At 39.9% G+C, this 214961-nt stretch overlaps 2 protein-coding genes across 2 annotated transcripts; both read left to right on the plus strand.

The window, feature by feature from the left end:
* The first annotated feature begins 22654 nt into the window (after positions 1 to 22654).
* On the plus strand, positions 22655 to 139483 carry LOC124613045 (alpha-L-fucosidase). Its single transcript, XM_047141618.1, has 9 exons — positions 22655 to 22876; positions 59486 to 59627; positions 78863 to 78969; positions 86899 to 87059; positions 113634 to 113835; positions 117585 to 117725; positions 128299 to 128461; positions 138909 to 139056; positions 139158 to 139483. Exons 1-9 carry the CDS (start codon positions 22657 to 22659, stop codon positions 139257 to 139259), a joined length of 1386 nt encoding a protein of 461 aa, XP_046997574.1. The 5' UTR covers positions 22655 to 22656; the 3' UTR covers positions 139260 to 139483.
* A 15476-nt stretch (positions 139484 to 154959) lies between these two features.
* LOC124613531 lies at positions 154960 to 157681 on the plus strand. The gene is made up of 2 exons (XM_047142241.1): positions 154960 to 155125; positions 157263 to 157681. Exons 1-2 carry the CDS (start codon positions 154960 to 154962, stop codon positions 157679 to 157681), a joined length of 585 nt encoding a protein of 194 aa, XP_046998197.1.
* Positions 157682 to 214961: the final 57280 nt, after the last annotated feature.

Raw genomic sequence — 214961 nt, forward strand, 5'->3', positions numbered from 1 at the left:
CACTGTGGTGTTCAAACCACTCTTCCGACTGATGACTGCTTTACTTTCTATGGGTTGTAGAGTTAATGATCTTCGGGTTATTAACATTTTTGTGCTTTCATGCTGTAGCTTTGATACCAGTAAACGTAAGTAACCGGCCGAGCACTGTCACCGTTCGAGTTGTCAAGGTGGTAGACGACGATGCTGTCGACCCCAGTTACAGTCTTGGTCATCCCTATGTTTCAGTCGAATACCTCCATGTGACTTTCTGGTATTTCAAGATATACTTTTATACACTTGGTACGCATCCAAATTTGTATCTGGTAGAGCTGTATTTATCAACATGAATCAGATATGTTTTCAGTGCAATATATCGGACAACAAGTCAGTGCAGCGAGATTTCGTTTGTGTGATGCGCATGGTGCAAGAAATGTTTGTGTTTTGCTTGCTTCTGTGATAGGTTTCACCCAACTGAATGCGAGAAGTTCACGAATAGACTGTCAATAACTGGAATTACGCAATAATACAATTAAAATTGTAGGACATGTTCTGAGGCATCAAGGGATAACCAATTTAGTATTGGAGGGCAGCGTGGAGGGTAAAAATCGTAGAGGGAGACCAAGAGATGAATACACTAAGCAGATTCAGAAAGATGTAGGTTGCAGTAGGTACTGGGAGACGAAGGGGCTTGCACAGGATAGAGTGGCATGGAGAGCTGCATCAAACCAGTCTCAGGACTGAAGACCACAACAACAACAACAATTAAAAGTTGTATTTTTGCATTATGTATTCCAGTGAAAATAACAGTAAACAGGGAATATGCCTACTTGCTTATTATTCGCGCTTCTCCATGCTTTCCTCAAAAAAAAAAAAAAAAAAAAAAAAAAGAGAGAGAGAATGAGAGGGAAAACAGAAATGTATTTCAAATATCAGCTCGGTGACGCCATGCTCGTCTCTTGATGTAAAGCAACGATAGTTGATAGGTAATATCTCGTTGTACTAGCGATATGTATGGCTACAGGGTTCTTTCTTTTCTCTCTGCAAACAACCAGAACAGAATTCAGTAACAAAGTGGTAAGAACACCTATGCAGTGGGCCAATTAAACACTCAGATTTTCTTGGTTATTTTGTTAATCGTCTGTAATGCAGTAACATCGTTGATTACTGGTCCGTTATTACTACCATTTTTATTGTTATTCGTCAGCTCACAACAGGTTCCCTATCGCTCATTGCTGCCGATGCATGCAACGAATGGATAAGGATGAATGGAATATGGGATGTTTCGTCATGGAGAATATACACATTTATCTCGGCGTCTTGTGTCAGGGTAATATGAAAATCTCAATAATAAAAGACGACAATAACACCCAACTATTTCTGTCGACTTAACGCCATGACGACAGACAAATTGGCGTCTCACTGTATTTTGATTATAATTCGTTAGCCTTCTTGGGACCTCGTTTTAATTCCTCGTGGGAGCAGGCATAATATTTTGCTTTTTGAACACCGAACAATGACACACAAAGATAGTAGATGGAAGGATACAAAGAAACAATCAGATTCATGGGTGTGGATCGAGTTCATCACTAGAAGACTAAACACGGGGGAAACATTACGAAAGCAATGAATACCTTGTTTAGTATACATTATTTGTATAGATCTGAAGATGAAAAGTGCAGATCCGCACAGTGCCCGAATCTGCACTTTAGTTTCTGTCTTAATAGGCATAATTTTTAGTTTATTCTCTTCTGAATTTTCAAATGAATTGATTATTACGTGGTACAAAATAATTTGTTAACTGTGTTTCTTACAGCTTCCGTTTGCACCAACATTTTTCTACATTCTCGTGCAATTCATGAAATTCTACTTGTATGATCACAAGACTGCACATAGATGCAATCGATGACAAGGTGCAAAGTGTTTGTTATCTTACTTTTCGTGAAAGGTGGGCAAAGTTGATTTCCAAAGACTTTTTATTGTACTGAAATAATCTTTTGTCACAAAGTAACAAGGTAAGTGTATTATTCGTATATATTTTGTGGGAAACTGTAATCGTGATGGAAGATTGCACACCTGAATGTTTGACACAACTGGTAGGAGAAAACGCTGCATATTAACCAAACCCCGCGCCTCCTCCTATATTATGAGCACGGGATTCTCCTCCCATAACGCTACAGAGCTGTTCCTAGCACAGCTGAGAACTGGCAACGTCGTCACGAACATTTGGCGACGCTGTGACAGTGCAATCACTTCCGCGTATGGTACTAAATTGATACACCTATCCATTTGAATGACTCGTGCTATATAATCCTCATGTAATCTAAGACACAGAGTCAGAAAATTCAATTTTTTGGCTAAAGAAATGCTGTTCTTCAAATAAGTGACAACTTTTATTATCTTTCACAATGCATTAAGAGGCTGAGCGACCAACACCATGATTACAATGGCGTATTGCTAGCAGTGTGTCCGTAGCCCCTTGGTACCGCCCATGTCTCGTGTTGCAACGGCTCAATAAGTCGTTAGTTCTAACTGTGGTTGGTGCCAGCGTGTGCAAGGTTTTTTTCTGATTTATTTTATGGGGCTGCGAATTTCCAGAAAAATTCTGTAACGAAATCAGGAGAAAACCCTTACACATCAAATTCTCTTGGTAGCTCGACACAGTAAGTTGTATTATGGTATATTGATAATTTTTACGTATGGACCGTCTAACAGCAACTGAATAAAACAAATTTTAGTGTCATACGCGTTTCGCCTTTATTTTCTGCAAGCCATCATTGTATTGTATACCTGTGTGTAAATGCCTTCCGATGCCCACTCAAGGAAGACAACGATACACAGTCTAGCTTCAAAATTATAAAAACGCATCAGTTTGTGGATGAACTCAGACTTAGGTTGATAATCATTTTGAATATTCAGCAGTGCTGAACCCACTGGTGTTAAACTCGTTTTCAACCAATGGTTCCCACAGCTACAGGAACACTACTTGTGATACCTCTTAGACAAAATACTTACGCAGTGCTATCAGACGAAAAGATCAACCTGACATAAACTGTGGGAAGTTTGTTTTACAACCTTCGTACCTGGATGAAGAGCTTTTCCTATTTGAGGTATCTGTGAACGTTGCTGCATAAGACGATTTAAGAAGAAACTAAATTCCTTCAGCTACGCCACTGTTAAAAGAAATCGTCTTAACGGCACTAGATCGTGGTTTGTGAATCGTTTACCGGCCGTACTCTGCCGCATTTCGCTGGTTGGAAAGCAGAAAGCTTACTGACAAATTTCACACGAGGAAAAGGGGGACGCATTGTCTCCCACTGGAAGGTCATGTTGTTTTATTTAAATGATTACAAAATCAGGTAAAACGAACAGTGAGGTGATCAGTATAAGCACGTTACTGTTGTCAGTATGATGTTGCACCGCCCAGGGCCTGTTATGATAAAGGGCCCGTTTAGGTCAGTAATATTGTATACAGAAGTGGAAGAGAGAGCACCACTGAATTCTACAATCCGTATGCATTGCATACACACAGAAATTACTGTTAAAGTGTACTAATGGAGCCCAATGAGTGAATTGCATATTTTCCGATGAGAAAGAGCACTGGGAAACAGTCTTCGCTACATTAGGTTACTTAAACTAGCGTCACTCTGAGCTAGAATTTATGATTAGCGACCAAGTGTAAGGACAATGAGTCGGATGCGGGTATTGCAACTGTGAAATACTTTCCTACACTATAGACGCGAATATTAAATTTGAACTAATATTCCGAAAATTTTGAACTTGGATAGCTTAAAATGAAAATCTTTCTGTTTATTGTAAAGAAATACAATTGATTTTCTAAAACATTCTCTGTCATGCTCAACTTGAAACAGGTCATGTCGACCAAATCATATGGAAGAACTGACAGCGACGTATTTCGGAAGGCAGTAAGATCCCTTGGCTTTTGGTTTGGCAGTATTCGACAGCCATTTCTAGCCGCAAGTAAATGAAGAAAAGCAGCGCATTTTTGTTATCAAATAACGTCTTCATCAATTACTTTAGTTTTAATGTAATCTATGAGTAATTGCTGATGTTTGATACTAACATGAAAAGGATTCCGTAGTCAGGGAAAGAAGCTGTTCTTGGGCAACTACTTCCATAATGACCAAAAGGCATTAAATGATCTTCAAGCACATGTGTTCCAGCAGCAGTATGAAGAAAATAATTGTAATAAGTACGGTAATAATTGAATTATCGGGTAACTTCACACTTCACAGTGGATTTTCTCGAACTAGGATATTTCCTGAATTAGTGAAAATTTCAAAATGGCTTCACATCGAGGCTACGATGCCTAGAAGACTCTTTACATAGTGAGAATAGCATAAACTCCGCGTCAGAAGCTTCCTGCTACTTAACCATTTAATAGACTCGCATTTTTTCCACCGTGACTAATTTTGTAAGCTAAGCACATCATACGTTACAGCACACTCCTGGGGCTGGGAAATGTGGTCTGGTGGAACGAACTATCACAAGTGGAATGCCTGGGTACAAGCATTTACTTTTAAGAGCCACAAACAGATTTACTTTACCTTTGGTAGCCTCAAGAGAAAGACGTTATAATCCAGAAACCGCATTAAACATTATATTCCTTCATTCCCAACTGGACAGAGCCGGTTTGCTTTGGGAAATGACGTAGGTGGAGGTCACTGTAAACAGAACTACTGTCGCCAGTAAACTTACTTACATACAACATTTCATTTTATTTCATGAACCGATAGCCATTTAAAGGAACAAGGCTCTTATTTTACTTGTACTTGATTGAACTAGAGACGTTGAAAAATTTGGCGCTGGACTATGATTCGAATTCGTATCTCCTCTTTCGAGGATCTGAATCTCTCAGTACAGGGTAGTTCAATCATTTCGTTCCTTTTTCCAAGACTGTAATCTTCTCTAGGTCACCTCCAAAGGTAAGTATGTGGGTCCGTATCCTGATCCAGTACAAAAATATTCATGATTTCATTTCAAGCTCTATCACGTGCACACCGATCTGCTAGTGAAAATTAACGTGTATTTTTAATGTCTGTTCATGTGTTGCCAACAATTTCTGGTCAAAAACGCACACATCTTACTGTTGGTGAGTAAGTAATTGATACTTAAGCTATATTCGTGGACGATGAAGAACGATAGGAGTGCGTTCGGTTGTTGCTCAGGCACAAAAATTTGTATCCTTATTTTAGATTCAAACACCTAGCAGCTGGTAAGAAAAACCGTTACGTAACATTTGATTTTACTTAGTTAACAAACCGATTACGTGTTGAGTTCGTACCTCCGTCACAGAACTTCACATCAAGCACTTCATCTTTAAATGCATACACACTTTGTTACTTCTGAATGGAGGTATATCAGACATCTTTCGTGGTTAGTTAACAGGGATGAAAGGGTCTTGATAGGAGTCCCGGTTTATTACAAAAACTGTCATCTTTTACTTTCAAGTTTAGATTTGGTTAATGGTATTGTCGAAAATTTCGGTAATCCATGACTCTTCACGGCTAGTCAGCAATATGATTGATTAGATTAGATTGGATTAATACTTGTTCCATAGGTCATGAATACGACACTTCATAATGATGTGGAATATGTTACTTTAATGAAAGATTTCTTTACATACCGGTATTCAATTTCTTTACAACAATTTTTTACCCTCTCACTTATTCTTCATTATCTTTATTCTCCTCTCTCTCTCTCTCTCTCTCTCTCCCTCTCTCCCTCTCTCTCTCCGTCTGTCTCTCTCTCGCACACACACACACACACACACACACACACACACACACACACACACACACACACATTCTTTTTTTTTTAATGTTTGGTGTGCTCGACTATCGGCGAGGCACGAAAACGTCTGTGAATGAGTTTCTTAGGTTTGAGTACCTTTACGAAAGAAATATAACAACAACTATGAGAGTTACTGATTTATGATGCTTAGTTTGCAGTCAGTTCTGAGTATTATTAGTAACTACGCTCCAGTCCCTACACCTGGTTACAAAAATTCGAACCGGACGCATTGCGTATTCCAGGCCGTCGCAGCCGCGTCTTTGAAAAGCCAGCTGTGGTCACTTCCCAGCCCGCTGTAGGATTACATCGGTTTGTCTTCTTCCTGCTAGTACTGTAACTGAGATTTGGCAACAAGGCAAGGTATATTTGGCAACTCTGTGATCGACGAGTTACTTCCTGGTGTGCACGGAATTAAGCCTCAAAGTTCACTTGATTTTTCCTGTCATTTCCATTGAATAATCTTGAGTTATTATCGCTTCAGGTGTAACAAAAGATTGTAAATTTACGGTTTTCAGCCCAGGAAAGTCGTTGCATGTGTAAATCGCAACTAAATTTGTCCTTTAAATAGCGGTTTACGAGTTCTACACTCTATTGGCCTCGTAAGAGAAATGCCTCTTCGCTAGCTCTGTGGTGATGTGCTGACCTCTGAAAAAGCGACTTTTATGGTTCGTGGTTCCAGTCTGGCTGAATGTAACGTTTTTATCCCTTCTGTGAAAGAGCTACAAGCAGTCAGATCAAACATCGATAAAGAAATTGCAAGAAAATACTTTCATCTCTTAGTGCAATGGTGAAAAACTTACAATGCTGCACAACAGGTAACGCCTCGTTCCGTTGCTGACAAGCAAATTTTGGGTCTCTAGGAATACATAACTTTATTTGTGAAATGCCACATTTGCATACCTGTTTAGTATGACACATCATACCAATTAAACACAGACCCAATGGAAATTATTGTGAGTAGTATTTTACTAATTCGTGCCGATAGACACACGCTCGTGTACAGATACTCAGTTTTATCAAAACAGACTTTCGTCGTGAGGTTATCGTGTGTAGTTTTATTTCATTTCTCTTAATACTGTGCGCAGTTTTCGTAAGGTTTCTTTTAGTGTTGTTAAAACAATACTAAACATGAGAGAGAAATTAAACATCAACGATATATGCGAATTCTCGGATGTGATGTATAACAGTCTGACATTGCACATGCAGTTTATTGATTACATGCATGTAGAAAACTTGTTCTGAGTTAAAGCTGTCAAACAAGTTTTGAAGAAGAATAAAATTCCACTACCAGACGACAGCTAATGTAGAAAATACTTTTCTGACTATTTTGGCATAATGCGCTCTCCCCATACATAATACAAAAGTTTCGAGATGCATCTGCTGCCTGGCCGTCTATTAAACCTGAAAAGAACAAAATGTTGCAGAAGTTTGCCCTTTTTCCACATGCGGCTATTTTGTATTGAGAAGTGAAGGTAATTATGTTCAAAGTTCCATTAAATTGGCAACTTCAGCAGACAGCAGAATTGCGTTGTAAAAAATGTAGCAGCAAATGAAATGGATCTCGCGACATCTTATCTATGATGGGGGACACTTACCGTGACGCTACTAGCTGTCATCTACCTACAGCACCTCCAGAAGTCAACAATAGTTCCTCCAGAACCTCTGCATTCCACTGTGCTGTGAGATAATGCATATGGCCAGATCTAGACTTCTGAGAGACAGACAGTTTCAGCTTTTCTTTTGCACTGCACGACGCAACAGATAGTGCAATAGAGTAGCTCAAATGGAAAGGAACACTTCCTCTTTAAATTTCTGCATCCTACACTGTTGGCAGTTCTGTGTAGGTGGCAGTTCCATGATTTTATTTCGGTGATTACAAAATAGAGTCGAATGTATGCACTGGGTAGCTGAGGCAGCTAGTTCATGGTGATTCGGTCACCAATTCTCATCGAGTGTGCCGCAACGGTGTTATGAAAGTAAAATGAGTCAGCAGGTAGATGATTTGGTGGTCTGTTGGATTGATGATAGGTTTCTATGCTGATGGTCTGGGTTCGATTCGAACTTCCGCCCATGAGTTTGAATTGGGAGAGACAGATTCTATTCTCTTCTGGTTACGCCAAGTGAAGAAGGTATAATGGTATTGTGGTATTAAATTCACATTAAACATGATATTCCTTCTCTACCAAGTAGTCGTTAGGTTGCACCACAATAAAGTCAGGAGTGGCGAAATGTGGGAACTCTGTCACCAGTAACCTTTCTTATACTAGTTATTTATTTATAGTGACGATACAAACGCTATGTAGGGTCACAGGACCCTTATTCAATCTTTTATTTGAGCTTCTGTGTGTCGATAAAATTGGTTCTGAACTTGGAATGCAACTCAGACCGCCCTTAACGCGGAATTTGATCCCTTCGTGACAATACCGCTCGACTACAATTTGTTGTTTGTTCAAAACTGCAGATTCCTCAACATCTCCACATATTGCGCGTGAATGGGTTCGAATGCTGGCCCGGCACTAAAGCTATCATTATGTATTATCAAGCTCTAGCATGAGAACACCTACCTGCTGATGGATAATAATTTTGATTTTTAATGCATTTTCATTCGTTGTCAACACTAACGATATCTGACGTTTTTGACTCCCAGTGAGACACAGAACTATTTGAGAGATCACTCTAAGTTCAAGGATGTTATTCCGAGCTGCTGGTGGAGAAAAATTCTGTAGCTGACGTCTCTTTGTGTGTAGTCAACAACGGTATGTGTGGGGTTCGATTCCCAGTCAGCATTGAACTCTTCGTCATATTATTTCTAGTTCAAACATGCTCACATGTCGCTGCTGATGTAACAAACCCATATTTAACGTTCGTTTTCTCTAATAAATAACAGCGATAGGTTCCGGGTTGGAGTCCTTTGAAGGAAAAAACTAATGTTTCGTCTCGTCATTTCAGTTAAAACATCTAGCTACTGCCGCGAAAATCCGATGTGTCACAGTTGATTGTGCTTCGATAACAAACCGATTAGGTTCTGGGTTCGAATCTCTGTCCAACACAAAGCTTTACATCACGGCATTTCAAGTAAGTACTTGTGAAGAAGCAATATTTAACATCTCTCGTAGTTCGTTAACAGGGACAATAGATGCTGGGTAGGAATTCGCGTCCGTTAAAAATGTTTACGTTATGTAATTTAAAGTTGATATTTGCTAACTGATACTATCTAAAATCGAGGTATATCACTCTCTGTATGCGTAGTTAGGAATGACTATTAGTTTCCGTCAGTCACGAAATCTTAGTCTGCATGACCTGGTTTTGAATCCAATTGCATCGTGTCATTTGAAGTTCGTCGTGTCATTTGAAGTTCACAGATATTATCAACTAGCTGCTCGTGAATAACTTAAATTCTTAATATAATTTTGTGTTAAATAACAAGTAAGGTATGTTACTTTGAAGAGGAAATCATGAATACGACGAACTTACTACGTGCATTACCTATCTGACGTAATAATGAGAGTGGTAACATTTCAGGTACGTCATTTATTGCAATAAATGTGAGCTTACAAGCCTTAAGGACAGTCTTATCTGTGATAAGGTGTTCCCTGATATTTGTAGTATCGTGGTATTACTTTACATCTTGAATTATTGCGATACAGAGCCGAGTTTTCTAGTGGTGACTTGTTGGAGCCATTTTCAATAGTCAAACGACTGTACCAAGGAGCGATTAGAGGACCTGCTAGACAGCTGCGTTATGTGGGATGCATGCGAATCAGGCGAAATGCAATTCAGGTCGTTCGGATACTTTTGAGTACGACTGTACATAGTACAGAGAGGCAGTATATGAAGTGGTAGCTGTCCACATTTATCATGTACTGATTTGTAATTTTGAAGGTAGAGTAAGACGGTGGATTGAATCGCATTTTCTATTTATGTGATGGAGTGAATGAGAACGAGAAGTTAATTCTCAGCAGCTTTATCGGCAACCTATAAGGAGGCGAAGTCTGAGCTATGTTGGAGGAGGAGGCACACAGATTCAGTGCATAGACTATCTGTACCCTGATTAATAATACTTAACGACGACCGAATATTCAGTAAGCAACATTTACTGTATATAAACGGAGTGTTCTGGTGGCACCTTATTTAAGTATTTGGTGCGTGAGGTGAATTACAACGAACCACCACGCAGCCCAAGCGGACCAGAAATATTTCAACAGTGCTCAACAAATGTTTGGAATTCTGTTGCAAAATGTAGTCTACGATACTAGAGGTCTAATTGACCTAGGCAATTCATGCATTATCCAGCTACAGCCCATGTCCTGGATGGTATTTACTTCTGGCGTGCTTTGTGGTCGTTTCCCAGTCGTGTAAACATACCGCTGCTGTAGTGGCACACCGAGAGCAGTCCAGTATCAACAACAGCTTCTTTCAGTTTGTGTTCAGCACTGCAGTAACATGCCACATAGAGGCGTACAACACTTTGATAGAGTCTGGATAGTGGTTTTACTTTCAGCAGATCATACACAGCAAGATGCTGCCGATAAGTTACATGTCATTCAAAGTGGTGTGTTTAAGGCGCAGAGAGCGCACAGAACGCCAGTAAATGTGAACGATAGACCTCGCAGTGCTCATCCTCTAATAACAACACCAATGCAGGCTAGTTTCCTCCAACTGTCGGTTCGCAGGCGCCCAACATCAGTTACCAGAAACATTGGAAACGACTTCTCCCAGGCAACAGGGTTCCGTTCAAAATGGTTCAAATGGCTCTGAGCACTATGGGACTTAACATCTGTGGTCATCAGTCCCCTAGAACTTAGAACTACTTAAACCTAACTAACCTAAGGACAGCACACACATCCATGCCCGAGGCAGGATTCGAACCTGCGACCGTAGCAGTCGCCTGGTTCCGGACTGCGCGCCTAGACAGGGATTCGTATCTCAGACCAAACAGTGTGTATAACATTCCATAAGGGTGGTCTTTATTCCACAAGACCAATGAGAAGTTTTGCACTTAATCAACGGAACCGACGCAATCGATGGACATGGGCTCTTGCCCATCAACAAAGGACCATTGCAGAATGGAGTAATGTCATGTTTGCTGACGAAACCAGGGTTGGTTTGCGAGATGATACTAGACATGTTAGGGTCCTTGACATGCAGGGTCCATGGACTGATGAGGTTGTCTCCAAACTCGTACACGTCCATCCGCTCGATACAGCTTGAAGCGAGACTCGTCCGACCAGCCACATGTTCACAGTCCTCAACAGTCCAATGTCGTTGTTGACGGGCCTAGGCGAGGCGTAAAGCTTTGTGTCGTGCAGTCATCAAGGTTACACATGTGGGCCTTCGGCTCCGAAAGCCCACATCGATGATGGTTCGATGAATGGTTCGCACACTGACACTTGTTGACGCCCCGGCATTGAAATCTGCAGCAGTTTGCGGAAGGGTTGCACTTCTGTCACGTTGAACGATTTTCTTCAGTCGTCGTTGTTCCCGTTCTTACAGGATTTTATTTTCCTGCCGCAGCTATGTCAGAGATTTGATGTTTTACCGGATTCTTGATATTCACGGTACTCTCGTGAAATGGTCGTACGGGAAAATTTCGATTTCATTGCTACCTCGGGGATGTTGTGTCCCATCGCTTGTGCGGCTACTGTAACACCACGTTCAAACTGACTCAATTCTTGATAACCTGCTATTGTAGCAGCAGTAACCGATCTAAGAACTGTGCCAGACACTTGATGTCTTATGTAGGTGTTCTCGACCGCTGCGCTGTATTCTGCCTGTTTATATACCTCTGCGCATGCCTCTACCGGTTTCTTTGGCGCTTAAGTGTAACACTTTTAAATGATTCCTATACATTTGATTATTCCCTAAATCTGATTAAATGTTTATAATCCACTTACAAATTAAAGCTGAAAACCCTGCCAAATTAACATGCGATCAAAGCTAGCTCAATTCAGAATCGAATGAGCTAACAAACCAAGTGAGCAAAATAAACAGACACTGATATCAAAAAATGAGTTCGAGGACCCTTGTACAATGGTTTATATAAACACTTATATCCATGATCTTTGTCCATTTAGAGATTGCAGTGACGATTACAGCTCTGGTATCTCTGATACACTTCAGATACTGTTTTGTACTTTTCGTTTGCGCACTTAACAGTGTCTGTTTCCACGTATTCACATTAACAAAATTCAGGGAAAAATTGTTAAGTGCATCTGTGACGCCTTAGGGGATGGAAATGGGCCATATCCTTTTCCATCTTGGCATCCGCCTGGGCCGATACAGGGAAGTTAAGGAAAACTTAAATCTAGATGGCTGGACGGAAATTTGAATCGTCGTCTTCCCGAACGTGGGTCCAGTGTGCTAACCACTCCCTATCATAGAGCAAATAAAACAGAAGATACAAACGAAAAACATTTATTTGCTTTCAAAGTGATCATCATTGGTCAAGGTACATTTGTGGCGACTTCGATAAAGTTTTAGAATTGCCAGCAAAGATTCTATTGGAACTGATCGAAGTAATGATGTCGAACACCTTTAGATACTGTGTCTTTACTCTCTCTCTCTCTCTCTCTCTGTGTGTGTGTGTGTGTGTGTGTGTGTGTGTGTGTGTGTGTGTAATTGTAATTGTTAGTTTATCGGGGGAACACATTGCTGATCTGTTACTTTGGAGCCGGCTGCTGTGGTCGAGCGGTTCTAGGCGTTTCAGTCCAGAACCACGCGGCTTCTACAATCGCAGGTTCGAATCTTGCCTCGGGCATGGATGTGTGTGATCTCCTTAGGTTAGTTACGTTTAAGTAGTTCTAAGTTTAGGGGACTGATGACCTCAGATGTTAAGACCCATAGTTGCTGGAGCCATTTGAGCCATTTTTTGTTACTTTGCACACATGAATGTCTTCTCCACACTGTGAGCGGAAGAAGCCCTACCTTTTTTCAGATAACAGCCTTAGGAATTTCCTCAGTCAGAAGCTCTTCTTATACAGGGTGTCCCCGGAAGAATGATCGATATTCTGGGATGTGACAGGAACCATCATTCGAAGCAAAAAACTCTGTTAAGCATGGGCTGAAAAATGCACATCTTAAGAGTTATGAACAGTTGTTCAGTAGGAGAGTTGTGTTTCATGGTATTAAAGAAGAACTAATGCTCATAGCTCTCAAGGTATGTATTGAAAAGCCTGAAAAGACTGTTTTGCTTCGAAAGATCTTTCTAGTTGTAAGAGGTCCTTGACTAAGGAATCTATTGCTAGCGCACTCGAGCAGATGTAATTTCGGTGGATTGGTCACGCGCTGTCTGCGATATGTAAGCTACAATAGAATCGCAGACCAGAGAGCAGTGTCGGCTGCTGTAGTAGCATTGTCGGCAGCAGTAGGGGTAGTAGCTCGCTGTCTGGCGGTTGGGCCGGTCTTGGACAGCGATGTAATATAAGGTAAAAGCAGCCGCGCGCGTATGTAATTTGTAACAACTGATTTTGTACTATTGTTGTATCAGGTCCCATGTAAATGTTTTTTTAAAATCTTTTAATAATAATCTTTCTTATAAAGATAACTTTTGACAATTATTCATCTGAAGTTAAAGTATTTTACTAATTTCTCCTATGATTTTGTACTATTGTTGTATCAGGACCCATGTAAATGTTTTTAAAAATCTTTTAATAATAATCTTTCTTATAAAGATAACTTTTGACAATTATTCATCTGAATTTAAAGGATTTTACTAATTTCTCCTATCCATGGTCATCCGTATTATCGTAATGAAAAATCAGTTGTTTCTTATAGGAGCAGATATACCCCTACGCGTTATCCGGCGACATAATTGAGGTAAAAATTTTCAGTTTATTCAGAATGACTTTTCAGGGCCATGACGCAGCATTGCTCACTTCCACATTTACCAGTTTAGATTTACAATCAGTTAATTATTGAAAGGTTGTATGTGAGCCACAATTTTATTGAGAGATTAGTCACATTTTATTATTCCGAGATTACGGAAGTAAACTGGTAGGAGGTTACACTTGTTGACAGCCGGCCAGGATCGTATTTTCTTTTTTTTTTTTTGTGAATTTCGGAGAAGTAGTCAGTTATATATCTGCTCTTATTTACCTAATGTTAAATGTAGTTTGCATCTGGCACAACGCATTTACTAATTTGTCACTCCTTCTTTCACAGATCATCGGCAAGTTATTGCTCTTTGTTGTTATTGTATTTGTTCCATTTTATTCCTGGAAGAAAGAATATTGTGGAGACATGACATAGCCAAAGCCTGGAGAAAGTTTTCACTGTGCAACGTAGTGCGCATCGATATGAAACTACCTGGCAGGACAGCTTCTGTGAAGTTTGGAATGTAGGAGACGAGGTACCTGTGAGGACAGGTTGTGAGCCGCAATTGGGTAACTCAGTTGGTAAAGTGCTTGCCTGTGAAAGGCAAAGGTCCCAAGTTCGAGTCTCGGTCCAGCACACAGTTTTAATCTGCGAGGAAGTTTCATGCCCTCATCTGTACAATTTCACCCATGGCCTAGCATGCCTCATGCAACGTTGAGTAATGTGTATAACCATGATGGAACACAAATTCATTTTGCTGTTGATAAAAGACGACTTCGAATGCGCTGTATGGTGCAAAATGGAGAGTCTATGCCTTGGCCTCTATACGTGACCTCAGTCCTATGGATTACTCTGTCTGGGTTCATGTTAAAAGTGAAGTGTGCAGCACTCTACTCGATACGGTGAACAACTCTAGCAGCAAATTGTAAAGCCTTGTCAACATTTGCGAGATAATTCGGGGCTGCCTGAAAAATTCGTATCTCGCTGCAGAGGCGAGTACATTATTGCATCGAGCTGCGAGAATTGTTGTTGTGGTCTTCAGTCCTGAGATTGGTTTTATGCAGCTCTCCGTGCTACTCTATCCTGTACAAGCTTCTTCATCTCCCAGTACTTAATGCAACCTACATCCTTCTGATTCTGCTTAATGTATTCATCTCTTGTTCTCCCTCTACGATTTTTATCCTCCACGCTGCCCTCCAATGCTAAATTTGTGATCCCTTGATGCCTCAGAACATGCCCTACCAACCGGTCCCTTCTTCTTGTCAAGTTGTGCCACAAACTCCTCTTCTCCCCAATTCTATTCAATACCTCCTCATTAGTTACCTGATCTACCCATCTAATCTTCAGCATTCTTCTGTAGCACCACATTTCGAAAGCTTCTATTCTCTTCCTGTCCACACTATTTATCGTCCATGTTTCACTTCCATACAAATACTCCATACAAATACTTTCAGAAACGACTTCCTGACACTTACATCTATACTCGATGTTAACAAATTTCTCTTCTTCAGAAACGCTTTTCTTGCCATTGCCAGTCTACATTTTATATCCTTTCTACTTCGACCATCATCAGTTATTTTGCTCCCCAAATAGCAAAACTCCTTTACTACTTTAAGCGTCTCATTTCCTAATCTAATTCCCTCAGCATCACCCGACTTAATTTGACTACATCCCATTATCCTCGTTTTGCTTTTGTTGATGTTCATCTTATATCCTCCTTTCAAGACACTGTCCATTCCGTTCAACTGCTCTTCCAAGTCCTTTGCTGTGTCTGACAGAATTACAATGTCATCGGCGAACCTCGAAGTTTTTATTTCTTCTCCATGGATTTTAATACCTACTCCGAACTTTTCTTTTGTTTCCTTTACTGCTTGCTCAATATACAGATTGAATAACATCGGGGAGAGGCTACAACCCTGTCTCACTCCCTTCCCAACCACTGCTTCCCTTTCATGCCCCTCGACTCTTATAACTGCCATCTGGTTTCTGTACAAATTGTAAATAGCCTTTCGCTCAAAAGCTTTCTCTAAGTCTACAAATGCTAGAAACGTAGGTTTGTCTTTCCTTAGTCTTTCTTCTAAGATAAGGCGTAAGGTCAGTATTGCCTCACGTGTTCCAACATTTCTACGGAATCCAAACTGATCTTCCCCGAGGTCGACTTCTACCAGTTTTTCCATTCGTCTATAGAGAATTCGCGTTAGTATTTTGCAGCTGTGACTTATTAAACTGATAGTTCGGTAATTTTCACATCTTTCAACGCCTGCTTTCTTTGGGATTGGAATTATTACATTCTTTTTGAAGTCTGAGGGTATTTCGCCTGTCTCATACGTCTTGCTCACCAGATGGTAGAGTTTTGTCATGACTGGCTCTCCCAAGGCCGTCAGTAGTTCTAATGGAATGTTGTCTACTCCGGGGGCCTTGTTTCGACTCAGGTCTTTCAGTGCTCTGTTAAACTCTTCACGCAGTATTATATCTTCTATTTCATCTTCATCTACATGCTCTTCCATTTCTATAATATTGTCCTCAAGAAATCGCCCTTGTATAGACCCTCTATATACTCCTTCCACCTCTCTGCTTTCCCTTCTTTGCTTAGAACTGGGTTTCCATCTGAGCTCTTGATATTCATACAAGTGGTTTTCTTTTCTCCAAAGGTTTCTTTAATTTTCCTGTAGGCAGTATCTATCTTACACCTAGTGAGATAAGCCTCTACTCCTTACATTTGTCCTCTAGCCATCCCTGCTTAGCAGTTTTGCACTTCCTGTCGATCTCGTTTTTGAGAGAGACACTTGGAATACCTCTTCACCTAATATAAGTGTACATACAGTAAACTGTAACATGTAACGAAATAAAGCAGCATTGTACAGAGGCTGCACATAAATATGGAAACATTGTGAGAAGTGCTTGCTTGAACATAAACGCAGATGCTAACCAATCCTGCGGGTTGCACAGTTGTATTTCACCACGAACGGCACCTGTGTAACGTAGTTAATAGAGTCCGAGCAGGATAACGTGGCCACACTGACCAGCTTTCGTCCAATGCGCTGGGAGAGTTCATTCGTTTGTTCAGAAGGGAAATAATGTTATCCACCGTTAACCCGGTCGACGATGACAGAATCGACGCCCCCGCCTTGCAATCTTTCTCAAATGAATTTGCCGAAACTATTCGGTAAAAAAAAAAATCCCATTTTTTGCCTTACTTACAGCTTCATATGTCAGGTTCATGGTGATATGATCATCATTTCGTAAATGATTACAGTCATTGTAGTGCTTTCATGGAAGTTAGACACTGCGAGAAATTCGAAAAAGTTTGCAATGAAAAACAGGGCTCGCTATGATTTTACGTTTGGTGCATGTTACTTAATATGTTGCTGAGTATGCAATTTAGCTAACATATCGAATTTTTCTTTAGGCTTGGGTGGAGGTCTCAGTCTGTCACCACTCTCGGGAAAACTGATCTGACCTTGCACACTCATTTGCCATCGCATCGCGCCAGGGGTAAAACAAGAGTGAAATATCCACAACGTTCCACGTATTTCATAAACGATTGGAGATATCGAAAAGAGATGTGGGCAAATGATAGCACGCAAAGGGGGAAGTATTTTGCCATATGTTTACTACGCAAAACTTCATTATTTGCTGCTTTATCCCAGTAACTACATACTTTTTTTAATGTAATAATTTTATTTTTAAGGGCCATTGACAGGTGGTGAAAGGAGAAATGCTATGGGTTTGTGAACAGCATAATTGAAGACGTTACACGTTTATTTTGTACCAAGCCGCGCGGGGTAGCCGTGCGGTCAGAGGCGCCTTGCCACTGTTCGCGCGGCTACCCCCGTCGGAGGTTCGAGTCCTTCCTCCGTCATGGGTGTGTGTGTTGTCCTTAGCCTAAGTTAGTTTAAGTGTGTAAGCCTAGGAACCTATGGCCTTAGTAATTTGGTCCCATAGGAACTTAACCACAAATTTAAATTTTTTTGTACCAAATACGTGTTTTTTAATAAATTACTGACCTTACTTTTCCTCAGTTCCTGAGTTACTAAACTTGTTTCAGAATTCCTTCGTAATTGTGTCTGCACAACATGTTAGTGAGGTGACATTTTGTAAACTCCGCAGTGTTTTGGCAAAAGAAGCAAATTGTTACATGGTAACAAGAGAAATCTGTAGGTTTTACTAAGAATTTACCACACATGACGCTTCTCTGAAAGGTACAAATGGTTAACAAGCCAAGAGAAAATAAATCGCTGCATTTTCAGCTGAATTCTTTTTAGATGTTAACCGAAGCACAGGTGATGGTTCAAATGGCTCTAAGCACTATGGGAATTAACATCTGAGGTCATCAGTCCCCTAGACTTAGAATTAGTTAAACCCAACCAACCTAAGGACATCACACACATCCATGCCCGAGCCAGGATTCGAACCTGCTACCGTAACGGCAGCGTGGTTCCGGACTGAAGCGCCTAGAACCGCTCGGTCACAACGGCCCGCAAAGGTGACATGTTTTTGACTGGACACCATGCAATTGTGGGTGTGGAGGGGCTCCACTTAATATTTAAAAAAACTGAGCTTCAGTTTAGAACAGCACTTCCCCTCCTGCACTTGGTATTTCCCCTAGAGCGCCTGCCCGTTAACCCCCACGACTCCGATCTCACTACGTGTGCCCCGCCAACTGCGGGTCTACCGGCCAGGGTAATTTGCGGGCTCTACGTTGCATCTGTCTGTCATGGTCGGAGTAGTGCTTGTGTAGTTGTCCATTATGTTGGAGCTAAGCGAGTTCGAATCTAGACAAATTATTGGTGTTCATATGTGTGCAGTGCATCGGCAACTAAGGCCGCTGACGTGTTTGGTGTCACAAAGGGCACCGTATCGAGGATTTATACCGCTTGCAGGGAAAGTGGAAAAACTTCATCCAGTAAGTCACAACGCGCACGAAATTATACAGTGAGTGGTCGTGACAGCCGATCATTGAAGACGATTGTGACGAAAAATAAGAGGACGACAGTTGTAAAAGTCACTGCAGAACTGAATGTCGGACTTGCGGATCCTTTCAGCACCAAAACAACATAAGCTGAGAGTTTCAAGGTGAGCTGAAATTCCAAAACCACTCATCAGTGATACAAATGACAATAACAGGAAAACGTGGCGCCGAAACCATAACACGTGGACAAGGAAATTGCGGTGGCACCCACACTGCCGCTACCTACAAGCTCTGCGGCTGAGGATGGGGTGGAGATTTTGGCGTCCGCTGAGGACCTAGATATCGCCAGACCCTCAGACACAAAGAATATGGACTGCTCAGGCAATAAATTGGTGGCAGCAGGTGACTCTGAGGCGTAAACTGCCTCATTGAATGTTCCGCGCCTTCCCAGTCTCACGATGTCATCCTCCAGTGGAATTGCGGCGGTTTTTTACACCGCCTGGCTGAGCTATGGCAACTGTTCAGCTTTACGCCTGCTATCTGCATTGCCCTATAGGAAACATGGTTTCCAGTAATGCGGACCCCTGCCCTCTGCGGCTATAAGGGATATTACAGGAACCGTGGCGACTATAATCGAATGTCAGGTGGAGTTTGCGTTTGTGTCCCAAATTCGGTCTATAGTGAACATGTGCCCCTTCAAACCCCTCTTGAAGCTGTGGGTGTCAGAATAAGGACGACGCAGGAAATAACTGTCTGCAATGTATATCTTCCTGCAGATGAAAGTTATTTTTTGGGGTAAGGCTTGTTTCACAACTTCTGGCCGAGTTTACAGCCCATTGCAGGGGTTCAGTAATGATTTCGGCAGCCATTTCGAGGTATTCCTTGGTTATTCCGCAATGTCTCACTTGTCTTGCCTTTGTTGCTGCCTTTGTCCCGCTCCAACGCGGCGTCGGCCGTGTTATGGCGGATTTGGCAATGTTAGTTGCAGAGGGTGGACAGATGCCCTTTGTGCCACCCACACAAACCCCCCAGCACGTAAGTAGTCTTCCCCAGCTGTCTGCGTGTAGTGTAGGCCATGAAATAGTGCAAATGTCTGCAAATGTCTGTGAGCTGTCTAACTGAGGCAGAACGTGGGGACCAGCCCAGTATTTACCCAGTGGGATGTGGAAAACCGCCTAAAAACACATCTAGGCTAGCCGGCATACCGGCCCTCGTCGTTAATCCGCCGGGCGGATTCGGTCCGAAGCCGGTGCGCCTAGCCGAGTCCAGGAAGCAGCGCTCTCGGCTACCCTGGTGGGTCCGCAAGGGCGCACTACTGCCGAGATTGTGTGCCCATTATTGCTGATCAGGTCGAAACCGTGGTACAATGTTTGTTCCCCAGTGGTAATGCTGTGTTCCAAGACGATAGTGTCCATGTTCACACAGCTTGCATCGTCCAGGAGTGACTTCGTGAGCACAAACAATAACTGTCGCATTTCCCCTGACCACCACAGCCACCAGATCGCAGTGTTGTTCAGCCTTTGTGGGCTGCTTTGGAAAGAAGGCTGCCTGATTCCTATCCACCTCTAACATCGTTACTTGAACTTGCTACTGTTTTGCAAAAAGAACAATATCAGATTCTCTTGAAAACCGTACTGGATCTGTGCCTATCCATTCCGAGACATCTGAAAGCTGTTTTGAATGCCTATTCCGTGTGAGGTAAGGTAATGTATTGTGTTTGGTGTTGCCATATTTTTATTCAACCCCTGTATTTTCTGTAACTGTGGGCTTGGGTGAAATTTTAACCCAGGTATATGGGCTCTTGACTGAAAAATTTACATCTCCAATACATTTATACCAATTAGGGCCATACGTCATACTTCTGTCAGTGGCAGATCAAACTACACAATGGCTTATCCATATTTACTGGAATATTTTTGCTGCAATTATCGAATATTTTTACCCGTGTCAGTTTTCGATACTTATTATGATACACTCTTTATACAAAATGCTGCACTTGGGCGCCTGGCGCCTCTCTCAGCTTGGCGCCCCAAGCGGCCGCTTGGGCCTTAAACCGGCCCTTTGTATTGTGAATAATGTATTATCTTTGTAAACAACATAATATTGCTGTTTGTAGATATTTGGGGAAGGGACTTTTTGTTGGATAGAAAAGCGAACATGTCCCTATTCTTAATTATTGAACAATGATTTTTGTACGCTGCCAAAATGGTATTTCATTGTACCTTTTGCTCTCAATTTCTATTAGTATTCGTAACAACTCTAATGCTACTGCCTGTTAAACACGTAACCCACACTGACATATGCTGTGCAGTCACACATTTCCGTCTAGGACCAACTGGCGTTGGACGTTATCTCTGAAAACTCGGCTCGACCGATGCATTTACTTTGTTCCCCGAGGCATCCCTTCAGTGAAATAATCGCCTCTAATCATTCAGTGGTTTGATTATCTTTTACTGTTTGCCATTAACGAGCTGTGAAAGTGATTTTTAAATTTTCAGCATCCTCACCTTCAACGATTTTGTGTACTAATCACCAGGCTTGGATTTAGACGCCGGAGGAAGTGGTAAAAAAAAAAATTTTTTTTTAATTGTTCAGTTTTGAGCTATGTTTCTCACCTTTAATGTTTCTATACATGATTTCTCATTAAATAATACATTTACTTATAATCTTTTGTTTCTGTGAACCACATCGGTCTGATTTACTTCGTTCTTACTCTAAGGTAAAAATTACTATTGCGTTGACCTCCTTCCCATCCAAAATGCCACACCACGCAAGACGGGCATTTTCCTTCCCTTTCTCCGATATAGCTTTCCTTTTCACAAATGATTCAAACGGCTCTGAGCACTATGGGACTTAACTGCTGAGGTCATCAGTCTCCTAGAACTTAGAACTACTTAAACCTAGCTAACCTAAGGACATCACACACATCCATGCCCGAGGCAGGATTCGAACCTGCGACCGCAGCGGTCGCGCGGTTCCAGACTGTAGCGCCTAGAACCGCTCGACCACTCTGGCCGGCTCCTTTTCACAGCAGAAAGATATATATCAACTGTGGAGACCACGATATATTTCGTTTAACTAATTCAGTGAGTGATTCCTTTTTTGTAATGTGGAACTTTAATTTTGCACGGCAACAGGAAAAGTGCGAAAACTAAAAACTTCGAAAAAACAAACGAGTGCACGAATGGGGGAGGGTTGAAAAGTCAAAAACAAACCTGTAGAGGGGAAGAGGGGGAGGGGTGCTCTCTGCAAATCTAGCTCTGAACATCACTGACAGTTTGTTGTTGGAGTAGCATACAGGTGCATCGTGTAATATCTACCTCTGTCTTCTAAAGTGCTACGTGAGTCATTTTTCTACGTGTTTCTACTATCTGCTAGAAACACGATGTGGAAATGAATGGAAGAGGTTACTTTTGGCCCGGCAGATTTCAGTGCATTGTAAAATTAGAGTTCTGCTGTTAATTTATTTTGAACATTCTGCTCAAACAATTCAAAATCGGCAAACGCTCGGTGAAGATATTATGACTTCGACGTTAACAACACAGGAAACAAACGATGGAGTATTTTCTGCTTCCATCAGTCTTTTTTTTCGAACATCTGGTTTAAATTTAGTGTGGTTTGATATATATTGTTCGCAGTGAGGCCGCGACTTGGATGTGCACCATTTCTTGGAAATGACCTCAAGTTAAACCAGGTTATCACACTGCGACGGCCGTAGTATGTTCAGCGAAGTGATCCCACAGCGAAATAGTATTTTTATCTACAAAACTTCTGCCGCCTGCAAAAAACTTCTATATTCTTTAGAACTGCTTCATGAGATGGGTATGGAAAAAAATACCTAATTGAAATGCAAGGAAATCTTTCCTCATAATTCGTACTAAATTCCTACAAGATGCAGCATGTTAACATTGTCAAAGACGTCGTATCTAAAATGAATTTTTAATCTCAGAACTCATGACTGCAAAGTGGATATTACAGAAGAAAATCTGGCGTTCTCCACGCCGACGACTGTGATTCGATATCTTGTGCAGTATTGTGTTTCAGCGATAGTGAACAGCAGATTTTATCAGCGAGGAGATGGAAAGCCGTATAGAGGTATATAAGGAGCTTCGGTAACACGCTGGATAAGAGAGGATACCAACATGCAGTGGAGACTTTATCTCATCCTCGCAGCTTCGGCCTGTGGGTTTGTGAGTGGAGCACCGTATCAAGACAATGTAACATACGAACCAACGTGGGACAGCCTCGACTCTCGACCCTTGCCACAGTGGTACGACGATGCGAAACTCGGTATATTCATTCACTGGGGGGTATACGCCGTTCCTAGTTTCGGATCTGAATGGTTCTGGAGCAACTGGAAAGGTATGTCCGTTTTCAGTACCCAGTTACAAAGGATTTGGATACGAGAAATCATTAATGAAATGAAACGAGAGAGTTGTTGCTAATATTAGAAATTATGACAGCCGCTTTACCAAAAAATAAAAAATAAACGATGTTCCGTTTTAACAACACTTGTTGCTAATATTTAATGACAAATCAGCACCTCAACAGCTGCGCATTTCATTACTACCTTTTTGTAAATGCAAGGTAGTAAACTAGTATTATAAGAGATTCTCTTTATCGGTAACTAAAGGTACTGGCATAGTTCAAGCTGAGTTATTAAAGTGTGATTACGTCAGTATTCTGTAGGTCATTACGAAGTGTATGAGAAAGGGAAATTTATATTTCTTCACACTTTTTCTAGAATTGTCAGCGAAATGAAAATGGGAAGAACAGCTGATCATAGGCGCCTGTGCGAAATATCGTCAAATATTCATATTTCGGTATCGTACTTCCGGGCACTGTAGCACAACAGACCGAGAAGAAAAGGGCTTCTCTTATATAGATCCTTAATGCGCTCTAGCGCTGAAACTGGATATTTGCGTTACGCAGTCAGAGCACACGACACGAGATCGTCAGCCAGTTGCAGTGAGCGTAACAGACGTGATCTATTTAGTCAACGATAACGTCAGTATCTCGTCTCATGCACACACCAATTAAATTGCATACAATTCAGAAATAAGCAGAGCTATGACTTCATATATCATTTTAGTTCTACTTTTTTTGTCGGAGATGTAGGACGACTTTTTAAATTGATGCGAATGAAACTGTGACACCGCTACTCTTGTTTGAGAGAAATATATGGCTCATTTATTCCGAATATGTCGTGGTTTCCATATCGCGATTTCCGAGGGTATGGTATGGTACAGCCTAGACCTAATAACAGAACTGACAGGAAGTACCAGTCCTAGAACGTTAAAGGGGGAGGGGTGCATTTGACATTGTTACTAAACCATTGTAAATTTTACTGTACTTCATTCAAAGAAAGTTATAACTTTTATGCACTAGTTAATTACAGTTATAAGGTTTCTAGTGGTGTGTCACATACAAAATGGGTACAAAATGCCATGTTTTCCAACAACTGACAACTGTACCGTTCAAAATGTTGGCGGGAACCATGAATTGGTACCAACTGCAGTCGTAAATTGTAGGAGGTTCAGTTATCTAGGGTTAAATTGCTCGGAGTGAAGCAGTAACTTATATTTTTTGTAGTTACAAATACTTGGCTTTTATTCTGCGAATGGGTCGCGATTTTCAGAGGTGTGGTTAAGCTGTTTTCGGTTGTATTTTCTGAATATCTCGCGATTTCCTATGGTGTTGTTAGGCTGGGACACAGGATCACCACTCAAATTGGCAGAAAAAATCTGGTTGTGGTGACAGACTGATCGGTAGCATAGCCAGAGTGTCTTGTTAGTTCGGAATGCAACAGTTTGGTCTTAAGCTGGCTAAGACGACGGATGTGAAAACAAAAAACCTATACGTGGTGACAAATTGGAAGTCAATGAATGTGAGAGCAAAAAACCTGGTTGCGGTGGCAGACTGCTCTGTAGCGTAGCCAGAGGTCTATGTTAGGTCGAAATATGCCAGTTTAGTCGTGAGTTGGCGAAGCGAAATTTGGGAAAAGGAAACACAACAAAGGCCGTGAAATCGTAGTAAATTGGGCGTTCGGTGGAATTCAGCGAAGGTTGAAAAAATGCTTCCTCGAACCCACTGAATTTTGGTCCAAGGAAGTGGTGTAGTTCAGAATAATAAAGATCCTCCTGGGGGGGGGGGGGGGGGGAGGAGGGTGATCGTTAGTGACTGCTTCCGTTCATACAACACTCATAGTACTGAAGGTTTTCAGCACCTTAAAGTGAACCATAGTCTGAACTTAGCAGATATGAAATATCATTCTGTTCACACACTGACCGTGGACAGAATGTTGCGAGACTTCAGAGGTTCCATTCCACGATATGACAGAAAGACCAAACATTTCACGGGACACCTAGCTGAGCATATGTTCCTTCGAGTACAACACTTTTTATGGAATCGGGTAAACTTCACGCGCCTAGCGAAATTGTAATGCAATAATTCTTTCGAAGAATGTTGCAATCACGACTATTGACTGCAATTCCATGCCTTTCGGGGTGTTAATGGCCTTGCAGACAATATTAATAGTAATAAGGCTTTTTGCAGATGATGCATTCATCTATAACGAAGTTCTATCTGAAAGAAGCTACGTAAATATTCAGTCAGATATTGATAAGATTTCAGAGTGGTTCAAAGATAGGCAACTAGCTCTCAATGTTCATAAGTGAAAAACTGTGCACTTCACAAGACGAAAAAATGTATTGAAAAGAAAAAATATAATCGTATTCACTGTTGGAATCAGAATAATCATACTAATAACTGGGTGTAGCACTTTGTAGGGATACGAAAAGGAATTATTACATACGCTGAGTCGTGGGTAAGGCAGGTGGTAGACTTCCGTTTATTGGTAGAATACTGGGGAAATGTAGTCAGTCTACAAAGGAGACTGCTTACAAATTACTTGGGCGAACCATCCTAGAATACTGCTCAAATGTGTGGGATCCATACCAAATAGGACTAATAGGGGATATTGAACGTATACAGAGAAGGGCTGCACGAATAGTCACAGGTTTGTTTAATCCGTTGGAGAGTGTCACAGGGATACTGAACTGGCAGACTCTTGAAGACGGACATAAACTATCCCGAGAAAGTCTATTAACAAAGTTTCAAGAACCGGCTTTAAGTGCTGACTCTAGGAATATGCTACAAACCCCTATGTATCATGATCGCGAGGATAAGACATTCTTCCCGCACTCCATACGTGAACGGAATGGGAAGAAACCTTAATAACTGGTACAACGGGACGTACTCTCTGCCAAGCACCTCACCGTAGCTTGCAGAGTATATATGCAGACGTAGAAACCCGTGCCTTCAATTTTCTCAATATTACTGGTATGTTACACCATCGCTTTGCTTGATACTGTACATTTTGTACAATACATTGAAATATCTACTTCATTAGTGTTTCATTCGTAAAGTTTTTTCGTCATTCGTGTGTTTTGCGTTGAAAATGTGATGATACGTCTGATTACTTGACGTGAATGTGCGCTCATTCTGTGTTCTGACTGGTTGAGGAAACCACGTGTTCTGTGCCCAGGTTGTGTAACAAAATCACATCACACAGCGCAATCTCGATTTCACAGTTTCTGAAGTTATCGTGCCGGATTTCGTATTTATGCTTTTTATCTCGCAAATATGCAGTTTCAGTGCCACAGCGCATTTAAGATCTATTCAAGAGACATCAATTTTTTCTCTGTTTGTTGTGCTATTAATTATGTCTCGAAGTGTGTCAGTGTTACAAAGACAACAAAGCCAAGTAGGCCCTACTATATTATTGTTGTAAATGATAAAGTAGTAAATGTTGCTGAATCCCTATTTAGACACATTATTCGATGCATTCATCAATTTAGAGAGTTGTGGTTTATTTAAGTATGTTGCTCAGCTTGTACCCGTGTAATAAACACAACTGAACCTTATCTCGAATGGAAGAACAAAGGTTTGCTCCCGGATCCCTGAGATGGATGAGGTGCCATGCTTTTGTTTCACCACGCAGTTCTGGAGCCACATATTTGCTTACTGGTTTGGCAGAGCTCGACAGTCATTTCATAAAGGCTACAATACATCGGTACTGTACCGCTGGATCGTCGATGTTGACAGCCGCCAGACACAAACACAACATAACGGGTCCGAGTCGGCGGACTTCTACAGACTTCTGCCAGCCCAGACTATAGCAAACTCTGGTTAATAGCCTAGTCAACGAAGATCAGAGAAATTAGATTAGGAAAAAAAAATCGCGTAGTCTCACATTTTTGCGCAGTGATAGGGAAGAGTGCCAGGAATAATACATAAAAAATCCTGACCGGTGGGGTGGAAATGGAGCGCATTTAAAGATCACTTTTGTCGTCTCATTGTCACTGTAAACTTGTACGATGGGGACCAAGGAGAGGATGTTGTTTGGTGGCCGATATCCTCTTTCTATAACACAACTTCTTCATTAACATAAACAAGAAGCTACTTTACTTAGGATAGTCCAGGTGTTGTGGTACAATCTCTCCGTAATAGGCCACATCAGCCTCACTGCTGGTGAAGTGCAAGTTCACTATGTACTCTACTCAGGTCACTATGTGCTGCCTGAGACTGCGACTCTGTCTGCGACTACAAGTGACTGGGCTGTGACAGAAGACTCGACTTGGTGACTCACTTGATGACTGATTATGTAAGCCATCCTGTCTGCGGGGCGATCTAAATACTAGAGTCGAGAGGGCTTTGGCGGCGCATTGTTTGCAAGTATCTATATGACCTCTCTCCCGACAGGCGCGTTGCTTGTGCCTACTATCGATCTTCTCACAACCTCTTTGCCGGCCTGATGTGCTGGCAACAGCTTACACCAGCACATACATGTTTCTTAAATCACTCTAAAACCTTTGCTTCTAACGAAGATATTCCCCAGTACAAAATTAAGCTACATTAAATTTGCTACAAAAAGGTCCTATTCTTTTTTTCTGTTGGACTGAAGTTTACAAGTTACTGGGGATGAAAAAATAATAGGTTATTAAAATCAGGGTTTTAGTGATGTGAAATTAATGTTTATTGTTAAATGAAGTGGGTTAAGAACAAATATTAAATGTATGTTCCACAGCTAAGAGGAGCAGAACCGTATTAAGACATAAATTATGTTCTGCACATGTGACAGGCTGGTGGGAATTGAGTGGGGAAGGGATGGATGGCAGACTCGTGAGGAAAGATAATTCACCGGATTGTGGTCTTGTACTGCCCTCCTTCGTAGATCTACAACTGAAGAGTGAGTTCCACTTTTTCACAAGAAACAACTACAGGGTGTTTCAAAGTTAAACCATTGCTTCCACATCCCGCATCATGAATCACTGGCGATGCAGTGTGCAGACACGCCTAGGGAATGTATTATTTTTCACAGCGTGCGTTGACATACGTGGACCACAGATATGAGTTACTAATAATACTAACGCAAAAGAGGCACATGGGCAGACTTTACGTAAACCTCTGCACACTTTCTTACATCGCCATAGGGGAAATTGACTACTAAAAAATCCTGTAAGGCAACTGTAGCGTTCTTCCGGGAAAGGCAATTTCTCCCACTGCGAGTGCCGTCACAATTCAGTTTATTGAGATACTATACCACACTAGCATTTCCTGTCCTGTTCTCTTTGTGAGAAGACAACTTCAATGAACTTTGTGTTTGTATAGTGGACTTATTTTCAGTTTACTAAGTGAGTGCTTATTGGCACTTATGTGAGCTTTAATGTAAAATACGTTCCTGTTAACATTAGCTGAGAAGTGTTTAATTTGTGTGATGTTGTCACTGAAATATGTGGCATTTGTGGGAAAGGGATTTGATTAGTAAATGTGACATGTTGTGATGTCTATCACTGACAGAGTATTGTAAGCCCATGTAACCATGTTGTAGTTAGATGGTGGTGAATTAAAGCAAGACGAGAAAGTTACTGCACTTCTCTCATCATTAAATGTGTTAATGGCAGACTGCTTCCATTCAGCAACTGCTGGCACTTATAGAGTGGGCTACAGTGAGGGAGCCACGTACCATACATCCACAGCTAATCCTCAAGATGATTGTGAATATGTCTGATGGTATTGGACTGATCATGTTCGAGACTAGAATAGCAATCTGCTGTAATGTTTCGCTTGACTTACTGTTGAAATATCTGAAGCTCCAAAACACTTAGGTGACCTGCCTCTGGATCTATGCAGATGTTGGGAGACCTTAAGTTTGGGTGATGTGTTTGATACTCCTCAGACTGCGAAAAGTATTAAAGCCATTGACAGTGGAGACAATGAAATCGACGCTGTCGAACAATACACTGACGGAAAAGAAAATCGCTACACCAAGAAGGAGTTGTGCGACATAAACGAAAGTTGGTAAACGTGTGCCTATATCTGAAAAACAGTGTCCGTTCAAACTTCGCGCCAGTCGCCTGAAAGTGGCGCTAGTAGCCCCACTATGAGGATGCAAATCACGTTTGTCTTATACACACGCTGTAATTGTCGTGAACGTTTGTTACCTTTGAGACTGGACGTGGTGTACTGATGTTAGTTAAGAATGCTTTAAGGCGACAAAGACGCTATTGTCAGTTCTAACATTCTGCGTGGTGTCTGTTCTAAGTCGTATCTCCCTACCACTTTCGCGCAACGACGCTCTGAGTGTGTTTTTTAGGAAATTGACTAGTTTGAACCTGGGACCTGCTGCTGGTAAGCAGACGCCAGACCACACATGACATGTAGAGTTCAGAAGAGTTCAGTGAGACTAGTGATGATATAATCAAATACTTAATGATTTCAGCGTCAGCACCATTGCACTCCCTGTAAAAGAATCTTAATACTAACTAAATTTAGTGGAAGGGGTTCAAGGCTTTCCTATTTTTAGTTAGCTGGTAAAATAACGTCGAAAAAGCAGTTAAGTTTACCATTAGAATTTTTATTCTACTCACAAAACATTGTTTATAAATTGCGCTATTCCAGAATGAGATTTTCACTCTGCAGCGGAGTGTGCGCTGATATGAAACTTCCTGGCAGATTAAAACTGTGTGCCCGACCGAGACTCGAACTCGGTCCCGAGTTCGAGTCTCGATCGGGCACACAGTTTTAATCTGCCAGGAAGTTTCAATTGCGCTATTGATGAAAGGAAATATTTTAATACAGGATGATAAAAACCAACTACGTTCCACAAAAATGTGAACAGATATTCCCTGAATGGGTTTCCAAGTTCTATAATGGATCAAAGGATGACCTATCCCATATCACATCTATAATCTGGGTTTAAATTAAGTTTCATAAAAGAGAAAACTATCAAAATTGGTCTGCAGTGACCCTCAATTATCTTTAATTACTTATTTAACTTGTCATAAACTACAGTGGCTGATGTGGCTTCTCATTAATTATATAATAGAAAAATCATCGCGTTTCAGATTTTAACTTCAAGTAGCAAATGTGAATGCCACGAAGTTTAATTGACGATCGACCTAGTATTACGTAAAAAGGGGATGGAACACATGAGACTTCTGCAGTGCTGAGTGAAGCCTTATGTGCTCTTATGCGGCATTGCGTGCGTTCATTACCCTGTCGGTGGTTAGGTAGCGCCAGGGGGCGGCGGGCAGCGCAGCTCCACACACCTCGCCGTCTCGGAAGCAACTCTCTCTAACTTCTCTTTACTACAATTTACTGAAGTGGTTTTGAGAAAAAGATATCTGGCTGTGTTTTCAACTGACCAATCAGGGTCTCAATGTTAACCTTAAGCTCCGCCTACAAAAATTGTGTCTATCCAATGAGAAACGTTATACTTTTCGTTGTGGGGCAATGTTTTTAATGTTTGCAACGTAACAGAGATGCGTATAGTCTCACGCTGAAACTTGCAGCTGGTGTGGCCCTTTTAGTGTTATCGTGAGATCTATACTGTTCTTCTGGAGGGCTCTATCTTTTAACTTGGGCTGGGGGCTGCTCTTGGTGATGTGGGTGTCCGTCTCTTATCGTAGAGACGTCTACAGACGTTAAAGCAACCTCTGGCGTGCCACAGGGGAGTGTTATGGGAGCACTGCTTTTCACAATATATATAAATGACCTAGTAGATAGTGTCGGAAGTCCCATGCGGCTTTTCGCGGATGATGCTGTAGTATACAGAGAAGTTGCAGCATTAGAAAATTGTAGCGAAATGCAGGAAGATCTGCAGCGGATAGGCACTTGGTGCAGGGAGTGGCAACTGACCCTTAACATAGACAAATGTAATGTATTGCGAATACATAGAAAGAAGGATCCTTTATTGTATTATTATATGATAGCGGAACAAACACTGGTAGCAGTTACTTCTGTAAAATATCTGGGAGTATGCGTGCGGAACGATTTGAAGTGGAATGATCATATAAAATTAATTGTTGGTAAGGCGGGTACCAGGTTGAGATTCATTGGGAGAGTCCTTAGAAAATGTAGTCCATCAACAAAGGAGGTGGCTTACAAAACACTCTTTCGACCTATACTTGAGTATTGCTCATCAGTGTGGGATCCGTACCAGATCGGGTTGACGGAGGAGATAGAGAAGATCCAAAGAAGAGCGGCGCGTTTCGTCACAGGGTTATTTGGTAACCGTGATAGCGTTACGGAGATGTTTAACAAACTCAAGTGGCAGACTCTGCAAGAGAGGCGCTCTGCATCGCGGTGTAGCTTGCTCGCCAGGTTTCGAGAGGGTGCGTTTCTGGATGAGGTATCGAATATATTGCTTCCCCCTACTTATACCTCCCGAGGAGATCACGAACGTAAAATTAGAGAGATTAGAGCGCGCACGGAGGCTTTCAGACAGTCGTTCTTCCCGCGAACCATAGGCGACTGGAACAGGAAAGGGAGGTAATGACAGTGGCACGTTAAGTGCCCTCCGCCACACACCGTTGGGTGGCTTGCGGAGTATAAATGTAGATGTAGATGTAGGGCCTTCTAGCCTACGCGGCTCTGCTCTCAGCTTCTGTTCTTCTCTCCTCGGAACTGCGTCTGTTTCACGGTGGGAAGGTATGACATGCATTTAGGCGTTCTTGTGTTAGTCTATGGTATTCCATTTGCTCACTTGTTGATCGTAATACTTTGGTTAATTTAATGTCAGGATTTATTTGGAGCTATGTGCCATATTGCCGGATTTGCTATCAAGTCAGGGTTTTCATGGAAGGTGTTGCATTTGCCTGACACCTTACACAGTACCTCACTGAATATGAACGAGGTCGTGTAATAGGGCAACGAGAAGCTGGATGTTCCTTCTGCGATTTTGCGGAAAGACTTGGCAGGAACGTAGTCAGTGTACGTAGCTGCACGAGAATCTACAGACACAAAAAGACCGGACTCCGGACAGCCATGTGGCACTACTGAGAGGGAAGACCATCGTATTAGGCGTTTGGCTCTGGCGCATCGTGTTGCAACTGCAGCAGCAAATTGAGCAGTAGTTGGCGCCACAGTGACCCAACGAACTGTTACAAATTGGTTACTTCAAGGACAGCTTTGAGGCAGACGCCCTACAGCGTGCATTCCACTGACCTAAACACTCGCCATTGTGTGGTGTCAAGTGAGAGCTCATTGGAGGACAGGGTTTAGGACTGTTGTGCTTTCTGACTAAAGCTGGTTCTGTCTTGATGCCAGCGATGGCCAGTTGAGGACCGGCAACCAACCTGCCTGCATGCTAGACACGCTGGACCTACACCTGGAGTTATGGTTTGGTGTGCAATTTCGTATGATACCAGTAGCCTTGTGGTTATCTCACGCACTCTGACTCCAAATTTGTAGGTCTGTCTGGTGATTCGGCATGTTGTGTTGCCATTCGTGAGCAGTGTTCAGGGGGGGGGGGGGGGGGGGGGGTTTCAATAGGATATCCATCGCCCACATACCACTGTTGTAGCCCAACTTGCTCTAGAGAGTGTCGACATGTTGCTTTGGCCTACTCGATCATTCGATCTGTCTCCAACCGAGCATGCACGGAACATTATCAAACAACTCCACATCATCCACGAACAGCATTAACCGTCCCTGTATTGACCAACCAAATGCAACAGTCATTGAACGCCATACCACAAACTGACGCCCAGCACCTGTACAACACAGTGCAAGCTCTTTTGCGTGCTTGCATCCAACATTCTGACAGTTACACCAGTTATTAATGTACCAGCATTTCACATTTGCAATGGCCTATCTTGCGCTTACATTAACTTGTGTTCTTGCAGTTTTAAGCATTTTCATATATTACCTGAACAAATGTATTGCCGATATTTCATTACTCTACATTAATTATTTATTGGTGTTGCGATTTTTGTGCATAACAGCGTGTTAGACTTGGGGCAGGGAACTCCACCTGTTGAGTGTTTTACAAAATAACTCACTTAACAACTGCAACTAACAAGGGAACCTCCCCATCGTATCCCCCTCAGATTTAGTTATAAGTTGGCACAGTGGATAGGCCTTGAAAAACTGAACACAGATCAATCGGGAAAACAGGAAGAAGTTGTGTGGAACTATGAAAAAAATAAGCAAAATATACAAACTGTGTAGTCCATGCGCAAGATAGGCAACATCAAGGATAATGTGAGTTCAGGAGCGCCGTGTTCCCGTGGTTAGCGTGAGCACTTGCGGATCGAGAGGTCCTTGGTTCAAGTCTTCCCTCTAGTGAAAAGTTTAATTTTTTATTTTCAGGCAGTTATAGATTGGAGAGGCACGCCCTTTCGTCTACTAATCGCACGGTTTTGCGGTGCGGTCGCAAAACACAGAAAGTAAACTTATTACAGTGAACAGAGACGTCAATGAACGAACGGACAGATCATAACTTTGCGAAAATAAAGAAAGTAAACTTTTCACTCGAGGGAAGACTTGAACCAAGGATCTCTCAAATCCGCAGCTGATCACGCTAACCACAGGACCAAGGCGCTCCTAACCTCACACTGTCCTTGATGTTACCTATCTTGCGCATGGACTACTCAGTCTGTATATTTTGCTTATTTTTTTCATAGTTCCACACAGCTTCTTCCTGTTTTCTCGATTGATATGTGTTCAGTTTTTCAAGGCCTATCCACTGTGCCAACTTATAACTAAATCTGAGGGGGATACGATGGGGAGGTTCCCTTGTAAGTACTCACCATAATAAACTGAAAATAGCTCCTCTATGTAAACACGAGCTCAGTGAAGTTATTTTGTCTACTCACTTAAGAAAACTGGATAAGAAACGCTGACTAAGTATGGTCTTCTCTGCAAACAGAACAGCGAACAGTGCTTGCGGTGGGGGCCCGGAAGAACGTTACAACTGTCGTACAGAATGACAAGGTATCAATTTTCCCTACAGCAGTGTAGAACAGTCTGCAGAGATTTGCGTAAAATCTGTCCATATGCCTTTCCTGGATTAGTATTATTAGTAACACATATCTGTATTCCGCGCAGTGTTAACGCACTTTGTGGAAAGTAAACACTCCCTAGGCGCGTCTGTACCATACACAGCCAGTAATCAGACGAGCTGCGGAAGGGATAGTATGACTTTTTGAAGCGGCCTACAGAGTGAAAAGTATTTAAACTGACAAACTCTGGGAGGTTGTAGGGGAGATCAAGACAAATATTTTTCCCTAATGTCATTTTTTCCTATGAGGATTATTTTAACCGGTGGAGGCCGTATTACGCTCTTCAGTTGTTAGAGGCGGTATTACGATCTTCAGTTGTTAGAGGGCGCATTATGCTCTTCAGTTGTAGGCAACTGCTGTCCACCAGTTAACTAATGTAGCAATACACCTGGAGTGAGTACACTGATACGGTTGGTGCGTACTACGTAGCACACCACAACGGATGAGCTGCACAGCGGGTTTATCAACAACAATATCCTAATTGCAGTATCCCGCATCATAAGACCTTTGCTGCTGTGTACCAACGTCTGTATGAGACCGGGTCATTTAGCAGATTACCTGGACAGGGACGCCGTCGCACAGTAAGATCGTTGCAAGTTGAGGAAGCTGTCTTGCAGCATGTGGAGGGGGATCCTTCAATCAGTACTCGTGCAATTGCACGTAACATGGTGACGAATCTGACGAATGTAAGAACAGTCCTTCGAGAGACATTGTTACATTCATTTCACTTACAGCGTGTCCACAACCTGGAACTATTTGATTATCCACCCAGAGCACAGTTTTCGCAGTGGTATCTGGAACAGTGTGAAATGCATCCTACATTTCCATCCTCTGTGTTGTTTACCGATGAAGCAACGTTTGGGGGTGAGGGAGTCTTCAACATGCACAATTCGCATGTTTGGAGTGAGGATAACCCACATGCCGCAGTTACTAGTGCTCATCAAGTGCGGTTCTTCGTTAATGTGTGGGTCGGTGTTGTTGGGGATTGTTTAATTGGGCCGTATCTGCTACCTAGTTGTCGTCTCTTGGTCATAAAAAAATGGAAAAGTGTTTGTTGGTTCAATTAATTTGCTGCCAGAGTAATCTTCCTCTATCGGTTTAAATACTCCTCATAGGAAAAAATGACTTTAGAGGAAAATATTTGTTTTGATGTCTCCTACAGCCTCCCAGAGTTTGTCAGTTTAAATACTTTTCACCCTGTATAATTGTCTCTTGTGGAGTGGAGAGACTGGGCACTCGCCAGATCGCTCTTCAATTTGCAGACCCACGAAGGAGGGAAGTGGTTGACCACAATCCGGTGAATTACTGTCCCTCATGTGTCTCATCCCTTCCTCACCCATCCCTCTCCAGTTTGTCACACTTGCAGAACACAATGTATCCTTTAATGCGGTTGTCTTCCACTTAAATGTAGTAAACCCATTTAATATTTGTTATTAACCTACTTCATTTAACAATAAACATTAATTTTACGCCATTACAACACAACTTTTAATATTCTACGATTTTTCTATCCTCTGCAACGTGAAAACTATTAGTCCTAGAGAAAAAAAATGATTAGAACCTTTTTTGTAGTGAACTGAACGTAGTTTAATTTTTAATTGGGAACTATTTTCGCTAGAAGCCGCGGTTTTGGAGTTGTTTAAAAAAGACATTAAAAATGACTTTAAACGCCCTGCAACCACACCCCGTGCTCACAAACCACCGGTCAGTATTTCTACCTCCTGCCTACCACTTACAAAAATCTGCGGCTACTCGAATTTTTCCCCTATTTTCCTTCATTGAGTGGACGATAAGGATGTGAGCAAATAGTATGTCATGGCATAGGAAACACAATCTTTCATTGAAAACTATTTTTGCGTTTATGCAATGCTTAATTTATAAACTTTTAGGTGCCAGAGAGCACCTCTTCAACATACTCACAATCTCCTGCCCGCCCCCCCCCCCCAAAAAAAAAAAAAAAAAAAATCAAATAAAAATTACACAAGTTTCGATTCTTGAAAATCTATGATAAAACTTACAATGAGAAATTTTTTTTTTTTTTACAGAATACTGTTCTGAAATTGAGGTGAGTGAAAAATAATTTCATATGCCAGTAATCAAAATAATAAAACCACAAGACACAGGATTTAATATAAACAACAAATTCCACCGTTGTCCCCGTACCTGTGTCGCTTTGCTCCCTGGTTCTCCTCAGTACATATCAGCGCAAGCCGATGGTCTTCATGAGTATGACGTAGTCACAACATTCAAACAGTTCTACTGTAGCTGAACATGTGGCTACTACACAGGCGCCCACAAGGGGTGGGAGGGGGGGGGGGGGAGGAGACAGGGCACTCACCCCTTCCAGGAATCTGGGAACACGCATTTTATTCATCACAGAATTCTCTCACTTTCTGGCAACAGTTATCAGCCATTCTACCGAACTGTAGGTTTAGCACTTCTAGCCCGATGGAAAACATTGTGACTTAAGGAGTCACTACATGTGTAAGTCTCTGTGAGCAGAAAATTCGAGAAATTAGAGGTTTACCTACCATTACAGTATGGAATCATATTTTGGGGGAACTCACCTGGAGGTAGATATATTTTCAAAATGCAAAAACAGGCAATATGCATAATATGTAATCTAAGACATAACGAATCATGCAGACAACATTTCAAAACAAATGGCATTATGACACTGCCCTCTGCTTACGTTTATAATATCGTCTCATTTGTCAAGTCATACCTGTTAAACAATGACGGCACACTAAAATTCAATGGAGATATTCATAACTATGCAACAAGGCAACAATCTGACCTACATATGATTCAGTCCAGAACTACCTGCTACCAAAAAAGTGTTTTAAATGTTGGGATACAAATGTATAATAATTTACCCAATGAAATCAAAGCAACAAAGAACCCAAGAGCCTTCTCACATAAGTTAAAAAAATATCTCTTGGACCATTGTTTTTATGCAGTTGATCATTTTTTTGAAAGGGGTTAAAAATGTAAACAATATGATAAATGTTCAATTAAGTCTGAAAATTATATACTGTGCATGTCTATGAAATATACTGGATTATTATATACTGTGCATGTCTATGAAATACACTGGACTACTTTACTATTACATTTGTATTGGCTGTTGGTATTTTACCATACAACAATTGTATTTACTGTTTTGTTAAAGATAGCTAACTTCCTCATTGCAAAATAATGTAAAATCGATTTATTAAATATTACTTGTAAATGTGTTCCCCTGACCTGTCCAATATCGTATGTACAACCTTACAATTCTATGATTTGTATTAACTGTTTTGTTTAAGATAGATAATTTCCTTGCTACAAAATAATGTAAAAATCAGTTTGTAAAAATTACTTGTAAATAGCTCTCTTGACCTATCCAATATCATATGTACAGCTGTACAGTACTATGATTGCCTGGATCAATAAAAATACAATACAATACATCATTCTCCCCACGCGCCATTTGTGAGTGAAACAGGGAAGGGGAGATCAGTTAGCGGTAAGCGATGTGCGCTCTGCTACACACCGTCAGGTCGCTTGCGGTCTATCGATGTAGACGTGTCACGGGAAATTATGGCGGTTATAGGCTCCTGCAAAGGGGGAAGGGAAGGGAACACTTCACCCCCCCCCAACCCCCCACCAACACCACCATCCGAATATGGAGTACAGAATTCTTATTAATGACAGAATTCTCATACACTTCTAGTAGCAATCCCCGTGATTCTGCAGAACCTCTCATTTAGCCAATTGTAGCATTATGTGGCTGATTGCAGTGAGATATTGCTATGGCAATTACCACTTTTTTTTTTTTTCGAAAACGTAACATCAGATGTTGGATTATAGAACTCTGGTTTCTTTGGTTTGGAAATTGTTCGTTTCAGATAACAGTGAGCACGCTGCTGATCCGCTATTAAAATAGACTGCTCTTCGTTTATTGCCTTTTTCGAAGTATTGTGACAAGTTGGCTACGAGACGTTTCCTAACAGTTTTGGAATCAAATTCCCCTTCGCAGACGTCTTTAAGAGTGATCATCAGAAACCTAAATTCAGCACTTCTTGGAGCACTGTTTGATTTCACATAACGCCACGTGAGGTACCGTGTGCACTCAGGTGTGCATTAAAATTTTTTGTCCGCATTATCACTTTTAATGACTGGTTATTTTTGTTTATAACCAACAGTACTCTCACTTCATATTATTTCGCGTTTCAGGTTTCATTTTTGTTCTTTTCTTTTCTTCCAATATGCTTTCATTTGTTCACTATGTTCCTTCTTTCGCTTTTCAGACGATTTAAAACCAGTCTTTTAGCTAACCTGCCTAGGAATCCTTCTATTTTCAATACTTTTTACCGAAAGGATTCTCTGTTGTTTGTATCTTCCGTTTTTATATTGTTTCTTTCTAAACATTTATTTAGTTCGTTGACACCGCTTGTGAACTTCTTACTCCACAAGTACCTTATATGAAAGTCTTTTTAGTTAATCTACTGTCTTGCATTCGAAATAACTGTCCAAAAAACAGGGGTCTTCTTTTTCTCATTACATTTGAAATATTTTCTATATTTTGGTATATTTCAGCATTACATTTGGCGCTTCATTAACTAGTTTATTGATCAGTTTGTTGGATACATGTCGTGTGTAATCGTAAAAGGATATATTTTTACATGTCAACTTCAGAAATGTGTCACATTCGCAATCATTTTAATAGTGCAAAAAAGTGTACTTTGAAGGAATCAGCTCACACTTCACATTTTTAGTATCAGAGTAATCTAACTATAACAAATGTAAATATTGACTGGATAACCATCAATTCCCTGGAACAGCCTATAATATTTTTTTTTGGAACACCAGCATAATTTAGTTATTGTGGAATGACATGGGTTGCCAGGTGTTTGGATTCATGCCATTCTGTTCAGTACGATATTTCAGTCCTGTGTTTGTTCAGCACTGTGACTGATTGTCATTTTTAAAATTCCACTCATATCACTAAATTATCCAAAGGATAATGATGATTCCACGTAGCGATGCTTGTACGAAAGGCGTCTTCAATCACATATATGATCTGACACTAGAAACAAGAATATGGCAAAAGCAGAATTATAATTATGTATTCGTTTAATTTGAAATTGGCAACATGCAACGACTTTTGCCAAAAAATGTAATGTAATAAAATTTGTTGAAAGCTGTAACTAGCAACAATAAACATGATTTTAAAGTTTACTAAGTCTTTCATAGTGTTCGCCATCAGTTCAGCAGACCATTTCTTCAAGCAATGTTTGGTAGTTTTGCCAATTTAATCTGCAAATAAAGGCATGATACGTCTCGAAACTGATCAAGTAATTTGTGTCAAAAATGGTCATTTTAGAGTCTGCCCACTCTCTGGAAAAATTTCTGCAGACACCTGTGGTCCGATATTAATTATTAAAGCATTTAGCGGTGAAGACATTCCCAGTTAATCGGGGTCACGTAATAATCCGAAATCCTGAAGAGTTAGGAAAGATACATGATGTGACATAGGACACAGAGTCAGATGTTTAGTAAACGGTTTAAATGTGATTTGCCTTCTACTCCTTGAGTTGTATTACAACTAAATTGATCTAAGTTCATGTTCATTACTACAAATAAGTAACACATTTGAACATGAACACAATTGAACAAAATGGTAAATTGTAGTTACTTTGTGATCTAGTTTACGTGCACTGTTTTAAATCTCAGGGGCCAACTTTGTTCCTGTGAATTAAAAAAAGAGAAAGAAAAAAAAATCCATAGGAGGTGCCAGAACGATAGTCCGACCTCAACCCCTGCATTTATGTATCGCAACAATATCGCTGCTATTAATTATGCGCCACCAAACATCGTAAGTCAGCTGACTTTGCTAATATAAAATCACTACAATACCCATAGTCAAGTGTGGAAACTGCTGCTGCTTGACTGCTTCATGTTTTTTTAAAATAAAAATGAGGAGGTGCGTTAATATCACACGAGAAACTGATAGAAACTAAGAATAATTCAACACCGGGCACATCGTTTTCAGAAAAGTGTAACATATAAAAGATTTCCAGTGTAACCATGAAAAGACTGAACCAAGAAATTAAAACTTGCTCAGATCCACAGTTTGTAGAATATGTAAAAACATACAGAAAAATATACCGAAAGGCAATAGCAAAGGCAAAGTTGCTATATAATGACAATTTAATCAGTAACTCAGACAACAAACCACAAACTATATGGGACATTGTGAGGAATGAAATTACTACCTTGGGAGAAGAGGAATAAATAATACTCAAAAGCAGTGAAAATAGCAATATAGAAAAGAAGGAAATGGCAAACTATATTAATAACTATTTTTTAAATGTACCACATTCACTAAACGTAAACTTCACAAAACAAAAAATAATACATGTTCCAAGGGTTGCCTGCAGCATGAATATTCCTTCAACAAATGAATAGGCAATAATTATAGTGATTAGAAGCGTAAAACCAAAAAGACAGCAGGTGTTGATGAAGTACCAGTTTCAATCATAATGAGGACTGCAGTGCAGATTGCAAAACCTTTAGCACATATTGCAAATTTATCCTTTAGTGAAAGTGTGTTTCCTCAGCGACTGAAGATCTCAAAAGTGAGGCCACTATTTAAAAATGGAGACAGACATAAAATAGAAAACTACCGTCCCATATCACTTCTTCCTACTTCCTCCAAAATATTAGAGAAACTGATGAAATTGAGAGTCACTAGTTACCTAGACAATAATAAACTTTGGAATAGTAATCAACATGGTTTTAGTGCAAAACGAAGCACAGAAACCACAGTCATAGACTACACCCAAGAAATAATTAAAAATTTGGAGAAAAACAAAAGTGTAGTAGAAATCAATTTATATCTATCTAAAGCTTTTGATACGGTCTGCCATGAAATCCTCCTTGATAAGGTGGAAGCAGTAGGTATTAGAGGAAGAGTTAAAATGTGGTTTGAGTCATATCTCAAAAACAGATCTCAGATTGTAGAGCTCACCACTGTAAATTCAAATAAAAAAATAAGGTTAGTTTCAGAAGCAAAAGAAGTTTGTTTAGGAGTACCCCAGGGCAGTATTTTACTCTTTCTGATGTATGTCAATGATTGACAATAACAATATGATACAGCCAAAATTGTACTATATGTAGATGACACAAGTCTGATAGTGAGCGACTTTAAAAACTCGTTACAGTCAACTACTGACAAAATCGTAAAAAGTATTGAGACTTTGTTAAGTGCAAATAAACTTACACTCAATGCAAAGAAAACAAATTACATACAGTTTGGTAAAATGATTCAGGATTAAGACATTAATCTAGAACTGGATGACAGACTAATAGAGATAGTGCATTCTGCAAAAGTGTTAGGAATGCATATAGATGAAGTTATGAATTGGAAACACCATGTAAAATTTCTTACACACAGACTTAACACAGCCTGCTTTGCACTGAGAGTTATTGCAAATGTTTGCACTCTAGAAGGCATCAGAATGGCATACTTTGGATACTTTCATTCTGTTGCCTCATTTGGAATAGTGTTCTGGGCCAGCTCAAAATCTAATTTGAAAGACATTTTTATTTTACAAAAACGGGCTGTTCGAATAATTACCCACAGTCCGACACAAGCTCGCTGCAGATCTCTTTTCAAAACGTTAAGAATACTTACTCTGCCATCAGTCTATATACTTAAATGTGAACTCTTAACCAAAGCTAATGTAAGCAATCTCCACACAAATGCAGAATGTCACAACTATAACACAAGGAACAAGAATGATCTCCACATAGAACAAGTAAGAAGAATACGAACTCAGAAGCATATAAGCCACATGGCCATTAAGCTCTATAATGCACTGCCTCAGTACATTAAAGATTTAAAGGACAATACAAATTTTAAATTGGAACTTAGAAAATTTTTAATTGATAAATGTTGCTACTCAATAAATGAATATCTTGAAGACCAAGAAAATGACTACAAACTAACCTCCAAAATTTTCTATCTTCGTTTGTTTCAGCTTTTATTATACTTTACCATCTATAGTACTAGTTATATATTGTTACTGAGAAACAAATTACTATTAACCATTTATGTGGAAAGAAACTGTAAGTTTGCTGTCATTTATTATAGACAATTTCATTTTGTACATTCTATATTTTAATTTCTGTGTATGACAAATCCAATTGTAGACACTTTTATTTTGTATGTTCTATATTGTTAATTTCTATGTATGACAAATTCAATATCGTCTGTACAAAGACATAGATGCTAAATAAGTAAATAAAATAAATAAATCCAAACCATATTAACCGAACAAGGGCACCCATATCCAGGATCAAGGTGAGGCTGCTCTCAGAGGAAGGAAAAAATATACTGTAGTCAGGTGTTCTTCTTTCAGAAACTGACTTAAAAATCGGTATTATGCAGGTTTGAACATGGTCGAAACTGTAACTTTTTTATGGCTATTTACAAATCGCCATTTGTCTTCCAAAACATTAAAAATACACCATGCCCCAAGGTTATGACCTTCCTCCACACAAAGGATCATATGGGCACCCTTGCAATGAAATAAAGAACACAGCCAGAGAAATATTTGAGAAAAATCCACCTTATTCCAGAAATAAAAAATGTAAATGTCGTGTTACTAGGGCCTCCCATCAGGTAGACCATTTGCTGGGTGCAAGTCTTTTGATTTGACGCCACTTTGGTGACTTGCGCATCGATGGGGATGAAATGGTGATGATTAGGACAACACAACACCCAGTCCCTGAGCAGAGAAAATTTCCGACCCAGCCTTTTTTTTTTTTTTTTGGGGGGGGGGGGGGAGGGGGGGGAATGAAGGGCTCATCCGGGAGCACTCAGCTACCAGGGGTTGACATTCCAGAAATGAGTTTGCTGATTACTAGAAGGTAAATTCACACTTGCTATACACACAATATAACTTGGTCCTTCTCTGGAAACGGGGGAATCACAAGTCAGATGACTTCAGGCCTATAAATAATGTTTTCATATGTTTTCAACCTTAGTTACTCGACAGTACAATATGGCCTAGTATTGTAGTAGGCACTGTAAACGCACTTTGATTACAGAATGCTATCTGCAGATGTGTCTTTAAGACTGAGGTAAATTTTTCAAGAACTTTGTTTACTCTGTAAATCTCTTTCTTCTGCTCTTTACATAGGCTACTTTTCTTCAGTGTGGTTGAATCCCTCTCATATAATACTATATGATGTGAATCTAACTGTTGTGACAGTGCCACGACATTCAAAAGTGCCGCTACGTTAGTACGCGAACACGGCGATAGAGGCGCTCCGCAGCTCGGCCGAGCGCGGGAGCGCCACCTGGCTATGAACGGCGCCGGCCGCATGTCACGGCACGGCAGTCGAATGACAGATACGGAGTTAGTAACACGTAACCCGCTAGTGTTTCTACTTTTGTATATCCACGCAATTTATTAGTGATTAAAGGTTATAACACTTTTTGGCGACGAGGTCGGATTTTTTTTTTTTTTTTTCCTTGCGTTGTGGAATTGTGTGTTCGTGTCGGGGCAGACACGGAACAGCTTATGCAAGCGCTTATTGAACAACAAACACAGCTGACGGCTGCTATTCAGGCGTTGTCGACGTCGCTTACTCATCGTCTGTCTTCCTCTTCTCCGCCTCCGTTCCCTCCTTATGACGAGGCCGCTGAAGACTGGGAGGATTATGAGAAGCGTTTGCGGCAACACTTCTTGGCTTTCGGCGTTGTCGACGCTCCTATGTGTAAGTCGTTATTTCTCTCTTGGATTTCCCCACGGATCTATCAGCTGCTATCTCAGTTAGCCCCTCTGCGGGAACCTGCCTCTCTGTCCTTCCAAGAAATGTGTGACTTATTGTCTATTACCGAAAAAACACCCATGTCGTTGCCGCCCGCGTGGCTTTTTACCGGTGTCGTAAACAGCCCCATCAATCTTACCGGGCTTGGGCGGCGGAACTCCACGGTCTGAGTCGGAAATGTCAGTTTGTCACGGACACTCATCATGAGTCTTACGCTGATTCAATGGTTAGGGACGTTATTTTACGGCTTGCTCCTGATAAAGAAGTTCGGCAACGTGCCTTACAATTGCCAAACCCGTCGTTGTTGGAAGTTCTCAGCGTCGCTCAATCGTTTGAAGTGTCTCACGCTGCTGGTGCGCAAATAGACGCGTGGTGTGATGTAGGCGCTGTACAAACCACTTTCGACGCGGACAATTTGCCTGTTTCACAGGGAAACGACGATGTGGCGGCGGTGCACTCGGGTCAACAACGTCGCGTTGGGCCGCCACGCTCGCAGCGAAAACAGCAACCACCGAAGCAGGTTCGTTCCGCCCTTCCTTCTTGTCCACGTTGTTTCGTACAGCATGACAGAGCCGCGTGTCCAAAACGTTGGGCCACGTGTAATTCATGTAGGAAAAAAGGTCACATTGCTTCTGTGTGTCAGTCCCCTAAAGTTCCTGTCGACGAGGACGAGGCATCGGACATGGATGTTAACTGTGTGCTTTCTCAAACGAATAAGTTGTTTGTTACTGTTCGTGTTCTGGATAAAGACATTCGCATGCAAGTGGACACTGGCTCTGCAGTAACTCTCATTAATTCTCGCACGTATTTGGAGTTGGGCTCCCCTCCCTTGTCTCCAGTTACGCGAAATCTACGAACGTATAATAAGCAGAAAATTCCTATCGTTGGCCAGTTTGATGCTTCCACTGCCTACAAGTCTGTTGTTAGGCCCCTCACGTTTTATGTGGTGGATCATGCGGGCACTGAAAACCTGTTCGGTTATGATGCTTTCCAGTTGTTCGGGTTCTCCATTGATGATGATGTGCACCTCATATCTGAGGACATTCCATATCAACAGCTGGATGGCTTGTGTTCTGAATTCTCGTCCGTGTTCTCTGCTGGTCTGGGTCGTGCCAAGGATTTTGAAGCCCACATTACTCTTAAACCTACGGCTCGCCCTAAGTTTTTCCGGGCACGCCCTATTCCGATGGCGTTGCGTGCACCTGTCAAAGCTGAGATAGACAGGTTAACAGATTCGGGATTCTCCTTCCTGTTACCTCCAGCGAATGGGCATTGCCCGTCGTGGTGGTTTCTAAACCAAACGGGAGTCTGCGATTGTGTGGTGATTTTAAAGCCACTGTCAACGCTCAAAGCTTCATTGACACTTATCCTCTTCCCCGTCCTGAGGAGTTATTTACCAAGCTCGCTGGGGGCCAGTTCTTTTCCAAACTTGACGTATCAGAGGCGTACCATCAGTTGCCGTTGGATGCATCTTCCAAGGAATTTCTCGTCATCAACACTCCTTGTGGGTTGTATCAGTACCAGCGGTTACCATTTGGCGTCGCTAGCGCGCCGGCCATTTTTCAGCGGTTTTTGGAACAGCTCACGGCTTCCGTTCCCGGCTGCATCAACTACCTGGATGACATTGTTGTCACGGGGGCCTCCACTGAGGAGCACCTTCGCAATTTGCGTTCCCTGTTTCGGGTTCTGCATTCAGCTGGGTTGAAGTGCAATCTGGGCAAGTCACAGTTCTTCCAACCCTCCATTGTGTATCTTGGTTTCCACTTGTCCCGTGAGGGTATACGTCCTCTACGACAGCACGTTGCGGCCATTACCGCCCTACCCCGGCCGTCTACGGTCAAAGAACTTCAGGCGTTTCTAGGCAAGGTTGCTTATTATCACAAATTCATTCCCTCCGCGGCGGCGGTGGCTCATCCTCTGCATCAGCTGTTACGCAAAAACGATCCTTTCTGTTGGTCCGCCGAGTGTGAGAAGGCTTTTGTCTGCCTGAAGGCTCATTTGCAGTCGGCGCCTTGTCTTGCCACATTTCGTCCGGGTCAGCACTTGGTTCTGGCGACTGACGCGTCACAGTATGGCCTAGGGGCTGTTCTCGCCCATCGGTATGAGGATGGGTCGGAACGACCCATCGCCTACGCTTCCAAGACCCTCAACGATGCCCAACGGCGTTACTCTCAAATAGAAAAGGAGGCGCTCGCTATCATTTATGCTCTAAAAAAGTTCAGCGTTTTTTTGTATGGTTCTAAGTTTCACCTCATCACCGACCACAAGCCGCAGGTCTCTCTGTTCAGCCCCTCGGCGTCGCTTCCGGATAAGGCAGCTCACCGCCTGCAACGTTGGGCCTTATACTTGTCTCGTTTTCGCTATGAGATTCACTATCGCCCCACGGCCCAGCACGCCAACGCTGACGCGTTGTCGCGTTTGCCGATGGGCCCCGACCCGGTTTTCGATCGAGATGAACTACTCTGTTTCCACATTGATGAGTAAGAACGTCGTGCGGTCGAGGGTTTTCCACTTACAGGTTCGCAGGTCGCGTCGGCTACTGTGTGGGACCCGGTCCTACGTCAGGTGATCGGTTTTGTTCAGCGGGGTTGGCCGGACGGGACCAAGAGCCGGGCGTAGGATCCCCTTCGCAACTATCGTGCCTTGCGCCTTCGTCTGTCTGTTCGTGAGGGTGTTGTTCTTCTGGCCACGGATGGCGCATCTCCACGGGTTGTGGTGCCCGCCTCTCTTCGCAAAGATGTTCTCAAAATCTTGCATGAGGGCCATTGGGGGATTTCTCGGACTAAGTCCCTGGCCCGCAGGCACATTTATTGGCCCGGTATTGATTCGGACATCGCCCACATGGTCGCTGCGTGTGATCAGTGTGTTCAACAACTGGCTGCGCCTCGTACTCTGCTCTCTCCGTGGCCTGATCCGGCGCAGCCGTGCGAACGGGTGCACGCTGACTTTGCCGGCCCCTTCCTCGGCACTTATTGGCTACTGTTGATTGACGCCTTCTCGAAGTTTCCGTTTGTTGTTCGATGTCCATCGCCCACCACTGCGGCGACGACGCTGGCTTTGTCCAAAATCTTTGCGCTAGAAGGTCTTCCATCCATGATTGTCACGGACAATGGCCCTCAGTTCTCTTCGCAGGCCTTCCGTGATTTTTGTACTGGACAAGGGATTCATCATGTTACAGCACCGTCCTTCCATCCGCAATCGAATGGTGGGGGGGGGGGGGGGGGGGGTCGAGCACCTTGTCCGCACTTTCAAAAGCCAAATGAAAAAATTCCTTAGTGATTTTTCCACAGATGATGCTCTGTTGCAATTTCTGAGTTCTTATCGCTTCACGCCTCTGGGTGATCGCAGCCCTGCTGAACTCTTGCATGGCCGCCAACCGCGCACTCTACTGCACCTGCTTCACCCTGTCAGGCCTTGTACTGTGTCCCCTAGTGCGGGAAAATACCCGGTGGGCGCCGACGTGTAGGCACGGGGGTATGGATCTCGCCCTAAATGGATTCCAGGGGTGGTCCAGGTTCTTCGCGGCCGCCGGCTTTGTGAAATACGTACGGACGACGGCATGGTTGTTCGCCATTACGACCAGATGCGCCCACGAGTGGTGGCCACGCCGGTACCACCGCCCCTTCTTTCGTCTCCACCAGCCCGAGAAGCCAGTCCTGTCGCTGCTGCCGATCTTCCGGGCGTGTTGCTGCCGCCGCCGCCGTCGCTACCGCTTCCGAGTACGCCGGAACCGGCCCCAGTCGCGACGCCGCCTTCTCCGGGACCCATCTCGCTGGAGCACACCCCCAGGTCCACGACACCTATGGATGCTGCTCTGGAGTTTTCACCCATCATCTCGTCCAGGAGGCACGTTCCACGCGCAAGCTTCCGTCCTGGACATTTTCGACCATACTCTCGAGTTTCTCCGCGGGATCTTCTCGGGGCCTCCCAAGAGGCCATGGATGTCTCCGCGCTGTCCGTGTCCAAGGAAGTGAGTGCTTTTTTTTTTCAACGGGGGGAAAAGTGTTGTGACAGTGCCACGACATTCAAAAGTGCCGCTACGTTAGTACGCGAACACGGCGATAGAGGCGCTCCGCAGCTCGGCCGAGCGCGGGAGCGCCACCTGGCTATGAACGGCGCCGGCCGCATGTCACGGCACGGCAGTCGAATGACAGATACGGAGTTAGTAACATGTAACCCGTTAGTGTTTCTACTTTTGTATATCCACACAATTTATTAGTGATTAAAGGTTATAACACTAACTGTTCATGTTATTTTATTGTCAGCACTAAACTATACTATTTGAAATGATCCGAAGCTGGACAACTATAACATTCACTAGGTTTCTATATGAGAGCTAACAGAAAATCAGTGTTACACCTATGGATGTAGGCCTAAGACATTTTGAGTCTCCATTTATTTTGAATAACTTTAGTAATATTCATCCCAACCGTTCGATGAAAATTAAGATATTGCCAACCAGTGCCTTGTAAACTGTCAGTCTGCTAGCTTATGTATTTCCAGATCTACATTTGGCACAATGCTCAAAGACCTATTCAGCCCAATATTCATAACCTTTAGTGCTTGAAAGTTGTATGTTCCTTATTCTCTAGAATTGTAAATTGAAGTGGAAACTATGTTTCCCTAAACTTCATATTGTTTGATACAAGCGAAAAGAAAAAATCTTGAGAATGAGAAGCACAATTGAAATTATTGGTACTTGCCTTGATTTGGGTTTGTTTCATTTAAACAGGTAGAGAAAACAACCCTCTGTTGACACACCAAAACTAAATTCATTGTGCAGTAGTACCTCTCCCTATCATTTTATGAAAACCGGTCAATACCCTTGAAGAGTACTGTATTTTATGGACCTTAAGACTCTACAGACTACAAGATGCACCTTCATCTTCAAGCAATTTAAAAAAATAACATTTTTGTTATTATATTGTAAAACAAGGCTAAAAAAAATCTTATTTTCTAAAACAAAACTGACCTTTAAAATCCCTGAAAATCATCTTAATTTCCTTCTTCATCTTCTTCTTCATTGCCATTGTTGTTCTTTCCATATACAAAATGGTCTTCACTGCCATCGAGAGCATTATTTAAGCTGCACTTCTTGAAAGATTTAAAATGTCTTCTCTGACTCTAGACCATGACTGTTTTAATCACTGACACACTTGTTTGATTGTAGGTTGTTTTAGAGCTCTATTCGGTGTGAATTCATGTGGGTTTCTTTCATCATTCATTTTTTCCAGTTCTCGTGTACACTTATGGTATATTTATCGAGACATAAAGAGGTTGCAATTGTGAAGTAAGTCCCCCCAGGATAACAGCAAGCTCTGTAGTTTTCTGTCTTGGTTTCTAATTTCAAAGGATTTTTCAAATAACTTCTAAACTGATCCAGCACAAGAAGAGAACTCTTCAATAAAGCCACACTCTGTTCATCCATAATTTCATACCAGTCTTGTCCATCCAACTTTGGTCATGTACGTGTGAACAACACCTGGCGGTATTTCAGAAGATTTTGGCATTGTCTTGCACTTGAAAATGATCATTGCATTAAGTTTAGTACTGTCAGTACAACACGAAAGGACAACAGTGTAATGCATTTGTTGTGTCCACTTGTGTTTAAAGCTAAAGTTTTAGCACCTTTCATGGCAACAACTCCATTACACGGCATATGAAATGTCAGAGGAATTTCATCCATATTCGCTGTATGGCTTAGTCCCACACTGGTTTTTCTTCGATGTTGAATAATAAAATGATGGAAAGACAGTATTTTCTCTTCATACTCATGAGACATTTTCTGAGAGTTTTTAGTTCTGGCTCACATGCTAAGTCCGTGATGCTTCATAAACCTGTAGCACGTCTGTTAAGTTCCACTGTGACGCTAACTTACTAGTGTGTTTTTGAATCATCTTTTTATTAATTCCAGTGCCATTTTGACAGAGTCCTTGAATCCATTTCAGTAGGCCATCTTCTAGTTTTTACCGTTTTGTATTCACTTCTCTATTTGCACTTTTAGTCTTCCTCATTTTTTTCATTTCTTCTTTACCAGCCTGCCAATCACAAATCGTTTTTTCTGTTGGTGGATGGCCGAAATGCTGCTCAGCTGCCCTGTTTCCATGTTCTTTTGCATAGGTCTATGCTATTACTTCCAATTTATAACCATCATATGACTATCTCTTATTTTTTTCCATTATGAAACTAGTTACTAACAAAAATATTGTACTGTTACCGATAACAAAAGTCACTTTCACTTCACTTTTGCTACCTGTTGAATCCAATGTTGCCAGGTAGAGTTAAATTTCTCATGGCATTGAATAAATGGCCATTTTTAAGACTGTCAGGAATTTTAAATCAAATGCTGGACATTTTTCTATTAATTTTGAGTATAAGATGCGCTGAATTTTGGAAGCAATTTTTCAAAGTGAAAAGTGCACCTTATAGTCCATAAAATACGGTACTAGGAGACCATGTACTAGGTCTCTGTTAGACACAAACTCTTCATGAATTAGTGATCCAAATATTTTGTCATTTGGCCTCCAGTGCTTGCCACTGGAAGATTAAATGTGGTGCAGTTTCATCCCTCACACAGTTTGCACTTTGGAGCTTCTTTCTCTATACCCACTGTGTGCAGGTCTCCCCTGAAGTTCCCATGGCCACACATTAAACCTACCATGAATTTAATCTGCCTGCTGTTCAATATTGCAGAACGTCTCTTAAAACTTGATTTTGACATCATTAGCTTGTGATATTTTGGTTTTCTGATTTTTAGTCAAATATTCTGTGTGCTACCTTCTGATCCAGCCATGTAATTTAGATTTTACTGTCACCATAGTGATAGTTAAGACAGGTTCCTGCCCAACAAACGGAGTCATCATGCGTATTCTGGCCAAGAACTTTTAGCATTTTGCACCCCTGTCAGCAACTGTGATAGACTAATTTATTGAAAAATCCGCCTCAGTTGCGAAAATTTTCTGGTCTTGACCCAGGTTTTGCCTAGAATAATATAGCCTTCTTAAGAAGTATAAAATTACTATAACATGCCAGAGTAAGACACAGTCAACATTAAAAATTAGAACCTATAGTACTGTGGTATCATGTCGAATTAAAACTAACTCGACATCGTAGCATGGTACTATAGGCTCTAATTTTTAATGCTGACTGTGCCTTACTCTGGCATGTTATAGTAATTTTATGCTTCTGAAGAAGGCTAGATCATTCTAGGCGAAACCTGGGTCAAGACCAGAAAATTTTCACAACTGAGGCGGGTTTTTCAATATACTTTTCCTATCCTGGCCTGTTTATTGGCTGTTCATTGCCACTAATTCCAGAATGACCAGCAACCAACAGCAGGTTTACTTTGTTGGTTTCCCCTATTCTCACAAGTGCGTTTGGACATTCTGCAATGATATTTGATCTTACTACAGGGGCTGATGAGACTTTGGGGCTGCTTGGCTGTCTGAATGAATATAGATGCTACAATCTGTGCAGCATCCTGAGTTGATTCTTCCTCTGTGCACATTCGAATTGTGAATATCTCTGCCTGGAATACTGTACCCAGTTTCTCTAGAGAGACTGCCCTCTTTAGTCTAGGCTATATCCCATATGCCCTGGCCCGAGCACCTTTGTCTGTTGTTGACCCGTTACTAAACCAAAATATGCCTCATGGATGGTATCATAATTCATTCTTCCACTGCTTCATACTTCCATTTGTTACACTGAAAGATTTATTGAAGCAGCTGGAAGCGGTTGTTTAGTCAGCCAATATTTCCCTGATCATTCCTATAGTTACTGTATGCCCCTGCAGCTGTTCCAGTTGTAACCCAAAGATATACTGGGGCATGTCCAGCATGGTCTCCATCCAAGCAGTGTATGTACAGCTAATTCCACCTGTTATGGCTTAGCAGACCAATCTCTGCACCTTTCCAAGCTCTTTAGCAACTGCCTTTTCTTTTGCTTTATTTTACCATGGTGTAGCCCTGTAAATTACTTGCCTCATTACAGAGATGCATATCCAGTACATGCTTCTGGGATTTCGAACCAAGTTGTTAGCACAGGCTCTTCAAGTGAACATTAGAGTGCCTTTTTCCCTAGAACCTGTAGTCTTTATATGATGAGCTAATGTTAGTTTCACATCGAAGGTTACCCCTAGGTACATTGCTAACCCCTCTGCTGATAGAATTTCCTCAAAGACTTAAGATCGCAGTACGTGTCCTGGATATGTTTCCTTGTTAATGGTACTACGACAGTTTTCCTAGGTCTGACCCTTAACTCCTGTTTTCTACACCAGTTTTGCACATTGTTCAGAGTGCTTGTACCATTGTTCTAGTAGCACTAGCAAATGTGCCAAGTATTACAATGACTTAAGTCGTCTATGCATCATTGGCAAAAGTAACCTCTAGCATTTAACTCCTTCATCATCTCATTCATCAACAGGTGCCACGTAGTGGGGTCCCTTTCTAATGGTGTTGATCACGATTTTCACATACATATGGTAGCTTCTACCTTTCATCTATGAGTCGTGGTCTTAATCCACCTACCTAAAATGGTCTTAATGGCATGCTCTCCTGCAGTTTTACCTATGAATTTGAAGGTTGTATTGCTACAAGTCCATTCAATACCCAGCAAAATACAGAGCATTTCCCTCAAAATGTAGAGCTGATTTGCCTGGGTCATATGTATGTTGGTTTTCACGTACAGGAACCTCAGTTAACCTCCTTTCCCTAACAAGCACATTAACTAGTTTTTCTGCTGTCTTTAAAAGTCTTCATAGTTCTTCAACCATTAGAATGAACCCTGCTGATAAACTAACTCTAAACAGTCTGCATAGGAGTCTGATTAATCCCTCTTCTGCTTGTTAGAGTAGAAACTGACAAATTTCATTTGAGTCTGTTAACATGAATGGTAGAAATGTTTCCACCACCTACTGGATCTTCTTGAAATCAACACATTGTCTGGCATATTCCCAATTCCATCATTGGTTACCTGTAAATCAGTACCTCACAGGGACTGAATCTTGGTCTGTAGCATCTGCCAAGGGCCTTGAGGGAAGTGAATCTTGAAGAGCATACCTAGCATCTCATGTACTGTAGTTATACACCCACAATCCCCCTTTCTAATTGTGCATTATGAATTTTTTGCTATTCTTGTGAAGATTTTATGAAGTCTGGTCTGTGCCATCCACTTTCTCACAAAATACCTTCTAAATTGATTATTTTGCTTGCTTAATCAAGATTGTATTTGGAAAGAGCCTTCCAATATTGTACCCATTGTCCTTTCTGTGTTGCACAATTGAACAGTCTTCTTACCTGCCTCCTTTACAATTCAATATCATTGTTATGCCAGGTACATTCCTGTGTGTGCAATTAGTGGTGATTGGACAGTTTTATAAGTACAAAGCTATATGCTGAGGTGATAAAAGTCAAGGGATAGCAATTTACACTTATACAGATGCCATATACAAGGTGTAAACAGGCAGTGCATTGGCAGAGTTGTCATTTGGACTCAGGTGATTTATGTGAAAAGATTTCCAATGTGATTATGGCTGCATATTGGGAATTAACAGACTTGAATGTGAAATGGTAGTTGAAGCTTGATGCATGGGACATTCCATTTCAGAAATCATTAGGGAATTCAATGTACCAAGATCCACAGAGTCAAGAGTGTGCCAAGAATGCCAGATTTTAGGCATTATCTCTCACCATAAACAATGCAGTGGCTGATGGCATTCACTTAATGACTAAGAACAGGAGCATTGATACAATTGTCAGTACTGACAGACAAGAAGCACTGCATGAAATAGTCACCAAAATCAATGTAGAATATACGACAAATGTATCCATTAGGACAGTGTATCAAAATATGGCATTAATGGGCTATGACAACGAGTACCTTTGCCAATGCCATAATATTGCCTGCAGTGCCTCTACTGGGCTGTGACCATATCAGTTGGACTATAGATGACTGGAAAACAATGAACTGGTCAGATAAGTCCCAGTTTCAGTTGGTATGAGTTATAATAAGTTTCAAGTGTGGTGCAGAACCTGTGAAGCCATAGACCCAAGTTGTCAAGAAGGCTCTGTGCAACCTGGCGGTGACTCCATATTGGTGTGGGTTATGTTTATATGGAATGGACTGATTCAAAATGGTTCAAATGGCTCTGAGCACTATGGAACTTAACATCTGAGGTCATCAGTCCCCTAGACTTAGAACTACTTAAACCTAACTAACCTAAGGACATCACACACATCCATGCCCGAGGCAGGATTCGAACCTGCGACCGCAGTGATCGCACGGTTCCGAACTGAAGTGCCTAGAACCGCTTGGCCACAGCGGCTGGCTGGACTGATTCCTCTGGTCCAAATGAACTGATAATTGACTGGAAATGTGTATGCTAAGCTGTTTGGAGGCCATTTATAGCCATTCGTAGACATTATGTTCCCAAACAACAATGGAATTTTTATGGATGACAATGTGCCATGTCATCAGACCACAACAGTTCATGATTCTGGACAATATGAGCGAATGATTTGGCCACCCAGATCATCTGATATGGGATTTAATTGAGAGGTCAGTTCATGTACAAAATCCTGCACCAGAAATATTTTTGCAATTATGGACGGCTATAGAGCCAGTCTGGCTCAATATTTCATTGACTTGTTGAGTCATTACCACATTGAATTTCTGCACTGCACTGGGCAAAAGGAGATCAGTCATGATATTGCCAGGTACCCCACGACTTTTGTCACCTCATTGCAATGGTAGATGTTACATTGTCTGCCATTTCCTCTAAGTCTATTGGATTGGTGACTGAAGTTTTTATTTTATGAGTTTAGGTCTGCACTATGTGAGTCCCAGTCTATTTTCCTGGGATTCCTATAGGTTTTCAACACTTTTTTCAAGCCCATGTACCACTGTCTGACATAACTGTTTATTAAGATGGTTTGGAAAGGTATGTCAGTTACATACTTCTTCCCCTCTATTTATGAAGGTAGGCTTCTTCCCCGAATCCAAGATCTCTAGATTGCTCTCCAAAAGTTATTCAAGTAGGTAATCACTCCTGCTGTTGGTGTCACTGATTCCTCACACCAGGATTGAGTACTAGCATCACAGTCGAGTAGTTGTTTATACAGCTGCAGGCAGCTGTCTACTAATGTCCCACCGAGCGAGGTGGTACAGTGGTTAGACACTGGGCTCACATTCGGAAGGACGACGGTTCAATCCCGCATCCGGTCATCCTGATTTAGGTTTTCCATGATTTCCCTAAATCACTCTAGGCAAATGCCGGGATGGTTCCTCTGAAAGGGCACAGCCGACTTTCTTCCCCATCCTTCCCTAATCCGATGAGACCGATGACCACGCTGTCTGGTCTCCTTCCCCAAACCAATCAACCAACCAACTAATGTCCTCACTTCCTGGGAAGGAGGAACGTTGTCCTCATAAGGAAAGTAAGCTGAGGCCAGAACAAATTTCCTCATGCTTCATCCCTCATGTTGTTTCACCCTGGTAGTCATTAAATCCCTGGAGCAGGAGTTTACCATCAGCATGAATGAAATCCCATTCTTAACATGAATACATGTTCTGAGTCTTTAGATTTCTAGTGTAAAACTTACCTCCAGTTCCTCTTTGGCCTGATGTGGCCCCTGTAGAGGAGCAGTCAAGTGAAAATGTGACAGATAGAAAAAAGGAAGTAAAATTTTCATTGTTTCAAAAATAACCACCATAACTGTTAATATATTTAGTCCACTGTTAGACAAGATGGTCAGTTCCTTCATGGAAAAATGTTTGCAGTTGCCTGTAGGACCATGATTGTACCCAGGAGTGTACCTCTTTGTTCGAAGCAAATCAACAACCACAGAAGTCTTTCTTCAGGGCTCCAAAAATATGGGAATTGCATGGGGAGGGATTGAGACTGTGTAGAGGATGTGTGAGCATTTCCCAAGGAAAGTTCTGCAGTGTATAGCCCTCTAAACAAGCTCCTCTTGCTGTGAGGTGGTGTTATAAGTGGATGTCCCTTTTGTATTACCAGCATCCTAAATACTGAGACAGCTTTACTTATAGGTCCATTGCCCTGTTTCCTGCCTTAGCTCATTTGGATCCAATTATCCTAGGAAATGGGAGTAATGGACTCATTCCTTGTTTTGTTCATCCCTGTCTTGGAAGTAAAAGGGGTCTGTTCATCCTTTTTAATCTGAGACAGTCTTTTCTAAGAAGTATTAGGAAATATTAGGTTCAAGACTTTTAATTGTGTCCACTTGTTCTTAGGAAGACTTCATTGCCTTTCTTCTCTCTTTGGTCTCTTAAAAGTATCCTCCCATGAACCCAAGACAAGTTTTTGATCTTGGTGTAGTCCAATTTCTCCATGATATTTTCCACTCCTCGGATGGGTCTACCCCCAGTCCATTGGCGGAAACAGCTTCTGTTGGTTCAACATCTGATGATTGGGTTTTTGAGGCATCATCAAGTCCCGCAGTTCTTAAATCTATTTCTGTGTTCTCCATTTTGGTCACATGAGAATTGGGGATATATCTTGTTGACACCATCAGAGTCCCATACCATTGAAAGCCTCACTGCTCGGGGAGGTCAGCAGGTACCTCTGTGGCTCCATTCAAATCACATTTTCTATGCAACATACACCTTCAGTATGGATCACATCATAAATTGGGGAAAAGGGCTATGAAAAAGGAACATGAAAAGAGTGTGGGTAGAGATGGTTCATTGTGGGGCATGCTTCATTGGATTCATCTGCTGAGACCTGTCCAGCTATGCCACTGCTAGCATAACAAACTTTTCCCCCCACAAAGCCATTGGTACAATAAGGTGATGTCCATGGAGAGGACTTGTCTTGACAGTATGTTGAGATCAGTCTTTTTTGTTCATGTTTCTTCCCCATGTTTCCCAGGTCCTTAATTTAGGTATTACAAAGTTTGATTTTGGATATGATTGTTTCAATGAACAAATTGTTTCTTGCAATTTCCAATAAAAGTTTTCTTCTTGTCTGTATTGAAATTTTCATCATCATTGTAATACATGGGTGATTATCTGTCACATCTTGCAGTGCTTGTGTCTGACCTTCAACTTCAACCACTCACTTATTACACTTATCCTCCACAGTCCTGATGATCTGACCAAAGTATGACACACCCCCAAAATCTTCCTAATGCAGGTAGGCAACAATGGGTGATAAAGGGCTCCTCATCACAACTCCATTTGTCTGTTCACAGAACAAGTGATTGAACAAAAAGTAAGTGGAAGTCAACAGATGTTGAAATATGTTCATTAATTTTACATAAAACTTAACCTCAGTTAACCATTATGAGTTGGTCACAGAAATTTGAGTGAAGAGAGAGATGCCACATCAAAACTTACTATAATATCAGAGTCATTTAAACGCAGCTCCTCTTATTGACATAAGATATTCATTGAGTGTTAATGTGATGCATGCACCAACTTACTGCTCGGCGTTGAACAGATTTAAGGTGTTCTGCTCCATCATATGTTGAAGCACCAACAATGGAATACCCACACAGGAAAGTTGTGTGTAAGTTGGTAGGAGTTTTATATCTTCTAAAGAAACTGGGGGATTGTGTGAGTATAGAGTTCTGTTTATGGCATTCTGTGCGTTTTTCCATACACACTTACAATATGGAATACTACTTTGGGGAAACTCTGATGGGGCAAAAGAAGTCTTTCTGTGGTAGAAGAAAGCCACAACATGTAGTTTTGGTTCAGTACTGTAACTTAACTCTTTGCACACAAAACTTTGTCGAGCACAAAATACTTACAGTCCCCAGTCTATACATACTCCATGTACTTATGCGGATACTCAAAGTACTTATGCACACCAAACAGAATGTCCAACATGTGAAATTAGATCAGATATGCACACATATGGAACTAGAAACAAAAACTTACTAGAAATTCCTTGGACTCGATTAAGAAAAGTCAAAAGTAATTTTTTACATGATGGCAAAATATTTTTCAACAGCATACCATAAAACACAAGGGAACAGCATGGAAATGAATTTAAAATGGTGATACAGTGGTACCGGTAGTTGAAAGAAAAGGCATTTTATAACACAAATGACTTTGTAGAAAATGAAAAAAGGATATCCTTTTACTACAACTTAATTTGTAGTCTACATAATTTGTATAACAAAATCAAATATGAGGTGAGTATATGATAAGTAATATATATGTAATAATATTTATATACATAAATTATTTGAATATGGTAATTATTTATGTACTTATAATGTCTTATACAACATTAGAGTTGTTTACAGCCAAATAATTCAGTTTGAATCTGAGATTGAGTTGTCTCTTTGTTGATAGAGAGGCATGAGCACACATCTTCTATACGATTGTTACACACTGATTGCTTACCCTGTTACTGTATACTTTTCGCGGATGATGCTGTAGTATACAGAGAAGTTGCAGCATTAGAAAATTGTAGCGAAATGCAGGAAGATCTGCAGCGGATAGGCACTTGGTGCAGGGAGTGGCAACTGACCCTTAACATAGACAAATGTAATGTATTGCGAATACATAGAAAGAAAAAATCCTTTATTGTATGATTATATGATAGCGGAACAAACACTGGTATCAGTTACTTCTGTAAAGTATCTGGGAGTATGCGTGCGGAACGATTTGAAGTGGAATGATCATATAAAATTAATTGTTGGTAAGGCGGGTACCAGGTTGAGATTCATTGGGAGAGTCCTTAGAAAATGTAGTCCATCAACAAAGGAGGTGGCTTACAAAACACTCGTTTGACTTATACCTGAGTATTGCTCATCAGTGTGGGATCCGTACTAGATTGGGTTGACGGAGGAGATAGAGAAGATCCATAGAAGAGCGGCGCGTTTCGTCACAGGGTTATTTGGTAAGCATGATAGCGTTACGGAGATGTTTAGCAAACTCAAGTGGCAGACTCTGCAAGAGAGGCGCTCTGCATCGCGGTGTAGCTTGCTTGCCAGGTTTCGAGAGGGTGCGTTTCTGGATGAGGTATCGAATATATTGCTTCCCACTACTTATACCTCCCGAGGAGATCACGAATGTAAAATTAGAGAGATTAGAGCGCGCACGGAGGCTTTCAGACAGTCGTTCTTCCCGCGAACCATACGCGACTGGAACAGGAAAGGGAGGTAACGACAGTGGCACGTAAAGTGCCCTCCGCCAGACACTGTTGGGTGGCTTGCAGAGTATAAATGTAGAAATGTAGATGTAGATTAAATAAACTTTATTTTTCATCATTGTAAATTCCCTCATTTTACAAGACATTTGGAAATATTAAACTAAAACTCAGTATCTACAGTCTAGATGCAGAGCATTTACTGTCTTTAAAATCATCTTCCATCTTTACCACATGTTAGTCTTCATCAGCTTTTTTTCTGAGGGAATGTAGTTATAAGTCATTACAGTGGAGTTTCATGTGATGCCTATTGTTTATAATTAAATTTATCTTTCACTTCCATAGATCCCAAGAAAAACCTAACCATGTTCTCTAAAATATTTTAACCTTTTGTTTTGCTTGTTATCTGATGAGCAAACATTCAGTATATCACCCACTTGAATTATGTGCAAAGCAAAATCCAAATTTTACACTGATAATTCTGACTAATGTGATTAAAAAAGCTTACTTTTTATTCTTTTTTGGTATTTTATGGCATCCTACTGAACACACAACGTCTTGCTTAACATGTATGTTTATACTTACATTATGACAACACTTTTCAGATATGTCTATAATTAGTAAAGAAATTTTCATTTCAGATAATTACTGTGTAATTTTGTAACATTTCAACTTTCTTAGGTTCAAACAATCAAGAGTACATTGATTTTATGGAAAAGAATTATAAGCCTGGCTTCACCTACCAAGACTTCGCCAGCGATTTCACTGCAGAATTTTATGATCCAGAAGAATGGGCAGAACTGTTCCAGAGCTCTGGTGCAAAGTAAGTAGGCTGCTCTAAATCTTCAAGCATGAACCAGTGACAGACAATGATTATGTAAAATAATGATATCTTTATTCATAATGAATGCAGCAAATATAAAATGATATGATTATGTCAGAATTAAGGCTAAAAATAGCAAATTAATGAAAATGAGTACTTGTTTAAATTCTCATAGTGAGGGACCTTCACTTCCTCCTCTTGTTGATTTGGATTCCTGGATGACATATGTTCTACTTTATTATCTTTGTATGTTATAATGAACAAAATGCTAGCACAAAATTTAATCTATCGCACGATAAATTCATATAATTACTTGAAAATAGCTTTCAGCATAAGCTGATCAGAAAGGACACTAAACAGCCATGTAAAAAAACCATGGATCACTAGAAGAATTAAAGTATCTTGTGAAAGGAAAAAGGAAATGTATATTTTGGCAAGAACAGGTAGGGACCCTGCAGTGGTTGCACACTACTAGAACTGCTCAAAATTACTGAGAAAGTTTGTTAAAAATGATGGAAGATGCACATAATGTCCGAAATTAGTAATTCTGACAACAGATGTACCGTTATATGGAATGTAGTGAAACAAGAGATGGGACAACCAGCCACAGAACAAGACATCACTGTTGGACTGAATGGTAGGGCTATATATGATGCGTCACAAGTAGCAAATGTATTTAATAATCATTTCTTAAATGTAGTGGAAAGCAAGGTGACAAACAGTTCAAGAGAAAAATTGCAGCAGTATGTTCAAAACATGACTCTCATAAATTCAGTCATATGTATTTGTTACCAACTTCTCTTTTTTAAAATTAAGAATATAACATTTTCACTCAAAAATAAAAGCTCATCTGGTTTTTATAGTGTTTCCAATAAAGTACTAAAGATTTGTTCCCATATAACAAGCCCAGTCTTACCTGAAATATGTAATGCATCACTAACGCAAGACATTTTTCCAGAGTCACTGAAGTATACGGTTGTTAAATCACTCTTTAACATAGCCAATAAGAGACATACAAATAACTACTGACCTGTTTTGCTGCTGGTATCATTTTGCAAAATTTTTGAGGTGATATATTCTAGAATAGTATCTTATCAACAATCATATCCTCAGCAAATCACAGTTTGGTTTGAGAAGGGTTGCTCTGTTAATAATGCCATTTACATGTTTATTCACCATAGCTTACAAGCATTCAATACTAAAATAGCACTGGTTGGTATTTTCTGCAAACAATCTAATGCATTTGACTGTGTGAATGGTAGTATTTCCAAGACAAAGTTTTATGGGAATGATGGTATAGCTAACCAATGGATTGATCATATTTAACCAAAAGAATTCAACCAATATAGTCTGGTGATATAACTCTGACTGAGGAGATATCACATATGTGGTTTCCCAAGGCTCAGTCCTAGGCCCACTACTGTTCCTCATATATATAAATCATCTTTTTTCTAATGTACAACAAGCAGAATCAGTTCTTTTTGCAGATGACACTAATATTGTAATCTACTGAAGCATACATACAGAAACAGAAGAAATAGGTAACAAAGTTATTAAGTCTCATTGAATGGTTTTCTGCAAATGTTGTCACCCTCAATTTCAAAAAGAATCAATATAGTGGAGACACTGTGTCGCAGATAGCCACAACAAAAAGACTGTCACAAATGAAGCTTTCAGCCATTAAGGTCTTTGTCAACAATAGACGACAGACACACACACACACACACACACACACACACACACACACACACACACACACACACACACACACATGCAAACGCAACTCACACACATGACTGCAGTCTCAGGCAACTGAAACCACACTGTGAGCAGCACCACCAGTGCATGATTTCGACAGCTGCCACCTGTTCCATACCAGCATACCAAGAAGTCTCTTCTGTACAGCCACCCATGGTCATCACATCTGCAGTGATGAGCGGCCCCTCTTGAAATATACCAAGGGTCTCCCTGAAGCCTTCATAGACCGTAATTATCCTCTCAAACTTGTACAAAAACATGTCTCCTATGCCTTATCTTTCCAGTCTCCCACTACCTCCCAAAGTCTCAATGTCCGGCCACAAAGGAGCATTCCTCTTGTAATTCAGTACCACCCAGGTCTGGAGCAACTGAATTACATACTCCACCAGGGTTTCAACTACCTCTCATTGTACCTTGAAACGACAAAAGTCCTGCCCACTATCCTTCCCACCCCTCCCACAGTGGTATTCTGCTGTCCACCAAACCTACACAATATACTCATCCATCCTTGCACAACACCTGCTTCCAACCCCTTACCTCGTGCCTCATACCACTGTAATAGGCCTAGATGATGGACCTGTCCCATACGTCCTCCCACCACTACCTACTCCAGTCCTGTCACTAATATCAACTATCCCACCAAAGGCAGGGCTACCTGTGAAGCCAGTCGTGTGATCTACAAGCCAAGCTGCAACCACTGTGCTGCATTCTATGTGGACATGACAACCAAAAACCTGTCTGTCTGCATGAATGGCCAATGACAAACTGTGGCCAAGAAACAAGTGGACCACCCTGTTGCTGAACATGCTGCCAAACATGACATCCTTCACTTCAATGACTGCTTCACAGCCTGTGCCATATGGATTGTCTAAGCTGCAGCTCTTCACTGTCCACCACCCCCACCATACCATCCCTCCCCCTCCCTGCCCCAGCCTTCTCCTTACTCCCCCCATTCACCACCCCCATCAAGCACTGGTGCTGCTGTTGCAGTGTGGTTTCAGATGCCTGAGACTGCAGTATTGTGCTTGAGTTGCATTTGTGTGTGTGTGTGTGTGTGTGTGTGTGTGTGTGTGTGTGTGTGTGTGTGTGTGTTGTCTATTGTTGATGAAGGCCTTAATCATAGAAAGCTTCATTTGTGACAGTCTTTTTGTTGTGCCTATCTGCGACTCAGCATGTCCGCTACATGGTGAGTAGCAACTTTCCTTTTCATAATATTATTACAGTCCATCCTGGATTTCCATTGTTTAAAAAGAAACAACATATTCACATGCTGGAAGTGGTGGAAACTGCAAAATTCTTAGGTGTCCATATTGATGAGGATTTAAATTAGAAAAACAACATTTTGCAATTCCTAAAACAACTTAGTTAAGCCACAATTGCACTTAGAATCATTGTAAAACTTGGGGAAGGACAAATCAGTAAGTTGACATATTTTGCATATTTTCATTCAATACTGTCTTATGAAATAATGTTCTGGCATAACTGGCATAACTCATATTTTAGAAAGAATGTCTTTGTTGCAGAAAAAACATGCTATAAGAATAATAGCTGGTCCTTGCCTATGATCATCTTGTAGACTTGTTTAAGGAGTTGGGCATTCGACTGCTGCTTCACAGTATATTTATTCCCTTGTGAAGTTTGTTGTAAATAATCCTCTACATTTCAAAAGGAACAATGATGTAAATAATTACAGTACCAGAAGGAAAAATCATATTCGTTGCTCCACATTAAAGTTGTCTTAAGCACAAAAAGGAGTGCACAATGCTGCAACAAAAATTTTTGATCACTTACCCAGTGATATAAAATGCCTGACAGACAGCAAAGTAAAATTTGAAAACAAATTGAAGAATTTTGTCCTTGTTCCATAGAAGAGCTTCTATTACCATAATGTGTACAAGCTGGTGGATAGGGATTACTAACTCACATTTGTATATCTTTTTTCTCCTTGTAAAATAAATAAATAAAAGAAAGAACAACAACAAGAACTTCGAAATTTTCATAATATAACCATATGTACAAATTAATTTGTGATGTAAATGTAAAATGACTAGTTCTACATCATCACGAGCTATCGTGCAAAGTGATCCTTGGAACATGTAACTAACTTTCCACATATTTTCCAGTTTAATTTACACACAGAAGAGGTGATTATTGGTACTATATGAATGAGGTTCATTAATTCGTTCATTATGTCTCATAGGTCCCATGATGAAGTCGAATCTTCAGTGATGTGGACCAAGATAAATTATACATTAACAAAGAGAAGCTTCTGATAGAAAATAATTTTGTACACTGCACAAAAAATAAACTTTGCTTAACTGCTATTTACATTTTATGCTTTACAAACTAATAATTAGGAGGAAAGACGCTACTTTGAAGCAAAAAAAAGATGAAGCTGCTGCTTCTTTGTCTACATTATTGTCACTATCTTGTATACTAATGCTTGCTTGTTATTCATGTAGCTACATTCATATTTATCAAAGAATGGGAGTCATCTAAATGCTGTGAAAAAGAGACTTATAATAGTGAACATAGTTTGTTGTCACACTACCAACAAGTTTTCAATCCTTGATTTTAGGTTATCAGGAAACTGGTCAGAGAAATGCATAATAAGAGATTTTTTTTCTTTTAAATGTGCAGAGGTCCTCAATTTCTTATTCTGTGCCAGCAACATTTGTTAGAACTTTTTAAAAGAGTAAATTGCCATTTAACTGTGAATTATTGTACGTATCCTTCATACTATCCAGATTTCAGCTTTTATGCCTTTAAGCTGTTAAGGCATTTCATAGCAGGTAAAAATGGCTAACTCATGTTCTTAAGATACACATTAAAGACATGTGTTAGCCTTGTTTATCTGCTTTGGACTGTCTTAACAGATGTGACTGAATAATGGCCAAAGAGCTGTTAGCATTGTATTTGATAATGGCATAAAAGCCAAAATCTTCATAATACAAAAGATAAATATAATAATACACAGTCAAATGATGTTTCACTTTTTTTAAAAAAAATACTGCATGACTATGCCTCAACACCATCAAAAACTTGTCAAAACCTTTGTTCCAGGATTTGCAATCCCATCCCGTGCTTCACATAGAAATAATTTCTTAGACATTGAAAATAGCCTTCATAATATGTGAGAGTTGTACACTTCAAACAACGTTTATGCTGTTCACTCTTGATGAGTAAATACTTTATTTAGTTTTTGCTGCATCAACTCAGAATTTCACTAGGCAACAAGAAGTATAAATATGCAAAATATACTCTTCTTTCCAAGTAAACACACTGAAAGGTACTTTTAAGTGCAAAAATATGTGGGATGTGCTTCTTGATTGGTTTGTACATGTATTTACCCCATTGTAACTTGTTATCAAGGTAAACCCCAAAGAAGTTGAGATACCAGTGGGTACTCATAAATTTTTAATTATCACCTTAAGAATTCAAGTCCTTGGTTCTATAAGTCTGCCCTTTTAGGAAACATTACACTTTGCGAGTCACTGTATCATCATTCTGGAAATGCCTGCCATACAATGGTTTCTTCATCTGAGGAAAGACGAAGAAATTACTGTGTGCCATATCAGAAGAATATGTGGGGAGGCAAAATTTGTTAGCTCAAAGGAGCAGCATGTGTGACTGTGTCCTACATAAAATGGGCAAAAACACTCTTCTTGTGACATAGTCAAGAAATCTGATAGTGTGCTCCTGTGATGGTTTGCCCTGTTATCAACATAATCTGTTAGCACCACACCATGACAGACCCAGAAAACTCTCAACATCATTTTGTCCAGTAATGGTTGGGTTGTTGCCTTTTTCAATGGTGGTGATTCCACATGTTTCTGAAGTTTGCTTTGCTCCTTTGTTTAGATGTCATAGTGATACACTATACATTTGTCTGCAAGTAACAGGGGTCTAACTAAGTCATCTCATTTCATTTCATTTCATTTTATTGTCTTCCTGTATATCATTTACGTGATGTAGGAATTGTCACAACAAAGTTATCATACTAGTACAAGTACTACAGACATAATAATGGAATATCACTTTCAAGGCATTTTTTAAAAGTACAAATTTAGACATATAAATTAAAATTTTTGGGAATAAATTTACACACAATCAAAGTACTCATCTATGTCATAGAAAGTTTTGCTTAAAAGGTAATTTTTAAGCTCAGTCTTAAATTTTACTTCATCTATTATTGCCTTCATGTACACTGGCAGAGCATTGTAGACTTTTATTCCAAAATAACTTACATGCTTTTGGGTTTGTGTTGTCCTTACCCTTTCTACATACAAATTCTTACAAGTTCTAGTATTATAATTATGGCAGTCCTCATTTGTACGTAGATTTTTCATATGTGCTCTTGTACACAGAATGCTTTTAAAAATATACAGTGATGGTATTGTGAGTATTTGCAGTTCTTTGAAAAGGGGCCTACAATGAGTTCTTGGACAGTTATGTGTTATGATTCGTATAGCTCTTTTCTGAAATTTGAAGATCTCTGTTAAGCTTGATTTAGTTTTACCCCAGAACACTATGCCGTAAGACACGATGGACTGAAAGTAAGCAAAATACACGAGTCTAGTACAGTCTGTGCTGCATACTCTAGATAATATCCTCAATGCAAAACATGCCGAATTGAGCCTTTGGGATAAGTACTTGAGATGGTCTTTCCAGCTTAAGTTTTGATCAATGTGCATTCCCAAAAACTTTGTGGATTGTACACTCTCTATCTTCTTATCCATTAGTTTTAACTGGAGGTCCATATCTTGAGTTGCTTTGCCATACTGTATATAATTTGTTTTACTTAGATTAAGTGTTATCTCATTAGCATTAAACCAATGTTGAATATATTTCAGGACTATATCAGTTGTGGTAGTTAATGATTTTTTATCATCACTTATAATTATGCTAGTGTCATCTGCGAACAACATTATTTTGGTAGAAATATTAGGATTTTTTATGTCATTTATATAAAGCAAGAATAATAAGGGACCAAGAACACTGCCCTGTGGGACACCTATTTCCAATTTCTTTGCATCTGAGACCCACTTGATTTTCTGATTTTTATGTTCTGCGATGATTTCTACTACCTGAGTTCTATCTTGAAGGTAAGATTCAAACCACTGCTTCACAACTCCCCTTACACCTATTGCCTCCATCTTGTTTAACAGAATTTTGTGATTTACTGTATCAAAAGCTTTAGATAAATCTAAGTTAATTCCTATTACACATTTTTTAGTGTCGAGACTCCTGACAATCTCTTTGGTATAGGCATGGATAGCTGATTCTGTGCATCTGGATTCGCCTGACATAATTGCAATATTTCTGCTACTGCCTTCATTTGGCAGGGTTTTTGAATGGATATGAACAGTCAAAGAACCCAGAAAGCAACAACTTTTCTCATTTTCAAAATATCATGTTGAAAATTTATCCATGACAGATTTTCACTTTCTCCACTTTTACCTTGATTGCAATACACCAGTATTTGAGCACCAGAGCCTCCTCTTCACCTTTGATTCCTTGTTCTTCATGGGAAACTGGTTTGCTACTTCATTCTTTGTCATTCATCCTTACTTCATCAAACTGGAAGCATCTGTACTATCTGCCCAATGTGCCATATAATGGTGCATTGTTGTCATACACATCCAAAAATTCAGCATTTGCCTTCAAATGAAGAAAATTAATTGCTGCACTACACTCAACTTTGTCAATGGATTGCGCCATTTTGTTTTGGTTCTTGTATTGGCTTGCTATGGTATTGTAACACAGGCACTTCAGCGTATATTGGAACTACAGACATGTATCTGCAAACAAACACAAAATTAACTTTATAACTTTTTAAGTGATTATTTCAACTATGTAGGATGAAAAGATGTGTGAATGGCTAAAGAGGAGAGGGGAAAAAGGAGAAGACTGAAGAGTAAATGGGAGTGAGGTTGGTTAACGTAGGTTCAGTCCAGGGGGATGGCGGGATGAAAGAATGTGTTGGAGTGCAAGTTCCCGTCTCCGCAGTTCTGAGGGACTGGTGTTAGGTTGGCGAAGCCAAATGTCACATACATTACCAGGTTCCCTAGGTCCCTAGAATTATGCTGGACGGCATGCTCTGCTACTATGCCCGTTCATGCGCTCAGCCAGTTTAGTTGTCGGGCACAGACGAACTGTCCGCCTAGGAGATGTCCAATACCCAGTTGCAGAGCACGCTGTCCAGCATAATTCTAGGGACCTAGGAGCCTGCTACAACGTACATGCCATTTGGCTTCTCCCACCCAACACTAGTCCCTCTGAACTGCGGAGATGGGAACTTGCACTCCAACATATCCTTTCATCCCGCCATCCCCCTGGACTGAACCTACATTAACCAACCTCACTCCCATTTACTCTCCAGTCTTCTCCTTTTTCCCTCTCCTCTTTAGCCATTCATGCATCTTTTCATCCTACATAGTTGTGTTTATCTTTATACTATATACCTCTTTACTTCTGTATGCATCCTCTTTGGTTTGAAGCTGGCACAGTACTTCACAGTAGAATATCTTTGGCTTCCCTCTGACAACCATGCCTCCATCCTTGCTTCCCTCCCTGTTTACCTTTCCCTGTTGCTTCATAGATTGTGAGTAACTGAATCCACTTTCCCTTCTTCCCTTTTTTCCCCTCTCTCCTCCCTGATGAAGGAACAACGTTGCGAAAGCAAGGAATGTAAATTTTCTGTTCTGTTTTGTGTATCTATCAGCTGTACTGAGCTGAGGTAAGCCCTCTATCTCTTTGTTAGTATTTGTTTCACATCTTTATATGAGATTTTCCATTAATCATTAAGTGATTATTTCAATAAAGTACAGTTTCTGTTGTTAGTGTATTCTTACATGCTATTCCCTTTGAGTCTCTAATATGTAGCCAAGTTCTGATACAAATGAAAAGTTCATAAGTGTAAGCTCAGTTATCTGTTTACTTTTGTTTTGTCATGTAAACAATACAGATTTAATTGTTTCTATTTCTCTGGAAGTTTTGAGTTAGTATCTGAACTTTAGGAATAAACATTCTAAGAAATAGAAGATATTAATTGAGTAGTATGGAAGTTAATCTTGTTTAATTTAGACTAAAGCTAAAATTTGTATGCCATGAGTGAGAAATGTCTGACTGTCCATGGGATTGTTAGTTCTGGGGTGCAGTGTGAGGGTTCTTGCAGTTTCTTTCTTGTGGGTGACTTTAGTGATGTGGGAACTGGGGAAATAAACAAGGCTTAATGGTTATGTAGGATTTGCTGCAGAGATAGGAAGACTGCAGAACAGAAGGAGAGATTGCTGCCCTTCAGGTGGAACTATAGAAGGCAAAAGAAGATCTGGAAAGATTAAGGAGGGAGAAGGGGAAAGAGAAGTGGGAAATGATGGGTAATGACAGGACACAACTAACTTTCAAAAACTGTTTGAGAAGTGAGAAGTCAGAAAAAGTTGTCATCAAAAAGAAAGCTTTGTGTTAGGTAGTTCGGTGGAGGGGTGTCACACTATCGCAAGTGGTAAAGTACCAATGTTACAAGTGACAGAATAGCAGTGTTTTGGGGGTAGGGAGGGTAGAAACAAAAGATGTTCAGAGAGAGACACGCTGAAAATGACATTCACATTAATAAAACAGGCAACCAGAAACCAGATTTTAATGCATACAGTTTATGCAAACGGCCCCTGATTGAAACTGGAGACATTCAAAAATTTGCAGAAAAATTAGATTCATCCAGTTGTAATTCGCCCAGTGCACAAAATCAGTTTTCCTTATTGCGTCAGGATACTGTATCTACTATCAGCTCTGATGTTAGCATTGCAATGCAGTACAAAGAGTACTGTAATCCAGGAATCTAAGCAGCTTTATTAAGAGAAAAATATAGTTACACCTGGCAACAAAATAGAAACTATATGGGATATAATGAAGACAGACAGAGGTGGGGCCAAAAAGGAAAAGTAACAGACAGCTCTAAAAAAATGAGACATTGATAACAAGTGCAAGTAGTGTTGCAAACACCTTAAACAAGTACTTTGTTTCTGTTACTGACAACTTGGGTTTATCAGGTTCAGTAAACAGTACAGTGGAGTGACTGAGACCAGTTTTACAAATAACTTCAGTAAAATGCAAATGACACACATGTCTCCCAAAGAAGTAGCACCCATCATAAAATCCTTAAAATCAAAGTATTCTCTCGCTGAACAGTGCTTCACTTTATATGAAAATGCATGACAATGTCTCACTGACTCATTCACTTCAAAAGAAGAACTGTTTCTTTTGCTGTGGCATTCATAGCCTGCCAGAGAGTTGGGAGAAATGTATAAATAACAATAGAGATTATTTTCATTAAAATATTGTTTATCAGCTTCAAACAACAGATGTGTAATTATGGCAACCAAATTCCAGTTTCATACTTCTGCACCTAATAAAATAGTCCCACGTGTGGAACTGTAGATGGGGACTACTCCAGAGGACGTTATCTTCAGGAAAAACAAAACAGATTTTTTACAGTTAGAATATGGACTGTTAGATCCCTTAATGAGGTAGGTAGGTTAGAGAATTTAAAAAGGGAAATGGATATGTTGAAGTTAGATATAGTGGAAATTAGTGATCTGCTGTAGTAGGATGAACAGGACGTCTGGTCAGGTGAGTGCTAGGTTATCAATTCAAAATCAAATAATGGTAATGCAAGATTATGTCTAATAATAAGAAAATAGGAATGCAGGTATGACTAGCATAATGAATGCACTATTGTAGCTGATATAGACATAAAGTCAACACCCACCTTAGCAGTACAAGTTAATATGCTAATGAGCTCTGCTGATTACAAAGAGATTGAAATAATGTATAATGAAATAAAAGAAATTACTCAGATAGCTAAGGAAGGCAGGAGTTTTATTGTGCTGGGACACTGGAATTTGATAGTAGGAAAAGGTAGAGAAGGAAAAATAGTAGGAGAACATGGACTGAAGGAGAGGAGTGGAAGAGGAAGGCCCTGGCAGCAGAATTTTGTACAGAGCATAAGTTAACTGCTGCTATCACTTGACTTAAGAATTGTATGAGGGGTATTCAGTAAGTAACACAACTAATTTTTGTTTCTAAAAGCAGGGTGGGTTTACTCAGGATTTCAATACAGCATATTATTCCCCACTCTTTTGGCTAAAAAACCCTATTTTTCAACATAATCTCCATTCATTGTGATGGCCTTACACCACCTACTTACACTACCTTACTGGGAGGGCATGTAGGCCAAAAGCTACCACTCTGCTGATCAGTGACAAAGCCCATGACTTGCTGCATCAATAACCTCCACATCATCCATGTACTCTTTCCTGTAGAGTGCATCCTTTATTTGGTCAAACAGGTGGAAGTCAGAAGGTGTGAGATCCAGGCTTAGTCAATGAGGAACAACAGTCCAATTACATTTTACGAGCTTCTCTCAGGCGTGGAGGCTTATGTGAGACCTTGCTTTGTCATGTAGCAGGAGAAATTCATTTGCATTTTTGTGGCAATGAACATGCTGAAGTCATTTCTTCTATTTCCTGAGGTGTATTACAAAACACTTCAGAGTTGACCTTTGCACCATCAGGGAGGACATCAAACAGAATAACCCTTTCAGAGTTCCAGGAGACCATCACCATGACTGCAGCAGCTGAGGGTGTGGCTTTGAATTTTTCTTCAGAGGAAGGATGGTGTGGCATCAATCCATACATTGCCATTTTGTTTCTGGTTTGAAGTGATGAATATGTATTTCATCTCCTGTGATGATGATCAACAAAAAAGTGTCACAATCAGCTTTGTAATATGCAAGAAATTCTGCACAGATGGTCCTTTGTTGCTTTTAATGATCTTCTATTAGACATGAAGGAAATCAGTGGTCTACATTTTTTAGTAGTACTCCAACTGGTGGATGAGCATATCAGTACTACCAACGGATATGTCCAGTTGTGCAGCAAAGTTTTTGACTGTGATCCATTAGTCATCGAGAATGAGAATGTCTAGATGTTCCAACATTGCAGGAGTCACAGCTGTATGCGGCTAGCTGCCATGTAGGAGATCAGACAGTTTTGTGCAATCTTGTTGTTGATGATGACAGATGTCTCACCCAATGACTCACCATGCTTTGTTTACTGTCAAGTCTCCATAGACATTCTGCAAGTGCCTATGAATATCTGGGATGCTCTAGTTTTATGCCACAAGAAGCTCAATGACAGCTATCTGCTTGGAACACATCTCTGTTACAGATGCCATTTTGAAGGCTGTGTATAGTGCCACTACCTATCAGTACTTTGTGAAACTATAGGGGCTAAGTGGAAGTATTCCATGATGTCCTACAACAAATTCCACTTTTTTTTTTTCAACTGAAACTGGCTGAGGAAAACAATGTGTTGCATTACTTACTGAAAGCTCCTTGTATAAGGAGGCTGTATGTATTGGAAGGGACCTGGAGATACTAGTAGATTTCAGACTGAATATAGAATGGTAAGATGAGATTTCAAAATTATATTTTAAACTGTACAAAATTTTCAGGAGCAGATGTGGACTTTGACCATAATTTATTGGTTATGAACTGCAGAGTAAAACTGATAAAAAGGCAATGAAGTTAGGAAATTAAGTAAATGGCATGTGTATAAATTGAAAGAACTAGAAGTAGTTGAGAGTTTTATATGGAGCATTAGGCAATGATTGACTGAAACAGGGGAAAGGGATACTACGTAAGATGTACGGATAACTTTGTGAGATGAAATAGTAAAGTCTGAGGAGGATTGAACAGGTGGAAAGGACAATATCCAGCCAAAATTCTTGGATAACACAGGAGATGTTGATTTTAACTGAAAAAAAGCAGAAAATCTATAAATGCAGCACATGAAGGAGGTGAAAGAGAATACAGACATGAAAAAAATGAGACTGACAGAAAGTGCAACATGGCTAAGCAAAAATGGCTACAGGGCAATGCAAGGCTGTAAAAAGAAGCATAACTAGATAGATGCTGACTCCAGAACTAATCAAAGAAGGGAATACAGAAACGTAGAAGAAACATATGGAAGGACTATACAGGCAAAATAAAAAGTTAAAAGGAAATAGATGAAAATTAGGTGTATGCTATGTTACTGCAAGGAGAAATGACTGAGCACTGAAAGACTTGTCAGAAGAAGCCCCTGTAGTAGAGATTTCCTCAGAATTATTGAGATCACTGGGAGAGCCAGCATTAATGGAACTATTCCACCATATGTGCAAGATACATGAGACAGATGAAATACCCTCAGAATTCAAGAAGAATGTAATTGAAAACTGCACATGTTACTGAACTACCAGTTTAGTAAGCCATGATTGCAAAATACTGACATAAATTATGTGTAGAAGAGTGGAAAAACTGGTAGAAGCTGACTTTGCAGAAGATCAGGTTGAATTCCCAAGAAATGTAGGAACATTATGACCACTGCCCACCATAATGTTGGATGCCACCTGGTGGCACAGCAGGCACGTGTTGTGGTAACAAAAGTATGTAAGTGGAGCAGACATGGACAGGGGTTGACCCTAACAAAGGCTGGGCTGCAAATGGGACAACTGACTGAGGTAAGTGACTTTGACAAAGGGCAGTTTATTTTTACATAGAGACTGTGAGTGAGTATCTTGAAAATAGCAGAGCTGGTCGAATGTTTACTTGCTACTACCGTGAGGTAGAAGGACAATGAAACTACTACTAGGCGCTAAATGGTTGGACGTCCATGACTCTTCACAGATTGTGGGGTTCAGAGGTTATCTGCTCTGTAAAGCAGGATAGATAGTGATCTGTGGCATCTCTTCAAAAAGGGCACAATGCTAATGCACACACAAGTGTTTCAGAGCACACCATTCTTCATACATTGTTGAACGTGGAGCTCCGCAGCAGACTACTGCTACGTGTCTACATCTTGACCCAACAACATCATCAGTTATTATTGTAGTGGTTGTGGGACCATCAGGATTCGACTGTCAATCAGTGGAAACTGTCGGCTCTTCGGGTAAATCACATTTTTGCTACACTAGGTCGATAGTCGTCTCCGCAAATGCCATCATCGAGGTGACAGCAGCTCAAAGTATCCACTGTACCATAGATGCAGGCTGTTGGGAGCAGTGCTACACTATGGGCGACATTCTCCTGTGCTTGCATGGCATCTGTGGTAGTAATCAAAGACATACTGACACCTGTGAACCACCTGAATCCCTTCATGCTTCATGCCTTCCCCAATGATGATATCATCTTTCAGCAGTATAACTGTCCACGTCTTGGAGACAGAACCATGTTACATTGGTTTGAGGAGCATTATAGTGAATGCACGCTGTTGTTTTGATGATCAAATTCTCTTGGTATAAGTCTTGTGGAACTCATCTGGGTTGCCATCAGGTACCATCATCGCGTACGCAAATCAGCGGCCTGTTATTTACTTGAATTACATGACCCATCCGTAGACATCTAATGACACATACCTCGACAAACTGTCAGATTGCTGATATGCAGACTCAATTATGTATTTTGTTCCAAAGATAGGCAAACAAGCCATTAAGCTGGTGGTCATAATATTTCGGCTCAATGTATATTCACAATGAAGTCAATGTTAACATTTTTAATTCTGTAAATTCATTTCTGCTTGAGTGTGGTGGCATAAGTTTCCAACAAATGTAATATATTTGTTTCATAGCTGTACTGTCTGTATAAGAGAAAATTTTCTACATTTCCTGGTACAGGTGTTCAGTTTGATAGGTGAAGGTTAATAAAGTCTTAACATATTTTTCGAAGTGTCTTATTATCAACATTTACATGATGCCCGTTTCATAAAGGCCTCATTGCTACTGCTGGGGAGGCCAAGTTGCCACTGTTAGTAAGGTAGGCCAAGTTTGTGAGTTCGTGAAATGGCTTCTGGAGCAGTACCCCACTAAGGCAATTTCTCCTTGCCACTATTACACAGCTATGCCCCAGGGTGAGGTAACAGGATAGGAGAACGAAGGTTCTACAATACTCCAACAAATTAGTAACATAGTCACACAAATGAGCTAAAAGTTTTACTTATCTTTGTGACTAGCTGAATTATCAAGTTTGCAACACTGCGTGTAATACAGGGTGTACATAGAGTCTGGGAACACTTCCAATTTCTTTATTGCACAAGAACCAAACATTGTACAGATATCATACATATGTCATTTTGAAGAGAGACCCTGAAAGTTTTTTTTTCATGTATACCACCACAGCATAGTTTGGTAATTTGCTGATAGTCAGTGCTAGTTGCAAATATGGCGAGTTCAGGTGCGGAGAGAGCTTTCTGCGTGTTGGAGTTTGACAAAAACAAGTGTGCTACAGCTGTTCAATGGGTATTTAGAACCAAGTATGGTAAGAAGCCACCAACAAGGAAGGCCATTTATCACTGGCACCATAAATTCGTTATGACGGGTTTTTTTGTGCGAGGCAAAGAGAAGCAGACATCCCAGTGTGAGTGAAGTGAATGTGGAGCGCATACAAGAGGCAGTCATAAGGAGGCCAAAGAAATCAGTGCATCATGCATCGTGTGAACTTTAAATGGCTCGAATGACAGTGTGGAAAGTCCTGTGACAGAAGCTTTCTATAAAACCATTCAAATTGGAGCTAGTGCAGAAGCTAAATGATGATAACAAAGACAAGCATTTTGAGTTTTATTTGCAGTTGCAACAATTGAATGAGCATGGGCTTGGCATTGTTGATTGCTTAATTTTCGTCAATGAAGCTACTTTTCACACTAATGGGAAAGTGAACAGGCATAATTGTTGAATCTGGGGTACAAAGCATCCACACGAATGTGTGCAATTCGAGTAAGATTCCCCAAAGGTAAATGTTTTTTGTGCCTTGTAACATCAAAAATTGTACAGGTCATTCTTCTTGGGCGAGAGCACTGTCACTCGATATTCCTACTTGGACATATTGCAGCAATGACTGATGCCTCAAATGCAATTGGACTCTCCATTCATCTTACAGCAGGATGGGTGTCCAACCCCTTTTTCATCGTGAAGTTCGCAGGTACCTGAACATGGAGCTGCTGCATCAGTGGAGTGACTGTGCTACAGAAGGGGACAGTTGTATAATGAAATGGTCTCCCCAATCTCCAGATCTCACTCCATGTGACCTTTTTCTTTGGAGACACATTAAAGATCTGGTATACGTACTGCCTCCACCACATTATGTAGCAGAGCTCCGGGAGAGAATACGGGAAGTGACTGCCACAGTCGACGATGCCATGCTGGGACGGGTATGGCAAGAATTCGATTACCTTATTGACTTGTGCTGGGTCATTCATGGTTCGCATATCGAATGTTCATTTAAAAAAAAAAAAAAAAAAAAAATCAGAGTTTGTCTTCAAAATGCAATATGTGTGACATGTGCACAATGTTTAGTTCTTGTGCAATAAATAATTGAAAGTTTTCCCAGACTTTATGTACACCCTGTATAACACAAGAAAGACCCTCAATGACTAAGTACAAACAATCATAGGTAATCTTCACAGTACATAGCAAATGCAATTCATAACAACTGTCTGTTCACTTCTAAGAGTGCACTAAACGACGTTCCCTGTCTAAGTCAGCCCTGGACAATGATCTATTACCAAGTGGGTGAGAGCTGCTCTTCTATCTCCCAAATAGGCTTCTGTCTGTTGTTGTCTAGTCATTGGTGGATTGTACTTGGCCAGCAATTGGCCAAGGCGAAATCGATATCTTCAACCTCAGTGCCGCCCTTGGCACTGGTGGAACTCGTACAAGTGGCAAGTCTCTATGGCACTGGTACCAGCTCGCATCTTTGCACTTGTGGTGCTTTTGCCCTGGCTGTGTCTTGTTCAGAGACACAGCATTTTTCTGATAAGAAATTTGTTACTCCATGTTATATCAATGTGGGATTCCTGCACAATACAGTTTACTTGTTCAACATCAGTCCCGCAAACCATATGCAGCAAATTGCTTAAACTCTACAACCTCCAATATAAAGCTATTATCTTTCGTATCCGCTATTTTTTCCTTTTTGCATATATTCATATTTTGTTTTCTTTGCATTCATTAACAGCTTATTCTCTCCAAATTATTAATTTGCTCTTTCCATCTCTAAATAAGTTTTTAATTCTAAGTCACTTGTCAGTTCATTACCTACAGTTAATGGTGTGCCATCGGGATATATTACCACCCTTTAATTAACTGCATTCAAGTATCATAAACCTGTGAAGTGAAAAACAATATTCCTAATGTTGAACTTATGGTACGTTACACTTCACAATTTAAAATCATAGTAAACATATTCTGCTATTGTGCTGTTTTTCTTTATGATTGCTAAAAATTATGTTCTGCGACCAACAAAATACTTTGTGATACTGAAAGCTGTAGCTCAGATGCCATAATAATATGTAAGCATGTAGGCATCAGCATCCAGAGTCTGTTAAAATAAAAGTATTCTGGGTATGGTGCTGCATCACATTGTAAAATAACTGTCACTGTATATGACCAAAATTTTGGTACAGTTGCAGTGGCTTTGCTCCGGATCTACCCAGGGAACACAGGGATTGTATTACATGTATTATTTTATGTACATGTGTAGCTGTAACTTAGAAATGTAAAATATAATGTAAAATTTTGTATTTCTCTTTAAAAAGTGAAAAAAGTTTCTTTTGTAAACCTTGACATGTCTCCTGTACATCAAATCAAATGATTTGAAAATTGTATGTAATGAGAGAATAAATCGCATATCACATACAGAGACTTTACTAGTTTTTTTAGCTATTACAATCTTTCTAGTCTAAGTACCTACCAAACACAATCACACAGATACAAACAATATGAAAAGTGAGATCCCTAACATTATATTATAATAATAGAAATTCTGTATTGATTTTTTTTACTGTAATATAGTTACCCTGATACCGATCTGTGGGGCACTTAATGAGTGGCTTTAGAGAGATTTATAAATAATCCACAGATCTTTTTATGTTCTTCCAGTTCTCTGATCACAAATATGATGAAGTTTGCTATTACCATTTTGGTGTTTCTACCCTTTCTGATACCATCTTGAACACCATTCACTAAGTAAGGTTTTTCTTTGAAGATTATTATTCTACACATTTTGGTTGCTTAAAATTTTGGTTAGTGTATTTGTCATAGTGATGAATCTGTTGTTTCCTGTATCACATGTGTCTTTGCCTTTACTTTTTTTCAAGCTTTCTGGATAATAATTTATTCCTCCATTACGAAATTTATAAGAAAAGTCAGAGTGATTTCAAGACCTTTCAACATATACTTATCAGTGTTAGTATATATGTTACCAAATTCTACAATACTCTTATTTTCCAATGATACAGTTATTCCAGGATTTCAGTTTCATCTTCCTGAAACAGAATTAGGGATTCCAAGGGCATATTCAGTGAGAGACATAGGAGAGCAACAGCCAGTTGTTTTCATATCTTGTCTTGCCAGACAAACAGATGTATCAGCTCAGTATTAGTTTGAATATAGACAGAGCATGTAATGGATATTGATTATAAATAGTATTCCCAGAGCTGTTTCTCATTAAATATGAAAATTATATCACCTTTCACAACAAAACTAATGCGAGCTGCCCACACCTCTCCCTCACCATTTCTCAGACCCTGGGTAAGCGTTTGAAGGATTCTGTTATTATTTAGGACATTTAAATTTTTTTTCTCATTTTACCATTGGTTCCTACATTATGCCTATTTGTGACTGATTGAATATGGCACATACATTAAGGAATGTGACCATCCTTTACGCATCTTTATGAGTAATATGGTAGCCAAATGTTTTCTGCTTCGTATTTATGAGACTAGACTGTCTTTGAGATATTAGAAGAAGTTATACTTTTCTGAGTGTTCCACTGGAATTCTGCTTCTCTTCTCATTTCACTAAAAGTTTTTAATATTTTTTTCAAGTTCTTGTAAGTCTTACTACCAATATATATTTTAGTCATCTGATAATTTCTGTAAATTTCTTGTATATTTTATATGATAGTTCTTATTTCTGTGGTAATTGAGTCCTTAGTTGGTTTTTTATTTTCTATAGCACTTTTGGGCAAATTTTATTTATGTGATAGATACTGATGTGTTGATGAAAAAGTTTTCCAGTTATGTTTTAAATTTCTAGAAAGAGAAAGAGGAAGTTTCATAAATGAAGATCCATCTTCTTTTTCATTCACTGATTCATACCCAATGTTCCTTTAAGAAGAAGAGGCTTCCAGTAGGTGAAATGAGTCATATAATGTATGACAGAGATATAATTGTAAAAATCAACTGTTTGTCTTTCTAACTGTATTAATTTGACTTATATTATTTCCATCTGCCAAACTGGTCACTATTATCTGTATATATTACAAGTAATGTTTGAAGCTCATCGATAATGAAAGTTAAAATTTCATAACACATTATTTGAAATGCGTTGAAGCTACTTCTCCTACTATCAGTAACCACAACTATAGCAAATATGTTTTGTTTCAGGTATGTTGTGCTTACTAGCAAGCATCATGAAGGTTATACAATGTGGCCATCAAAATACTCATTCAGCTGGAATTCTGTGGATGTAGGCCCCCAGAGAGATCTACTAGGTAAATATTCATCAAACATTCTTTTAGTAGTAGTAATAATAAACTTATGTACATATTAAAAGTTCTAGCATACACTTGTATGGCAAGGGTAATCAGTAATTTTCAGTCATTATGTAGATGAATTTTTGAGTTTACAGAATAATATGCATTTAATTAAATATTGCTGATTCCAGTGATAATAAATTACTATAGAAACCAGAATCTGAAATGGTGGATACTACAATATAATGAAATTATTAACATTATCTAATAGATGATTGGTCCATTAACAAATGCTTTGGTTGCTGAAAGCAGTGCAATGGGTGAAGCACTAGGCCTATGCCTACACCTTGTGTTTGGGCTTAGAGTCTTTTATCTGTAAAATGGTGATATTGGATTAATTTACACATAGTAGCAGTACACTGACAGACATTCCATCATCTGTCTCTCTTTTTTTTTTTCATCCTTGGATGACTTTTGGTAGTTATACTTGATACATAAGGATCTACACTGGTGTGTTACAAAGTATTTGTTATTTACACAAAAGCTTAGATATATAAAATTTTTCAGACATTTGTAAAAGAGATTATGAGTTCATACCATAAAAATAAAATTATACATTTCAGATGTAGTTAAACTGAATATATACAGTTGTATATATTCTAAGAAACTTGATCACAATGCTGCACTTGTATCTAAAAATTCCTTTACACTGTTACAAGCTGAGACCAGATGACATAGTTTTTGTTTGAAAGCAGACAGTGTTTTTAAGTTCATGATAGTGTTTGGAAGTTTGTTACATAATACACATCCAGCTATGTTAGGTTCTCTGTCACTTAACTTAAGCATGTTTTAATACATGTGGTAATTATCTTTACACCTAGTACAGTACTTATGTATATTTTTGTTCATCATAGCTATACATTTTACTTTTAGATACATAATTCTTTCATATAGCATATGTACAGATCAGGCACTGTAAGCATTTGCAATTCTTTGAATTTACTTCTACAGGACTGCCTTGGTGATAGGTTTCCAATGCATGTGATCACTTTCTTTGAAATTTAAGTAATCTGCTTACATGTATATTAGCAGCACTACCCCACACAGATCTACCATAAGAGATACATGGCTAAATTACAGCATAAAACATTTTTAGCAAGGCGTCATCATCAACAGTTTGTGACATTTTTCTCATGAGAAATATACTCATGCTAACTTTTAGCACATTTTATCTGTATAAGTCTCCCATGTAATGAGACTATCTATCATCAAACCCAGAAACTTACTGAAATGAACTTTTGAAATGCTGAGCTCCCAAAGATTGATATCAAGATCATCTGCTTTGACTGCCCTATTTGCTTGTGTTCTTAAGTAAGTTGTTTTACTTCCATTTATGAAAAGGTTTCACCCCTCAAAATATTTGTATACCCTATCCATCTCTGGACATGTCCTGGTTTCAAGGTCTTTTGCAAATGTACTCGTGATTATTAGAAATGTGTTGTGAACATGCATGATCACCGTTTCATTTACAGCTTCTGCTATGACATTTAATGATAGAGTAAAAAAAACGTAATAGTCCTAATACCAATCCTTGCACTACAACACATTTTATGTTTTTTAATGTTGAGAACACATTTCCTAATCTGTTGCCCTTTCTATGCTTTATCTCTATGCTTGTTGCCTATTTTTGATAAATGTTTTGGTAACATTATTTGCTCTGCCTCTTATGACGTACTGGTTTAGTTTTTATAACAGGACTCTGTGACACTTGATCAGAAGCTTTTGATAGGTTGGGGAATAAACTACAAACTTATTCCTGTTTTTCCAATGCCCTGACTAAGCCTACATAATCTGTGAAATCTGCTGCTGCTGTCTTTGTAGATTGATCTTTTCTGAAACCGCATCTGTGTGCTATTTATTATGTTACATTTTGCTGTGAAATTTACTGACCCATCCTTTATGGCTGTTTTTATAATTGTAGACAGTAGAGATGTGACTGTAATAGGTCTTTAGTTGCCGAGATTCCCTTTGTCTCCCCTTTTGTGAATGGGGAATTGTTCCTTTCTGTAATATTTGATTTATAAGGAATGTGAGAGTCTTACTTGTGTATTTAGCAATATGCTTAATTATTTTTGGAGACATGTCATCCAATCCTTCTGAATTTTTCTTTTTAAAGATCTAATTATATTTATGACTTCTGATTCTTTTGTAGGTGATAGAAATATACAATCTGTTACCATCTTGGAGGTTTTTATGTTATTTATTATTTAGATGTTTCGGTTTCTGTTCAACCCATCCACTACATCTATGTAGTACTGATTGAAAATATCAGATACCTCATATGGATTATTAGTCATGTTACTTCCTTTGCAAGTGTGATGTTTACATGAGCTGCTGCTTCTGTCTCTCTTCTGCTTGTGTTTATGTGTTCCAAGACAGTTTTGGAGACATTTGAGGAAGTTTCAATTTTGTGTTTATAGTAACTTGCTTTTGTCTCATTAAACACCCTGCCGTAGATTTTCTTCATGTCTCTGTAGACCTTACCCTTGCTAAACATTTCTCCTCCTGATAATTTTTATACACTTCTTTTAATTCTTCTCTACTCTGAATAGTTTTTGCTGTGATCCAGTTTTTACTGAGCTTTTTGTGTATTTTCCTAGATACTTTACATTACTATCAACTTATGTAGCTATACCCCCACTTTTGTGTTCACTTCTACAGTAATGTGCCATTTTTTTTACATCCTTTTAGGTTATACACAATTATTTCATTTTGCTTTAGCCCATGCTCTGTCATACTAAAAACATTTGGCATCCCAGTTACTAATAATTTTTTCTGATTTATTGGAAGCATATTGCACATTCTGGTGAAGTAATTTAATTTTAGAATGATTATCTGCTATTTTTCAGTCAGCTATATTGAATGCCTCTTTACCTGAGGTTTGCTTCCGTAGTATTTTGTAACACAGAGATGGCACCTTTACACCAGCATCTACTTTATTAATTTTGCTACTTAAATTATTATTTTCACACATACCATTTATCTTGTGTGCTTCCACTTCTGTCCATCTCCAACACAGTAACTACTCTTTGCTTCACTCTGCTTAAGTTTTCTACATCTTTCATTTCCTTACCCGTCTATTTTATTTTTCACCACCCTCTCCTATCTCTGTTACGTACAATGCACTTAGCTTTTCACTTTTATTAACTCATGCATGATTTTTAAGCAGTAATCTCTGTCTGTAATTTACCCTGACATTTAAGCTCTCAGGTTTTCCAATCTTGTCCGATGCTGTCCCCAACAATCAGTCTTTCCTTCTCATCCCATGCGGCAAGTCTCCTCTGACCCGTGGTTCTGGTTGACTTTCCTGAAACCTTTCTCTTTTCCTAGATCTCTCCAGCCCTTTTCCTTCAGCCCTCTTCCTTCCCCTTGTACCCCTCTGCCTTAGAAGGAGCCACTGGCTCCAAAAGCTTGCTAATTATAACCGTCTTTTACATGTGTGTTCTGCTGCTGCTTGATGAGCATATGTTTTATCTATACAATTTAATTATTTTGTCAATAATTGATTGTTTTCATTGTTATATATTCTGGTTTGCACAACATATTGGGAACAGTTAGTATGCATTTTTTTCCTTTCTCTGTATTGACTCATCTAGGAAGGAGTCTTAAGTGAAATCCTAATTGACTGATAGTATAGCCTCGTTTACATAGTTTGGCTTGTAAGTCATCCACTGTTTTGCAGCACCTGATAATTCCAATGCAATATTGATCATCAATGTGTCACCAAAAATTGCATTCTCCTTTATTTCTTAAGGTAAACTGGATTGATTTTCTTCTACTGTAGGCTGACCAACAGTTGTATCAAATGTTAAGAGCAGCTTTTAAGCTGGAATTACTTTCACAAATTTCTAGAATAGTTTGTGTTTTAGACTCATTACTTTTTTTGTCATTCTCTTCAGTGTGCTTCTCTTCAGTGTGCTTTTTCTCTGTTGAATGTCTTTCCTTAACGCTGTTTTTATTGTTATCTGTCATCCTGCTAGCATTGCATGCTAACAGCAAGCTGGCGAGCTCAAATTCCAGTACTACAGTTTTATTCCAAGAAGTGTTCTGATTAAGTGCTGATTAGGATACTGTTTGAAGTAACTGCCTCCCACTTGATTTCATATTAATACCCTTAGTGTCTTATGGTATGTCCTGTTTGATTTCTTCCTGCAATTAAAAATAAACATATAAAATGTGGAATGTAGGCATGTTACACAATGTGTACACTAAACTACCCTGAAGAATACGGTTACATGAAAGAGAAAACTGCATTGAAATTGAACCTGAATCTTTCAAGATTACCTCGAACAGGCAGACAGAAAGATGCGGTTGATGACTTTATTTTATAATAAGTACTGAATAACAAACAAACTTAACTGACTGGGTAGTTCCATTCTTTAATTAGTTGTGGAACATTAGCTATATTTTTAATGGAGGGATAATGAAATATTAAAATAATGTAAAACTCAAACTTGCTTTTATGGCCATGAGCTCTAGTTGCTTTGTTTGTCCTGATAATGAAGGGATTTTTGGAAAAAATCTATCGCTGTCACTTTCTTTTTCATCAGTTTTACTTGCAATTCTTTGATTTTTGAATCCATTTTACTTCAACCTTACACTACTTTTCAGTCATCAACATAAGGTATTAACTTGGTCTTGTATGTTTTGTTAATTTTTAGCAGCATAAGCTGCACTGTATACTCCATATAGTTTGCAGTAAAGAATACCTAAATCAATTTTTTTACTAATTTTAAACATGTTAGATAAATTGAAAATCAGAAAATAGTAGAACTAAGAAAAACACTTCCATCACTCAGAAAAAGTCAAGTGTTGACTGAATGATATAAACAATGAAACATAAATGAAATCAGGGCGGCAGGAATTTTTGTCAAGGGCCATTTGGTTTATGTCAAAGATGGCTGATGCATGACACCATAAGTACAGTGAGTGGGAATTTGTACAGCCACCATATGTCAAAAAGTGATACAAACAAATTTAAACCTTATTTGATAATATTGATAGAGTTGGTAATATTTTAAAGTTTTTCATTAGAGTTGAAGTTTAGAGTTGTAATACCTTAGATGTATATGTGTAACTGAAGTTTAGAGTTGTAATACCTTAGATGTATACACGTAACATCTTAAAGCTTGTGACTTGTACCGCTCCTTGTCACATGATGACATACTTTGTTGACCCCCTTACTCCCCTTTAATGTGTGATGTAATTTATGGATGGTCCATAAGGGGCATGTACAGTGTCAGATTTTGAATGATCACTGTGAAGAACATGAAGATGCTGCATACACGTGTGCGACAGCTTATCAGCACCTGACACATTTTAAAAGCAGCTTCATTGTGGGTCCACATCGGGGTGGCTTGTTGAATTGTGAAATAACCAGATTTGTGGGGTATTCAGATGTGAGAGTGGCCTAATGCTGGACTGCATAAGAACATGAGGGCAGGCATACTCATCGTCAAGATTCTAGTCAACCATGTCTGATGACCAGAAGGAATGTTTGTCATATTTTGCAGCAAGCACATCGTTACCTCATGACATCAGCAGCCACCACCCAAGAATAAATAATGGACTCCCTGCATCAGTCTGTGTCATCCCACACCATGGTCAGAGACTAGCTGCAGCTGGAATAGGGAATTACCGCCCCATGAATAGGCAGCCATTAATGCCACAACACAGAATATTGTGTTTGAGGTGGTTGTGTGACTGGGAAGCATGGACTGCTAATGAATGGCATTGCAACGTATTTAGTGATGAATCATAGTTCTGCACTAACCCGCAAGTATGGCAGCTAGTTGGGGAAAGGTCCAATTCTTCCAATGTTCTGGAGAGGCACTATGGTGTTACTTGAGGCATCATGGTGTGAGGAACAATTGGCCATAAATTCAGGTGACAGATGGTAGCCATTGAGAAAACTCTGACAGCACAATGATAAGTCATAGACATTCTGTGTCCTCATGTGTTCAGTCACATATTATTCTATCATGATGCCACTTTTCAGCAGGACAGTTCTCATCCACACAATGCACGTGTCTGTGAAGAGTTCGCATGGTGTTGACGTACTCCCATGGCCAGCTAAATCCCCAGATAGGACATGTGAGGGACCAGCTCATATGTCAGCCCCATTACAGTGCCAGTACCCAGGATATCAAGGACCAGCTACAACAGTTATCGGTCCAGCTTGCCTCTCAGGAGGATACAATTACTTTATGACGGCCTTCCCAACAGATTCAGTGAATGCATCCATGCCAGAGGGGGTGCAACATCATGCTGCTAAGTTTGCTCACACTGCCAAGTTCCCTGTAAATTTGGCACTCAGTATTGTAATCATTGAAATCAAAATGATAAAATGGCACTGTTGGCCAGGAGGCCCTGTCCAGGGAAGTTCGGCCGCTGGGTGCAAGTCTTATTTTGGATGACACTACATTGGCTGACTTACATGTCGGTAATGTTGAGATGATGATGACAACACAGCATCCAGTCCACAGGCAGAGAAAATCTCCAACCCAGCGAGGAATTGAACCCGGGTCCGTTCCATGGTAGGCAAGCACATTACCACTCAGCTAAGCAGGCAGACTGTAATCACTGAAATAACATCACATAGCTTCTAAACTCATGAAGTTTCTATTTGTCTTGCCTCCCCTTCTGATGCTTCACTTTTTGTCAGACAACATATAAGTTCCAAAAGCTAGGTAGTATGTGACTTTGATATGTATCTGTTGGCAGTACTACATATTTCACCCCTTGAAGGTAGGTATTGGCCATCATTACGTCTCACAGTTTATTAAAATAACATCTTACATTGCCCTGAAGTCACCACTAGGAGTGAACACATTGTAAATAAAGAGGTAACAAAATTACTTCAGATTTTGGTACAAAGTGACTCAATGTGGGACAAACATATTGGTTATATCAATTTCAACTTAAAAGGAGCAGTCACTAATGAAACACTTCTTGTACATATTATAATGTGCATCTAAAATATGGGCTCATGTTCTTGGAAAATGCCCCAGCAGCTTTAGGGACCTTCAGAATCCAAAAGAGAGCCATTACAGTTATTACAAGAGGCAGTGCTAGAAAGTTATGTGAACTATTGTTTAAAATATCAAAAGTATAACCAGTACCATGTATGAATGTGATGGACACACTGATGTTTATTTAAAAACTGTAGCTGCCATTAACAGCAGTATAAGAAAAAAATTCTGCTAGAAACCATCAAAATACCAGATTAAAAGGAAACTTACATATAATCATAGCTAGTACAACCTGCTATTAGGCTGGTACCAGGTATACGAGAATAAAACTGTTGAACAAGTTGCCAAATGACTGAAATGGCATGTTAAATAGAACTGCATTTGAAAGATCTGTTAGAGATTGTCTACTGTACCCCTGCCTCTATTCAGTAATTGACTACTTGAACTTTACTGTACATAATTTGTAATGTGTACATACAAAAGTGATTAATTTTCTTTGTAAAACCCTAGATTTGAGACAAACCCAAGGTAATCTAGTACACTACACTACATATGATCAACAAGCAAAGTAAATAAATATGTACTTGTTTCTGAACAATGGAACAATGATCCCATCTGTTACGTACAGTGTCAAAACTATAGAAGTACAGAAAATGTAGCAGTACAAGAGATTTGTTGCCTTTACTCCTTAAAATATTTATATTCCATCAAGGAATCACCATTACCACATTTACAATAAATTTATTAATTACAACCCCTATTTCTATGCCTGAATTCATTATCTACACATCAAAATTGATAATGGCATTAACAAAATTTCAAAATAAACATTTTTGAAATTACAGTCTATTGGAATGAAATGAAGATCAACAACATCAATACAAAAATGTGGTGAATAATAATTTTTACATTTCAGGAGATCTTGCTGCTGCACTTCGTGAGAAAACTGATTTAAGATTTGGTGTTTATCATTCACTCTATGAATGGTTCAACCCAATCTACATATCGGACAAGGCAAATAATTACACTACTCAGGAATTTGTCAATACAAAGACAATGCCAGAACTCTATGAACTGGTAAGAAACAGCGATGCATATTATTTGACAAAATTTAATAATGTGACCCATACAAATATAAGGTACAAGTAACAAAAACAGGAAAGTAATCAGCAAACAGGTAGTTACATGTTGCAGTCATCTCTAAATAATAGAGGAGCACCTTGTAAAGTTGTAAAGAAAAAAGTGTACAGAATTTTAGAGTGTCTAGAGGTGATAACAAGGAACACTTTTCATGTAACAAAAACATCACAGGTGTACCGTAGACACAAATAGAGCTGGTTCTCATTTGGATGAAGCTGCAGCCATTATTCATGAAACACCATGTGTGATAGACAGTCATTACCATGCAGTTGCCAGTTGTATATTAATAATGTAGAATGTGAAAACTCTTAAAGCTTTTTAAATTAAAAAAGCATTATTAACATTCTACATCTTTATAACTCATGTCTACATATTTATTTCTCAACAGTCACACAGGTGACAAGCACATTTCTCCAAACAAGATACCATTTTGTTGATATAGTCACTGTTGAATGTTTGACTTTATTGATGGAGCCACAGCCTCACCTCTGTTTTCACCACTTCATCACTATCAACGTGAAGTGCTCAAAGGCATTCAAGTTTAGGAAACAGATGAAAATCAAATAGGACCAAATCAAGACAGCATGGAGGATGACTGATGACAGTGAACCCAAGGTGTTGGAATGTTGCAGATGTTGCAGTGCTTATGTGTGCTCTGGCATTGTTATACTGAAGGAGAAGGCACTCCATGTGGGTATGAACTCTTCAGATTCAAAACTCGATTACAGCATGCTGTTTTTCTTGCATCTACATAGTTATATTACAAACCACCATGTTAAACACTACAATTCAAAGTCCTCTAACTACAGAGGGCTTCAAACATATAGACATGTAGAATAAAGATGTAGACTATAAACAACACTGGTTTTATTTAAAAAGCTTTAAGAGTCTTCACACAAAAAATTTGGAGACATTACTTTTCAGCATGCCCTCATAGATGAGTTTTGGCTAATGCTTATGATACTGATGAGATCGGTAAAGACTGCACTTTCTGAATAGTGTCCTTTGCAGTTACAACGCTGATGCTGTCCGCCCCTGGTAGCTGAGTGGTCAGCGCGACAGACTGTCAATCCAAAGGGTCCGGGTTCGATTTCCGGCTGGGTCGGAGATTTTCTCCGCTCAGGGACTGGGTGTTGTGTTGTCCTAATCATCATAATTTCATCCCCATTGACGCGCAAGTCGCCAAAGTGGTGTCAAATCAAAAGACTTGCACCAGGCGAACGGTCTACCTGACGGGAGGCCCTCGTCACACACAACACTGATGCTGAAAAAATTCCTAAAACTTGCAAGGGCTTCTAAAATTTTATGTTTTAGTGATTAAAAAGCACTGCAGAAATAAAGGAAAATGAGAAGTTTAGTTTTGTAGAATTGCTAGCATACATCTGTTTACATTAGATCTAATTAAGGATCGAATAGTGATAAAAATCAGAGTTACGAAGGCAACAAAGCCAAGTACTGTAATACTGTACTATTTTCTAAAGCACTATTCAGATAGAACAGTTAGGAGCTTTTCATCAATTAGAGGACAAAATTTTAAATTGTATTACTGTATTTTTACCAAAATGTTTGTCCAACTTATACTTATGCTGCAAATGCAACTTAACTAGATCTCAGTCTCTGCTTTAGCAGCAGTTAAACATCATCTTTACTAAATAATATTTACTAACCTAACATTTATACATCACATACACATATTTCTTCCATAAGTTAGATATCAGCATTATAAGTCAGCCATTTTTGGTTAAATAAAGCTGCAATGTAATTGCAGTTTCTGTTGAAGAGCTATTGCCTATCACTAAATACTGTAGGAGTAATATGAGGATAGCAGAAGTGGCTACACACAAAAAGCAGAATAAACTGTCAGGCCATAAGTCCATAGACCCCAGTGAGTAATTCATTGAATCGCTCTTTATATACTGTACCAGAATAAGTGAACTCGAAATGCACATGGTAGCAATTCTGACTGTTTATAGCTCCATAGTAGTAAATGTTTTAAACTTTATTAGGCAGTAAAAGGAAAAATGAAAAAATGGATTATTTTCATTTGAGTTAGAAAAAACATATAGCACTGTTCAACATACAGCACTGTTCCAAGGTAACTACTCTGGAGAATGTTACACTTGTCAAACATACAGGACTCCTTAGTTAAGATAATAAAATATATATCTAAAGTTAAGACATGCCAAATTAAAATCGACAGTATGCTTTTGTAGAAATTTACAACAAATAATAATCAATTAAAGGTTACACCATGTCACCAACACTATTTAAAGTTCACATAGGTACTAATCATATGGCATACTCCAAAATATAAATAATTTTTGCTACTTAGGATCTATTTCAGAAAAAAGGAAAGATCAGATACTGAAATTAATAAAAGAATTAGCAACAGTTTGAAGGTCACTAGGACATTCAACTCTGTTTTATGAATCATAAATTTGACAAATAGAGCTAAAAGGATGATATTCAAGTCTGCATCAGAGAGAATAGTCTTATATGCAGCAGGGGCCTGAGCAACTAATCAGAAAACTATTACTGAGCTGAAAGTATTACATATGGGCATTTGTAGAAGTTCAGAATGAATATAAAAAAAAGTAAGGAACAATAAACTGTTAAAGAGAATGGAAGTGAAAGAAGAAATATGTAGTGTGTTGGATGGAAAGAAAGTCAAGTGGTGTGGACATATAAGAAGAATGGAGGAAAAGGAAACCAAAACTAATATTGGGGCGGGAAACTGAGGAAAGAAGGCGATGAGGATGACCCATGACTACTACAGTTGATAATGAGTAGACTTGATTTAGAGAAAGAGGATATAGAGGGTGTGCTCATATGTTTTTTCCTTAAAAATAAAACTAGTAGAAATAGCTGGCAAGTGATTGTATACTACTAGTCAAAAGTTTTGTATCCCTGTGATAAAAGCTATGTACTTTATTTCAGTGTACTCATACACTGTTCAACCTAAATATATCAATAAAATAAATATTTTCTCTCTTTGTAATAAAGCACAATACAATATGGTTTAGATTTTGGCCTCTTCAAAGTAAGGCATTCGAACTCATGGCATTCTGGAGATAAGATTTTGTAGTGTTGTAGCAGATATTGCAGTCCATCACATCAGTAAATTATTCCATAGATCTTTAAGATTAGATGATCTGAGTTTTCTGTTTCCCCATCAAGTTAACCCCATTAAAGTTCAGTGGGATTTAAGTTGGGTGACTGACTTGACCAAATCATATTCCGTTTCCCACATTTGTCTGTTCTGTTGACATATCCTCTGCACAAGTTACAAGCAAGTTTGGAATCTTTATCCTGCTGCAGAACAAACCCATAACCAATAAGTATCTTGCCAGTTTGAACTGCATTGTTGCTCAGTATCCTTCCTTCCTCCTTTAATTCTCACTGGATCACCAACTTTATCATCCACAAAATGTCCCTACACCATGACTGAGTCTCCACCATGCTTCACTGCTCACTCATCATACATTCTCCATGAAGTCAACAAAAACAAACATTTCATAATTACTTAAAAGTACTTCAAACTTAGGTTCATCCATGACTAAGCCTTGGGTTATTGCTGCATGCTCCAGTTTTTATGCTACTGTCCCCACTGTGATCTTTTCGTCTTATTTTGTTTGTATAGTAACCCTTTCAACCTTGTTCATGCAGATGACATTGCACTATTGAGACAAAGATTGGAACTGCTCACATACTGTTTATTTCCTCACAAATTTGATGTGTGGTACAAGTCCTTTGATGTTTACTCTGTACACATATGAATTGATCTGTCCTGTATGATGTTACTCAGGATCTTCCAGATTGTGAATCCCTTGAATTGGTACCAGTTTGCTTGAACAACTGCGATGTATATGCCATTGTAGATTAAGCTATGCCAAATTTTGTTGCTACTGTCCCCCTGCAAGGTCCTCAATCCTTAAGGCAAACCACCTGGTGGGCATTTTCTTGTCACACTGGCAGCGGTGCCAGTGGAGAGTATATTTCCCTTCCTCTGCGAGGCCTTTGTTCACATAGAATTGTTGTGCAGGAAGCACGTGTTTCTTAGGCTATGGGGTACAGTGTACTGAGTGCAAGTGTTTTCAACTGAAATGGCAAAATAGAAGTATTCTATTCACCAAAGTGTATTCATGTATGATACAGACACTGAGGTGACAAAAGTCAGGGATGCCTCCTAATATTGCGACAGACCTTCTTTTGCTGAGTGTTATGCAGCAACTTGGCATTGTATGGACTCATCAAGTCATTGGAAATTCCCTGCAGAAATATTGAGCCATACTGCCTCTATAGCTGTACATAAATGTGAAAGTGTTGCTGGAGCAAGATTTTGTGTACAAGATGACGTGTCAGTTATGTTACATAAATACACTCCTGGAAAATGAAAAACAAACACATTGATGCAAGTGAAGAAGATTCACCATACTTACACTGGACACTACGAGAGGGTGGAGCATGCGATGATCAAATGCGCAGCACTGCGGACACACAAGGAACTTTGTTATTGGATGTGGAACATTGCTAGCTGCAAGCAGTTGGTCACCACCAGTTTGCCATGGCATACGGAGCTCCATCTGTGTCTGCAACATTGTTAGCATACCACAACAGTGTGTACATGAGCCATTTGTGCAACTGACGGAGTTTGAGTGAGGGAGTATAGTGGGCTTGTGAGAGGCCAGGTGGATGTACCACAGAATCGCGCAACACATGGGGCATTAGCTCTCAACAATGCATCGATGTTCTCATCAGCAGTCAGCAGAAGGTGCACATGCCTGTTGACCTGGATCCAGACATTTGCAACAGACAGATGCACGCAAAGACCGCCACATCCTATGAAGTGCCATACTGGACTGCACCATCACTTCCTAACAACCTAGGGACACCATTTCTCCAAGGGTATAAGTGAGAACCATCACAACCATGAAGCAGGGCTGCAGTCCCATGTACCATTAAGGCATCTTCTGCCACAACATTATTCAGACTGCCTCCAGTGATATTGTGGTAGGCGTTTATGGAAGGACTAATGAAGATGTGTCATCTTCAGCGATGAGAGTCACTTCTGCCTTGGTGCTAATGATGGTTGTATGTGTGTCTGGCATCTGCAAGTGAACACCAAAATCAGGAGTGAATACGACAGAGGCACAAAGGGCCCACACCTGCCATCATGGTGTGGGGAGCAATATCCTACACTTGGCGTACTCCTCTGGTGATTGTCAAGGGAACATTGAACAATGCATGGTACATTCAAACCATCATCCAACCCATCATGTTACTGTCCACAGACTGGCAAGGTGATGTGCTGTTCCAACAATACAATGTACATCCACATGTATTCCATGCCACCCAATGTGCCCTTGAAGATGTATGCCAACCACCCTGGCCAGGATGATCTCTGGATCTGGCCCCCATTGAGCATGTTTGGGACCAGATGAAGCATCATCTTGCATGGTCTGCTTGTCTGGCACAAACTCTGGCCCATCTGAGGCACCAGATTGAAATTGCATGGCAGGCCATTTCGTAAGACATTGCTGCAAAAGGAGTGTATATACGGTACTAGCGATGACATTGTGCACTGTCTGTTGACTGTAATCACGTCCATAAGGCCCTGTCTATATGATCGTGTGTTGTATAGGTCCTCAAGAACATGTCAATAAAATTTCCCCCTGCTGGGATGACAAATTCATGGTGTTCGTTTTTCATTTGCCAGGGGTGTCTTTGATGGGATTCATTTCGAGCAGTCTGGGTGGCCAAATCATTCACTTGAATCATCCAGAATGTTTTTTAAACCAATCATGAATAATTGTAGCTGGGTGAAATAGTACATTGTCATCCATAAAAATTCCATTGTCATTTGGGTACATGAAGTTCATGAATGGCTGCAAAAGGTCTCCAGCAAGCCAAAAATAACCGTTTCCAGTCAAAGATTGGTTGCGTTGGGCCAGAGTCAATGTAAATACAGTCCACACCATTATGGAGCCACCACCAGAACCTTGTTGAGAACGTGGGTCTATGGCTTTGTGGGGTCTGCGCCACACTCTAACTCTACCATCAGCTCTTATTAACTGAAATCAGCACTCATCTGATCAGGCCATGGTTTTCCCATCATCTAGGATCCAATCAATATGGTCAAAAGCCCAGGAGAGGCACTGCAGGTGATGATGTGCTGTTATCAGAGACACTCACGTCATTCGTCTGCTGCCATAGCCCATTAACACCAGGCAAATGCAGTCCCCAACAATCAGTTTTTCCTTCTCAGCCTGTCTGGTAAGTCTCCCCTGACCCAGAGTCCTGGGTGACTTTCCTGAACTCTAACCCTTTTCCTAAACCTTTTCAGTTCTTTACCTTTGCCCCTCTTCGTTCCTCTTCAGCCCTTCTGCCAGAAAAAGGAGCCACAGGCTTTGAAAGCTTGCATAGGTAAAATTTTTTTTTAAATATGTGTATTCTCCTGTCACTGCTTGGTGAGTAGACCTTTTATCCATCCAATTACATTATATTGTCAAAAATTGATTTTGTTGTTATAAACTTATATTATGCAATTCCAAATGAATCAAACTGACTTAAAGATACTAGATACATATAACCTCCAGACAGTTCGTTGGTGTACTTTGAATAATTTCACTGTGTATCCCCTCTGTATCATCCTATGGCATAACATAGCTAAAACCTGAAAAGTATGTATTCTAAAAAAGTGTGCAAAAAGTATTGCGTAAAGCTGGTAACTGAACATCTTGCAGAAACCTCTTTATGGTTCTAGTGATTCTTACAGTAACTTCCCAATACATATACTCCCTAATGATATTTGTGGTTAGTAGCAAGAGTGATTACAATCACTCTGAAATTTGCAATCATATATACTAGACATAAAAATAATTTTTGTGCATACTATGCATTTTTTCTGCAGTTCAGAATGGAATTAGGATGAACTCTGCCATTTGCAGCTGTAATATTTGAAGTAAAAATAATTTTCATGTAGGCTATGCTTCCTTTTTGAAGGTTTGTATTGGAATTTTATACTTTGGTGCAAAAATCTGTAATACGAGGGGTATTTGAAAAGTCCAAAGTCCGAGAGATGGCAACATCGGTGCATATCGAGGTCATGTTTAGTTAGTAGCATCTTTGGAAAAAAACGCACACCAAGTTTCAGCCATATTGGTCTATTTCTTTGTTTTTGGCATTCGTGTGAATCAAGGAAGTCGGGTGATTGTCAAAAAATGGAGGAAAAAGAATTTCGTGTGGTGATTAAACATTACTTTATGAAAGGCAAAACGCCTCAGGAGACTTCAGATAAACATTATGGTGACTCTGCACCTTTGATTAGAACAGTTTATAAGTGGTTTCAAAATTTTCGGAGTGACCATATGGGCACAAGTGACGCTGAACGTTCTGGACGCCATGTGGAGGTTACGACTCCAGAAATCATTGATAAAATCCATGGTCTGGTGATGGATGAGAGAAGAGTTAAGGTGCGTGAGATTACTAGTGCTGTGGGCATCTTGAATGAATGGGTATATAATATTTTGCATAAATATTTGGACATGAGAAAGCTATCCACAAGATGGGTTCTGTGATTGTACACGCTTGACCAAAAACGGAATCATGTGAAGTGGTGCTAGGATGGTCTGCAGCTGTTCAGGAAGAATCCGCAGGACTTTATATGTCCTTTCATCACTGTGGATGAAACATGGATACATTACTATACTCCTGAGACCAAGCAACAATCTAAACAATGGGCTACCAAGGGAGAATCTGCAGCAAAAATGGCGAAGACCATTTCTTCGGCCGGAAAGTTTATGGTGACTGTCTTTTGGGATTTGCAAGGATAATCCTCATCAACTATCTGAAAAAAAGGGTAAAACTATTATAGGTGCATATTATTCATTGTTATTAGACCATCCGAAAACTGAGCTGCAAGAAAAATGCTGGCGACTGGACTGCAAAAAAGTCCTTTTCCATCACGACAATGCATCAGCACACACCTCAGCAGTTGTGCCCACAAAATTAATGGAAATAGGATTCCAACTCTTTTTGCATCCCTCCTATTCCCCAGACTTGGCTCCCTTGGACTACTATTTGCTCCCCAATTTGAAGAAATGGCTGGCGGGACAAAGATTTTATTCAAACGAGGAGGTGATTGCAGCAACTAATAGCTATTTTGCAGACTTGGACAATTCCCATTATTCGGAAGGGATCAAAAAATTGGAACAGCATTGGATGAAGTGTATAAGTCTGAAAGGAGACATTCTTGAAAAATAAAAAACGTTTATCCCAAACAAATAAGTAGTTTTTATTTTTGCACGGACTTTTCAAACGTCCCTCGTAGATTGGCAGTAAACATCAAGCAAGAAACTGAAAATCTGCAAATATTCAAAAACAATGTAAAATAATATCTCATTAATAGACTCAGCATAGTTTTTTGGGTCCAGCCCAGGACATACTCATATTATGATATTTTTGGGTCCCATCCAAGGAGCAATAGATTGGGGGTTGTGGTATATTCATAGACTTGTCATTTAAAGCCTGTTCTTGAAACTTCATTAATAGACTTCCTTGGGATAGTTTACATCTATCTTCAAGAGTCTTGCAGTTTAGTTCTGTCAGTACATCTGTAACAGTCTGCCATTTGATTAAACAAACCTGTGACCATTTTATGTTGCCTTACATTCAAACCCCTGTTAGTCCTATCTGGTACGGGTCCCACACACTTGAGCAATATTCTAGAACCAGTTGCACAAGTGGTTTGTAAGCGATCTTCTTTGTAGACTAGCTGCACCCCTCCCAGTTTTCTACCAATAAATTTTCTACCAATAAAGTGAAGTCTACCACCTCCTTCACCCATGACTGAACCTATATGATCATTTCATTTCACATCTCTACAAAGTGTTACACTTAGGTATTTGTATGAGTTGGCCAATTCCAACAGTGACTCATTGATATTATAGTCATAGGATACTATGTTTTTTCATTTTGTGAAGTGCAAAATTTTACATTTCAGAACATTTAGAGCAAGTTGCCAATCTCTGCACCACGTTGAAATCTTATCAAAATCTGATTGAATATTTATGCAGCTTCTTTCAGATGGTACTTCATTATAGGTAACTACATCATCTGCAATAAGCCTGATTTTACTATTAATATTGCCTACAAGGTCATTAACATACAGCAAGGATCCCACCCAAAACACTTCCCTGGAGCACTTCTACATCTGATGATGACTCTCCATACAAAAGAACATGCTGTGTCCTCCCTACTAAAAAGGTCCTCTATCCAGCCACAAATTTCACTTGATACCACATATGACACCCCCCCCCCCTACCTGCCCCCCCCCTCTGATCTTGCCGTTGGTGGGGAGGCTTGCGTGCCTCAGCGATACAGATAGCCAACCTGTAGGTGCAACCACAATGGAGGGGTATCTGTTGAGAGGCCAGTCAAATGTGTGGTTCCTGAAGAGGGGCAGCAGGGCATGCAGCTTTACTGTATGGTTAAATGATGATGGCGTCCTCTTGGGTAAAATATTCCAGAGGTAAAATATTCCCCCATTCAGATCTCCGGGCAAGGAATACACAGGTGGACGTTGTTATCAGGAGAAATAAAACTGGTGTTCTACGGATTCAGTGTGGAATATCAGATCCTTTAATTGGGCAGGTAGGTTAGAAAATTTAAAAAGGGAAATGGATAGGTTAAAGTTAGATATAGTGGGAATTAGTGAAGTTCAGTGACAGGAGGAACAATACTTCTGGTCAGGTGAATACAGGATTATAAATACAAAATCAAATAGTGGTAATGCAGGAGTAGGTTTAATAATGAATAGGAAAGTAGGAATGCGGGTAAGCTACTACAAACAGCATAGTGAACGCATTATTGTGGCCAAGATAGATGCGAAGCCCATGCCTACCACAGTAGTACAAGTTTATATGCCAACTAGCTCCGCAGGTGATGAAGAGATTGATGAAATTATTCAGATAGTGAAGGGAGACAAAAATTTAATAGTCATGGGTGACTGGAACTCAATAGTAGGAAAAGGAAGAGAAGGAGATGTAGTAGGTGAATATGGAATGGGATTAAGGAATGAAAGAGGAAGCCGCCTGGTAGAATTTTGCACAGAGCATAACTTAATCATAGCTAACACTTGGTTCAAGAATCATAAAAGAAGGTCATATACATGGAAGAAGCCTGGAGATAATGAAAGTTCTCAGATAGATTATATAATGGTAAGACAGTGATTTAGGAACCAGGTTTTAAATTCTAAGACATTTCCAAGGGCAGATGTGGACTCTGACCACAATCTATTGGTTATGAACTGTAGATTAAAACTGAAGAAACTGCAAAAAGGTGGGAATTTAAGGAGATGGGACCTGGATAAACTGATAGAACCAGAGGTTGTACAGAGTTTCAGGGAGAGCATAAGGGAACAATTGACAGGAATGGGGGAAAGAAATACAGTAGAAGAAGAATGGGTAGCTTTGAGAGATGCAGAGGATCAAGTAGGTAAAAAGACGAGGGCTAATAGAAATCCTTGGGTAACAGAAGAGATACTGAATTTAATTGATGAAAGGAGAAAATATAAAAATGCAGTAAATGAAGCAGGCAAAAAGGAATGCAAATGTCTCAAAAATGAGATCGACAGGAAGTGCAAAATGGCTAAGCAGGGATGGCTAGAGGACAAATGTAAGGATGTAGAGGCACATATCACTAGGGGTAAGATAGATACTGCCTACAGGAAAATTAAAGACACCTTTGGAGAAAAGAGAACCACTTGCATGAATATCAAGAGCTCAGATGGAAACCCAGTTCTAAGCAAAGAAGGGAAAGCAGAATGGTGGGAGTATATAGATGGTCTATACAAGGGCGATGTTCTTGAGGACAGTATTATAGAAATGGAAGAGAATGTAGATGAAGATGAAATAGGAGATATGATACTGCGTGAAGAGTTTGACAGAGCATTGAAAGACCTAAGTTGAAACAAGGGCCCGGGAGTAGATAACATTCCATTAGAACTACTGACAGGCAAAATACCCGCAGACTTCAGGAAGAACATAATAATTCCAATCACAAAGAAATCAGGTGTTAACAGATGTGAAAATTACTGAACTATCAGTTTAATAAGCCACGATTGCAAAATACTAATACGAATTCCTTACAAACGAATGGGAAAACTGGTAGAATCCGACCTTGTGGAAGATCAGTTTGGACTCCATAGAAATGCTGGAACACGTGAGGCAATACTGACCCTACGACGTAGCTTAGAAAATAGATTAAGGAAAGGCAAACCTACATTTCTAGCATTTGTAGACTTGTAGAAAGCTTTTAGCAATGTTGACTGGAATACTCTCTTTCAAATTCTGAAGGTGGCAGGAGTAAAATACAGGGAGCGAAAGGCTATTTACAATTTGTACAGAAACCAGATGGCAGTTATAAGAGTCGAGGGACATGAAAGGCAAGCAGTGGTTGGAAATGGAGTGAGACAGGGTTGTGGCCTATCCCCGATGTTATTCAGTCTGTATATTGAGCAAGCAGTAAAGGAAACAAAAGAAAAATTTGGACTAGGAATTAAAATCCATGGAGAAGAAATAAAAACTTGCATGAATATCAAGAGCACAAATAGAATCCCAGTTCTAAGCTGTCAGAGACAGCAAAGGACCTGGAAGAGCAGCTGAACGGAATGGACAGGGTCTTGAAATGAGGATATAAGACGAACATCGGCAAAAGCAAAACGAGGATAATGGAATGTAGTCGAATTAAATCGGGTGATGCTCTGGGAATTAGATTAGGAAATGAGATGCTTAAAGTAGTAAATGAGCTTTGCTATTTGGGGAGAACATAATTGATGATGGTCGAAGTAGAGAGGAAATAAAATGTAGACTGGCAATGGCAAGGAAAACGTTTCTGAAGAAGAGAAATTTGTTAACATCGAGTATAGATTTAACTGTCAGGAAGTCGTTTCTGAAAGTATTTGTATGGAGTGTAGCCATGTATGGAACTGAAACATGTATGATAAGTAGTTTAGACAAGAATAGAATAGAAGCTTTCGAAATGTGGTGCTACAGAAGAATGCTGAAGATTAGATGGGTAGATCACATAACTGATGAGGAGGTTTTGAATAGAATTGAAGAGAAGAGAAATTTGTGGCACAACTTGACTAGAAGAAGGAACTGGTTGGTAGGGCATATTCTGCAGCATCAAGGGATCACCAATTAAGTATTGGAGGGCAGTGTGAAGAGTAAAAATCGTAGAGGGAGACCAAGTGATGAATACACTAAACAGATTCAGAAGAATGTAGGTTGCAGTAGGTACCGGGAGCTGAAGAAGCTTGCACAGGGTGGAGTAGCATTGAGAGCTGCATCAAACTAGTCTCTGGACTGAAGACCACAACAACAACAACTCCATACGATAGTACTTCTGACTATAGGTGTGGAACTGAGTGAAATGCTTTTCAGAAATAAAGAAATTCTGCTTCTACCTGGTTGCCTTGATCCAAAGCTTTCAGTATGTTATGTGAGAAAAATGCAGGTTGGGTTTCATGTGGTTGATGTTTTTGAAATCCATGCTTGGTCGCCATAAAGGAGGGCATTTTGTTCAAGATATCTCATTATATTTGACTCAAAATATGTTCTAAGATGTTGAGCTGCAGACAGGCACAACAAATGGGCTACTAAACAAGTAAGCTTTTAGCCAGATGGCCTTCTTCTGAATTAGGCATTCAGGCAAATGCAACTCATGCACACACTAACTGCCTCTGGCTGTCATTATTCCATCCTGGTTTTTCAATTGTTTAATCAAATGAATAATACATTTAAATGTAACTTTGCCTACATAATATTTTGACATAGTCATACACATATTTCATATGCAACAGTATTAAAAATAGAATGAAAAATCAGGAAAAAATTTGGTTACTGGTGGGACTGGAAAGCATAACAGATGGAGAGCTTCCAACATTCTACATTTGAAGCTGAATGATGTAGAAGAAGGAACAGAGACTTTCTTCAAAGCAGATCTTTTTCTTCTATTATACACATAGAGGGTGTCAAAAATTTAGTGCCCAAACTAACGTGGATGATACATGACACAAAAACAAATAAATTTCATAAAGCAACCATGTGTTGGAATTTTTGTGTACTTAGTGTGCAGCACGTTATTGCATGTAATTGAGAATAAAAAAGTGTTAAATATTTTTCATTCTTTTATTGTTCTGATCACTATTAAATTACAATAAATGTTCAAAATCAGCACCATTAATCTCAGCACAGAGTTGGTATCGATGTAGCATGGAGTCCCACATTTGCTGGAAAATGCATGGTGTGTTCTGCATTTGTGTGACTGCTGCAATGTAATTGGATAGTTAAAAAAATCTACTCACCAAGTGGTGGCAGGAGAATACACATATAAAAGGTATTACAATTTGCAATATTTCAGAGTAATTGGCTCCTTTTTCTGGCAGAAGGGTTGAAGAAGAAGGAAGAGGAGTGAAGGAAAATGACTCGTGAGATTTAGAAAAAGAGGTAGGGTTTGATAAGTCTCCCCTGACCCGGGGTTCTGGGTGACTTATCCAAACTCTATCCCTTTTCCTAAACCTCACCAGTCCTTTTCCTTAACCCCTCTTCTTTCTCCTTCAATCCTCATGTCAGGTTGCAAAGTGTAATACCTTTTATATATACGTTCTCCTGCTGCCTCTTGGTGAGTAGCTTTTCTATCTATGCAGTTACACTATATTTTTAAAAATTGATTATTTTACATGACCTTGATTGTTTATTGAGCTAGTAAATAATTCTTGATCAATGCAGATGTTCTGGGATGGCCTTTGTTGGATTGCACCGTATTCTTACAAAAATCTCATAGTTTTATTCTTGAAATAAAAATGCAATACACAAGACCTTTCAATTTTTCTCATTTATTCAAAATAACTTTTTGTATGACACTTGAGCCAACACTATGCCAAACAAATATTGTGAGCAATTCACTACAAGATTCATGTTTAAAGTTTCTTGACAGTTTAACATAATTACAATGATAATTTTTATCAGCATTTCCCTTTTTTGATGGAATTACAAAACCTATCCCATTTGTCTTTCACTTCTCTTAATTTAACATTTTTTTACTTACTTTGGACTTTTACATTCACACACAAGAATTAGAATATTAATTAATATAATAATTTGTCCACGAAATACAACTCTTAAAAATGATGCCATTATATGAAAATTACATGAATTTTTTGACATTAACAATACAATGGTTTATGTATTCCTATTGACTTAGGTAACTACTTCATTTATAGAGTGATGAGTATAAATAAAAAGAAAAATTACAGTGAAATGTCCATAACTGAAAATACCAATGCAGTACCATGAAGCTGTATATGGGTTGAAAAAATAACTTTGAAAAATGAAACATATATGTGCAATGTGTTCGATATTAGTTCTGTGTATTTTGTTCTACAACACGTGTATCTAAGGCTGTACATTACAAGGTAAAAGATTCAAAGTAGAGACCACTGAATGCACACTAAAAGAACTCTGCATCTCAAATTCCAAAGCATCCATATGAATTATGAACAACATGACACTGCCATGTGTATAAATTAACAAAAAAGATCAGTTCTGTCTGCTTTACACTTAGAAATCCCTACTTGTGTTGACGAGGACACTGGATTGCTAGCATACTTCACATTCTTTCAGTCAATACTTTTCTATGGCATAATCTTCTGGAGTAATGCAGGCATGAGACTAAAATTTGTAGTAAGAATGTTTGTAACAAAACATCTAACAGAAGTCTGCACAAGGACCTTGTGACTCTCACATTCAAGTGCCAATACATTTACTCCATAATGTAATTTATAGTTTATCATAAACATGAATTTAGAGTGCATGGTGGAATTCAAATCATGATACTATGGGATAAGTGACAATAATGTCTGTAATTACAGATTTTCTGTTCATGTCTTGAGTCCAAAAAGAAATTTTATTTTCTGTAACAGATTGCCAAAAGGCATCTGGAAGAAATTAAAAAAATAAAAGAAACCTTATTATACACAACTTCTATAATTTGTTAGAATATGTGGATGCCAAAACTCTACCATCTGGTGAGCAAGATGTATGAGACAGGCGAAATACCCTCAGACTTCAAGAAAAATATAATAATTCCAATCCCAAAGAAAGCAGGTGTTGACAGATGTGAAAATTACCGAACTATCAGTTTAATAAGTCATAGCTGCAAAATACTAACGCGAATTCTTTACAGACAAATGGAAAAACTGATAGAAGCCGACCTTGGGGAAGATCAGTTTGGATTCCGTAGAAATATTGGAACACATGAGGCAATACTGACCCTACGACTTATATTAGAAGAAAGATTAAGGAAAGGCAAACCTACATTTCTAGCATTTGTAGACTTAGAGAAATCTTTTGACAATGTTGATTGGAATACTCTCTTTCAAATTCTGAAGGTGGCAGAGGTAAAATACAGGGAGAGAAAGGCTATTTACAATTTGTACAGAAACCAGATGGCACTTATAAGAGTCGAGGGGTATGAAAGGGAAGCAGTGGTTGGGAAGGGAGTAAGACAGATTTGTAGCCTATCCCCGATGTTATTCAATCTGTATATTGAGCAAGCAGTAAAGGAAACAAAAGAAAAGTTCAGAGTAGGTATTAAAATCCATGGAGAAGAAATAAAAACTTTGAGGTTCGCTGATGACATTGTAATTCTGACAGAGACAGCAAAGGTCCTGGAAGAGCAGTTGAACGGATTGGACAGTGTCTTGAAAGGAGGGTATAAGATGAACATCAACAAAAGCAAAACGAGGATAATGGAATGTAGTCGAATTAAGTCGGGTGATGCTGAGGGAATTAGATTAGGAAATGAGACACTTAACATAGTAAAGGAGTTTTTCTATTTGGGGAGCAAAATAACTGATGATGGTCAAAATAGAGAGGATATAAAATGTAGACTGGCAATGGCAAGGAAAGCATTTCTGAAGAAGAGAAATTTGTTAACATCGAGTATAGATTTAAATGTCAGGAAGTCGTTTCTGAAAGTATTTGTGTGGAGTGTAGCCATGTATGGAAGTGAAACATATACGATAAATAGTTTAGACAGGAAGAGAATAGAAGTTTTCGAAATGTGGTGCTACAGAAGAATGCTGAAGATTAGATGGGTAGATCACGTAACTAATGAGGAGGTATTGAATAGAATTGGGGAGAAGAGGAGCTTGTGGCACAACTTGACTAGAAGAAGGGATCGGTTGGTAGGACATGTTATGAGACATCGAGGGATCACCAATTTAGTATTGGAGGGCAGCGTGGAGGGTAAAAATTGATGAGGGAGACCAAGAGATGAATACACTAAGCAGATTCAGAAGGATGTAGGCTGCAGTAGGTACTGGGAGATGAAGAAGCTTGCACAGGATAGAGTAGCGTGGAGAGCTGCATCAAACCAGTCTCAGGACTGAAGACCACAATAACAACAACATGTGGATGCAGGTCCACTTATCAATTCGGGTTAAAACCAATTTCCATATTAAACAAGTTTGATCTGTTTCAGTATTTAGACAGCCAATAGCATTCTCTGAAATCAGTTAAGCAAATGCTTAGTATAGAGATGAAAAGGCAGCTGAGCAATGTTTGACAAAGCGTAGTAGCTTTTCTTCAAAATAACTGCTGTCCCATTTATACATAAAATATCTCAATTCACAATGTACTGAAACAATTAGAAGTAATTACCATAATTAACAACATAAGTTATTTAGCACCAGCTATTAGTATACTTTACATATATATCCTTTAATGCCTGTATCTACCTGCCAGTATGTAATATGTCTAGTTCCATGCTTTAATTCTCTGCCATGAGGGATACAATAACATGAAGTGTGAATGAATGAATAAGTGAATGACTCGAGGATGTAATGTTACCCAACCTGACCAATGATTAATACTGCTTCACAGCACCTTAACCTTGAAGTATCTTACTGAAAACTGGGTTTCTAACTAAGCTGAACAATAATAGGTGCAACACCATCAAATTAAGTTTTAATTATTTATATATTTATAATTTGCAACACTTATTTTTGGTAATAATCAGCTTTTCCTATCAGTTCTGTTTCTATTTCACAAATACAAGACTAGCACTTACACTTTATGATCCTTATCAGTGGCAACATATTTTGTAAGCGATTTCATAACAATCTCAGCACTCAAGCTATATACACATTAATCTTCCATAAGAAAATTGTCAATTATGTGCAATTGTCAGAGTGAGGAAGAAAAACCGATATCAAATACAGACTGGCGGACATAGTTCATATGTATTAGTGGTAATCAAAGAAGTTCATAAAGACATTTGCTAGGATCAACTTTGATACACACTTTGGCAAAGAGATGTGGACCTTGACACAAGATGTTACCTGGACAAATTCCAGCGCAGATTTCTACTCTGAAATGTTACATAGCTGCTAGCTGGAAGGAAAGTTTGAAACTGAGATGTTAATGCAGATTCCATCATACAGATCAGAGGCAGTCAACCTGGTTCCTACAGCCCACTAGCAGGCATTCCTGATTTCAGAGAAGCCAGTAGGTGGTACAGGTCTTACAAACATTTCCCCTAATTATTCATAAACTTTTGACATAAAGTATTTGGTAGATAGTACTTATTATATGCTTTATTTACTGTTACTCCTCTTTATAAATTTTAAAAAAGTAAAGTTACTTCCCTACTTTATAAATCACCAATATATTGTGGAACCATTGGGCAGTTAGAAAATTTTGTTACTAACAGAGATACAAAAGTGAGTGTTAGGTAAAAAGGGTAGACTACCCCAGATGTAGAAGTTTCTCAGGGTGACAGCTTAAGTGTGGCCAGACTACTTGGTGACTAATTAGGTTATATAAAGACAGGCATATTGATAATATGTGAAATTGGTACATCTATTTTATTATTATATAAGAATCAACTTTATTAGTGGTGGCTCGATTCAAATAAGTTCTTCTTTTGTTTAACTGTATGCTACAGATTCATAAAATTGTTAAAGTTCAAGATGCTGTTCGATTGATACACTGTATACTTATGTGGTGGCTCATGTAAAGTTCTCAGGTTCTTAATTTCCCTAATTTATGCAGTTTCTCATTTAGTGATTTATTTGGATAATCAAATGTACTGCATGGGTCAGAAAAATTAAGGCATCAAGAGGATAACATCAAATCTGGGAATAAGCAGATTTAGAATTTCAAATGATGAAAGTAATTTCAGGTGGGTCAAAACTTTAAAATTTAAGTACAAGTGATTGCTTAGTTAATGAATTTTCAGAGAAAGTGAACTAGTTACTGGGAAGAGTGACATTAAGGCTATCCAGTGAGCTAGATCTGTTTAAGAATGAACAGTTACTAGCTCACCACATCTTCATTATCACTTGACATGGTAACAACTTCAGTTACAGGTTTATCTTAAAAGAAAATGTGTAATGGAAAACTAAGTATATCATTGGAATTAGTAGCACTCAAATAATCTAGTACAATAAAATTTTTAATAAAGTACACATTTGATAGGAATTCTGACACTTTAATTAAACTAGGTATGTATGCTGTCAGTCTGATCATTAAAAGAACAAAACTGGTTATCTAAAGTAGTAGAATTGTGGCAAGTGGGTTAATTCCATCTTGCTATGTTTCAAGTGGAAGTTGTAATTATGGCAAAATATAAAGGATGGATTGCTGCTCATCATATAAATAGGCGATGACTAGCAGACAAGCAGAATGAAAAAGACTGCTAAAAAATTTGAACTCATGGACAAAGTCCTTCTTTCAGTGTAGAAAACACACACATATTCACACAAGCACAACTCACACACAAATGGCCACTGTTTCATGTGCTGGGGCCTGACAGCAGCTGCATCATCTGACATGAGCAGGGAGTGTAGTGAGGGTAAGGAGAATCATGACATTGGGAGGAAGAAGGATATTGGGGTAAGGGTGCGGGAAGATGCTGGTGCTACCAGTGGAAGTGTGCCAGGATGTGGTGGGGACAGATATGGCTGATAGGTGCAGTGCTGGGAGGCTGTGCTGTGAGGGAGGAGGGACAGAAGCAGAGGAGAGATGTAGGCAAAGGAAGAGGACTATGTATGTGTGTTGACTGGACAGAAGGCATGTGTAGTATTGAAATGAGAGCAGGAAAGGGTATAGATGGATGACAGGGACTAGTGAAGGTTGAGGTGCTAGGGGGGGTTGTGACAATAAAGGACATATTGAGGGAGAATTCCCACCTGTGCAGTTCACAAAAACTGGTGTTGATAGGAAGAATCCGGATGATGCAGGCTGTGAAGCAGTGAGTAAACTGAAGTGCATCATGTTGGACATTATGTTCAGCAACTAGATGGTCTGGCTGTCTCTTGGTCACAGTATGGAAATGGCTGTTTCAGGTGGACAGACAGCTTGCTAGTTGTCATTCTCATGTAGAAAGTGGCACACAGTAATTGCATCTTAGTTAATTGAACACAATAATGCTTTCATAGGTGTCCCTGTCTTTGATGAGGTACGACATGCCTGTGACAGGATTTGAGTAGGTGGAAGTCGGAGGATGCATGGGACAGGTCTTGCATCTATGCCTATTGCAGGGATATGAGCCATGGGGTGAGGGGTTGGGAGCAGGTATGGAATAAGAATGGGAAAGGATATTGCATAGGTTTTTTGGATGGTGGAATACCACTGTGGGAAGTCAAAACCCTGGTGGAGACTGTGAATCAGTTACTCCAGTTCGAGGTGGTAGTGACATGAGACACAGTCAAAGTAGGGCCCCAGTGCCTGGCAACAGTGGCCATGTCTATGTGAGTGTAATTAGTGCTTGTGTGAATGTGAGGGTATTTTCTACTTTCGAAGAAGTCCTTTGTCTGGAAGCTTAAACGTTTTAGCAGTCTTTTTCATCATGCCTGTTTGAAACTCAGTGTCTCCTCTGTGTGGTGAGCAGTAATCTATCCTTTCCTATCATTGTTATTACATCCTGGACTTCCAAATGTTTGATTTTGCCTAATGGCTTTTGTTCCATCTCACAACCAACTGCTGCTTCCCTCTGCCACTGCTCTAACACAGTACTTTACTAAATGTCTGTGTCTTTTTTCCTCTTGTTTCATATGTTTTACTGCTGTCTTTTGAATCACACAGGTTCTGACTTCCAAGCCACCATATTTCAATAGTCTTGTCCATTGCTACTTGACCACACAGATTGTAGATGAACAACTTTTCATGTCCCACATTCTTCCCAACACTATAACTGTTCCTAGACCTTCAAATGGACCATACTACCTCTGTTGACTCTCGCATTTTTTTTCATGTTTTTCTGTACCTTCCTATGGCACATGTACTTCGCTAAACAACCCCGTACCTAAGCACCCCCCCCCCCCTCTCCACCCCCCCCTCTCTCTCTCACGCTCTCTTCTGTTATTCTAGCATGCACATACTGAACTTACTCACTAATCCAGTTACACCTGCTGCCCCATCTCTTCACAGACATCCACCCACCGACCTGTACACCCACTATTGTCATCTTTTTATTTATTTCTGTCTTTGGTCCCATAGTGTTTTCACATCAATTTTGGCTCATTTTTGTGTTTCACTATAGGTCCTACTCCCTCGGGTTTCACACTCTTTCACTATACTTCATTGGTTTCATCCATTTTGTGATGTTTTCTTGCATATTGTTATGCATCTTTTATCCTCCACCACTGATGCTCACTCCCTCCATGTGCGCCAACAAATGGAAGTTTCCCTATCCCTAGCCAGAACTCAGTCACATGTACTGTTCCTGCAATGTTGCCAAGCTCCTGGAATCTCCCCATGCAGCCTGTTCATAAAATTACCCTTCTCTGGTTGCAACCTTCCTTCCCCAGTAACCTTTATCCATAAAATTCCGTCAGTCTATAGCTTTTGTCAACCTAGTCCTGTTTTACCATATAGATCAGGCCTAAACCTCCATGCAGTACCTCGTCTCCATCTGTAAAATTCTCCTGCTCTGCAATCCCAAATTCTTCCCCCCCCCCCCCCATTTCCCAGATTTTTAGCACCCCCCCCCCCAAACACCCACCCACACCCACACCACACACAGGAATTAGAGCAGCATGCCTAACATCACTTCAAAAAGCCCTCAAACCTTTTCACCTAATATTTCCACCCTGGATTGCCACTAAACACCACCTCTAGATGTGCCTCTATTAAATCTCACTTACATACCATTATAGCTGCCAACCTTACCTTGCTATATTCGCCACACTCTCACAAACTCCCTCCCACCACCATACAGAATTCTGACCTTAAACACACCTGGAACATAGTCAAGAACCAGTCATTCAAAAGCCTCAGTCCCACAGAAGTATCAGTCCTTCCGAAAGGCCTTACTTCTTGCCCCACTCCCAGATTTTATCATACTGGGCTTCTTTCATTCCTGGTATCTACAGTTGGAACACTTTTTGACCACCAATCCTACCAATCAGACATAATTCAAAACCAATATTGTGAAACAAATACTAACAAAGAGATAGAGGGCGGGCCAGTACTTACCTCAGCTCAGTACAACCGATAGGTACACAAAAAACAGAACCAAAAATTTACGTTCCTAGCTTTCAGAACAAATGTTCCTTCATCAGGGAGGAGAGAGGGGAAAGAAAGGGAAGAAGGGAAAGTGGATTCAGTTACTCACAACCCAGGTTATGAAGCAACAGGGAAAGGAAAATAGGGAGGGTAGCAAGGATGGAGGCATGGTTGTCAGAGGGAAGCCAAAGATATCTTTCCCCTCTCTCCTCCCTGATGAAGGAACATTTGTTCCGAAAGCTAGGAACATAAATTTTCGGTTCTGTTTTTTGTGTACCTATCGGCTGTACTGAGCTGAGGTAAGTACTGGCCAGCCCCTGTATCTCTTTGTTAGTATTTGTTTCACATCTTGATATGCGATTTTCCATTAATCATTTAAAACCAATATTGTACTCATCCTGATTCAGTTTACTCTTCCAGCCAACCATGATCCACCCTCACTGCCCTAAAATCACCCTCTGCTAACTTTCCAGAATTTCATAACCTTGAACTTTGCCACACCATCATTCCCCAAATCCCTCCATGTGGAAATCAACCTTACATCCACAGAAATAACCGTAATCCACCACCTAAAAATTGACCCCTGACTTATAATCTCATCTGCCAACAAAGGCTCCAGCACTGTGGTTATGATCTGCAGAGAAATTCCACTAGCTGTCAGATATGACCATCTACAAACCTTGCCATGGTGACCTCCTTTCATAAATCCAGCAGAATCTCCAGTCCCTCCTCAGATCCTCCGAGCCATCCCAGAACCTCTCCTCTGAGTCTATCTGACTCCTCATCCTCACCAGACCATGCACTCCTACCTTCTACACACTTCCTAAAGTCCATAAATCGAACCACCTAAGATGCCCCATTGTGCCTGGTTGCTGTGCCACCACAGAGAAAATCTCTCAGACACCTTCAGTCTCTTCCCCATAACCTACCCTGCCATATAAAAGATACCAACTATTTCCTCCAATGACTCTCCACAATACCTGTTCCTTTACAATCCACCTTGCTGAACACTAAAATCTATGGCATTCAACTATAGAACACTGCATATGAGTGGTTTAAGTCATATCTACTGAACAGGAAGCAAAAACTTTCTTTATATGGTTTAAGTAATTTGAGGAAGTTTGCCACTTCACCTAACTGGGATGAAATTACACTAGGTATTCCACAGGGTTTGATCATGGGTCCCTTTCTATTGATACAAGTGAATGACCTCTCTTCATATCTGAAACAAGAAGCTAAACTGACACTGTTAGCTCATGAAACAAGCGTCATTATTAATCCAGTAAAAGAAACTCCAATAGAAAATGATACAAATAATGTCTTTGGAAAAGTTATTTATTGGTTTTCTGCGAATAGGCTTGCTCTGAACTTTGAAAAAACACAGTACATCCCATTTTCTGCTGCAGACAGTACAGTTTATTCAATAAATGTAACACATCAACGGAAGTCAGCAGCCAGGGTAGAGCATACTAAGTTTTTGGGTGTACATATAGATGAGAATCTTAATTGTAAAATTCATATTCTGGATCTCCTAAAGCGTCTAGGTTCGGTAACTTTTGCAATCAAAATAATTGCCAATTCTGAGGACATAGAAATTAGTAAGCTAACATACTTTGCATACATTCATTCTCTGGTGTCATACGGAATAATATTTTGGAGTAACTCAACACTTAGGCAAAAAGTATTCGCTGCCTGAAAGAAAGTAGTTAGCACAATGTGTGGGGCTCATAGTCATACATCTTGTAGGCATCTGTTTAAAAGGCAAGGAATTCTTGCAACAGCCTCACAGTACATTTACTCAGTAATGAAATTTGTTCTCAACAATATGGACCAGTTCAAAAACAACAGTGGCATTCATGATTATAATACCAGAAGGAAGAAAGGGATAAAATATGCTATTATAAAACTTTTCAGTAAATGGCCAGATGAAATAAAATGTCTGACAAACAGCAGCATTAGTTTCAAAATAAACTGAAATCATATTTCCTTGACAACTCCTTCTATAACATAGATGAATTCTTGGATTGGTATAAATAAATCTATAGGTATAATATATGCATTTTGTACCATTTAAAGGAATGGGGTAGGTAATAAAAATTTTAAGCAAAAAAAAAAAAAAAAAAAAAAAAACAGAACCTTGATTCACATGTGCATTTCTTATGCAATTGACATGTTCCACATCATAACAACTACCATGAGGTTCATCAGTTGAGCATGTAACTAACTGACTTAACTACCTTTCCCAATGTCCGAGTGCCTCATAACCTACAAGCCAAGCTAAAGTTTTCTGGGTACAAGAACATCCTGCAGAAGCCTGTTTAGGGAACTAGGGATACTAACTACTGCTTCCCAATATATTAATTCCTTAATGAAAGCCGGCCGGAGTGGCCAAGCAGTTCTAGGCGCTACAGTCTGGAACCGCGCGACCACCATGGTCGCAGGTTCGAATCCTGCCTCAGGCATGGATGTGTGTGATGTCCTTAGGTTAGTTAGGTTTAAGTAGTTCTAAGTTCTAGGGGACTGATGACATCAGAAGTTAATTCACATAGTGTTCAGAGCCATTTGAACCTTAATGAAAATTGTCATTAAAAATATATCACTCTTTCAAACCAACAGCTCAATTCATGGAATAAGAATAAGAATAATCTTCACAAGGATTTAAAGTCACTTACCCTTGTACAAAAAGGTGTGCATTATTCAGGAGCACACATTTTCAATAACTTGCCAGCAGCCATAAGAAGCTTAACAACCGATAAAATTCAGTGTAAGAGAAGCCTAAAGGATTTATTGGTGGTCAACTCCTTCTACTCCATTGATGAATTTCTCAGTACAATCTAACTTCTGCACCATTTCAGTGCAGTAATGTGTTGTGTTCATTAAATAAGTATTGTAGTAGTTCTATTGTATGTTTATTACCTTATAAATAAAAAACATTTTTTTTTTAATTTTAAATTCAGTGCATTAATGTGATCTTAGTAAATGAGTGTTTGTAAAATAATTCTTTCATATAGTGTGCACTAAAAAAAAATGACGATCATTCCATTTGGGACCTGTAGAAGCTACATTAGCTTATTTGTTTCAGTTGTAAATATTTGTCATGTATTATTGTTTTTCTGACATGTTCTACATCCTGGAGGACCTCCTCACTACGGATCAATTGGAATGAAAGTAAATCTAATCTAATCTAACCTGCCTCCTAGTACCATATCCTAGTAACTATATCCTCACCCACAATTGTTTTGTCTAAATTATTTCACTTGCAAACAAAACAGTGGTACAGCAATGTGCATCCACATAGCATCATCCTAAACCAAGCTATTTGTGGCCTTCTAGAGGAACCCTTCCTAACCACCCTGAATCTCAAACCCCTCACCTGATTCAAATTCATTGATGACATCTTTGTGATATGGAGAAAGGATATGTGATATGGACCTGTCCTCATTCCTCCAGATCCTCACAACCTTCTCCTCCATTTACTTCTTCTGGTCCTCTTCATGCCCACAAGACACTTTCCTCAAAGTTGATCTCCACTTCAAGGATGGCTACATCAGTACCTCCGTCCACATCAGATCTACCAACCACCAACATGTTCATTTTAACAGCGGTCACTCATTCCATACCAAGAAGTCATTTCCATACAGCCTAACCACCCATGGTCATTGCATCTATTGTGACAAGCAGCCCTTCTCCAAATGTTTCAGGTGTCTCATCGAGACCTTCACAGATCCAAATTTACACCCCCCATCCTTGTCCAGAAACAGATCTCCTCTGCCTTGTCTCTCCAGTCACGTACTGCCTCTCACAGTCCAGTCACCAATGAGCACTCTTCTCATGACTCAGTACCACAGAGGACTGGAGCAACTGAATCACATTCACTGACAGGGTTATGACTACCAAACATTGTGCCCTGATAGGGGCGCTCACACAATGGTACTCTGCTGTCCATCTGTACTCCACCTATGCTGCCAATCTCTTGCCCCATGGCTCATATCCCTGCATGTCATCTAAGTCCATACCTGTCCTAGACATTCTCCCACTACAATCTACTGCAGTCCTGTCACAGGTCTCCTATCACATTAAAGGCAAGGCCATCTGAGGAAGCAAACATGTGATTTACCAACTGAGCTGCAACCATTGTGCAACTCTCTACAGGTGCAAGATAACTAACAACCTGTCTGTCAGCATGAATGGACACCATGAAACTATGGCTAAGAGACAGCTGGACCACCCACTCACTGAACATGTCCCCCAACATGATGTGCTTCACATTAATGACTGCTTCACAGCCTGTGGCATCTGGATTCTTCCTAAACATACTAGCTTTCCTGAATTGCACAGCTGGCAACTCTTTCCTATAACATGTCCTTCATTTCCATAACACCATGACCTCAACTTTTACTAGTTCCAGTCCTCCACCTAACTATCCTCTTCCCTGCTCACACTCAAACACTAGACATGTCTTCTGTTCTGCCAATGCACCTACTAGTATTTCCCCCTTCTCTACTCCTGACCTCTACTCCTGACCTCTACTCTCTCCCTTTTCCAACCTCCCCCTCCCCCCCCCCCCCCCCCTCCAGTTAATCCTCCCAGCACTGCACCTAGATGCCTATCCGGTCCCCACCACATCCCTGTATGCTCTGACAGGCCGCACTAGCATCTTCCTCCATTCAGTGCCTTGTCCTTGCCCCCACCAACACAACAGACTGCTTCTCATGTCAGATATGCTTACAGTCAGGCCCAGAGCATGAAAACAGTGGTCGTGTGTGTGTGTGTGTGTGTGTGTGTGTGTGTGTGTGAGTGTGTGTGTGAGTGAGTGAGTGAGTGTGAGAGAGAGAGAGAGAGAGAGAATTGTTATTCCAATCTGGATTTTCCATTGTCTGATAACAAAATAAGTTTGATAATTACATCTATGTTTCATATAAGCATCACATTTTTGCAGGTGAACACATATCAGCCTGAAATTGTATGGTCTGATGGAGAGTGGGAAGCATCAGATGAATATTGGACATCAAAGGAATTTATTGCCTGGTTGTTCAATGAAAGTCCCGTAAGAGAAACTGTGGTCACAAATGATCGTTGGGGTACAGGCACTTTATGTACTCATGGATCTTTCTATACATGTACAGATCGCTACAATCCAGGTACATAGTTGATATATATATGTAGATTTATGTAATAAACATATTTTATAATATACTTGTTTTTATAGTTCATCATGAGATTATGTTAAGTGCTCGTTTCAGGATGTCATGGTGATTGCCAACTTGGCCTGTCTATAGGTTTCCTGGTACACTATATTATTTACACACCATACAGCTTACAATACACACCATACAGCTTACAATATGATTTCAAGTAAAGTTTCATAGATAAAGAGTTATCTCTAAGGATGACAGGGGTCATCCCATGTCTGTTACCAGGAGCAAAAGACAAAGTCAGCATTGAGAGGAATGCGTGTATGCAACAAAGGTTTACACTCTGCAGCTGAAAAAACTATATTCTTTTTTAAATGGGAGAACCCAAACATTAACATTAGTGTTTCTAGATTTTGTGCACTAAGACCAAATCAGTTTATTTTAGCTGATGCTGCAGGCACCCATTTGGTGTGTGTCTGTGATATCCATCAAAATGTAACACTTTTGGATCTGGAACACAATGAAGAAACTTATAAAGAAGTCATAAAATTTTTTGTATGTGACACAGAAAACTGTGGCTGCACGCATCACTGTGATAATTTTTCAGTGATGTCAAATTGTCAGAATTTTTGAAAGAAAAATTAGCTCACAAAGGTGGTGATGGTGAAATTGAGTACAGACCATTGGACAGGACTGGTAAAGCAGTCTTCAATTGTTGATGATGACACTGAGTTGCTGATACCAAAATTATACACACTTTTACTGTAAGATATCACTTTGGTGAAGTGATGTGTTGCACAAGCATTTTTCAACGCAAAGAACAATGATCACCATTACAAAAAGCTTATGATGCATTACATAATCTGCTTTTAGATGTATGTATCATGAAACTGGTCTACAAGCCATGATGACAATACAATCTTATCATGTTCACGGTACTTGCGGGTCATGTGATTCATTCCAAGTCATTGGGCCCTGCCTTGGTGATATGGTATGAACCATAGAGGAAGAGTGGTCATGATAATGCAGATGACATCATGGGAACAAAAAAACTTGCTATACATTCTCTCAATTGGAATCTGTTGAATAAGACAGATCATTTTTGGACTTGTTCATATGAATATAATAGTTATGTTCCAAATGATTAGGTACTTTTATATTGAATGGTTATTGTAAACAAGACTACAGTGGATGATATGTTGTTTAACAGAAGCACTGTATTTATTTTGAGAACTAGATGTTGGATATGTACTCATAACTTCCAGCAATAGGTGCAGCGCTTAGAGAAACAAATTTCAATCAGAAGAGATTGGCGAGTATGCTGATATAGTAAGATGAGCAAGATTAATTCTTAGGAAGTCTTAACTTGCAATTGGAATTTATTTTGCCACCCAGTATCACAATAAAGAACCAGTGGAATATCATACAATTAAACCACCCTCATTTTTATCTAAGTGTCAGGCAAGATCCTTGAATAATCTGAAAGAAAATCTAACCCCCCAAAAAAACGACTCTGTTAAAGGCCTTTGCTAAAAACTACAGTTATGTAATTCAGAATTAAATCCAGAGTTACTACTGGACAGGAAGCAGTTGTACAATCCATATTACACTCCTGGAAATTGAAATAAGAACACCGTGAATTCATTGTCCCAGGAAGGGGAAACTTTATTGACACATTCCTGGGGTCAGATACATCACATGATCACACTGACAGAACCACAGGCACATAGACACAGGCAACAGAACATGCACAATGTTGGCACTAGTACAGTGTATATCCACCTTTCGCAGCAATGTAGGCTGCTATTCTCCCATGGAGACGATCGTAGAGATGCTGGATGTAGTCCTGTGGAACGGCTTGCCATGCCATTTCCACCTGGCACCTCAGTTGGACCAGCGTTCGTGCTGGACGTGCAGACCGCGTGAGACGACGCTTCATCCAGTCCCAAACATGCTCAATGGGGGACAGATCCAGAGATCTTGCTGGCCAGGGTAGTTGACTTACACCTTCTAGAGCACGTTGGGTGGCACGGGATACATGCGCACGTGCATTGTCCTGTTGGAACAGGAAGTTCCCTTGCCGGTCTAGGAATGGTAGAACGATGGGTTCGATGACGGTTTGGATGTACCGTGCACTATTCAGTGTCCCCTCGACGATCACCAGTGGTGTACGGCCAGTGTAGGAGATCGCTCCCCACACCATGATGCCGGGTGTTGGCCCTGTGTGCCTCGGTCGTATGCAGTCCTGATTGTGGCGCTCACCTGCACGGCGCCAAACACGCATACGACCATCATTGGCACCAAGGCAGAAGCGACTCTCATCGCTGAAGACGACACGTCTCCATTCGTCCCTCCATTCACGCCTGTCGCGACATCACTGGAGGCGGGCTGCACGATGTTGGGGCGTGAGCGGAAGACGGCCTAACGGTGTGCGGGACCGTAGCCCAGCTTCATGGAGCCCAGCCGATACCCCAGGAGCAACAGTGTCCCTAATTTGCTGGGAAGTGGCGGTGCGGTCCCCTACGGCACTGCGTAGGATCCTACGGTCTTGGCGTGCATCCGTGCGTCGCTGCGGTCCGGTCCCAGGTCGACGGGCACGTGCACCTTCCGCCGACCACTGGCGACAACATCGATGTACTGTGGAGACCTCACGCCCCACGTGTTGAGCAATTCGGCGGTACGTCCACCCGGCCTCCCGCATGCCCACTATACGCCCTCGCTCAAAGTCCGTCAACTGCACATACGGTTCACATCGACGCTGTCGCGGCATGCTGCCAGTGTTAAAGACTGCGATGGAGCTCCGTATGCCACGGCAAACTGGCTGGCACTGACGGCAGCGGTGCACAAATGTTGCGCAGCTAGCGCCATTCGACAGCCAACACTGCGGTTCCTGGTGTGTCCGCTGTGCCGTGCGTGTGATCATTGCTTGTACAGCCCTCTCGCAGTGTTCGGAGCAAGTATGGTGGGTCTGACACACCGGCGTCAATGTGTTCTTTTTTCCATTTCCAGGAGTGTATTTGCTTTTATGTGATAAATGAGGAAAATAAATTGATAGTAGCAAAACACTGCTATATAAGCGATGATATGGAGCACAATGTAGGATTTGTAAATGCTGCTTAGAAAGGAATGGTTAAGAGTTTGGCTGTAAACTATCCTTGAGTCAAGAAACTGCATTATTTCACTGACATATGCACTGCTTAATTTAAAAATAGAAAAAGCCTTAAAACATGTGAACACAAAAATGATTTTTCTATTGGTACTGAATGTTCCTTTTTGGTTACTAGCCATGGTAAATCTGTGTGTAATGGGCTGGAAGCAGCTGTAAAACAGTTCTGAGGAAAGCTAATCTTCAACTAGAGGATGATCTACAAATAAGAACTGCATCTGAGCTCCACTCAGACTCTTTGTGGATCACTGAAGGAGATGCCTTATGGTCTGAAGATTATCTGTATAGATTGAACAGTTTCAGTTTCAGCATTAATAAAACATATTCTATCTTGTGGTCAAGGCTGATTATTTTATTACAATTAAATTTAGACCACTGTGGTTGCAAATATGTTATCCAAACTTCCAACCTTTTGGGTTATTTCCATGTGGTTTACTATTGTCTTCTGTTGTATGCTTCTGCAGGTGCACAGCAATAAAATGCAATATTTCACCTGTAGCAGCTATATTCTGTTTTTATTGTGAATGGTGTTCCCACACTATCTTTAAAGACATATGTATGTAACTAACTTTTTCTTTGTTATAATAAGGTGTTCTTCAGCCGCATAAATGGGAGAACTGTTTAACTATTGATAAAGTATCATGGGGATACAGAAGAAATGCTAAGTTAGAAGATTACATGACAACTCATGAACTGATTGAGCAGTTGGTTTCAACAGTCAGTTGTAATGGTGAGATATTTCTGTTTACTTATTTTGAATTATTTTGAAACAATTTGCTGATGTTTGAATACATTTTAAAACCTCTTGGGAAACAATTCACAATGTACAATACTGATGGCACATGTAATCAGTGTATCATGTAGAATAGATGACGAATAGCACAAACAGTTACCTGTTACATTTCCTAAAAAAATTTACGAAGAAAGTAAAAATTCATAATTTATTTACCTCTGCACATTATATCACCAATTGGTGGTACCATATATGCCATGTTTGTGAAGAGGATCGTCCACAGGGTCCACCACAACATTGCCTGCTTTGTGTACTAATAGTTTATTTGCTAAGGCTGAGTAATCCAAACAAATTTGATGTTTTTCAGGTAATGAATAAACCTGATTGACAGCCAGTGATTAATACTTTGCTTCAATTGATTTAAAGTTTGCAGAATTTTTTAAAAAAGTGAAAGTCCAGGTAGGAATATCAATAAACAATGAAAAGGGTAGATTACTGCTCACCATAAAGATGACATGCTGAATTGCACACAGGCCCAATAAAGAGAATGTTATACATTTAGCGTCAGCCAGAGTCTTCTTCAGAAAGAAAACACACACAAATTCTCACAAAAAAGCACACCTCATGTACAAATGACATTTACCTATGGCCTCTCTGTCCAGAATGCAACAGCAGTGTTGAAGGAAAGCAGCAATCTAGAGTGAGACAGGAAAGAGGGAGGGATAGCAGGGTATGGGTGGGGGGAGAGAAAAGTTCTGTCTGATAGAATGTGCAGGGACTAGATTGGGGCAGGACAAGGCTGCCAGTTGGACCTCAGAAGGCAGTGGGGGACAGAATGGGGGGTGGTAGAAAAGGAGAGTGGCAGAGAAAAGAAAAACAAAGACGTGTGGTCGGTTTGGCAGAGGGCAGTGCAAAATGGGAGTGAGGAGGCATGAATTGGGAGGAGATGTACAACAGAGGGAGTGGAAACTGTTAGGTGGAGGGTGTGGAAATAGTAGATTACCGTAGGTTGAAGCCGAGGTAATTTCGGGAGTGGAGAATGTGTTGTAAGGCTGACTCCTGTATGTGCAGTTCAGGAAAGCTGGTGGTGGAGGGGAGGATCCAGATGGTCCAGCTTGTGAAGCAGCCATTGAAATCAAACAAGCTATGTTCAGCTACATGTCGTGCCACAGGGTGATCACTTTGCTCTTGGCCACAATTTGACAGTGGATAGTCATCCTGGGGACAGCTGGTTAGTAGCCATACCAATATAAAAAGCTGTGCAATGATTGCAGCAGGGCTGATATATGACATGGCTGTTTTCACAGGTGGCCCAGCCTCTTATGGCATAGTGTAAGGACTCAAAGAGAAAGTGTTAGGTTGGTGGATTGGGTAGGTCTTGCACCTGTGTCTTCCATAGGGATATGGCATAGGATTGCACTAGGATGTTGTGAAGGTTCAGTGGGTGATGGAACACAACTTTAGGTGGGATGGGAATGATCTAGGGTAAGGTGGATTTAATTTCAGAGTGCAATGACAGATTATCAAAGTCATTATGAAGAATGTGGTTCACTTCTTTCAGTCCAGGTTGGCATTGGGTAATGAAGGGGACACTCCTTTGTAGCTGGTTCTTGGGGGTGGTGGTAGGATTGAGGGTGTGTGGGAAAGTTAACGCAAAATCTGTTTGCAGACTAGGTCTGGGGATAGTGTGTGTCTATGAAGGTTTTTTTTTTTTGAGACCTGCAGCATACTGGGCAAGGGGGGTTTTCATCATTGCAGGTACACCATTCCTGGGTGGCCTGCTGTTGGGGAGGGATTTCCTTATGTGAAGAGATGGCAGCTGTTGAAATGTTTGTATTATTGGTAGTTGGTGTGTATATGGACAAAGGTGTGGATGGAACCATTAGAGAGGAGAAGGCCAAAGTCCAGGAAGGTGATGTGCTGGATTCGGGAGGACTAGGTGAAGCAGATGGGACAGAAGGTGTTGTGAAGGCATGAGAAACAGTGTGTCTTGATCCTGAGTCCAAATCATGAAGACATCAATGAATCTTAACCCGACCACAGGTTTGGGGCTTCAGGAGGCTAGGAAAGTTTCTTCTTGATAGCCTATAAACAGGTTGGTTGTGCCACAGATTTGTTTGTATACCTTTCCTTTCAAGAAGAAGTAATTGTGAGTAAGGATAAAGTTAGTAAGATGTATGAAGAATCAGGTAGTGGGTTTAGAGTCTGTCAGATTGGGGAGAGGATGTGCTCAATAGTGGCAAGATTCATAGACATGAGCATTGTTGGAGTACAGAGTACTGGCATTAACAGTGGTATTCCAGTTCATGACCCCTCACCCACATGTGCGCCTCTCTCTGTCAATGCACTCACCGGGCTTTTTCCTCTCCTTTGCCCCTCTCTCTCTTTCTGCTCACCATTCCCTCACCCCCTCCCTCCTCCACAGCCTCCAATGCTGCAACTGATAGCCTTGTCTTGCCACAGTCTAGTCCATGTATGCTCTGCCAGAGAGTGCTCTTCCCTCCACCCTCCACTCCTCACTCACGATTGTTGCTTTCATTCAATGCAACTGTTGCATTCTAGACACAGTGGGTGGAGGTAGCAGTCATGTGTGTGATGCATAATTGCTTGTGTGAATGTATGCACATTATCTTTTCTGAAGAAGGATTTCACCAAAAGTTCAATGCGTACCTATCTTTTCATAAGCAATCTATCATTTTTGTAATATTGTTGGTACTTATACCTGAACTTTCCACATGGCTTTTCTTCCATCTCACAACCCTATGATGTTTTCCTTTGTTATTATTCTCTAAGCATTGAGACCCAAGCCACACTATATCAATGATCTTGTTTGCACATAATGCATAGCTACATGATCAAGCAGATTGTTGGTGCAGCATCTTATGCTCCAAATTCTTCCTGTCAACAATTACAATTATTCACTATTTACAACATTTCCTCCCCATCCTCACATGTTTTCATACATTATTTCCCACACATACCTGTGCCACATGAACTTGTGAACCTAACCAATCCCCCCCCTCCTCCTCTCTCTCTTCCCTTATCCCAACACGCATGTTCTCCCATTCTTCACCCATTCCATTATTTTTTCCCACGTTTTTGAACATTTTTATATATATTTGTGTGTACTTTTATGTATTTTCATGTATTTTTGTGTATTTGTGTGCATTTTTATGTATTTGTTTGTATTTTTAAGCATTTGTGCCTGTTTTTACATGTCTGTATGTAATTTTCAGGTCTTTTTTGTTATCCAGTTCCCCTCACAACCACTTCATGCCTTCATTCAGCCTTTTCCTAAGTCATTTCCTTTTCCTGGAATGCAATCACTGCCACAATGAACCCCTTCTCCATTTTTCTACACTAGTTCAGAAATGTATCCCTTTCCCCGGCTAAAGCCCAGTTCCTCATCCTGTTCATAAATTTTGCCTAAACCATAGAATCCCTGCCCCCCTCCCGATGGCCTATAATAAAAATTCCTTTCTCTAGATCCCACCCCCTATCTTTCACAATAACACTCACCTTTTCATATTCTTCCACTCCCTGTCTTTCACAAATCTCGAACTGTAGAAACATGTCTCTATAGCAGAGGCATCCCAGAACCATCTCTCTTAAAGATACTGCTACTGTGTAATCCATACTTATACATCACATCTCCGAAAATGAACCCCTTGCTCTCCAGCACCTGAAAGAGCACTCCAGACACCATCTCCATAAGTTATCCAGCCTGTTGACATCCTACTGCTGCCTTGGGGCACCATTATTCAACCTCTGTCCTACCCACAATGTTCTTCCTTGTCAACCCTTCATAGCACCCAGACCCTCCCTAGCGCATCTGTTCAACATGCCACAATGCCTGAAACACCCTACAAACGCTCCACACAATCCTGGGACACAGTTGTTAACATTCCCACCAAAATCCTCAGCTCCACAGAAGTTTCAGTCCTATCCAAAGGCCTCACCTTCAGCCCAACCCAAATTTAACCATGTTGGATTTTCCAAATACCTACTCTCCTTCTCCTAATCCCCGCAATGTAAACAGTTCTTTGAATGAGTCACTCCAACAAAACTCACCCACTCCCAACACTGAACCCTTCCTCTTCCAGTTCATACCACCATCCGACTGTTATCCTCTTACCCTCCCATATAACACCACCTGGCCATATCCCAGGAATTCTTACCTACAACTTGGCCTCAACATCCCTTCCCATGTCCCTTCCTCAGAACACTAACCTTTCAGCAGGAGAGAGGACAGCATACACAATGTCACATCAAATCCTGACCTAATCACCCTATCTGCAGACAAAGGTTCCACAACTGTCATTATGAATTGCAGTGACTATGTGTCTCCTCCACCTAGAAACTCTGCCATCCCATCCCATACATCCAACATAACCTCCAATCACTGCTTAAATCATTATGCCCTTCCTAGAACATCTCCCATGAATCCATTTTTATTGTCACCCATATGACCCCCATGACACCCATCTCCTACATCCTACCCAAAATCCATAAACCCAACAATCCTGGACACAACAATGTAGCTGCTTATTGTGTCCACATTGAAAGAATTTCAGCAGTTATTGACCAACACCTCCAATCTGAAATGTAGCCCTCCATGGGAAAGATAACAACCACTTCCTTCACCAACTCTCCGCTATCCCCCACCCCTTGACCTCCTGGATCCCTACTTGTCACTGTAGATGCCATTTTCATATGCACCAATATCCCTCATGCCCATTATCTGGCTGCAGTTGAACACTGCCTCTACCGAAGTCCCTCACACACAGTACTAACTTTATCCTAACTCACAAATACTTCTGCTTTGAAGGGAAGGTGTACAAACAAATCCGCAACACAGCCATGGGCACCCACATGGCACCCTCTTATGCCAACCTGTTTTAGATGAAACCTTCCTAGTGTCCCCAAACCCCAAACCCCTTTTCTGGTTCAGGTTCATTTATGATATCTTCATTATCTGGACTCAGAGTCAGGACACTGTTCACATGCCTTCACCACTTTAACACTTCTACCCCATCTGCTTCAACAAGTCGTCCTCAATCCAGCATGCCACCCCCCCTGGACTTTGACTTCCTTTTCTCTGATGGCTCCATCCACACTTCTGTCCCCATTAAACCTACCAGCTGTCAACAGTACTTGCATTTCAATAGCTGCCATCCCTTTCACACCAAAAATTCCCTCCCACACAGCAAGGGCTCCAAAGGATGGTGTATCAGCAATGATTGGAACCCCATTACTCCATATGCCGAAAATCTCACAAAGACCTTGACAAACAAGTACTATACTGCAGACAACAAACATATTTCCCATGCCATATCTCCACTCGCTCCATCCTCCCACCAACATCACATACCAGCTACAAAGGAGTGCCCCTTTGTCACCTAGTACTGCTCCAGACTGGAACAATACCACATCCTTTGTAATAACTTTGATTATCTATCATCATGCTCTGAAATGAGACATCCCACTGAAGACCCTTCCCAACCCTCCCAAAGTATTCTGTCACCCACCAAATCTCCAAAACATAGTAGTCACCCCCATGTCACGTTCCTGTGGAAGACCCAGGTGCGAGACCTGCCCAATCCACCTACCCAGCACTTACTGTTCCCGTCCTGTCATAGGCGTATCATACCCTGTAAGAGGTTGGGCCACCTGTGAAAGCAGCCACGTGACATATCAGTACTGCTGCAATCATTGCACAGCTTTTTGTATTGTTATGACTACCAACCATCTGTCCACCACCTAACTGAGGCAAACAGTAAAGTGGACTGCTGTATGGCACAACATGCAGCTGAACATTACACACCTGATTTCCATAGCTGCTTCACAAGTTGGGCCATCTGTATGCTCCTCTCCATCACCAGCTTTCGTGAACTGCACCGATGGGAGTTAGCCTTACAACACATTCTCCACTCTTGAAATTATCCTAGCTTCTATCTTCAGTTATCTACTGTTCCCGCACCCTCCACCCAATAGTTTCCACCCCCTCTGTCCTACACCTCCTCCCAGTTAACATCCCCTCAATGGCATTTGTGCGCCACCCACAGGTCTTTTTTCTCCCTTGTCTGCCCCTCTCTTTCTCTTCTCCCTATCCCCCCCTTTCCTTCTCCATAGCTTCTTGACGCAGCACCTGGTAGCCTTGTCCTGCCACAATCTAGTCCCAGCATGCTTCACCAGACAGTGCTCTTCTCTCCTCGCTATTCTCTGCCATACCACCCTCTTCCCTGCCCAGTCCAGACTGCTGCTTTAATTCAACACAAATGTTATGCTCTGTGTGAAACTGCCGGAGATAGCACTCATTTCTGTGTTAGGTGTACTTGCTTGTATGAATCAGTGTGTTTTTTTCTTTTCTGATGATGGCTTTGACTGAACTCTAAATGTGAACAGTCTCTTGTTGTGCCTATCTGCAACTCAGTGTTTTGTCTTTGTGGTGATTAATAATCCATCCTTTTCATAATACTGTCGAATTTAAAAAAGGTTGAATTGCACTTTGGAGTATGGCTCTGAGCACTATTGGACTCAACTGCTGAGGTCATTAGTCCCCTAGAACTTAGAACTAGTTAAACCTAACTAACCCAAGGACATCACAAACAGCCATGCCCGAGGCAGGATTCGAACCTGCGACCGAAGCGGTCTCGCAGTTCCAGACTGCAGCGCCTTTAACCGCACGGCCACTTCGGCCGGCGCACTTTGGAGTAGTTAAGACTGAAGTAATGTTCAGCTTGTAGTATTAGTGGAAAATATTTGGAGCTCACAATAAATAGATAAAGATAATATTATGAAACAATATAAAAGAGGACAAGCTCATGAATAGTAGGATAAGGAAACAGAAAATTTAGATTTGTTGGAAGGATTTTGCAAAAGCTGTTAAGAAGATAACATGTAGGACACTAATGTAATCTGTTCTAGATTACTGATGCAGTATTTAGAATCATTACATACTTATTAAGTCAATCTGGGTACAGACATTGAAGGACTCAGAGAAGTTGTTATTATTAGTGGTTCTATAGGTAATATGATGGTGTAACAGATATTATCAGGGAACTCAAATAGGAATTGATAGAATAAAGGCAATATTGTTCCTGCAAAATCTTGTTGGTATAGGAATCCACTAATAGGGGTAGGAAGGAGTTTCCGTAGAGAGACACTTACCCACACACCCTGGATTATAGAATACAAACTTAAACTTCTTACTCTTTGCTGAATTCTCATGCATTTCTAGAAATGATTCAGACATTACATTTTCCACTTGATGAGGCATCAAGGGATCACCAATTTAGTATTGGAGGGCAGTGTGGAGGGTAAAAATCATAGAGGGAGACCAAGAGATGAATACACTAAACAGATTCAGAAGGCTGTAGGTTGCAGTAGGTACTGGGAGATTAAGAAGCTTGCACAGGATAGAGTAGCATGGAGGGCTGCATCAAACCAGTCTCTGGACTGAAGACCACAACAACTACAATGGTAAATACTGTGGCTTCAGTAACCCCTACATGACCTAGCATTGTATAGTTGTCTCGCAGTTAATGGGAAACTTTGCCATTCCCTTTTTGTGTTGGTAGTGTTGTGTTGTCACACAGTCAAAGCAGATGTAATATTTTGCTGAACAGACCTGGAATAGTGTATTTATTTTATACCCACTGTTTCCTTGCTCATATCTTTATTAAGCTAAAGATTAGTAAGAGTCCATTTCCAGTTCCCATGACAACCCTCTCTACCCTCATCAGCCAAAATATGCACGGCTGTAATGTAACCTACCTGACAGACATCCACCATCTATTTCTGGAAGAACATCTCTCCCCACAGTAGGTGCTCTCATCTAAGATCTAAATTCATCAATTAAAAAAAGAACACATAATTTTCTGCACTAGCCGTGGCACTCTGAGGTAAAAACAAAATTCAGTATGTACACACAGAGTAACAAATTCCTGAATCCACTGGCATGTTTGCATAATAATGTGTCAAACTAGGGAGACAAATAATGTTTAAGTTCAATCCATGGTGATAACAGAAGGTTTTATCAGGTATTTTAAGCAGGGTTTTGGGAGGTATCCCACATTCGTCTATTCAGATTCTGTTGCTTGGTTATTCTATACAGAACAATTCCAAAATTGTAGTTTTCAACACATTCAATACTACACTGCTGAAAGTAGATTTCACCATTATTTATAGCAGGCTCCTTGGACATATCCCACATTTATATTGTAGACTGAGACTGATTTTATTCCTGACATATAAGCAATGTCAGTGCAGTAATTATGATGCCAGCTTTAACTAACAACTGTAAGTGGCAGACGTGAATTTCAACAGACTTTTGTGGGCAGGCAGTGGTAAATGGGGGATGTGATCAAAAGTATCCGGACACCCCTGAAAACATACGTTTTTCATATTAGGTGCATTGTGCTGCCACCTACTGCAAGGTGCTCCATATCAGTGACCTCAGTAGTCATTAGACATTGTGAGAGAGCAGAGTGGGGCACTCTGCGGAACTCACAGACTTCGAACGTGGTCAGGTGATTGGGTTTCACTTGTGTCATACGTCTGTGCTCGAGATTTCCGTACTCCAAAACATTCCTAGGTCCACTGTTTCTGATGTGACAGTGAAGTGGAAATGTGAAGGGACATGTATAGCACAAAAGTATACAGGACCACCTTGTCTGGTGACTGACAGAGACCACCAACAGTTGAAGAGGGTCGTAATGTGTAATAGGCAGACATCTGTCCAGACCATCACACAGGAATTCCAAACTACATCAGTCCCCACTGCAAGTACTATGACAGTTTGATGAGAGGTGAGAAAACTTGGATTTCATGGTTGAGTGGCTGCTCATAAGCTGTACATCAAGCCGGTAGTTGCCAAGCGACGCCTCGCTTGATGTAAGGAGCATAAACATTGGATGATTGAACAGTGGAAAAACATTGTGTGTAATGACAAATCACAGTACACAATGTGGTGATCCAATGGCAGGGTGTGGGTATGACGAATGCCCAGTGGACATCATATGCCAGATTGCGTAGTGCCAACAGTAAAATCTGGAGGCAGTGGTGTTATGGTGTGGTCATGTTTTTCATGGAGGGGGCTTGCACCCCTTGTTGTTGTGCATGGCACTATCACAGCACAGGCCTACATTGATGTTTTAAGCACCTTCTTGCTTCCCACTGTCGAAGAGCAATTTGGGGATGGCAATTGTATCTTTCAACATGATCGAGCACCTGTTCATAATGCATGGCCTGCGGTGGAGTGGGTACATGACAATAACATTCCTGTAATGGACTGGCCTGCACAGAGTCTTGACCTGAATCCTATAGAACACCTTTGGGAAGTTTTAGAATGCTGACTTCAGGTTCACCAAGACCAAGGAAGGTGTGACTGACAAAACTGAAAGTGATGATAGTGCTCATCACTCTTTTTGATCCTCATGCCATTATCCACAAGGAATTTGTTCCCAATGGGACCATTGTAAATTGGCAGTATTATTCCGGTTCGCCCACAACAAGGGAGTGGGAACGATTTCTTCTTGCTACATGACAATGCGCGCACACATGATGGCTGCTGCTGTAGTGCAGTTTCTAATGAAAAAACAATTGGCAGTTCTCAACAACCTTCATATTCACTCAGTTTGGCACTGAGTGGCTTTTTTTATTCCTAAAAATAAATATTCACATGAAGGCTCAGTGTTTTAATGATGTAATCAGCATTTAAGCCACTGTGATGTACAAATTAAACAAGATCCCAAGAAAGGGATTTCTTGACAGTTTCATATGACTGTATGAACATGCTGTGGATTGTACCCATCTGGACGTGGGGGTAACTAAGTAAAACACCTGAAGCATTAAAATCACAATCTTAAGTTTTCATTGACTTTTATTACTTCAGCCTCAAAATGTATGGATTGATGGGGTATAACATAAAATGATTGAAGACATGAAAATGATTCATTAACATGACTGAAAAAATGGATAGAATACAAATGAAATGCTCTGCACAAAATTATTTTGTGTCCGTGCAGATAACGGGATGATAATTAGTTATTTGTTCGTAAAGCAGTTTACATTATTTATAATTATTAAATAAAAGAATCAATTAGTTTGTATATTTCCTAAACTGCGTAGAACTTTCTTATTTATTATAACTTACTGAAATGGATATTTAAGGAATTAAGTGTGAATTCATCTTCCTTTCACCCCCTATATTTGTTATATCTTCTTTTTGTTCCATGATCATCAATATTATTTTCTACTCTTCTATTCAAACAAGACTGCATTTTTCTATTTTCTCTACCTGATTCAACTGTCAAGCACCATAGGAACATACAGCAAGTATATATGTGTCTAATATTCTTTCCTGTCATATTTGCTTGAATTAGGCAGGGTCAATTGATATAATTAACTATGAAATCATCTACTCTACATTGCTTCATTCAACATTTCATATAACAATAAATATTCAGCATTTATCACTATTTGTGAAAAAGTCCATTAAAATTATGTTCTTTTTTTATTATAAGTCAGTCAAATAATTTTTTTCTTCTTTTTACTCTCATCTGACAAGGCAACATGCTAATGAATGTTGGACCAACAAAGGATGGTTTAATAATGCCAATTTATGCTGAGCGCTTAAGGGATATGGGAACATGGCTTCAAATAAATGGTGAAGCTATCTATGCTTCCCAGCCGTGGACAGCACAAGAAGACCCTACAACAACAGGAGTATGGTACAGCGAAAATGTCAACTTTATTTCTAATAAACCAGATATATTTATTTAAGACCAATGTCTCATAAATTTGCTGATGGGAATAGAATTTATTCATTCTCCTTAATTGCTATGTTACATTGGAAGTGAAAACCAAAGTTTTTAAAATCTGTGTCACAAAAAATCAATCAAAATTAGTCATAGGACGTGGAGTTAGACATTTTGTGCAAAAAACTTGCCTTACCCATAGCATTTGATAAGCTAAGAATTCTCTTGGGTCATATCAAACAGTAAGAAATTGTAAGAAACTAAAACAATCTTGATGGAGCACAGGTTTGGTGGACTTGGAGTTCTTGTGCTGGAACTGGTGAGTACCATCGATTCCTTATAACTGCAAGCTCTGGGATAGCTTCAACAGCAACTTTTAAAGTGTAATAGATGGATGGATCTCAGCTACATTAGGCTTATTCATGTATTGGATCTCTGTTTCAGTTGACATGTTCTAGATTCTTGTGGGAAGAAGATAGAGCTTACAATCATATCTCCTTCAGTTGGATGTTCTATTAGTAGGTATCAAATTGCAAGTTCCACTTGTAGGAATCAACACCAGACCTACAATGAGAGCTTAAGTAAGCAGTCCTCCTTATGAATATGCTGTAAAGCAATGAATAATAAATAATGAATAATTGCCACACAGCGTTGCAGGGATCTCTTCAATGCCAAAAAGAAAATTAATGTAACCCTACTGCATCCATTTGTTGATATCATGGCAGAAATTACCTAAGGCAATACAATAAATCAGCCATTAAAGGTGGCAAGTGTTTTCTCCATTTTCTGCTATAATCAAGCATTGAATATTTTATTAAATATTAACTTCTTTGCTGTAAATCATAGATAGGCAACAAAATGACTTTGACTCTGGTGAAATTTATATAATGACACAGTCACTTCAAGAACAACTTTACTGATGGATATCTATGTATATGATAACTGTCATTGTGTGCCTGTTGGTGTGGCAAGACATTAGTTGTAATTGTAATATAATGAAGTACTTAAAAACATTTGAGTGTGGTCTCAAAGGTTGTTTCTAAAACATAATATTGAAATGAGTCAAAATGTTGCTCATGAATATTATATAATTACAGGTACTGATGTTTTACTGTAAATCTGACTCTCTGGAAAGCAGTAAATCTGAAGACATAAAATTACATTAGAGCATTGAAACTGTCATGCGTTCTGAATGATAATTTTATGCTGATGCAACAATGAAGATCAAGACGTGATTTTAAGGGATAAATACATGACACTTGTTCCTTGTCTTGAAGTAGTTACACACTACCAGCAATGAACTTTGTTTTTACACTCCAAGACAAAAAATGGTACACCACAAAGGTATTATTTGAATGGGGATGGAAATTGGTAGATGTGATGTACATGTGCAGACAAACAAATGATCATAATTTCAGAAAAATTAGATAATTCATTCAACAGAAAGACCTTCACAAACTGAGCAAATGAACAATGTTTTGGTCCACCTCGGCCTCATACCCAAGCAGTTATTCATCATGACACTGACTGACAGAGTTGTCAGATGTTCTCCTGAGGGATATCATGCAAAATTCTGTCCAACTGTCACGTTAGATCATCAAAATCCCAAACTGGTTGGAGGGCCCTGCCCATAATGTTCCGAATGTTCCCATTTCGGGAGAGGGCTGGTGACATTGTGGCCAAGACAGGGTCTGGCAAGCACAAAAAATGGCAGTAGAAATTCTCACCTTGCGCAGGCAGACATTATCTTGCTGAAATGTTGAAGTGTAAGCCCCACATGGCTTGCCATGAAGGGCAACAAAATGGGGCATATAATATCATTGACATACTGCTACACTGTAAGGGTACTGCAAGCAACAACCAAAAAGGTCCTGCTGTGAAAAGAATTGGCACCCCAGGCCATCACTCCTGGTTGTTGGACTGTATGGTGGGTGACAGTCAGACTATCTGGGCCACCTCCAGACCGGTCTTTGCTGGTCATCAGGGGTCAGTTTGAAACAGTATTCATCACTAAAGACAGCTCCAATCCAGTGAATGAGATCCCAGGCTGAATGTGCCTGACACAACTGCAAACGGGCTTGTTGGTGTACAGAGGTCAATGGCAGTCAGCACAAAGGGTGCCGTGAGCTCAGAAATCTTTCTGTGAGCCACCTATTAATGATCCTTGTGGTCACTGAAGCATCAGTTGCATGTTGGATCGATGATAATGAAGAATCTGGGCTCTAAATGCCTTTCTGATGATTGTTCAGTCCTCATGTTCTGTTGTTTCTGTAGATCGACCACTTCCTTCTTGATGCTGTATTTGGAAATGATTCACCCATTCCTGCCAACATTATCAAATAGTGTCATTGCTCCTATTCAAATGTTGAGTGATTTGCCGACTACCTGAAATGGCTTCTTCGAGCCCAGCTATATGTCCTCTCTCAAATGCTGATATCTATATACATTGTTCACACTCCTATCTTTGAGGCATAATTACTGTCCAACTAAATACATGGAATGAAATTTGCAAAGACTTTATTCTCTAGTATTGACATGTCCTCTGTTTACTATCATTGCTTGTCTTAGATTGTAATTTAGGTCATAACATCAAAGCTTTGTGGATAGTAAATTTCAAAGGTTTTGTGGACAGTAAATTTTATGAAATTACTGCAACAACTTGTTCCAAAAATGACACTGGCCCTACAGAGCTATCATACGCTGTGTTGTGTTTTCTATTAACATAAATACTGGGAAATTAGAGGAGCATATGAATATAAAGAGAATAAAGCAACTTCAGTTATACAAAATTAGCAATCACAGGCATGGTCTGCCTGGGACACAGCAGATATGGTAAATAATATGTAGATAAGCAGCCACAAGTTGCACATAATGTGACTTTATAACAAGCAATTTCATGCATCAGACGTGAGCATCAGTTGGTTCCATCTAAAAAGCAAAACTTGTTATAAAATTACATTCTGTGCAGCTTTTGTTTTATCTGCACACTATAAATATATTATCAACCATAAATGGAAACAGGACAAAAAATAAATAAAAAATAAATAAAATATAAAGAAAACAGAAATCTGCACTCAAACTAATATAGTGCCCTTGCATCACTAAGGCATAGGCGCATTTCTCAAATATCATTGCATATTCTGTGGTAGTTTAGGACACCCTCCATAATACTGTTTGGTAGTTCTATAGGTACATTGTCTCACACTTCCATCAGTGGCATTTATAGATTCTTAGATGTTGGCATTGTCTTGTAACACACTTTCTAAGAGCTTACCAATTTTTCTATGCCCCTTTCAATGTGATCTGCAGGTTCTGAAGAGTCTGAGGTAGTGGCATCTTCTATACAACATATTTTCCAAAAGTATCCAAACAATCTCTGTGAGATTCAGGTTAACTGAAAGTGCTATTCCATCCATTCATATAATGTCTTTACTCTCACAATGTCTTGGCAATGCAAACATTGGTGTGAAAAGACATATTGTTGTTAAAAATAGGTAGCAGGAGTTATTGTAGTGCAGGAAACCTGAACATACCAGTCTCTACACTACATGGTAAAATATTGCTCTGATGTGATTAACTCTATTCTGAAGATACACATTGGACAACTTAGTAATTTATGTTTATGATTATAGAGAAGTATTAAAGCATGTCTCCATGATACTGACTGCAGCAAGCACAACACTATAGAAGGCCACTTCTAAAGAAGACAACTCATTCATAGTTCATTTTAATGGAATGCACGAATCCACTGCTGGGAACATTTGAGTGCTTTACACTCTAACTGCATGTTGGGATGATGTTGCAGTTTGTGTACTACCAGTGCCTTTCACGTTGAAGCACTGAATGCTTGGATTGGTATTTTATAAACGAAAGCAAATGAAGCAGTGAATGTTGCATTTACAAGGTTTCATAGAACTTTTTACTTTTGTGTAAGTAATTCATTTCTTATCTTGAGCTTCTGTATATTTTATTCTTCTAGGTGCACAGAACACGCCCTACTCCAGACAGGGTAATCTCCATAGCAATTATGGCACTTCAGAAGAAATAAACAAGTAACTCCACCAAGAGCAGCTTTACTGCATTTTCTATGAATTGTTTCTTCCTTTGACATCAGTGTTGTGTGGGCAGTATGCTGGCATTTAAGGCAGCTCATCATGTTTCGAATGAACAGCCTCATCTTAAGACAAATATATCCTGCAGTGAGCTTTGGGAGAAAAAAAAAAGTCGACCGTCCCTTGTAGAGTCCACTAGTTTTTTAATTCTTCTTTAGATATATCTACGTCTCTGCTTTATGCCACAATGTACCCATTGTAAATCGAGGTGTTGGGCGATTCAATTTCAATAGCACACTTTTTCCAGTAGTTTTACACCTTGGAGACTTGTAGCCTGTTAGGAAGTTGATGTGTCTACCAAGAGAGTCCCATTTCTTAAGTGCCCTTGATCTAACAAATACTTTCTAGTTATAGGAAGGTGATACTTATCAAAATTGCCTTCATTGTTATGTCACAATCAAAAATCATAATGTAACAAACAGTTCATGTTCTTTTATTATTTATTAAACATTGCTTTACAGCATATTCTCGAGGAGGACTGCTTACTCCAGCTCTCTTTGTAGGTTTGTGTTGTTTCCCACTAGTGCCACACACAATCCGATACCTACTAACAGAACATCCAACTTCATGGGAGCTGGAGAAGATATTCTTGTAAGCTCCATCTTCTCCCCAATACAATCTAGAAAAACATGTCAACTTGAGATTCAATATGTGACCAAGACTAATAAAACTGTGCCACAGAAGATGCGTTGGAAGTTGTCACTAATGGATTTTGCCTCACAAGTTATCCAGCCTATCAACATCCAGTATGCTTTGAAAATTGCTGCTGAAGTGAGCCCAAAGCTTACGGTTATAAGGAAATGATGTAACTCGCCAGTTCCAATGTGGGAACTCCAAGTTCACCCTACCTGTGCTCTGTCAAGATTGGTTGAGTTCCTCAGATGCTTGCCATTTGGTATGACCCAAGGGAATCTGTAGCTTATCAGGTGCTAAGGATAAGGTGGGCATTACCCCTCTATTGCACAAAATGTCAAACTCTAAGTCCTATGACTAATTTTGATTGATTATTTGTGGCATAGCTTTTAGAAACTTTGATTTTCACTTCCAGTGTAACAAAGCAAATTGTACGTAAATCAAAGTCTGTTGCACAACTAATCAAATGATCCAGTGCAGTTGTTCACTGACCTCTTATTCAGGAAAATGGAGTTTGCTCTGACTGGCCATCTTGATTTAGGTTTCCCTCATTTCCCTAAATCATTTCAGGCAAATGTCAGGGAGATTCCTTTATAAAGGCCACAGTTGACCTATGCTATCCTATCCTCATGAAAGCATATTACATATATTATGTCAATATATACTCTGAGCTATTTATTTTCATTGTATTCTGATGACAAATCCTGTGTAATCTGGGAATGAGTAATGAATAATAAGTGAATCAAATCAAAATGTAATCAGTTTGCTCAGATACAAATAATTACGCAACCATAACACTTCTGTGTTCTTATAAGTACCGAGCAAGGTAGTACTGTAGTTTTCACAAAATACTTACATTGGGGAGGGTGACATTTCAAATCTTTCATCTGGCCTTTCAGATTAATATTTTCTGTGATTCCCTCTGAGTTGCTCCAGACAAATGCTGGGAGGGTTCTTTTGAAAGGGGCAGACATGATTTCCTTCTCCATCCTATGTAGTCAGATCTTTTTCTTCATCTCTAATGACCACACTGTCAGTGAGGTATTAAACTCTAATCTTTCTACCTTTTTTCTACTATAAGTGATAGGGTTTTAATATTTCATACACAGCTGCTTCATGGAACTGAGTAAAGGTGGGTGTTATAACATCAAGTTTAACACGTATATTTCAGAACGACACAACACATATAAGTCACAGAGTAAGTTGACAAGCAAGACATGTGTACACGTTAGCATTCGAATCAGCACTGAGTTCCAATCTAGCGGCCACTGCTCAGCTGGCCGCTTAGGTGGTGCAGCTGCTGCATGGCTGGCAGACAGCGCCGCACGTAGAGGACACGCGTAATTGTGCGGCGGCGCTTTGAATGATCGGCGAGTCACAACACTTTTCCCCCCCTTTGAAATTGTTGCACTGGTCTTGATGGAGGTGTCCTGGAGATGGCTAGGTGTTGTTTGACTCGCTGTAAAGTCTCGAGGAGGAGGCTTCCCGTACAGATGAAAGTGTCCCCGATGATAACGGGTCGAGATGACAGGAGACATAGGGGTCGAATCTGCTGGGCCGCATGCACCAATCTGCCCGTTGCGGCAAGTCCAGTTGATACGACAGGAGACATGGGCGATGTGTCGGCGTCCGTTGGAGGAGGAGGCGAGTAGATTTGCTCTGACAGAGGATGGTCATCCGGTTCCTGCATGGGCACGTCTCGTGGTGGCGTCCGTTCTTGTGCTGGCATCGCGATGACGGTGAGAGGATTGCGTTGTGAGTATTGAGAGATGCTAAGATCCCGAGCATCAGGTAGAGCCAAAGGTGAAGTAGCGGCATTCGGAACAGGCATTGCCGGCACACGAGGCTGAAGCTGGTCCAAATGATGCACTGCAACACCCTTGTCCATCTGGATTTCATATAGGCATCTACCATGGTGTCGTAAGATGCGGCCCGGGCTCATTTTGGCCGCCTGCCATATCCCCATACCCAGACGAGGTCGTCGGTGGTGAACCGGCCAAGTGGAGACACCTGCGGCCGTGAGGTGGAAGGCCGCAGAAGATGAAGTAGCATGCAGGGCTGTTGGCCATGTAAGAGCTCAGCCGGGCTGTGGTCGCCCATGGGGGTGAAACGGTAAGACACCAGAAACTGGAGAAGCGCATCATCAGCAGCAGAAGAAGTCAGAAGTTTCCGCATCTGAGCCTTAAATGTGCGGACCAGTCGTTCAGCCTCACCGTTGGATTGTGGATGGAACGGTGGGGTCGGCATAATGCCATGACAAGCACAAAAATCCGCAAATTCGGAAGAGGCAAATTGCGGACCATTATCAGTAACAAGAGTAGAGGGGAGGCCTTCCAAAGAAAAAATGCGGGCGAGAGCACTGGTGGCTGCCGCGGCGATAGGCAACGTGCAACGGACAATGAAAGCAAAGTTAGAGTAGGGGTCAATTACGAGGAGCCAATAAGTACCTAAAAAGGGTCCCGCAAAGTCAGCATGAATGTGCTCCCAGGGCTTCTCAGGCGAAGGCCACGGTGGCAAAGATGACTTCGGGGCAGTGGCCTGTGACGCACAAGAGCCACAGGCAGCGACCATGTGTGCTATTTCAGAGTCGATGCCAGGCCAGTACACATGACGGCGCGCCAGAGATTTTGTGTGACACACACCCCCGTGCCCTTGGTGAAGGAGGCACAAGACCGAAGCACGCAAAGACGCAGGTATCACAACACGCGGCAAAGCATTGTTGGTGGAAAGGAGGATAACACCATCCCTAGCCGTGAGGCGGTAGCGCAAAGTGTAGTAGTTCTGCAACGGATCAGAAGTCTTAGTGGATGGGCGATCTGTCCAACCCTTCTGAATACAGCGTAAATCCCGGGAGAGGGTAGGGTCAGAACCCGTAGCAGCCGCCAGCCTGTCCCCAGTGATGGGGAACCCGTCCACAACCCGCTGCTCGGCAACATCCAGGTGGAAACACAAAATTTCGTCCCTATCGAATGTCTGATCAGGACCCATGGGAAGGCGAGACAGAGCATCAGCATTTGCATGTTGAGCCGTTGGCCAGAAATGAATCTCATAATTGAAACAAGACAAGTAAAGAGCCCAACGCTGGAGGCGGTGTGCAGTTTTGTCGGGAAGTGACGTTGATGGATGAAACAAGGAAACAAGTGGGTTGTGATCCGTAACAAGATGAAATTTGGAGCCATAGAGAAAAACACCAAACTTATGAAGAGCATAAATAATGGCCAAAGCTTCTGACAGGTCAATTTTAGAAAAATGCTGGCCTCCAGCAAGTTTAGTGGACAGCATAAATAATGGCCAAAGCTTCTGACAGGTCAATTTTAGAAAAATGCTGGCCTCCAGCAAGTTTAGTGGACAGTTCTTCAGGACGGGGCATAGGGTAAGTGTCGATGAGGCACTGAGCATTTACAGTGACTTTTAAATCGCCACAGAGATGAATATCACCATTTGGCTTAGCAATGACAACGACAGGAGAGGACCACTCACTGGAACTGACAGGAAGCAAGACCCCTGAAGTAGTGAGATGATCCAACTCCTGTTTTACCCGATCATGAAGGGCCACAGGAATGGGCCAAGCCCGAAAAAACTTAGGCCAAGCAGTGGATTTGAGCATGATATGAGCTTCAAAGTCGTTTGCATGGCCTAACCCAGGAGAAAAAAGGGACGAAAATGTCATCGGCAAGGAATCCAGTTGAGCATAAGGAATAGCATCAGAGACATTATTGACAGAGTCGTCTATGGAGAACCCAAAAACGTGAAAGGCATCGAAACCAAAAAGATTTTTTGCATTGCTCTGGTCGACCACAAATATGGGAACAGTGTGAATGATGGATTTGTAAGATACCTCAGCATTAAACTGTCCCAAGAGAGAAATATTCTGTTTATTGTACGTCCGTAATTGCCGAGTGACAGGTGACAGGAGTGGAGAACCCAACTGAAGATACGTCTGAGAATTAATTATAGTGGCAGCAGAACCGGTATCCACTTGCATGCGAACATCTTGACCAAGGATTTGGACAGTGAGGAATAACTTCCCTGAAAGGGAAGCGTCATGTTCATGAACATCATATATGCGGTCGGATTTGCAAACGGAAGACACATGACCTTTCTTTTTGCAATTGTGACACACAGCCCAACGTTGGGGACAATCCTCGCATGAATGTTTCGTAAAACACCGCAGACATGAAGGAAGTTGCCGGGGGTTTTGCTGCAGTTTCTTAGCGGGTTGTTTACGGTTAGGCCGAGGCTGCGTGTGGGAGCGTACTGCGGCCACGTCGGCCAGCGAGGACGCGTCGTCAACAGTGCACAGAGGTTGTATTTCACCGACATCACCCCACGCCTCTATTTGCGCCCCAGCGGCGTGAGAAATTTCAAAAGACTGCGCAATGGAGAGAACTTCATCTAGAGTCGGATTCGCCAACTGAAGGGCACATTGCCGAACTTCTTTGTCGGGCGCCGACCAGATAATAGCATCCCGTACCATGGAATCGGCATAGGATTCTTTGTGAACGTCAGCAACAAATTGACACTTTCAACTGAGGCCGTGAAGTTCAGCAGCCCAAGCGCGATAGGATTGATGTGGCTGTTTTTGACAATGATAAAAGGCAACACGAGAGGATACCACATGTGTTTGCTTTTGAAAATAGTCAGACAGAAGTGAGCACATTTCAGCAAAGGACAAAGATGCAGGATCCTTCAAAGGAGCCAATTGCAACAACAACCAATACATTTGAGATGAAATCCAGGAAAGGAACAGAGACTTACATGGTTGTTCGTCCGTGACATGAAATGCCAAGAAGTGCTGTCAAAGATGTTTTTCATAATCAGACCAGTCTTCCGCTGTCTCGTCGTAAGGAGGAAAAGGAGGTATAGCCAACAACAAGAAACGCCCCACATTTGACGCCGCAACGAAATCGCGAATCGCCGCTGTTAGAAGCGTTTGCTGTTCAAGGAGATTTTGCAATAGTTGCTCGACAGTAGCCATGGAAACCTGTGGGTCAACAGTGAAAAGGAAAATTCCCATCCTCATCACCAATTGTTATAACGTCAAGTTTAACACATATATTTCAGAACGACACAACACATATAAGTCACAGAGTAAGTTGACAAGCAAGACATGTGTACACATTAGCAGTCGAGTGAGCACTGAGTCCCAATCTAGCGGCCGCTGCTCGGCTGGCCGCTTAGGTGGCGCAGCTGCTGCATGGCTGGCAGACAGCGCTGCGCGTAGAGGACGCGTGTAATTGCGCGGCGGCGCTTTGAATGATCGGCGAGTCACAACAGTGGGTAAAAGCTTTAAATAAAGGTATTTTTGAGAAATGTGAACTACTACATGTGGTAACATGTCCAAGTACTGAAACAAGTATTTTTATCTCTTTACACTGTGTTATTGCCTCTTATATTCAGGTTTTCAAGATAGCATAAGTTGAAAATTTTAAAAAGTATAAAATAAAAGGGCCTGACATTATAGTAGATAGAATTTTTACTTCTCTATTGAAGAAACTTACAGTTTTTATACTATAAATTCTGTAATTATGATTTATTCCATTATAGGGAGTTTTCTGTGGTTAGAAGAACATATTTTAATTACATTGGCAATAAATATTAAGTACACTAGTTAATAATATATTTTGTAAGTCATTTACTATATGACACTAAACTCAGTCTTATGTTGGCATAAGGTACACAAAAAGTGGAAATAACTCTTCAGAAGTATTTGTCTATGCAACATTGCTGAACTGGCCTACAGACAATGTCATCACTCTTGGTGCACCATCGCTATCAGAGAACTCAGTTATTACTATGCTTGGAGTCGATGGCACTCTTGAGGTACAAAACTTATTGCAGTGAATAATTATTAGATATTCACATAAATAGAAAATACATATTACACTTCAGTGTCTTTTCTTTTACTTCCACTTCTGTTTCAGTGGCAGACTCTGGAAAATGGAATTGCAATAACTCTTCCAGACAAGCAGCGTGTGGCAAATGACTGGGCCTGGGTATTGAGATTTACAAATGTTCAAAATTGACAGATGGAACAAGTCATTGCATATTAATTTGGAGCTTGAAAAGAAACAGTGTAACTGCAGATATATGAAATATCTATACTTAAATATCAGTAATTGTATTATTGGCTAATGATCAGAGAAGTGCATTGTTCTACTTGAGAGTGAGCCATCAAAACTGTGTGAAAGTTATGTAAACACCACATTTTTAGAGTAATAAAAACACTGTGCATTTTTTCTCCTCTGAACTGAAAGTTGTTGTTGATAACAGTTTTCGAAGAATGCCTTGCCAATTTGTTACCTGTCCTGCCTGTGCCTTTAAGCTCCCTGGATATACATTATTCTGCCACTGGTTTCTGAATATTTATGTATTGAACAAATCAATGGCTCACACAAATTATTACTATACCTCAATCTGAAGGAGAAAAGTAGAGTAAACTAAAAGAAATGAGTTCATAATAGTTGTTTGATTTGGTCTGAGTACTCCGTTCTTTTTTTAAGTGATAATTGGCAGTTATCTCTTTTTATGTAATCTGACAGTAGCACTTTATCTCACAAAACATTAATGTTAATGAACAAGTTGAATTTTAATCTTAACAAAAAAAACCTTGCAATGCACATCCTGAAGAGCATGAAACATATTATTAATTAAATATGAGCAACTTCCATAAAACACCTGCTTCAAAGCATATTCATGATTTGTAATTCATATGGTAAAAAATCTTTGTTTGCCTCAGTTCTATAGATCTCAGACAATTTATCAAATTTATTTGCTTTCAAGGAGCAAGATTTGATTGCATTATATGCTCATTAAATGAAATAGACATCAAGATACACACTGCATACCAGTATCTTCAACCACTAAGCCGATATTCAAATAATTAAATAAAATACATTGCCAGTACCCAGTTACCAAATTCAAGGAATGGTCTGTATTGTGGGGAGGACCTTGATCTGTTTGCAACAAGCAATGCTTCTTGGGCACATTGTTGCATTCATAGATAGGTTCTTGTTTCTTAACACACGCCTGATGGATGAAATCTGTGCTGGATGATGCAATGAAAATAATTAATTTTATTAAGGCTTGGCCTACAACTTTCCATGTATTTCCAGTACTTTGTGAGGAAATGGAAAGCATTTATAAGTGTTTATTGTCTCACACTGAAGTTAGGTGGCTATCTTGAGACAGAATTATTTCCAGCCTGTATGAGCTTAAACATGAAGTTTAAATTTTTCTCTCCAGCCATGCTTTTCACAAAGCAATGTGCATGGAAGATGAAATCTGACTTCAGACTTTAACTTATTTGGCAGATATTTTCTGAAAAATTAACAGTGTAAACTTATCTCTATAGGTGTGAAATGTCAATATTAATATTGTGCAAGACCGTATCAAAACATTCATAAAAAAAACTAAAGTTTTGGGAAGCATGTTTCAATAGGAATCAAACCAAGTGCTTTGATACTCTTCACGCCTTCCTGGTGGAAAACCATCTATCATTGGACAAAAATGTCAAGAACATGGTTAAAGAACTTTAGAATAATCTTGGAAAAATCTTCACAGAATACTTCCCTGCTATGTCCAGTAATAACAATTGGATTTGTAGTCCCTTCAAAGAGCCAACAATTTTAGAATCCACATTACAAGTAAATGATAAAGACAAGCTTCTTAATATTTCCATTGATTATCAGTTACAGAAAAGTTATAAATCTTTGTCATTAACTGGTTTTTGTTTACATTTAAAGCAGTTCCCAGCATTAGTGAATAAAGCCATAATGGCTTTGTGCCAAAAGTTGTGCCTATTTAAAAAATTAATACAGAAACAGATTTTGTGCTGAAAGTGGTTTGAGACTTATTTAACTGCTGTGGTTCCTGACTTCAAATCTCTGTGCCATGGAAATCAGATGCAACCTTCTCACTGAATGCCAAGGAAGAGGTGAGTAATTACAATGAAAATTTGTGTTTATTTTTACAACTTGTCCTACACATTGTGTAACTTTTAAGATGTAACTACAATAACTGTAGATTTTTAACCATTAAGGGTCAAGTTAATTTAAGGTTATTAAACCTTTTATTTGGAATTAAATTGTATGCATGTCTGCTGTATGTATATTTAAAAGTCAGTGGTTCATCCAACTCATATCATTGTAGAAGGGGTTCATGAGTTGAAAAAGGTTGAGAACTGCTGATCTGTTGGAACATTTACTTGACATGAAGCGTCATGATGTTGAACGATTACATTATGTGGATGGCAGTCACAGTCAGCATAAACTCACATAAAAATTATCAGTTAAAATATTTGAAATACTTTTATATCGCAGCTATATATCACATTCTGAACTGTGTGGATTTACAACTTATACTTTAGTAAATTCACCTTGCTCAGTGTTAAGTCCCTTGCTACTATTTCCTTCCATAACCATTTTTGTGTTCTTTCCTATTTTTACAATAACAAGAAATTTATACAAAAAGCATTTAAAGGAATTTTGAATGAATTATGATTTGAAAAGTATCTTCCTAGTAATCAGTGTTATCAATGCTTATCAATTAAATTACACACATAGGACCATTCAAATCATCCTATTTTACCTCAAAATACCCCCCATTTCAAAAATAGTTGCAGGTGTGCGTACATTCAAGAAAAAGACCATAAATTACACGAAAAATTAAAAACTAAACATTTATTAACCTAACCCAAATTTCCTGACACTGAGCAATGCTATACACTGCTTCTCATCATTTCAAGAGAAACACATCCTTCTTCACCTTCTAGGCCCTCTTTTTCAGCCATCAATGCTACTATAGATTCAGTTTTCAGTCTGTTCCTGTGAGCTGTTTTTAATCATAGTAAACACTCATTCCAGTGAGGCATTGGAAAAGGGAAAACAGAGGAGAAGGAAGATTACTTTTTGTAAATTTGGGAAATTTGGAGTTGTGGCTGCAGGTGTCATATGAAAAAATTTCTTCCCATATACAGTGGTAGGTTTAGATACAACTGATACAAGTTTCTCATTCTCCAGCTTAGCTCCATTCAGAATTTAGCTGCTGCAAGTTGATGAGTTTTTGAAGAATAGGAAACGTCTTTAGAATAGGGAGCAAGGATTTAATAGCATAGGATTGGGCTACTTTAGGTTTCACTATGGAAATTAATTCAAAAATTGGATCTGAGAAGTCATCATCTTTTGATCTGTGATACAAGATCTACATAGAAATGCAAGCAACTCTTGTAAAAACAATATAAGTCCTGTAGATGTACTTCATTGATGGCTATGAGTCCATCAAATGTTTCCTGTGCAGCAATATCCAAGTATATCTTATCTAATTCAATGAAGTGCCTTGGATTTGTATAGTCTTAACAGCAAAGTTGGAGTTGTCTTAATAACATCAAAATTATAATCAAACACAGGCTGGCCTCCAAATTTCATTTGAGAAAATGAAGTTTATAATGAACATAAATTCATCACCAAGGGAGCTTGCAGTGGGTCAAGGCAAAATTAGCGAGTTGAAAAGTTTAAATGTCTCAGAGAATGGATAACATCCACCTTATCAGAGAAAGAAACCTTCATATCACGCATGAACCAAATGGAAATGGCATTCCATTTAATCAAAAACATCTACAACAAAAGATCAGTATTGTTCAATGCAAAGTTAAAGCATTACTGCAGTGTTATCTGTCCGGAGGTCGTGTATGCTTCTGAATGCCTGTAATGAACAAAAAAGGCCTAATCAAAAAGCAGGAGGCCAAGGAAAAGAAGATTTTGAGAAAGATCTTAGGTCCCATCAAAGAAAATGGGAAATATAGAAGACGTCATAATCATGAACTGAATTCCCACATAGAGATGATAACCGATACCCCCAGAAGAGAAGGACTATGTTTTATGGACATATGACCTGAATGAGCCCTGGAAGACTCACCTACTTTCAGGAGAAGAAACCAAATGGGCCTGGTTCACAGAGGTGGAGAAAGATCTTAAAGAAGTGGGGATCACCCATGATGACATCTTGGAGCATGTCCCACACAAGGAGAAAGTTATGGCATGGCAGGGTTTCCAAGAAAAGCCAAAACTAGAAACAGGAAAGGCCTGGACCCAAGGGAGGAAGGAGCAACACAGAGAATGAATGCAGGAGCGCTGGGCAAACATCAGAACACGTAAAGCAAAATAGTTGAAAGAACATGGCCCAAAGATGGCCTATACGAAATGAATGAACACAGATTATTTAACACAGGTCTTTTAACATGTTTTTCTACTTTGCCCATCTGTCTGTGAAGGAGAGGGACTTCATTTGCAGAAAAGGATGTTAAAACCTGTAAGTGTACCTAAAACATATGACATGAAATCCAAATATGCCAAAGTAAATGTGTTATCCATAGTTGAAAGCATACGTTCTGTAGTGAATATGGGTTTCCATGACAACATTTCTCAGGTAAGCCTAAAGTGTATTATACTGTTCCAGTACCCTATTCTTTTAATTGTCTCGCTCCTCCCAAAACTTCTACTGAAATGAGACCCTAATCTAAGTTTCTCAGCAAATCCTCAATGGTTCTTGGAAGTTTTAAGTGTGCTTTAGAAACAAAAGATGAATCATATGAGACGAGCATTTGAGACATGCTATATGTGGTAAGTCTCTTTTAAGGCTGGAAAAACGGTACAATGCTCTCCAACCATAACAATTACTGTGTCAAAGCTAAAACCAACAAGATTACCAAGATTAATGCTCTTTGATTTTAAAAAATCTGTCATCACTGTGTATAATGTTCTGGCAGTACCTGATTCAACTTCAAACATTTCAAAGAAACTAGTTTTAATCTGGCCTAAATCCATATCAAAATACATGACTGTTAATGCACATTGTTCAGTAATAGTTAGATCAGTAGTTACATTCATGATCAGTGAAAGAAACACACCTGACACTCTCTGAAAATGACTTCCCTAACACATCCTTAATAACACTTGAAGATTTCATACAATTTAAAGCAATCTTCTGAGCGACTTTTGAATCAGAAAAGATATTCTTATGAAGGGGAATCAGTGTACCCAATGTGCTGAATGGTAAATTACTGGCAGTGACAAGTGCTGTAAATTTAATTTTTGCTTTTTTTATGTCATCAGCATTGGTATTTAGCACTGAAATATTAGAAGTAGATGCAACAGTTGTCATTTGATTAATACATTTGGAAGACGTTGTATGCCGGAAATTTTAGATCAATGCCCTGTTAAAACACTTTCTTGCAGTATACAAAATCACATCCATCCCTCCATTTGTTGCTTTTCTGTAACCAACCACTGCACTTATGTAAGCCTAACCAGGAATCACAAAATCTATTTATTTTGGATTGCTTTGATTTTCCATTCCTTTTCAATAAGCTCACTTTGTAGATTAAGAGTTTCAGGTAAATTAGGTGAGACAGGAAATTCAGGAAGAGCATGCAGATCTTCTGCAGATGTTGCATTTACGTTTGCATTAAGCAAGCACTTATTCATTTTAGTAAAATAAAAGCACTATAGTCTAATAATTATTCAATACTGACCACAAGTATAATTTGCATCAGAAGATTCAATATAGGATTCCAGCAAAACTGTGTGATACTGTTATCACAAGAGCAGCAAACTGACTAGTAGGCTTATGAGTTATGATATATACCAGTTCAACCAAACAGAAGAATCAAGAACAGAGAAATCATGGAATTCCCAGGCTCATTACACAATATAATTTGTATCACAATTCTCATATTCTCATGCCGTGCCTGTACTTACATTTTAAAAAGTTAAAGAATGATCTGAATATGAACAAAAATATTTGGTGTCAAAATTTTCAAATTACCTGGAAAATACCCACCATTTCATATTACTCTCTAAAATATGCACCAACCAAGGTTTTACCCAAAGATCAGGTAATTACCCTCATGTTGGCAATGCTGCTGGTAAAAGTACTTGACATTCACTTTTATCTAGATTATCAATGAAGCATCATGTGTAGAGCAATATGGCATAACTTCACCACTGCATGAGGTATATTACAAGAATAGCCATCTTGTTACCAGAAATCACTGTTACATAATGGAATTAATCTTACATACAGTCTAAATAAATTTGCTACAAGCTGTATGCACTTTAATATGAGAAAATAAATATGCTGTCCTTACCTTATGTGATAGCACCATGTATCCTTAATCATGGTTTCTGTTAGTTTTTGTTAGTCCTTTTACTTTCCTTTCAAGGAGCGATTCCTGTCATTTTCATCATAGCAGTTTTCACAACTTGGTTTATATATATTTGTCCTGTTTCATTTCACTTCACTTTCTACTTGTAATTCTTCAACCTTTCCCAGTGAGGCGTTGTCATGTTGATTAATCAGGTTTCTACCGGTTATTCATGTCTTTCCTGCATGATATTTCAACCGTATGACTCGCAGTCTTCCTCAGATGCCGTATGATGATGATTCCAGTGTGGAACGAGCCCAGTATTTATGCCTACATTGTGCTAGGCATTCCCTCTGTGGTCCGCACCGCATCTGACGCTCTGTCCGTGGTGTGCGCCGACCAATAGCAACGGCTGTAGCATTTTCTTCTAGCCGCGGCTGCTCCGAACACTGTGCACGTACTTTGTGGTTATTATCCATTGTCAATATAGCTGAATTAAGTTTTGAGTGGCGTCCAAGTTGTGCTAGATGTTTTATCTTCCGATTGTCATCATTTGAGTTCTTCTGTGAATTAGAACGTTCTGTTACCGTGCTGTGTCGTGTTAGCTGCTCTGTCCGATGTTCTTGCCCCACAGGAGCGGCTGCAGCATCATTTTCAGGCTGATTGTGTTAAAATCATCCCTCGAGACTCGAATGAGCGTCCTCAGATACTTTGTCTGTTGTCTGAGGTGCCATTTCACATATGTCCTTAGTTACATGCAGTGGGCTTTCATCTCTAATTCCATCCTTGTACTTGTGGCTTGGGGCCTGGATGTTGTCTATGTTGCATCTTCAGGAGATTGAGTGCTGGGTTCCAGGCCGAGCTCAGCTGGAAACCGGTGTCCCAGTTAATGAGATTCTCCGCAACTTTAATCTCAATAGATTTTTTGATGACACTGTCCCAGTATCTTGATGTTTGTGTTAAAATCTTGGTATCATTATACTTCATAGAGATTGAGTTCTAAACAATGTTCAGCAATCGCTGACTTGGTTGCCTGTCTCAGTCTTGTGTGCCTTTGGTGCTCTTTGCACCTGATGTCAACGGGCCTGGTCATCTGGCCGATGTATGCCATACCACATGGTTGTGGTAAATGCCCTGTTTCTGTAGACGCAGATCATCCTTCACACTCCCTATCAGAGCATTAATCTTGGTGGGTGGATGGAACATGCTTTTAATGTTATGTTTGCGGAGAATTCTGTTGATTTTGGCAGATATCAGCCCAACATATGGCAAATGTGCAACCTTTTGCGTTTATTATTGTATCTCTTCAGGAACCTCTCATGGGGAAACAGGGCACAGCACTTTTTGAAGATCTCAAGAAGAGTACCCATTTTTGTAGAACACAGATTGTAGATGTTCTGTCTCCGTCGCCAAATTATCAGGATCTGACAGAGTTCATGCCCAGTGAACCAGTGTTCTGAGTACACCGTATTTTGTGCCGGGTGGTGGCAACTGCTGGCCTGCAGGTACAAGTTGGTGTGAGAGGTTTTACGGTACACACCATGACTAGTACATCTAGGAAAGGGAGTAGTCCTTCCTTCTCCAGTTCCATGAAGATTTTAACACAAACATTGAGATACTGGAACACCGTCATCAAAGAATCTATTGAGATTAAGGTTGCAGAGAATCTCATTAACCAGGACACCAGTTTCCAGCTGAGCTCGGCCTGGAACCCAGCACTTGATCTTCTGAAGACACAGTGTAGACAACATCCAGACCCCAAGAGACACAAGTATAAGGATGGAATTAGAGATGACAGCCCACTACATGTAAATAAGGACGTGCATGAAATGGCATCTCAGACAACAGACAAAGTATCTGAGGATGCTCATCCAAGTCTCAAGTGACAATTTGAACACAATTGGCCTGAAAATGATGCTGCAGCCGATCCTGTGGGGCAAGAACTTTGGACAGATTGCCTAACACGACTCAGCACGGTAACAGAATGTCCTAATTCTCAGAAGGACTCAAATGATGACAATCGGAAGATAGAACGTCTAGCACAGCTTGGACGCAATTCAGAACTTAATTCAGCTATACTGACAACGGATAATAACCACAATGTATGCGCACGGCATTCAGAGCAGCCGCGGCTAGAAGAAAATGCTACAGCCATTGCTACTGGTCGCACACACCACAGACAGAGTGCCAGACGTGGTGAGGACCACAGAGGGAACGCTTAGCACAATGTAGGCATAAATATTGGGCTTGTTCCACACTGGAATCACCATCATACAGCATCTGAGACTGCATATTTCAACTGTGAGACTGTGAGTCACACAGTTGAAATATCGTGCAAGAAAAACGCGAATAACCAGCAGAAACCCAATAAATCAACATGACACTTTCTACCTGTTCTTTTAAGGTACAGTCTTTTAAGATGATCAAACTATCTCAATCTGGCTTTAGTGTGAGCTCATTATATCACCATTCTGTTTAGACTTCATAGACTTAATAATCTAGACCCTCTTCATGTTCTGGACTGTAATTTTGAATATAATTTCTCAACTTACAGCTCATGTGTATCTCTTCTAGTTGGCCAAACTTGTACAAAAAATTGTTGTAAACTGCTTATGTAGAATTAGATTTTAAAGGATGCAAATTAGTGAAACTCTTTTCCTTTCTTTGGTCTTCCAATTATTTCTAGTGAAATTTTTTTACTACATTATCAATATACTGGAAGTGGTGGACCAAATGAAATGACTGAAGCTACACAATGGAGATTACTGTCTTTAATTATTACTTTGCACCATGAAAAGTTCCAACAGTTGCATAAAAAATAAAACATTTTATCAAATAGCATGTAATGTATAGAATAAAATACTTGTTAATGCAGGAAATGGGTTCAAGAAAACTTGCCAACAGCACTTTGTGTCCATTAGGGGCTAATATTTAATGCATAGATCATTCTAAATTGAATGTGAGCTGGTTTTAAATGGAACCAAAATCACTGATTTTGACAAATTATGATATGCTGCTACAATGTTCATGGCACTGCTTAAAGCTTATCTAATTCTTGTACTTCTGCCAGGCGATAGGGAATGGAACAATGTCATGAAAATAGGATACTTCTCAATGTATAATAAACTTAGTTATGGAACAAACACACATTCTGTATTAGTGTTTTTGTTGTTTTTAGTATTGTGAAATATCTCCTGAATCTCTTAAGACTTTGGAGACCAGCCCTGAGCATAGTTCAGGCCACAATGCTGTGTTCATAAGACCACATCTAAGTGTAGCTCAGGCAGAATCTTCTCGATCTGTGGGCTGCCTACCTCTCAAAAATTTGATGCATTTCACATGAGAATAACGTAAAGACATCTCACTATCTATTCCTTGACAGGTGCTGCCTTCTGTTATCAATTTCTAGAATAATTTTGGAAGAAACATTAGTGAACACAACAGCTGCAGGCACGAATTGCTGAGCCTGCATATGATCATGTGCATGGAGAGAGCAAGAAATTTTGAATGCTCAAGAGGAACAAATTGCTCAATAACTCACCTTGCAGGTTTTTTGGAAGGATGATTATATTTTCTATAATCATTATTCATAGGCCTTTGGATTCTGGAGAGCCTAGAACACCATGTAAGGAAGAGTTGGAGCTTCCGAGTACTTCTTCAAAGATAAGACCCAAGAAAAAACATCTACTGGGGACTCTGAATATCAACACACTTATGAAAGTTGGAAAACTAAAACACCTAACGGACGCTCTCAATCAACGCAACATACTTATATTAGCTCTTCAAGAAACAAGGTATCTGGATGAAAATGCATTTGAATCAGGTGGATACAGGATCTACAAAGGAAAACCAGCCATTAAAAATTCCAATAATACGACTCTATTAGGGACCGCATTTATGGTCAACTTACGGAATCAATAACTAATTTTAGCTCCCCATCAGAACGAATTTCATTTCTGACGTTCAAGTCAGGCAATAAATGCTACACTGTTATAAATGCACATGCACCTATTAACCAACATAACGGAACAAATGTTGACAAAGTGGAAGATTTCTGGGAAATGCTTGAACACGAAACATCCATATTACAAAAAGAACATATAAAAATTTTAGTGGGAGACTTTAATGCACAAGTTGGCAAAGAAATAAAATTTAAATCAGTAGTTGGAGATTATCCAGCACATGCAAGAACCAACAGAAATGGGGAAAGACTTATAGATTTTTGTAGACAGTTTAATCTAAAATTAATGTCGACATGTTTCAGGAAACTTGCAAGAAAGAAAAAAACGTGGGTATCACCTAATCCAAATCAAGGTGAATATCAGTTGGACCATGTGGCAATAACGACTCACAACTACAAGGAAATCTTGGATGTCAGAGTGAGGAAGGGCCTAAACATACACTCAGATCATTATCTGACAGAAATAAAGACCATGTTCCAACCAAACAAACCTAAACCAAAACCAAGAAGATTTCCAAGAGTAAACACTAAATTTCTCCTGCAAAAGCAGGACAAATTCTGTCATATACTAAACACAAGAAAAATGGATAATTGGGAAGAAATTAAAGAAACAATGATAGAGTCAGTTAAAGAAATGGGACAGCCACGAAGAATACCAAAACACAGATGGTGGAATGAGCTGTGTGATGAAGCAATTGACAATTGACTAAAGGCATGGAAAAAATGGAACAGCAATAAGAAACACGAATACTGGGAAGAGTTTAAGGAAGAAAGGAAAAAGACAGCAAAAATCATCAGATCAGTGAAAAGAAAATATGACAAAGACAGATTAGAAGAAATGGATTCTGATTTCAAAAGGAACAACACTAGAGACTTCTATAAGACTTTCAGAGAAGTTTTAACAGGATTCCAGTCACCAAGTTTACATTTTAAAGATAAAAATGGAAAAATGGTTTTAAGCAATAAAGAGAACTGCCAAATCTTAGCTGAATACTTTGAAAATCTATTAAATTGTGAGGAGCCTAATGACAGGTTACAATTTCAAAAACCACAACATGAAAATCCACCGTCGGAACCACCTACAGTAGAAGAAATAGAAAAGATTATCAAAGCATTGAAGAATAACAAAGCACCAGGTGAGGATGGGATAGTGGCAGAAATGTGGAAACTAGGGGGCTTATCCGCATGTCAGAAAATTCACAAAGTAATTAAAGACATTTGGACAAAAGGAATCATACCCAGTGACTGGAAACAAGCATTGATCCGCCCTCACCATAAAAAAGGATATAAAACAGACACCAACAACTACAGGGGCATATCCTTGTTACCAGTGACATACAAAATACTTTCTAAAGCACTTTTAAATAGAATAGAGGAACAAGCAGGACCTAATATAGGAGATTATCAAGCAGGATTTAGAAAAGGTAGATCATGTGCAGAACAGATTCTTAATTTAAAAACAATTTTGAGAGTGAGAGCTATACAAAATAAAAATACAGTAGTTACTTTCGTAGACTTCAAGAAGGCCTACGACTCAGTTGACAAACACTATTCCAGATACTTTATGAATCAGGGATAGATGAAAACACCAGAAGACTTGTTGAACAAACGCTCACAGATACAACATCAAGAATTAAGTTTCAAGGCGAAATTTCTGAACCATTCAAAATCAAAACAGGAGTTCGACAAGGTGACGGACTGTCCCCAATTCTCTTTAACTTGGTTTTAGATAAAGTAGTAAAAACATGGGAAAACACATTAAAAAACAGAGGCACAAAGGGTATAAGCATGGGCCAAGGAAAGAACAAATTTGAAGTAAAATGTTTAGCCTTTGCGGATGATATGGCATTGATAACTGAAAACCGAACAGACGCAACAGTTATGCTTGATATGTTACACGAGATTGCTGAAAAGACTGGGCTAAAAATATCCTACGAAAAAACCGAGTATATAGAACACAAACATAATACAGAAAAGTTTATGAAAACAAAGTATGGAAAAATTAAAAGAGTTGATAGATTCAAATACCTGGGGGAGTGGATCCAAGCCAATGGACTGGATAACACAACAAATAAAGAAAGAATAAAAAAGTTGGAATTTGCATATAAATTAACACAAAACTACTACAATAAGAAATCAATATCCATACAAGCAAAGATTAAACATTATAATTCAGTTATTAGGACACAAGCAACATATGGATCAGAGTGCCTAACATTGAATAAGAAAGGCGAATTAAGAGAACTAGAAAAAAGAGAGAGAAAAATATTAAGAAAAATGCTAGGTCCTGAGAAAAACAAGGAAAACAGGTGGATTAAAAGGAGAAATGAAGACCTATACAAAAATACAGAAAAGATCACAGATACAATGAGGAAGAGACGGCTAAAATTTTATGAACATTTAAAAAGAATGGAAGAAACACGAATTACAAAGAAAATTTTTAATTACGTCAGTAAGCTGAAAAACACTATAGGATGGATAGAAGCAGTAAAGAAAGACGCCAACAAAATAGGTGCTACAGAAGAAATAATACGTGACAGGAATAACTTTAGGCTACTTATAGAAAACGCAAACTATGAAGAAGATGCGCCAAAACCTCGACCCAAGAGAGTGTGGACAGATGAGCAGAGATGAGCAGTTGGCGAGAAAATGAAGTACTGGGAAGAACGGAAGAAAAAGAAACACCATAAGTCTTAAGTTGTATGCGGTCCATAGCTGGCCAAATTCATAATTAAAAAAAATAATAAAAAAAAATTATTCAATAACTCACCTTGCAGGTTGTTTGGAAGGATGATTATATTTTCTAGTCATTATTTTAAAATTTGTAGTCTTTCAAAGAACTAAAGTAAATATGAAAAATAAATTTTAAGACTTGATCTATTTTTATTATCTATTCCTCTTTAAGATATATCAGTTACATACGAGCCAGTAACGCTTTCAATATTGGCATAAATGGCTTGTTCTCTAGGCCAATCTTCAATGTGTTAAGATCTTAGGGAGTCTAGTTTCTACCAAAATTATAGTGTCCATAACCTGGCAAAACTGGGAATGAATCGAGACTCAATAGAATAGTTCACCCAGCAGAGGGCATCACAGCAAGTTGCCCGAGAGTGGACAGGTGGATAATAACAACTAGAGATCACATGGCAGGATAACAAGTTCAGCAAGTAAAATAAAATTGGAAACCTAAGACAGGTCAAGTTCAGGAACAAGATATCAATATCTACCGAAACCTATACAGTAGCACACATAGAATGTGGCACAGTGGTTGCAGCTTAGCTTGTAGATCACATGACTGTTTTCACAGGTAGCCCTGCATTTGATGGGATAGGTGATGTTTGTGACCAGACTGGAGTAGGTGATGATGGGAGGATGTATGGGACAGCACTTCCATTTAGATCTATTACAGGGGTATGAGCCATGAGGTAAGGGGTTGGAAGCAGGGGTTGTGTAAGAATGGACGAGTATATTGTGTAGGTTCCATGGACAGTGGAATACCACTGTGGGAGGGGTGGAAGGGATAGTGGGCAAGACATTTCTCATTTCAGGGTATGACAGGAGGTAGTCAAAATCCTGACAGAGAATGTAATTCAGTTTCTCCAGTCCTGTGTGGTACTGAATTATGAGGGAATGTGGCCTGATGGCGGGACTCTGGGAGGTGGTGGGAGACTGGAAAGATAAAGCACTGGATATATGTTTTTGTATAAGGGTGGGTGGATATTTCGATAGGAACCACTTGTCACCACAGATGCAACAACCACAGATGGCTAAGCTCTACGGAAGGGGCTTTTTGGTATGGAACAGGTGGCAGCTGCCGAAGTGGAGGTATTGTTGGTGGTTAGTAGGTTTGATAAGGATGGAGGTACTGATGTAGCCATCTTTGAGGTGGAGGTCAACATCTAGAAGGTGGCTTGTTGGGTTGAGTAGGATCAGGTGAAGAAAATGGGGGAGAAGCTGTTGCTGTTCTGAAGGAATGTGGATAGGTTGTCCTCACCATCGATCCAGATCGCACAGATGGTATCAGTGAATCTGAACCAGCCGAGGGGCATAGGCTTCTGGGTTTTTAGGATGATTTCATCTAGATGGTCCATGAATGGGTTGGCATAGGATGGTGCCATGTGGGTGCCCATAGCCATACCCAGGATTTGTTTGTAGGCATTGCCTTCAAAGGAGAAGTAATTGTGGGTTCCATAGAGCCTAGCCACCTGTGGTCAGTGCATCTGAAGTGACAAGCAGTCCCTCTCGAAATATACCGAGGGTCTCACTGATGCCTTCACAGACCACAATTATCCTCCCAACCTTATACAAAAACAAATTTACTGTGCTTTATCTATCTAATCCCCCACCACCTCCCATAGTCCCACCATCCAACCACAGAGGAGCATTCCCCTCATAACTCAGTATCACACAGGACTGGAGCAACTGAATTACATTCTCTGCCAGGGTTTCGACTACCTCTCATTGTGCTCTGAAACGAGACTTGTCCTGCCCACTATCCTTCCTCCCCCTCCCACAGTGGTATTCCACTGTCCACCGAACCTACACAATATACTTGTCCATCCTTACACAACCCCTGCTTCCAACCCCTTACCACATGGTTCATACCCTTATAATAGGCCTAGATGCAATACCTGTCCCATACATCCTCCCACCTTCACATACTCCAGTCTGGTCACAATCATCACCTGTCCCATCAAAGGCAGGGCTACCAGTGAAACCAGTCATGCGATCTACAAGCTAAGCTGCAACAACAGTGTGGGCATGACAACCAACAAGCTGTCTGTCCGCATGAATGACCACCAACAAACTGTGGCCAAGGAACAAGTGGACCACCCTGTTGCTGAACAAGCTGCCAAACATGATATCCTTCATTTCAATGACTGCTTCACAGCCTCTAACATATGGATCCTTCCCACCAACACCAGCTTTTGTGAACTGCGCAGGTGGGAAGTTTTGCTGCAACACATCCTGCGTTCCTGTAACCCTCCTGGCCTCAACATTTGTTAGTCACTGTCCTCAACCAACCAGCCCCTTCCCTGTACCAATTCCATCACTATGCAGCCGTCATCCCACCATCACGCCCAGTCTGTTTACTTCTCTCCTTTCCCGCTATTCCCCCCCCCCCCCCCCCACTCCCACCCCCACCCCCCCACCCCCCACCCCGCCCCCCCACTCACCAGCTCTCCCCTGCCCTCCATCTAACTAGCAGCTCTTCACTGTCAGCCACCCCTATCATACTATCCTTCCCCCTCTGTACCCCAGCCTCCTCTTACTACCACACAGTCGCCACTCCCATCATGCACTGGTGCTGCTACCTGCAGTGTGGGTATAGTTGCCTGAGACTGCAGTCACATTTGTGTGAGCTGCGTTTGTGTGTGTGTGTGTGTGTGTGTGTGTGTGTGTGTGTGTGTGTGTGTGTGTGTGTGTGTGTTGTCTATCTTTGATGAAGACCTTACTGGCTGAAGGCTGTAATTGTGACAGTCTTTTTGTTGTGCCTATCTGCGACTCAGCATCCCTGCTATATGGCGAGTAGCAACTTTTATTTTCGTAAGATTGTTACATTCCATCCTGGACTTTCCGTTACCCAAATGATCGTGAACTTGAAAAAGACAGTGAACTGAAAATGAATAGCGTTTTTTCAAATAGTGTCAACAACAAACACAGATTATCAGGGAAAAAGAGTAGTGTACTATTACTAGCAGACAGTCATGGCAGGAATCTATCCAGCATACTCCGTGAGAAAAATCGCGACATAGCAGTAACTAGTGTAGTGAAACCGGGAGCGGGATGTAAAAATGTTGTAGACATTAACTCTCAGACGAAATTAATGCAAGAAAATGACTTTATCGTCTGTATAATGGGTTCAAACGATGTGGCAAAAAATGAAGCAGAGGTTTGCGTGAAAACGCTACAGAATTTTTTACAAGCTAATAAATGCAGAAACACAGTAGTTGCCACACTTCCTCATAGGCATGATCTGATTTATAATTCGTGTGTAAACAAAGAAATTCGGAAAACAAACATTAAAATAAGGAAACTGTGTTCTCAATACACTAAGTGCGATGTACTGGATATAAGCAAGCTGCATGGAAATCTGCACACGAAGCATGGAATGCATTTGAACTATGATGGGAAAAGATTTGTTTGTGATCGTGTTAGTGAAATAATCAAAGAAAGACTTGTAAGGGATAGAACAATTTATCAGCTTCCTGAACATCTTTCCAACAGCGAGGAAAACAAAATAAACAAGAAAGAAGAACGAAAATACAACGCTGCTGACGTTCCTAATTTAAACTAGAGGTATGTGATGCTGTAAATATGATTCTCAATTACCAAATCGTGAATACGCCTGAACTAAAAATGTATCACCATAATGTGCAATCCCTGCGTAACAAGATGATGAAATTAATGTTCTATTAACACATGAACTTAATGATATCTCAGTGTTATGCATTTCTGAGCACTGGCTTAACCCAGAATTAATCCAGAATACGAAAATAAACAAATTTGTCTTGGCTGCTTACTACTGCAGGAAAAACAGCAAACAGGGTGGGGTAGCAATTTACACAAAGGAAAATGTAGATTTTATTACACTACCTGACTTAACTAGGGCAAATGTCGAAAAGGATTATGAAATTGCAGCTATAAAAATTACTCTGTTCAACCTGGTTATTGCTACAGTTTACCGATCACCGTCCGGGAATTTTGAACTTTTCTTAAACAAAATGGAGTCATTGCTAAATAAAGTAAATAAAATAGATTGTGAATTGATAATCTGTGGTGACTTCAATATTGACTTCCTCACGAATAGTGGAAATAGGGAGACCATTTTGAACCTTGCAACGTCCTACAATTTAAAGGCTGAAGTAAAAGCAGCTACCCGAGTATCAGAAACTTGTCAAACAGCTCTTGATCAGTTTCTAGTAAAGAAGAGTTTACACAACACCTCACTAAAAATTTTCAATGCAGGTTTTAGTGATCACCTTGCTCAAATATTAAGCATAAAAGTACAAGGCAGTATTATTAACAACATGTCTCTTAGAACAGCATATCGAAGCTATAATCAGCTTAATGTGAACTACTTCAACAACTTATTACAGAAAGAAAAATGGCTAGGAGTGTACAAAATGAATGATATAAATGAAAAATTCGACACTTTCATTGATACATTAACCCATTTCTTTGAACTTGCATTCCCACTGAAAACATTAACCATACGGGGAAACTCTAGAACAAACAGCTGGATCACAAAGGGAATACGGGTTTCATGCCAGAAGAAAAGACTACTTCATGAAATATGTAACTCAAAAAATTCCTCACCTGTAGTACGCGCATACTATAAAAAATACTCCAAAATATTAAGAAAAGTAATAAAAGCAGCAAAAATAATGCATAATGATGAAATCATTTATAATTCAGCTAATAAATCAAAGGCTATGTGGAGTGTTATAAAAAAAGAATGTGGAGAATACAGACAACCTTGGAAAAATATAACACTATCACATAAAAATAAAAAAGTAACAAACCCCTTAGAAGTAGCTAACACATTTAACAACTTTTTCACAGGTGTTGCTGAAAATATGTTACAATCAAACTTTAAGAGCATCCAGGCAAATGAATATAAAATAAGTACATGTAGAGGATCAATGTACATCAGTTCTGTTTCACAAGATGAAGTAGCTAAAGCAATAAAAGGACTAAAAAATTCCAAATCGGCAGGTATTGATGGTATACCTGCAACAATGTTAAAGAAGAGCGCATCAAACCTAATTGAAGTACTCACACATTTATGCGACTGCTCACTTCAGGCAGGCACTTTCCCTGATGTGTTAAAAACATCAAAAGTTATTCCTGTATATAAAAAAGGGGATAAAGACAATGTAAATAACTACAGACCCATCACAATTTCCTCCTGCATCTCTAAAGTACTGGAAAAAGTTGTGTATGAGAAACTTATGAAATTTATAAATAAAAACAGCATCCTATGTAATGAACAACATGGATTCAGAAATAAGAGGTCAACGACAACTGCTGTCTATGAGTGCATCAATTCCATCCTAAACCTGATGGACAAAAAACAGGAAACAATAGGAGTCTTTATTGACTTGTCAAAAGCATTTGACATGGTGGACCATAAAATTCTGCTATCAAAGCTAGAAAGATATGGTATTCGAGGTCTGTCCAACAAGTGGATCAGTTCCTTCCTGACAAATCGTATGCAGGCAGTGTGCGTCAAGCACACAGATATTGAACTAAAAACTGTATCTAATCACTTATCTGACTATAAACAAATAAAATGTGGTGTACCCCAAGGATCCGATTCTATTAAAAGGAGACGACGATGAACAGTTACAGCAGACAGTAAACACGGTCACGAAACAACTTAGCAGCTGGGCACAGAGTAACCAGCTTGTAATAAACAGTAAGAAAACCGTTGCTCTAAAATTCCACAATGTTCCTAACAAGGACATGTTTATCCCATCAGTCTCTATCAATGACGAACCAGTTGGTAACAGTACTGAAACCAAATTCTTAGGACTTTGGCTGCAGAGTAACATCAGATAGAATAAGCATATTGAATGTCTCAATACAGAACTGAGCAAAACATGTTATCTTCTTTGTTCATTAAAATCATGCTGTAGTGAGAAAACAGTAATGAATGCATATCATGCGTACTTTCATTCTCGTCTTAGATATGGGGTCACCTTCTGGGGAAACTCTAAAATAGCTAATAGCACTTTTAAACTACAAAAAAGGGCCATTAGAATCTTGTTTGGGTGCAAGCCTAGAGACTCTTGTAAACCCCTGTTTAAGAAATCCGGTATTCCCCCATTACCGTGTGTATACATTATGGAAACCCTTTTGTTCTTTAAATTAAATGTAATAGGCAAGGACCAGAGGCTACAAAAAACTGTGATATACATGAGCACTTTACCAGACAAAACAGGAACTTACATATGACTCAAATCAGCACAGCACTGTGCCAAAAAGGTACTTTTCACATGGGAGTTAAGCTTTATAACAAACTTCCTGAAAACATAAAAGCTATCACTGAGGTCAATACATTTGGAAAATCTCTAAAGTCATATTTACAGCATCACTGCTTTTATTCCATTGAAGAATATTTAAATTTATGAAATGTGTTATATAAATACTTGTGTGTAAAGTGTATTATTGTAAGCTTAAATATGTATTATTGTAAGCTTAAATATGTATTATTGTAAGCTTAAATATGTATGCCTTGAAATTACTTTCAGCCTGTATATTTATAACTTGACTTGTCCAATGTCTTATGCATAAGCTGCTATGTAGACAACAGGACCAATAAAATACAATCTACAATCTACAAGTAAGTAAAGTGCATGAAGGATAGAATGTTAAGAATGAAATGCCCATTGCTTCCGAGTTTGTCAGACTGCATCATCAGATTAGGCACAGAAAATCACAAAGGAATTTGTCTTGGATTGTTACAGGTATCTGGGAATCCACAGAAAACTTAAATTTGGGTTGCTTGGCAGTTTGTAATCAGATACTGGAAATATTTTCTTGATTGATGTACAGAGGTAACCTTTCTTTTAGATGTGTGAATCTAGTGAGTTAAGAATTGTTGTTTAGTGTCCAAGTATTATACAATATTAGTTACTTTGTGGAGCTGCTTTTAGCTTACATATTTTTCACTAGATAAATGTCTTTAAACACCTATCAAGCTATGACAGAAGGACTAATCAGTGTGGTATAAATGTGATGTAGTGTGTTGTAATGAAGTGTGTTATAGACCTGCTGGAATGAGAGATTGGCTGAATTTTACTTTCAAGTAGCACCAAGAAAATAGTTAACACTGTTTACTGTACTACAACTTCTCAGTTACTTTGTGCATAAGTTCAGAAGTTACCAGCCCACTGTTAATAACTTGAATATTATTGGAGGCAGTTGCCAAGAGATTTTTCTATGGAAACAATATCTGTTAGATACCTTTTTAACTCCTTGTTGAATAATATCCTTCAACAGTGGCATAACTGGGGCTTCCTGAGACATGTCGTCTTTGTAACTCCTTCCTCTCACAGCTCTATTTCAGGTATAAAATCAGTGAATTCCAATACAACAGAGTTAAACAAGAAAATGCACCCCTGATGTTACAAGCTGATCTTGATTCTTTACCTAAAATGTTATTTGTGTCAATTTTAATCAGCCAAATTGCATTTTTAATTGAACTGTCATGGAAAATAGGGGAACCATTCAGTGTGTTTAAGATCTATGGAGGAAAGCACATAGGAAGTTTAGGGAAACAAAATCCAAGCAGCAACACCTGCATGATTGTACTGTACCATAATATTTATTTCTTTATTTTTCTTTATTTACACACATCAAAAAAAATTTTCCATCACCTTGGTTCCAAGAGTTCCAGAACCTGACAGAAAATTGGAGTAGAGATCAACATAGACATCATTTACACCCTTTTTATCGCTCATGAAAACCACACATTGCATGTTGTACCACCATACAGCGAGGCCTTCAGAGGTTGTGTCCAGATTTCTGTACACACTGGTACCTCTAATGCCCAGTAGCATGTCCTCTTGCACTGATGCATACATGTATTTGTCGTGGCATACTATCCACAAGTCCATCAAGGCACTGTTGGTCCAGATTGTCCCACTCCTCAACAGCAATTCGGCGTAGATCCCTCAGAGTGGTTGGTGGGTCACATCATCCATAAACAGCCCTTTTCAATCTATCCCAGGCATGTTCAATGGGGTTCATGTCTGGAGAACATGCTGGCTGCTCTAGTCAAGCGACGTTGTTATCCTGAAGGAAATCATTCACAAGATGTGCATGATGGGGGAGTGAACTGTCATCCGTGAAGACAAATGCCTCGCCAATATGCTGCCAATATGGTTGCCCTATTGGTCAGAGGATGGCATTCACGTATCAAACCACCAGCAGTGTATGTTGGCCCCACATAATGCTATTCCACAACAGCAGGGAACCTCCACCTTGCTGTACCAGTGTGTCTAAGGCATTCAGCCTGACCGGATTGACTCCAAACATGTCTCCAACGATTGTCTGGTTGAAGGCATATGCGACACTCATCAGTGAAGAGAACATGATGCCAATCTTGAGCGATCCATTCAGCATGTTGTTGGACCCATCTGTACCGCACTGCACGATGTCGTGGTTGCAATGACGGACCTCGCCATGGACATCGGGAGTGAAGTTGTGCATCATGCAGCCTATTGCACACAGTTTGAGTCAAAACACAGCGTCTTGTGACTGCAGAAAAGCATTATTCAACATGGGGGTGTTGCTGTCAGGGTTCCTCCAAGCCATAATCCATAGGCAACAGCCATCTACTGCAGAAGCAGTCCTTGGGTGGCCTGAGCAAGGCATGTCATCGACAGTTCATGTCTCTCTGTACCTCCTCCATGTCTGAACAACATCACTTTGGTTGACTCCAAGATGCCTGGACAATTTGCTTGTTGAGAGCCCTACCTGGCAAAAAGTAACAATGCAGATGTGATCAAATAGCAGTATTAACTGTTTAGACTGGGTTGAACTGTGGACAATATGAGCTGTGTACCTCCTTCCTGGTGGAATGACTGGAACTGATTGGCTGTCAGGCCCCTCTCTCTAATAGGCACTGCTAATGCATGGTTGTTTACATCTTTGGTTGGGTTTAGCGACATCTCTGAACAGTCAAAGGGTCTGTGTCTGTGATACATTATCCAGCATCAATGTCTATTTTCAGGAGTTCTGGGAACCAGGCTGATGCAAAACTTTTTTTGATATGTATATTTAGCCATCTGTAGACATTTTAAAATGCATGCAGTTACATCATTTTTTCAACACAGGTTCTTACACAGCAAGAAGATAACTGGCCCATAATGAGAGATTGCAAGCTGCTGATGGCAGTCCAACATTAAGTCTTGGTATGGCTCCTTTCAGCCACTCAGATCAAATAACTATTGTTCACACACTTCTGAGTGGTACATTATCCTTAGATGATTTGATTCATTAACGATAAAATGCAACACCTTGTTTGAACTTTCTTTATGTGTGTACATTAGTGTACATCATACTATAATCAGTATATTCTCCATTTTAAAATTTACACTAATAATCTGTTTTCTTATTTCTGATTTTCTGATATTATTTTGTGGACTTGATTTGTTTCTGTGTGCTTGTTATTTATTGGTGTATTGGCACTAGTGTTTTAAGTTGTCATGAGATGTGACATTATTATTGTTTTAAAATTTGTCATTTATTTTTCTTAAACCAGAGGAACTGTTGAAGTACTTTGTTTACTTTGAGCATTAAAAAAAGGAGTGTTGTGGGAAATTGGATGACAATGACACAATCTGCTTCATTCAACTTTTTGTAATCAATTACATTAACAAAAGATGGTTACAATTGGTTTGCAGAATTTCAAGGTGGCAGTGTGTCCATCAGCTATGATTATTTGAAGGTGGACCAAAATCTGAAAAAATTCCAAAAACCATTAATGCTGGGCCAACCTGCTTTTTGTAGGGGATTCTTCAATACTGCCTGTTCAATGATCAGTCATCAAACAAGGCATGGACCATTATTTTGCAGTTAGTTCGCATTAAATCCCACATCACATCTGTAGTTCTAAATTAGTACTTAATGTTGTTTGTTCATTGTTGTGTTCGTAGTCTTTCATGGAATATGCTGCTGGTCCCAAGTCATTGTCTTTGAATCAAGAAGCATTAAATTTTCAAAGAATTAATATTAAATGGTCAAAGGATTATTGCTCAGGTAACTTCCAATGGTTATTCTGACAAATGTAGTTTCAGAACCTTAAAATAACTATATGCTTCAATATTTCCACTCTCAGCACTATTAATACACAATACTTCTGCCTTCACCAATACTATAAAACAAAATCAAGTCCCTTAGCAACCACTCTCCTTCAAAGAGAATCCAACTCACAACACATTCCTACCAAGTCTCTATACCTCTCTCTTACTGAACAAGAACAGTGATCTCACATAGAGGGCAAATAGTTTATAACACTTTCGATAACAAATGCTGGCACAACCTCATAACAATTAATATAACAGATTCACATGAATTTAAGTGAAATGTTTCAACATTAAGATAAATGTGCAGGAAGTGTGGAATAACTCACATTTATGAATGTGTGTACATCAAAATTATGCTTATCAAACAAACCCACTGCCATTGTACATTTATTACTATATTACTCACTTGTTGCGTTATACAATCCCCCCCCAGAATTCCAAACATAAGCATTTATGAGTGGGAATCTGCTATTCCCATAATTCAACAAGTCAAATAAATAAACATGTTTTGTGGAAACCGAATCATCAGAAATTACCAAAACTGAGTATTAGAAAAGTTACACAAGAAATAATGTCTTATCTTCTGGTTTTTTCCATTGTCCATCCTCCACTCCAGCATAATGTCCATCCATACTAGTGCAGTATCAGTAGTCTCTTGCTTCATTGTATTGGGTCATCATTTGTTTGCCCTGCAACATGTTTTTGGTGTCAATACTGTTACAATGTCAAGTTGAACAAATATATTTCAAGGATGACACAATACATGTGAGTCACAGATTAAGTAAACAAAGTAAGACCTATGTACATGGTAACAGTCAAATCAGCACTGAGTCCAAGTCTAGCGGCCGCTGGCTGGCTGTTCGCTAAGGTGGCGCAGCTGCTGCATGGCTGGCAGACAGCGCCGCGGCACTTTGAAAGATCGGCAAGTCACAACACTTTTCCCCCCTATGAATTTTTTGCACTGGTCTTGATGGAGGTGGCCTGTAGACTGCTAACGTCCATAGGTGTTGTTTGCTGGCCATAAAATCTCGAGGAGGAGGCTTCCCGTACGGACGGAAGTGTCCCCTATGATAACGGGTCGAGATGACAGGAGACTTGGGGGTCGAGTCTGCTGGGGCCCCATGCCCCAATCTGCCCGTTGCAGCAAGTCCAGTTGTTATAACAGGAGATATGGGCAATGTGTCGGCGTCCATAGGAGAAGGAGGCGAGTAGAGTTGCTCCGACAGATGATGGTCATATGGTTCCTGCATGGGCACGTCTCCTGGTGGCGTCAGTTCTTGTGCTGGCACTGAGATGATGGTAAGAGGACTGCGTTGTGACTAATGAGAGATTCCAAGATCCCAAACATCAGGTAGAGCCGAAGGTGGTGTAGCGGCATTCGCAATAGGCGTTGCTGGCATACGAGGCCGAAGCTGGTCTGAATGGCGCACTGCAACACCCGTGTCCATCTGGATTTCATACAGGCGTCGCCCACGGTGTCGTAAGATGCAGCCAGGACTCCATTTCAGCCGCTTGCCATATCCTCGTACCCATACAAGGTCGCCAGCGGTGAACCGGCCAAGCGAAGGCACCCGCGGCCGTGAGGTGGAAGGCCGCAGAAGATGAAGTAGCGTGCGGGGCTGTCGGCCATGTGAGAGCTCAGCCGGGCTGGGTCGCCCATGGGGGTGAAATGGTTGTTGTTGTTGTGGTCTTCAGTCCTGAGACTGGTTTGATGCAGCTCTCCATGCTACTCTATCCTGTGCAAGCTTTTTCATCTCCCAGTACCTACTGCAACCTACATCCTTCTGAATCTGCTTAGTGTATTCATCTCTTGGTCTCCCTCTACGATTTTTACCCTCCACGCTGCCCTCCAATACTAAATTGGTGATCCCTTGATGCCTCAGAACATGTCCCACCAACCGATCCCTTCTTCTGGTCAAGTTGTGCCACAAACTTCTCTTCTCCCCAATCCTATTCAATACTTCCTCATTAGTTATGTGATCTACCCATCTAATCTTCAGCATTCTTCTGTAGCACCACATTTCTAAAGCTTCTATTCTCTTCTTGTCCAAACTATTTATCGTCCATGTTTCACTTCCATACATGGCTACACTCCATACGAATACTTTCAGAAATGACTTCCTGACACTTAAATCAATACTGGATGTTAACAAATTTCTCTTCTTCAGAAACGCTTTCCTTGCCATTGCCAGCCTACATTTTATATCCTCTCTACTTCGACCATCATCAGTTATTTTGCTCCCCAAATAGCAAAACTCCTTTACTACTTTAAGTGCCTCATTTCCTAATCTAATTCCCTCAGCATCACCCGACTTAATTAGACTACATTCCATTATCCTTGTTTTGCTTTTGTTGATGTTCATCTTATATCCTCCTTTCAAGACACTGTCCATTCCATTCAACTGCTCTTCCAAGTCCTTTGCTGTCTCTGACAGAATTACAATGTCATCGGCGAACCTCAAAGTTTTTATTTCTTCTCCATGAATTTTAATACCTACTCCGAATTTTTCTTTTGTTTCCTTTACTGCTTGCTCCATATACAGATTGAACAACATCGGGGAGAGGCTACAACCCTGTCTTACTCCCTTCCCAACCACTGCTTCCCTTTCATGTCCCTCGACTCTTATAACTGCCATCTGGTTTCCGTACAAATTGTAAATAGCCTTTCGCTCCCTGTATTTTACCCCTGCCACCTTTAGAATTTGAAAGAGAGTATTCCAGTCAACATTGTCAAAAGCTTTCTCTAAGTCTACAAATGCTAGAAACGTAGGTTTGCCTTTCCTTAATCTTTCTTCTAAGATAAGTCGTAAGGTCAGTATTGCCTCACGTGTTCCAGTGTTTTTACGGAATCCAAACTGATCTTCCCCGAGGTTGGCTTCTACTAGTTTTTCCATTCGTCTGTAAAGAATTCGTGTTAGTATTTTGCAGCTGTGACTTATTAAGCTGATAGTTCGGTAATTTTCACATCTGTCAACACCTGCTTTCTTTGGGATTGGAATTATTATATTCTTCTTGAAGTCTGAGGGTATTTCGCCTGTTTCATACATCTTGCTCACCAGATGGTAGAGTTTTGTCAGGACTGGCTCTCCCACGGCCGTCAGTAGTTCCAATGGAATATTGTCTACTCCGGGGGCCTTGTTTCGACTCAGGTCTTTCAGTGCTCTGTCAAACTCTTCACGCAGTATCATATCTCCCATTTCATCTTCATCTACATCCCGTTCCAGTTCCATAACATTGTCCTCAAGTACATCGCCCTTGTATAGACCCTCTATATACTCCTTCCACCTTTCTGCTTTCCCTTCTTTGCTTAGAACTGGGTTTCCATCTGAGCTCTTGATATTCATACAAGTCGTTCTCTTATCTCCAAAGGTCTCTTTAATTTTCCTGTAGGCGGTATCTATCTTACCCCTAGTGAGATAGGCCTCTACATCCTTACATTTGTCCTCTAGCCATCCCTGCTTAGCCATTTTGCACTTCCTGTCGATCTCATTTTTGAGACGTTTGTATTCCTTTTTGCCTGTTTCACTTACTGCATTTTTATATTTTCTCCTTTCATCAATTAAATTCAATATTTCTTCTGTTACCCAAGGATTTCTACTAGCCCTCGTCTTTTTACCTACTTGATCCTCTGCTGCCTTCACTATTTCATCCCTCAAAGCTACCCATTCTTCTTCTACTGTATTTATTTCCCCCATTCCTGTCAATTGCTCCCTTATGCTCTCCCTGAATCTCTGTACAACCTCTGGTTCTTTTAGTTTATCCAGGTCCCATCTCCTTAAATTCCCACCTTTTTGCAGTTTCTTCAGTTTTAATCTACAGGTCATAACCAATAGATTGTAGTCAGAGTCCACATCTGCCCCTGGAAATGTCTTACAATTTAAAACCTGGTTCCTAAATCTCTGTCTTACCATTATATAATCTATCTGATACCTTTTAGTATCTCCAGGGTTCTTCCATGTATACAACCTTCTTTCATGATTCTTAAACCAAGTGTTAGTTATGATTATGTTGTGCTCTGTGCAAAATTCGACCAGGCGGCTTCCTCTTTCATTTCTGTCCCCCAATCCATATTCACCTACTATGTTTCCTTCTCTCCCTTTTCCTACACTCGAATTCCAGTCACCCATGACTATTAAATTGTCGTCTCCCTTCACAATCTGAATAATTTCTTTTATTTCATCATACATTTCTTCAATTTCTTCGTCATCTGCAGAGCTAGTTGGCATATAAACTTGTACTACTGTAGTAGGCGTGGGCTTCGTATCTATCTTGGCCACAATAATGCGTTCACTCTGCTGTTTGTAGTAGCTTACCCGCATTCCTATTTTCCTATTCATTATTAAACCTACTCCTGCATTACCCCTATTTGATTTTGTATTTATAACCCTGTAGTCACCTGACCAGAAGTCTTGTTCCTCCTGCCACCGAACTTCACTAATTCCCACTATATCTAACTTCAACCTATCCAAATGGTAAGAAGCCAGAAATTGGGGAAGCGCATCAGCAGCAGCAGAAGAAGTCAAGAGTTTCCTCATCTGAGCCTTAAATGTGTGGACCAGTCGTTCAGCCTCACCGTTTGACTGTGGATGGAACAGAGGGGACATGACATGCATGACGCCATGACGGGCACAAAAATCCGCAAAATCAGAAGAGGCAAATTGCAGACCATTATCAGTAACAAGAGTAGAGGGAAGGCCTTCCAGAAAGAAAATGTGAGCTAGAGCATTGGTGGTTGCCGCGGTGGTAGGCGACGTGCAACGGACAATGAAAGGAAAGTTAGAGTAGGCATCAATAATGAGAAGCCATTAAGTACCTTAAAAACATCCCATGAAGTCAGCATGAATACGCTCCCAGGGCTTCTCAGGCGAAGGCCACAGTGACAAAGATGACTTCGGGGAGGCGGACTGTGACGCACAAGGGCTGCAGGCAGCGAACATGTGTGCGATATCAGAGTCGATCCCGGGCCAGTACACATGACGGTATGCCAGAGATTTTGTGCGAGAGACACCCCAGTGCCCTTGGTGAAAGAGGTGCAAGACTAAAGCATGCAAAGATGCAGGTACCACAACACACAGCGAAGCATTGTCGGTGGAAAGGAGGATAACACCATCCCTAGCCGTGAGGCGGTAACGCAAAGCGTAGTAGTTCTGCAATGGATCAGAAGTCTTAGCAGACGGACGATCTGGCCAACCCTTCTGAATACAGTGTAAAACCTGGGAGAGGGTAGGATCAGAACCTGTAGCAGTCGCCAGCCGGTCCCCAGTGATGGGGAACCCATCCACAACCCACTGCTCGGCAACATCCAGGTGGAAACACAAAATTTCGTCCCTATCGATTGCCGGATGAGGACCTATGGGAAAGCAAGACAGTGCATCAGCATTCGAATGTTGAGCCGTCGGCCAATTATGAATCTCATAATTGAAACGAGACAAGTAAAGAGCCCAACGCTGGAGGCGGTGAGCAGCCTTGTCGGGAAGTGACGTTGATGGATGAAACAAGGAAACAAGTGGTTTGTGGTCCGTAACAAGATGAAATTTGGATCCATAGAGAAAAACACCAAACTTATGAAGAGCATAAACAATGGCCAAAGCTTCTTTTTCAATTTGAGGATACTTTCATTGGGCATCCATGAGCATTTTGGAGGCATAAGCAATGGGTTGTTCAGAACCGTCAGAAAAATGGTGCGCAAGGACTGCATCAACCCCGTATTGAGAGGCGTCGGTGGCAAGAACAAGGTGTTGGCCAGGTTGATAAGTAGCCAGGCGCAGGGACTGTTTCAGCATAGTCTTCAATTTCTGGAAAGCCGCATCGCATGACACGGACCAGTGAAAAGGCACGTTTTTATGCAACAGGCGATGCAACGGCTGACCACCAAAGCAGCAGACGGTAAAAACCTGTGATAGTATGCTATTTTCCCCAAGAAGGCCTGCAGTTCCTTAACAGATGTAGGGCGAGGAAGGGCATTGATCGCAGCGACAGTTTGCTGAAGTGGACGAATACCATCCCGAGAGAGTTGAAACCCCAAGTATGTAATAGATGCCTGAAAATTTTTGATTTCTGAAGGTTACACTTAAGACCGGCAGTCTGTAAGATACGAAAAAGTGTGTGGAGATTCTGAAGATGTTTTTCAGTGGTGGAGCCAGTGACAACAATGTCGTCCATGTAATTTATACACCCAGGGACAGGGAGCAATAATTTTTGCAAGAATTGCTGAAACAGAGTAGGGGCGCTGGCAACCCCAAATGGCAATCGTTGGTATTGATAAAGGCCAAAAGGTGTGTTAAGGACCAGGACCTCCTGGGAAGCAGCGTTGAGAGGAAGTTGATGATAAGCTTCTGACAGGTCAAGTTTAGAAAAATTCTGGCCTCCAGCAAGTTTAGTTAACAATTCTTCAGGTCGGGGCATAGGGTAAGTGTCAATGAGGCACTGAGCATTTACAGTGGCTTTGAAATCGCTACAGAGACGAATATCACCATTGGGCTTAGCAACGACAATGACAGGAGAGGACCACTCACTGGTACTGACAGGAAGCAAGACCCCTGAAGCAGTGAGACAATCCAGCTCCCATTTGACCCGATCACGAAGGGCCACAGGAATGGGCCGAGCCCGAAAAAACTTAGGCCAAGCAGTGGGTTTGAGCGTGATATGAGCTTCAAAGTCGTTTGCATGGCCTAACCCAGGAGAAAAAGGGACGAAAATGTCGTCGACAAGGAATCCAAGTGAGCATAAGGATTAGCATCAGAGACGATATGGACAGAGTCATCTATGGAGAACCCAAAAACGCGAAAGGCATCGAAACCAAAAAGATTCTCCACGTTACTATGGTCGACCACAAATACGGGAACAGTGCAAATGACGGATTTGTAAGATACCTCAGCATTAAATTGTCCCAAGAGAGAAATCTTCTGTTTATTGTATGTCTGTAATTGCCTAGTGACAGGTGATAGGATTGGAGAACCCAACTGAAGATACGTCTGAGAATTGATGATAGTGTCAGCAGAACCAGTATCCACCTGCATGTAAACATCCCGACCAAGTATTCGGACAGTGAGGAATAACTTCCCTGAAAGGGAAGAAGTACCATTGACAGACAACACAGATGCAGAATCAGCATCACGTTCACAAACATCAGGTATGCAATTGGATTTGCAAACGGATGACAGATGACCCTTCTTTTTGCAATTGTGACACACAGCCCAACATTGGGGACAATCCTCCCATGAATGTTTCGTAAAACACTGCAGACATGAAGGAAGATGCCGGGGGGTTCTGCTGCAGTTTCTTAGAGGTTAGTTTACGGTTAGGCCGAGGCTGCGCTTGGGAGCGTACTGCAGCCATGTCGGCCGGCGGTGACACACCACACTTGTCGTCAACAGTGCACAGAGGTAGTATTTCCCTGACGTCACCCCACGCCTCTATTTGCGCTCCAGCAGCATGAGAAATTTCAAAAGACTGCGCGTTGGATAGGACTTCATCGAGAGTCAGACTTGCCAACTGAAGGGCACGTTGCCTAACGTCTTTGTTGGGCGCCAACCGGATAATAGCATCCTGTACCATGGAATTGGTGTAGGATTCTTTGTGAACGTCAGTAACAAATTGACACTTTTGATTGAGGCCGTGAAGTTCCGCAGCCCAAGCGTGATAGGATTGATTTGGTTGTTTTTGACAATGATAAAAGGCAATATGAGAGGCTTCCACATGCGTATGCTTTTGAGAATATGCGGACAGAAGTGAGCACATTTCAGCAAAGGACAAAGACGCAGGATCTTTCAAAGGAGCCAATTGCGACAACAACCGATACGTTTGAGGTGAAATTCATGAAAGGAACAGAGACTTACATGTTTGTTCGGCCGCGACATGAAATGCCAAGAAGTGCTGTTGAAGACATTTTTCGTAATCAGACCAGTCTTCCTCCATCTCATCGTAAGGAGGAAAAGGAGGTATAGACAACAACGAGAGACACCCTGCATTGGATGCCACGACAAAATCACGAATCGCCAATGTGAGAAGCGTTTGCTGTTCGATGAGACCTTGCAATAGTTGCTCTAAAGTAGCCATGGAAACCTGTGGGTCAACAATGAAAAAGAAAAATTCACTACCTCATCACCAATTGCTATAATGTCAAGTTGAACAAATATATTTCAAGGATGACACAATACTTGTAAATCACAGATTAAGTAAACAAAGTAAGACAAGTATACATGGTGACAGTCAAATCAGCACTGAGTCCAAGTCTTGTGGCTGCTGGCTGGCCGCTTAGGTGGCATGGCTGCTGCATGGCTGGCAGACAGTGCCACATGTAGAGGACGCGCATAACTGCATGGCGGCACTTTGAAAGATCAGCGAGTCACAACTGAACTGAACTGGATATACTTGAATTACTAGACAAATATGTATGTCAGAAAATTCTGTGAGGTGAAATTAGTCAACAGTTATAATCGTAAGTATATAATAAAATCAGCATCAACAACATTGTATATTTTTTCCATAGTATTTTAATACGAATTAATACATTTCAAAATTGTGTCTGTATGTACTGTTATGACAGAAATATCATGAATGAAACAGCAAAATTATGTATCCCAAAAACACACATTATTAATAATGACACACAAAACAACTTTAAACTTTTTCATAAGCTTGCAAAGGTAATATTAAATGCAAATATTGTAATTAACTACAATGGTAGATCATATAAACACATATTAAATACTGAAACTTTAATTAAATATTGACTGAAAATATTATAATTCGTATTCTCCACTTAATTGGTAAATGTTCAGTCACTGTTTGCCAATGAGTATAGGTTCCCTGAACCATCTACAGAATTTATAATAGTGTGTGTTTGTGTCCTTACACAGCAACATCAAATCAGTACAGTTATGTAGCACTACTAATACATTACATAACATGTTCTATTCAACTGTCTCAATTATTAAACACTATAAACATATATTCAATTGTTCAACATATTAAATGTTTTCAGATATGGTTAATAGTGACAAGGTTCATCACTACTTTCTTGAACCAAAACACTGTCACTCAGAAATACAAGGGACTGTCAATGGCTCAATGTAATTATTAATTCAGCATTAAATCATTGTATTTTTTGAGAGAAGTAAAAACACTGAGTGTGATGGTGCAATGATGGCTGTGTAGTGCTGAAATGGAAACAGGGAAAGGGCTGGATGGGTGAAATGATGGTGGAATGATGGCCGTGTAGTGCTGGAATGGGAACAGGGAAGGGGCTGGATGGGTGAGGACAGTGACTAACAGAGGTTGAGGCCAGGAGGATTATGGGAACATAAGATGTATTGCAGGGAGAGTTCCCATGTGTGCAATTCACAAAAGCTGGTGTTGGTGGCAAGGATCCATACAGTACAGACTGTGAAGCAGTCATTGAAATGAAGGATGTTATGTTTGTCAGCGTTTTCAGCAACAGGGTGGTCCACTTCTTTTTTGGCCACAGTTTGTCGGCAGCCATTCATGCGGATCTCCCAAGTCCCACTGTCCAGCCACAGAGAAGCATTCCCCTCGTAACTGAGTACCACACAGGACAGGAGCAACTGAATTACATTCTCTTCCAGGGTTTTGACTGCCTCTTGTCGTACCCCAAAATGAGAAATGTCCTGCCCACTATCCTTCCCACCCCTCCAACAGTGATATTCCACTGTCCACCAAACCAACACAATGTACTCGTCCGTCCTTACACTACCCCTGCTTCCAACCCCTTACATCATGACTCATACCCCTGTAATAGACCTAGATGCAAGAACTGTCCCATACATCCTCCCACCACCACCCACTCCAGTCTGGTCACAAACATCACCTGTCCCATCAAAGGCAAGGCTACCTGTGAAACCAGTCATGTGATCAACAAGCTAAGATGCAACCACTGTGCTGCATTCTATGTGGGCAAGACAACCAACAAGCTGCCTGTCCACGTGAAGAACTATGTTACAGTCACCAAATGCTACAACTGTCATGACTATGGGCACATTGCAAAGTACTGTAGGGAAAACAAACCAATATGCTCCCATGTGGAGAATGTGACCATCTAAAAAAAAGGACTTAGAAACAACAAGTGAGCAGTAGTGTGCATTTCATGTGCAAAAATGAGGAAATAATGTGGACAATGAGGTAAAGATGTTGCGACATGCCAAATGTTCTCAGTGTGGGAAATTCACAGAACAGAATATGGATACTGAACCATTGTGTAATCTGCTGATGATCGTCACAGACAACCACAAAGTAAATACAAATGCAACCAATAAAAGGCTGACAGTTGAAGAAGATGAAACATTGTCTAGCAAGAAAACTATTGTATGCAAGCCCAGTGATCAAATGGATTGTAAAGCGACTTGTAATGCCTGTAAGAAATGGAAATTTCCATTGAAAAGAAAGTGAGATACAGAAAGATCAAAAATATTCTGGTCCAATGTGAAGGGTAGAACAAGAAGAGACATAGCAACACAAACTGAAAAAATTACTGACTGTATAAACAAAGCCAATAATGAGATGGGCAGTAAAATTACCATTAATAAGAATCCAAGAGGAAAGGAGTGGAGCTTCTGGAAGTGGCTAAGCAGAAAGGACAACAAGGAATGCACAACATGCTTATCTCTAGGCAACTAAGACTTAAAGAAGAACATACTCTCAAATTCAGAAATAATCGAAAGTACAAGGAATGCAAGGTGTGACAGCACGCAACATGTTATAGTAGCAGAGTGTGATAACATGCAACAATTAATAGAGGAAGATTATGAAAATACACAGATCATAGGAGACTCTCACACATGGCAACAGGAATCATGAAAGGGATGTAAACGATGACGGACATGACATGAGAAATGGAAGACATTTATGGTTGGACTTGCGGCTGTTTATGAAACGTGTAAAAACACAATGAGACTATCTAAATTGGAGGATATGCACGTATTAATGACAGGAATAAGGCACCTGGTTAGACACATTCATCCAAAAGGCAGCACCATAAATTTTCCTGTCATGTAGGAAGTTGTTCTTATTCAGCTCAGTGTCAACAACTTGCCTACAAATACAGAGGAACTGCATACCCCACTTGATGTATCTTAACAGGAGGCAGAAGACACTTGATATTGAACATCTGTAGAAGCAATTAGTGCTGACACTTGTGTGAATTGTATATGATCACAGATCAGAATGGCTCCATAGCTACGTGCTTACTAGGTTCCCGTAGCATTCACATATAATGTGCTTGCACATCAGAGGCAATGGGACAGAGACAGTTACCAAAATAGGCCAGATAAATACAATGTGCAGTGCCATGGTGATGGAAGACCTTTGGAAAGTGTGAGAGTTGTACCTAAACATACTATGCACACAGGAGCCATATTCCAGAAATGGAGCATTACCGCACACGCCAGTTACACTACTGGTCATAACATTAGGTCACCATTCAATAGCCACGATTGGGGTGCCAGATTAAGACATAACAGTGATTATGATACATTGACAAATGGAGACAACAGAAAAAATGACTGCCTTAGGAAAATTTTACATGACCAATAAATATTTTCAGTGCAGCCAGAAGATACAACCATTTATAGAAACAGCAGCAATACTGGGTTGATACGGCAGACACATCTTCATAATCGATGAAAATGGGAAATCAACATTGTGGCATGGCAGAGTAACTGATGAAGAGGTGCAGCAATAAATATAAATATCACCCTCATAAATATGAAAGACAGTGGCCAAATAGCATATTGGAAGGATATGTGATGGATGTGAAACAAATGACCATAATCTCATTTACTTCAAAATTACAGATGCATATAATGACTTAGATGCTAACATCCAGTACGAGCAACTTTAAAATCTACACAAAGTAGACTGAGAACTGTTAAAGACAGAACCCAACTTACAACCACTTCAAGGAAGAAGATTTGATTTTTCCGCCAAAGCCAACACATTGGTGTAAGGTTTACAGGTTGTACAAGAGAAGATGGTCCCAACATTTGTTAGGAAATCAAAAGGATGTAAAATTCCCTGGTGTCCTGTCATAGAGTCTTTAAGACACAAAGCAAGGCTGGTTAGAAGACACCATCAGAGATCCTTAGAGGAAATAGAAGGCTAAGTTTCTATCGAACAGTCAAACAACACTATAAAGAACTACTACATCAAACAAGAGTAGAAAAAGGGAGGCATACTTTAAGGACCAAATGGTAACAGATGTTTGTGGATTTCCATACAAACTTGCAATGAACAAGTTTCAATCACCTGCTATATTACCAACCCTGAGATGATCCTATGGCATGATGAGTTCAGAGTGGGAAACATCAGTGCAGCATATATTCAGAACTATGTTACTGAATGATATGTTGAGGATGAAAGACACAAGGTATCACTGTCAATTTTGCTCTTGACAACTACAGCAGCACATGAATAATACTGTTGTGATTCCATTTCCCTAGGAGGAAGCACGGCTGGGAATAATGAAGTTCAAGAAGAAGAAGAAATCACCAAGGAATGATATAGTTATGGCAGAAGTGTTGCATCAGCTAGTGGACCACATTGTACCATGTATAACAGAGTTAATAAATGAATGTCCTTTGCAGGGATGGGCGCCCAGAGTCTGGAAAATCTCAATTATCATTATACTAAAAAGGGGGAAGGCAAAGACCCAAACCTTGCAAGCTGATTTGTTAGGTAAATGCTCTAGCCAAAATACATGAAAAGCTTTTGTACCATTGACAGTGGGATGGACATGTAATAGACATGAGCCCCCTGCAGTACAGTTTCAGGAAAGGGAAATCCACCTAGGATAAAATAAATCACAAAATGGACATTGTGAACACCTCAGACAACAAGTATGTTATAGGCATAATGACTGATATAGCTGCAGCATTTGATAATTTATGATGGCCTGCCCCGTTCAAAAACTGAAACAGATTCATTGTCCCAGGTGTCTATAAAAGCCTACAAGATCATTGCATGGACAGCCAGATGCAATTAGAATGTCCTGGAAAGAAAATTGAGAAAAACATCACCAAAGGGTGCCCATAGCACTGTGTTTGTAGTCCACAGTTCTGGAGTGTTGGCTTAGGGCCATTACAAAACCAGCTTCAGAGCATAACAAACACTAGAGACTGCATTGCCTATGTAAACGATCTGCTAATAGTATTTGCCAACTCAGGGGCTAAATTAGAGGAAAATAGTAAGGTAGTTCATGAAATAGTACATGAGTGATGTCTAGAAAACAAATTATCAATAGCAGCACACAAAATAGTTTGTTTATTACTAAAAGGAATATTATCAAGACCACAAGATGTGCCTCTGCAAAACATCCAGCTGCAACAACCTGTGAAAACAGAGGAAGTATGTATGTACCTTGTTATAACAATTGATGAAAAGCTAAATTAGGGTTTCTTCCTGTTCCAATCATGGAAGGAGTGCAAAAAGAAGATTGTTTGAATGCTTCTGTGTGTGCGGTAATTATTCTAATCTCATCCTCATGATCCCTATGTGAGTGATACTAAGCAGATTGTAGGATATTCCCTATCACTGAAAACCGGTTCTTGAAACTTTGTTGATAGACTTTCTCGGGATAGTTTACCGGTACATCCGTCATCAAGAGTCTGCCAGTTCAGTTTCTTCAGTATCTCTGTGACATTTTCCCATGGACAAACCTTTTATCATTCATGCTGCCCTTCTCTGCATACATTCAATACCCCTGTTAGTCCTATCTGGTATGGATCCCACACACTTGAGTAATATTCTAGGACTGGCCGCATGAGTGATTTGTAAGCAATATCTTTTGTAGACTGATTCCACTTCCCCAGTATTCTACCAATAAACTGAAGTCTACTATCTGCTTTACTCACAACTGAGCCTATGCGATCATTCAATTTCATATCCCTACAAAGTGATACACCTCGGTATTTGTAAGAGCTGGCCAATTCCAACAGTGACTCATTGGCATTACAGGCTTAGGATGCTACATCTATTCATTTTGTGAAATGCAAAATTTTACATTCCTGAACAATTAGGGCAAGTTGCCAATCTCTGCACCATATTGAAATCTTATCAAGATTTGACTGAATATTTATGCAGCTTCTCTCAGGTAGTGCTTCATTATAGATAACTACATCATCTGCAAAAAGCCTGATTTTACTGTTAATATAGTCTTCATGGCCATTAATATTCAACATGAACACCAAGGCCTGGAAGTTACTTCTACATCTGATGATGACTCTCCATCCAACATAACATGTTGAGTCCTTCCTACCAAAAAACCCTCAATTCAGTCACAAGTTTCACTTGATAGCCCATACGATCATACTTCTGATGAAAAGCGTATGTATGGTACTGTGTCAAATGCTTTTTGGAAATCAAGACGTTGTCTTGATCCAAAGTTTTCAGTATATTCATGTGAGAAAAGTGCAAGCTGTTTCATATGATCAATGTTTTTGAAATCCATGCTGGTTGGTATCGAGGACATCATTTCCTTCAAGATACCTCATTATGTTTGAGCTCAGAATATGTTCTAAGGTTCTACAGCAAAATAGATGTCAAGGATATTGGACAATAGTTTTGTGGATCACTTTTACTGCCCTCCTTGTAGATGGGTGTGACATGTGCTTTTTTCCAAGAACTGGGCATGGATCTTTGTTCAAGGGACCTATGATAGATTATTGTTTGAAGAGGAGCTAACTCTGCCGCAAAAGCAGTATAGAATCTGATATGGATTCATAGGGCCCTAAAGCTTTGTTCAGTTTTGACAATTTCAGTTGTTTCTAAACATCACTGGCACTATTTCTGATTTCAGTCACCTTTTCAGGGGTACTAGAATTAAATTGAGTTCTCCTGAGTTTTCCTTTGCAAAGGAATATTTGAAAATAGAGTTAAGCATTTCAGCTTTTCCTTTGCTATCCTTAGTTTCAGTTCCTGTCTCATTCACTGGGGACTGGACATTGACTTTCATACTACTAACAGGCTTTACAGGAAACCAGAATTTCTTTGAGTTCTGTGAAAGATCACTTGACAATATTCTGCTACGGTACTCATCATGCACTGCTCTCTTGACAGAAAAATGCATTTCATTCTGTAAAAGTTTCTTTCAGTGACTGTATACCATGGAGGTTCTATGCCATTATGAACTGTTCTACTGGGCACATATCTATCCGCTGTGAGGTCAACTATTCTTTTAAACTTGAGCCAGAGTTCTTCTACATGCTCCTGCCCTGTGCTGAAAGTTTCAACTTCCTCACTGAGATATTATACTAGTTAGTTTTTATCTAGCTTACTGAACATATACACTACTGGCAATTAAAATTGCTACACCACAAAGATAATGTGCTACAGACGCAAAATTTAACTGACAGGAAGAAGATGCTGTGATATGCAAATGATTAGCTTTTCAAAGCATTCACACAAGGTTGGTGCCGGGGGTGACACCTACAAGGTGCTGACATGAGAAAAGTTTCCAACTGATTTCTCATATACAAACAGCAGTTGACTGGCATTGCCTCATGAAACGTTGTTGTGATACCTCGTGTAAGGAGGAGAAATGTGTACCATCACGCTTCCGACTTCGATAAAGGTCGGATTGTAGCCTATCGCAATTGCGGTTTATCGTATCGTGACATTACTGCTCGCATTGCTTGAGATCCAATGACTGTTAGCAGAATATGGAATTGGTAGGCTAAAGAGGGTAATACGGAATGCCATGCTGGATCCCAATGGCCTCATATCACTAGCAGTCGAGATGACAGGCATCTTATCCGCAAGGCTGTAACGAATCGTCCAGCCACGTCTCGATCCCTGAGTCAACAGATGGGGACGTTTGCAAGGCAACAACCATCTGCATGAACAGTTCGACACATTGGCAGCAGCATGGACTATCAGCTCGGAGACCATTGATGCGGTAACCCTTGACGCTGCATCACAGACAGGAGCGCCTGCGATGGTGTACTCAACAACGAACCTGGGTGCACGAATGGCAAAACGTCATTTTTTTTTGGATGAGTCCAGGTTCTGTTAACAGTATCATGATGATCACATCCGTGTTTGGCGACATCACAGTGAACGCACATTGGAAGCATGTATTCGTCATCGCCATACTGGCGTGTCACCCGGCGTGATGGTATTTGGTACCATTGGTTACACGTCTCAGTCACCTCTTGTTCACATTGACGGCACTTTGAACAGTGGACGTTACATTTCAGATGAGTTACGACTCGTGGCTCTACACTTCATTCAATCCCTGTGAAACCCTACATTTCAGCAGGATAATGTACGACCACATGTTGCAGGTCCTGTATGGGACTTTCTGGATACAGAAAATGTTCGACTGCTGCCCTGGCCAGCACATTCTCCAGATCTCTCACTAACTGAAACGTCTGGTCAATGGTGGCCGAGCAACTGACTTGTCACAATACGTCAATCACTACTCTTGATGAACTGTGGTATCGTGTTGAAGTTGCATGGGCAGCTGTACCTGTACACACCATCCAAGCTCTTGTTCGACTCAATGCCCAGGCGTATCAAGGCCGTTATTATGGCCAGAGGTGGTTGTTCTGGGTACTGATTTCTCAGGATCTATGCACCCAAATTTGCGTGAAAATGTAATCACATGTCGGTTCTAGTATAATATATTTGTCCAATGAATACCCGTTTATTATCTTCATTTCTTCTTGGTGTAACAGTTTTAATGGCCAGTAGTGTATATCTTTCTGCTGCTTTTAGTTGTCCATTGAACTATGGTAATCATTGTTGCCACAACCCTGTCATGGTTTGTGACACGGGTTTTAATGTGGACAACCTAAAAGAAGTCATGTGTATTTGTTGCCATTAGGTCCAATATACTTCCACCGTGAGTGGGGTTCCCAATTATCTGTTCCAGACAGTTCTCAGAGAATGTGTTTAGTAAAGTTTCACAGGATGTCTTACCATGCCCACGACTGACAAATCTGTAATTCTCTCTGTTAATTGTTGGTTGTTTAAAGTCTCCAATGATGATTACATTATGGTTGGGGAACCTACATACAAGTGAACTGAGGTTTTCTCTAAAGTTTTCAGTTACATTATGAGAAATGTCTGGTGGGTGATAGAAGGATCCAATTATCATTTTATGCCCAACCTCCCCAACAATGCTACAAATTGTTAGCTTTGTTAAACCTCCCTGGGCAAGGCCAGTCTTCTCAACCTTCTCTCCCAGTCGCTGGAATGACCCAAGAATGACCTCTCAGCCCAGCTGACAGGCATCATTTGTCACAATGTGTGCCAGCACCCTGTTCCCTCAGTGGTTGCTGGAATTGCCTCTTCAACTTGTTGAATGCGGCCCCCAGGATTACATGCTGAGTGCACCAGGTGGCCTTTTGCATCCCTTCCTGCCATTTCTGTAAGGGGTACCATCATTCAACGTCCTTTGGAACTGCTGATGTTTAATAGATCCATGCCCTTTTGCAATTGTCTCTACCTGACACTGGACTAAACAGATTTCCCCAAAACAGGTGAAGTGAGTCCCATTCGCTCGGTTTCGGTGAAAGACACCTCCTCAAACTCGTTGGTTAGGAGGACTGGTACAACATCCTTAGCCCTCCCTGGTCTCCGTCCGCTCTGCGCAGGATGCCTAGATTACCACTGACATGCCACTTAAACTCAAATGGATGACCAATGATAGATCCTGTACTTTCTGCAGAGGAGAATAGTCCATGGGAGAGGATAGTACTTGAGGTACCGCTGATACAGGTATCACATGACTCTCAGGGGCTCTATCCACACACTGATGTGCAGCAGCTGCCATTCGTTTGACAGCAGTCAGAGTGATTTCCATTTGCTTATTAACATCAACCAACTCATCCCATGTTCCGGAACAGCATTTGCAGTGAGGCTGCATCTTGGCTGGTGCAATGTATTACAATGCAGTGAACAAATAACTTTAAATTAAGCTCGCTGGTTATCTTTTAAGCTGTTGAGCCTAAAGGTTGTGAATTACCTATAAGAATTGAAGCAAATACACAAAATGCAATTTCTATTAAGGCAACACAAAAACCTGTATTAATATCTACTATAGTTTGTTTAAAATTGCTTGATAGTTGATACTTCATGTGTTGGAGGTGTCTTCCTCCAATCAGTGCGCTCCATGTGACACTTGAACTTTTCGCTTTCAAATGGCTCTGAGCACAATGGAACTCAACTGCTGTGGTCATTAGTCCCCTAGAACTTAGAACTACTTCAACCTAACTAACCTAAGGACATCACACACATCCATGCCCAAGGCAGGATTCGAACCTGCGACCGTAGCAGTCGCACGGTTCCGGACTGCGCGCCTAGAACCGTGAGACCACCGCGGCCGGCAACTTTTCGCTTTGCCGATCTGCCACAACAAATGGTCAATTAACTTCCAATTCCTTGTCTGGCTTTATTTCTTGCAGTGTTCAGATTCCAAATCCTGGGTCTCGTCCTTTTACTTCACATTTCATCACACTCACATGTTTATTTTTATGGTATTTATTTTATAAATTTATTTATTTTCGTGTTCCATAGATCCTTGATGGAAGTGTGTTGCTAGGATGTAGAACATGCCAGATTAGTACAGTAATAACCATATCTAAATGGTCATGAGCTTACAAACTGAAATATATATAAACAAATACATGAAGTTAAAGTGTTTAACCTTTTCGTGGGCACATTTTCTGGGCTTATTACAAGTGACAGTTCATAGATCAGTGACTTGCTATGAAACCACCTATGCCATTCCATGTAAAAACAAAAAAAAATTTGGCATCCATTTTTTTGAAAATTTATGTGGGAGGGTGGTTTCTCACGGCCCACAGGATGATACTATCAAATTTTTAGGAATTTCTTATTGTAAATATTGACACTGCAAAACAAAATAGAAAATATACATCATTGCTAGATTATCTTTTACTCACAAAATATTAACAAAAATTCAATTACTGGATGTTACGTAAGTCTGAAACATGGATCTACATAAAGTAACACTGCAATTTGAGCATATTATTCTCGTTCTATTTTCTTCTTTTCTTGTATTGCACATACGACAACGTCTACATTGCACAATTTTGTCTGGTAGATGTTCACCCACATTTGAAAGTCTGAGTTCATCAGAAACACCAATGCTGTCTCCTTTTTTTTTGAAATGAATACAGGTGGTTGTCCACATCATTTCCTTGATGAGAATCCTGACAGTAGGCCTAATTCTCTTGCCAACTGTAAACGGAATGTTATCTGCTCTCCATTTCCTGTGACTGCAGTGTGCATTATAAACGCATTCACAATGGAAGCATCAATCAGAAAATAAAAAATTCTGTGCCACCATTTTACCATCCAACTTCATATCATTCTTTCTTCTGGTTAAAGAGATCCACACTGCCCATTACACAGTCGTACAAACTTACAGCACTTGGACACGCAATGCTACATATAGAACCATCTCTTCCTTTTCTGGAAACAAATGTTACAACATTGGGAGATGCTGCAGTAGACAAAACCATAATGGTACTGTCCTTGTATCTCGCCACTTAATCATAACAACTGAATCTTTTATCTGTGCCTTGAACTCGCCTCGTGAAACTTTGTCATTTTTCTTCATCATTTCTGGCCAACCTTTTCTGTTGACTCTGGCAGTACCACTATCCAGAACAGTTTTCATTAGGATGTATGAGTGAAATAGTTGTCAAATACAACATCACATTTAATGTTTTTCAAAGATGAACCCAATTTATTTATTTATTTATTTTGATCCAACATCAACTGATTACAAAAAAAAAAGGTTTTTTTTGTTCCAGTCTTCTGGATAAGGCAGAACCTTACTTACTAGGGTTACATATTATTGGCTGGCACTTTTATCTACACAACTTTTTCTAAATTTAGTTGAGGGAACAGAGTTACATATATGAACTATACATAAAAGAAATTGTTATTTCTATACTTAGATTAACGAATCTACAGTTTGTGACACAGTATTCATATCTGACATTCAAATATTTACAGTTTGTGACACAGTCTAAGATCTGAGATTACATATATTTTAAGATAGATGGTCTTCCATCTTATGAGTGTACTAAATCTAGAAACTCATCTATTGAATATACAGGATTGTTTAGGAGCCATAATTTTAATTTCGTTTTTAGTTTTGTAATGGGCAATTTGGAGATATTAGGATGGAAGCAATTCAGTAGTTTTATGCCTGCATAGTGAGGGCTTTTCTCATAAAGTGTTGTTCTATGAGAGATGATGTGGGGTCTCTTTCTACCTCTAGTGTTATGATCGTGTATTTCTTTATTAAGTGTTTTGTTATTGTTTACTGCCATAATGATTATCTTCAGCAAATACAGGTTATGAGCAGTTAGTATTTTTAATTCTTTAAACAAATTTCTGCAGGACTCCCTGGCACATTTCTTTGCTATAATTCTAAGTGCCTTCTTTTGTAAGATAAGTACACTTTTCAAATTCCCTTTACTGCTGGATCACCATACCTCTATCCCATAGTTTAGATGGGATTCAAATAGTGCAAAATATATTTGCCTCAGAGTGGTGATGTTACAAAAAGGTGTCAGTTTTCTTAGGACATATATGGTAGTACATAGCTTTTTGCAAATCTCATTGACATGATCAGACCAGTTTAACTCCGCATCAAGTTTCAGGCCAAGAAATTTGGTCGAGTATTGTCTTTTAATGTATTTGTCACCCATTAAGATTTGGTTTTCATGAGTTTTTTGCCTCCCAAGATCGAATTCAAGATAGACATATTTATTTGTGTTTAATTTTAGTTTGTTTTCATTAAAATACTGCAGAATTAAGCCTGCTGCAATATTGGATTCCTCTTCGAGCTGTGAATAGCTTGGATTGCAGCATATTAACGTGGTATCATCTGCATATAGGATAGCTGTTGCATGGTTTGTTATGGACTGAACATCATTAACATAAATAATAAAAAGAAGTGGTCCTAATATTGACCCCTGTGGAATTTCAAAATTTATGTCAGTGGTGTTTGATTTGTTTGCTCTCCCTGTAGTGCTAATAGACACAAACTGCTTCCTATTTGTCAAGTAGAACCTCATCAGATTATGGGCTGTGCCTCAAAAGCCATAGTTCCACAGTTTGTCCAGCAATATGGTCGTATCAACACAGTGAAATGCTTTTTGTAAGTCCAGAAAGATGCCACATACATGTTCTTTATTATCTATTGCTTGAGTGACACCTTCGATTAAGTTGGATGCTGCTGTAATGGTGGACGACCCCTTGACAAACCCATACTGCCCCTTAGAAATCACTTTTTTGCATACCAGGAAGTTCCAAATTCTTATGTATATTACTTTCTCAAAGATTTTGGATATTATTGAAAGAACAGAAATGGGTCAAAAGTTTTCTACTAGATTCTTGTTTCCTTTTTTAAAAATAGGCACAACTCGAACAATTTTCAACTCATCTGGAAATAGACCATCTTCCATATGAGAGTTGATAACTGTTGATAAAGGTGATGCAATTTTACATATACATTTCTTAAGAGTGTCCAGACTAAGACCATCATATCCTGCTGCATGGGAATTCTTTAAGCTACTCACTATTTTAATTAGTTCTTCTTTACTTGTTGGCATCAAAAATATACTTCCTGACACTGGTGTTCCTCCGAATTTGTATTTATGATTTTTAAGCTGATTGTTTATGCTGGAGCCAATAGAAGGAAAGTAATTGTTAAATAGCTCTGTTATCTTAATATGACCAGTTTCTATTGTGCCATTTACACCAAGTGATTTTCAGTTGTATGTTTCTCAGATTTACCTATTTCTCTATTTACTAGTGACCATGATGTTTTGGAGATATTATTTGAGCTATGAATGACACTTTCAAAATGTATCTGGTTTTCCGAAATTAGGAGGTCTACATAGTATTTCTGATACTTTTTGAACTCTTCTTTTAATTTTTTATTGCTCAAGTCATTTAACATAGCATACTCATACCATCTTAGTTTTTCTCTAGCCTCAGTGACTGAACTTGATATCCATTTTCAGGTTACAGCATGTGACTGAATTCTCTTTTTTATTAATGAGCAGGCTTGGTTAAGAATGTAGAATAGTTCACTTGAGAATTTGCCATAACTATGAAGTGTCATTAGAACACTGTTCCAATCCACATTCCTTAACATATTATTCAAATGAGTTATATTTTATTCTGTATTCATCCTAATATATCTATAGCAACTGTGTGTAGGAACCTTTTTTATGTGCGCACTTAGTTCTACTGCATGGTGGTCTGACAACACACTTGTAACAGCAGAAGATGTAAGATTGTAAAGACGAATACCAGTGATTATGTAATCTATTGCAGACTGGCATGTTTCAGTCTCCCTGGTTGCAGTGTTTATCAGGTATCTTACATTATATTCAAGCAGAGTATTCTTGAATTGTCTAGTATGTAACTTATCTGCTAATACATTTATGTTGAAGTCTCCTATAATTACTAACTTGTTCAGGTGTGATACAAAAACATTCTCTATCATGTCACAAAACTTCGTTAAGAAAACTTCGAAGTTTCCACCTGGCAGTCTGTATAAACATATAACATAAATTTCATCATTTGGTACCTTTATACGTGCTGCACATAATCCAGTTATTCCTTCTAATGAATATTTACTTACATTTACAGAATTAAAATCAAATGTGCTTTTTATATACATTAACACACCCCCACTTCTGATGGTAGATCTGCAAAACTTATTAGCTAGTACCATGTTTGGAGGTTTAAAAAGTTCTAATTTGGCGTCAGATAGCCAGTGTTCCCTAATACCAAGCACATCAGGCATAGTTTCATTTACAAACATGTCTAATTGTTCATATTCCTTGCTCAAGCCCTGTACATTCTGGTGGATTATTTTGAAGTTGTAAATACCTTGTTGTAGATTTCTCTGCTTTACCGACTTAAATAAGGTCACATCTCTGTTTCTCTTGTGGGCTTCCTCCTCTTTCTGGTTTCCACTAAAAAATCATTTAGATAGGATGGAGGCACTGGCTTCCATCTGCTGTCTGAAGTTTTTTTTAGTTGACAGTATTGGTTCTACTAATGTTGGAGTTGATTCTACTGCTATTGTGGATGGCTCTGCTGTTGCTAATGATGGTTCTGTTGCTTTTGCTGTTGATGTTCCTGTTGGTATTAGGGCTGGCTCTGTAGTTGATGGAGCTGTTACTGTATTTGTTGTTGTTAGTGTAACTGTTCTTGATGTTTTTACTACTTTTGGTGGAGTTGGTCCAGCTACCATTGATTCTGTTGCCGCTGCTGGTACCAGAGGGGCTCTGCTGTCGATGTACCTGCTGTTGCTGCTTTTGTTGTTGTTGCTGTGATTGTTTCTGATGCTTTTAGCATTTTTTGTGGATATACTTCTGTTGATGCTTGCTTTAAAACTGTTGGAGCTAATGGTAATGACATGCTGTCACTATGTTTGTTCAGTCTCTCTAACATTTCACTGATTTTCCCACGCAAAAGTTTCTTGCCCTTTTTCTTCAGATGCATCCCATGTTTCGTGAAGCAGTCTCTCTTAAGAAAATCTGTGCAAAGAAAGTTTGTATTTGGATACATTTTGCATATTTCCTGAAATTGTGAGTTGGCTTCCCTAGTTTCAGTGTTTACACACGAAGTAGGGATAAGGTCATGTCTACAGAAGAAACATCAGGCAGCCTCCTCATCTGAATGATCTTTTACTACCAAAAGCAGTAGCTACAAATTGCACAAACAAGAAACATTTAAACTGAAGGTAGGTGGTACTGTAGATTTTCCCACAAATTCTGTAATAAAGATCGTTCACCAAAATGTCCAGTCCCTAAGCAATAAAGTAGAAGAACTAAATATTTTATTAATGCATGAACTAGAGGATATTTCCGTAATGTGTCTTTCAGAACACTGGCTTGACAAGAACTTAATTAAATCTGTCCGCCTACACAATTTCACTCTGGCTGAGTACTATTGTAGACTTAGTGGTCACTATGGGGGTGTAGCCATATATGTAAAAGATAATATAGAGGTTACTAAAATAGATAATGTCACCTCCCTAAGTTGTGAAAAAGACTTTGAGATGACAGTGATATAAATTTCGAAATTAGGTTTGATAATAGCTACAGTGTACTGCTCTCCAACGGGAAAGTTTGAGGTATTTTTAGAAAAAACAGAAATTTTCTTAAATAAGCTGCATAAAACAAGGTATGATGTTGTAGTATGTGGTGACTTTAATATAGATTTTCTTAGTAAATGTAAACAGAAAACCGCCCTTGGCAATCTCATTAAAACACATAACCTTACAGCCACAGTTAAAGTTGCAGCGAGAATAACACCAACCAGTCAGACAGGTTTAGATCAAATCCTGATTGATAAAGAGAAATTGGAGTGGTCAGTAAAAGTGTTTAACACAGGATACAGTGACCACAAAGCTCAAATACTTGCCACCACAAAGGAAGGAAGACCGGTTAAGAATAACTTACTAAAGGTCAAGAGAAGGGTCTACAGGCAGAAAAGCATTGACCACTTTAACTCACTTTTGCATACTGAAGACTGGTCTGATGTCTACGAAAAGCAAAATCAGAATTCAAAATTCAATATTTTTCTAGAAAAAATGGTAAAGCATTTTGATACAGCCTTTCCTCAAAAAATGGTAAATATAAGAGAGAAGACAAGAGGAAAGGGTTAGGGAATCAGAACTTCTTGCCAGAAAAAAAGGGAGCTCCACAGAATCTGCAAAGAAAATAATTCCACTGAGGAAATGCATACTCACTACAAAACATACACTAAACTCTTACAAAAGGTCATAAAACAGGCAATAAGAATGTACAAGGATTACTACATAAATAATTCTACAAATAAAGTGAAAGCTATGTGGGACATCATTAAAAAAGAAACTGGCAAAAATAAGAGAACTGAGGAGAACATTGTCTTGATATACAACAATGAAAAGATTTTACAGCCTAGAGAAACAGCAAACATATTCAACAAATACTTCACTGGGATAGCTGAAAATTTAATAAAAACTAATTTTAGTTCAACTCAGCATCAACTGGTAAGCAAGTGCAACAGTAATAAATTTTCAATGTTTGTGGACCAAGTAAGCAGGAATTGATGGTATACTGAACAGAATCCTAAAACTCTGTATCCAAAATACAATTGACCCCCTTACTCACTTATGCAACTGTTCCCTAGAGTCAGGCATCTTTACAGATCAACTAAAAACATCCCTATTTTCAAAGCTGGTGACAAAGATGAAGTAATAACCTATCGACCCATTACATTAACATCCTGTTTCTCAAAAGTAATAGAAAAAATTATGTGTAGTAAGTTGTTAAAGTTTATAAACAAAAATAGTGTGCTATCTAATACTCAACATGGCTTTAGAAGCAAGAAATCGATGGAGACAGCAATATATGAATGCATATCTACAGTATTAAAAACAATAGGTGAAAAACAACAAACAACAGGTATATTTTTGGACCTAACCAAAACCTTTGATGTGGTAAACCACAAAACCCTATTGAAGAAGCTAGCGCACTATGGAATTAGGGGGTTGGCAAATGATTGGATTCGCTCATTTCTCAGCGACCGTAAACAAAAAGTATCCATCAGACATATAGATGATAAAGCACGAATAATCACAGAATATGTATCATCAGAAAGCCCAATCACTTACGGGGTACCGCAAGGGTCGATAATGGGACCCCTACTTTTCTTGTTATATATCAATGATTTGGATATACATATTGATTCCCACAAAGTAATACTGTTTGCTGACAACACAACAATACTGGTAAAAGCAGCAAAAAGTGAAGATATACAAGAAGAAGTAAACACAGTTACTAAACATCTAAGTAATTGGACAGCAGAAAATCAGTTGATAATAAACTACAACAAAACAGTACCCTTAAATTTCCATAACTATCAAAATACCACATTGAGATATCCAGAAATAAAAATCAATCAACACCCTATTGCAAGTGATGAGGCTACAAAATTTCTCGGCATCTGGATACAAAGAGACTTAAAATGGTACAAACACTTAGAACAAATTAATGCCAAGCTAAGCACGGGCTGTTATCTTCTTAGGGTTCTCAAACGATGCATAAATGAAGAGGCACTATTGTGTGCCTATTATGTGTACTTCAATGTCCATCTTAAGTATGGACTCATACTCTGGCGAAATTCCCCAGCAGCTCAAGGGACTTTCAGAATACAAAAAAAAGCCATTAGGATTATGACAGGGAGTGGTGCTCGACAGTCCTGCAAACCAATATTTAAAGCACTGAATATACTACCTCTACCGTGTATATTTGTTGTTGACACACTAATGTAGCTAAAAACTATATGATTGGAAATGATGATAATACTTTAAAAAACAAAGATATACATGATTATAATACTCTAATAAAATATAACTTGCATGTACTCCCAGCCAGTACCAGTTTGTATCAGAAAGGTACATGCTATATGGGTATCAAACTCTATAATAGACTATCAAATAGTATAAAATGCTTACAAAATATTAGTGCTTTTGAAAGATCTGTCAGAGAATATCTACAGTACCACTGTTTCTACTCAGTAAAGGAATACTTGGACCAGAATAACTGTTAAGAACTAAAGCTACTGTAATTTGTAACATTGTATCATTGTAAGAACTACAACTATTGAAATTGGTAGCATGTTGAAAAATGATTATTTAAATATGTATCATTCTGAACTTAGTAATAAGTCCAATATCATCCTGTACACTGTACTACATATGATCAAAGAACTCAATAAATAAATAAATAATTAAAAATACAAGGAATGCTAGTGACAATCACGTTCTGCTTCTTAGTACCGTCCTGAAATTTCCTTAAGTTGTGCACAGCACTCAGTAACTCATTCCTGTAAACATCATTGGCACCTCCAATTAATAAAAAGTACACCTCCAGTTAATAAAAAGTACAACCCTTTCACCAAGAGGAACATTGGAAATATTGTCTTCCCCTTTCCCACTTCAGCCTGTCTTAGCATCATCCAGGCACTAGACCTTGTACCCTCTTTTTATAGGCTTCATGTGCATATATTGTTTTATGCATGATCTTCCCTTGAAAGGTATCATAACTTCATCAACAGACAATCTGCCTGAATGATTATATGCTTCTAAGAAATTAGCATTTAGGGGATCGGTCAGGGGCTCATACCCATGAGCACCCTTCCCCACTGCCTTCCAATTATCGTTCAAATGAAGGTTTTCAAAAAATTATTTTTAACCATTTTAGCGTCATCACTTTCGAGACTAATTCAACATGCAGAAGGGCACCTGAACTCCTGTAATTTGATAAATGTGACCATCCCTGGAAGCCCATAATGATAAGCGACCCAATAAATGCTTTTATTTCTGAGTCTGTTGTGTCCACCCAGCCCTTTGTTCTTATAGGTGTTTTGGAACTCAGTCGAAAATTGTGTCGTTCTTGGGATGCATACAAGTTTGTTTGTTCGGCAATATTCTGAATGATATTTTCAGTGGAGATCTCAAGAAAATACTCATTTTAGAGAATGCTTTCTTTGGCAATGCTAAGCTTTCTCTAACAGAATCTATGTCTGAACATTGAGGCAGTGTTTCATCCCGATGAGTTTCAGCACTCTCACCACCATCGTTCAAAGCTGGATTTTGTTTAGAGTCTGTGGGAGAACCTGCGGAGACTGAACACATTCCACGGACTGAAACATTGTTTCATACTGAAGGCGCTTGTTTAAAAGTAGCAGGAGGCTGTGGGTGGATGCTTAGTATATTACTTTACACATCAGTTGAAACATCGTCTGATTTAATGTCGAAAACTGACTCATTCCCAAGAAGGGAGAAGAGATATTCTAGCACGTCTTCCTCTCTGGTAAAGTAACTCTGCAATGAGAAATGCCTAAGCTAAGTGAATATGCCTAATAACACATCAGTAAACAGGCCTATTGCCTACACTAAAAGTCTGAAATAGTGACAGACGTATCGCCAACTTGGGCTGTGGGAGGAAATATTCTCACATGTTTACAACATATTTTTCGTATGTTAGAATCGACTAGGAAATTTTTTCATGCGTTAACACGAAGAAAATTGCATAGAATATCGAATAAGTACCGTGGAGTTAATTACAAATGCCACTGTCTGCAGATACGCAAACAAAATCACATCAAAACGACGTCTACTTGCCACCAGATTGAGCACAATAAAGATACACAGGATGTCTGAAATGTCTTTCCCTGATTACATAAATTGATAACTCAGGCTAGAAGTACGATACAAACATGAAACTAGTGTCTAATTGTTTACAAACTATCAAAGTTTTTTTTCACACATCGGTAAACTTCCACATGAGAACTCTTGGTAGCCCATAGCACATCTAGGCGATATTCAATTTCCGTCCACACATTAGCCAACATCACTGGAGGGATCGATTCAACGACTGTGGTTATCCATTGCCATAGGGTTTCAAGATCTGGTACACGTGTTCGGTTGACCTCATCCTTGACATAACCCCATAAAAAGAAGTCTAATGGGGTTATGTCAGGAGAGCGTGGAGGCCAAACCGTTGGCCTATCACGAACAATCCATCGCCCAGGAAAGGTCATATCGAGATAGGCACGGACATCCAAACCCCAATGAGGCGGTGCACTGTCTTGCTGAAACAAGACATCGGGGTGATACTGAAGCAGCTGAGGAACAGCATACAGTTGCAACATGTCCAGATACACTGCAGTGATGGTAGCCTCAGCGAAGAAGAATGGCCCAATAATTCGATCATGCAATAGTGTGCACCAAACATTCACCTTTGGACTGCCTCTGGTGCACTGCATGACCTTGCCAGGGGGTTGTGAAACCCAAATGTGCACATTATGGCGATTCACTACTCCATTGACAAAAAAGGTCGCTTCGTCGGAAAAGGCAATTCGTCTGAGATAACCATCATCGTCCTGAATACGTGATAGCATTTCAACCTCAAAGTCATATCGACGTGTACTGTCATTGGGCAACAAGGCCTGTACGATTTGCACTTTGTATGCACGAAACAATAAACGTTTGTGTAAAACGTCATGGAGAGAGCTTTTTGGCATCTGTAATTCACGTGAGGCCCTGCGCACCGATTTCTTCGGACTTTGCAGAGAAGACTGCCTTACAGCTTCCACCCTGTCTGCTGAGGTTCTTGGTCGACCAGACCTCGCAGGGTCAGCAACCGATGCTGTGTTCTTGAACTTCTCATACCAGGCTTTAATGCTCTTGACATCAGGTGGATTCCTTCCAAAAGTTGTCTGGAAGTGTCTCTGCATTGTGGTTGGTGATCGTTTCTCATGGTACCACACGACACACTATGCCTTCTCCTGATTGGTTAACATGGCTTCTTGGGCACTGCACCTCATCCACTACTTACGTACTGCGAAAAAAAACTTTGATAGTTGTAAACAATTCGACAGAAGTTTCATATTTGTATCTTGCTTCTAGCCTGAGTTATCAATTTATGTAATCAGGGAAAGACTTTTCGACACCCTGTAGTACTCTGTCAATTGTTGCCAGAGCGACTGCTGGCAGCAGCGGAAATTTTCACGTGTTTCTAATTCTAGTCTACAGATGGCAGCACCAGCTAGACGTGGGATGTCAAGTCCTTTGGCACCTGGAGGACGTTAAAGTATGTGGGAAGATATCTTCCCATTGCCCACGAAATGGTTAAACAGCAACACAGATTATAGAAGTAGTAATGATTACAGAAACAACTAACAAGTCTTACATTCTGATACACATAAAAAGTATTCTGTCATCAATTGGTATGCCAGTGCAACATAATCAGTTCTTGTAAGAATGCTTAAAATTAAACACATTGTACTAATCGTTACACACTGTCAAAAAGTTCCTGTAAAAAAAAAGTCTTATTTCAGTCGTCGCCACATTGGGCGACTTGAAGATGAAGATGAAAGATGAAGATGAAAGGATGATGAGGACAACACAACACCCAGTCCTCGAGCGGAGAAAATCTTGGGAATCGAAACTGGGCCCGCTTGCATGGGAGGCGAGCACGGTACCGCCCAGCTAAGCAGGCGGACCATTCCTGCAAAGAATAGAAAGAACTATTCAAAAGATAAAGTTTCAGCTGTTTTTTTTTTAATTTACCCTATCCTCAACACACACAAAACGATGGTAACGAAATACGCACTTTTCGTACACACCACTAGCCAAACACTACTGGATTCTTTAGCACAAACCGCGATTCAGCTTCACATAATCAATTGTCATCATAGAGATAGGCCTACAGTAAGTAGGTAAGCTTCATACGACATAGCATAAAACGAACTTTTTGAAGGCAGAAACTGCTAGTCGCAACTCCTTCGGTAGATAAATAAATAACATTTATGTTTGAAGATGTGCTATCTGCAATAGGATACGGGTTCGTATAACACCAACTGAACATTTTTTTTCCTTTTTTAAATCTTTACCAAAACTACTCCAGTTGTTATTATTTTCAGTTACTTGGTTTCAACATGACTTTTTTTTTGGGGGGGGGGGGGGGGGGGGATCTGCCTCGCGCCTACAGCCCGTAATTGAGTTCCAACAACAGCCTGTAATTGAGTTTCGTCCAGGACTGCTCATCAGTCGGTACCGTGTCGGCTCCCATAGAAAAATCGAGAAGTTGCAGTTCGCTTTTAGCACAAAAACAGATTTTTTTTTTCTGCCTCCAGTTTCCTCGTACGGGTCAGCTTTAAGCCCTGTGAGCAAAGCGAGCGTCATTAATAGTTCTGCCGTGCGTTCCTGACCGTCGTTTCTCCTATACGTTGCACGTCAAGATGTGGTTACGTTAGAACACGAGGGTAAACCAACGGCTCCTAAACGGGTAGTCTGCCGCAGTTCAGTCATTGGTCATTTAAAATCATCTGTGGACAGACCATATCGTGATCCCGCCATACCTGCCACCTGTCGCCTTTAACTCAGGAGGTAGCCAATATGTCAAATATTGTAGCGCCAAGTGACAGACATCGACTATCAAGTACTTTTAAATGGACTATAGATTTCCAAAACGTTTGAGTTTTATTATAGGTGCTAGCAAACTCGAAAATGGAGTTAATTACAATAAATGCAGGCAACATGTAGCGCTACTCCTCTTTAAGGGAAAGCCAGATGTAACACAATATGATAGTTAAAAAAATCTGCTACAGTAACTAAACCACGAACGCCGATTTTCTACAAACTGCTCCTAGATTATGCAAAGGACAATGGTAGCTTCCGAAAAGTCTCAAAAACACACGTTTCTTTGTATTGATATACAATAAAAAACAGGGGATGTATATTTTGGTGGAACTGTGAACCACAAACGCTGAAATGAAATGAAATGTCGTGTGACGAGGGCATCCCGGCGGCTAGACCTTATCGCCTGGTGCAAGTCTTTCGAGGTGACGGCAATTCTGCGACTTGCGCGTCGATGAAGATGAAATGATGGTGAAGACTGATTTGCTACGAATTAAATTATGTATCCAAAACCCTCATACTGCTAACATACGAAATATTAGTTTTGTAAGCGTCCGAAAATTCTGAAAGTAACCTGTTTCTCACATAATTGTAGAGTGGAATTAGAGAACGATGGTTTTGAACCAGGATAGGAATAGGCCTACAGTTCCTAAAAATTTTAAAAGAGCAGAATTAAGTTTATTCCAACAATTAATATTAATACTTGTCCCACAGGTCATGAATACGTACCGTAATGATTGGAGCTTGTAAGCTTAAAATAGATTTCTTTACACAATACAATTCTTTTTCCTACGTAATGTCTAAAAATTTGTCTTCTTCTTTTTGTCCCTTCATATTTAAAAATTCATCTATTGGGTAGCAAGAGTTGTCATTCAGAAATTCTTTTAGTTTGTTTTTAAATGTTGGTTGGCTATCTGTCAGGCTTTTAATGCTGTTTGCTAGATGACGAAAGGTTTTCACCTATTTCTGTGCCAAAGTCAGATTTAAGGCAGAATAGTGAAGATCATTGTTTGATCTAGCTTGGTAGCTATACATTTTGCTATTATTTTTGAGCTGGCATAGGTTATTAGTAACAAATTTCATGAGTGAATATATGCATTGCGAAGGTACTGTGAATAACCGGAAGTAATTAAGTAAATGTCTGCAAGGTGGTCTTGGGTGGGTTCCAGTTATTATTCTGATTACACACTTTTGAGCAATGAATACTTTTCCTCTTAATGATAAACTGTATGATTCCATATGGAAGCAGTGAATGAAAACAGGAAAATAGTTAATTTACTGTTATGTTTATCACCAAAATATGCAATAACCGTAATGGCATAAGCAGCTGAGCCAAAATGTTTCAGCAGATCATCAATGTGTTTCTTCCAACTTAATTTCTGTCAGACATTTTGAATATTCTGCCTTAAAAACAACTTTTGTTCAGAATCTATATTTATCAATGGTGTTATACCATTTACTGTACAGAACAATGTATACTGTGTTTTTTCAAAATTTAGTGATAGTCCGTTTGCAGTAAACCACTTAATAATTTTTTGAAAGACATTATTTGCAATTTCCTCAGCTAATTCTTGTATGTTCGAAAAGTAAAATATGCGAATATAGAACTTTAAATTGGCACACGACCTTGTATATGCGGTCTCACGTAAAGGAAAATTCCTATATCGTATTTTGTATACAAATAAACGTACGTATTGCACGGATTTTTCATCTAGGTGATTCTACACAGGCGTGCCGAAGAACACCGCAGCACAAGTTTACCTCAATCAAAATCGCTAAAATATGCATCACCAACAAACCACGTCTTCCGCTTGTTGCAGCTAACAATGCACTGTTTAAGGAACCATGTCGCCATGGTCACGCTACCATGATCCCCTGCGAATCGAGGGTGACCATTTACCCTCGCTCATTCGTCGGTGAACTTTCGTAGCAGTAGTAGCGCTGAAACAGTGGGAGGAGGGCCGAGGGAGACATATTGCATCCACAGAACATGGATTTTTAACCGGTCTGGGCAATACGTCAGCGTCGAGGAACTCCGCTCATTTCGCTCGTGCTCTTATGTGCTGTTTATTTTCGTGTTCTATCGAATTTATTCTTTCTGTTTGACTTTAACAATGCCGAACTGCGCTGTGTCTGTGCGTGAACAATGCAATCAGAAAATAAAGGTAGAAATGTTTCCTTTCATAAATTCCCCAAAGATCCTGAAACAAGTGCTTGGTGGGTTCAGCGGTGTAGAAGAAGTATCATTCCACGTCAAAATACACTATAATTCAAGGGTTTGTAACCCACTATTTCAAATTTTGCTTATGCTTATAACATAAGAACTCCTGTAAAATCTTTTTGTTCCCAGACTACAACTTTATTTTATATCGAATTTTAAATGTAGTGATATTCTGATAACTGGGCTCTGTAGGAATGTCAAAGCAAAATGGTACTTATCTATATAAATGGCCATAACTCAGGTTTTTACGAAGTTCTTGATTTTGAACTGTTTTCAGAAGTTAAATAAGGCATATAATTAACAGCTATCCAGTTATTGAAGCAGTAATGTTAAAAAGAAAAATTTTAAATAGTATTATTGTATGTCGGTCTTATATTTCAGAAAAACTGCAGGGGTGTGGAAAAATGCTTATATCACATTTCTCCGACCTGCTGGGAACTTGATTTTGGTCTTCAGTAATCCCATTGATCGTAAGCTTTCTAACAAAATAAAATATTTAATGGGTTTTCTGCTAATTGACACACACGTCTGTAATCAAAATACTTTCTGCTGTGATGGAAAAGGTTCACTTTAAGAAAGTTCATCCACTCACTGTATCACTGCCTCAGATGCTAGGGTATCAAATTACCATATTTAAGTATAACTCCTCCTTGGCAGGTAAGTTAACTTTAAGTGTCAAAATTTATTTCCTTTTATTTAATTGCTGTTGTTGTGGTCTTCAGTCCTGAGACTGGTTTGATGCAGCTCTCCATGCTACTCTATCCTGTGCAAGCTTCTTCATCTCCCAATACGCACTGCAGCCTACTTCCTTCTGAATCTGTTTAGTGTATTCATCTCTTGGTCTTCCTCTACGATTTTTACCCTCCACGCTACCCTCCAATACTAAATTGGTGATCCCTTGATGCCTCTGAACATGTCCTACCAACTGATCCCTTCTTCTTGTCAAGTTGTGCCACAAACTCCTCTTCTCCCCAATCCTATTCAATACTTCCTCATTACTTACGTGATCTACCCATCTAATCTTCAGCATTCTTCTGTAGCACCACATTGCAAAGGCTTCTATTCTCTTCTTGTTCAAAGTATTTATCGTCCACGTTTCACTTCCATACATGGCGACACACCATACAAATACTTTCAGAAACGACTTCCTGACACATAAATCTATACTCGATGTTAACAAATTTCTCTTCTTCAGAAACGCTTTCCTTGCCATTGCCAGTCTACATTTTATATCCTCTCTACTTCGACAATCATCAGTTACTTTGCTCCCCAAATAGCAAAACTCATTTACTACTTTAAGTGTCTCATTTCCTAATCTAATTCCCTCAGCATCGCCACACTTAATTCGACTACATTCCATTATTCTCGTTTTGCTTTTGTTGATGTTCATCTTATATCCTCCCTTCAAGACACTGTCCATTCCGTTCAACTGCTCTTCCAAGTCCTTTGCTGTCTCTGACAGAATTACAATGTCATCGGCGAACCTTAAAGTTTTTATTTCTTCTCCATGGATTTTAATACCTACTCCACATTTTTCTTTTGTTTCCTTTTCTGCTTGCTCAATATACAGATTGAATAACATCGGGGAGAGGCTACAGCCCTGTCTCACTCCCTTCCCCACCACTGCTTCCCTTTCATGTCCCTCGACTCTTATAACTGTCATCTGGTTTCTGCATAAATTGTAAATAGCCTTTCGCTCCCTGTATTTTACCCCTGCCACCTTCAGAATTTGAAAGAGATTATTCCAGTCAACATTGTCAAAAGCTTTCTCTAAGTCTACAAATGCTAGAAACGTAGGTTTGTCTTTTCTTAATCGAGCTTCTAAGATAAGTCATAGGGTCAGTATTGCCTCACGTGTTCCCATATTTCTACGGAATCCAAACTGATCTTCCCCGTGGTCGGTTTCTACCAGTTTTTCCATTCGTCTGTACAGAATTCGCGTTAGTATTTTGCAGCCGTGACTTATTAAACTGACAGTTCGGTAATTTTCACATCTGTCAACGCCTGCTTTCTTTGGGATTGGAATTATTATATTCTTCTTGAAGTCTGAGGGTATTTCGCCTGTCTTATACATTTTGCTCACCAGGTGGTAGAGTTTTGTCAGGACTGGCTCTCTCAAGGCTGTCAATAGTTCTAATGGAATGTTGTCTGCTCCCGGGGCCTTGTTTCAAGTTAGGTCTTTCAGTGTTCTGTCAAACTCTTCACGCAGTATCATATCTCCCATTTCATCTTCATCTACATCCTCTTCCATTTCCATAGTATTGTCCTCAAGAACATCGCCCTTGTATAGTCCCTCTATATACTCCTTCCACCTTTCTGTTTCCCTTCTTTGCTTAGAACTGGATTTCCATCTGAGCCCTTGATATTCATACAAGTGGTTCTCTTTTCTCCAAAGGTCTCTTTAATTTTCCTGTAGGCAGTTAAGCCTCTACATCCTTACATTTGTCCTCTAGCCATTTATTGATTAATTCAGTAATTTTAAAGACTATAATATATGTGATTTATGTGTTCAGCCAGTCACCTGCTCACAGTGATAAAAAAAGTGTTCTTGGACGGTAGTAGCTTGTTTGAAACCTTTATAGGCATCAAAACAATGCAACAATTGCTGAGATTCATTGTTTAGAATAACTGGCATGCAAGAATTAGTCTATTTGGTCTCAGTTGATCTTTGTCTGTCTGTGAGACAGGTCATATCTGTTTGTAATGCAGCCCTATCATGTATAAAGTATGTTTTAAGTGAATTAGTGCTCAGCTAACTGCAATGGAAAATGTTAATTCATGCACTGCTGGAAAATTACTAAAAACACAATGTCATTTGGCAATGTATACCTTAGTGAAAACTCTACAAAACAATAGAAAGGCTGAGAGAAGACCAACAAGATTTGATACTGCTGCAAGCCAATATAAGGTTTCCACATCTGCTGTTTTCCTGGCATTTAGACGGATGTGATGCACTTGATGAGTAAGCAAGCAACAAGCATAAGCGCAGCAGAGAGGCTGTGCCTGTCGAGTTTTAATGAAATGAATGTGGACAGTCGCATATGTAACGACCCAAAAACAGACACCATAATGGGCCACATAGCCAGCCAGGTACAGGTTGATACGGCATGTTGTTTATGTAGAACCTGGAAGCAGCCTGTGTATTATATTTTTGATAGGAGGATGGCTTGGGATTTGCTGGTCAGTATCATCAAAGAGACGCAGAAAGTGGGATTTGTTGTAGTTGCTGTTGTATCTGATTCGAGAGGTAAAACTGGGAAAGTGTGCAAGGAATTCCACATCGACTACAGAAACACATGCTTCATCACCACTAACGATGAAACGAAATGTGTGTGGGTATTTGCTGATGTACCACACAAGGTGAAACTTTTGAGTGTCCCTTCTTGGGTGATGGTTTCTCGTTACGCCATGGAAAAACAATAACAAAAGGCGCAATCCAGCAGCTCTCGTCGAAAGATTATGGCGAGTTAAAACTGTGCCCTAAACTTATACTGCTCATCGTCTGATAGTTTCCGGAAGGGAACGACAGCGTGTTCGTCTTACTTGTCAGCTCTTTTCCAACACTGTGTCGGAGGCAATTTGTTTCGCAATGTCTGGAGAAAAAATACTTAAGAATTTTTTAAGTTGATAAACGACACATTTGACGCCATGAATTTGCTGATATCTGTTGGCAAGCGGCCAATTTCAAGTGCTTTTGGTTAAAACTTTCTAAAAGATTTGTAAAGCTCTTGCGATGGCTAAATGTACCAATCACGAATCTTGCAGCTCTTCTTTGGACCTTCTCAATCTCTTGAATCAGACCCAACTGGTAAGGGTTCCAAATAGACGAACAATACTCCAAGACTGGACGAACTAACGTATTGTAAGCTATTTCCTTTGTTGAAGGACTGCATCACTTCAGGATTCTACTAATAAACCGCAGTCTAGAGTTCGCCTTACCCGTTACTTGTGTAATCTGATCATTTCATTTGAGATCATTTAGAATAGTCACACCCAGATACTTGATGGACGTTACCGCTTCCAAAGACTGGGCATTTATTTGTACTCGTACATTAATGGCGATTTTCGCCTTGTTATATGCAGTAGGTTACACTTACTACTATTGAGAGATAACTGCCACTCATTACACCACGCATTTATTTTCTGCAAATAGTCACTGATTTGTTCCCCATTTTCGTGCGATACTACTTTCCTGTAGACTACAGCATCATCGGCAAACAGTCGAAGGCCGCTGTCAATACCATCAACCAGATCGTTTATGTAAATTTTAAAAAGCAGAGGACTTATTACGCTGCCCTGGGGCACACCCGAAGTCACGCTTGTTTCTGTTGAAGTCACCCCGTTCAGGACGACATACTGCTCCCTGTCTGTTAGAAAACTTTCCATCCAACCGCATATGTCATCGAATAGACCGTAAGTGCGCACTTTTTGTAGCAAGCGACAGTGCGGAACTGAGTCGAACGCCTTTCGAAAGTCGAGAAATATGACATCAACCTGTTGTATATCATGCACAAAGAGGGCCAGCTGTGTCTTGCATGACCGCTGTTTCCTAAAACCGTGCTGGTTTTTGCAGATGAGCTTCTCAGAGTCTGGAAAGGTCATTATGTCTGAACACAAAATCATGTTTCATGATTCTACAACAAATCGATGTCAGTGAAATTGGCCGGTAATTATGTGCATCCGATTTTCTACCCTTTTTATAGATTGCTATGACCTGGGCCTTCTTCCAGTCCCGTGGAACTTTCTGCTGTTCCAATGATCTCTGATAGATGATGGATAAGAATAGTGCTATATTTGTAGCATAGTCAACATAAAGTCTTATGGGGACACTGTCTGGGTCGTATGCCTTCCTGGCGTCTAAGGATCCTAACTGTTTTACAATCCCAGGTACACTAAACACTAGTCTATGTCACCATGCGCTCACTAAATTCCGAAATCCGATCTTCGCCTAGGATGTAAAGCACATATATTATTACCACCTGTCGTTTGTTCGATAATTAAAAGGGGGAATGGTGCCGCAGTCCTCTACCGCAAACGAGTTTTTGAAAGCTAGGTTTAGGATTTCGGCCTTCTATTTATCATAATCAGTTACATTACCTGTACTGTCAGCAAGAGAAGGTACTGAATTATTTGAAGCGTTCATAGATTTTATGTACGACCAAAATTTTTTGGGGTTATTTTTAGAATCTGCAGATAAAATATTGCTTTCAAATTCGTTAAAAGAATCTCTCATTGTCCTGACAGCTGCTTTCATTTCGCATAATTTCTGTTTGTCAGCGGGCAGTGATTACGTTTAAAACGATTGTGCAAAATTCTCTGCTTTCTCAGCAACTTGCTAATATGTTTGTTGTACCAAGGTGGATCCTTTCCCTCCCCTATACTTTTGCTCGGCACATACTTCTCTAGCGCATGGTGGACAATACCTTAAAATTCCGACCAAAGATGCTCAATATCTTTGTGTTCTGCGGAGAATGCTTGGAGCTGACTATGAAGATATTCGTTAATGACACTTTTATTTGCTTTCCAAACAAGAAAACTCTACGCTTTTTCTTTGGTTTTTTTTTTTTTTTTTTTTTTTTTTTTTTTTTTTTTTTTTTTTTTTTTTTACAACTTCCTCATAGAAGCCACAATGACATTATTGTCACTAATACCTTCTTCTAGATTAACTTCCTCAAAAAGATCAGGTCTGTTTGTCGGCAAGATATCTAATATGTTCCCATCTCGAGTTGGTTTTCAAACCAATTGCTCAAGGTTGTGTGATGAGAGCTCTCCTAGAATAACTTCACACGAATCTTTGCTTCTGCCCCCTGTGATAAACGTGTAATTTTCCCAGTCAGTGGATGCCAGATTAAAGTCTCTACCTATAACTAATGGATAATTTGGATATTTACTTCCTATGTACTCAAGACTTTCCCTGAAATGTTCTGTGACGTTCGTTGCAGATGCTGGTGGTCTATAAAAACATCCTAATACATTGGTCAATCCTTGTCTGATTGACAGCTTTATCCAGACTATTTCACAGTCCAACCCAGTATCGATCTCAACTGCGTTTAAACAGCTTTTAACTGCAATGAACACACCACCTCCGATAGCATCAGTCCTATCCTTCCTAAACATGGTCCAATCCGAGTTCAAAAGTTCACTGCTTTTTATGCCTGGTTTCAACCAGCTTTCGGTACCTAATACAATGTTAGCATTGCTACTGTTTATTTCGGAGATTAACTCGGGGATCTTGCTACAGACACTTCAACAATTTACTAATAAGAGATTAAGCATATTTAAATCCTTTGGAATGACCTGTTTAGGCGAACTAACAGTTTTACAGTTGGTACACCCACATCAGTGTCACAAACTGGTAATATTTCAGGCTAGCGGTTTGTTTCCCGCGGGGAGGAACCTAATCTAAAAAAAAAAAAAAAAAAAAAAAAAAAAAAAAAAAAAAAAAAAAAACACATGTTCACGCCACAAGTACTGTGCTACCCATGTAGCTGCTTCATGTGTGTAGTGCACCCCTGATCTATCGAGGGGCGTCCTACAACCTTCCACCCCATAGCGTAGGTTGAGGAATCTAGAGCCATTTTCGTCACAGAGTCGACATAGCCTCTGGTCTAGATTCTCCACTCGACTCGAAACCAGAGGACTCCGGTCCACCCTGGGTTCGATGCTGCAGATCGTCAGATTGGCTTCCACTCCTCGAGAGATGGAGGCCGCGTTCACCAATTTAGCCAGCCGTCGAAAGGACCCAAGGATTTCCTCGGAACCCCGACGACAGGCATCGTTGGTGCAGGCATGTGCAACAATCTGCACCTGGCTGCACCCCGCACGCTCGATAGCCGCCGTAAGAGCCTCTTCCACATCCTGGACAAGGCCCCCCGGCAAGCACACCGAGTGAACGTTGGACTTCTTCCCCACCCTAGCCGATATGTGCCTGAGGGGCTCCATGACCCGCCTAACAATGGAGCTCCCAATAACTAACAAACCCCTACCCCCACGTGCCTGTCCGGACCTTGCCGAAGGAGCGGCCACTATCCTGGCAGAAGGTGCGTTCTGTTCTGGCTTAGCCTCCCCCCCCCCCCCCCCCCTCAAGCATCAGATAGCACACTGATGTATGTATTGACCTCAAGGTTCAACCAAGATCTCCTGGAAAACTTACTTTCCCAGATAAGAGCAATTCGCAGGGCCTATGATCCTCTCTTACCAGTGTACTTCAATAGCCGTTTGCGTATCTTAATTATGAACAAAAGTTTTGCTGACGTTCAGTTACGTAATTCTTCACCAGTTGAAGCGGAAACTGATGCAACCTATCTGACTTCCAAGTTCTTTACAGAAGTTGTGCTGGACATTGATTGAGGAATCGTCGTCAATGATAGACAATGAGCAACAAATGAGAGACATTACACTAGATAATTTAACTGTTTCACCGTTGATAGAAGCTTCAGAATGTTCTGTAGAAGGTCTCCGCTACGTCGCTGGATATGCACTCCATTTGCGCCTCCATAGACCAATAGCTTGGCCATCCTAGTGGCAAGATTATGGAAGAGTCAGAAGAACCTATAATTTCTGAGGTAGTTTAGAAACTCTCTCGTGGCGACTTAATCGTCCCTTCAGGTGAGTGGTTTGAAGTTGTTAAGCATTTAGAGGTGCTATTTGCAAATTTTCGTGGCAGCAGTCTGTGTAAAGATGCCAATATGATTTGGAACGTAATGGTACTTTTATTTGGGAAGTTTCCAGCTTTTTCTCAACCAGAATCTTTATCGGAATAACACATCAGCAAAGCACAGAGGACCAAAACAGAAGCAGAAAACAGCACGCTACTGCGGTTCACTCCAAATCGGATTATGACATTTCAGTTCTTCTTCAAATTGTTGAAAATGAGGCAATCAGGCGTCTAGCTTCTGTGTCTTCATGCGTAGTTATGTGTCAAGTAACTGGACTTATAGCGTTTACTTACTGTTTAATATCTGCATGAGAAAAGTGTAATACACTATTTCCGACTGTGACGCGAAAAATACGTTTACTAAACTGAAAGATCTTGTGATTGTTGCGTTTACGTACAATTGAAAATTGTATAAGACCATATTTGAAAACTTACTGCAGGATGCCTGGTTATTAGTTACGAGTGCTTATTTGAGTTTTATAGTCGTAGTAAGTAGTAACATTCAGTCCTCGTATAGGTAACACCTGTAGAAGCCATGACTGGTTACATTGCCCTTCAGTTTTCATAAATTAATGTTAGTATGAGCGGAATATCACCATACGCAAACGTGAGAATACATCTCGCGCAGCTGACGCTTCTCGACAGTGACGTCACGCGGAAGCTCGCTACCGCTGCCGAACGAACTGGCCCAACCTTCTACGTAGGAAATTTGGTATTGAAAATGGAATGCACATATTCACATGAAAGGCTGGACAGTGAAGGGGGAGGCGTGTTTATAGCGACAAGAAGTGCAATAGTATCGAGGGATATTGACGGAGATCCGAAATGTGAAATAATTTGGGTGAAGGCCACGGTTAAAGCAGGCTCAGACATGGTAATTGGATGTCTCTGTAGGCCCCCTGGCTCAGCAGCTGTTGTGGCTGAGCACCTGAAGGATAATTTGGAAAATATTTCGAGTAGATTTCCCCACCATGTTATAGTTCTGGGTGGAGATTTTAATTTGACGGATATAGACTGGGAGACTCAAATGTTCATAACGGGTGGCAGGGACAAAGAATCCAGTGAAATTTTTTTAAGTGCTTTATCTGAAAACTACCTTGAGCAGTTAAACAGAGAATCGACTCGTGGCGATAACATATTAGACCTTCTGGTTATAACGATGTGTTTACGTAATGTGTATACACAAACATACAGTTATAAATGTCCCCGTTCGTAGTCGCCAATTATAACAATACGTTTACTTTTGTGCTGTAACATATAGCTATAATCAGCGGTGGAAGTATATTTGCGAACGGCGGCCGTGTGCGGCTGTTTCTTGTTGGATCGTCTGATCAGTCGGAAGTTGCATTGCAGAGGAGAGTAAATGCCTATTCAAAATATAATTATTTTGGGATAGCTCAACATGAATTTCCTAAGGGACCGTAGTTTATCATGCATTTACCAGTAGAATATGGCGCGGAGAAAATATTTCTCCGCATACAACTTCCGTCCGATTTCGACGAAAGAATTCGTGACTGTGAACTCTCTATTTGGTAGAAACATAAAGAAAATTAAATAACTTCATGAAGGAGTGAGACATAGATTCTATATTAAATAAATAGTCCATACACCAGTTCCATTTAACTCTGCATTTATGGCAATTAATAGATGAACTTACACTGCAATGAAAGATTTAACATGGATGCCGTTTTGACTGGCACTTCTCGTAATGAAAATAATTCCTTTGACGTTTTCACATACACGTCGCACAATAAATCTACTGCTGTGCAGTATTGCACTTTTAGTAATGCACTTTTACTTTACACTAAAATAATATTATTTTTAACAATAATAAAACGGCGGCAAGACATGCGCGCCCGACACAAGTTACAAGGGACAAGAGAAGTATGAGTTACTGTTCATCGAGAATATCTCGTACATCAAAAGAAATGTGTAAAAGTGTTCTTCTTCTGTCCGTTTTTCGCGCCGCGGTTTTCAAAGTCAATAACTCACTGCATCTCTGACGGCGCTTCGAAAATAAACAAGTTACGTCACAGGTCGTTCACCTTTTACATTCTCGCAACATTATTTGCTAACTGTAGCTGTTGCCGAGCGACTGCTCGATTAGTGAATGATTTAAAATGATAAGGCAATCACATAATGTTACATGGTGACAAACAGACAAGAACTATTTGAGACAGTTAACACAGAACAAGGAATCAGCGATTATAAAGCGGTTACTGCATCGATGATTTCAGACGTAAATAGAGATATTAAAAAATGTAGGAAGATTTTTCTGTTTAGCAAAAGTGGCAAAAAGCAGATTTCAGAGCACCTGACGGCTCAACACAAAAGTTTTGTCTCAAGTACAGATAGTGTTGAGGATCAGTGGACAAAGTTCAAAACCATCGTACAATGTGCGTTAGATGAGTATGTGCCAAGCAAGATCGTAAGAGATGGAAAAGAGCAACAACCGAGTTAGAAAACTGCTGCGGAAGCAAAGGGAACTTCACAGCAAAAATAAACATAGCCAAAGCCTTGCAAACAAACAAAAATTACGCGAAGCGAAATGTAATGTGAGGAGGGCTATGCGAGAGGCCTTCATAGAATTCGAAAGTAAAGTTCTATGTACTGAATGACAGAAAATCCTAAGAAATTTTGGTATTATGTCAAAGCGGTAGGTGGGTCAAAACAAAATGTCCAGACACTCTGTGACCAAAATGGCACTGAAACAGAGGATGACAGACAGACTAAAGGCCGAAATACTAAATGTCTTTTTCCAAAGCTGTTTCACAGAGGAAGACTGCACTGTAGTCCCTTCTCTAGATTGTCGCACAGATGACAAAATGGTAGATATCGAAATAGACGACAGACGGATAGAGAAACAATTAAAATCGCTCAAAAGAGGAAAGGCCGCTGGACCTGATGGGATACCAGTTCGATTCTACACAGAGTACGCGAAGGAACCTGCCCCCCTTCTTGCAGCGGTATACCGTAGGTCTCTAGAAGAGCGTAGCGTTCCAAAGGATTGGAAAAGGGCACAGGTCATCCCCGTTTTCAAGAAGTGACGTCGAACAGATGTACAGAACTATACACCTATATCTCTAACGTCGATCAGTTGTAGAATTTTGGAACACGTATTATGTTCGAATATAATGACTTTTCTGGAGACTAGAAATCTACTCTGTAGGAATCAGCATGGGTTTCGGAAAAGACGGTCGTGTGAAACCCAGCTCTCGCTATTCGTCCACGAGACTCAGAGGGCCATAGACACGGGTTCACAGGTAGATACCGTGTTTCTTGACTTCCGCAAGGCGTTCGATACAGTTCCCCACAGTCGTTTAATGAACAAAGTAAGAGCATATGGACTATCAGACCAATTGTGTGATTGGATTGAAGAGTTCCTAGATAACAGAACGCAGCATGTCATTCTCAATGGAGAGAAGTCTTCCGAAGTAAGAGTGATTTCAGGTGTGCTGCAGGGGAGTGTCGTAGGACCGTTGCTATTCACAATATACATAAATGACATTGTGGATGACATCGGAAGTTCACTGAGGCTTTTTGCGGATGATGCTGTGGTATATCGAGAGGTTGTTACAATGGAAAATTGTACTAAAATGCAGGAGGATCTGCAGCGAATTGACGCATGGTGCAGTGAATGGCAATGTAGACAAGTGTAATGTGCTGCGAATACATAGAAAGATAGATCCCTTATCATTTAGCTATAATATAGCAGGTCAGCAACTGGAAGCAGTTAATTCCATAAATTATCTGGGAGTACGGATTAGGAGTGATTTAAAATGGAATGAGTCGATCGTCGGTAAAGAAGATGCCAGACTGAGATTCATTGGAAGAATCCTAAGGAAATGCAATCCGAAAACAAAGGAAGTAGGTTACAGTGCGCTTGTTCACCCACTGCTTGAATACTGCTCAGCAGTGTGGGATCCGTACCAGATATTGAAAGGGTACAGTACCGCCCGACATTGAAAATAGGTACAACATACTTCATTATTCTTGTCAGAACAACACATTTTTTTGGTAAAAATAACTCAATTTCAATTAATACAGCGAAGCCGGATACCAGTGTGGGAAAGAATGACAATTTATTTATTTAATTGATCACATATGCACTCCCACAAAATAAATCCCTACATCCAGTTTGGTGAGATCAGTGAAATGAATGAATGTATAGTCGTCTGCTAACCGCAGATAGTGAATGTGAATATATGATCATCTTTCAGACGAACCTTTGGCCATCTTTGGTGGAACCAAAGAGATGAAACTTACCGGAGCTTTGAGCGCCTGAAATGTGGCTGACCAATATGGTAGCATGGTCTTCCCCCACCTCGACAGAGGTGCAAGATGACCTGAAGAACGGCCATGTTTCAGCACTCTGCCGCTGGATCTTGTGCTGTTAAGACCTGTCTCGGGTGTGCTCCGTAAAGACAAAAGAGTGGAGACATGGTATGCATGTAGAATATTTAAGAGTAGTTTGAAATAATAATTTCTCTATTTCAGGAACTTTTGTGGGGAGAATTAAATGTCAGGCAGGTAATATTAATGGGATCGTAGTAATCTTCGGAAGTGACCAACGGACACAATGAAACCACGTGTAGTAATAAGTTGAATACTTCCATGTGCTTAAGTTAAGCTGAATTACTAGCGTGTGTACAATAAGTTGAAATATTTAAGAAATAGCGTGTGTACCATAAGTTGAAATATTTAAGAAATGGCGTGTGCTGGACTTGAAATTAGAGACGAGTACTTCCACGTGGTGAGTACTGTGTGAGTCTCAATCTGTGTATGAGACAAAGGATAAAGAGAAGTACTCGTCCATGGTATCAGTTGAGGACTCGCGTGTGTGGTGAATATGTTCTTAATATTACTTTGCGTGATATGATTCCGTGTGACGCTAGATTCAAACTCTGAGAGAGAAGCAAGGTGAGTTGGCCGTCTATCCAGCAACGCCACTTGGCTTGCATTGCACAGGAAGACGTGCATATATCTCCATAGTTCATAGTAGGAAAGTAGAATTACAAAGTGGGGCAGTGTCGTGTGAAACTGGGATAAATACTAATTGAAGTGGGAAAGCTGAAAGTGATAGTGTTGTGACTATTCATTCTATTGTATTCCATGTCGTAGTGTGGTGTATGTCATGTAATTTGGGTATGTGTGGTTTGCATGGGAGAGTAGCAAGGTAGTTTCAAACGATTAGTGGGTTATGCTTGTTCCTTCGGTACAGCTCGGTCTGGAGGAAAGTTTCGTGATGATGATTGTGAGAGTCGAGGTGTGAGGTATAATAAAAGATCCACCATCCTAACCAGAAAGTGCACTGTAGCGTTAAATAATTATGAGACCATAAGGTAGAGAATCACCAATGTAAACCCATGCCCACTGGGCGGAATTTCTCATGTGTTATTGTTGTAGGTTATAGAATTTGTGTGTTTAGGTTATGGAATTTCTCGGAATAAATAAGATAGTGAAAAGAAAAGGATTGGCGGACTTTTCCTTCGAATTGTATGTGTAGTGTTGGCAGAAGCGCCAACACTGTGTTGCTAGAGGTGGCCGAAATGCACGCGTTTAATTACACGCTGACTGGCGTGAGGTCTGGAACAGGACAATATCTTGAGAATTGCAAATAAAGTACGTAGATGATGTAATACTTAACTTTAATCCACAATTGTAGAACATCTCTCTTGATGATACATGCTTCACATAATAAATATCAATTGAATACGGTGCCTTGCTAGGTCGTAGCAAATGTAGCTGAAGGCTATGCTAACTATCGTCTCGGCAAATGAGAGCGTATCGGGTCAGTGCAGCTTCGCTAGCAAAGTCGACTGTACAACTGGGGCGAGTGCTAGTACGTCTCTCTAGACCTGCCGTGTGGTGGCGCTCGGTCTGCGATCACTGACAGTGGCGACACGCGGGTCCGACGTATGCTAATGGACCGCGGCCGATTTAAAGGCTACCACCTAGCAAGTGTGGTGTCTGGCGGTGACACCACAGTATATTGTCATGATGTCCCGAATTTATAATGTGTGCGCCATTCATATTCAGTGTGGTGGCCACGCGTTGATAAAAGCCGTTAAATAAAAAAAAAGGGAAAATGTGGTATTGCCAGTGCTTAGTGAACAGTCAGAGTTCTGTAAATTACTGATAGTCAGATTTGCGTTTCCGTTGCGTATTATTCATACAGGATGTTGATTAGTGACTTAATTGTGAGTACGAGAGTTCATGTTACTCGATAAATAAGACTGAATCCACTCGCTTGGCGGACCACTCATCTTGCAGGCCTGACTGCTTGATGCCACAGTTTGAGCAAGGCAGGTGGGTGCCTCTCAATATGGTTGATAGAAGAGATAGAGAAGATCCAACGGAGAGCAGCACGCTTCATTACAGGATCATTTAGTAATCGCGAAAGCGTTACGGAGATGATAGATAAACTTCAGTGGAAGACTCTGCAGGAGAGACGCTCAGTAGCTCGGTACAGGCTTTTATTGAAGTTTCGAGAAAATACCTTCACCGAGGGGTCAAGCAGTATATTGCTCCCTCCTACGTATATCTCGCGAAGAGACCATGAGGATAAAATCAGAGAGATTAGAGACCACACAGAGGCATACCGACAATCCTTCTTTCCACGAACAATACGAGACTGGAATAGAAGGGAGAACCGATAGAGATACTCAAGGTACCCTCCGCCACACACCGTCAGGTGACTTGCGGAGTATGGATGTAGATGTAGATGTAGAAAGCTAAATCTGAATAAGCCTTCCAAAACTCATTTTACTCGCTTTATGTTAAATACAACGATGAATTACTCCACACCACAAATTTCGCAGATTATTCAACCACAGGCAGATACACATTTTTGGTTGCAGGTTTTGGCAAATATGTGGATTAGGCCGAAGGTGGCAGTTTGATGGTGAGTTCGCGAATTCGCCGAATGTGCTGCAAGAGGATGACTGTAATTATTTTTATTGTTAGACATGTTGCAATCGAAGAGTCATTTATGTCCGTTATTTTATGATGGTCAAATGCTTCAATTGGACTCGCAAAACAGTGTGCATTTAATCCTAAAAAGGCGGGGCAGGGACTGTGAGGCCCACTAATGTTTTGTTTCACTGAATTTATATTCTTATAGTTGCTGGCTCGATCGATCACTAGCTTCCTGTAACATCCGAGAGAAAGCATTCACGTCGTGAATGAGGTTTTACTTTTTTTAGTCATTGTTTGGCAGTCTTCCAAATAGCACAGGTCAGTCAGAACCAGCTCGGCCGTTTACAATACTAATTTCTGCCAGTGAGATCCCATTTTTATTTTGGTATAAGACTATCACTGAGTTACTTTGCGAACTATTTGTGATATCCTCAAACTGAATTATCATTGTCAATAGTTTGCAATTTCAAATGGCAAGAAAAAATCTTTCATCAGTGAAATTTACAAAGTTTTTGTATGACTGTCTCTAACATGGAGCTAGACTTCGAAACAAACAGTGATCATGACAGTAATAGCGAAATAAGTGATGATGAAGTGGAAGGTGTTCAGCTTTCTGCTAGCACCGATGCACCTACTGTTATTGATTCAAGTACATCTCCCATAAATGACTCAGATACGCCACTTATGCGGATTTATAAAGGAAAAAACGGAGCTACTAAATGGAGAAAAACTTGTCTCGCACAAAGTGTTCGAACAAGACGTCACATCATTCTTACAACGCATTCGAACTGCAATAGATGTTCATTCAGTGTTAGAATCATGGCAGTTATGTTTTAGCAACGCATTGATTGATTTAGTTCTTCAATTAACCAATATATGTATTAAGTGAGTTCGAAGCAAATATACAAATGATCCAAACATTGCTAGGCCTGCAAGTTTTGATGAACTGAAGGCATATTTTGGCCTACTTTACTTAACTGGAACATTAACCCGCCAAGGTAGCCAAGAGCACTAACGCCCTGCTTCCTGGACTTGGGTAGGCCCGCCGGCCCCGGATCGAATCCGTCTGGCAGACGAACAATGAGGACCAGTGTGCTGGCCAGCCTTGATGTGGTTTTTAGGCGGTTTTCCACATCCCTTTAGGTGAATACCGGCTTGGTCCCCACGTTCTGCCTCAGATATACAACTCGCAAAGATTTGCATCACGTTTGCACTATCCCATGGATCACACTCGATACAGACAGTTGGGATACACACACTCTGTGCCGATGGGGGGGGTGGGGGGTATGGGGTATCGACAAGAATGGCATTCGGCCACCCCTTAAAATTAATATGCCAAATCTGGTTAACCATAACAGCAGACTCCGCTGTTGTTGTTGTTGTGGTCTTCAGTCCAGAGACTGGTTTGATGCAGCTCTCCACGCTACTCTATCCTGTGCAAGCTTCTTCATCTTCCAGTACCTACTGCAACCTACATCCTTCTGAATCTGTTTAGTGTATTCATCTCTTGGTCTCCCTCTACGATTTTTACCCTCCACGCTGCCCTCCAATACTAAATTGGTGGTCTCTTTATGCCTCAGAATATGTCCTACCAACCGATCCCTTCTTCTAGTCAAGTTGTGCCACAAATTTCTCTTCTCCCCAATTCTATTCAGTACCACCACATTAGTTATGTCATCTGCCCATCTAATCTTCAGCATTCTTCTGTAGCACCACATTTCTAAAGCTTCTATCCTCTTCTTGTCCAAACTATTTATCGTCCACGTTTCACTTCTATACATGGCTACACTCCATACAAATACTTTCAGAAAAGACTTCGTGACACTTAAATCTATACTCAATGTTAACAAATTTCTCTTCTTCAGAAACGCTTTCCTTGCCATTGCCAGTCTACATTTTATATCCTCTCTACTTCGACCATTATCAGTTATTTTGCTCCCCAAATAGCAAAACTTATGTACTACTTTAAGCGTCTTATTTCCTATCCCGCAAGTCGGGATTAATGCTTGGAAAGGGAGAGACTTACCTGGAACACTACATGGGGTAAAATGAATATTGAAGACTTCTGGAGTACAGATGGTATCAGGAAAGAAATCTTTTGACGTAGTAAGTCACTGAAAAGATTCAGATTTTTGACTCAGTATGTCAGATTTGACAATGAAAGAAAAAAAGCACAAGATAATCTTGATGTCATAAGATCCATTCTTGATATATTTGTCTCCGACTGCAATGCATATTTTGCTCCATCAGAAAACGTTACTTTGGACGAAATGCTCGTTCCATATAGAGGCAGGTGCATGTTCAGTGGCAAAAGGAAGAAACTAAGTATAATAACATACTACAACAAAACAAAGGGTCGTGTAGATTCCTTGATGTTATATGTGTTGAATGTACTGTTGCTAGAGGAAACAAGACAGTGGTCTCTCTGTCTCTTTGTTACAGTTGTTGAGTACTGCAGCTGACAATGGCTGCATTGTACTAAACGCAAACAAAAACGTTTCATTTAAAAGAGAATGTCTCAGAAACATAGGAAAGTCTTTCAATTATCATATTTGACAATACATGCAATGTGCGCCAAACCTCTAGCGCGAAATTTTCAGGCTTGTCTCCAACCTCTCTGGTACCAAAGAACAAAAAATGGTTGAAGAATCACAACCAGGAAAAAAGGGAAGATGTTACAAATGCAAGGGCAGCAAAACTAAACACTTTTGCAAAGCTTGCAAGGTGTGGTTATGGATGGCGCATGCTGAAATGGTTTGTGGCGACTGTTTTTAATTCCATTTAAATAATGAAAGTTCAACATTCTTGCTTCTTTGTTCTGCAACTCATTCTCATTTACAGTCGTACTTCAATCAAATTTTCTTGTATTTCCAGTTTACTTACATTTAGTACTACAAAGAAGTATTATTATTATATAATTCTGGGAGTTAAAATAATATAAATATGGCATTTAGTAGTACCTGAACAAAATAAAAAATGTGTCATTTAATGTGAATATACCGTAACCTGTTATAAGTGTTTTATTTATTGGGTCTCACAGACCCAGCATGACCATTCTTGAAACTGTTTTTTGCCCGACTATTCTAGGATTGATCTGTGAAAATTACATTGACATAACTATTCAACCCACTTGTGCAAGGTGTCAGTACAGATTACAGCACAGCAATCGGAACAAGTTTCTCACGAGGAAAATATTCAACACTGCAGTAAAGTGCCACCAGTTAACTATAATTTTAAAGAAAGTATAGGCACAGGAAACATCATAGAGCTGTTTGGATTAGAAATGAACCTGAATTATGAGACTTTCAGCTGCAAATTCATTTACAGATCCCTACACACAGAACTCAGAAACATATAAAGGCTACCTTCTCAAAACATGCCCTTATCAAAAACTGCAAAATAGATGAATATTTCCATCTACATTCCGTTCTCTTGCTACAACAATTTCTTGTCAGGTAAAGTTACGTTGTAGACCCCCACCCCTTTGCATTTTTCATAGTTCATGTGATATGCATCAAAATATTCACCTGGAACATGTCGATGATCTAACATAAATTCTGTGAATTTATGAAGCAACTTTAGTTTTTATGATGAAATGTTCGTCAAACATAGCACAATGCGTTACACACAATGTGAACAGGAAACGCAACAGGTCAATCTTGTACCACGTTTGTTGGTTTTGCCAACCCACAACCAAAAAAGTATCACCACCAAACCTACCCTGTAACTGAATTGATCATTTCAAAAAGGTCATGAGTCACAAAAATTAAATTTTACAGAAGACAAAAACTTTCTACCACATAAAATATTTGTGAATTTGTTATTACAGTGTCTCCAAGGATTGTGTAGCATTGCATATTTTAGTTTTCTAATTTATAGTTTAGCATAAAAGTAAATTTAAAAACTCCTGACTCATAAAATTTCTCCAGTGAACAAATATTTGTTATAATAAATGATTGTCATATTTATAAAAATATAGATTTTATTACAAAATCACTAAGTATGGTGAACTGCAAACTCAGAGGACACTATTGCTATTTTATTCGCTTTTTGACCTGTAGCTGTGGTCCCTATAACAACGCAAAACACAATAACATAAGTTAATCTTCTTCATCATCATTTTGTGTCCCCCCTCCACCTTCCCCACTGTTGGCCGTTCTTGCAATTGCTCCAAATTCCATACACTGTACTGAAATATATATTTTCGCTTTCAATATATCTTGTATATTTTTGGCACTGATGAGCACCTGTTTTTCAGTATACGGAAACTCACTGAGAAGTACAGGATCCATAGAGAAGCTCCAAAGCAACTGAAATACCTCTGTCACAGCACCGTCAATGAACTGTCTAATGGAGTGTGAATCTGGGTTATATCGGTTTATTCCCCCAAAACACCTTCCACTTCTTCACAAGATGACTTACTTGGAACTTGCAGCTACTCTTTTTTACTGGCTAGCCAGCTGCTGGAAACTCTCTTGACTTCTTCTCCGTGGAATAACGCTAGGTGCAGGAATTTTCAGACTCATTCTACTTATGAAATAAAAAGACATACAAACTTTACTTTTCATCAATTAACCATGTATTTGCTCACCATACACAATAAAACCCTCACTTTCCGCAATAAGATGTAACCACTGGCAAGTCCCTGGTACAGTCGAACATCAGAAACAAATTAAATTACAGTTAAAAGAAAGTTGGCTTAGATACCACAACTTTTCTTTACATGAATCAGAAAATAAGTCTTGCCTATAGCAGGCTTACGTCAAGAGTTTTCAAGAGTTGTTTTTCAACTGTCCACAACAATAGTCAATGACACAATAAGCACGGAGCTGCATATAAACTCCATGGTTCTTCCTTACACACTCACTAAAACATCTATGGATTGCCTAACATGTACTTGTCGGTGCTGTTCGTCTGCGGCGTCTACTTTCTTCCCCGCGACTGATTTTAAACTTGCACACACAAACATGTGATGCGCAGTAGGTAGAATTCTACCATCCCACACTCATATCCAGAATATCGT

Source organism: Schistocerca americana, chromosome 4 (assembly GCF_021461395.2).
Source record: "Schistocerca americana isolate TAMUIC-IGC-003095 chromosome 4, iqSchAmer2.1, whole genome shotgun sequence".
In the NCBI taxonomy this organism is placed as follows: Eukaryota; Metazoa; Arthropoda; class Insecta; order Orthoptera; family Acrididae; genus Schistocerca; species Schistocerca americana.

Coding starts and splice junctions, on each gene's coding strand:
- LOC124613045 (XM_047141618.1), top strand. CDS start 22,657: ATGCAGTGGAGACTTTATCTCATCCTCGCAGCTTCGGCCTGTGGGTTT. Junction 78,970..86,898: donor CCCCCAGAGAGATCTACTAG/GTAAATATTCAT, acceptor TTTACATTTCAG/GAGATCTTGCTGCTGCACTT. Junction 117,726..128,298: donor TTCAACAGTCAGTTGTAATG/GTGAGATATTTC, acceptor TCATCTGACAAG/GCAACATGCTAATGAATGTT.
- LOC124613531 (XM_047142241.1), top strand. CDS start 154,960: ATGAATAGCGTTTTTTCAAATAGTGTCAACAACAAACACAGATTATCA. Junction 155,126..157,262: donor AGTGAAACCGGGAGCGGGAT/GTAAAAATGTTG, acceptor GCATCTCTAAAG/TACTGGAAAAAGTTGTGTAT.